Source organism: Mustela nivalis (assembly GCF_964662115.1).
Source record: "Mustela nivalis genome assembly, chromosome: 6".
NCBI classification, from domain to species: domain Eukaryota; kingdom Metazoa; phylum Chordata; class Mammalia; order Carnivora; family Mustelidae; genus Mustela; species Mustela nivalis.
Window position 1 is genome coordinate 155,371,795 of NC_139025.1, and position 274,467 is coordinate 155,646,261.

General features: G+C 60.1%; 9 protein-coding genes and 1 long non-coding RNA gene across 32 annotated transcripts in view; 6 read left to right on the forward strand and 4 right to left on the reverse strand.

Annotated features, from left to right (window-relative positions):
- Positions 1-1,490, forward strand: part of LOC309866561 — a 5,834-nt gene extending 4,344 nt beyond the window's left edge. Inside the window, exon 4 of the long non-coding RNA XR_014312746.1 lies at positions 22-1,490. This is a non-coding gene — a long non-coding RNA (uncharacterized lncRNA). The remainder of the gene's footprint in view (positions 1-21) is intronic.
- A 568-nt stretch (positions 1,491-2,058) lies between these two features.
- Positions 2,059-15,109, forward strand: CTSH (cathepsin H). Its single transcript, XM_082734393.1, has 12 exons — positions 2,059-2,251; positions 5,858-5,889; positions 6,541-6,646; positions 7,089-7,159; positions 7,704-7,808; positions 9,846-9,932; positions 10,607-10,662; positions 11,075-11,156; positions 12,184-12,252; positions 13,092-13,198; positions 13,984-14,109; positions 14,730-15,109. The coding sequence occupies exons 1-12, from the start codon at positions 2,161-2,163 to the stop codon at positions 14,803-14,805; spliced, it is 1,008 nt and encodes a 335-aa protein (XP_082590519.1). The 5' UTR covers positions 2,059-2,160; the 3' UTR covers positions 14,806-15,109.
- A 17,077-nt stretch (positions 15,110-32,186) lies between these two features.
- On the reverse strand, positions 32,187-51,640 carry MORF4L1 (mortality factor 4 like 1). Of its 3 annotated transcripts, none has more exons than XM_082734394.1 (13): positions 51,401-51,635; positions 47,277-47,323; positions 45,625-45,692; positions 42,216-42,332; positions 40,690-40,776; positions 40,186-40,266; positions 38,190-38,215; positions 37,637-37,725; positions 36,858-36,959; positions 35,936-36,024; positions 35,073-35,245; positions 34,490-34,574; positions 32,187-32,929 (listed from the first exon to the last, which is right to left on the reverse strand). In XM_082734394.1, exons 1-13 carry the CDS (start codon positions 51,438-51,440, stop codon positions 32,845-32,847), a joined length of 1,089 nt encoding a protein of 362 aa, XP_082590520.1. In that variant the 5' UTR covers positions 51,441-51,635; the 3' UTR covers positions 32,187-32,844. The 3 variants fall into 3 exon arrangements, with proteins under 3 accessions (XP_082590520.1, XP_082590521.1, XP_082590522.1); XM_082734395.1 differs by having other exon boundaries at positions 42,216-42,329; positions 51,401-51,628; XM_082734396.1 differs by lacking the exon at positions 42,216-42,332 and having other exon boundaries at positions 51,401-51,640.
- Positions 51,641-72,617: 20,977 nt separating this feature from the next.
- On the forward strand, positions 72,618-80,127 carry LOC309866679 (uncharacterized protein; the record flags this gene model as incomplete). The annotated part of the gene is made up of 5 exons (XM_082734459.1): positions 72,618-72,668; positions 72,736-73,110; positions 73,640-73,760; positions 79,492-79,684; positions 79,783-80,127. 5 exons carry the CDS (start codon positions 72,618-72,620, stop codon positions 79,949-79,951), a joined length of 909 nt encoding a protein of 302 aa, XP_082590585.1. The 3' UTR covers positions 79,952-80,127.
- Positions 80,128-82,727: 2,600 nt separating this feature from the next.
- On the forward strand, positions 82,728-122,656 carry ADAMTS7 (ADAM metallopeptidase with thrombospondin type 1 motif 7). Of its 2 annotated transcripts, none has more exons than XM_082736250.1 (24): positions 82,728-83,162; positions 89,910-90,265; positions 91,717-91,882; positions 92,805-93,034; positions 96,768-96,851; positions 97,152-97,276; positions 97,957-98,106; positions 99,289-99,432; positions 108,470-108,614; positions 109,345-109,437; positions 109,634-109,779; positions 111,094-111,263; positions 111,446-111,579; positions 112,446-112,566; positions 113,571-113,815; positions 114,001-114,142; positions 115,690-115,816; positions 116,079-116,292; positions 116,616-117,851; positions 118,686-118,838; positions 119,135-119,308; positions 119,400-119,546; positions 120,170-120,332; positions 122,298-122,656. In XM_082736250.1, the coding sequence occupies exons 1-24, from the start codon at positions 83,027-83,029 to the stop codon at positions 122,453-122,455; spliced, it is 4,959 nt and encodes a 1,652-aa protein (XP_082592376.1). In that variant the 5' UTR covers positions 82,728-83,026; the 3' UTR covers positions 122,456-122,656. The 2 variants fall into 2 exon arrangements, with proteins under 2 accessions (XP_082592376.1, XP_082592377.1); XM_082736251.1 differs by having other exon boundaries at positions 92,835-93,034.
- A 1,846-nt stretch (positions 122,657-124,502) lies between these two features.
- On the reverse strand, positions 124,503-183,688 carry TBC1D2B (TBC1 domain family member 2B). 14 transcript variants are annotated; one of them, XM_082736261.1, is made up of 14 exons: positions 183,335-183,688; positions 168,942-169,095; positions 162,319-162,484; positions 147,821-147,984; positions 145,108-145,337; positions 144,253-144,642; positions 140,606-140,716; positions 139,545-139,738; positions 136,924-137,418; positions 136,236-136,353; positions 130,775-130,960; positions 130,470-130,591; positions 127,667-127,767; positions 124,503-126,916 (listed from the first exon to the last, which is right to left on the reverse strand). In XM_082736261.1, exons 1-14 carry the CDS (start codon positions 183,656-183,658, stop codon positions 126,909-126,911), a joined length of 2,763 nt encoding a protein of 920 aa, XP_082592387.1. In that variant the 5' UTR covers positions 183,659-183,688; the 3' UTR covers positions 124,503-126,908. The 14 variants fall into 14 exon arrangements, with proteins under 14 accessions (XP_082592387.1, XP_082592388.1, XP_082592378.1 ...); XM_082736262.1 differs by having other exon boundaries at positions 145,108-145,286; positions 183,335-183,680; XM_082736252.1 differs by lacking the exon at positions 127,667-127,767.
- An 8,473-nt stretch (positions 183,689-192,161) lies between these two features.
- On the forward strand, positions 192,162-200,872 carry SH2D7 (SH2 domain containing 7). 3 transcript variants are annotated; one of them, XM_082734401.1, is made up of 6 exons: positions 192,162-192,923; positions 194,111-194,200; positions 196,586-196,751; positions 196,964-197,176; positions 198,321-199,007; positions 200,020-200,872. In XM_082734401.1, the coding sequence occupies exons 1-6, from the start codon at positions 192,748-192,750 to the stop codon at positions 200,161-200,163; spliced, it is 1,476 nt and encodes a 491-aa protein (XP_082590527.1). In that variant the 5' UTR covers positions 192,162-192,747; the 3' UTR covers positions 200,164-200,872. The 3 variants fall into 3 exon arrangements, with proteins under 3 accessions (XP_082590527.1, XP_082590525.1, XP_082590526.1); XM_082734399.1 differs by having other exon boundaries at positions 198,321-200,112; XM_082734400.1 differs by having other exon boundaries at positions 196,586-196,703; positions 198,321-200,112.
- A 551-nt stretch (positions 200,873-201,423) lies between these two features.
- CIB2 (calcium and integrin binding family member 2) lies at positions 201,424-214,764 on the reverse strand. Of its 2 annotated transcripts, XM_082734402.1 has the most exons (6): positions 214,609-214,764; positions 210,276-210,310; positions 205,897-206,008; positions 204,319-204,466; positions 202,177-202,372; positions 201,424-202,014 (listed from the first exon to the last, which is right to left on the reverse strand). In XM_082734402.1, exons 1-6 carry the CDS (start codon positions 214,657-214,659, stop codon positions 201,993-201,995), a joined length of 564 nt encoding a protein of 187 aa, XP_082590528.1. In that variant the 5' UTR covers positions 214,660-214,764; the 3' UTR covers positions 201,424-201,992. The 2 variants fall into 2 exon arrangements, with proteins under 2 accessions (XP_082590528.1, XP_082590529.1); XM_082734403.1 differs by lacking the exon at positions 210,276-210,310 and having other exon boundaries at positions 214,609-214,760.
- A 10,472-nt stretch (positions 214,765-225,236) lies between these two features.
- IDH3A (isocitrate dehydrogenase (NAD(+)) 3 catalytic subunit alpha) lies at positions 225,237-239,195 on the forward strand. Of its 3 annotated transcripts, none has more exons than XM_082734408.1 (11): positions 225,237-225,357; positions 229,162-229,224; positions 231,205-231,288; positions 232,487-232,601; positions 233,773-233,960; positions 234,312-234,445; positions 235,149-235,251; positions 235,346-235,410; positions 236,399-236,483; positions 236,893-237,045; positions 238,541-239,195. In XM_082734408.1, exons 1-11 carry the CDS (start codon positions 225,331-225,333, stop codon positions 238,622-238,624), a joined length of 1,101 nt encoding a protein of 366 aa, XP_082590534.1. In that variant the 5' UTR covers positions 225,237-225,330; the 3' UTR covers positions 238,625-239,195. The 3 variants fall into 3 exon arrangements, with proteins under 3 accessions (XP_082590534.1, XP_082590532.1, XP_082590533.1); XM_082734406.1 differs by having other exon boundaries at positions 225,238-225,357; positions 229,162-229,200; XM_082734407.1 differs by lacking the exon at positions 229,162-229,224 and having other exon boundaries at positions 225,276-225,378; positions 231,164-231,288.
- Positions 239,196-239,997: 802 nt separating this feature from the next.
- Positions 239,998-274,467, reverse strand: part of ACSBG1 (acyl-CoA synthetase bubblegum family member 1) — a 40,216-nt gene continuing 5,746 nt past the window's right edge. Inside the window, exons 2-15 of one of the 2 annotated variants that reach the window (XM_082734398.1) lie at positions 263,767-263,865; positions 262,739-262,836; positions 254,208-254,428; positions 253,742-253,830; positions 253,353-253,473; positions 249,293-249,373; positions 249,061-249,210; positions 248,582-248,758; positions 247,771-247,952; positions 246,774-247,004; positions 245,797-246,014; positions 242,474-242,613; positions 241,825-242,071; positions 239,998-240,612 (exon numbers count right to left, since the gene is read on the reverse strand). In XM_082734398.1, the coding sequence (XP_082590524.1) occupies positions 240,527-240,612; positions 241,825-242,071; positions 242,474-242,613; positions 245,797-246,014; positions 246,774-247,004; positions 247,771-247,952; positions 248,582-248,758; positions 249,061-249,210; positions 249,293-249,373; positions 253,353-253,473; positions 253,742-253,830; positions 254,208-254,428; positions 262,739-262,836; positions 263,767-263,865 (2,140 nt within the window). In that variant the 3' untranslated portion in view covers positions 239,998-240,526. The remainder of the gene's footprint in view (positions 240,613-241,824; positions 242,072-242,473; positions 242,614-245,796; positions 246,015-246,773; positions 247,005-247,770; positions 247,953-248,581; positions 248,759-249,060; positions 249,211-249,292; positions 249,374-253,352; positions 253,474-253,741; positions 253,831-254,207; positions 254,429-262,738; positions 262,837-263,766; positions 263,866-274,467) is intronic. The other variant, XM_082734397.1, reaches the window with a different exon arrangement.

Here is a 274,467-nt window from a genome sequence, read left to right on the forward strand (position 1 = left end):
CCTTCCTCTTTGGCTTTGAAGGACCCACGTGACCGAACTGGAGGCCTCTGACCACCCAAGACCACCAGTTAAAGCCAGCTGACTCAAAACCCAATTTCCCTTGCAAAGTCCCTTCCCGGCAGTGCCCAGACTGTGCCGAATTGATAGCCCAGGACAGAACCTTCCGGCTTCCGCCCACCACCCCGGCCCAGCAGGGCTGTATCTCCAGCGCCAGGCTTCAGCCTCACCTCTGTGGGAGCACAGAGCCCCAGAACTACGGAGAAGCCCTCACCCACGTGGGCACAAGACTGAGCCCAGGTTTCGAGTACGTCACTGCTGTGGTGCGAACCACAGCTTAGGTCCCACAGCAAATCTGCAGTAGGGCGAGAGCCGAATGCGAGTCTCCAGCTGACCAAGCCAGTGCCCACCACACCGCAGCTTAGACCCTCTGGAGTGACCCACACAAGAGGGTCATGGGGGACCCAGCACAGGGGCAAGCCTGGGGTCAGAGACTATGCTCTCTCTGCAAAGACAGTCTCTGAGCCCGGACTGCTGGTTCTCCAGCGGGGTCAGTGCCCAAGGGCTGCACGGAGAGATCACCCGGAGGCCCTTTAAGTGAGCATTCCTGGGCCCTATCCTCCAGTCAGATCCCAGGAGAAAGCCTGGAGAACCTGCTCCCCAGGGGCCTCAGAGGCAGGGCGGGAAAGAAAACCTCTGTTGGAGGGTGGGGGGAGGGGCGGAGAATGGAAACAGGACAAGTGGCCCCAAGGGCTCCAACCACCTCACCAAAATGCCTCTGACTGCAGAAAAGCAGAAAGATCACACCTGGCTCAGCCCGTCTGCACACTTACTAGGGAAGTTAAGCTTATTGGAAAATATTGGGGTTCAGAGCCCATGGCCAAGAAAGAATTCTTGAGACGTCTTTGGTGCGAAAAGCAGGTTTTGTGAAAGTGCAGGGGCAGGACCTGTGGGCAGAAAGAGCTGCGTGGGGTCTTGAGGAGTGGCCTATTATACACTTTCAATTTGGGAGGGGTTAGGGACCATGTATGTCACTAAGGATTTTGGAAGCAAGGTTTCCAGGACCTTCAGGAGGCCAGCTATTGTCAGAAAAGGTCATTTATTACTGTCTAGTGAAAGCCCAGTCATGGGACCCTGCAGATGTGTATCAGGGCCATATGCTTAGGGGATGATTGGTAACATATATCTTGGAGGGTTGAGATAAAGGAAGTTTCGAATAGAATCTTGCTGTTTAAAGTAGACTCACAGGCCCCTGTGGGGTCGTGATAATGTTAAGCTAAGATTGCCTTTTGCCCTTAGCAGAGTGTCTATGTGAGGCCGCGGGCTCCCAGAGGGAGCTCCCTGCTTGTTTCCAGCATCAGTTACCATGGCCTCTGGAGCCTCAGTTTCCTCATCTGCAAAATGGAGTGGGGGTGAGGGGTCAGCCACCTGCGCTCTGCTGGGTGAGGATGTCGGTGAACATCCCGGCCCTGGGTGTTGATCTGAACAGCCCACCCCCTTAGCCAGAAGGGTTGGTTCCTCCTTCGCTACTTCTGTCACACGCAAACTCATACATGGTCTTCCTCCTTTCTGCAGATTTGCCCAACAGCCCCGAAGCCGATCATAGGACTTTCTCATCAGAAAGACGAAGATGCCTGTTGCGGCTCAGGGGGCTCGGGGGGCGCTTCACCAAAAAACCGGCCGTCTCCTTCCTCTACCTCTAAGTTCATTCCAAGGCACAAGGGACAAGGGACAACAGGAACGTGCTTAAGGAGGACCAGAGATGGGGGCTCGGGGGTGTGGGCGGAAGCAGGCAGGGAGAGGGGGGCTCCGGGGGTTGGAGCGGGAAGGGAGAAGGCGACACCGGGGACGGGGGCCAGGGTGGGCAGGGAGAGCGAGGTCAGGCCGTGACCGCCCCCGCAGCACCCGGGCCCGCCCGCGGCGCGCTTTTCTGGCACCGCAGCAGGAGCAGGCGGCGGAGCGCAGGTGGGGCCCCGCGCGCAGGTGTGTCCGGGAGCCCCGCCCCGCCCCGGAGCCCCGCCCCGCCGCGGAGCCCCGCCCCCGGAGTTCCGTCCCCGCCCCCGCAGCCGCGGAGCCCCGCCCCCCGGCGCCCCGGCCCGCCCCCGCCGCCGCCTTGGCCTGGCTCCCCGCGCTCGCAGCCAGTCCGCGGGCCGAGCCGCCAGGATGTGGTTCTTGTTGCTGCTGCTATGGTTGGCCGAGGGGCTCCAGGGACCCCCGGTCAGCTACGCCACCGACGTCTACGCGAGCTCCTTAGGTACGGGGAGGGCGCGCCGCGGGAAAAGAGCCTCGCCGGGCGGCTCGGTCCTTGGAGGACTGCGGGGTGGGGGTCACCCGGCTGCGCGCAGCGGGGCAGGGCCTTTCCGCGGCCCCACGACAGGGGCCTCCGCGCGTGGGGACCCGGGAGGGTGAGCCGCCTCACAGGAGGGGTCGGGAGGAGGGGGAGGTGTCCGTCGGCGTCTTGCACGACCCGAGGAAGGGGGGGTTGGGAGCGGGGGAGGTGAAGGGGTCCGGGGTCCCACCGGCCTGCGGCTGCAGGGCCTGGAATGCCAGAGAAGCCCGCAGCCCCCGCTGCGTCCTCGCGCAGCCTGGGGACATAGAGGGCTTTGATGACCCCTGCCAGGGTGAGCAGGGGCTTTCCGGGCTTTCGGGCAGGGCCCGGGGGATCCCCATGGGCGCGGCCAGAGTTTTTCTGTGAAATGGGTCGTCTGGACTGTTGCGGGAGCCACATCTGTTCTGAGGGCGTTTTCCCAAGTGCCCCTGGGTGAGTTCAGACACCAGGAGTCCCCTCGGGCCTCGTGCGCCCTGGTCCAGCTGTCCCTGCACCCCTTCCCCTGCTGGGCTTTAGGCACCCCCCCCCCAGCCTGGAGGCTCTTCCTGTGGGCCTTCCTCCTTCCCAGCTGCTACCCACCTTTGACCCCACCCGCAGGCTCTGAGCTCACAAGACCACCGCCCTACTCACCCTGGGCACCGACAAGGCTTGTCAGAGAACAGCCTGTGGACAGGACGGAGGTCACTGAGGTTCAGAATCCTCTCCCCCCTACTCACTGGTACAAGAAAGCTGCCCAGTCTTGCAGACCTGAGGGGCAGGAGGCGGGCAGCTCCAGGCCGGCCCCAACCTAAGGGAAGCCCAGTGCCCCGGCTTCACCCCGGGTGTGTCGGCGCCAAAGGCATCCTGACTCCAGAGCAGAGCTCCCGAACCTTCTCTGGCTGGGCCATGGTCAGCATTGTCCACCTTCTGGGCCCCACGGAGTACATAGCAGCTCCCCACCTGCACCACTGAGAACAGCCACAAAGAGTGCAAACCAGGGAGCGAGGCCGTTTCCGCAAAGCCTGTGTTTGTGGACCCTGATATTTCAATGCAGGTTGTTCTCCGGTTTTATCAACTGTTCCATGTTTTCCTCCATCTTTGGAAAGTATAAAGAAAACCATTTTTCAGCTTCCTGTCGTTTGCCGACCCCGTTCTCCGCGCTGCCGACCCAGCCCCCAGACCAGGCATCCACAAATATCCTCCTTCCAGAAGTTCCTGTGGATTTAGTGGGTCTGTCTGAGGCCGGGGCCCTGGGCCACCAGCAGATCCTTCTGGTCCCCAGGAGCACCTCCGGCTCTTCCTTCCACTGACCTCCTGGGAATGGGAAATAGTCCAGGCTTGTCATCTGCTTGTGGCTTTTGAAATATCCCAGAGGTGAAGGCTGGTCGGTTGCCTGAAATCCCGCTGGGTTGAGGTCTGTCCTCCTCTGCAGCCGCCGGCCGCGGCAGGGCCCGGTAACCGGGGTCGGGGACCCGAGGATCTCCGGAGGATCGTACTCTGGGTAGGGCCTTTCTTTGCCGGGGTGAACGGATGCAGCTTGGTTCCCGAGATGGATGTGTGACCCGCAAAGGGAAATCAGGGTGCTGAGTGCATGAACTCCAGCCTGGGGAGCAGGGGAAGCCCCTGGGGAAACACAGAGAGACTCCAAGTGACTGTGGACACAGAGAGGGGATTCGTGTCCGGCCCCTTCACAAGCATCCTCTGCTAAACCCTCTCTGTGCCTCTCTTTCCTCCTAAATCTGAGCGTGGTTCTGAGCACATCAGAGGCGGCAAGAAAGACAGACGGTGATAGTCTTCGAAACTGTGATCAGTTCTTCAAGGAAACTGAGAATGAGGGAGAGGACCTCCCCGAGGGATCAGCTGATGGGGTTTCAGGGCGTCATGTGCTCGAGGCGTAGGAATTGAGAAACCTTGCTCTAAAAATCACCTCCTGTTCCCGGAAGCAATAAGTAATTAGGGATCTGCTTATTTAGCAGGATTTCTGAGTCCTTTGATCTGCCAAAAAACAAAGACTGAGGCGCCTGGTGGCTCCGTGAAGCATCTGTCTTCGGCTCAGGTCATGATGCCGGGGTCCTGGGACGGGGCTCCCTGCTCAGCGGGGAGCCTGCTTCTCCCGCTGACCCTCCCCTCCCCCTCACTTATGCACGCACGCTCGTGTGTGCTGTCTCTCTCTCAAATCTTAAGAAAAAAAAAAAAAAAAGCAAAGACCAGAATTAATGCTGACCCATTAAAAAAAATAGGAAATATTCACCCATGAATCTGTATGTCTGTGAAGGTTTAGTCATAAAGCATGTTGACCTTATTAAAAGATACATTGTTTTCTTCTTTTAAATATTTATTTCTTTATTTTAGAAAGAGAGTATGGGGGGGATGGGGAAGAGCCAGAGGCAAAGGGAGAGAGAAACTCCCAAGCAGACTCCACCCTGAGCACGAGGCTGACCTCAACTCCGTGACCTTGACATCGGGACCTGAGCCGGAAAGGTGTCAGACACTCGGCAGACAGAGCCCCCAGGCCCCAGGGATGTGTTCCCAGTACAAGTTTCCTTTTTATGTTAGACCATTACTTTTCATAACATAGAATATATTGAAATACTTTAATCAGCCGGGTTGGTTCACGGTGGGTATTCAGTTCAGGACGAATTCATACAATGTTCAGAGATGCGTGACTCGCAGGAAGTAAGAATAATTTCTGTGTCTACTTTTTGCCTCTGTGTTTGTGTGAAAGGGCAGTAGGGCGGCAGGTGTGAGCGCACGCTCCCTGACGTCCCTGTTCCTGATGGTGGGTGTCGGACCAGGGGCCCGGGCTCCCCCAGGCTGGCTTCAAGAGGAGGATGTGGCCGTCTTATTTTAAAGTGACAGTGTTTAGGGGGCATGTGCCAGGCTCAGTCAACATGCGACACTTAATCTTAGGATCGTGAGATCAAGCCCCACAGTGGGCGTGGAGCCTACTTTAAAAATTTTTTTTGAATTTTTAATTAAAATGACAGTATTCCCGTAAACTGGAGTACATTCTTTGTGGCCGTGGAAATTGAGCGTGAAGTTTTAGATAAGTCAGAACTACACAGGGCAGGTAACCAGGGGCCCATCCACAAGCGGCCGGCCAGCCCGCTGCTCTCTGCCGGGACAGAGGGCCCCGACACCGGACACGGGGAAGTCTAAGAACTTCTTATCTGTCCCTCGGGGTTTAGGTTTTTAAACTGCCTTTGCACTGAAATAGATCGTACAGAAAGCTACCCGGTGGTTGAATACACACGCCAGTGAATTTGAGCTGTCCTGGCGCCGTCGTGGTAGACAGGGCAGCGGTAGACGAAGATGCGGGGCGCTGGGGGCCCCTGGCCTGCTGTCCATAGTCATCTTCGCTCCCGCCGCCCCCGCGGGACGGCCGGGCCCCCCTGCATTCTACACCAGACGACACCGTTTTCAGTGCCTTCCGCGTCGCCCCGTTTCCTGAGATGCAAATCGGCTCCAAGGTGCCTGCTTGGCGGAAGGTCCCATTTCGTGGCCAGGCGCCCTGGCCTCATTTCGTTCTTCTTTTCTCTTTCTTTTCCACAGAGAAAGTCCACTTTAAGTCGTGGATGGTGCAGGTCAGTGCTCCGCTTCCTCCTGACGCTTTTCATGCCCCGTTGCGCACGTCAGACCCAACTGGGCCGGATTGGAGATGGGGTGGGGGGCGGGGAGGCTTTTCCCACCACACGGCTCTGGGGCTTTGGGGACCGGGAATTGGCCTGAGCGGGCAGGGTCCGGCTGGGTCGGCGCCCTCCGCACGGTTGTCCCTGGTGGTGGAGCCAGCTGGCAGCCTTCCCGGCCTGGGATCCGCGTCCATACTTTGTATTCAGGGACACCGCATGCTGGCGCAGAATTAGCTGGAGGACACGGGTGCTTTCGCGAAAGGGGGTTTCGCCCAAGAGGGGAGCCGCGCCCCGACGCGGCCTGCCCTTGGCATATGTCTCTCCACCAGGGGCTGTGGGACCGCCGGGCGACCGCGGGCACCTGCGTGCGTGGTGTCGTGCTGTCGTGGTGTCGGCTGCCCGCAGGTCCCCGGAGGCGGGCGTGGGCTTTGTAACCGCCTGACTTCCGCAGCCGAGACCCGCCACCGTGTCCTACGTCCTGACGCGGCTTGGGCTCCAGAACCGGGCCCAGAAGGAGCGCCTCCGTCCCTGCTCTTAGAGAACGCCCTGTCTCCCGGTGAGCTGGACCTTGCTTCCGCGACTTACCGCCGCTGTGTTCTGTTTTAGCACCAAAAGAAATACAGCTCAGAGGAGTACCAGCACAGGCTGCAGACCTTTGTCGGCAACTGGAGGAGGATAAGGGCCCACAACGCTGGGAACCACACGTTCAAAAGTACCGTGGGCTTGCCCTTCCTCCGGGCTCCTCGAGGCCGCGTCTCAGAGCTGGAAGGACACCAGCCGTGACTGCGGGCGCGCCAGGGACTTAGGGTGGAGGGGCGGTCGGAGCCCCGGCCCGAGGCCGGCCCGAGCTGACCTCGCCTCTGGCCCCGCTGCTCTCCTCTGAGGCTCAGTGTAGCTGGTAGGGCTCTGGGCGGTGGCGGAGTTCACAGGACACCCCGGACCAGCCCCGCCGTGTGTCCTTCTGAAGCCCAGAGAGCACTGGCCTTGGCGCACTCGTTAAATTCCGCGTAAGACTGTGAGGGGGCCGGGGCCGCAGCCAGGAGCAGGACACAGGTCGGCCTGGGGGTTCTGGGTTTTCCCTGTTTCTTCAGGGCGGACTCACTGAGCGCCTCTTTTCCTCTTTTGGTTTTTTTGTTTTTCCTTCTCTTTTTCAGTGGGGTTGAACCAGTTTTCGGACCTGAGCTTTGCGGAAATAAAAAGCAAGTACCTTTGGTCGGAGCCTCAGGTAGGTGTCATTTCCTGTGAGCAAATCTTTCCACCCGGACCTTTGGGACAAGTGCAGAGTCCGCCCGGCTTCCAGCCAGACGGCGTCCCGCCCGGCTTCAGGGGGGCCCGGGTTCTTGGGGGGCCAGAGTCCTCAGTCCATGCCCCTGGCCTCAGCCACGGGTGCCCCGAACTTAGGGTGGCCAAGAAAATACAGATGCACAATTAAAACAATTTCCGAAACAGAAGTGGATTTCAGGTGAACGACAGGTAGCCTTTTCGGGTAGATCCACCCGTAAATACCGTGCGGGGAGTAGTCCTGCTGCAGTCACCCGCTGTTTGTGTGACGTTAAAATCGAGCGGGTGAATGTGTTCTGACTTGTCAAGTCTGGCCCCCGGCCCTCAGCCCCGAGCGGGGCTCCCAGAGCTTCTGACCCGGCAGGTGGGGGCTCAGTGGTTCTTAGAGCCACGGGCTCTCCGAAGCTCTCATGATGGCTCTGTTTTAGTTGCACACTTTTCTGTCAAAACAGTTTTCGTTCCCCTGAAATTGTATTCGGTCCTTCCAGAACTGCTCTGCCACCAAAGGTAACTACCTTCGGGGGAGGGGTCCCTACCCGACCTCCGTGGACTGGAGGAAGAAAGGAAAGTTCGTGTCGCCAGTGAAAAACCAGGTAAAGGCAGCCACCCTAGTCCTTCCCCGTAAAATAGCCGCGTTCGCAGACCACGCGGCGGGAGACGAAGCCCAGAAGACCCCCGACTGCCTTCCCTCCGGCTGCCGCTGCCTCGGCAAGGTGGGAGGTTCCCCCCCATGCTCTGGGGGAAGAGAGCCCCATATTGGACTACAGCTCACCCGCACCCCCGTGCTCGCCGTTCCCACTGGCCCCCGGTCTCAGGGTCACCCGAAACGTCCTCCTCCCTGTGCCCGTCAGAGATGGGGGGCCCCAGGCCCCTCCCGGTGGCTTCCCCCCGGAGGGTGGCCGGTGTTCAGTAAGCAGAGACGCCCGCCGTTGAGATGCGCTATGGCCGCCGGGACAGCGTGTGTCCCGTGTTCGGCACCCACAAACTGCAGACCAGGCGGCTGGCTCTGCTCTCGGTCTGAGCGCCCCCAGCTGCCCCCTGCCCACTGAGTCCCTCCCCTAGAAGGCAGAGGGCAGCGGCCTTCTCCAGAACACCCCCATGCTCTCACCCCCAGAAAATGCGAGGTGAGGGTTAACCCTCCTTCCCACTGAGAGTCTCCCCGAGAAGCGTGTTCTCCTTGACCTTGACCTTCAAGCCGGGGCACAGTGTCCTATCCTCCCAGGCTCGGGGTTTCCCGGAGCCCGCGAGAGAGCTGGACGCTTACACCAGCGCCGGAGTCACCGTGAATGTCCCCTGCCAGCGTCGGGGCGGGACAGAGCCACCCTCTCCCCCGTTCCCCAGCCATAGTTTTTAGACCATTTAAGAATCTCAGGACAGTTTTTGGGGGGGGAGGGTTTGTTTAAGATATTATTTATTTGGGAAAGAGGGAGAATCCCAAGCAGACTCCTGAGTGGGGAGCCTGACCAGGGCTCGATCTCACGACCCTGAGATCATGACGTGAGCTGAAGTCAGGAGTCAGCCATTTAACCGACCAAGCCCCCCGGCGCCCCAGGGATCCTGCGACACTTTAAAGCAGTGGGTTTTCAGTGAGGACGCCTGAACCTGCTCACTGCTGGGCAGGGAGGCGGGGATGTCTGTCAGGAATGTTCCCAGGGGCCACCCAGGGGCAGGGGCTGGACAGAGGCCCGTGGGGCATCTCGCCGTGGCCACCGTCAGGGGCACACAGAGCAGCAGGACCCTCTGTCAGCCTGGCGGGCCCTCGGGGACTTCTCATGTCACGGGAGCAAAGGAGGGTGAGGCGTGGCCCAGCGTCCAGCAGACAGGACACCGGGGACTCCAGCGGGGGGCTCTGCTCCCGGTCCAGTGCCAGGCACTCGGCCTGCTCTGCCTCCTTCGGCCGGGCCAGGCCCACGGCTTGACCGCTCGGAGACCGTGGCACAGGGCTGTCCCCGTACTGACGAAGAGACCAGGAGGAGGCCAGCAGGCTGAGAACACGGACCTCCTGAGGGCAGGGAAGGGTGGTGGTGACGGGGATTCGCGAGGCAGAACGAGCGGGAGAAGGGACAGGTGAGTGGGCGGGACCGCATCTGGGCCTCGAATGGCCCTGGGAGGCAGGCACGCGGCCCCGCTCTCCAGATGCTGTTGCAGAGGGTGGAGGCCGGAGGGGACCCCCTGGCTTGCACAGCTGGCACGTGGCAGAGCAGTGACCGGAACCGGGCAGGTGGGCTCCAGAGCCTGGCCCTGGACGGCGGCGGGAGGAGGGCGGGCCCGGCCGAGGCAGGTGTCAGGCTCGAGGAGGTGCGGGTGGAGTGAGGTTGGTGCAGGGGCGGTGGCAGAGACGGCTCTGGAAACGGGACTCGATGAGTGAGTCCTTCTGAGAAACCTCGGGGAGCAGAGGAGCCAACGTCACGTTCAGACACAGAGGGAAAGCCGGCAGCCCCCAGGATGGGCGCTGGGCTTGGTCCGCGAGGGGCCGGGACGGGGTGGGCGCTGGTGAAGCAGGTCACCTCCGCCACAACACGGAGGGCCCTGGCCGCACAGGCCCACGTGTGGACGGGAGCCTGGGGCTCTCCCGGGCCTGCGTCCAGGTGTCCCCGCGACCAACCCAACCCTGACCCCGGCCTCTCTAGGGTGGCTGCGGCAGCTGCTGGACCTTCTCCACCACAGGGGCCCTGGAGTCCGCCATCGCCATCCAGACTGGGAAGCTGCTGTCTCTGGTAAGCAGTCTGGCACCGGGGTCACCTGCTGCGGTCGCTGCTCTGCCCCCGCCTGACAGGGCCGGGTGGGCCCTCGGGCTCCTTCAGGGCTTCGGGCAGGGAGGCCGTTTCGGCAGAATCAGGCGCCCCTGCCTCGTGGCTGTGAAACCGAACGCACGCTTTCCTGCAAAGAGATGAGGCCGTGGAGGGGGCAGCCCAGGGCTCACTCCCGGGGGGTCCAGCCGGTCCGCGTTGGGCCCCTGGGGCCTTGACAGAGCAGAGCCCGGCAGTCAGGCCTCTAGGAGCTGTGCCCTGCCCCCGCTGCCCTGAGAGAGGGGCCGGGGCCTGTGTGTCCAGCTGCTGACCCCAGAGCAAGGGAAGGTGGTGGGCGAGGGCTGTTGGGGCGGGGAGCAGGGTCTCCCGCTGGGCCTGTCTGCTGCCGCCCCTGCCGGCCTCCCCGGGCACGAGAGCCCCCACCCATGCCCCGTGACTGGCAGCACTTGACACGGAGGCCGGCCGCGCCCTCACCCACCACCAAGCCCCTCCCGCCACACGACGGCCACGACGGTGTCCTCGGGGCCCTGACCTCTGGGCGTCTTGACACGGTGCTGTCAGGGCTGGGTACGTGCCGGCAGGGACGGCTCAGCGCCCGGTGCCCGAGCCCCCCCGTTCACGGCCTCCGTGCGCCCCTGCAGGCGGAGCAGCAGCTGGTGGACTGTGCCCAGGACTTCAACAATCATGGCTGCCAAGGGTACGTCCCTGAGAGGGGGGTGGCCGGAGCCCCTCTCCTGCCCACAGATCGCCCCCGTCCTGTCTAGCCACAGACCTGCCCCACCGCTGCCCCGTCCTGCTGCCCTAGAGCGGTCCCCTCACATGCCTGGGGTCCGCTGAGTGGCCCTGGGCAAGTCGTTCAGCCTTTTTGAGCCCCAAGAAATGACGGCATCGGCCCCGCAGGGTGGACGTGAGGGTCGGCAGGCAGGTCTGTCGAGGGCCTGCTGGGCGGGGCCCAGTGGTGGAGAATCCCCGTTGCTGGGCGGGTCCGTGCGGCCATCCAGAAACTCCAGTGTCTCTCCCGGGTCTGTGGGGTGCGGCCCCGGTCAAGACCTCCAGCCCCTGCAGCCGCCACGACCCGGGCCACACAGGGGGGCGTGTCTGTGTTGCAGGGGCCTCCCCAGCCAGGCCTTCGAGTACATCCGCTACAACAAGGGCATCATGGGGGAAGACAGCTACCCCTACGAGGGCCAGGTAATCCTGGACAGCTGCGGCTTCACGGCCTCGGCTTGCGGGGCTGCCCGGCACCTTCCTCCTCGTCCCCGGGAGCGGCAGCACGGCCCCTCCCACCAGGACCGTCCCCCAGTTCGCTCTCCGTCTCCTGGGCTCGCCGGAGCCCACCCCCACACCAGCCCTGCGGCCTCCCGTTCCCCTGTGGTTCCCGTTCTCCTGGGTGCACTCCTGCCGGTGCACCGAGCGGCCAGCGGCCACCGCCCTCCCCATCCGCCAGCACTGCCCGTGCGGTCACTCTCATGCTGACCGCGCCTTCCAGCACCTGCACCCTCTCTGTCCCAGGCCTGTCCACGGCCCTGTCTCTCCCCCGCAAATCCACGGTTCCACCAGCATTTCCCCTTGGTAATGAGCCCCACCGGCCCCCACAGAACCTGCTGGCCACAGTCTGGGGTGGTCCAGACCCTCCCTTGAGTTCTGCCCGTCAGCCCTCAGAGACCCACACCTGCTCCTTCGGTCCGTCCGTGACCCTGCCTCCTTCATCCCGCTCTCCCGGGGCCGCCACTTGGCCTCGCGGACCTCGCTCTGACCACTCACCTGCCTTGTGCGGCCCCCATAAATCCTGGGCTCCTGCGCAGCTGCTGGCTCACTCCCAGACACCAGGCCATGCCTCTCACCATCCCCACCGCCTCTCCTGTCTCGGGGGTACATCCTCTTGCCCCCGTGTACCTGCTCTGCACCTGCCTGGTGTCTGCGCACGTCCGCGCCCCGAGACTAGTGCTCCCTTGGCCCACCGGGCAGGCTCCCGCCCACCTGCAGTTCTCACCGGTCCCCCAGGCTCTGCGAGCCCCCCTCCACGGGAGCCAGAGCCAGGCCATGTCGCCCCTGTGAGCGCCTTGAGAACAAGGATGACTCGGACCCCCTTCTGAGTGACCCCATCACCTGGCCCCACACTCAGCGCTTCGGCTCCGCCGACATCACCCGAAGGCACGGGGTAGGCCCGAGGTCTCAGCCTGGGGCCAAGCCTCCCTGACTTGTGCCCCCTGGACAGGACAGTAACTGCAAGTTCCAGCCCAGCAAGGCCATCGCTTTCGTGAAGGACGTGGCCAACATCACCATCGTGAGTAACGCGCCTTCCATGACGGGTCCTGTGCTCCTGCGAGGAGCCCGGCGTCCACTGCTGTCGGATGGCCAGTGGGCGCGGCAGGGCAGCCTGTCCCGGCGGCAGCTCGCCGGGACTGGAAGGTTTTGGACGATCGTGGGGTCCCGAGGCAGCAGGCGGGAGGGACAGAGTGCAGGGCGAGCACCGGGCAATCGGGCTCAGACCTGGGTCTGGGCAGGCTCCGGTCGGGTCCGTGTTCTCCCTTGTGAAACGCAAGCAGCAGAGCCGCCCCGCAGGGGAGGGTGTGAACACGTGTGTGATGTCGGCGTGTGTGGAAGGGACTGAATGCAAACTCATCGCGTGTGAATGCGGGGTTACGCTGCAGTAACAAACAGCCCCGAGTGTGGCGTTCAGGCTCCCGTGTGCCGGGGCCATCAGCAAGTGTGGCTGCGCTCCACGAGACTGGCTTCCGTCTAGGATGCCACCAGGGGGACAGATTGGTTGACTTTGCTGGCTCTGTGGGGGCAGGGGTGTTGGGGGCAGGGCAGGGCAGGGGGGACCACAGGGGGCTCTGTGGGGGCAGGGGTGTCCCTGGGAAGAGAGGGTCTGCAGACCCACACGGCAGGGGAGGTCACAGGGGGGCCAGGTTTCGGAGGAGGGACCCGTAGCCACATAAGGAACCCGGAGGAGCCTGTCCACTCCACACTGCCCCGCACCCGCTCTGAGGAGGGGGCGGCTGCCCGGTGGACACAGCCCTCTCTCCCTTCCTTCTGGGCGCCCATCCCTGCCTCAGGGCAAAGGGCCGTCCTTGGGGACGGGGGCAGCAGGGGCAGCGGTGACGGGGCTGTGTGTCGCAGAATGACGAGGAGGCCATGGTGGAAGCCGTGGCCCTGTACAACCCCGTGAGCTTCGCCTTCGAGGTCACCAGCGACTTCATGATGTACAAGAAAGGCGTCTACTCCAGGTGAGCTGGGGTCCCTATAGCGACCTTGGGCTGGGCAGGGCTGGCCCCCCACGCCCCTCGTGTTGACCCCACGGCCGCCTGGCCAGGCGAGGAGGGCGGGAGGACCCGGCCTGCAGGGCCGCGGCCACCTCGGTTGTGAGTAGCAGGTGGGTGGGCAGGAGGACGGAGGAGCCGCTCCCGCGGTCCGGGCTGGGGGCTTCCCCACCGCGGCTCTGGAACGGGCATGCCTCCCCCTCGCCCCCTGGGCACTCGCCTGTCCCGCATCATGAGTGCGGCCCCCAAGTCCCAGGCCTGTCCTCCCCGTCCCGTGCTGCCCGAGACCCGCCACCCGGAGGTGTGCGCTCACCCGCATGTACTTGTGCCGCCCCCGCCAGTGCGTGCTCCGTGCCAAGCTCTCCGGCTGTGCCGGCCTCTGCCGCCCCTGCGTCCCCCGCGCCCCCGGGGCCAGGGTCAGCTGGGTGGGGGGCCCTGGCAATCGGGGCCTTCTTTCTCTGAGCCCATTTCCCAGGGAAACAGCCCCCACCCCCAATGGGTCACCACCGCCACACTGAGGAGCCCTCCCAGAGACCCCCATTCCTGCTGGGCAGACCCCCTCCTGGGGGCACCTCAGCCCTCGGTCGTGGCCCCACATGGGTGACCTCCGCAGGCCACTCCCCACCAGACGCAGCTTCCCGTCCTCAGAGCCTGGGGGGGGGTGACCGGGGAGCACCTCTGGGGGAGGGGCCGAGCCCTCCGGGTGCAGCCTCCGTCCCGTGTCTCCCACCCCCTCTACTCCCCGTTCCCAGCACTTCCTGTCATAAAACTCCGGATAAAGTAAACCACGCGGTCCTGGCTGTCGGGTACGGAGAGCAAAATGGGATACCCTACTGGATCGTGAAGAACTCTTGGGGTCCCCAGTGGGGGATGAACGGGTAAGCAGCTTCTGGGCCCCGCGCTCGGTGGGGGGGGTTATCATCGCTCAGGTCTGGGGGCCTGGGGGTCCTCTCCCGCTCACACACATGGCGTCTGAGCCGGGGTTCAGCCGGGCCCCCCATGGAGCCCTGGGGGAGGAGCCCGAGGCTGAACCCCCACACCCCTGAGACACCCCCGTGCCAGCCTCTCTCCTGTCCTGGGCCCCACATCCCAACAATACTGTGTCGGGAACGGGGTCTGTTGTCCCAGAAGGGTCAGTGGGCGGCTCAGCCCGAAGCCAGCCCTGCGGGACGGGACGGGCAGCTGGGAGGGCAGGGCAGCCGAGATCAAGCCACGTGCTTCCCGTGGACCCCGGGGCCAGGGGCTGGAACGGGGAACCCTGGTGCACACCCTCGAGGGGCTCCACCGCATGGGGCTGAGAGGGAGCCCCGGTAAATTGTGGGGACCGTGGGAGTGCACACAGTGTGGCAGCCAGAGCGGGGGAGGGAAAGCTGTTCCGAGTCAGGCCATCGGTTTCCTGGCCCTCAGCCCTGGAGTCAGGTCGGGGGGCAGCAGAGCCCCGCAGGGAGGACAGTGGGGATGGAGCCCGGCCAGGCCCCAGCTCGCTCTGCCCGCCCAGGTACTTCCTCATCGAGCGCGGAAGGAACATGTGCGGCCTGGCGGCCTGCGCCTCCTACCCCGTCCCCCTGGTGTGAGCGGCCGCCGGCTGGCGCGGGCGGAGCGGGGCCCGCGGTGGAAGTCCTGCCCTGAAGGAAGGGGGGCCCTCGCCCCCCTCGGGCCGGGGGCCGTGAGGAAATGAGGAAGAGGAGTCGCCCCCTCCCCCCAGCAACAAGCCTCCCCGTGGCGGCCGCCAGCTGTGCCTTAAACGTGCCTTTAACTCATCGAACCCACATGGCCGAGAATATTCCTGATTTCCCGCCGGGGCCGCTTCTCCTGAGCGGAGAGCGCCCACGGCCATCGTTTCTGTGATCTTTATCCAATAAACCCGTGGTAAACTCCTCCCCGGGCCAGGCCTGTGTGCGTGCTGGGCCCCTCAGGACTCGGGCCGGCCGGCCTGCAGGCCCCCGTCCCCTGGGAGGGCGGCGTCCAGGGGCTGCCTGGCGGGAAGGAGGGTGTGGGGGCAGGGGTCACTGTCGGCCAGAGACGCCCGGGAGGAGGAGCCGGCGGGCGCCGACAGCTTGGCGGGTTGCGCCCCGGGGGCTGGGGGGGAGACGTGCCAGGCTCGACACTCAGGATCCAGACCCAGACGTCAGCCTGGAAGCTTGGACGTGCCCGTGTGGCCTCCATCCCCACACACGGGCCCTCCGCCCAGGACTGCCCGCCCCGTCCTCACCAACCCGCCCCTGAACGTGCCCGATGCCCCCCCCCCCCGCTCCCGCCACCCCTTCCCTCCTGGGAGCTCTGGGCGTCCATGCTGAAGGCAGCCCCACGGCATCTGGGCTCCGGGAGCCGGGTCCACGGGCCAAACTGGGGCTCTGCTTTGTCCTAAACTTCACAGTTCCCTTCAGGGGAAGGCTCTCGTGTCACTCCGGCCTCCTGGACAACTAAAGGCTTAGCAACATTTGGAAAAGAAAAAAAAAAAGTTTTTTGGGGGACGCCTGGGTGGCTCAGTTGGTTAAGCGGCTGCCTTCAGCTCGGGTCATGACCCCAGCGTCCTGGGATCGAGTCCCACAGAGGGCCCCTTGCTTGGCGCGGAGCCTGCTTCTCCCTCTCCCTCTGCCTCTGCCTGCCACTCTGTCTGCTTGTGCTCACTCTTGCTTCTCTCTCTATGACAAATAAATAAATAAAATCTTTAAAAAAAAAAGTTTTTGTGATAAGGTTCACTTAGAAAATAACTGCATGGTTTTAATCTGTTGGAAAATTCCAGTCACATTTGACACGGCAACACAGACAAAGAGTTGTGAAACACAGGCATGTTCCTTGACACGTAGACGCCTAGACCCTCGGTCAGCGGCACTGAAGGCTGACGCGTGACCCACAGGCCCGGGACCCGCCCAGTTGCTTGACACCAACCTGCAAGGTCCAGCTGCGGCAGCATGGGGGTAAACCCGCCCGGCGTCTGCGGACAGTGTGACTCCGTGGCTTAGAGACCCCCAGGAGTGTCTGATGAAGTCCAGAAGGCGCTGGTGACCAGACACAGAAAACACAGAAAGTCAATAAAACCCAGAAAAAAAACACGTCCCATGATGGCAACAAAGCCAGTGGCCAGGAGTCCCCACCAGAAAACCGATACAAGTGTGTGTACGAGGGAACGACGGGACTGTTCGGAGCGAAGGCAGAGCTTGAATCCCGCGAGCGGACGCCGCCTTCGCGCGGGGGAGGCCCACACAGAGCCGCCGGGTCTCGTCGGGGCTTTTCCAAACAAATGTCAGTGCAATAGTTTGATACTTTTCTATTTGTCTGAGAGAGCAAGGCCAAGATGGTTAAGAAAACTCGATGAACGAGCGACGGGACGGGTGTCTGCGCTGCACGGTGCCCCCAGCTAGGAACCGGCAGCTCCGTGTCCCCGAGCCACAGAATGAGAACTTGGGGTGCGCAGGTGGCGAACTGGGCTTCAGTACTCAGTGAAGGGGGCTGGGAAGCTGGGCGGCTATCGGAGCAGTGACCGGACCTAAATCATCATCCACTCTTTTCTAATATTAACTTTTAGGGGCGCCTGGGGGGCTCCGTGGGTTAAAGCCTCTGCCTTTGGCTCAGGTCATGATCTCAGGGTCCTGGGATAGAGCCCGGCATCGGGCTCTCTGCTCAGCGGGAAGCCTGCTTCCTCCTCTCTCTCTCTGCCTGCCTCTCTGCCTACTTGTGATCTCTGTCGGTCAAATGAATAGATAAAATCTTTTTAAAAATTTAAAAAAAAAAAAAAAAAAAGGTAAGAACAGTCTCACCGTGTGACCCAGCAATCCCACTCAGACAACGGAGAGCACGTCCACCTGGAGTGCGTAGACGCGTCCTCAGAGCGGCTCTGCTTGTAGCTGCCGAGACGTGGAAACAAGCATGTGTCCGTCTCCTGAAGCAGATGCACCGCTGAGGTCTGTGTGTGCGATGGCTGTGATTCAGAGCAATGACCGCTGACACCGGCTGCCGCAGGGTGAATTCTGGAAACACTGCCCTCGGCCAAAGGACCCATGCATGAAAGACCACGTACTGTCTACTTCCATCTGTGTGAAATGTTCTAAACAGGCAAAGCCGCAGAAACGGAAGGAGACGGATAGCTGCCGGGGGCGGGGGTAGGCAGGGTCGGGGAGGGACTGCTTCTGGGTCTGGGCTCTCTTTGGGGGGTCTGAGAATGTTCTGGAATCAGACCGTGGTGACGGTCTGTGCCTCTGCTGAAGTTCATGTGTACTGTGTGCGGGAGAAGGGGGTTCACGGTAGGTGAACGGTATCGAAAACCACAGTCCGGGAGGAGTGTTGGAGGGTTTACCCAGGACACCCCCGAGACAGACGGGCGCCGTCTCTGCCGCCAGGACCCCGGGGGCTCTGCGGATGGGAAGACATTCAAGCCGAGGGAGGAGGGATGAGGGGGCCTCCACGGAGGACAGAGAGGACACTCCCCTCCACGGGAGGAGTGTGTGGAAAGCCCAGGGCGGGGGCTCCCATGACATGACCCCCGCTGACTTCCGGTGGGCAAGGTGGCCCAGTCTGCAGAGGGGAACCCAAGGCTGTGGCCCGGGGCACCAGCTATGGTCCCGAGAGAGGAAGCGGCGTGAGTGCGTCCGCCCAGTGTCCGTGGGAAGCGCCGCGCTCGTCACCAGAGGAACTTCCCCTTAAGAACAAGTGGGTGCCACCTGCAAAGCAACCTCGAGCACGTGGACACCGGCTCCCGGGGCTGGGGGCAGGGGTGGTGCAGGGAGAGTGGAGGAGCACAGGGGGCGGGGGCGGGCATCCGCCTCCTCCAAGTCCCCTGCCTCCGGACAGCATTGTCCACGCACAGAAGCCGCCCTTCTGGGGGCCGAGATGAAGCCCCTGGGCGGCCCCAGTCCTGAAAGTGTGGAGCCCCTCCCCCTTCCCCTCCCCAGATGTGTGTGTGTGTGTGTGTGTGTGTGTGTGTGTGTGAGAGAGAGAGAGAGAGAGAGACACGGACGGACATGCGTACACAAATCAAAGCAGCTTCCTTCTGGGTTGTTGGTTCTCACTTGGGGGCACTGAGGGGCCCTACCTCGAGGGGGCCCTGCCTGCTTTCCGTGTCAGCTGACCGATTGTCCCAGTTGGCCCACACTGTGACGTTCCCGAGACTGGCAATTTTCAGCCAAAGTGACGACATTCCCAGAAAGACAGGCAGGTCTGGCTTGCTGGGTGGGTGGCCGGCGGCCGCCGGGGTGAGTCCCCACGCTTGCTAAGTGTCCTGACGCACTCACCACGTTCACGCGCCCGTGGGGCCACCAGCCTGGCTCCTGGTGGCCCCTGCATGCGTGGTCTGGGCCTGGGGAAGGTGCAGGGGGAGGCCCAGAGACGGAGCTCACACCCCCACCTGCAGCCGGGAGCGGCCGGCGTTGGGGCCAGTGCACAGGGCCTGCTCGGGTCAGCCGTCCCCCGAACACAGAACGGTGGGCCGCAGTGTGGGTCTTGGGGTAGGCGGGCTCCGACCCCAGCTCAGCTGTGTCCTTGACCACCTTGGGCAGACAGAAGCAGAGGTGGACCCACACACGCTCTGCCACACGTGTGACCCACAAACCACCGCCCGGGGGGTCGCCGTCGCCCGCACCTCGCAGGTAGAGCACGACCCGACACTGACAATGTGACGGCGCCGGGATTCAAACCGGGTCCCGCTCTGAGCCCCAGAAATGGGAACGACACCCCTTCCCCGTGGGGACCCAGCGGCTCCGGGACACGGTCTGCGAGCCACCAGCACCGCGCCGTTCGCAGTAAGATGGGAGAGAACAGCTCACCCTCCTCCCCTCGTTGACGTACAAACTGTCCGTTCAAGGTCGGGGTGATTTTCTTAAAGATGCCGCGGCATCGCTCAGGAGTTTCCAGGCAAACCGGCGGCTCGTCCTCTGGGGCGGTTACAAACACCACAGACCTGCACTGCTCAGCATCCCGGGGCGGCTCGGTGGGGCAAGGGCCCACGTCCTGCTGCCCTGTGGGCCCCAGTGCACCCTGGGCACCCCACAGGCCCTCTCCTGATGCCCTCACATCGGGGATCAGGTTCCCAGATGAACTTGGGGGATCGTGAGCACTGAGAGCCCAGCACAGCCCACAGTGCTTCTGGCTGCGGGATTAGAGCCACAACAGCAGTGGGGCAGGGGTCCGACCTCCCTAAAACCCCGGCGCCAGCCAACACGCTCACCCCAGTCATCCTTAGAACGGGGCTCCATGTGCCCTATGAACTAAGACTTGAACAAGGCTGTGAGCTCCTCCGGTTGGGACAACCCCAGGGTCCTCTGGCGCTGGCAGGAAACACTACGCAAGGGTTCCACACCGTCAAGCTGAGCACAAGGTTCCCCTGATGCCCCAAAGCCACCACTTCACCCACCGACAGTTTTCAACTCCCAACGCAGTTTTAACCCTTTCGTAGTTGCCTTTAGCTCTGAAGAGCAACACACGAGTGTGGGCTGGAAGCTGCGTCTGCCCGTCCGCAGGGACTGATGGAGGCGGTCGGGGCCAGAGGACCCCTGGGGGACGGCCACCATGGGGGACAGGGAGGGAGAGGGTCCGCCGCTGTCGGGAAGTCCCGGGGCCCCTAACCCGGGGCCAGGCACAGCGGGAAAGGTGGCGGGAGGACCTTGTCTGAGGGCCCCGGACCAGCCAGCGCGTGGCCTGGGACGAGGCCGATGCGGGCCCTCCCTTCCAGAACGCAGCGGCTTCCCTCAGCCCTGCGCCCTGACGCACTCAGCTGCCAGGGTCACTGCCGGACCCCGTGAGCAGGCCTCTGTCAGGACCCGTCTTTAGATGGGGAAACTGAGGAACAGGCTGGTTCAGCAACGTCCCCCGTCACAAATCAGTAGGTGAGGAGCCCAGCTCCCATGCTGCTCCCGGCCCTGGGGTTCTACTGCCTTTCCAGGGTCTACGGTCCTTCGCAAGAATTCCTCAAACCTTCCACAGTCCTGCTGCGTCCCTGGGATGTGCCCGGCCTCCTCCTGTGACTCCCAAACCCTGGCTGCTCCAGGGCTGTTTCTGGAGGGTGATATTGAAGAAATCATTGTTTTCTCCCCATGGTCCTTGGTAGGTGACTCAAGGATTTCCAAGGAAGTAGTCTAATGTTGGGCAAGAGTGGCTCCGTCGAGTGTGCAAACACACAAGATTCTGGGAACCCTGCGCGGCCTCCCACATGTCTGCGCAGTGAAGCCGGCAGCTGTGCTGGGAGCGGGGGACACAGTCTGCCTGGCGGTGCCCTCCTGGGGGACCAGAGGACGGGGTCAGGGACAGCCAGCAGGCTGGTCTGGGTGGTTTTGAAGCAGGCTCGTGGCAGAAAGAAGGGCACACTCAGAGGGGAAGGGAGGAGGCCCTGGCAGCTGTCCCCGCTCAGAACAGAAGGGCTCCTGGGGCAGGTCCCCCACCAGAAGGGGCTGAGCGAAGCCCCAAGGACTTGGGAGCGAGGGGGGCATCGTTTCAGGGCGTTTGGGGTGCCAGCCTCCACGAGAGCAGGTGCCCCCCAAATGGGCCCAGCCCTGGACTCTGGAGAGATCCGAGGTCACAGCAGATCAGTGTCGCGTCTGACTTTGAGAACCTGTAGAACTCCTGGACGGCGGGGCAGGGTGGTCACGAGGGGTCACCGGGGGGCAGTGCTCCTCGCTCGTGCTGAAGGCTGGAGCAGTCACCCACGAGAGGGAGTGCAGGCCGGTCCCGCACAGACACAGGCCCCACGGCCCGTCCACACCCCTCCCCCAGGCCCCGCGGCTGCCACTCTTCCCCCCTCCCTACGCGCCCCCACAGAGGTGAGGCCACCCGCCCGCCCTGCTGGGGGCTGCCCTGCCGAGCTCAGCGCCTCTACGTCCGAAACCAGGATCCGCTCCGTCTCTCGTTTCTCATTTCCCATTTTCAATTCCTTTTTTATTATTTTTTAATTAACACAAGATGTATTTATTATTTGTTTCAGGGGCACAGGTCTGTGAATTGTCAGTCTTACACAACACCCAGCACTCACCATAACACACACCCTCCCCCAATTTCCACCATCCAGACACCCCGTCCCTCCCTACCAGCCCCCTCCGCGCTGGCAACCCTGTTTCCTGAGATTAACGGTCTCTTAAGCTTTGTCTCTCTCTGGTTTCATCTTGTTTCATTTCCCCGCCTTCCCCTATGACCCGGTCTTGTTTCTCAAATTCCTCATGTTGGGGAGATCACATGATAGTTGTGATAGAGTGATTGACTTACATCACTCAGCATGACATCCTCTCGTTCCACCCACGTCGTCACAAGTGGCAAGATTTCATTTCTTCTGATGGCTGCATAGTGTTCCATTGTGTATGCAGACCACATCTTGATCCATTCATCTGTGGATGGACATCTAGGTTCTTTCCACAGTCTGGCTGTTGTGGACGTTGCTGCTGTAAACATTCGGGTGCACATGCCCCTTCGGATCACTATGTTTGTATCTTTAGGGTAAATACCCAGTACTGCGATTGTTGGGTCATAGGGTAGCTCTATTGTTAGCTTTTTGAGGAACCTCCATGCTGTCTTCCAGAGTGGCTGCACCAGCTTGCATTCCCACCAACAGTGTAGGAGGGTTCCCCTTTCTCCGCATCCTCGCCAGCATCTGTCATTTCCTGACTTGTTAATTTTAGCCATTCTGACTGGTGTGCGGTGATATCTCATTGTGGTTTTGATTTGTATTTCCCTGATGCCAAGTGATATGGAGCACTTTCTCATGAGTCTGTTGGCCATCTGGATGTCTTCTTGGCAGAAATGTCTGTTCATGTCCTCTGCCCATTTCTTGATTGGATTATTTGTTCTTTGGGTGTTGAGTTTGCTAAGTTCTTTATAGATTTTGGACACTAGCCCTTTATCTGATATGTCCTTTGCCAATATCTTCTCCCATTCTGTCCGTTGTCTTTTGGTTTTGTTAACTGTTTCCTTTGATGTGCAAAAACTTTTGATCTTGATGAAATCCCAACAGTTCATTTTTGTCCTTGCTTCCCTTGCCTTTGGCGATGTTCCTAGGAAGAAGTTGCTGCAGCTGAGGTCGAAGAGGTTGCTGCCTGTGTTCTCCTCAAGGATTTTGATGGATTCCTTTCTCATGTTGAGATCTAACATCCATTTTGAGTCTATTTTCGTGTGTGGTGTAGGGAAATGGTCCAGTGTCGTTTTTCTGCATGTGACCATCCAACTTTCCCAATGCCATTTGTTGAAGAGACTGTCTTTTTCCATTGGACATTCTTTCCTGCTTTGTCAAAGACTGGTTGACCATAGAATTAAGGGTCCATTTCTGGGCTCTCTATTCTCTTCCACTGATCTGTGTGTCTGTTTTTGTGCCAATACCGTACTGTGTTGATGAGGACAGCTTTGTAATAGAGCTGGAAGTCTGGTTGACTCCTTTCTTTAAGATTTCTTATTTTTTATGTAATCTCTACACCCAACATGGGGCTCAAACTCAGAGCCCTAAGACCAACTGTCACACACACAACCGTGTCACCCACATACAACCAACTGTGTCACCCAGATGCCCCTCAAATCCTATTTTCCTAATTATTCTCAACATCCGAAGTGTCATGATAGAGACAGGCTTTACTTACCAAGATGGTTGGACTCTGGTTTTGTTTTCAAGGATTCCCCAGACCAGACTCTCCTCGGGAGGCTGCTGGGACCCCCAAGTGGCTTCTCAACGCTAGCAGCACCAGTCAATTTGCTTGCCTGATACACATGAGGGCTGTGGCCCCACACCATCCCCAAGGAGAGTTCTGGAAGGACCTGCACCCCACTGTCCGTGGGAGTGAGGAAGAACTCGCAGCCGTCTGGGTCACGTGACTGATGCACCTCCAGAGTCGCTGGTGGCCCAGGAGAGGCCCACAAGCCTCTGGGTGGACACACAGCCTCCCTGCCGCGGCCTTCCTGCAGGCTGCACGAGCAGACAACTCAGAAGGTGGTGGCCTGGGTCTCGCGGGGTGAGTCGGGAGGCTCGAGCGCAGAGCAGGTGGCCAGTTGCTTCGCTGCCTCTTGAGAGGAAGAACCTGGGGCACAGAGGAGGCTGGCCCCGCCAACACCTGGGAAGGATTTGTTGTAAACCACGCCAGCACAATCACCCACGTGCGCCCGGCCGCTCCTGCGGGATGGGAGCCATTCGGGTCCTGGCCTCCCATACGTCACCAGCCCCCTTGGGTAACGGTGACCCCCAGCTCTCATGACCCCTGAGAGTGAGCGGGGGAGCCCGCGGGGGCTGGACACTAGACCTGGGACCCTGCAGGTGTCTTTGGGATGGTGGCGACTCCTGCCCCCCCCAGTGGGGCACCTGTGGAGCCTGCCCCCGCCTTCCCCGAGCCAACTCCCGCAGGACAGAACCTTCCAGGGCTCAGTCTCTCCCCCACCGTGGGATGGGGATGCTGCTGTCCTTGATCACATTCATGACTCACCCGTCCACAGCGGGACACGCGGTAAGTGGAGGCACCATCAGCAGCTCCCCCTTCCCCAGACGAAGAGACTAAGGTTCAGAGTGGGCAAAGCGACTGCCCAGGAAGGGCCGCACAGCTTCACCGCCCAGGAGGTCCCTCCACCTGCAGCCCCTCCCGAGCACGCCCCGCACCGCACCACCCGTTGTGCAGCCCGCCAGGGCAGGGGCTGGGGAGTCAAACGCAGCCCCCGGTGTCCCCACTTCCTCTCCAGGCTCCACCACAACTGGTGTGAGGCTCCAGTCAGGGACGTACCTGAGACCCTTTCCAGGAGAGGGCGCCATGGGGTCAGCCAAGACCAGGCAGCCGCCCTCCCAGCCCCAGCTCTGCACCGGGGCACCTTGCCTCTCCCCTCCCCCCCTCCCCTCCCCTGGCCCCACACCCTACCTCCAAACTGAGTCTGTGACAACCTGAGCCACAACCACCAAACGCCCCCAACCCGCTCCCGGAGGCACAGCTGCCGCCTCACCTGCCTCCGACAGCGGCTCAGTCCCACCAGCCCTGCCGCCTCAGCTCACCTGAGCCCCTGAGTTGTCCCAGATGCTCCCGGACTGAAGAGAACACCAGGTCCTGCACCCCCAGCGCTGTCCCTTTGGCGCCACCGCACCCACGGCATTTCGGTCCTCCTGGCACCCCACCCCCTCCCACTCCGGAGCCTGTGCGCAGGCTGTTCACTGGCTGGCTAGCCCTTCTTCACGCGCCAGATCTCAGCCCCAGCACCACCTCCACCGGGAAGCCCACCCTGACCTCCTGAGGAACACGAGTCTCCTCGGGCTCTTGCGGAGCTTCATTCCCTCACTGGGGAATGGAGACTGGGGTGGGCGTGTCTTTCAGGGAGGTCCCTCTCCCCACCCCCCCACCCCCCCAACTCCCGCCTCGGTCCTCTCTGGTTTCGTGAGGCAGGGCCACAGCCTGGCACACAGCGGGCATGTGACACGCTCCGAAATAAATGATCATCCGGATAAGCAAGGTCGTTTCTCAGATGGGGCCCAGGGGCTCAGGGTCCGACTCTTGGTTTCAGCTCAGGTCCTGATCTCAGGGCTGCGGGAGGGAGCCCCGCACTGGGCTCTGCGCTCAGGAGAGCGTCTGCCTGAGATGTTGTCCTCTCTGCTCCTGCTGCTCCCCCAACCCCCAACATCAACCGATCTAAGAAAACCCAAAGGTTGCTGCAGTAGATGAGCTTCAGAGCATGAGGAAGCTTTTGGGGCGCCTGGGTGGCTCAGTGGGTTAAGCCTCTGCCTTCAGCTCAGGTCATGATCTCAGGGTCCTGGGATCGAGCCCCGCATCGGGCTCTCTGCTCAGCGGGGAGCCTGCTTCCCCTTCTCTCTCTGCCTGCCCCACTGCCTACCTGTGATCTCTCTCTGTGTCAAATAAATACAATCTTTAAAAAAAAAAAGGAAAAAATGCATGAGGAGGCCCTCGCTGGCTCAGAGACAGTGCCTCCCTCAAGGGCTGCCCGCCAGCGTCCAGCTCTGCTGCCTCTGCTCCCCAGAGCCCCCGCTCCCATGCAGGATGTGCCTTCCGGACCAGCAGAGTCTGAAGCCGCAGAACTGGGGGCAAACGTTCTGCACAGCGTGTGGGAGCAGCCACGCCTCCGCCAAGGTCCCAGCGCGCACCCTCAAGAGGCTGCCGCCATCGCCGTGCAGTCCTCTCATGCGGAGCCCATTCTGGCAGCACATCCCACACACCCAGAACAATGGGGGTGAGGGCGGCATGGTGGTGCAGGCCGCTATGACAGCAGATCGACGTTGCTGAGTCTGTAGACGACCGTGCTGGCCAGAGGACAGCGGGGAAGGCAGACCCGTCCCCAGGGACCTACAACGCACCTCTATTCCAGCAAGGACAACAGGGGTCCCGCTGGGACGGGGGAAGGACCCGGTGCTACCAAGCCGTCACAGGGGACTGGATGGCAAGCCAGGAGGGGCCGGCAGACGGGACAGTCGGTTACCCGGCCCTGTGCTGCAGCACCCGGCAGCCAAACGAGTCACCTGAAGTATCTGGAGCCTTTTCTTTGCTCACAAATTTGCAGGTTGGGCAGGAGGTCTTGGAAGGCTCATCTCTGTCCTGTTCAGCATCTGCTGAGGAGGCTTGAAGGTGGCTAGGACACCCGGCGGCACACGGATGTCCTCTGTGAACCCTCAGGGGCCCAAACATCCCTGCCTGAGCTATTCAGAGAGGCCTGGCTTCATCGTGTCCCCAGGAGCGCTGGTGCCAACCTTCCACGTGCTACGAAGAGATGCTTAACATCTGGAAAATGTGCTGACTCGGGGAACGAACCCTTTGCAAAGGACTATTCACTGTTACACAACTACGCGTGAGTACAGATCCTTTCAGAGACTAAAGGATTTTAACGGAGTAAAAAAAAATGTAGGGTTTCATATTCCACTTTGTAATTAACCTTCAGAAAACTAGCACCTGATGTTTTATGTATTATTATTATTTTTAAAAGAACTAGAATCAACAATCCGAAAACTTGTACGGAACCACTGAAGACCTCAAAATAGCCAAAGCCCCCTCGAGAAAGAACAAAGCGGGGCAAATCGCAGGCCCAGATGTCAAGACCCGCTAGAGATCAGAAGGGCGTGGTCCCGGCACAGAGGTCGACACTCAGATCCACGGGACAGAACGGACAGCCCAGACACAAACCCACGGTTACATGGTCCGGTAATCCCCAACAAAGCAGGAGAGAACATGCAACAGAGAACAGACCGTCTCTTCGACACACGGGGCTGGGGAAACCGGACAGCCACGTGCACGGCCACGAAACTGGGCTTCTTACACAGAATAGATTCAAAACGGATTAAAGACCTACGTGTGAGGCCGGAAACCACCCAAGTCCTAGAAGAGAACACAGGCAGCAATCTCTCAGGCACTGGCCTTAGCGACGTATTCATCAACAGGTCTGCTCAGGTAAGAGAAGAAAGTGCAAAACCAACCCCTGGGACCACACCAGAGCACCAAGCTTTTGCACGGCGAAGGGAGCCCCTAACAAAATGATCAGGCGACCTACACGCAGAAGGTACTTGCCAGTGATGCACCAGGAGTTAACATCCGAACTACCCAGAGCGTGACAACTCAACACCAAAACCGTCATCTCTTTAAAAAACAGGCATAGGACCTGAAGAGACCCTTCTCTAAAGGAGACTCCGGACGGCCAGCAGAGCCATGAAGATGCTCCACGTCGCTCCGAGGGAAACGCCCACCAAACCCACGAGCCGCTGTCAGGGTGGCTTTGGACCGGCGCGTTGAGGTGCGGAGAAAGGGCAGCCCCGTGCGCTGCTGGTGGGCATGCGAGCTGGGGCAGACCTGGAGCGCAGGCTGGAGGGTCCTCCGGAGGGAGGAAATAGAGCTGCCCTGTCCAGCAATTGCACTACCAGGTATTTACCCGCAAAATGAGAACACTAATTTTTAAAAAAGACACATGCCCCTGGGGTTTGCAGCAGCGACGTCCACAACAGCCAAACTCTGCAGAGCCCAGAGGCCCACGGACAGGCGACCGGACAGAGAGGCCGCGGGGGCCCCGCCCACGTACTACTACTCCTCCGTAAAAAACAATGAATCTTGCCATTTGTGATGTGGACGGAGCTGGAGGGCGTTATGCTGAGTTAAGTAAGGCAGAGAAAGACAAGTACCACAGGACCCCACTCACGTGTGCAGCCTGAAACACAGGAGCCACGAGCACAGACCCGCATTGAGGGAAAAGGGCCCGGAGCCGGCCTGAGGTGGGCGGGGCGGTGCCCGTGGGGACAGACAAAATAGGGGGAGGGGACTAAGACCTTAACAAAATACGAGCGTCCCGGGATGAACAGTACAGCCCAGGGAACAGTCAACCCCACTGTAGGGATGTGCTCTGGTGGCAGATGCGGCATCACGTCTGGAACGTCCCTGCACTCGGCGTGGGCCTAAAGCTAACACAGGACACGTTAGCTACGCTTCAATAATAAAGTTCTTTAAAGAAGAAATTCAAGTGGCCAATTAAGAACCAAACAAAATGGGGCGCCTGGGTGGCTCAGTGGGTTAAGCCACTGCCTTTGGCTCAGGTCATGATCTCAGGGTCCTGGGATTGAGTCCCACATCGGGCTCTCTGCTCAGCAGGAGACCTGCTTCCCTTCCTCTCTCTCTGCCTACTTGTGATCTCTGTCAAATAAATAAATAAAATCTTTAAAAAAAAAGAGAGAACCAAACAAAACGACACCTGCAGCTGTGGTGCAGGCTCCAAGGGTGTCCTCCGCCGCCTCAGCCCAACTGAGGGACCGCACCCGGCGGCGTGCGGGACAGCAGGGGCAGCCGGTGTTTGCAATCTGCAGGACGAGGCCGATTTTCCTCACTGAGTTCCCTTTGGGGAATAATCATTTTAATTAGAAATATGCTACTGACAGTGACCATGTTTTTTCGTGAACACTTTTTCAAGTTCTCCATTCGATTTCGAAGTCAGTCAACACCCACACACACAGTCCATGCCCGCGAGCTTGCCGCGGTCCTTCACGGCAGCCCACGACCCCCAGCTTCTGGGCTCCCGAGTACACGCGTCCGAGCCGGTCGGGGCCTCACTCGGTGCGGGCAGCACCCCCACTCCGGTGCCGGGCTTCCTGATCCAGGCGCTCCACGTGGGCCTTCATCGGGACACCCCACCGAGGCGGCACCTCCCATCTGGCTCACGACCCCGGCAGGGCCGGCGGCACCATCCAGCTGAGCCCCGTGAGCCCCCAAGCATGAGAGAAAATCCTTCTGGCGTGCGCAGAAGCAGCGCTGACGGCTCCCACCACCCCACCCGTCGCCATCAGCCTGGACGTCCGCGGTGTCCCTCGTAGCAGCGGAGTGTCGGCTTTTGTGCATGTGCTACGACCACTAGCGCATGTGGTTCCGGGCAGACCACCGCTCTCCTGACTCCACCTTCCCTCTTGTGCTCTGATCAACCCGCTTTCCTGGCACCCTGGATCCCATGACCTGCCCTCCTGACCCCTGCCCTCTCAGAACCTCCAGGGGGCGGTCGTCCCGGGGCTGGAGACCAGGCGGCTGGACGGCAGTGGTGGTGCAGCTCCGCTCGGCGGAGTCACCCTCGCCACTTCACACCACGTCCAACTTCCGCTACCAAAGACGCTGGCATTTTCCCGACGCTATTTGGGTGCTGCGGGTTTTCCAGCACAGTCTTCTGGCTTCATTCGAAAGCTCTGCCTAAGGACGTGGCCGGGTCGAGGCCTTCTGCCGTCGCCAGGAGCGCCCCACGGTTTCCTGGCTTCCGCTGCCTGCGCCCATCAGCGGTCATCGTCGACTACAGATTTTAAGGACAGAGGTTCAAACGGGTTTTTCTTCATTGTGCTTGAGGCTCAGAGGGCTGCTTCAGCCTTCAGACGCTCCTTCAGCAGCCCTGCACCGCCATCACGCGGTGCACCCAGCAGCACCCCCCCTCCCCGCCGCCGACACCCCAGCCCTCGCTCATCGCCCGGCGCTCCCAGCGCACATTCTCTCCCGTCTCCCAACACGCTCCCGCCATCACCGGTGTCCGATCTGCTACTCCCACTCACTGAGTTCCTGCCAAGCAACTGGCAGTCCTGGTTCTAGACCTGGTTCCCGCTGGAATTCTCCACAGCTCTCCCCTCTCCGGAAGAGCGAACTGTCGTGGAAGTGCCTCAGTCCCTCCCACTTCCCCACTCTTCTTGGGCGGCTCAGGATGCTCCACCTGTGGGAGAAAGAAGTAAACCGAATCCCACGGCCTCTGCCCCGAGGCTGCTTCTCACGACCTCTTGATTTCTTCGTGGTCTCTCACGACAAGGTGTGGGACGCTTTACTTAGGACACTTCCTGCAGAAACAATGACCTGTCCTGCACCCGTGACCTCAAGTGAAGGGGGTCCTAAGTTCTTCGCAGCCCCAGACTTGAAGTCACATTGCTCTGCCCAACTGGAGATCGCCAAAAGCACGGCCCCCTGCGCCTGACTGAGCAAACACGGGGCGGGACCCAAGCAGCACCACACACGGGCTCGTGCGCCCCAGGCCCGTGGTCCCGCGGCCCCCGGCCCCCCAGGGCCTTCCGGCAGAGGCTGGTGTGCCCGCTCATGCTCTAAGCAGCCCAGTGGGAGGCTGGCTCACTCCCAGGCTCCTTTTCTCCTGCTACAAATCTTCTCTCCGGTGGTCACTGAGCGTGTCCTCCACGTCCGGGGCTAACGACACCTGGGAAGACACCCTGACGCACAGCGCGGCGAGGCAGGGGCTGTCGCTTCCGGAGCCGGGTCTGAACCACCAAGGGCAGTCAGGCTGGGTCACAAACTCGCTCAAACAGGAAACCCTTCCCTTGAAGGAGGGAAGCAGCAGGACCGTCTTAAATACTGGCAGCGGCGGGACAAGGAACCCATGAGGGGGCAGGCTCGCCAGCAAGTGAGGGCAAGGACGCGCCCCCGTGAACACCCGAGAGGCCGATAACCACCAACAGTCACAGAGCGGGGTGTGTGGCCAGGGGCGGCACAGGGCTGGTGCTATGCCATGCAGCGCTGAACCGCGCGCCCTGGGACAGACACTACAGACACCAGGCGCTACCATGAACCAGTGCACGTGGATGGGGGGCCGGCGACAGAGCTGAATGAGCAGCACGCTCCGGACCGGTGACCTGCAGCAGGGCGGGGGAGCTGAGGAGGCGCCAGCCATCCCCAAACCTGAGAAGCAGCACGACGCTTGGAGCAGGAGCACCACGGAAACGAGGTGCCGGCACACGGGTGCACCGGGTGCTGGGGAATGAGGCACGGCGCCGCGGCCCAAGCCCATCCGCCCGCCAGCCGGGTCTCCACGGGCATCACCGGCAGCTCTGGGGACCACGCTACAGCAAGACGTGCACCGTGCCACCCACCACCGGTCTGCAAACGGAGCTCTTCGCGAAGTGACGCGCTACCTTTCACCAGTCCTGCGACAACCCAACGGCTGCCTGAGCGGTGGCAGGAACCAGGGAGGGAGATGCGTGGGGTGCACCCGGCAGGGCCCCTGGAAGGAACAGAGCTCCTTCCTGCCCTTCCGGCTCTGCCTTTCAGGTGCTTCAATTGCTGGTTCAAGGAATAAACTTAAGACTAAAAATTCTAGATCCATGCCTGCGGCACGCAAGCACAACCTCCCAGCCGCCGGCTCGGGCCTGCGAGTATCTGGAAACAAAGACCCAGATTAAAACAACGCATCACTGGGCCACCTGGGGGCTCAGTCCGTTAAACGTCCAACCCTTGATCTCAGCTCAGGCCCTGATCTCGGGGTCGGGAGAGCAAGCCCTGCATCAGGCTCCCCGCTCCGCAGGGAGTTCGCTTGGGATTCTCCCTCTGCTTCCCTCTCTGCTCCTCACAGAGCTCACATTCCCTGAAACAGATCTTCAAAAAATGTTTTTTAAAAGTTGACATGGGTACACTGTTGGTGGGAATGCAAACTGGTGCAACCACTCTGGAAAACAGCACGGAGGTTCCTCACAATGTTGAAAATAGAACCACCCTATGACCCAGCAATTGCACTACTGGGTATTTACCCTAAAGACACAAATGTAGTGATCTGAAGGGGCACGTGCACCCGAATGTTTATAGCAGCAATATCCACAAGAGCCAAACTATGGAAAGAACCTAGATGTCCATCAACAGACGAATGGATAAAGAAGATGTGGTATATATACACAATGGAATACTATGCAGCCATCAAAAGAAATGAAATCTTGCCATTTGCGACAACATGGATGGAACTAGAGCGTAGCATGCTTAGCGAAATAAGTCAAGCGGAGAAAGACAACTATCATATGATCTCCCTGATATGAGGAAGTGGTGATGCAACATGGGGGCTTAAGTGGGTAGAAGAAGAATCAATGAAACAAGATGGGATTGGGAGGGAGACAAACCATAAGTGACTCTTAATCTCACAGAACAAACTGAGGGTTGCTGGGGGGAGGGGGGTTGGGAGAAGGGGGGTGGGATTATGGATATTGGGGAGGGTATGTGCTATGGTGAGTGCTGTGAAGTGTGTAAACCTGGCGAACCTGTACCCCTGGGAAAATACATTATATGTTTATTTAAAAAAAAAAAAAGTTGACATGGGGCACCTGGGTGGCTCAGTGGGTTAAAGCCTCTGCCTTCGGCTCAGGTCATGATCCCAGGGTCCTGGGATCGAGCCCCACATTGGGCTCTCTGCTCAGCGGGGAGCTGCCTTCTTCCTCCTCCCTCTCTGCATACTTGTGATCTCTCTCTCTGTCAAATAAATACAATCTTCAAAAAAAAGGAAAAAGAAAAGGAAAACCCTGGATTTCAGGCACTGTGTTGATGTAAACATGTTAAAATAATTAGACAACCAGGGGTCACAGCAGTATAGGAACCGTCTAGAAAAAGTAGAGAAACAGCCCTGTGGGTCGTTAAGTACTCGGCCACGACTTGGGAGCCAGCTGCCAAGGATGAGAGGATTAGGGGTTGATGCTGAAGACACCCACCTCCTTCCATAAAGGCCAAACAAGAAAATCACACACCTGCCTGAAAGATCATGGTCTAGACACGAAAAGGTTTCAAAATGCATCCACACAAGCACATTGCTCTTTGAAATTTAAAGAAAAAATTTATTGAAGATCTGAAAAACAATTCCTAAAAGATTGACTTTTCCAGAAAACTGTAGCTACACAATGCATTGCGTCTATTATGTTAAAACGTGCATTAGACACAAATACAAAAACCATGAAACAAGCCACCATTCTTCAACAATCCGAGCGCAGGTAAAATGCCTAAGAACAACATGGATGGCCTGCAGGACGGGCTCCTTACCTGAAGCACCATTAAAAAAAAAAAGCACAAACGGATGAGTGTGTTCCGTTATATACACTGAAGTGAACCTTTGGCACTAGGAATCAGAGCATTTGTCATAGAGCATTAACACATATTATAAAAGTGCGTAGTGTCAAAGGAATAGAACCACCAGCATTCAAAGCAGCTTTGTCGACTAGGCAATAGAACAGGCTACAGTATGTCTCTCTGTTGTCCGTCACTGAATACACTGGTAGCAACTTTGAAATGAAAAAAAAAAGAAAAGAAAAGAAAAAAGGAGCTGTAACCCCTTTTATTTTTCTCTGTTTAAGGTCAAACAGAAAACAAACATCAACTCTGTTGTACACTAACATTTTCAAAGTACATCATTTGTACAAGAGAAGGACTAAACAAACTGTGTTTACAGAGATCCAGACGAAGTGCGGGCCGCCGGCCTCACACGGCCTTCCGGTGGTACTCGGGGGGCGCCACTTCATAATCGCTGGCACTAAACAAGGCGGCCGAATTCTTTGCCAGGTATCTAAAAACAGAACGGGAGTCATTACAAAAGTGAAGGAGAAGCCCACCTCGATCTAAATCACGGCACAGACGCCGCACCGAACCGTTTCTCTGAAAAGAGACTAAAATAAATGCAGCCTCACGGTAAAACACCTGCCACCCCAACTCAGATACACGGGGCCACACACACCAGACAGTGGGGCGTGAGGACGAGAAAGCCCAGTCACCGCATTTCGGAACAGTCAAGAACAGCTGTCTTCACAAGACCACCCTGAGAGTTGGGGCTGTGTTTAGGAAACAGATGTTGCACCCTAAAGGAACCTGCAGTGTCTTCTTTAGCTCTCTGACACTCATTGTATGAAATACAGATTCAGAAACTGCAACCGCCATGAAAACCAAAACGGGCCCTGCACTGAAGGGTCGGTGGCGTGACACTGTAGGAATTCACAGCAAGTCCAGGCAAAGGGGACCCTCCTCATTTGAAGGGGGAGGACTCCCAACGCCACGTCCCTCTCCAGGCACATGCAGCAGTCTTGAGATTAGAAAACACGGGGTTATCACTCTAAGGAAATTCAAATACAGAAACAAAGTAGAAACCGACCACTGCAACCTTTCCTCCCAGAACGGTGCCCAGGAACGAATCCACCATTTGGTAGGATCCACACTTTTCTAGATCTTTCCCAGAGTACAAATGCTTCTCCACGAAGAGGGGACTCACACCCCCACTGCTCCTGCAGCGTGGCTGTTATCAGCTGCCACAAGGTGGACAGCTTCCCCATTGGGATACTTGGAGCTGCAGCCTTCAGCAGCACCTGGCTGTGAAGAACGCGCTGCAGTATACATGTGTCTCACACCTGCGTGCTTTGGCAAATGTCGGTGCACTTTCACATACCTACGGGGTCAGCTTTGGCCCGAGGGAAGCACGTGTGAAGTTTCCACAGGCACTGTGAAATGCCCTCCGGAAAGCTGCCGGGAGCAGAACCACCCTCTTGCCCAGTTCTGCAGTCCGGTTCATCTCAGCCAGCACGACACAGACCCCCTGACCGTGGAGCCCTGCACACAGTTTCGGTAGGCCACAGAGCTGCCACTGCTGTGGGAGCCCACTGTGCCGCCTGTCCCTGCTTTACTCACCGTGATCACAACTCTTCCGTGTTACTATTTCTTTCTGGGTTACTACTTTTAATCACGGGATTTTAACTTTTTACACAGTCAAGATGTTTATTTCCTCTATTGTTTGAGTATTTAGAAAGAACTTTCTCACTCTAAAAATAATGAAAATATTATCATATTTTCCATCATTATCTTAACAGTTTCCATTAAAGATTTATGCTTTCGATTCATGTAGAATTCTGGTCTGTGACTTCAGCGTGCATCCCATTTGTCTCCTTCCAGAAGCCTCCAAGCCAGCTGTCCCCGACAGACGCCGCTCCGGCACCGCGGCAGCCGCGTGGCACTCTCCTCCCCACGCCCGCGCTGCGCACGCCGGCTCTCGCTCGTGCCGCCTATGGGGCCGGCGGACCAGGGATCGCCGGTGCACTGCGCTAACTCATGTTCTTAATTCCAAGCTGACCCTTCCACTTACTTCAGGAAATCATGAAGATAATTTAGCAACAATGCAAGGCTCTTTTCATCCAGAGGAGTATAGGCCAGCATCGCTCCAATCCGCACTGAGTAAACAAGATAATGGAGTCAAGGTTACACAAGAGACAGTACTAGAAGCACCGTTTTATTATGTGGGCAACAAATGCAATCACGGATTCCTTTAAAATACATGATTTTAGAAACTCTTCACTTTTAAAACAAATTTGGTAACATTTTAGATAAAAAGTTCGACTGAAATGGAATGTTCGGGTCATTTTCTGGTACCCTTTGATGTCAATTACAAAAGACAAAAAATATTAAAAACCCCAAGGACAGGGGCGCCTGGGTGGCTCACTGGGTTAAGCCTCTGCCTTCAGCTCAGGTCTTGATCCCAGGGTCCTGGGATCAAGCCCCGCACCGGGCTCTCTGCTCAGCGGGGGGTCTGCTTCTCCCTCGCGTTCTCTTCCTTCCTTCTGCCCCTCCCCACCACTTGTTACTCTCAGATAAAATCTTTAGAAAAAAAAGATAAAAAAATAAAAAACCAATGTATAAAAAGTAAATTTTTTTCCTCAACAGGACCTTACCAAATAATCTCAGTAGATGCGGTGCCCCGTACACCTGGGACATGGGCGCGTCCGGGTGGTCGGCAAGGATCTCGGCATACTGTGGTCTCTCAAATTTGTACAGGAGCTGAGTGCCCAACATCACGTTAAAGTACTCCTTTATCCCGGCCACAACCTCATTAACAGCATACTCCCTGACACAAAGACAAAAATATTTACTTTCAAAACGGATCACTTAGGGGCGCCTGTGTGGCTCAGTGGGTTAAAGCCTCTCCCTTCGCCTCAGGTCATGATCTCAGGGTCCTGGGATCAAGGCCCGCGTCGGGCTCTCTGCTCAGCAGGGAGCCTGCTTCCCACCCACCCCCCCCCACCCTACTTGTGACCTCTTGTCAAATAAATAGATAAAATCTTCCAAAAAAAAAATTTTAAAAGTCACTGAAAAGAACTGAAAAATGGGGATTAATTCAACCAGCATTAAGAGCAAGGGACTAGAACGGCAATGAACTTTTAACTAACAAAATTTTTTAAAGGGATTTAAACAAAAGAACAAGAAAAATCAATTCCAAAAATAAAACCAGTGGTAAGCAAACTACAGCCCTCGAGCTAAGAACAGTTTTTAAAAAACATTCACAAGCAACTGTATTTTACATGGTTATGTATGTGCTCGTACATAATGGGCACATATTTTTACCTGAAACATTTACTGTCTGGCCCAGAAAGAAAGCATTTGCCCAGCAAACTCCATGTCGAAGCAATGAAATGCTACTTTGCTGGTTTCTGATGGCATTGTTTTTAAGAATAAGTGGCCATTTCAAAGGATTTATTTGGAAATAAATAAAAGAAAAATATCTCTGTGTATACTTAAAAAATTTATGTATTCTTACTTATTATCTGTGTTTCCTCGAGATTTCTTGTAATTCGCATAATCCTCTAGAATAGAATCCACATTCTTCTTGGCAGGAAGATAAAAGAGCTACAAAAACAAAACCACACTTAAATAACACAGTATTTTTTTTTTTTTTTTAAGAAAAATTACACTGAAAAGCTTTGATGCAACAGAAGACCACCTAACAGTTATGAAATAGGAAATAGCACTGTTCAGCACTTACAGCATGGGCTAATGTGGCTGTGGAACTAATAAAAATCTTGTTTTAGTCATTTCAAGTACGTAGCCAAGCGGGACTAGCGGCTGCTGTACTAGCTGTCATGGCTCTAAAGGCTAGTCACGTGCCAGACACCCCTTCCTGCCATTCAGTCCATTAAATGTGCCACAGAGAAACGCAGAACCGCGGCTCCCTGGCACTGACATGGTTTACTCTATGTGGGTCACGTACCAGACCCTGCTCGAAGCACACGCGAAATCGCTTTTCATCCTCATCCCGTCAGTAGTGGGAGGTGGGACAGAGCACAAAAGGGCTGAGGAACCCGTCTGAGCTAAGTAACTGGTGAGGCCAAGGTTTGAATCCAGCAGTTCAGCTCAAGAACCAAATCAGGTCCATCTGCTGTTGTCTAGGCCTGAGCCCCAAGCAGTCACACTTCTCGCCCACCCCCCATCCCTGCCTACGCCATCTAAGAACATGGCTCCTCGTTCTGGATCTGATGGCTGAGAGCAGTTGTCGAGGTCACACCTGTACGCCCTCGTCCTCAGACCTGGAGCTGGAGAAGAGTCAGCTTCCTTAAACTGAAGGGAGCCACGAACACCTTGCAGGAGGCCTTCAACAGTCAAGTCTGTACAATTTTTTTCTCAAAACTGTTTTCCACACTGTGAAGAACATCTGAGGATAATCTGAGTCGCTTTCAAGGTACCTGTTTTTGTCGGGTAATTAGGTCCCAGTCATCGACAAGCCACGGTTTTAGCTCCTCGGGAATCTTCACTTTCACTTCAACTCTGTTCATGAAGGTTTCCTCCTGGACAGAAAAGGGAACGGCATTAAAAACCTACTTTTTCCCATGGACACAAACTACAATTCAGGGCTTTTCTCCACCTTTAAAGCCACCACTAAAGTACCCAGACGGACTGCGGAGCCGCCGTTCAGAAATTCTTAAATGAAAACCCCGACCGCTAAGCCGCTGGGAGGAAAGCATCTCGCCCTCACAGGTAACTGGGTCTACTCGGTGCCTTTCCTTTCCGTACCGAGGCAGCACCTCGTCCGCGCACTCTCTTCTGCAAGCACTCGGCGCGCTCTCGCGTGGTACTTCCATATTTCTATTACACGCCATTTACCTTCACAAATATTTCCCATCTATTGTCGATATCCAAGGACTGTTCCAAGTATGACCACCTTGAACTTAATACATAAAATTAAACAAACTGACTCCTAATGAAGTCTTTAATAACCACCATGAAGGTGTCTATTCTGAGAACGCGCCACTCTAAGTCCACCCGTTTCCTAACCTCGACGTCAGAAATGTAAAACTGTTACATCAAAATTAAATTCAAGCCCTACTTCCAAAGTCGTAACTTTGGAAATCAGGAATGATTTTATCACTCAGAAATTCTAAACTCATGAAAACTCAAGTTCTGCTTGTTTACTGCACAAAGTACTACACTAACACGCGACTTACGAAGCTAAGGCACTACTCACGCTCTCCACGGTGGGGTCCACGCGGGCCCTCTTCTTGCGAGGTGGCGGCGGGGTCTCACTGGTGCTGCCGCCATCCCCATTTCCAGGTGCTGCACAGGTTTGGGGGGGGGGGGTTTCAGCTTAATAGAGGAGAAACTCACAAGGAAAACAGTCTGAACCCCCAGGGCTCCCACTTGCCCATCACACAGGAGTTGCTCAGATCCGCCACAGAGAACCACAGTCCCACCACAAACAGCTCACAAACAGTTCTACCGAACATCTAGCGTAAGGCAACATTTCACAGTATCTTACATTTATTAAAAAAAATACTGTCTTCTCCATCAAAACTAAACATGCCACAGGTTCCTCCATGTAAAAACAGTATCAGAGCTGGGTCTCTAGGACCACACTAGGATGTAGGGACTCGAGAATGCTGCTGTGACTCCGCTCTGACATGATCAACAAACACACGCTTACTCTGAAAACTCTGTAAACTTTAACATTTAACACTAATTTCAAACTGCAAATGCTATAAAGATAAAATAATAAATTTTACCAAATTTAATATTCTTACCTTTCTGTTTGTTCTTTTTGGTTTTCCTAAAAGGAGAATGGGAGAAAAGAGAAAGAAAAAAAGTGATTACTGCTAGCAGAAGTTCCCTTTGACCAGGTTTAAGTTCACAGAGAAATACCGCCTTGGAGGGTGAGACCAGGCTGTGAACCGCTCCCTGCTCAGACGACAACTTTCCCTGATGGCTGGCTACATGCACACCTCCCCCCAGAGTACAAAAGTAAACCAAGCCACGCGGGCAGACTCCAAGGATATTACTAATTTACAAGTCCACTGCATATGTTATGTAGTTTCTAAGAACAAGTTCTACCCTCAGTCCCGCAAGTTCAAGTACCCCCGTGAGCTAGGCACCGGACACCTCCGGGACGCACAAACCGCCCTCACCGGCCCCCGTCGCCCTGTGCTCCTCTCAACCGGCTACTCCCTCCTCCGCTCTTCCCTGCACAGAACGAAGCTTTTCTCCTTCTTCTTGGTCATCTCAAATTGCAACTTAACTCCTGTCCATTTACAAACTAGCAAACAGCAAATTACTCATTTTAATTCCATACGTGACTATTTATAATAGAGTACAAGGAAACCAGGAACCAAACCAGAACACTACAGGAGGCTGACTCTTCCGCTTTAAAAAACATTCATAAATATTACTAACTCGGGGCGCCTGGGTGGCTCAGTGGGTTAAGCCGCTGCCTTCGGCTCAGGTCATGATCTCAGGGTCCTGGGATCGAATCCCGCATCGGGCTCTCTGCTCGGCAGGGAGCCTGCTTCCTCCTCTCTCTCTCTCTGCCTGCCTCTCTGCCTACTTGTGATCTCTCTCTGTCAAATAAATAAATTTAAAAAAAAAAATCTTTAGAATATTACTAACTCTACTGATCTAATTTAGAGCACAGGGTTCATTTAACAACTCAAATTCACTTTATGTTCACGTGTTAGCACAACAAGTCTGGCCATCCAAAAGTACAGGGTTTTTTTTCCTGTCTCCCCAAGTTTAATTTCTGGAACACAAGTACTTGTTGGGACAGCACTTCTGGGTCAGATTAAACCATGAACTTTTACTGCTACGTCTCAAGAACAGGGAGGGACCAGAAGAAACCGAGAGCCCTGACACGCTTACTCCTTACCCACGCGTTCTATGCCACAGAATTAAAGAAAAAACACTGACAACTGACCCTAACTCTGAAATTTATAAACTACACTTCACTGAATCACAGCAGTAAAGACTCACAGACATTCTTGCTTCAACCTTCTTGCTTACGTTAATTAAACAAGCCAGTTTCTCCCACTATGCAGCCCATTTCCTACAGCAAGCTGCTGGTGTTGTCTGTGGTCCTTTCTCTAACCCATGACTATGTAGTATATAGTCAGAATAACAGCTGTTAAATTCAATTTAAAGAGTAACTGGGGGTGCCTTGGTGGCTGAGTGGGTTGGGCCTTCAGCTCGGGTCATGATCCCGGCGTCCTGGGATTGAGGCCGCATCGGGCTCTCGGCTCGGCAGGGAGCCTGCTTCCCTCTCTCTCTGCCTGCCTCTCTGCCTACTTGTGATCTCTGTCTGTCAAATAAATAAATAAAATCTTTAAAAAAAAATAAAAAGGTAACTTCATATCTTCTATGTCTAAAATGAGATTCAGGGCGCCTGGGTGGCTCAGTGGGTTGGGCCGCTGCCTTCGGCTCGGGTCATGATCTCAGGGTCCTGGGATCGAGTCCCGCATCAGGCTCTCTGCTCAGCAGGGAGCCTGCTTCCCTCTCTCTCTCTCTCTCTGCCTGCCTGCCTCTCCATCTACTTGTGATTTCTCTCTGTCAAATAAATAAATAAAATCTTTAAAAAAATAATAATAAAATAAAATAAAATGAGATTCATCCAGCATATTCCTGGCGTTTTCGTTTTCAAGTTAAAATGTTCTAGTTTCCATTTTCGATAAATCCTAACACATGGTAAGTACTGAGTTTGAATTTTACTTGTAGAATTATATGCAAAATTGAAACAAAGACAGAGCTTCTTACACTTCAACATTCTTCTGTTGCAGACCAGACGTCTTCTTTCCCGGGGCAGCCCCTCTCATCTTCCCCTCTGCATACTGCTCCCTTCAAAAATAATTTCAACAGTTGTCATTAAATGAGTACTTATGTGGAAAAATAAATTGTCCCAGCTCGATTCCATTTGAAATTTATATGCCAACTGAGGTCCCACGTCCCCTTCCCAAGTGTAACTCCCACAGAGCCCAAGAGCCCAAGATCACATGAGTTTGCAACCACAGGAATTCCCAACAACACCCTGCTGTTTTCTATCGACCACTATAGACAGACTCAAGAAATGACGGGTATCTACTTCCTTTTTCTAGGAAAGGCTTCTGACAGCCTGAAGTTTAAAGCCCCAACACAGCAGCTGACAGGTACCAAGAATCATTTTGTAGGCAAGAGGCCAACATAATTTCTACTGTTCATTCCATTTTCCAAAATTAACTTACAGACATTTCTCCTCATTCTCACGCTACAAAACAAACTTACTGGTTGGCTTTTTGGAGTTCCCGCTGTTTCTGCAGATTGGTATCCACGTATTTGAGCACTCTGCTTTCTGGAACCCATTCATCCCAACTGAAATAGACAAAAGTGAAATTATCATTCAAAGTTATTTTTATCACTATTCAGACTTTGTCCACCAATTACTCTTTAGAGATCCAAGAGGTAAGACTTTGGATTTCTCTGACGACATTTAATTTACTAAGACTACAAATCCATTCTCAAATGAGTATCTGTTCTGTAAAGGAAGGAAACATTTCATACCCTCATAAGCTGCATTCCAAATCGTAGCTGCCACATTAATTACAAAAACACATTATTCAAATCCTTCTTCAAATGACTTAGGAGCATGGCACTTAACAGGAAAGTCCCTAAGCAACTACCCTTACCGAGTAAAGAGATCCTGAAGAATTTTAACTCCCAGAAAAGGAAAAAAGAGTCCGTCAAAAGCTAATAATATGGAACATAACAGCAATGTTACAAAACTAGCTATGCATTCCTTTCATCACCTGCAAAATAATGGGTGTAACTGTACCTACCTTTATGGAACAGTTATAAAAATTAAAACAGTACGTGTAAAACAGGAGTCTGACACGTGAGACACACTCAAGGCTGGTCAGGAACACGATCAGGTCTAGCACACTCAAACACCATCCGGACCAGCTGCGCTAAGTCCGCAGATCAAACCATCACACGACGGTTTCTCAGACTACACTGTCCTCAACCTTCACTCACAAATGCAGGCACTAACTTCCAAGACCTAACCAGAAAGATCGCTTTAAACATCAAAAGGGAGAACCAACCACTCTTTAAAAGTATCTAGTTGTGGGCATCTGGGTGATTCAGTCAGTGAAGCATCTACCTGAGGCTCAGGTCATGACCCCGGGGACCTGGGATTGAGTCCCGCATCGGTGGGGGACTCTTCTCCCTCTCCCTCTGCCTGCTCCCCCTGCTTGTGATCCCTCTCAAATAAATAAAATCTTAAAAAAGAAAAAAAAAAAAATCTAGGGGCACCAGGGTGGCTCAATGGGTTCCCGGGGTCCTGGGATCAAGCCCAGCATCTGGCTCTCTGCTCAGCAGGGAGCCTGCCTCCCTCCCTCATCCCCTACCCTATCCCACCCCACCCCACCTCCCTGCCTGCCTCTCTGCCTACTTGTGATCTTTCTGTCAAATAAATAAATAAAATCTTTGAAAGAAAAAAAAAAAAATCTAGTTGCTTCAGCATTCTGGCACTTAATAAAGCTCCTTCAAGATTTCTGATGCAGTTTTTCTCCAAAGGGGAAATCAGAAACAAGATATTTCGTAGGGAACGCTGAACTATTCATGCAAAGTGATTCTTTCCTCCTGCCGAGGGAGCTCCTTTAGTGACACAATTCAATATATTTCAAAGCAAAATCTTTTATTGAATGATTCCCCACTCTGACCTCTTACATAAGATAGCCAAAGGAGAATAAGTAATTAAAGCGCAATCCTCAACATGATTTCCTAGAGAAAACTTTAAAACATGCATTTACCTAGAGGTCAGGAGGGGGTGGTGTACTGAGGGAGCTCCTTCAGGAACAGGAAAAAGGGCTACAATATCCTCACGTGTCTTCAAAGCTTTCTCAGAGCGCCTGGGCCTCCCAGCACTTCTGATACAGACAGCACAGTACAAAGTAATCTCAGTAACTAGGTGCAGAATTTAGCTTAAGCTTTATTAAGATTTATTTACAAATGGAATATTTAAATGTCTGTGTCAACAAGTTCCAATAAGGTCTTTGAAAATTTAGAAATATGTTATTTCTGTAATATATTGTGCTTCTGAAAATATGTATATAGTTACTAAAGTTTAAAAACTCCAATCTGGAGACTGGGTTTCTGCTGCATGACTTTCTGAAGATAAGGTATTTGACAAACCATTTTCAAAATGAGAATCTTACTTTTACTTACACATCTACTTTTATCTAGTTCCACGCTCTCTAAATCCAGGGGAGCTGTCAATCTTTCTTCACCACAAAGTCCCATTTTGGACCACGAAAAATCCCTCCCCACTCCTATCCAACCAGATCTAAATAAACACTTCGATCTAAAAACCAAATCAAGGGGAGCCTGGCTGGCTCCGTCAGCAGAGCATGCAACTCCTGCTCTCCAGGTCCTGAGTTCAAGCCCCAAACTGGGCATAGTATTTACTTTTAAAAAAGTTTAAAAATTTAAAAATAACAAAAAACAAATCAATTCCAGAGTTTCCTTTATGTGTCAGAAGCTGAAAACCCTTGCTGAACCACAGGAAGTAAAATACCTTTTGCTCTGAGGAACACCACTACTAGGGCAATAACTGAAGGCCAGACGTTCAAAATTTTCCTAAGGCACAAGTCTAAGTTGAGAATTTTCTAAAGGTAGCTTGTCACTAATTCCCACAATTCCAGTGACCTGTGGCATTACTCACACAGTACTAAGTAGAAACATAACACACTTGTTGGGCATTTGCGTAACTCTTCCCCATTTCAAAATGGGTTTATTTAAAGGCTTCTCTAAATACTAAGATCAGATTTTCCACAATTATGCATTCTGACTTATATTCCAAATCACCTACAAAAAATACACCTTTGTTCATTAATATCCTCAATACACCTAAGAGATATTAGAGATCTCTAATGTTTAGTGCCATTTTTAAGTTCTTCTTCCAAGGAATCAGTATATAAAATTAGCTGAAAATAAATCTACGCAGGGGGTGCCTGGGTGGCTCAGTGGGTTAAGCCTCTGCCTTCAGCTCAGGTCATGATCTCAGAGTCCTGGGATCGAGCCCCACATCGGGCTCTCTGCTCAGAGGGGAGCCTGCTTCCTCCTCTCTCTCTCTCTCTGCCTGCCTCTCTGCCTACTTGTGATCTCTGTCAAATAAATAAATAAAATCTTTAAAATAAATTATATATATATATATATATATACACGTTCTATCATTTACTTGTGTTACTGAATTCTATCAAAGGAAAAAACATTATCTTAAAACCGCAGAATCAGGAAATACAAGCACTTGGCACTTTCAAAATTTCTTATAAACTACAAATCCCACTCAAAACCCAAGTCTTTAAACTATACAAATCTTCCTGTAATTTTACACAAAATATTGTACATAAAAAAGAGTTAAAGCACAAAACCTGTGTGTTCACAGCCATTCAGGAGAAATCTTAAAACAATTATTTACAAGTGTAAATAGGTAAGGGAGCAAATCTGTGCCATGAATTTGCGGTTTTTCTTTGATTTTCTGGATAGAGTTTAACTTTCCCACACGACAGGCAGGAATGAGATCTTCTACTGTGTGGAGAGGACAGAGAATCTTCCTGGACTGTAACGCTCTCAGCTGTACCCGACACTGACAGAGCGCCCCCCGTATCATCAATCTACTGCACGACTGAAGCACAGTTTCAGTATTTTCTCAATAGGGAAAGCTACAATACACACCAGGAGCCATATGATGAACTTTCCTGCATATTAGAAATAATTCAGATATTAGGAATCACACTTAAAATCATAGTTTACGGGGCGCCTGGGTGGCTCAGTCATTAAGCGTCTGCCTTCGGCTCAGGTCATGATTCCAGAGTCCTGGGATCGAGTCCCGCATCAGGCTCCCTGCTCAGTGGGGAGCCTGCTTCTCCCTCTCCCACTCCCCCGCCCCCGCACCGTTTATGTTCCCTCTCAGTTAAAATCTCTTAAAAAACTAAAAAATAAAAAAATTTTTTTTTTATAAAACCAGTTTACTTCTACAAAACAGAAGGGTAATTTTCTCCATGGTTTTCCCAATTATTATTTATAATCCTATCTGTCATTATTATTAGCTTGATTTCTAAGTGGGGGGAAAAATCACAAGGAACAGGCTTTCACACATTTTAGATTTCCACCTTTCTACAACTATACTAATGGAAGAAAAGTGAAGAGCCTGGTATTTCTTCTTGGCTAAAAACATTCTGTGAAAAATTTTTCTAAGAAATAAAACTGGGCTGGGTCACCTAAACAAGACCAAAGTCACAGGCCAGTGAGAGTCAGAGAGAAGCTCCTTCCACAGCACCCGAGTGCTCACGGCATCCGACGGCTTGCTCACATGAGGACCAGGCACCAGGACACAGTTACATGATACAAAACCTTCAAAGTTGCTAGAAAACAACCCCAGAAGAACTACCTTCTGGCAATCTTTGAAGGACAAAACACCACCAATAAAAGTAATTTAAAATCTCTGATAGTAAAAATTACAGACTTCAATGTTGAAAACCAAAAATGAGTAAATTATTAGATGTGATTATTTGTGGGTCCCCAGGAGAAAGAGTCATCGCTGGAAAAGAGAGCGCCGCTGGCTAGATATTCTAGAACACGTTCAGTCTACTGTCCGCTCCTGGTAGCGAATCCGTACACCACTCCTTAAAAAAGAGAAAGTCTAACTCTTCACGGTGAAAACTTAGGCTCTGCAATTAAATTTTTGTATCTTTATTAAACCATATTCTAAAAAGTGAACACATGAAATCCCTCTCTGCCAACATTTACGTTGTCCAAGTTCAGAACATAGATTGGTCATTACTTCCTCATCAATCAACCTTATCCTTTTTCCTTTTTAGGCAAAAAATCCAACCAGCTCGGAGTGTAACTGTTTGTAATTAGTAACTGAGTTTATGCGAAGGCAAAAAACACGAACTGTCCTAAAATGTACCAAAACCAGGAAAAAAAAGTAGTTGGTTGACTATTACTAGACATTATACTACAGCACGAGAAATAATCCAAAGAACTTAAAATAAAATGGCTCTGCAGCCTAAAATCTATTACTGTCTTCATCCTACTCAAACACAGGTTACGCTAAAACCATACGAGAATTAAGAGGCTTGGGTTCGTGAACACATGACACAGGCTACCTTGTTAGAAATAAAACATTGCTTTTAAAGGTCTAATGCTAATACTCACTTTTTATTCCAACCACTGTAATGTATAAAGTATTTCACTTGTTTGTCCTTTATGGCAACCTTTACACACTGAAATAAAAAAGAAAGAATTCACTCAGAAATAGTTTTTGAGAAAGAAGATGACCATCTGGTACGCTTTTCGGGTTATGCAATCTTTCAGACACTCCACTCGAACTCCGTGGCCAAAAATGAGGACACGATGTGTCGGTCACGACCAGTGTTGGAGCTTCTCATTCACAGACGAGTCATACAACTACCTCACAACCACCAGCTGCCGGAGCAGGTCTAGCAACGCAGAAGAGGCCACCCTGACCCTCACATCAGTGGCTCGATTCGCTCTCCAAGAACAGCTCATAAAAGCCGTGTCTGCACTTTATCCACGTACGCCAGTCAGAAGCGTCCCATGAGTCCAAAACATCCAGCTCAAGGACGTCAGGTATACCATATTGTTCCAGGCGTCATTAACTTATGGGAGACAACGAACTGTTTCACTGCAGAGTATTAGCAACCAGCAAAGTGACATGATCTTCTTAAAAGCGCCGGGCCACCAGCATGCATGACAGAGAAGTTACTAACCCTGACGAGCGATCACTACCCGCTGGGGATGGAAGTCTCTATCTTGGGCAAACCAGGAGAACCGGGACAGTTAAGCTAGTCCAACAGCCATTTAAACACTGTTTACTGGAGCTTCTGCTGCCAGAGGGACCGGCTGGGTCAGGGGAGTTGACACAACAAACGGGATATTCAGGGACAGAAATGACCAGCAGAGCTCACAAACTGTCAGTATGACATCACGGAGATGTTCACGCACTTAAAGTTACCAGATTCTCCATAAACCCAAATTCAGCCATTTCAGAACTTTAAGAACACACCTCGAATCTATGTATTCGAAACAGAGGAAAAACAGTGCACGTGGCTATTACCCGGTCACAAGGGCCCTTTGCGACTGTTGGGACCACTTTCACACACACAGATGCTCACTACAAATGCCGCAGAAACCGCACTGAACTAAACGCGGCACATTCTGTACACCGAGCTTGAAAACTACAAGCGTTGACTACCCTCACACCCGACGTACGTGCGCTAGAAGTTACCGGAATGGAACACTAGCAACACTTTTCACTGGGGAAGGTCTCCTCTCGTTTGCCTCCGGGGGAGTGTAAAACCGGGTTCGACAAGAGGAGCGCAGCACCAGCACAGAGGAAAGGAAACCCCTGGGATTCACACTCTGACAGACACCCCCACCAGGAAGGCAGGCGTCCTCACACGTGGAACGTCTACACTGAGCTTGGCACAGGCAACCAGCTCAGGCTCACTCCGCGTTCCACACTTCCACCCAAAGCCGACCGCGGCAGCCCTTTCTCACCAGTCACTAAGTACACAATGCAACTCGCTCCCACAAAGAACCAGTCTTCTACCTTTTCCCTCAAACGCTCCTTCAGCAGCTGGGCCTTCAGCGGGTCGCAAGGCAAGGGGCAAGGCGGCTGTGCCGCGTCTGACCCACTCAGCGAGCGAGAGAAGATGCCAGACTCTAGGGACTACTCATCCGTGAAAACGGCCACTGCCTGTCTTCCCACCAAGCCCTGCAACCTGAGGCTCGAGTCATGTCATCGGTCAGCTCAGCCGACTTCTCAAAGGAAAACGACGTCATACCTTCGCTTCATAAAGAAGAGGCCCGTGAAAGCACAGCACTCGCTCACCTGGAAAAGTGAAGAAAAACATGCTGAGTTAATTGTAATTTCTCTTCGTAGCTAAGGGTCACACGTGAGAGCCGTCACACCCGCACTCGCACGTACTGCTCACAAAACCGGGAGCATGGCCGTGTACAGATTAACGCTTCAGCTCCGACCTCAGCCGTGCCCCACGAAACAAGACCTTAGCACACACTGTAAAGAGCAAAAAACGACGGGAATGTCAATCGTCTTAGATCATCAAATCATCTATCTCCTGGCTAAGCCCATAAAATTCTGTAATGTATCTACCTTTCGGCAGAGTTTGAGTTTGGTTTTTGGGTTTTTTTTTAAGGTTTTATTTATTTATTTGGCAGACAGAGATCACAAGTAGGCAGAGAGGCATGCAGAGAGAGAGGAGGAAGCAGGCTCCCTGCCGAGCAGACAACCGGAGGAAAGCAGAGGCTTCATCCACTGAGCCACCCAGGTGCCCCCCCCTTTTTAAAGAATTTATTTATTTATTTAAGAGAACACGAGGGAGGGAGAGAGAAGGGCAGAGGGAGAGGGAGAAGCAGACTCCCCGCTGAATAATGAGCGAGGAGCCTGACAGGGGCTGATTCCAGAAACCTTAGATCATGACCTGAGCCAAAAACAGATGCTTAGCCCACTGAGCCACCCAGATGCCCCTAGCTCAACCCTTAAGAAACCACAGGGCAATAAAGTTTTCACCATTTTAAAATATTACTGTTACTTTTTTAAAAAACTGAGAGCTGGGGCACCTGGGTGGCTCAGGTCAGGATCCCGGGGTCCTGGGATCCAGCCCCACATGGGGCTCCCTGCTCAGCAGGAAGCCTGCTTCTCCCTCTCCCACTCCCTCTGCTTGTAGTTCTCTCTCTCACTCTGTCAAATTTTTAAAATCTTAAAAAAAAATAAAAATCTTTAGGGGCGCCTTGGGTGGCTCAGTGGGTTAAGCCTCTGCCTTCGGCTCAGGTCATGATCCCGGGGGCATCGGGCTCTCTGCTCAGCAGGGAGCCTGCTTCTCTCTCTCTCTGCCTCTGTTGCACCTCTGCCTGCTTGTGCGCAAAGGCGCTCTCTCTCAACAAATAATAAATAAAATCTTTAAAAAAAAAAGAATAAAAAAAACCTTTTTACATAAATAAACTGGCAACTTACAAACCTTCAACATAAGTTATTCTAAAGCAGATCAGTATATTCACTTTCGACATACGATACTCAGGCTCTCACATACCTACCGGGGCACCGTCAGAACAGGGCTTCTGTACGTGGAGAGCAACATTCTGCACTCCCCACCGGATTTCCTTTGATCTTCCCGCGCAACAGGAGTGAGTGAGGAGCTGCCACAGAAACAGCTGGTGCAAAAGCACAGAGACCTGACAAGCCAACACTACCACTGGGGCAGAGACCACATGCAGCAAGTAGAAATCAGAGTTACACCGATCACCCAGTGCCTACGTGTCGCATCATGAAGTCGGGACCTGACCCTGTCAGAAGGATTCCCAAATCTGCCCAACAGTCTCTTGGGAGTTTTTACAACTGCAGCTGCTCCAGCTTTCCCAGAGGCCTATCAACGAGCACCCAGGAACGCTCATCAACCCTCTCCATGTCACTCTTGTGCAGTGGTCCCCTCTGAAGACCCCGCCGGAGGCTGCTGGGCCTGTGCAGAGCCTCCCGTGGAGACCCCAGGCAGGAAGACCCATCAAGGACCTCTCCGCAGACTCCGTGCTGAGGAGAGAATTGGGTCTGAGGAGGAGGGACAAAAAAGCAAAAGCAGTGAGGAGGAGGGACAGGCAAGCAAAAACAGCAGGTTTAAACTGATGTCCAGGCTGGTGCGGGCACTAACCAGAACAGGAAATGGAGGGAGGCGGCTCAGACCCGTTTCAGACTGCATGACAAGGCTGCAGCCCGTCCAAAACGGAGCTCTAGTAAGCAGCTGGGGACCAAGTCCAGAGCTCAGGACAGCGTCTGGCTGGAGCCACCCCTGGACACTACGGGCAAGGACGAGACCCTGGGATACAGACAAGGTGCAGCGCCAACAGCAGCACCAGAGAGCAGGACTCCGTCCCCTAACCTCCCTGCCCAGCTGCAGTTCAGACACTCGTGAAGGGCACCCCGGTGGCCGGCTGGTCAAGCACCCAGCTCTTGATCTCAGCTCAGCTCATGACTTCAGGGTCGCGAGATAGAGACCCCCCCGTGGGCTCCACGGTGAACATGGAGCCTGCTTAAAAACGAATACTAAAGACCCCCTGAAAATGGCCTTCTGCCAAAGACAACGGCAAAGAGGCCAAGGCCCTTCTGACCCCTGTCCTAGCTACCAGACCCGCTCCTCCTGACAGACGCACAGCGAGCAGGAGGCCAATCAGCCAGAAGAACCCACTCCCACAGCCCGTGCTGGGTAAAAGGGGACAGACCGGTAAGGGGGCAGGAGAGCGGAGCATGGGGTCAGATGCGCCCTGGAAAGCCCTGCTCCGCTCCCAAGACCAAGGTCTAGGTACTCTGCCCAGGCTCTCCCAGGCAGGGCCACGGAGGTTCCAACGCCCCCTGCTCCCACTGGTCGGGGCTAGCACCAGCTGGCCAGCCCCTGACCGCGGACAGCCGGCCCGGTCACTCCCCGCCGGCACAGAACTTCCAGGAGAGGATGCGGCCGCATGCACACCGGCGGCCCTCGCACACCTCACATCGGAGCCGTCACCGCAGTTCCCCGGAACCGGGAAAGAGAGCGTCCGACCACGCTGCCACCATCCCAGAAGCAAAGACGTTGCGCGGCGTCCAAGGCCCCCTGCCCGCGTCCTGGCAGGCACCGCGCTCCAAGCCCGGCCGCGGACACACCGCTGGAGCGGCCGAGCGCCAACGCCAGCGCCTCCCGCCCGCGCAGTACCGTCTCCCGCGGCACGCGGGCCCTCCGCCGTCGCCCCCTACTCCGTCCCCATCACCCCTTTGGTTGACGACTAAAGCGCTTCCTCCAGGAAGCCCTCTGGGACTGCTTCGGACCCGGCTATCCGCGCCGCGGCCCCCGACAGGCTGGCGAGCCCGGAGCACACGGGTCAGCGACGGGGCCGACACCGAGACCGCGGTGCGGACACGCGGGCGATGACGTCATGCCCCTGGGGTGGAGGCTCCGCACCTGTCGGTCCACCCGAGCCAATCCCACCGCGGCCGCGACTCCGGGGTCACCGGGAGCGGGACCCACACCGCGGCGCGGGGCCACGAGAGCGCGCGCGGGGCTTGGAGGGGGGGGCGTACCCGAAATACTCCGTTTCGTCTGTCCTTCCGAGCCCCCCGACCCGAACCGTGCGCACCGCCCGCGCCGTCGGGCGGACACGGCAGGCGGACCACGGGGGCGTCGGCGGGCCGTCCAGGTGGGAGCGAGGGCGCCGCGCGCCCCGGCCCCCGGGCCCCCGGCGCCGCCGCTCGCCCCACGGGAAGGCCGACACACGGCGACGGGCGGCCCGCTCCGCTGCACACTCTCCGCCCGCGACCCCCCCGCCCCCGCAGGCCGCGCCGCCCGGGCGCGCGCCCGCGCCGAGGCCGCCCGCCGCCGCCGCCGCACAAAGCCCCCGCGCGGCCGCCGGGAGGGGGCGCTGCGCGCGCGAACGCCGGCGGCCATGATGGCGCGGCAGCCTCGCAGCGGCCATTTCGCAGCGGCGCGCTCCTCCCGCGCGGGGACCCCGCCAGGCGCCCCCGCGCCCGCCAGGCCGCCGCCCCCCACCCCGGGCGCCCCCCGTTCCCTCAGGCCGAGGCGGGCGGGGCGCCGGCCGCGGGGCCGTCCCGGGCCTGGCGGGCCCCCCCCCCTCCGCCGCGCGCGGCCGCCCCTCCCCCACGCCACATCAGCTCCCCGCCGCCGCCATGGCGCGCCCGCCGCCTCCCCACAATGGGCGTCCCCCGCGCCCGCTTTCCCCGAGGCGCCCGGCGCTCCCCGGCCTCCCCGCCCGCGCCGCGCCCGCGCCGCGCCCGCCACCGCCGCAATGCGCCTTCCGCACAAAGCCTCGGCCCGCGCCCCCCGGCCGCGGCCCGCGTCGCCCCCCGGCCCCGCCGCCCCCCGGCCGCTCCCGCGCCGCCCGCCGCCTCTCCCCGACCGCCCGGACTCACCCTCCTGGAATTTGGGCTTCGGGTCCTGCTTCGGCGCCATTTATAAGTGATTCGCCGCCGCCTCCTCCTTCTCCCACCACCCCCGACTACCGCCCCCTACTCTCTACCCCACCCAGCGCCGCGTCAGACGCGCCGTCAGGCTCCGCCGGCTCTACATCCTGGGCCCGATTTGCCAGCGCCCGCAGACCTCACCGCGCCGCGACCGCGCAGCCGCCGCCCCAGCCAACGGCCGCCCGCCGCGCACGCGCCGCTGCGCCGCGCCGCCCCGGGGCACGCCGGGACCCGTAGTTCGGCCGAGCGCGGGACGGGGCGGGGGCGCTGGGGGGCAGGGGAGGGGCGGGGGGGCCCGAGAGCGCGGGGGCCCGGCCCCGCCCGCCCGCACCCCTGCAGCACCCGGCTCCTCGGGGCCGCCCGCGTCCGGGTGACCCGGGGTTGCGCGTGTGGCCGGCGGCGGTGGGCGCCCCGCTCCCGCCGCAGCCCCTCAGCCGCCCCCACGACCCCGAGGGCCGCGGACCCAGCCGTGCCCGCCCCCGGCACCCCGCCCCTGCCTTCCGTGCTCGCGGGGAACTCGGGGTGGGGATTCTGCAGCGCCCCCCAGCTCGTTCCTGAGGCCGCCGCCCAGCAGCGTCAAACGCGGGGCGCAAGTGTGGGGACCCCGTCGTGTCCCTCGTGTCCCTCGTGCCCCTCCCCGGCCTGCTCCTGCCGTGACACAGCGGACCCGATACCGTGTGTCTTCTGCCCACACCTGCAGTCACGTCTGTGTCCGCCTCCCGCGTCCGGGGGCTCACCGCCTCCCCGAGGATTCGCCCATTAACCGAGGGGACCTGGGGACTCCTGCAGGGCCCTGGGGCTGCTTCCAGGGCCCCACTGTCCGGAGCCCGCCGCTTCAACCTACACCACTGTGCACGTGCTGGTGTTATTTTGGGGCCCCGGATGGGGCATTACTGAGTCAGAGGCTGTGGGCCTGTTCGACGGCCTTCACCCGACATTCTCCGAGAGCCTGTGTTTCCCGTCGGTGCCCACGGTGCTGTCCGGTCCCTACACCCCGGTGTCAGAGGAAGGCGAGCTGCGGCCGGGAAACCGGACCTGGAGCAGAACCTCCTCCAGAAATGGGGGGAGGGAGAACCTGAGGTGGGAGGGGGGCCCGGCCGAAGGGGGGCCCTGCCGGAGGGGGGCCCGGGCGGAGGGGGGCCGACGTGTGCTGGGTCCTTCTCTGCTGTGCTTCCGTGGTGCCTGCTTATGTAGAAATTCATCAAGCTGGATGGTGTGAGTAATGCACTCACAGTATACAGTTATGAGTAGTGCACATTAACAAAAATATCTCTTAAAACTCACTTTATTTGGGGATACCTGGGTGGGGCAGTCAGTTAAGCATCTGGCTCTTGATTTTGGCTCAAGTCACAATCTCAGGGTCCAATCCCGTTGTGGGGGCTGGTGTGGAGCCTTAGGATTCTTGACATTCTCTCCCTCTCTCTCCGAGCTGCCCACCCCCGCCTCTCTCTCTTTCTCTCTCTCTCTCTCTCCTCTCTCTAAAAAACAAACAAACCAAACCAAAACCATACAGAAAACTAGAAAGAAAAATACATTCCAGATCATGTCTGATTTCCTCAGTATGGCCCTCCAACACAGAAAGGCATTCTCTTTTTTTTTTTTTTTAAGATTTTATTTATTTATTTGACAGAGAGAGATCACAAGTAGATGGAGAGGCAGGTAGAGAGAGGGGGTGGGGAGCAGGCTCCCTGCTGAGCAGAGAGCCCCATTCGGGACTCAATCCCAGGACCCTGAGATCATGACCTGAGCTGAAGGCAGCGGCTTAACCCACTGAGCCACCCAGGCGCCCCCAGAAAGGCATTCTCTTACAGACCACAATACCATTATCACGCCCAATTACCTGTGAGTCCCTAAAATCATATCATTCCCTTTCCAGATTTCCTCACTGGCCCCCAGATATTTGTATTTTTGTTGCTTTTTTGCAAAATTGAATCCATTAAATGACACTTCCTTTAAGATTTTATTCATTTATTTGACAGAAAGAGATCACAAGTAGGCAGAGAGGCAGGCAGAGAGAGAGGAGGAAGCAGGCTCCCCGCTGAGCAGAGAGCCCGATATGGGGCTTGATCCCAGGACCCCGAGACCCTGAGACCCTGAGACCACCACCCGAGCTGAAGCCAGAGGCCTAACCCACTGAGCCACCCAGGCGCCCCCATTAAATGACATTTTGCATTCAGTCCTTAAATCTCTTAAACCTATTTTAAATCTAGGTCAGAAGCGCTTATGGTAGGAATCCATGGATGCAATTCCAAGGGTCCATGAACCCTTTGGTTCGTAGATAGCTAGAAAATTACATCTTTATTATCACCATATTCAAAGTGAAATCTAGTATTTCCCTTCATCAGAAATGAAGGAAACGAGCTACAGCAACGCTTGGCTTTGCCACACTGCCAATGAGGTGCTTTCATGTCGCGTTTCAGTTCTCATGTGTATCTCAAGGCTGTCATTTACATTTCATCTTGACCTTGAAATAGACTGTGTTTCTTAGACCTGCGGCTAGATCTTGTTATTTAATGCATTAGAAATGGAGCATGTACATTACCATATTTTAAGACATTTTGATAACTCTATTCCAATAAAATTGTTTTCCTTTATCAACCTGTGTGTTTGTTTCATACATTTGAAATCATTCTGAGCTGAGCCGAAGGCAGAGGCTTAAACCACTGAGCCACCCAGGTGCCCACCGAGCCTCAATTCTAAATTTGTCTGATGGTTTACTCATGGTGTTAACTCTCTTCTCCTCTCCTTGTACTTTCCAGAAGCTTAAAGTTAGGTCTAAAGCCTTGATGAGATCTAAGTTGAGTGTTTTGGACAAGAATATCGTAAGCGAATCAGACACGTGAAAAATAGCTCATCATCACGAGCCATCAGGGAGATTCAAATGAAAACCACATTAAGATGTCACCTTACACCAGTTAGAATGGCCAAAATTAGCAAGACAGGAAACAAGGTGTATTGGAGAGGATGTGGAGAAAGGGGAACCCTCTTACACTGTGGGTGGGAATGCAAGCTGGTGCAGCCTCTTTGGAGAACAGTGTGGAGATTCCTCAAGAAATTAAAAATAGAACTTCCCTATGACCCTGCAATTGCACTCCTGGGTATTTACCCCAAAGATACAGATGTAGTGAAAAGAAGGGCTAACTGTACCCCAGTGTTTATAGCAGCAATGGCCACGGTCGCCAAACTGTGGAAAGAACCAAGATGCCCTTCAACGGATGAATGGATAAGGAAGATGTGGTCCATATACACTATGGAGTATGATGCCTCCATCAGGAAGGATGAATACCCAACTTCTGTATCAACATGGACGGGACTGGAGGAGATTATGCTGAGTGAAATAAGTCAAGCAGAAAGAGTCAATTATCATATGGTTTCACTTATTTGTGGAGCATAACAAATAGCATGATGGACATGGGGAGATGATGAGGAGAAGGGAGTTGGGGGAAATTGGAAGGGGAGGTGAACCATGAGAGACTATGGACTCTGAAAAACAATCTGAGGGTTTTGAAGTGGTTGGGGGGGTGGGAGGTTGGGGGAGCCAGGTGGTGGGTATTAGAGAGGGCATGGATTGCATGGAGCACTGGGTGTGGTGCAAAAACAATGAATACTGTTATGCTGAAAATAAATAAAAAATAAAATAAAAAAAGAATATCTTAAGCGATGCTATGCACTTCTCAACAGGAACCCATGAAGACCCTGAAGTCTGGCTGTCTCGTCGGTGACGCTAGTTCTGATCACTGGGCTGAGGAGGTTAAGGCCATTTTGTTTTTTCATAATCAAATAGTATTTAAATTTATGGAGATTTACGCACATATATAAAAGTAGAGGGGATGGTATGATGACCTATGCATCAGTCGGACTCAATGATCATTAACATGTTAATGTGTTAATACCCCCCACCCACCCCCGCCCTGCTACCGACCATTCCTCTCAGCCAAAATCCCTAACACAAATCCCACACGTCATATCTATTTCCGTCATAAACAAGTCAGTACACATCTCTTTTTCATTTTTTTCTCTTTCTCCAAATTTTTAACGCCACTTAGTTGACACACAGTGTAATATTAGTTTCCGGAATAGAATTCAGTGATTCATCACTTACAACACCCTGGTGCTCATCCCAGGTGAAGGGCTCTTTTTTAAAGATTTTTTTATTTATTTGACAGAGAGATATCACAAGCAGATGGAGAGGCAGGCAAAGAGAGAGAGAGAGAGAGAGAGAGAGAAGCAGGCTCCCTGCTGAGCAGAGAGCCCCGACACGGGACTGGATCCCAGGACCCTGAGATCATGACCTGAGCTGAAGGCAGAGGCTTAACCCACTGAGCCACCCAGGCACCCCTCTTTTTTAAATACAGTACTGTTAATACCCTTAAGAATAAATAACTTCTAAAAAATAATAATAAATAAATTAATAAATAAATAACTTCTTAGTATCTTCAAGTATCCAGTCAGCAAGTAGATTCCCCAGATTGTGTCATACATGTGTTTTCATGAGTGGTTGGTTCAAATCAGGATCCAAACATCCAAATCAGGATCAGGATTCATACATTTCTTTGCATTTCATTTGTAAGATATCTCCCTTTTTCTTGCCCTCTGCTTGTCAGAGACACTGAATTATAGAGAACTAGCGCGCTTTCATAAAATAAATCCTTTACAGGACAACTGAATGTCAAGTGTGCTAATATGAGTTCAGGGGACAGTCAGGTGTGTTGATTTGGCATATCTTTGAATACATTCTTTTAGCAAAAATAGTAATCAGTCATCAGTCGGTATATTAAATCACCAGCCAGCAATAAGAAAAACATATTTTTTTTTCTTTGAGACCAAGCTCCTTTTTAAGTGTTACTTCTGACGGAACCGTGACCCTGACTCTCTCCCTGGAGCTCAACGTTTGCCTCCAATCAAACCTTCGCTTTTCCTAACGCTTTTAAAATGAAATCAAATGAGATGAATGGTAATTACTGAATATAGAGCATTAAGAAATCAATTTAAATCAAAATCCCCTCCTAACAGAACACCGATTAAATTAGTGTCCTGGGGCTACCATCACCAGGTGCCACGAGTGGGTGCCTTAACGTCAGACGTTTGCTGTCCGCCGGTTCTGGAAGCCAGGAGTTTGCGATCAGGGCGTGGGCCGGACGGCGCCCCCAGGCTGGGAGGAAAGCCTGCCCTGCGACTGTCGCTGGAGCTCCAGGGGTGAAGCTTGGCCGTCCGGCTTGGGGGCCGCTCCGCCCTGTGCCTGCGCCCTCACGGGGCTGTCTCCCTAGTGTTCAGATCTGCATTTCTGGGTGTGTGCCTGTGTCCAAATTCCCTCTTTTTATAAAGACACCAGTCGTGCTGGGTTCAGAGCCCTTTGGACTCCAGTGTGAACTCATTTTGACTAATGACATCAACAAAAACTCGATTTCCCAGAAGGCGGCCTCCTGGGAGACGGGGTTAGGGCCTGGACAGACGCATCTCGGGGAGCTCCATTCGACCCCTCCGCAGCCCGTGTTCGGTTTCCAGTGGATGCAGGAAACGCTTCTGGGCGAGGGCGCGAGCTTAGGGCGGGGAGCAGGGGGCGGTGCCCGGCAGAGCGGACTGGACGCCCCGACGGACGTGACCCTGCACGTTCGCTGGAATTAAAACCCGGTGAATCCGTACATGGGTGAACCCTTCATGGCCTTCCTGGCCATCCACCGCTTCGCCTCTTCTCTGGTGGGGTTTTTGCCTTTGAAAAATCCTGCACCCCCCGCACCCCTCGGTCAAGACGGTTCAACTCGTGCCCTGACCGAGGCATTGGGGGGTCTTCCTTTCCGAAGCGGAGGTTTTCCGCGCGTCTTCCGGAGCCCGACAGCGCGTCCCGCCCCGGAGCCAGCGGCCTCGCGGGGGTGCCGGGGGCCGCGGGAAGGGCAGGGGCGTCCGGGACGAGGGACCCCGGCGCGGCTGTGGGCAGAAACGCCCGGCTGTGGCGCTGAGACAGCGGGTTTGGGGACACCTCGGCAGCAGCAGGTCTCCGGAGACTCCCGCGCGGCCGCGGGAAACGCTCCGTCTGGGCCGCTGACTTCGGGGAGCCGTCGGAGGAGCCCCGCCGGCCCGTTGCCTGAAGCGGGGCTCGTCGGCGCCGCCCAGCGCCCGGACAGCAGCCTAACGACCACGGTCACGTGCGGGTCAGAAACACGCAGTGCGGCCTCCGGGCGAACCCCACGGCCTCGTTCCTCCAGAGCCCTCGATCCCTGAGGTCTGAGCCCGGCCCCGGCCCCGGGCGCGCGGCCGCCGCCGTCCCCCTGCCCCCGGCGGCCCGGGCCGCGCGCTCGCACGTCGGGACCGCACCCCTGCCCCGTGGTCGGTTCTCAGACGGGGTCGGTGTGGGCAGGTCTCCGCGCGTGGCCCCGTCCGAAAACGAGGAGCCGCCGCTCGCCCCGCGAAGGGGGGCACGCCGGCGCCCCGGAAAGGAAAAAGACGCGCCGCCCAACGTGGGGCTCGAACCCACGACCCTGGGATTAAGAGTCCCATGCTCTACCGACTGAGCTAGCCGGGCAGGCGGAAGCCGGCCGCTTCCCGGAGCCCTTCAGCGGAATCCGACGCCTCCGACCTGCGGCGGGACTTGGGCTTCTCGCTGGTTTCATTTCTCCTATTTCGGGGGACCGAGTTGTTCTCTCCGCGCCGCAGCCGGTTCCTGAGTCTGCGCGCGCCTGCGGCCCCACAGCGGCCGGGGAGGGGCGGGGGCGCGCGCGGGCGAGGGGGGGGGGCGCGGGCGGCCACGGCGGCGCGGGCGGGGGGGCGGGCGCGCGGGCGGGGGGGCGCGGGCGGGGAGGGGGGCGCGCGCAGCCGCTGCTGCGGGAGACGCGAGCGGGCGAGGGGGCGGGGGCGCGGGGCTCCTGCTCTCGTCCACCGGAGACCCCGGGGCGTGCGCTCGCCGCCCATGAACGGGGGCCTAGGAAGGGTCCGACACCTGCTCCAGTCGGTCCTAGAGCTCCCCCACCCCGGGCGCGTGTTCGGCCCCGATGCAAGGGGCAGGGGAGGTGCGGGATACCTGCGTGGACGCGGACCCTGCAGAAAAGCTCAGAACTCAAGGCACCATAGTAGAGCTCGCTGGCCTCCGCGGGCCCGTGTGTCCTTGATTTTCTGGAACTTTTCTGAGGTTTTAGGGGATTTTGCAACCAAAGCAGGGCATATTCTTCACAGAGTAGGCGGTAATGGAAAAACGAAGCAGTCTCAGAAATTAACTGAAAATACCCTATAGTGTTGCCTCTCCCACAGATCTAAAGGGGTGAGGACCTTTATCTCCTAGACTCAGTGTGGGAAGGGACACGACTTCAAGGCTCTCCCCCTGAAACTGAAAAAGTAAAGACTTGTTTTGCTTTTCTAGCAGGAACTGTAATTATCACCACCTAGTTCCCCTCGATGAAGGAAGGAGTCCTCTGCTTCATGGGAAGGAAAAATCCCACAAACGTGTAGGATCAGAAAAAGCATAATTTCGCAAACCCTTAGAAACAAGGGTTATCAAACTGTAATTAAACCATTCGGCTAATAGTTGGTGGGGAACTGGACATCCACACGGATCAGAGTGACGGACCCACATGCCTCACACGCGCAGGATGGGCGGTGGGACGGAAGAACGCACAGAGGGGTGGTCACCACCCTGGGAAAGTCATCTGAGTTTTGCTAGTGGCTTTACTAATTAATCCTCAACAGGGGAGTGTGTCTTTAGCAGTGATGCGGTGTGAAGGTCGCGGGACCAGTAGCCTTTGTTTATTCTACCCAGAAGTGTCCTGTGTGTATCTGCCGGCCCCGAGTGACTCCCGCTCTCAGGAAGCAACCAGCCGGGTGACGCCACTCGGACCCAGGAACACAAAATCAGAAGGTGGAAATGCTTTTGTGTTTTTTTAAGGTTTTACTTATTTTTAAAGATTTCTTTAAATTTTGTCAGAATGAGAGAGAGAGAGAGAGAGAGAGAGAGCACAAGCAGAGCAAGCGGCAGGCGGAGGGGGGAAGCGGGTTCTCCCAATAGGGGAATCGTTCCCAGGACAGAGGGACCATGACCTGAGCAGAAGCTGGGTCCTTAACCAACTGAGCCACCCAACGTCCCTCGGGGGTGGGGACTCTGCAGGACAACGGGCCCAGGGTCTTCAATGAGAACTGTGTTTCCAGAAAGGACTTCTGCTCCATGAAGAGGCCTAGGGGCCATACCAGGCAGATGGGATGGGCGACCCTGGATTGGACGCTGTTCTGGGTAAGGAGCTGTCCAGCCGATTTGGGGATCAACAGGGGGGGAAATGAACATAGTTGGACTATCCGGTGAGCTGAAAATTCACTCTAGGAGAAAGTGGAGGGGACTGATTGGAAGAAGGGGACTGCAAGCAAAATGTCATCTCTCCTCTCAGGAAAAAGAAGGCCACGTAGTAAGTTATTAATGGTGACACTTGGGACTAGGAATCCCAAGTTTTACTTTTCGAATTTTTGTTTGCCTTTATTCTCTAGCTTCCTAAAATGCATTTAATCCTTCCAAAACCGTTTCTTTAAAAAGGTTATTTAAAAAAAATAGATGAGGGATGCCTGGGTCGTTCAGTGGACTGGGCGTCTGCCCTCTGCTCGTGTCTTGATCCTAGCGTCCTGGTTTCGGGTCCCGCGTGGGGCTCCTTGTTCAGCAGGGAGCCTACATCTCCCTCTGCCTGCTGTTCCTCTGCTTGTGCTCTCTCTGACAAGTAAATAAAATCTTTTAAAAAATAAAAAATAAATTTAAAAAAATAGATAAGAAAAAAGAAAGTAAAACAGAGGTAGGACTGGTGAATGAGACCATGACCCGTTTTCCACGTTCATAGGTTGCCTTACAATTAGGCTGACAGAGATGAGAACCCAGAAGTCCTGAGTTCCTCTCCTGTGTAGGAGGATTGCCAGTGTGGTCCACACCTTTCTAGCTGTCCAGGCGAAGGAGGAAAGCTGATCGTGGGGCTCATGGTACCTCCGATTTTAAGCCATTTAAACCAAACCAATTCCTGGGGTACCAGGACCAAAATGATACAACTCCACAGAGCCTGTTACTCAGAAGGAACCACTGCAGACCAAAGATATATGGATGCTTGCTCCTTTAGAAGTGTGTGTGCATGTGTGTGTGTGCGTGTGCACGTGTGTGTGTGCGTGTGCGTGTGTGTTTCTCTTTTTCAGAATGGTGGTGGAATAACTCATGACGTAAAATTCCCTTTTTCAACCTTTGTGAACCCCGGGGCTCTGGGGTAGTAAGTGCCTTCATGTTGTCGGGTCACCATCATCCATCTCCAGAACTCTTTCATTGTCCCAAACTGACACTCTGGCCCCATTAGACTCTAGGTCCCCGTGCACCTCCCGCGGCCCCTGGGACCCACGATTTGACCCCTCCCGGAGCCTCACCCTAGTAGAATTATCCAGTCCTTGTCTTTTTGTGATGGCGTATTTCACCAAGCCTATTATCTTCACGGAACCACGTTCTAGCAGGTGTCGGAAAGGCCTTCCCGTTCAAGGCTGAGCCGTATTCTGGTGCGCGTCTGTGCCTCCTCAGGTTTATCTCTTCGTCTGTCAAAGGGCATCTGCCTTACTTCACCTTCTCCCTGAATGTTGGTGTGCAAATATCCGTTTGAACCCCTGCCTTCCTCCTTTGGACATACTTCCCAAAATGGAATTTCTGTGTCCTTGGGTAATTCTAAGTTTAATTTTTTGAGGCCATTCTGCAATTTTTAGCCTTTGTGCAGACCACGTCCCTAATGCGGGCCTCTATTTCTTCAGCTGCAAAATAGGAGGGTAGGGGGAGTGAGGGCGGGCTTCGGGAGGCCCTAAGGAGCTCATGACCCAGTGCCCGCCCAGGCCCCTGGATGAAAGCCCTGGTCTCCATAGACTCTCCCCGAGTACGACGAGGATTCTTCCCAAGAAACATGACCTGACTGCCAGTAGGTGCTGGTCCTGGGAGGCCTGCAGGGGAGGGTGGACGGATGGAGGATGCGGGGCTAAGGCTGCACAGGCCCCTCTGCCTCACACCACCTGACCCCCACGTCTCCTGCCCCTCCCGCTCTCCATTCACTTTCTTTGTTCTGAAGCTTGGGGACAAAGGCAGGGGCCTGAGACACAAAGACACTTGAAATCTCTCGCAGGGATTTTTCATTCCAAGGGACCTGTAGCATCTTCCAGAGTCACCACGGAGATGGCTGAGCTGAGAACCAGCCCGGTGCCCTTCCCTCTGCCCTCTGGGTACCAGACTCCTCAATGATCTGGGGAGACCTCTGAAGCCAGCGCCATCTCTCCAGGCTTGTCCACTGCCGGGATGAAGTCCGAGGTCGGACCGTCAGCAGACCTGCCTGGCGTTGAGGAGTCTTGCTTCACCTCTGGGCCTTGATGCCCGACTCCCCCCACCCAGTCCCAATCCTGCTGCTCCAGCCACACTGAGCTGGGAAGAGAAGACCCTTGCATCCGCAGGCCTCCAGGAGGCCAGTGTCCTTCTCCCGGGCCCAGGGTCTCACTCCCCACTCTCCTTTGCCAGCTCCATCCCGGAAGAGCCCGGTCAGGAGGCCCCTTCCCCAGGAAGGCGCTGCTGCTTCCCAGATGGTGAGCGAGCTCTTCTTTGCACACACACGGTCAAGTACACTCCCTTCTGCCTCAGCGCTGTTTCTCGGCCAAGTGTGCAGGAAGTCAGCGCACGGGTGTTGGTCTGAGACCAGCTGGGTCCGGATGCCCACTGGGAACCCATATAGCCTTGCTGTTCGCAAACCGCCTCCCGGACCCCGGAGAAGCCTGTATGCATGGCTTCTGTCTGGCCCGCGGAGCGCTGGACTTCACTAGCCTGTGGGTCTGGCAGAAGAGGCCTGGTTTAAGTGAGGAGAATCCTGCCGCGTGCTCCCACCAGAGATCTCTTTCATCTCCAGGACACGGGCTTGATGTAGGGAAGGAGTAGCCCCGGCCAGCGCTGGGCATCATGGGGATGGGGTGAGGTGGCCGGGCGGTTCAGCAGAGGCCACACCCCGCTGCCAAGTTCACCCAAGGCTGTCAGGAAGCCGACAGGTGACAAGAGCACAGGTGTGGAGGAAGAGGAACCACAACCCTCCTAGGCTCTCAGCCGGCATGGAACACGGCGCAGCCTCGAAAAGGGCAGGCAGGTCCTCCGAAGCTCGCACCCAGAGCTACCCTCCAGCCCGGCAGGGCCACCACCTAGCACGGACCCACGAGAAATGAGAAGTGGAAACACGGCCCCACAAGACCCGTACCCCGCGCTCGCAGCAGCGCTGTCCCCGACAGCTACGACGTGGAAACCGCCACACGTCTGCCATCCAGTGAGCAATAATCTCACCGTCTACCCGGATCCCCACACAGCCTTCGGCCAGAAGTGCAAGACGGCTCAGGCGGCCGCGGAGATGTTCCTGAGGACATTATGCTCAGGGATAGAAGTGAACCAAAAAGACCAGGTATTGTAGGATTCCATTCATGAGAATTGTCCAGAAGAGGCAGATCCGTGGAGATGAGACACAGTGGAGGCAGGTTAATGGCTGTGGCGGGGGTGGGGGGGGTGGACGACAAAATGTTGTAAATTGCATGGTCTTAATTCTACATCCATACATGAAAAAACTCACTGAACTGTGCAGTTTAAAAAATGAATCTTATAGGGCCTCCAGGGTGGCTCAGCCCGTGGGGCATCTGACTCTTGATTTCAACTCAGATCAGGGTCTCAGGATGGCGAGATGGAGCCCAGGGTCTGCTCTGCGCTGGGTCTGGGGCCCATGGGGTTCTCTCTCTCTCTTTCCCTTTGACCCTCCCCTCTCTGTCCCTCTAAGGGAAAAAAAAAAAAAAAACCGTGAATTTTATAGTATGTAAATTATATCTCAATAAGCTATTTTTTAAATATTTTTTTAAAAATTTATTTCACAGAGAGAGAGAGGGAGAGGGAGAGAGGTCACAAGCAGGCAGAGAGGCAGGAGGAAGCAGGCTCCCGAATGAGCAAAGAGCCCTATGCGGGGCTCGGTCCCAGCACCCTGGGATCATGACCAGAGCCAACTGCGGAGGCTTTAACCCACTGAGTCACCCTGGCGCCCCTAAGCTATTGTTTTAAAAAGAAGGGGGGGATGCCAAAACAGAATAGGAGTTTAGATATATTCTAAATATTTAAGATAAACGTTTACTTTTTTATATCTCGTCAGTATGGTTAGTGACAACATACAACCTCATTCTGACAAAAGGTCAAATGTCTAAAGTCTGAGTCTCTAAATCCCGGGGGAGGTAGGGCCTGGAGCCAGGGGCCGCCGGCTTCCCGAACCACCCCCCCCCCCCCAGTTTGGTCTGTGACGTCAGGAAGCGTCTCTCCCGCCCCGGGCGCCGGATTCTTCATCTGCATCCCTGGGAGAACTCCCCCCCCACCCCATCAGGGTCCTGATGGCGGTGCCTCCCCTCTGACCTTCTGGGCAGCGCTGGCAGAGCTCCGGGAGGGCTCCCACGTCCTCCCACCGGGCCCTCCGGGCGCCGGCGCAGGTTGGGGACAGAAGGGGAACTGGGAGCCCCGAGCGCTCACAATGGTGCCATTGTGAGCCCGGCACAGCCTCTTTGTTCTCTTCCGCGCCATCCCCCGCCGTCGCCCTGCCCCGGAGCCGGCTCTGCGACGGGCGGGCCGCAGGGCTGGGGAGCGGTCTGCGGGACGGTGTCCCCGGGTGTCCCCGGGGCCGGAAGCTCGGTCATCCTGCCGGGATACGGGCCTGGCCGCGGCCGCCGGCTCACCTCGGCGGGGCTGGGCCTCCGCGCACCGGTGCCGGCTCCGCGCCGTCGCCACCCGGGGACGCCGCCCTCGGCCCTTGCTCTCGCGCCCCGCCTCGGTGCCCACGACCCGGCGCCGGCCTGCGCGCTGTGTGGCCGCGCGGGCGTCGGGAAGGACGACGTTGTGCCCAGAGGGGCCTGGGGCGCAGAGTGGCCGAGGCGCCGCTCACCGGCCCTGATGGACGACGCCGCCGGCCGGCACCTCCCCTCCGCAGGGCGCGCGGCTCGCGAGTCCCTCGCCGGGACCGAGCCCCTCCCCGAGCCCGGGCTGCGTTTTAGAGAGAGTCGAACCGGGTCTGCGCGGCGGGCGCACGAGGTTCCGGGGCGCGGACGCGGGGAGGCAGGATCCAGGGACCCGCCGGCCAGCCCCAGCGGCTCTTCCGACGGTGTTTAGAAAGGAATCAGAAACCTGGTTTTAACTAAAAACTCCTGATTTTTAAATGTTGGCAAGTAAGTTGTTGTTCTTTTTAAAACAAGATTTATGTTAGCCAGGGAGCGTCCGTGCGCATATGCGAGGAGGAGGGGCAGTGGGAGGCGGAGGCCCGCGGACTCCCCTCTGCGCCCCCAGCCGGACCCCAGGACCGGGATGTGGACCTGAACGGAAATCAAGAGTCCAGCCCTCAACCCACCGAGCCCTCCAGGCTTCCGGGAGCGCCGAGTGTTTTTAATGCCAACACCAAGCCCGCTGAACAAAACCCGCCCCTGGGCCTGGGGATTTGCCCGATTGTAGGGTAGCTCTAGTTTTCGCTTTTCCAGCAACCTTCCCCCAGTGGCTGCCCCCCTTTGCATTCCCAGTACCAATGTACTGGGGTTCCCTCTTCTCCCCAAGGAGCCAAAGCAATCTTGGAAAAGAAATACAAATATTTAACAGCAGAGCTGAGCTGTGGGCTGCTGGGGCCCAGGAGGCAGAAATCTCAAGTTTCTTCCCTGGGGAGTCCCTGTGCACTGAACCCTGGCCGACTTCCCCAAACCCTAGCTGAGGGCCTTCTGTGTGCAGGGCGGGTGTCTCTCCCTTACTCCACAGAGCAGCTCAGTGTGGTAGAGATGAGCATCTCTGTCCCCCCGTCGAGCTCCGAGAGCTCAAGGCTCAGCGCGAGGCGCGGGCCTGGTGAGCGCTGAGTCACACTTGGACGTGTCGTGTCACTGTATTGCCCTCGTGAAGTGAACACGACACTGTACAGGAACTCACGGCACTTAACATTTTTAAAATAATAACTTTTTTTTAAAAGGTGTGCAGATTTGCTCGAGGTGACACAGAGAGTCAGGGACAGAGCTGTGTGGGTCTCCCTAAACTGCAAAGTAACAGAAAGACAAGCCACCCTGTAGCTAAACTGTCCCCAAACACCCACTTTGTGGATCCCGGCATTTATCAGAAGAAATGTTGATGGAGACTGAGGTTCAGCTGTTCCGAGAGAGCTTTTAAATTGTCTTTCGTACAAGAGAGTGAGTCTGTGGGAGACCTGCCACACCAGAGATCTGGGGCTCGGGCACCTGGCAGGGCAGGGCCTGGGCAATGTCAGAGCCTCGAGCAGTTCCAGGTCCCCCCACCCCCCACCCGCCAGGGCCCAGAGGGTCCAGGGGACAGGCTGGTCCTCAGCTATGTCTGCCTATTTCATTGACCCCCTAGAACTTGCCTGGGAAACCTTAGAGACAGGGGAGAGAGAGAAACAGTAACCCGGGGGGGCAGGGTGACCCCCACCTGGGTTTGCACACGTGTAGCATGGCGGGTCCCAGGTGCTAGAAAACCAGCCCCAGGCAAACCGAATGGGCAGGCTTGCCTTCCTCCTGGGACCTCGTCAGACTGAGGGAGAGAGGCCATGCCATGGGTTTCTGTCCTGGGAAACGTCTTGGGACCAGTCTCCCCATTTCTAAGGCTGTGGCTTGGCTAGAACCTGGGAGGCTGCCTCTCCCCGTTCCTCGAGTTATGAACTGGGTCTTGCTGACCGAACTGCTACCCTGTCTTCGTTTCTAGCCGGCCGTCTCCCTGGGGTGTCTCGGAGCAACCGCTGGGATTACTCATGGAGGCAGCTGGACCCCCGCAGGGGCAGCGCCCCCTGCCCCACATCCGCCCAGTGTGGTAGCTAGGGCGTTATTCATTCTTGGCACAATTCGGAAAGGAGCCCATCCACCCCCAGGCAGCTGAAAGTGGCTTCACAGATCTCTGTTTACTTGGCATTTTAACCAGTGACTTGAGAGCCGAGAAGCATCTGGTGGAAAGGTCAGGGCCGGGGCCGTGCTCATGTGCTGTTCAGCCAGAGTCTCCACACCCCTCCAGGCGCGCCAAGCAGATCAAGGCGGCCTGTCCCCGGCTGCTGCGGGAGGAGGCTCCTGCTCGGCCCAAGGAGGGGGTCAGGCCACAAGGGACTAAACTATGGGCACCCTGTGGCAGGTGCCCTGCAGGCCCCCAGGAAGCAGGGGAAAGCCAAACCAAGGCGTGGCTGGAGTGCGTGACTTATCAGTGCACAGAGCGGGGACGTGCGTGCCGTTTGTCAGTCAGGCCCAGCCCGCTGCCCCGTGACCCTGACGATGCGCTGACAGGGGGGAGGCAGGCAAGGGAAAGGGGGTTCAGACCAGGAGGCGGAGAGCCCAGGGGCCGGAGAGCCAGGACGGCGAGCGCCACAGCCCCTGTGGGCGCACAGGCAGACCCCATCTCGCGGGGCCGGCCCCCCTGGCAGAGGGAACAGCAGGAGCGGGTCAGCGCGAGGTCCGGGTCCAGAGGAGGCCGGCCGGGGAGCCTACGCGAGTGCCCGCTTCGCCGCCGCGCTGCCTGGAGGCTGCTCGGAGCATTTTCTAAGTCTGTTCTGTCATGTGAGGATTTCTATAAAATCAACATGGAGCCGACTGCAAACTGGATGAATTTTGAGGATAAAACTCAAGGCTGTAGGGAAGTTTCACTCCCAGCTGAACGCAGAGCCCTTCCGGGCCGGGCACAGGGACCCAGAGGGACAGCAAGGTCAGTTTTGCAGTTCATGGCCCCGGGGCACCCCACGTGGGTGGGAGGGCTCCAGAATGGGCCCTTTGAGTTGGGTCTTGATGTGGGCTGGGGTTTCAGCAGGGAAGGCTGGGGCTGGGAAGGGGGTCAGGAGCCCCTAGGGAGCCAGGGAGGAGAGGCGGAAAAGGCTAGGCAGGGCCTAGTGTGGGGCAGGACGTGCAGACCGAGCTCCGACTCAGAAGCGGCAGGGGAGGGTGGGGTGAGGCTCCTGAGTCGGAATGAGGTGCCTGACGGGGTGCCTGCCTCATGCTCACCCGTCCCATGTGAAGGACCGGCCACGAGCCAGTTCCGAGAGCTGGAGCTGAGAGCGCGTCAGCTGCTCCGGTGGGTTTGGACACGAAGCTCTGAACTGGACCTCCAGGCTGGCTCTGGCTCCCGCTCCGCCGCCCTGGAACCCTGCGGTTTTGTCACCACCGTGCCTCATTTTCCTCCCCTGGGAAACGGGGTGGGGAGGTAGGAAGCGTCTGGAGCAGGTCTGACACCCCCCGCACACACGGAGGACCTGTTCTCGCCGTCAGCGTTCTCACTGTTCGGTTTTGAATGTGTCCTAATTTCCATTGTGCTTTATTTTTTGGCATCACTTATAAGCTTTTCCTGCAGCGTGCAGGATTTTGTTACGTTGTTAGCGGATTGTGATCGGAGGCTGGAGGTCTGCCTGGCCGGAGGGCCCTCCTCCTGCCGTAGATGGTTCCGCAGCCGCTCACGGTCCATCCTTACGAAGTCACTTCCCCGAACACGTGAATATCCTTTCTCTGTCGGCTGCGGGGCTTTGAGCTTACCCCATTGATGGAGCTTGTTAATGGCATCATTGGCATTGTTGAGGTTTTCTGTCCATGACCTTTCATCCACTGAGCTCCCACTTCCCGAGAGCTGTGTCAAACCCCTGCCACCGCGGCACCGGTTGGCCCCCATAACTCTGTCGGCTTTTGCATTATGTAATTTGAGGCTCTTCCATTTTGTGAATAGAAGCTGAACATTTCCAAGCATTTTGTTGGAGAATTGTTACTTCCTATTGTTCCGCCCTGAGCTGCTGTCCCCCTCACAATGCCTTCCTGCCCCTGGGCGCCTTCCTCTGCCCCTAGCAGCGCCCACATCCCCGTCCCTGGCTCGGGTGAGGAGGGAGGCGTGGGTCCACGGCTCCCACGCACCCTGAGAAGTGAACCGTCGGCAGCTGTGGACAAGTGGGCCACGAGCAGATCCACGCATGGAAGTGCAGCGTAGCCTCCATCTCCCTCACCTGTAAGCCGAACCAGCTGTCCACCTGCTACTGCTTTCACTGTCCGCGCGGGCCAGCTCACACCCAGCACACGTTTGCTGCAGGCTGGCTGTGCATCCGGCCCTGTGCGTTGGCCGAGGGGTGGGGGCAAGGACAGGCACACACACACGCGCACATATACACATGCGTACATGCGTACACACGTGGACGCACATACAGACACACGTGCACGTATGCACACACACGTACGCACATATGTACGCTTACACACGTGTTTATGCCCAGCGGCTGTGACCGGCTTTGAAAACCACCTAGCAGTCTCCCTCTATTCTGTTTGCACAGACTCCCCTGAACACAAGGGCGCAGACAGCCCGCAGGCTGAGAGGGTGGGGACTAGGAGGAGACCCGAGCCAGGGACGGGGATGTGGGCGCTGCTAGGGGCAGAGGAAGGCGCCCAGGGGCAGGAAGGCATTGTGAGGGGGACAGCAGCTCAGGGCGGAACAATATGAAGTAACAACTCCTCCGCTCCAGGGGCAGGACCAGGCTGTCCCTCGAGGCCACACCTGGGTCTTGTTCCCACACTCAGGGCAGTCCCCAGTGAAGCCTCATGAGGGCCGGCTCCGAGCTGGGCTCGGGCTGTGACTGCCAACACCTCCTTGAGAGCCACAGTCCTCCTCTGGGTGAGCACGCTTCGATGGTGAGAGCCAGTGAGAAGCGCCCTGACCTCCATCAAGGAAACAATTCAGAAGAACGAAGAGTCAAAGGAACTATGATGCTTATAGGATCTCCACTTTGTGGCAAGAAGTGACCCTGAAAACAGTTTGCATGGGAAGAGCACTGAGAAAAGAACACAGAGGTGTAGAAATGAATCCCTGAACCACGGACCCCCTCATTTTATGGGGGAAGAAACCGGAGCTCAGATCGGCAACGTGACTCACTCAGGGTCACACAGCAAGGCAGACCAGGGTCTTCTGACCAAGCGGACTCCAGGCTGAATGTCTCTGCCTCCCACACCTTGGCTGGTGTCCATGATGCGGTACATACGGACTGATTAGTGTAACTTTCTACAATAGTCTGTAAACAGGATGATATTAGGGGCACCTGGGTGGCTCAGTCGGTTGAGTGTCTGCCTTCTGCTCAGGTCATGATCCTGGGGTCCTGGAATGGAGCCCCATGTTGGGCTCCCTGCTCAGGGAGTCTGCCCCTCCCTCTCCCTCTGCCCCGCCCCCCTGCTCATGCTTGCTCTCTGACTCTTTCTCAAATGAATAAATAGAATCTTCAAGGAAAAAGAAATAGGATGATTTTTAATATTTGATTTGACAGAGAGATCACAAGTAGACGGGGGTGGGAAGCAGGCCCCCTGCTGAGCAGAGAGCCCGATGTGGGGCTCGGTCTCAAAACCCTCAGATCATGATCTGAGCTGAAGGCAGAGGTTTAACCCATTGAGCCACCCAGGCACCCTGAAAGGATAATTTGAGAACAGGCCGCCTGGGTGGCTCAGTCATTTTAGCATGGGCCTTTGTCTCAGGTCATCTCAGGGTCCTGGGATCGAGCCCCACGTCGAGTTCCCTGCTCATGGGGGAGTCTGCTTCTCAGTCCCTCTCTCATTCCCCCCATTTATGCTCTCTGGCTCTGTTTCTCTGAAATAAATAAAAGTCTTTCAAGAAATGACCATGTAAGAAGCTATTACGTCTGATTCAGAGTGCTCACGGCTCCCGGACCGTCTCATGGCCTCTTAGGAGAGCACCCTGTGTCGCACTGCTGGTTCCTAGGGCCAGCGCTTCGGACGGCTGGGGCCTGGGTGGCCGGAAGACAGGTAGGAACAACAGCAGGGGTCCTTCTCCCTGCTGTTGCTCCCACAAAACACAATCCCCTGCGCATGAGTGAGAAAGGAGCTGCACGCGGCTTTTAAAATGAACACCAAGAAAAATAATCACAATTTGGTGCTACCAACGAAGGCACTGTGGTTCTCTACTTTCCAAACACGTATCTTCTTTGTAAGCGCACACGCCCTCCAAGACACTAAGATTCTTCCCGATGGCCGATGGCCGAGCTTCAAAGAAGAGGCATTGTGCTGGGGCGCCTGGGTGGCTCAGTGGGTTAAAGCCTCTGCCTTCGGCTCAGGACATGATCCCAGGGTCCTGGGATCGAGCCCCACATTGGGCTCTCTGCTCCGCGGGGAGCCTGCTTCCTCCTCTCTCTCACTCTCTGCCTGCCTCTCTGCCTACTTGTGATCTCTGTCTGTCAAATAAATAAATAAAATCTTTAAAGAGAAAAAAAAAAAAAAAAGAGTCGTTGTGCTGTTCATACCAGGAGCTGCTGGGGCCTGCCTTCCCTTGGGCGCAGCGCTGGCTCTGGGATAACACACCTAGTGACATTCAGGTCGACCCAAGGTCCCACCTGGACTCCTGGCCTGGACACCACGTGTGGCAAATGGGTTCTTCCTTTACATTCAAGCTCAAGTCTTCCTCCCGAGAACCGTCAGCCATGAAATTCAGGTGCAGATGGTTGCATGGATACGAGTCTGACTCTGACCCCTCCTCTGCAGCCCTGTTGCTGGTAATGTTTTACCGTGGCTCGGCGTCAGCACGAGCATCAATGGCCGTCGACCAGAGAAGGCATTTCAATCACGTGCCTTTTGATTTAGCTTCTGGGGCGCACGTGGGAGCTAGGGGAGAAGGTCCTTCCAGCCACATGACATGCATACTGAAGATATGCCCCCCCCAGTCCAGGCTCACGGGAGTGCAGAAATCACCTAGCACCTCCACACCCCTGTGGGATGCATCCGTCTGTCTCCCTCATTCTTTGTGACCAACTGGCATCTACTGGGATACCTCCAAGGACAGGGAGCTTACTACCTCATGATGCTAAGGTGCTCAAAAATGGGAAAGGTCTGTCATAATCAGGGATCAAAATCTGCTCCCCCTAACTTCTCTCCCCTGGGTGGCAGGTGCACCCTCTGTAGCCACCCAGGCTAGTGATGCACCCCTCCAGCACCCCCACTCCATGATGCACACCTCAGGCCTTCAGGTTGCTCCCTGCAGCCCCTGATTAGTCAGAGAAGCCCCAGAATCTAGAGAAGACCGGAGGCAGGCAGGCCTCCTGGATGAGAGCTCAGAAGTCCCCAGCAGCGGAGGGCTACCTCCCTGCCTTCTGCTTCTCCCCCGAGGACTTCACAGATGCTTACAGCTTCCTTACAAGCACAAAGGTGACACCTAAGTGGGAGTCGGAGTAAGTCCTTGGAGGGTGAGGAGTGGACCTCATAGGGTTGGCGGGCTGCCGCAGGACATCCAAGCCCTGGACCTGGTAGGATCCCCAACATTCAGGTAGGACAGGACACTGAGGCTGGGCTGGAAGGAATTCATCACCCTGGGTGGCCCAGAAGGCTGGTGGGGCGCTCTCAGCTTAAGGAACCTCCATGGTCCCCCTGGGAGCCCTGAACACCGGCCAGACGCCAGACACTGCTTCTTGACGTCATCAACCCCCACCTGGACCCCTGCAAGCGACCCACTCTGCCCCATCGCTCCCAGTACTGACATGGAGGGAGCTGTCCTCACTGAGAATCCCACTTCCCGGGGTTCAGGCCTGGCTGGCCATGCAGCTGCTGGGGCCGCTCGGCTCTTCGCCCTCGCCGAATTCCGGGCACTGCACGAGGCAACGAGCGAGCTGGGGCGGCTGTTGGAGTGGGCGAGGCAGACGGAGCTGGCTCCGCGGTTGGCTCGGTCAGCACCCCCAGAGCGCGGGGGCCCCGCCAGGCTCTCAGCAGGGCTGAGCGCAGCGGCACACAGGCCGGGCAGGGGCAGCAGCGGCAGGTGTCCAGCGTGGCCCGTGGCGGACACCCTCGGACGGCAAAGGGCGGAGTGAAGCGCAGCGGGCACAGGCGTCCGCCACCGCGCCCCCCTCCCCACGCTGTCGGGGCGGCCGGCAACCCTCAAAGACTGGGCCGTCGGGCGTGGAGACTGTGTGAGCGTCCGCGACCCCCTGCGCCGCACCCTTTAGGCTCAGCTGCGGTCGCGCACCACGCTCCCGGTGTGGACGGGCCGCGTCCGCTCCTCCCGCCCGGCGACGGCCGCGAGGCTTCCGGGCTCGGGTAGCGCGGCTGGAGCGGCGCGGGGACCCGCCCCGCGGTGCGCTTGGCCCGGACGGTGGAGGGGGAGCCCGGGCACAGCACGTGGCGCCCGCGTCCTGCCCGCCTCGCCACCCGCGGGCCGTTCATGCGAGAGCTCTGCAGCCCTCGGTCCCCGAGCCCGCCGCCCGCGGCCGTGGTGCGGGAGCCAGCCTCGACGGCGCGGACCCCAGCCGCGGCACCCGCCCCGCCTGCTCCGGGGCTAGCTCCTCCCGCTCCGTCCACTCCGCCCCCTCCGCGCTCCTCCCGCTCCGTCCACTCCGCCCCCTCCGGCCGCCCCGCCCCCTCCGCGCTTCGCTCCGCCCCCATTCTGGGGTCCGCGCCCCCTCGGGCGGCTCCGGGGCGGGGAGAGGCGGGCTTGCGGCGCCGCGCGGCGGCACGTGGGAGAGGGGACTGGTCGGCCGCAGGCGAGCCCCGCCCCAGGGCCTCCGGGCCTTGTCTCTAGGGCCGCCCTTCTGCGATTCCTCGTGACGGAGGCCCCGAGGCAGGGGAACCGTCACGAGGGTGCTCCGCGTCCAGCCGCGCAAGCCGGACCCTCCGCCCCCCGCCCCGCGCCCTCGGACCCCCCTCGCCTGAAGAAGGTGCTTCCCCCGCGCGGCAGCCGTGGGCCCCGCTCGCCCCAACCCCGTTTTGGTCTGTTAACGTATCCGGGCCCTCATTCGTTCCCAAGGCCGGCAGGGCTGCCGCACGGGGCCTGGACACCGAGAAGTGACTAGGGCAGCCCGGGGAGCAGAAGCCGACGGGGGGGGGGGGGGGACGCGCCCTGCTGAGCGTACTCAGAGTAGGGGGCCCCAGACCAGGGAAAGCCGGGAAGTCTTCCCGGAGGAGGCCGCTTTGCGCTGCTCACAAGACTCTCTCGGCTTGACGCACTCCCGTGACTTCCTCTCCAAGCTGGAACGAAGTTACATTTCCTGCTTTGGCCCCGTGGCAGAGACAGACCCACAGCGGGGGCTTCAAAGCAAATCCAGAAACGAACCCCAGACCGTGGAGGTCGGGGCTGGAATCTTAAGGCATGGTATTTGTGAAGGCGCCCGGGCAGCGTCCGTGTGCGCCCGCCCTGGCCTCTGACCTAGGGGAGCCTAAGTGGCCTGAGTGGCTCTCCTGTCGCAGATCTTCCTGTGGCCTGGCCGACTCCTCAGCGCTGGCGTGGACCCCAATGCCACCCCTCAGAAACGCCTTCCCTCCGCGACCCGCTTCCTCACGTCCCCAGACAGTGCACACCGTGTGTGTGGTAGGCACTCTGCTGAACACTAGGGCTGCCACCACCCTGGGGAGCCCACCTTGTGCTGGGACGTAGGATTGGGGTCTTGCTGGGGGTGCAGACAGACAGGAGATGAGCTGGTACAGGGAACGAGCAGCAGATAGAACAGAACAGGGAAAGAAGACAGAAGGTTAGTAACTGAGCAGGAAGTTCCAGGACCGTGGGGTGTCTGGGCTGAAGGACAGGAGGGCCCCCGGGGAGAGGAGAAAACCACAGTCCCCTTTATGTCACTAGCCAGCCATGTGTCCTGGGGCTGACCCATGACCCTTGCCTGTCTGTAAGGGAGGAGAAAGATAACCCCTGGCCAGGGTCATGGGAGAAGTAGCCCAGCGAATGGGGGAAAGGTCTTAGCCCCGGCCGCTGTGGACCCTTGCTCCTTCTTCCCTTCCTCTCCCCCCTCCTCCCCCTCCTCCTCCTCTTCCCCTCCTCATTCTCTGCCCCTCGCCCCCCTCCTCCTTATTCCCTTCGTTCCCAGGTTCCTCTCAGGAAGACAGTCCCCCACGGGCCTTAGCTCTGGCCTTCTTTCCTGCCCTCATCAGGAACAATGGCACGGTGTGCCACCAGGAGCTGGGAGGCGGTCCCCAGAGGCCAGATCTTCCCTGTGTCTTCTGTCCACCATCAGTCCCCACAACCAGACCTGCTCCCAGGCCTCTGCCTCCCTTGCCCAGGAGGAGAATCAGCAAGACGTGGGATTCCCAGCCCAGTTATCAGAAAGGGGGGAAATGAACCTGATTACCCAGCTTCAGTCTGGGCCAGACGCTGATTGAACTAGGAATCTGATAGAAAGTTTGCAAAATTAGGAGGATTTCTTCTTCTGGTGGGAGATGTCACGGTGTATCAGGTGGCTGGGGTTTTAGTCTCTGTGCTCTAGCCATTAACGTGCTGTGCGATTTGGGGCAAGTGACTTGCCTTCTCTGGTGTCTGCTTCCTCCTCTGTAAAATGGTGTGTAAGTCCCCTTGTGTTCTCATACCCTAAGAGCTCTCTGGGTACCTGTTATCTTCATTCATTCATGTAGGACTTGTGGGGTGTATAAGCCCAGGTCCTTTTTTCTCCTCTGCAGTAAGAGGGGAAGTCACACCACGGCATGCCCCCAACCAAAACCCTCCACGACCTCCTGTCTCATTTAGAGTAAGGTCCTTACTCCTCACCTGGGTATAGGCCCTGTCTGATCTGGTGCCTGCACTCTGACCTGTTAGAGTCCTCCAACCTCACACTCTGTGCTGGGATCCACCTACATCTGCCGGGGCCTCCCTCCAGAGCCCAAACCTTTGCTCACCTCCTGGGCCTTTGCACTTGCTAGAACCTCTGCTTGGCACTTTTCTCAGTTTCCTCCAAGACTGGCTTCTTCTTACCCAACAGGTCTCAGATCAAATGTTGCCTCCTCCAAGAAGTCCTCCCTGACTACCTATAATCCCCAACCCCATTCCACTTCAAGTCTCCCTCTCATCACCCTAGGATAAAAAAAAAAAAAAAAAGGCTTTTAAGTAACTTTTTTTAAAGTAAACTTTTAAGTAAAATGTAAAATCCACAGACCACACGCATGCCTATGTGTCATAAGAGTACGGATGATGGGTTTTCACAAACCAAACACACCCATATAACCAGCACCCACATCAAGAAGCAGAGCATGACGCATGGGGGGGGGCGGTCGGTGAAGGACCGTCATGTGGACCAGCATCCACTCTTACCCCAGGAGCTCTGGGGGCATCGGGGAGCACAGAGAGGGAGGAGCTGAGTGGGGGCACACGGTGCTGGGGTCCTCACAGAGGATGTAGGCCAGAGAGGGAGGGCTGAGACCTGACTGGGGTCTGCAGGACTCATTCCTGAGCACGTGTGAGCACACCTTGTGTGGTGGGCCCTGTGAGGAGACCCCCTCCGGGCCCTGGACAGGCAGAGCTGGAGGGGCCGTGGAGGACATGGGCTGGAAAGTGCCTCCACCAGGATGGTGGGGGGAGTGTCCCAGAGAGGGCCGGAGGGTGGATGGAGCCGGGGGAGGGGGCAATGCTGAGGCTGCGGTGTGGGGAGGGGACACCTCCTGTGTCCAGGCCCAGGGCCAAGATTGTCACAAAAATCAGCTCCTCTCCCTTACAGCCCCCTGTGAGATGGGGGACGGGACCCCATTCCCACGGGAGGGAACTGGGGTGCCTCGGCTCTGCTCTGTGATGCTCTGATGGCATCTCCAAGGACCGGCACTCGGGATCTCCCCAAGACGAAGCAGTCACAGCAGGGAGAGGGTTGCAGGTTGGGGACATTTCGTTTTCTTTTGTAAAAGGAGTCTCTTGGTTATTGTTAGGACAGTGGAAACAGAGCACTTCCACAGATCATGTTTCACCAGGGATGTGGTCTGTGTTTTTCCCTTTGGATGAATTCCCCCGCAGAGAGATTACAGGTGGCTGAGTCACTGGGCGCGCTGCTCCTGGGCTTCGGCCGCTCTGTCCCTGCCAAGGCCCCCCCTCGGCCTCCCGGAGCGCCGGGGTGTGTGCGGGGAATCCTCCGAGACCATGTGCCCAGCGGTCCTGGACGGCCTCCAGGACACGCAGGGCTGGGAAGCAGGGGACCGCGGGTGGCAGTGGGGGTAGGCCTGGCTCGGGAGCCCCCTTAGAGCGGCACCCCCACCCTGCCACAGATCGTGTGTGTGTGTGTGTGTGTGTGTGTCTCAGAGAGGTCGGAGCAGGGTTGGCGGCCATCCAGCTTCCTTGAGCACCGTTTGCCTCTTTAAATCTTGAACGCATGTTACTGGGATATATATGCAAACTAAACACCAAAAGACAGATACTTTTACAAATTTGACAGGTGCCAAGGGCTTCACGGGTGCGCGGTCCGACACTGCCTTCCTCGCCCCTCAGGGCGAGTGTCACCAGGGCTGTGTTCTGGGAACTCAGCCCGAGCGGCCGGGGGGGTGGGACGGCATGAGCCTGGGGCCGGGCGCATGCAGACCTGCTCTGGGTCCTGCGCTGTCAGTTCCTGTGTGACGTCATGGCAGTGACATAAGCTCTGTTTCTCTCGCCTGCGAATGGGATGGTGATGCTCATCTTGCAGGGCTGCTGGAGGGTCAACTAGAAGATTCTGGTAAAGCGTCCGTCATGTACAGGAGCCAGTGTTAGCTCAAGCGGCCGTAAGTGGGTGGTGGGTCGGGGGGTGGTGCAGGGTCCACACCGGGTGCACGGGACCTGCTATCCGTAGGCCCAGTGGCTAGGGCACCCTGCCTCCCTTGTAACCCACTCCAGTCCCAGACAGCTCCCCACGGTCTCCCCAGAACATCTGCCCACTGTTCAGAGAAGCGACACCACCCCCCCCCACCTTGCACTTGGACTTGGGCTTATCTCTTTCATGGTGTTTCACGCCCGAGTCACAGGAGTGAGAGTGCGAGACCTGAGCTCTCGGTCAGAAACCGTGTTCCTGGGGACCGGAAGGCCGCCGCTGGCCTCTTGCTCGTGGAGTTATGGGAGAGAATTCTGCGCATTTCCGACCATGGTCTTCGAGACCGTTTTCCCCGCTCTGGAAAACTCCGGATGGGACTTTTCTGGAGTCCCCGAGAGCTGGCTGGTGAGGAGGCAGAGAGGCTGTGTTGCGGGGTGGACCGGTCGGCTTTTTCTCCATCGTGCTGGATGCCGGCACACCCTTCCAGCCTGGATGTCTTGGTCCCTCCGCTGGAGAGGCGCCCCCTTTGCTTGAAGGTCTCCCTCTGAGCTCTCCGGGTCTCCTGGTGTTTGGATGTTGGATTTTTGGAGCTTTAGGATAGGGAGAAGTTTTCCTTTTGATGTAGGCACATCTATTAGCTTTCTTTCCCCTACAGATTTTGCTGTTGATTTCATCTTTAAAGTATTCTTCCCAACCCCCAAATTATATAACCAGCTCCATTTTTAATGTTGGCGAGAGCAACTTCGTCATAAGGCTCGTGCTGTTTTCCTTCAGCTGACTCTGCTCCACTGCGGGCAGCACACGTGAGTTTTCGTCGGGTGAATCAAGGAGAGAAACAATGTATTGGTTACAAAAAGAAGAAAAAAAATCCACATAATCTATTTTATCCAGAATTTTATTACCAGCAAGATTCTGTTTTTCTTTCTTCCCTCCTTCCTTTTTTTCTTTTTTAAAGATTTTATTGTTACATAATCTTTACACCCAGCATGGGACTCGAACTCATGACCCCAAGATCCAGCGTCCCCTGCTCCCCTGACCGAGCTGGCCAGGAGCTCCGAGATTCTCGTAAATGTCAAAGCAAGTATTTTCTTTACAAAAGTTAATAACACGCATAGAAAAAAATGTTAAAGGACAAGCAAGCAGAAAGGGCTCCCAGGCCCTCAGTAAATGCAACAGAAAAGCCAAAGAAGTTTTCAGATTATTTCTAGATGCAGGGATGTGGGACCCCGTTGCTGAAGGGGTGGCAGGTCGGAGAAGGAGCGCAGCGGAGGTGATGAGCCCTGGAACCTGCGGGTCGGAGGTGGGGGAGCGGGACCCGACTGTGCTGGGCTCCGGCTGGGGGCGCGGCTCAGGAGAAGAGCTGCTTGGATTCACAGGCAACAGTTTCCTCCCGGGGTCCTGGTGGGCACTGACCCGGGAGACCAGGCCCGGCCCCTGAGGGCTGCTGGGCTCTGGGTGGAAGCCAGAGCTGACGGCAGGGAACAGCAACACCATCAGCAGGGTCCCCCTGGACTGAGCCTGGCTCCTGGCTCCTGGCACTGGAGAGGCGTTCGGAACGGAAGCCTCTGTGAATCCTCATGAAGGGGAAGGGGCCTGTTTCCTGAGCACCTGTCTGCCCAAGGAAACAGCTCTGGGGGGAGGCGCTGCAACACAGAGGCTCCCTTGATGACCGCAGCCCACACTGGCCATCTGGGGAGTCAGAGCGTGCAGCGGCCAGAGACCCGAGTGCCGCAGGCAGGCCTGGCCAGGCCCCGACACCCGCACGTGTGGGGCCCTCGGCAGAGGACGTGGACTGTGTGCTCTGCACGTCTCCACCTGCACGCCCAGGAGAGTCGTGACCTCTACTCCACCTTGGGAGCAGGATGTTGCAAGACATCGCATGTAGGGCGTGGGGCTTGCACAGGGGACTCGGTCTGCGTTCGGTGTTCCACTTGGGCCTCCGTCTGTTTACTCTTCTAACTGCCCAATGGCAGTGAGACAGCGATGGCTCAGGACTCCCCAGAGGGACAGCTGCTGGGACCCCCATGCTGCTGTCCCTTTCCGTGAGGCAGACCACCCTCCAAGCTTGGGTAGCTGGTGCTGTGCATCAGAGATGGGGACAAATTGGCTCGAGTCTCCGGGCATCCGCAACAATGCCAGTCAGGCCTGGGCTGGTGGCTCAACGACCCTTCCAAGGCAAGCATCCCTTGCGTGTCCCAGCCCACACTTAGTCCTGTCCCACGGCGGGGGCGGGTGTTGGGGCAACCTTGCTCAGCAGTCTGGCCCCTACGCCAGAATTTAGAATGACTTTTGCAACTTTTGGGATGTACTGGAGTGGAAGGGACCCACCAAAAAAGTTTCTTTAATCTGGGGCGACCTACCTCCCTGTCAAGGTCACAAACATGCAGGCCCAGGACTTATAAGCCCAGAGCTGGGCCGGACCCACAGATGAGCTCCCCCTCGTGCACAGGGGAGGGTCCCCGCCAGACAGTGCTGCTTAGACTGCATCAGTGGGTAGAACACAGACTTCTTCCCCGTGCGGTTCACAGTCCGGTGTATTCTCGGCCCCATGTTAACCAGGGCTGAGAAGCAGCTCCAGGCTAGGCCGCTCACTGAGAGAAAGCCAGGGGCCGTTTGAGCGGAGCGTGCTGCCCCAAGCGTCCACACTCATTTCCTGGGAGGATTCGTGGGAAACTGAGGCAGCAATGGCCCCCGGGAAGGGGCACCGAGGGGCTGGGGATGACCGACTTTGGGAGGAGGAGTACTTTTCACTGTATGTAAAGGTTGAACGTTTACCCTGTGCTAGCCTGGCCCCCAGAACACAAAGCACAACGAAGACACTAGAACTAAGCTCTTCGGTTTGCCACACAGGCCTTTGAACGACTTCGTCCTCTTGCCAGAGATTTGCAACCTGGACACTAGTGACGTTCGCACTGGACAACCCCTTGCGGTGGGGGCTGCCCCAGGCACCGTGGGAGGCTCGGCGGGATCCCCGGCCTCTACCCACCGGCTGCCCATGGCACCTCCCCCTTGGCTGTGATGACCAAAAATCTCTCCAGACATTGCAAAATTCCACGGAAGTGAAATCACTGCTGGCTGAGAACGACCGCCCGAGAAAACCTGCAAAATGGGGAGTGGGGACCCGCGTCTCCGTCAGCCGGATACGACAGTCCAGGCCCACAGTTTTCATTAAATTAAAAAAAATTGTGTGCCTCATTTTACCGTTGTTACCTATTCGTTTATAACCCTAAACAGACTGGGCTCCGCTCTGCTCGCTACCTTTTAAGCAACCTGTCAATATACACATAGAAACAGAGAAGCAGGACACTGCCAGCTTCTCCTTCAATTGGGTGAGTTTCTGGTCACCTTTTAGCGAAGTTAAATCTCCCTGGGGGTGTTGGGCCGCCTCGCACAGTGATCACGGAAACTTAAGCTACCAAGGTTGGGGTGGGGGAGTCTGTAATTGGACCTTCTGGACATCTCTCTCGTTTGGTTCAAAACGTACTCTTTGCTCCCCAAATTTGGAGTTGGCCTTGTCTTTCTGGCTGGGTTATGCCCCACGTCCCGAGGGCAGCACTGAGCTCGCCGGGCCTTTGCATCCCGGGCTGTCCAGCCTGGTTTGTGAGGAGGGGCGCGCGGGATAAAGGTCAGGACCTGGGACTGGAGCGGGAGCAGGCGGCACTGTTGTCAGCCGTCAGAGAGGCCTCCGGTCAGTCTCGATGGCTGGCCACGGGAGGGAGGGTGGCAAGTTGCGGGGCTGGCCAGGGAGGGCTGTGTGTCCCCCTCACCGGGTCGTCTTGGTCTCTTGGGTGTCCTGTGCTGGGGGCTGCGTCCCGCAGGCGAGTGCGACCCCACGTTGCATCTCACGGTGGTCGGGTTCGCAGACCCACGCACAGACCGCAGGCATTCTGGTGATGGGCGCCATGACAGGCGGGGCAGTCGGGGCTCTCGGAGCGCCGAGAAGGGGGAAGGTGAGACCGCCCGTGAGCGCTGACGTGGTCAGTGTCTGCAAGGATGAGTCTCGGGGTACCAGGTCTACGCCCACTTCTCCCGTCACTGCACGTAGCTGGCTCGCACCCCTCCGGCACCCCTCCGGTGGCTCCGCTCAAACAGCCTCAGGTGCCCTCCCTGACCGTCCTCCAGTCTCCCAGCTCTACCCCCAACCCCCGCCCCCACCGCAGCCCCTCTCAGCGGGGGGCCTTGTTTCCATGTCTGTCTGCTATGCCCCTGGTCTGGGCGCCTCTTTCGGAGCGAGGCTCTTGACAACGGATACCGTGTCTGTGTTGTTCACTGACTTCCCCACATCTGCAGGGTGAGGAGACGGGCCTGGCCGATGAGCGTGGGGTGGAGGAGCGGGGTGGGGGGCATCTCTAGCATGCTCGGGGCAGGCCAAGATGAGGACTGAGCAGGGTCTAGGGGCTCGTGCACCAAAACGGAGGCTGGAGGAGGTGTGAGCCTGGGGAACCCACGGGAGGGGAGGGGTCCACATGCCCCCTGGAGAGTGGGACTGAGGAGAGAAGCAGAGCAGGTGCTGGAGGGGTGTCCCGTCCACGGGGGAGCAGTATCCATGCCTTTCAAAGGAGAGAGGCCAGAATGCTTTCAGATGGAGGGTGAGCAGCCGTGGGGACCAAGGAAAGAGGGGGCCCCAGAGCACGGTCCCTGGGGAAGAAGGAGGGAACGGTAGAAGCATTTGTCTCCAGCCACTGGAGGGTCCAGATGAGGGGAAGCTCATGGGTGCCAGGCACAGGCTTGGTGCACAGGGTGAGATGTGCGTGTGGCTGGATGCAGCGGCCTGAATTGTCCGTGTCATGGGGTGAGGGGGATGGAAGGGGGTTGGGTGGGAGCCAGAGGTCAAGCAGTGGGTGTAGCTAGGAGGGCAAGTGGGTGAAGCCAGGAGGGGTGATGGGGGGGAGAGGAAGAAGGTGACTGGGGACCAGAGAATGTGATGAAGAGGGTGGTCTGGGGAGGGTGGGAAAGTGCCAGGGTCAGGTGAGAAGGGCCGGCCCCAGCCCTCAGGTTTCCCATGTGGGGCAGTTGGGAATGACAGCCTAGGCTGTGGGCCTGGGGGCTGCTAGCAGAGGTGGATGAAAGGTCCCTGGGAAGTGAGGGCGTCAAGGAACTGAGTGGCCACGAACTCCCTGCGTCCTGGGAGGACAGCAGGGCTAAGGGTGCGGGACCTGGGAGCGAGCTTCCAGGAAGGAGGGAACGTGCAAGGGAGGTGACAGGGAGGAGTGCGGGCCTCCGCGGCCGGGGCGGGAGGCCGACCCCCGCCCAGCCCGCGGAACTCCAGGAGGTCCCTGTGTAGGGGACAGGGTGAGTGAAGGCCGCAGTGTCCTAGGACCAGGCTCCGGCGAGCGCAGGAGGAAGGGCTGCGGCCACTGAGGACAGAAGGCGGGACCTGCGCCCACGGGACCCCGCTTTAGCCAGCGCTAACCCAACAGCCGCGCGGGAGAATGGACACTGTGGCTGCGGGACGGGCCTCACGTGGGAGCCGCCGCCCACCGGCCAGACCACTCTCCTGAGCCGGCTTTGGAGTAGGGTCCACTAGGGAGCCCCCCGGGGGACCTCCGGACCCCTTTTCCCAGGGGGTCCGGCCTGTTCGGGGAAGGGCGACATTCCGGAAATTCCGGCTTGTAGCGGGGTTTGGAGGGTCGCGGCCCGGAGGCCCGGCTCGGCTCCGCCGCCAGAGGGCGCCTGCGGTCGGGAGGGCGGTCACGGCCGTCGGGGGGCGCCGCGCGCGCCCGGCCGGGACCCGCCCCCAAACCGCAGCCGGCGGGGCCCGCGGGGCGGGGCGGGGCGGGGCCGGGCCGCGGGGCGGGGCGGAGGGAGGGGCGGGGCGGCCCGGCCGAGCGGCCCCCTCCCGCCCTCCCTCACTCCCCTCCTCTCCTCTCTCTCTCTCTCTCTTTCTTTCTCGCCGTCGGGCTCTCGGTCCCTGGAGCCTCCTGCGCCGCCGAGGGGGCGGGCCCTGCAGCCTTTGTTGCCGCAGGCCGGGTCCCGACGCGGGAGCTGCGCGCGGGCCGGGCATGTCCTGAGCCGGACCCGGACCCGGCAGCGAGCGGACGGGACGGACTAGAGCGCGCGCGCGGGGTACCCCCCGGCGCTGCCCGCCCCGGCCATGCCCGGCTGCCCAAGCGTCCGCGGCGCCCGCAGCGCCCGCAGCGCCCGCAGCCCCCGCAGCCTCGCGCCGCGGCTGCGCCCCCTGCTCCTGCTGCTCTGCGCCCTGGCGCCGGGCGATCCCGGACCCGCACCAGGTGGGTGGTCGCCTTTCCCTGCCGGCCGGCCCCGCGCGGCCCCCGCGCACCCCGGGGGATCGAGACCGGGCGGGGCCGGGGGGCAAAGCCGCGCACCCGGCTTCCCCCTGCCGGTGCCTGGAGGCAGCCCCTCTGTTCTCGGGCGTACCGCGCGGGACCCCTCCGGGGCTGGTCCGCGGGGCTGCACCGAGCGCCGTCTGCGCGCGGAGGGCTCCGTGTCCAGCCTCGTCGGCGCCCGGTCCGAGAGCAGCCCGCCGGGACGCCGCGGGCCGGGGCGCGGGGTCACAGCTCCGGGCTGCGGCGGGCGGTCGCCGGCGCGGGGGCCCTGCTCGCGCGCCCCCAGCACTTCCTGCCTCCCCTCCCCGGAGTGTGCAGACGCCCGAGCGCAGCGGAGGGGAGCGGAGGGGAGCTTCTCTCCCGGCCCTGGGCTCGGCTCTCTCTGCCCCGCCCGGCCGGCCTCCGACGAGCCTCTGGCCGGCGTCCAGGTCTTCCTCGGCCGCGGAGCTCCAGGCGCGTCCGAGGCAGCCGACCTGGGATTTTAGGAGCCACGGGTCTAGGAGACCCCCGGCCCCGCGCCCAGGGAGCCCCTGGTCTGATGCGGGTCGATCGGATAGCTTTGAGAGCCATGCTGGGCAAGCGGTCGGGAAGGCTTTGTAGGGGAGGAGAGGCCAGAGCCAGGAGGGACGGGAGATGGATGAACTCGGGGTGGGCTGGAGGGAGTGGGGACGTCCCTGACGCCGGCGTGGGCCGCCTTAGGCCTGCGTGCTGGGGATGGGGGACTCTTGCCTCTCCAGCACAGAGACTGAAGGGAAAAGCATCCGGGGCCGGAGTCTAAGGAGGCATTTAAACCAGATCTTAGAGGTTTTGGGGAGCCCTTGAGGGGAGTAGCTCATGGGTGCGGGGGTTTTAGGGAGGTTTCCTCTAGCAGCAGGGTAGAGGGGGTGGAGAGGGAGCAAATATTTAATGCGCTCTTATTTCTCACCCTCTCTCCAAACCCCTGCAAGGCAGGTGAGAGAAAGTTCTTTCAGGATCCAGGGGAGAGGCTCGGAGAGCGTGCCTACCAGGTTGGGCTCCTTAGCTACCGTGTGAATCCTGTTTTCCCCCTGCCCAGAGCCAGGCCAGTGAGGACCGACCAGGTGATGGGGATGAGGCAGCAGGAAGTGGTTGCTCCAGGGGACTGTCCCTGAGCCCTTAACTGGGGTCCAGGCCCCCTGGCAGTGGTGGGAGGAGCGGGGGGTCAGGACTCTCTTTACTTCCACTGCAGGCCAGCCCGGGTATGAGCTTGGCCGAGCTCCTGCCGCTCCAGGGCTGTAGTTAAGTGGGGAGAACGGTGTTTTCCCCAACAGGGTTCTTGGGATACCCAGATGCTGGGTATCAGTTCTCAGCCCAGGGTAGAGTGACCGCCGCTGAGACCACCGAGACCAGGGAGACCCTGAGGAGTCCTGTGGTTCCTGCCTGCCGTTTGCGCTTACCTGACAGAGCAGGTACCTTCTCTTGTCTGATCGGCCCCCCGCACTCCCGGGGGAATGTCTGTTCCTCTAACCCCTAGGTATACAGCATGGGGACCTCCGGCTGCCCCCACTCAGGATGCCTGAGCTGTGTGTCATTTTCTCTGGAGCTGACCCAGGAGTCCTAGACCAGGGCCCTACCCTCTCAGCACTATCTTCTTTGAGACCAAAAGGGCCTATCTTGGACTCACTTTTAGGAAGTGTATCCTGACTTTTTCTTCTGTGACAAATCAAGGGGCTTGTGGGGGTTGATGGGACTGGGGCCCGGTAATGTCCCCATCCTCATTGTTGAATGGCACACATGAGCCCGGTGTGCATACCGGGCACACGCAGGCCGGCTGGAGGACACACACGTACACGCGTCCTGGTTATTTTTTCCTCTTTGACATGAGCATGGGGTCAGGTCGTTTGAAGGGCTGGACTGTGACTCGGGTTTTTGACAGAGAGGGGAGGGTAAACACATTGGCATTCTCTGGTAGAAGCTGCAAAGTGACAGTTCTGTCACCCAGAGGTGATACTCCCAAGTACTTAACGCCCGCCATGGCAAGGGGCTCCGTCCGTTCAGCACAGGGCTCCTGACCCAGCAGCCTCCGTGCCTGGTGCCCGCAGCCGCACTCGCTCAGCCCTGCGCACCCATGGAGCCTGGAGCCACAGTTAGGCCCTGCCAGCCCTGGGGGGCTGAGAGTGTCAGCCCGTCTCTGCTAAGGGTCTGCTGTAGACAGTGGACGGGCTGTCTGCTTTGTAACTCCCCTGCCCCCCTTTATAAACCATTTTAATGGCAAAACAACCGAAGTTACAAAAAAGATGAGAGCAGAGCAAAACCAGAAAATAAAAGTTATTGTGGAGTGATAACTTCCTGTAAGTCTTTCTTTTTCTTTTTTTGATTAAAAAGCTCTTTCTCAAGCCATTAGGCAAAGAGAGAAAACAGGCTTTTAGGAAATCGCGGAGAACCCTTTAGAAGCTCGCTTGCTAACTCTGGGTTATAGCTTCGCTCCCGATGGCTCCGTGCCGTCTCCGGTTCCCAGCACCTGGGAGGGAGCTCACAGCCCAGGGTAGCAGGTGCGGTGGTGGTCGCCCCCCTCCGACAGGTGGAGAAGCAGGTGGGGCAGTTGAGTTACTCACCCGGGGGCTCACCAATGCGGTGGCAGAGCTGAGATTCAGACCTGCTGTCTGAAGGGCACGCGAGCCTTGTGCCTTTGACCTGCCTTTCGGTCACATTTCTGAACCAAATAGGCTGCTTCTTTATAAGTCACCTCGAATTTCTGTCTTGCGCGGTTTGCCCAAGGTGGAGAGCAGGGATTCCCAGCAGGGCCACATGTCGGGGCCGGGCGGGATTCCCTCCCCAGGGACACTTGCTTGGAGTTCTTGGGGTCATTTCTTCGCCGTCGTTCAGAATCCCCCCTGTCATTCGCTCCCTGGCTCCCTGTCTGATGCCCCAACACGCTGCTCTTGCCAGGAGCGAGCCACATGGCGGCCATTCCTTGGGGACCCGAGGGCTTCGGGCCGGCCCCCACGCCCCCTTCCCTTCGGCTGGCATTAGCGGCCTGGGCAGGGGTGGCCCATGCTCGGGGCGCCGCTGGGAATGATACTGAAAATGGGGTTTTGGGAGGCAGCCGCTGTGTCTTCCCTCTACCTTTGTCCTTCCGCTCACAGCCCCGGGTTCTCCGGGCAGGCAGGGTGGCGGAGGGTCAGCCCGATGACGGAGTGACGTCCCCGGGCCACACAGCTATGGAGTGGCTGAGCCGGACGAACCTTCCTGTGTTCCAAGCCCATGTGTCCGACAGTGCCATATCTTGTCAGCGCACCGTCTCATTTTACACATGTATCCGGAGGTGGGGGGCCCAAGCTGGCCGCCTCTCTTGCCCGCACCTGTGGCATTTCCCGGGCCGGTCATGCGGCGTCCACTGCGGGACGCTCCAGGGTCAGAGGACCTCACACCACCCTGTCCGATGAGGCTTCTCCTCACTTCTGTCCGTCGGGGCTGTGTCCCCTCCCCTCACCGGGCCGCTCAGCACTGGGCCCTACACCCCTTTCTCGATGTTGAGGGGAGGGACAGTGTCTAACACGTTTTTCCCGAACTTTGGCTCACCTAACCGTCCCTCGCAGTTCGCAGCCGGGGGTGACGCAGCAGAGGCCACGCACCAGGGCGGCCTGACGTGGGAACAAACCCGGCGGGCAGCCTGTCTCTTGTGAGAAGTGCTGTGCTTTAGTCCCTGAAAGACCGCGCAGCCCAGAGGCCAAAGGGCAGCCTGCATTGGAGGGGAACACACTAGGGGGTAGTGGGGTTGGCCGGGGGTACGGATCCCCTCCAGTGGGGCTCCCTGCTCCACGCCAGCCACTTCTGCGAGGTGGGAATGGATGCTGACGTGGATGGCTAAGACTTCTCAAGGAAAGCTGAAAGTGGAGATTTTTGGACAAGATATGTCCCTTTTAAACATAGGCAACGGATTAAATATTTTTCAATATTGGTGCAAGCCAAAATGAAGAAACAAGATCAACTCAGGGACAAGACGGAGCCCGCGGGCAGCACTGGACCCTGAGTGCCCCGGCAAGGGTGTCGGAGTGTGGCGTCTCCTCCAACAAGCCAGCCCACTGGCTTCCAGAGCTCAGCCTTGGGGACTGTCACGTCACAGGCCCTGCATGGCCAAGGGACATACAGTCTCTGGGGCCCCAGAGTCCTGGGTCTATGGAATCCATCTGTCTGGAGGCCCCATAGCCCTTAGAGCTTGGCAGGTACTGCTGACGTCCGGCCAAGGTCACTCCCTGAGGAGGATTTCCGGACTTCCCTGATGATCACAGTCCCCTGAGGCGCTTAGTAAAAAAACGCAGCTTCCCAGTCCCATTTCCTGGAGACACATTGATTCAGCGGGTCTGGGATGGGGCCTGGGAACTTGGTTTAATTTGGTTTTCACAAATTCTTACCCGAGAAGTCTGGGAAACCCTTGCATTCCTGTCCTCCAGAGACTTGGAGAGGGAAGCTTTGCCCGGAGCCTCACAGAGTGACCCCACCCGTCCGCCTCGGACTGACCTTGCTCTTGGACAGCGTCCCGTGGGCTGCCCACCGGGCGGCCGTGGATGCTGGGGCGCGGCCTCGGCGGGGGCACAGCACTGGCGTGTGCAGGGCCGTCCGCACGAGGTTCGGCAGGAGACGGGCGAGGTGGTTTCTGCAGCCTGGCGCAGATGGAGCTTTGGCTGGGCTTGGCTGCCCTCGCGGCCCCAACAGGCGGCCACAGAGAGGTCCCTGGCGGGACTTTGCCGGGCGCCCAGGCATTCCTACGGCCAGAGGGGTCATTGTCCTGGGCGGCCAGGATTCCGGAGAGCTGGGCATACACCCAGTTGGGCAGGGCAGGACCTCGGGCTGAGAGAAACATCGGACGGGCCAGTTTCCTAACTGCTCCTCAGAGCCTAGGGACACGAGCTTCAGCGCCAGGACCCCTGACCCCGACAGCGGCACTGCTCTGATGTGTCTGTGTGTCCACACGAGATTCCTTTTGAAGACCAGGTCTGGTAGCTACACAAGTTTGCATAGTTGCTCTAGGGCAAGTCCTTTATGTTAGCGACTGGGAGACAGGCCCAGGCACGGACCGCTGTGAGCGCACAGCCGTGTTCCGGCAGAGACCGAAGCCATGTGGGGGGCCTGGAGTGTGGTCTCGGCTCTGTCCCTCTTGCTCTGTGGCTCTGAGCCAGTGTGGACATCCCCGAATCCCCCTGTGCTTTCTCCAGAAGCAGCCTGCAGCCTTCACCACGGGGGTCCTCGCCCGGAATCCCCAGCCCCAGGGACACCGGCAAGATGTAAAGAACCATGAACTCCGATGGGAAGATAGGACGTCTCTAAGTCTTTTACCTCTAAGTTAGCGTTTTCTTCAGTTATGTGTGGTCGCACCCAACTACGATAGCTTTAGTAGCCCTTGTGACTTGGTTTCCGACCCAGAAAACGTGTTTTTCTGTCTCAAATACGGTTGTAGCTCATCACTACTGCACGGTTACCATAGCTGTTGAATTTGCCCTCAGGTCCTGCTTTGTGCATTCATGAAGGAGCGCTGGCGTCGGTAGCCCACTCCCAAAATTATGCTGATGACTGTATGTCAGTATAATCTGCTTCCTTGGCACTCACTTGCATTGAATCCTATGCATTCGAGAACATTATTCTGACAAGGGGTCCATGGCAAAAAAGGTTAAGAGAAGGTGTGACCGGGAACTCCATGAGGACAGCAATGGCCATTCTGCCAACTGCAGGGGCCTGAGTGCAGGTCTGCAGATTTTTTCCAGTCCTGGAACCTTCTCTCCAAATGAACTCTTGTGTGTAACAGAAATACAGCAGAGCCGCTCTGCTGGGGTCCGGAGTGGGGGGGCATGCATCTGGGTGGTCCTCCTCTGTCTTCCCCATGCCAGGGGGCCTGGAGGCACATGCAGAACCCTCTGGCCCCTGAGAGTGCATTTTTAAATCCCCCAGGCTCTGCAGTCATCGTAGTAATCCTGACGGTCGGCAGGTGCAGTCAGCCGGCCAGGCCCCTGAGGGTTGGGGGGGTTGGTTCATTGATTCCCACAAGAGCCCCCAGAGTACAAGCAGTGATTACCCCCATTCCACATAGTCACCCAGCATTTACTGAGCAACTACTTCTTTTAACCACCGGGGGCAATAAGACCCTCTTCAGGCAGGTAAAGTTCCAGCAAAGACTAAGGATTCTCGCCCTCCTGGGGTTTACCGGGGGAGAAAATTGACAAACAGAAACATAGTTGAAATGTGAAGCCACATGGTGTGTCCGAGGTGCTCTGGGGAAAATACCGCTGGGAAGGGGGTCAGGGAGCAGCGGTGTGAAGATAAAGTGCTCAGGGGAGGGCTCAGTGAACCCCTGGAGCAGGATGTGACCCGGGGAAGGTTCTGGCCCGCGGAGCCCCACCGGTGGGGCAGCAGGTGTGAGGCCGCTGGGCCGAGTGGCAGGCGCTTGAGCAGGTGCAGGGAGGTGCAGGATGGAGCAATAGCCTTGCCCCGGGCCGCTTCCGCCGCTGCCAGAACTTGGCCTTTTCCTGATATGCGGCCAGGTCAGGGTGGGGGCCACGGCAGGGCAGGGCTGGGCGCTTGATCCATCGGTTTGGCTGCCTGGGGAGGGGGGGGGCTATCGGGGGGTTAGCGGGTAACCCGGGCAGAGAATTGGGCTGGGGAGGCGAGGTTCCGCCCGCGGTTGCGGTGGCACCGCGGCCCCTTCACTCCGGGTCGTCACCGGCTTTCTCCCCGCAGGGCACGGCGTGGACGGCCGCGCGGCGCTGGACATCGTACACCCGGTGCGTGTGGATGCAGGGGGCTCCTTCCTGTCCTACGAGCTGTGGCCGCGCGCGCTGCGCAAGCGGGACGTGTCCGGGCGCCGCGCCGCGCCCACCTTCTACGAGCTGCAGTACCAGGGGCGCGAGCTGCGCTTCAACCTGACCACGAACCCGCACCTGCTGGCGCCCGGCTTCGTGAGCGAGACGCGGCGGCGCGGCGGCCTGGGGCGCACGCACATCCGCACCCGCCTGCCTGCCTGCCACCTGCTCGGCGAGGTGCAGGACCCCGAGCTGGAGGGCGGCCTGGCGGCCATCAGCGCCTGCGACGGGCTGGTGAGTGCGCACCCCCCACCCTCAGGTCGGACCTGGACCTTTGCGGGTGATGGTCCTCCCTCCTCCAGCCTGACTGCGAGCCGGAAGCACCGGCTGGCCTCGTTAACACGGCCTGCGATGGATGGGTCGGGGTGGGTCTCCCAAGCCGGCATTTCCCGACCTTCCCCAGTGTGGAAGCTGCAGGGGCAGAGAGCCCCCTTTGAGAATCACTCACTGTGTAGACCGGGGAACTCTTCAAATTTCAAACAGCGCAGCCCTCCTTCCTCGGGAGCCTCCGTTATGACTCTGTTACCCCTCGGATCCCTTTAGGGTGTTCTCCGGGTCAGACAGCCGCGGGCTCCCTCTCCTCTGGGGAGACGGGGCCCCAGCCGGCCGCTCCCCGTGGAGGTGCTGCTGGCTAGGGCTGGGGGCCGCCGTTGCCTCCCACTGCCTCTTTGGGCCGCACAGGGACCCCTTCTGCTTCTGGGTGACCGGGCCTGCCCTCTGTGGGATGTGGGGGGTGTGTAGGGGGGGAACGTGTGTGCACTGTCAGCCGTCCACCTTCCCTCAGCTCCGAGGGCTCAGGGAAGCCGTGGGCTGGAGGACAGGGCCTAATGACGGACAGCCCGCAGCACAGCTGCAGGTCACGGGAGCCTGGGCCGGGCCTCCTTCAGCTCGTTAATCTCGTAGAAGCCGCCTCAGCTGAGCCTGCGGGCGAGGAGACTGCCCACAGCCGCCCGGTTACACACTCAAACCCAGTCTCCGGGGTATGCTTTCTGGCCCTCGGGGCTCTCGGCCCTGCCCAGCCTGGGGGGGGGGGTTAGATATGGGGCCAAGGAGGGAGCTGCAGAGGTGAGAAAACCCTTCTCCCTGCTGGAGGCCTAGGCTTCCTCTGGAGGTGGTGGGCTGCCCGGACACTTCCCAACACCCCCTCCCCGGCCTCTCTGAATGCTGGCAGACGGGCACCCGGAGACACCCCCGCCTGCCCCCCTGCTCTGGCAGGCCCTGGGACCGCGGGCCAGGATGTCCTGGTGACAGCGCGCATCCCCGCGGCTGGGGCGTGGGCAGAGCTGCCGTGTGAGTGATTCCCTGCCTCGGGGAGACTGGGGTGCGGGCAGCCGCGAGAGGACACAATGGCTGGCAGCCGACAAGAGGAGAGTGGTCTGGGGGCCTGGCCGCTGACTCAAGAGGGCCCTCCGGGCCTGTGTGGAAGATGCCGTCTTAGATGTACCACGGCCCCCCATTTCCTGCCCCTGACGGGTGAGGGGGGAGCATCCTCCTGACACCTGCGGCTTCTAAGCTCCACCTTGGGCTGAGTGTTGAAGGCCCAGAGGGAGGAAAGTGTGTGCATTTGGGGTCAGTCAGGAGTGCTGGGAGCGGTGTGGCCTCAGCCGGCAGGACGGGCCTCGGGGACGGGTGGGCAGAGCGCCCAGTGCCAGCCCTGTCCTGTGACTCTGGCCCTTCTTTCCCAGAAAGGTGTGTTCCAGCTCTCCAACGAGGACTACTTCATCGAGCCCCTCGAGGGCGTCCCAGCCCGGCCCGGCCATGCCCAGCCCCACGTGGTCTACAAGCGCCAGGCGCCAGAGAGGGAAAGCGCGCCCGGCGACCCCATGGCTGCAGGCACCTGTGGGGTACAAGGTATGTGCCTCCGCTGCCAGCTCTGGGGAGGGCCACGGGCCTGGAGGCCTGGAGGGCTTTTCTGGAAACCTCCCTTGCCCACACGTCCATGCTCAGCTCCCCTGAATCAAAAGGATGCAGACAGGCCAGCGGACATCACCGTAGCCTCTGCCTTCCGAAAGTCCCATGGGCCTGGGGCCTCTGCTGCCAGGCCTGCGCTTGCCCTGGGCTCCTCCCTCTCTGGTGCCTCCCCTCCTTGCTCACTGAAGCTCTGTTGGTTCCTCCCTGAGCAGCCAGCCCAGGAGTGCAGCTGGCCACCAGCCTCCTTCCCGTCCCTACTCCGCCCAGCCCACCATAGCCAACCTCGGTTCCTGGGCAGCTCCTTCTCTGCCCGGCGGCCGCATCGCTGGCCAGTCGAGCCGCCCAGCAAGCGCTGCTGGGCTGTAGGGACTGCTTGGCTGGCCTGCCGGCCCTGGAGGCTGCCTCAGCTCAGGGCCTCCGCTCAGCGGAACGGGTACCCAGACTCACAGTCTTCCCGGCTTCACAGATGTGTGTCCTCTTCTCTGGGGCAGCCTGGGACAGGCGACCAGGTCTCTAGTGGGGATGGCCTCCCGGGTGGGCGTTGGGCCCGGGGGTCCCCTGTGCTGGGATCCACCCAGCCCCACGGACAGGGAGCGCCTGGGGGCCAGGAGGGAGTTGGGGATCCATATCTACCCTACCATCATGCCCCGAGGGCACCTTCTGAGGGCCTGCGGCTGATTCCTCTTTACTCCTCTGGGGAGCAGGGGTCAGGGGTGGAAAGTGACCGGCGCAGGGTCACACAGCACAGGCCCATGCAGAGCCACAGTGGGAGTCCAGGCCGCTAGCTCTGGGCCCGGCGTCATTCCTGCGGCCCTGGGGCGAGCTGCAGAGTAGAGGCCCTTGTGATGCACACCCTGGCCAGCCCCTGACCCCCAGCTCCTGGGGCCCACAGCATCGGCGGAGCCGGAGGCACGGCGGGAGCGCTGGGAGCAGTGGCAGGAGGGGCGGCGGCAGCCACGGCCGAGGCGGCTCCATCAGCGCTCGGTCAGCAGAGAGAAGTGGGTGGAGACCTTGGTGGTGGCCGACCCCAAAATGGTGGAGTACCACGGGCAGCCGCAAGTCGAGAGCTACGTGCTGACTATCATGAACATGGTGAGCCTGCGCGGTGTGCGGTGCGCGGTGCGCGGTGCGCGGTGTTGGAGGCGCAGGACGGCCGGCCGGCTGGACCCCGGGTCTGGGCAGGAGGAGCGGCTTATCTGTGACCTGGGCGTGATGATGGGACCCAGGGCTGTCCCTGGGGCTCTGGGCTCCGCAGGCCAGTTGGGAAAAGGAGGCCGTGAGAGGGTGAGTGACCTGCTCAAGTCATGCTGCACACGAGGCAGGGCAGATCTGGATGGGAGCTGAGGCGTCCTGTCCCCCCCCCCCCCCGCCCAGTGCCTGGTGGCTGGAGCGGGTGATTCCTGAACTGCGGGGTGCCAACCACCCCCTCCCTCCGGCCTCCCTGTGACAGGAAAGGTCAGTGCCCCAGCCCTCGCAGGCCACCCAGGGGACAGATGCCACGTGGTCTCCTCTCCTGGGTGAGCACGGTGTGCGCTCCGCGTGCCGGGGCCACAGTCGGCTGTGTCCTCTGCACTAGCCCCTTACCTCCCGCAGCCCCGAGACATCCAGCGTCTGGCCACCGCCTTCTAGAGGTGAGGCGGGGGTTCCAGGACAGGAGGGGCCTCTGGCCGTGGTCTTTGTGCCCCCACGGCTCCAGCCTCACCCGCAAGCTCAGCTCTGGGCCAGTTCCGGCCTGACGTGGCCGTCCTCAGGCTCCCTGCTCCTCATGCAGTGAGAGCCGCTGCCTTCCGGGAGACCTCAGAGCCCAGCCAAGCCTCCGTGTGGCCTTGTCTGCCCAGCACGGGGACGCCCTACAGGCCAGGGTTTGGGGGGACTGAACCCCAGGGGTAGGACGAGCAAGGCCAGGTTCTAAGGCCACAGGGTCATTGTCCCGTCTCAGGGCTTAGCCCGACCGAGGCCCAGGAGCTGGGCTGGAGCCCCCGGCGGTTCATTTCCCCTCATCCTTCCTGGGTGTTCCCCAAAGGCCAGGTGCTGGGCCCTCCAGGCTCCCTCATGGTGTCCCCTGGGGGATGGGTCAGCCATTTGGCCTGGGGCCTGGCCCCTTCCTGCCTCCCTGTCCAGGGGCACAGGACCCGTGCCTTCACTTTAGGAGCCCCGTCCTGGAGGAGGGGTTGGGGCTCTCATTCATCTGCTTTGGACCATATCAGGCTTTCCTGAGCCGGCAAGTCCGGCATGGGTCAGGATGGAGTGAGACTGCCCAGGAGCCTCACAGTGCTGCGTACCTGAGACATGGGGGCAGGGTGAGGACAGCCTCTGAGAAAGGCTGCGGCCTCGTGAGCACCTGCTCTTCCAGTGTCCCATGCCTTGCCTCAGGCTCACTCCCACTTTACGGGAGAGGGAACAAAGGTTCAGAGAGGTCACTGTTCACTGTCACATAGCTGATTACTGACCGAGCCAGGTCTGGAGCTCAGATCTGCCTGCCTCCAAAGCCCCACTCTGTCCTCTGCCCAGGGACAGGCAGCTGTGAGGCTGTGGTGGCCAGAGCTTGCTAGAAGGATGGGGGAACAGAGTGGTTGAGATGGGGAGAGCTCACCCCTTTTGTCCCTCTGGAGGACGTGCTCACTCACTGAATGCAGAAGCCCACGCATGGGAAACTCTGCTTCATTGTAACGTTTCTCAAAGAATGTTCTAGGGAGGTCTTACTCCAAGAGACCATAATAAGTATTTTGTGAAAAAAGGTGGCACAGTTGGAGAAGTTTGGCAATAGAGGTTAACAAAAAGGAACACAACTCGTTTGCTGCAGAACTTCTCAGAGCCTTCAGAGCTAAAGTGCACTGAGAATCTCTAAAACCAGACAGATGGCATTTCCCAAAGCTGAGAAGTAAGAGCAGGGGCTCTGGGTCAAACCTGGTTGTGATCCCAGATTTTCTTTTAAGATTTTATTTATTTATTTGACGAAAAGAGATCACAAGCAGGCGGAGAGGCAGGGGTGGGGGGGTGGGGGGAAGCAGGCTTCCTGCTGAGCAGAGAGCCTGATGCGGGGCTCGATCCCAGGACTCTGGGATCATGACCTGAGCCGAAGGCAGAGGCTCTAACCCACTGAGCCACCCAGGCGCCCCAACATTCAGCGGATATTTCTTTTCTTTTCTTTTTAAAGATTTTATTTATTTATTTGGCAGAGAGAGATCACAAGTAGGCAGAGAGGCAGGCAGAGAGAGAGGAGGAAGCAGGCTCCCTGCTGAGCAGAGAGCCTGATGTGGGACTCGATCCCAGAACCCTGAGATCATGACCTGAGCCGAAGGCAGCGGCTTAACCCACTGAGCCACCCAGGCGCCCCTCAGCAGATACTTCTTGAGTGCTCATTGTGGGTCAGGCTCTGGATGGGTCGCTGGGATGTCAGGGGGCCCCTGCAGACATGGCCCGCGTGGAGCTCGGGTCTGGCCGGGGAGTGTGATGTTCGTGAAACCGTCATCCTGAGGAGCATGCGGGTCAGCAGAGGGGCTGCTAGGAAAGATGAGTTCACGGGGCTTTGGGAGCGTCGGCTGGAAAGAAGGCTCCGGCAGATGTGCTGGAGGGGGAGGGCTGGAGAGATGAGACGGGTGTTCCAGGTGAGGGCACAGCGTCTGTCAACACCCTGTGGTAGGGACGCTCACGGGATTCTTGGAGTGAGCCAGGTGGATCGGAACCAGGCAGTGGGGACAAGAGAGGTGGTGAGCGAGTGGGTCAGGGCTGGGACTTGGTCCTCGCACAGTGGACGGGAAGCCCCGCTTACGGCTTTAAGCAAGGGCACAATGTGGTTGGACTTGAGTTTTGGCGGCAGGGGGCTGCGAGGCTGTAGGTGGGCAGGGTGCGTGGGGACACTGCTGAGAGGCCTCCACAGCCAGCCAGGCAGGAGGTGCTGGCCCCTTGGCCTGGGCAGTGGCCTTGGGGGTGGATGCAGGGCAGCTGGAGGGGGCAGAAGGGGTTGCCCCGGCGGGGTGGCACACAGCGCTCCCAGGCTTCCAGCCCGCGTGCCGAGGTGCACATGTGGTGCTACTTGTCTAACCCGTCCCTAACCTTGGGTTCTCAAAGTGCAATTCGTCCCCGTTATCAGGGCCTACGGCATCCTTCTGAAGCGTGTGTTTTGTCCATTCCTGTCTGAATGTTGTATCTCTGGATGGACTTACTAGAAGCCCCCCATAACCCCCTGTCCTGCCATCTCCACCACCAGCAACCTGACGCCCGCCTGGTCCTGGGCCAGCCCCTTCCTCGTGCTGAGGGAGCCTCACAGAGAAGCTAGCTTTCCCTGCCCCTCGATGCACCTGCCGTCTTTGGGGTGGCTTTCTCTCCCGGGACCAAGTGGGGAGCTCCGTGTAGCCACGGGGTCTTGGACACAGGCACGTCTGCCCCGCGGGACGGCAGGCCAGTGGGGAGACCCCGGGGGCTGTGCCCGCCCCACCCCTTCTCTCAGCTCTGCCCAGGTCTCCTGTCTCATGGGAGGGCTCAGTCCTGGGATGCTGGTCTGGTGTCCCCCAGGGCAGGAGGAAGCGGCCGAGCTGCCCCAGTGAAGAGAGCAGGCAAGCCAGGACCCTGGGATGGGCCGAGAAGCCCGTATTTGAGCTGTGAGGCAGGGAAGCCGATCCCATGCCGGTGCTCAGGGCCGGCTGGGGCCTGGGAGGGGGTTACACGTGGACTCTGCTGGTGCTGGGTTGGGGACATGCGGGGACACGGTGTGCTGCGTGTGCAGCCTGTGTGTGGGTGGGGCTGTGCACACCTCTGCGTGGGTTGCTGGTGGCTGTCTACACCTTCCATCCAGGGTGACAGCCCAACCCCATCTCTCGGGCAGGTGGCCGGCCTGTTTCACGACCCCAGCATCGGGAACCCCATCCACATCACCATCGTGCGCCTGATCCTGCTGGAGGATGAGGAGGTGAGAAGTCACGAGCCCCGGGCTGCCCCGTCCCCTGAGCTGCCCCGTGCAGAAGGGCACCGGGAACCAGCTCAGCCCAGGCGGGGCCTCTTTCAACCCCCAGTCCCTGGCCGGCCCTCTTTCCAGTCCCCTGGGATGTGCCTGCGGGAGGGGTGGTCAGACGGGAGCTGGGACAGAGCCCACAGGCTCGGCTGTTATGCACCCCCCACCCCGTCCTCTGTCCTGCGTCCCCACGGGGGAGCATGGGACCTGGCCCTCTGGGCTTGGGGAGGCACCAGTGGCTGCTCTCTGTGCCCCCAGGAAGACCTGAAGATCACACACCACGCAGACAACACCCTGAGGAGCTTCTGCCGGTGGCAGAAGAGCATCAACATGAAAGGGGACGCGCACCCGCAGCACCATGACACGGCCGTCCTGCTGACCAGGTGCCGGGGGCGGGGGCTGCCTCGCAGCCGCGGAGGGCGGCTGGAGACCGGTTCCGTCACTGTTCCGCGAGACCTTTCTATACTGAGGCGATGCGGGACGCCCTACACCGGCGCCCCTTCCCTGGGGCTCGTGTCTACGCCCCTGTCCCTTCCCCGGTGCTCCCAGCGCAAGCCCACGACCAGGGTACCGACCCTGGTTCTGTCCACAAACCCGTTCACACGTCCCCAGCCGGTCATCACGGGCACGTGTGCTTTACGCACTTTGATCCCACGTGGGAGTCCCCGTGTCCACCCCTGCGGTCTGCAGACAGGGCAGTTCTGTTGGAAGGAGCCCCCTGCCCCTGTTGGACAGCCAAGGCTGCCCTGGCCGCCAGCCCCCCCGCCCCACCTTGGACAAATGCAAAGGGGTCGGAGGTGGGTCGGTCGGGGTCTCCCTCTGCTGGGTCCCAGCAGTGCCTTGGCACCCTCCCGGGGACAGGAACCAAAATCCTGCTGGGCTGCTCCCCAGGCGCCAACCGGTGTCCGTGTGCCTGAGGGCCCTGCCCCGGGCGTGGCTGCGGTGCTCGTGGGCTGTCCGGGCGGGAGGGGACAGCCGCCCTCCTCGCTCGCTCGCTCTAGGCTCAGCTGGGCCTGGTGCAGGGCCAGGTCAGCCTGAGGGCGGCTTCCCTCTGCACCCGCAGGAAGGACCTGTGTGTAGCCATGAACCAGCCCTGTGGGACGCTGGGCCTGGCCCATGTGGCGGGCATGTGCCAGCCGCTCTACAGCTGCAGCATCAGCGAGGACACCGGGCTGCCGCTGGCCTTCACCGTGGCCCACGAGCTCGGACACAGGTACGCCGCCTGCTCGGCCCCCCGGCTCCCCTCACTGCCCCTGGGGCACCGGGTCCCAGCTAGGGGGTCTGTCCTGGCCTGGCCATGCACTGCCCCTGCCCCGTCCCCACAGCCAGGCCTGCTCTCCTGTCCGGTGGGGAGAGGTCCACCCAGGTCCCCCGGGGCCAGCTCAGGGAGAGTCCCGTGTGAGGTGGGGTTGACGTGGCTGGGACGTCGGCACGGGTCTGCAGTGGTCCCTCCACGGTGCTCTCCGTGCTCGCATTCGGACTCTTGGTCCCGCCACATGTGTATTCCTGGTTGCCCTGTGATCCCGGGCAAGTGCTCTGCCCTCTCCGGGCCTTTGTGTGTGCCCTGCTGGTCGAGCAGGTCGGATCTGGGGCGATGCTCACGGTTCCGGCCAGCTGGCCTGTCCACATGAGGCTCTAGGGTTAAGGGTGGTCCATGAGCTCAGCCGGCCGAGCGAGGGGGTCCGGCTGTTCGATGGGGCCGCGCCTCAGGCCGCTGCTCCGATGAGGGTGGCCCACAGCCAGGTCTGCTGCCCAGAGGTTTGGAGGTTCATGGTTTACTTGCTCGGGCTCCTTGAGGGACAGCGTGCAGGGTCTCGAAGATGCCCGTGGCGCTATAAAGAGCACGGTGCCCTGGACCTGCCGTTCCCTCGCTGCGTTCCCTCGGCCGGGCCCCAAGCCTCTTTGAGCACCCCCCGGCCGCTCTGAGGGCTGAGCGAGATGGGGTCTCTGCCAGGGCATAGCACGGCACCCGGCACGTCCTAAGTGCCAAGCCAACATAGTCTTCTTGGCTCCATCCCAAGGATGGGGTCCTGAGAACCTTTCTGTCGTAGGGCAGCTCAGACGCCCCTATTCCGGCGCACAGCCGCAGGCCGAGGATGAAGTCCAGGGGTGCTGGGCGCCAGGGAGGGAGCGGGGGCTGCCCTCCCGGCCGTGCCTCCCACCGGCCAGTCCCCGCAGGTGCTGTCATGCTCAGGCAGGTGTCCCTGGAGGAGGGCTCGGGGAGCACAGCTGTCCCACCCCCACCGTAGGTCAGGGAGGCAGAGGCTCCCAGAGGGGTTGACCTTCCAGAGGCTGCACAACCGTCTGATGGGTTCACCCCGTGCAGGCGGGAGGGAAGGGTCGGGCAGGCGCTCTCCCACGGCTCACCTGCCCCGCGGCCTCCGCTCTCACGCAGCTTCGGCATTCAGCACGATGGAAGCGGCAATGACTGCGAGCCTGTTGGGAAACAGCCTTTCATCATGTCTCCACAGCTCCTGTACGACACCATCCCCCTCACCTGGTCCCAATGCAGCCGCGAGTACATCACCCGATTCCTGGAGTAAGCCCCACGGGGGGTCGGAGGGGGGCGGCCTGAGCTGCGTTCCGGTGCCGGATGGAGGGTGGCCCAGAAAGGCAGCCAGTAGAGCTGGGGGCCGGCAGGTGGAGCTGGGCACGGGTCTCAGCCTCCCCCGGGGCTGGAAGGAGAGGCCGTCTGAGCTGGGTCTGACAGAAACAGCTGACACACATGGAGAAGGGAGAGCAGAGGTGTCTGTGTGGGGTGCGGGTGCTGGCATACAAGGGACTTGAGGGCTGTCGGGAAGGCCTGGGGAGAGTAGGGACTCGGGGACCATGGGTCCAGGATGGGGATGCGGTCCTTGGGTTTGGGATGGGAAGGAAGCCAGACAGGGCACAGGCCTAGCCACGTGGCCAGTGGAGTCCAGGGAAAAGTGCCGTTTAAAGTTTTTAAAGTTCAAAGTGCCGAAACTTAAAAGTTTTTCCTTTCTTTCACGTCCCCTAAATTTTGTTTATTTGCTATTTAATGTTCTAAACAAAGAAAAACTTAAAAATTTAAATTATTAGCATACATCTTACTGTTGACCTTTATTTTGTGCAGTGCTAGCTCTAAGTGCTAGCGTAAGAGCATCGACCTGCCCCCATCCCCTTCTGCCTCCTCGCTTCTACTGTGTGCTTGGCTGAGACGGGGAAGTAGGACCAGTAACAAGGGACAGCACAGCTTCTGGTGGTTCGTGTTTCTTGACACGTCACTGCCTTCTTTCTGCATTTGGAGCAAGTTCTGGTTCCAGGGGACAGTGTGTGGCCTCTGCCCCCTGTTCCGGTGTAGACCGAGTGCTTTCTGGGCCTGTCCTAACATTATCCTGTGGGGTCATCCTGCTACCAACTTTAGAGGGGATGCTTCTTTGTTCTGCTGGAGCACATCGCCAAGTAGCTTTCTGAGAAAAGGTGTGTGGAGGTGAGGGGTTTGAAGGAGTTCCTTCTTTCCTGACCCCTGATTGGTAGTTGGATTTGATATCAGCTTCGAGCCAGAAGTCACCCACCCTCAGTCTTTCAAAGAATTTTTCCCATCATCCTCTGGCTCCTAACGTTGTTGCTGAGAAGGCTCTTTCCAGTCTTATTCCCAGGCCTCTGTCGTGACCTCCTAAAACATCTGGAAGCTTTTGTTTCTCTTTTTCTCTTATGATGATTGGAAGTTTTGCAGTCGTGTCTTGATCTGTTTTTGTCTTGGAAGGGTTCTTGTTAGATGCCTTTTTTTTTTGTTTTTGGTTTTAATTCCAGTGTGGTTGATGCGCAGTGTAATACTAATTTCAGGTGTACGATTTAGTAATTCGACACATGCATCCACCACCGGGCGCTCACCACGACAAGTGCCCTCCTTAATCCCCATCACCTGTCTCCCCCGTGACCCCCCATCTCCCCTCTGGTGACCAGCAGCTTTTCCTCTAGAGTTCAGTCTGTTTCTTGGTCTGCCTCCTTCTCTTTCTTTATCCTTTTTGTTCATCTGTTTTGTTTCTTAAATTCCGCATGTGAGTGAAATCACATGTTGTGTTGTCTTTCTTTTATTCCGCTTAGCATAATATCCTCCAGTCCCATTCACATCATTGCAAATGGCAAGATTTTGTTCTTTTTGATGGCTGCGTAATATTCCTCTCTCTCTCTGTGTGTGTGTGTGTGTGTGTGTGTGTGTACACGCACCACATCTTCTTTACCCATTCATCTGTCAAGCAGCTCTGGGGCTGCTCCCATATTTTGGCCATTGTAAGATAACGCTACAATAAACAGGGGTGCACGTATCCCTTCAAATTAGTATTTTTGTATCTTTGGTTAAATACTTTAGTGCAATTGCTGGGTCATAGGGTAGCTCTATATTTAACTTTTTGAGGTACCTCCATCTGTTTTCCAGAATGGCCGCGCCAGCTTGCTTTCCCACCAACAGTGTAGGAGGGTTCCCCTTTCTCTGCGTCCTTGACAACACCTGTTGTTTCTTGGCGTGTTGATTTTAGCCATTCTGACTGGTGTGAGGTAGGACCTCACTGTGGCTGTAAATTGCATTTCCCTGATGGTGAGTGATGCCGAGTGTCTTTTCTTGTGTCTGTTGGCCATCTAGGTGTCTCCTTTGGGGAAATGTCTGTTCGTCTCCTGCCCATTTTTAGTTGGATTATTTGTTTTGCGTGTTGGGTTGTATCAGTTCTTTCTATATCTTGGATACTAATCCTTTATTAGATATGTTGTGGGTGAATACCTTCTCCTGTTCCATAGGTTGCCTTTTAGTTTTGTTGATTGTTTCCTTCACTGTGCAGAAACTTTTTATCTTGATGTAGTCCCAATAGTTTACTTTTGCTTTTGTTTCCCTTGCTGGAGACAGAGCTAGGAAAAAGTTGCTATGGCTAACATCAGAGAAACTACTGCCTGTGCTCTCTTTTAGGATTTTTATCATTTCATGTCTCATGTTTAGGTCCTTAATCCATTTTCAGTTTATTTTCATGTATGGTGTAAGAAAGTGGTCTCGTTTCATTGTTCTGCATGTGGCTGTGCCGTGTTCCCAGCACCATTTGTTGAAGAGACTGTCTTTTTTCCATTGGATATTCTTTCCTGCTTTGTCGAAGATTAACTGACCGTGTGACTGTGGGTTTGTTTCTAGGCTTTCTGTCCTGTTCTATTGATCTATGTGTCTCTTTTTATGCCAGGATCACAGTTTTGATTTCTACAGCTTTGTAGTATATCTTGAAGTCGGAATTGGGATGCCTCCAGCTTGGCTTTTCTTTTTTAAGCTCGCTTTGGCTATTTGAGGTCTTTGTGGTTCCAACCAATTGTTTGTTCTAATACTGTGGAAAATGCTGTTGGTGTTTTGATCGGGGTTGCATTAGATCTGTAGATTGCTTTGGGAAGTGTGGACATTGCAATAATTTTTGTTCTTCTAACCCATGAGCATGGAATGTTTTTCCATTTCTTTGTGTTGTCTTCAATGTTTTGTAGTTTTCATAGTACAGATCTTTTTCCTCTTCAGTTAAGTTTATTCTTCGGTACTTTGTTATTTTTGGTGCAATTATAAATGGGATTTTTTTCTTAGTTTCTCTTTTGCTGCTTCACTGTTAATGTGGAGAGATGCAATTGATTTCTGTATGTTGAGTTTGTATCCTGGGATTTAGTTTTTTGGTTGAGTCTTGAGGGTTTTCTATATGTAGTATCATATTCTACTTCTTTACCAATTTGGATGGCATTTATTTATTTGTTTATCTATTTATTTAGTCTGACTGCTGTGGCTAGGACTTCCAGTACTATGTTTTGTGAATGTGGTGAGTGAGTGTGGACATTTTTGTCTTCTTCCTGATCTTAGAGGAAAAGCTCTCAGTGTTTTATCGTTGAGTGTGATGTTGGCTGTGGCTTTCTCATATGTGGCCTTAATCATGTTGAGGTTCACTCCCTCTCATCTGAATCTGCGTTGTTGAGGGTTTTTATCATGAATGGATGTTGAACTTTGTCAGATGGGTTTTCTGTGTCTTTTGAAATGACCACATGGTTTTTATCCTTTCTCTTACTCATGTATCACATTGATCAGTGTGTGAACCTTGCAACCCCGGAATAAATCCCACTTGATCAGGGTGAGTGATTTTTTAAGTGTATTATTGGATCCAGATTGCTGGTGTTTTATTTACTTTCTTTTATTTTATTTATTTTAAAGATTTTTATTTTATTTATTGGACAGACAGAGATCACAAGTAGGCAGAGGGGCAGGCAGAGAGAGGGAGAAGCAGACTCCCTGCTGAGCAGAGAGCACCTGATGCCCAGCTTGATCCCAGACCCTGGGATCATGACCTGAGCCGAAGGCAGAGGCTTAACCCACTGAGCCCCCCAGGTGCCCCGGGATTGCTGATATTTTATTGAGAATTTTTGCATCTATGTTTATCAGGGATCTTGGCCTGTAATTCATATTTTAGTGGGGTCTTTGTCTGGTTTTGGCCCGGTAATGCTGGCCTCAAAATGAATTTGGAAGTTTCCTTTCTTTTCTGTTTTTTAGAATCGTTTGTGAAGAACAGGTATTAACTCTAATTTAAGCGTTGGCAGAATTCATCTGGGAAGCCATCTGGTCCTAGACTGTGGTTTGTCGGGAGTTTTTTGTTTTTTAAAGATTTTATTTATTTATTAGTCAGAGAGAGAGAGCGAGCAAGCACAGGCAGAGTGGCAGGCAGAGGCAGAGGGGAAGCAGGCTCCCCGCCGAGCAGGACGAGCAGGACGCTGGGATCATGACCTGAGCCAAAGGCAGCTGCTTGACCCACTGAGCCACCCAGGCGTCCCTGTTGGGAGTTTTGATGACTGTTTCATTGCTGGGATTGGTCTGTTTAAATTTTCTGTTTCTTTCTCATTTCTTTTTGGGACGTTTTTATGTTTCCAGGAATTTATCCGTCTCTCCCATGTTGTTCAGTGTGTCGAATTGGAGTTTTTCTGAATTACAACCCTTTGCATTTCTGTGCTGCCCGTCGCTCCTTCTCATATTTCGTCTCTGGTTTCGAGTCCTCTCTCTCCTGTCTCTGTCTCTGTCTCTCTCTCCTGTCTTTGTTTTGATGAGTCCAGCTAAAGATACACCAATCTCGTGGACCTTTTCATTCAGCCAGCTCCTGGTTCCATTGATCTGTTCTGGTTGTTGGTTTCTACCTCATTTATTTCCGCCCCGATCACTGTCCTTCCTTCCTTCCGGCTGGTTTGGGGTCTTGTTTGTTCCTCTTTTCCTGGCTCCCGCACAGGGAAGGTGGTTGGGTCATCTCCGTGAGACTTTTCTTGCTTCTTTAGACCTGGTGGATGCTTTTTCCCGTAAAGGTCCTGTCTTTTCTGAAAATGTTCCTGTGTTATTTGATCATTTGTATTTTCCCCTTTTGGAACCCTCGATGTTCAGCTGTCCTCACATCCTTTACATGTTTTCTATGGTTTTTCTCCCTGTTTTCTGGAGGACATCCTGTGTTCACCCTCGGTTAAGTTTTCTCCGCGATACTTTGAACCTGTTGTGCTTCCTTATTTGCTAGATCCCCGTGTTGGCTGCTGCCCGCTGTTGGGGCTGCCTCGCTTCTCTCTGAGGTCATTCCTTCCGTGGGCTCAGCTCTTCTCTTCCACGTCCTGCGATATCTTTCTTTCCTTGGTTTAGTTTTATTGATTTATTTAATAAATTTTGCTTTATTTATTTGTTTGACTGAGAGAGGACCCAGCGAGAGGGCGGGGGAGGGAGCAGCAGGCTCCCCGCCGAGCCGAGCAGGGAGCCGGATGCGGGGCTCGATCTCAGGACGCTGGGATCATGACCTGAGCCGAAGGCAGACGCCTAATGACGGAGCCCCCCAGGCATCCCCTTTCCTTAATTTAAAAAACCATTTCATATTAAAGGGTTTAAGCCAGTTCAGCTTCCTCTCGTGCCTGGGAGGCGGCCCTGGGATACCAGCGGGCAGGCCTCCGGGCCCAGCAGGCTTCTGGACTTGGTGCGGACGGAGCGGCCGGGGTGCGGCTGTGTCTTCAGGAGCAGGACTCAGGGCCCTTTCTGGAGTGGTTCTGTTTCCCCTGAGATACTCTCCTCTTGTCCCGGGAGCTGTGAGTCCGGCCGTAGCATTCTGGCACCAGGTGGGGAAGGGCCTTGTTGGTTTCCTGTCCTTCCCTGTGTGAACTCACACATGTCCCCTTCTCTGTAGGTCCCTCTGTAGGTCCCCGAGGGCCAGATCCCCCGGGTCAGCCTCTTCAGAGAGTAACCCCGGCGCTCTGCAGGCAGGGCGGCGGCCATCACCTGGCCATAGGGGTGCGGGAGTGGAGGTGGGGTCTGATGTCTCCTGTCCCCAGCCCAGGCCTCCGTGGCTCCCTGGGCGCTAAGCCTGAGCCCGTGTCGGGTTCTGCTCCCGGCTGTTCTCTCCAGCAGGCCTCGGCCTCCGACTCTCACCACCCCCAGCTCTGCCCTCACTCACATCGGCTTTCCGGCGTCCTGAATTTTGCTGACATCTGTCCTACGTCCTTGTCACTGCCCCCTCGCCTTGTGTCCTTGTTTATTCTTTTGCTGTCATCCTGGGGAGGGGCGGCGTGTGGAGCTCCCTCTGCCATGTTTTTCTAGAAGTCCCTCACTGTGGGTTTACGTGGGGACAAGAGCGTGTCCCCTGTGGGTGTGAGCAGGGCCTCTGGCCTTTGCAGCGGAGGGATGGCTGCGGGGCGGCTGGGCTGATGGTTAGGGCCTGGACTCTGGCCTCGGCTCTTGCCCGCGTTGGCAGACACGGCCCATGGGGCTCCTGACAGGCCTGCCTCGCGGAGGCTGCTAGTGTCCGGCCTGTCGCCAACCCCGTGGTTCATGTTCGGTGCTGGTGCTTCTCACCACGACTTCTAAGCAGCCTGATAAGACAGGTCTGAACCCGCGTGGTAGCCCGGGCAAGGAGAGCAGGCCTGGAAAAAGTCCCAAGGGCGTGTCTCCTGTCCCCCCTCCCCCTGTGAGGAGAGTCTCCCCCACAACACCCCCAGGGCCTGTTCCCAGCTGTCCCCACCCAGGGAGCCGCCCAGCACCCTGCGGGCAGGACACACAGGCACACATGGGGTCTCTGTGCTCTTTGCTGGAATGTATGAGGGCCTTGGCTCGGGGCCTGGGGCGAGGGCGGGAAGATCAGGCCAGAGCCTGAGCCTGCTGGGGCCTTTGGGAGGTTGGTGGGGGGAGGGGGGAGCACGGACAGGAAGGGCACCAAGAGGGGCCGTGTGGAGGCAAAGGCCAGAGAGAGGCAAGCCTGTGTGGACGGTGCTTTCCCGCCCCTCCACCCTGGAGGGCCAGGAAAGGGCCAAGGAAAGGGTGTCCCAGAGGGAGGGGTGCTGCCAGCCTGTCCTCCGTCTCCCTGCTGGAGTTGGACGGGCTTCACCCAGTAGGGTCTGGACGAGTGAGAGCCGCATGGACTCTGGGGCCGGGCAGTGTTCCCTGGGCCTGGGGAGGCTCAGCCCTCGCAGGCTGCCTGGCTTTCCCTAGCAGACCGGAGCTCCCCGGCCCCCCTGCAGACAGCTGTGGGCATGTGTCCGCGTGAGGGGCCTGGCGGGGAGCCGGCCGGAGGAAGGAAGGGCTGGCGGCCGCTGCCCGTGTGACTTTCCCGGGTAGATGCTGCTATTTATACCTCTGTAGCTCTCCCTCGGGCAGCCTCGGCCTCTGGAGATGAGGTCCCCCAGGGAGCGGGACGGGTGGCCCAAGGCTGCACGGCGGAGCATGGGACGGGGGGGGGGGGGTGCCGACTCCCCATCAGCACTTGGGCCTGAATATGGCCCTGATTTTGGTGACGGGTCCCGCGTGGGTCCCCAGGGCTCCCGGCCCCTCACACACATGTAGGATAGCTACTCCGGCCGCCCGGCCCACAGGACAAGACACATGGCAAGTTCCAGCCAGGAGACAAAGGCCAGACTGGGGCTGCTGCGGGGACGTATGGGACCCCGAGCTGGAGGAGCCCCCAGCCTGGGTCTGAGTCAGAGGGGTGGGCCAGCCCTCCTAGCCGAGTGTCTTGAATTGCAGGAAAGAAGGAACCCCAGGGCCAGGCTGACCCTGCCCCCCACGCCCCTAGCTGACACTTTGCCCCAAAGGCCAGGCCAGTGGTCAGAACGGGCCTTTCTCAACCAGGGCTCTGCTGCCATGGTTTCGAACTTGCACTGGGGTGAAGCATTTGAGGTCAGGCGTGTGGGTGGAGGGGAGGGGGCCTGCCCTGGCGCCGCCCGGCGAGTGGGTGTGTGAGGCCACTGGCAGCTTGAGCCAGCATCGGAGCCTGACCTCCAGGGCCTGGGGGTGACCCAGGGGCAGGGGACGCTGTGCTTCAGGCCCTGCGTGTGTGTGGAGAGGGAACAGGTGTTTGAGGAGCGACCAAGAAGCTGGCCGGTGATCACTGGGGGGCAGAGGCCTGGGTTCCCTTGCTACTCAATTTGCCAACACTCAGTCTGGTTTCCACCAGCACGGGTGGTCCAGGTGGTCTGGGGAGGGGTCGCCAGGGTCCTCCGCAGGGTCTAATCTCAGAGGCTGTGTTCTTGGCCGCTCCAGGTGGAGCTTGGGCCTCAGGAAACCCCACAGACACCCACACTACCCTAGCCCCCACAGCTCCCCTCTGAAACTTGGAACTCCGGGATCCCAGAGGCTCCCTGCCCCGGCTTCCTCATATCTTTCAACGGCCCCGCCGTCCCGTGGTGTCTCCTCTGTGCCTGTCAGACCCCAGTACCTGTCACCTCTGCCCTTCTGACCCTAACCAGGATCCTCTGCTTAGCTGGTCCTCCGCCTGCTACCAGCCACCCTAAGCACCCCAGACTGGAAAACTGGAGGGTTTCTGCCGACCCTCCCCGGCCTGGCTGGGGTGTCCTTGCTGCCTGGGCCGGCTAGCTACCCAACCTCAGCTCTCACCAGCCGCTGTTGCCCTGAGGGAGGTCCGGGGACACTTCTCTGACTCCTGCAGGACAGCAGTGGGTGCTCAGCCTTAGGGGCGTGGCCAGGGCAGTGGGATGGACACTGGGCCCCAGAGCCAACAGCTTTGCCCAAGGGGCCCCGAGATGGGTCTGAGCCTGCCTGGGATACCCTCTGCGGGGCCCTTCTGCCTCCGTGCGCCCTGCCTGCTGATGTGCGGGGGCTGGAAGAGGGCAGACAGGGCTTTCCCTGGCCCAGTGGGCTGTCACCCCCCACAGACACCCGAGACCTCAGCCCGGGGTGGGGCGGACAGGGGCGGACAGCTGATACAGCAGCCAGCTGGTGCTCTCCAGATCCCAGAGTGAGGGGGCCCCGGCCCCAGGCTGCGGGGTGGCGGCTACAGGAGCTCCGGGCAGGGCCAGGGGCTGCCTGGGCAGGAGAGTTTCTGCAGGAGGGCGCGCAAAGCAGGCAAGGGAGCAGCTCGTGCAAATGTGTGACCCTGGGGAGTGGGGCTCGTTGCTCAGAGGCCAGAGGGCCTGGAGGTCAAGGGGAGGGAACGGGAGCACCCTGAATGCTAGTTTGGGGATCGGAGGGTGGGCTGCAGTGAGCAAGGAGGGTTGGTGCTCTGTGCCCTCCCCTCCCCTCAGAGGCCTCCCCTGTGGGTCTCTCAGGCTGCCCCCCCTTGCCCTGTCCTTCTGTGCCCTCTCTGCAGTCGAGGGTGGGGCCTGTGCTTGGACGACTCCCCCAGCAAGGATATCATCGACTTCCCTTCCGTGCCACCCGGGGTCCTCTACGATGTGGGCCACCAGTGCCGCCTCCAGTACGGGGCCTACTCCACTTTCTGTGACGACATGGATGTGAGTGTGGGGTGCGCACAGGGCGGGGGGCTGCCTCCCCAGCCTGCAGTGTGCGCTGGTTTGGGCTCGTCCCCTTATGGGGTGCATGGGAGACAACACGGGCTGTGGGATCCACTGCAGCTTGCATGGCACAGACCCAGGTCCAATTTCTGGGTGGACCCTTTGCAGACTGTGGCTTTGGGCAAGCCCCTCACCTCCCAGGGCTGCGTTATAAAGAGCAAAACAAAAGCTCTGCTGCGTGGCCCCGGGGAAGATCGCCTGAAGTGAAGGCCATCACCCTGTAAAAGAGTACCCAGGCTTGTTGGGGGGTGTCTTTCTGGCGAGTGGGCGGGGCTGGAAGAGGTGTAGGTGGAGTTGGTATGAGTGGGTGGGGCTAGTTATGAGTGGGCGGGGCCGGGAGAGGAATGGGTGGAGTTGGTGTGAGTGGGCAGGACTGGGAGGTGAAGGTCTGGGGTGAGTGAGGGGTTAATTGTGAGTGGGCGGGGCTGGAAGGGCTGTGGGTGGAGTTATAAGTGGGTGGGGCTAGGAGGTGTATGGGTGGAGCTGGTATGAGTGGGCGGGGCTGGAGATGCTCTGAGCTGCAAACCCCAGGGCTGGGCATGCCAGCACCGCAGGGTTGGGGGAAGATGGGAGGGGCCCACTGGGAGTCCCATCCTCAGCCCCACCCCCTTGCCACCCCCAGAGGCCCCAGGCAGGGGTGAGAGTATGGCCTGTGTTGTCTTCCTTGCAGAATGTGTGCCACACTCTGTGGTGCTCTGTGGGGACCACCTGTCACTCCAAGCTGGATGCGGCCGTGGATGGTACCAGGTGTGGGGAGAACAAGGTGGGGGTGCTGCAGCCCCCGCCGGCGTGGTGGGTGCGTGGGGAGAGGCCCGGCTCCCGTCAGGGGCTCCATCCCGTTTAACTCCCAGGGAGTTCCTGGGTGCTGGGAGACTGGGAGGGGGCCCCTGACTCCTCCATCCCGCCGGGGCGGGGATGACTGGTGGCCCCGGTGCTGTTTCCACCCCCGTCTGTCTCAGTGGTGTCTGAACGGGGAGTGCGTGCCCGTCAGCTTCCGGCCGGAGGCTGTGGACGGCGGCTGGTCCGGCTGGAGCGCCTGGTCGGTCTGCTCGCGGAGCTGCGGCATGGGTGTGCAGAGTGCTGAGCGGCAGTGCACGCAACCCGTGTGAGTGCGGGGCTGGGGACACCAGGGGCGCCCTGAGCAGAGTCAGCCCCAGCCTCCTGCGCTCCGGAGTGTCCCCACAGAGACCACGTCTAGAGTATCCAGGGCCACCTTGGGTCACTCAGAGGGCATCGCGGAGGCAGCAGAGTCCCGGTGCTGGCCACAGTGCAGAGAGGGAAGCGGCAAGGCCCAGCAGCTCAGGAACTGGCTGGAGGGAGGTTAGACCCTGGACCTTAGAGGGATCAGGGTTCAAATCCCCTGTCTACCCCTCCTCTGGGTCTCAGTTTCCAGGGAAACCGTACTCTGGGGTGACTGCAGCAGGCAGCCCCAGCAGAGCTAAAGCATGAAAACCCCAACTGGTCAGTGGGAAGGGCATAGTAAGGACTCACATCACAAGTGCCTGTGGGTCTGAGACCAGAGGGGACAGCAATGTGCCCTGGGACAAGTGACTTCATCTCTCTGGGCCTCAGTTTCCCCACCTATAAAGGGTGATCTGAAGAATCAGGAGAGGCTGAGCCAGTGGTAGTGCGAACCGAGGAGCTCCCTGGCTCCTTCGGACGAGCCCTCTTGGCGAGGCTGCCCTTCCCGGTGCGGGACTCAGAGCCGGCCCGGTCTCGGCATCCTGGCCTGGGCTGGGTTGGGGGCAGCCACCCTGGGAACCCCCGCCGGGAAGCTGGTCCCCAGCCATGACCCTGTGCCCTTCTGCATCCATGACCCCAGGCAGCGGGTCTCTCTGTCCTAGAAAGGCAGCCCATTCCTGCCTCCATATCACGGGCCACTGCAGGGACCTGCGGGGCTCGGGCTGGCTGAGTGCGTCAGTGTTTGCTGGCGACACGGCCTCTTCTTTCCAGCACCAGCAGTGGCCTGGCCCAGATGCGGGTGGGGTTCAGGTGCTGTGCTTGCGGGGGCTACCAGGAAGGAGTCTGCAGCCACGGGGCATCCTTGGGACCCTGGGTCTCCTGGGCCAGAGATGGGGTGCTGGCCCCTCCCCAGCTCGTCCCAGGCTCCCGCCAGTGCTCCGCATGGGCAGCACTGTCCCCGTTTGACAGGCGAGCAGACTGCAGCCCAGACAGGGCCGAAGACATGCCCAGGGGCGCACTACAGGGTGGGGGCGGAGGCAGCTTCTGGCAGCCCCGGTTCCCCCCGCAATCTTGTAGGTCCTCACATGCAGGGAGAGGGTCTGGGCCAGAGCCGGGGGCGGCGGGCGTTGGGAGTCCCGGGAATCCCCAGAGTCAGCCTGAGGGCTTGCTCCTGGATGCAGGTACACCGTCGGTGCTCACTGTATGCACCCTCGGCCCCACCTGGCTCTCCCCACAGGCCCAAATACAAAGGCAAGTACTGCGTGGGCGAGCGGAAGCGCTTCCGCCTGTGCAGCCTGCAGGCCTGCCCGCCCGGCCACCCCTCCTTCCGCCAGGTGCAGTGCAGCCGCTTCGACGCCATGCCTTACAAGGGCCGGCTGTACACGTGGGTGCCCGTGGTCAATGACGGTGAGTCCTGCTGCCCACGGGCCACAGCATCCCCGGGGGCCGGGTCCTGGGGGCCCGAGGTCACCCACCCCAGCGCGGGGCCCCACTCCCCCGCGATCAGCCTGGCTGAGAGCCAGCCACCCCAGGGCCTCCCTGACTCCCGCCTTGGTTGTCCCTCATGTGTCCTCTGCTTGGGGCCCCAGTGAACCCCTGTGAGCTGCACTGCCGCCCGTCCAATGAGTACTTTGCTGTGAAGCTGCGGGACGCTGTGGTCGACGGCACCCCCTGCTACCCGGGCCAGCCTGGCCACGACCTCTGCATCAACGGCATCTGCAAGGTGTGCCTGAGCTGGAGGAGCGTTTACCCCACCAGCCCCCAGTGGGTTCCCCCCAACCTCCCCTGCGCCGGGTTCCCTGCTGGCCCCGCCCCTCCCCAGACTGTGCTACGGGCTTCCCAGCTCTGCCATCCCATCAGTAGAGACCCCACTCCTGCTGGCGCCGAGGCCCCAGCCTCTGCACCACGGACCTTCTCACCACCCCCCGCCCCCGTCCACCGTCCATGGCCTGTACTGCGCAACCCCCGCCGGGAAGCTGGTCCCCAGCCATGACCCTGTGCCCTTCTGCATCCATGACCCCAGGCAGCGGGTCTCTCTGTCCTAGAAAGGCAGCCCATTCCTGCCTCCATATCACGGGCCACTGCAGGGACCTGCGGGGCTCGGGCTGGCTGAGTGCGTCAGTGTTTGCTGGCGACACGGCCTCTTCTTTCCAGCACCAGCAGTGGCCTGTCCTCCTCACCTGTGTCCCTCTCTCCCTGCTGTCCCTGCCTTGCAGCCCCTGGGGTTGGGGAGCAGCAGGGAGGTGCTCGCCCAGGGCCTTTGACATTGATCCCTGCTTCTGGGAGACTCGCGTCCACCCTGGGTGGACGTCGCTGGGGTGCCCGTGCCCTGCCTGCTCTCTATTCACAAAACGTGCCCTCCTGTGCTACATGCCCCTCAGCGTGGCTTTACAGCCGGGACGGACCTCCCCGATTCTCACTGGGGAAGCACCCTCAGGGAGGCAAAGGGTCCCGCCTGAGGCCAGAGGGCGCGACCGGTGGGCAGGTCTTGTGAGGAGGCCCCTCCTCCCCGCTCTGGCAGACCCGGCGGCTGGAGCCGGGGCCCGCGGCTGGCGGCCGGCACGAGGGCCTCCCTCCCGTGTATTCCAGAATGTGGGCTGTGACTTCAAGATCGACTCCAGGGCCGTCGAGGACCGCTGTGGCGTGTGTCACGGCAATGGCTCCACCTGTCACACTGTGAGCAGGACCTTCGAGGAGTCTGAGGGCCTGGGTACGGGCTGACGCCCCTGGTGGGGGGAGCTCCTAGGTTGGTGTCCCCTCCTTGGCCCCTGGGGTTCCCACCCAGCCTAGAGATGAGAAGCAGGGAAGCCGCCCAGGCTGGTGCGGGCAGTTGTTGGGGCTCCTTGGCCCTGATGCAGAACTGTCTTCAGAGGGCGTCCTCCTGCCTGGGGACCCCGGGTTGGCTGATTGGGGTGATTACGGATGGCCCCAGGCCTTTCAGAGGGCTCCTCCCTTCTGGGGAGGCTTCAGAGACCCCCAGCACCACTCCCACACCCCCAGGTCTGTTTCACAGACACTGCTTGAGTGCCTACTGTGTGCTAGGTGAGGAGGGCACAGAAGCGAGGAGCTCGCAGTCTGAGGAGTGGCCGAAGCGTTTAGTGCACAGCATTTAGTTTAGGCTGAGAGCGCTGTGGAAGGAGGTCCTGACCGGGGGCATCCTCAGGGACTTCCTGGTGGAGGTGGCAGGTTAGCTGAATCACAAAAGGCTCAGGGGAGGTGGGAGAGGTGTTGCACTGGGAAGAAAGAGCCGGAGGCGCATCTCTCTCCAGGACCGTGAAGGGGTGCTGTGGGCTCTGAGTGCCGGGCCAGGACACCCAGCCACAGCCCACAGAGTCCAAGGCACGTTACCTCGTTCCTTGGGCCTCAGTCTCCCCATCTGTCAGACGGGGGTGACGGTGGTACCCGTGCCCTAGGGGGAAGCATGTGCAGTCTGCGAAAGGACAGTGAGGCTGGCAGCGAGGACAGTGTCCAGGGGAAGGGCCGGGCTGGTGGCACAGACCGCAGCCCGGTGTCCAGGAGGGGATGAATGCGTGGGTCCCGGTGGCAGGACTTCAGGGGCCTTCGGAGGTTTGCTAGGTGACCTAGGACAGAGGGATGCCTCTGCCTTTTGTGGATCTCAGAATCTTGAGCTCTTGGTGGAATCAGCAGCCTGGGGGGCCAGGAAGAGAGGGGACGACCACGCCCCTTACCCTCGGCACCGCGCCTGGCCCACAGGCTACGTGGATGTGGGGCTGATCCCGGCCGGTGCCCGTGAGATCCGCATTGAGGAGGTGGCGGAGGCCGCCAACTTCCTGGCCCTACGCGGCGAGGACCCCGAGAAGTACTTCCTGAACGGCGGCTGGACCATCCAGTGGGCCGGCATCTACCGGGTGGCCGGCACCACCTTCACGTACGAGCGCATCGGCAACTGGGAGAACCTCACATCCGCCGGCCCCACCCTCGAGCCCGTCTGGATCCAGGTGCCTGCCGCCTGGGACTCGATGGGGGAACAGGGGTGGGGCCTGAGGGGTCCAGCCCATCCCCCTCCCCGCCCGGCCTGCGGCTGTCTGGCGGCTCAGAGTGGTTGGGCTCGGCTCCTTGGGGATGGCTGTGCGGGTGGGTGGGGGGACGCCTGGTGCTCATGGCCCTCGCCCGCCGCCCCCAGCTGCTGTTCCAGGAGCGCAACCCCGGGGTGCGCTACGAGTACACCATCCAACGGGAGGCGGACGGCCCTGGCCAGGTCGAGCCGCCCGAGTTCTCCTGGAGCTACGGGCCCTGGACCCAGTGCACGGTCACCTGCGGCACAGGTGAGGACGGGTCGGCCCGAGGTCTCTGGGCAGCGGGACCGGCTTCCGCCTCCAGCTCAGTGCTGGTTGGCGAGCGTCCACGGACTGGAACGCCGGCCCCCGGACCCCCGCAGCCCCGCGTCTGGAGTGGGGCTGCTGAGAGCTGCTTCTCACGGGCCTGCCGGGATGGGGCAAGGCCGGCCCCGTGCTGATGCAGCCCCCAGAGCGGCCGCGGCCGGCCCACCCTTTGCTCTCCCCCGACGGGCCTCCCGCCTGTGTCTCTGCCCCGTGGCAGAGACCCGACCCAAGGCCCCCGTGAGTGTGGGCCCCGGGCCTCCCCCAGCTCTTGCGGCAGACAGGCTGCCGCCCCAGGCACCCCCACTGCCCCTCAGTGTCCGGGGAGCTTGGAGTTGGGAATCCAAGACAGACAACTGAGCGTTCCCAAAAGCGCTCGTTTGATGATAAGATGAACACTGCCCCCCCCCCAACCCTGGCGCAAATCTTCAAAAGCCGTTGGAAGGCTCTTGTGCCACATAAGCATCCCTAAACTTACAACCATGAAAACAAATCCACTGGACAAACTAGACGCCGGGGCCTTGCTCGTGGAGTGGTGGCGGCGGTCGGGGGTGCGTGCTGAGCTGTGAGTGCGGTCCCTGGCCCTGGCTGGCTGGAGCAGCTCAGGCCCCGGGGCGTGGTCCAAGCAGGCAGGATGGTCTGGGGTGCCCTTAAGGACCCAGGAGCTTCCTCCTGTCAGGGAGTCCCCCTCACACCTGCAGAGATGGCTCTCTCCTGGCCTCTTGTGCTCCAGGCAGGAAGGAGGGGCCTGGGGTTAACCCCCATGGGGGGACTTGTGCCCTCTTCTCCCTGGAAGAACTGTGCCCCAGACCTCCCTCGGTGCACGGGCACTACAGCAGGGGCCCACGGTTACCTTGCACAGCAGAATTATGTTAGGGAGGAGTGGGTAGGAGGTGGGAGGCTCAGGCTGAGGAGATCCACTCTCCTGGGCTGTGAGGGAAGCAGGAATGAAGGCAGAGCCTGCTAGAGGGGGTCCTGCTGCCGGAGATGGTGTGGGGGTGCGTGGGAAGGTGAGCGGCACAGCCGTGCAAAGACCCAGAGGCAGGTGGTGGCAGGGACTGTGGGGCTGGAGAGGAATGTCTGTCTGCTGGAGGGGAGGAGAGGTCTGATGAGCTTCCTTGCCGCTCCCCCTTTTCTGAGCACGGACCCTGCTGGGAGGGAGGCGCTCAGGCGGGGGTTGGGTTTGCAGGACCCCATGATGTCCTCCCTCGCTGGCGGCTTCGAGGCAGGTATTACTGTTACAGACAAAGACGCTGAGCTTCAGAGAGGCCCAGGGAGCTGCCCAAGGCCTCCCAGCTCGGAAGCCAGGGGGCTGGCCACCGTCCCCCGAGCCTGCACACTCTGTTCCCCCTCCAGGGCCAGCGGTGAAGGCCAGGAGGACTTGCTCTGGGAGTGACTAGCCGAGTGGGTGTGGGCTTGTGTTGGGGTGCAGGGCAGTTCAGGTGGGGGGCACCCTCGGTGCCAGGCTGAGGCTGAGCCCCCACGGCCCCCAGGTGTGCAGAGGCAAAGCGTGCACTGCACCGAGCGACAGGCGGGGCCCGTGGACGAGAGACACTGTGACCCCCTGAGCCGGCCCAACGACAGGCAGCAGAAGTGCAATGAGGAGCCCTGCCCAGCCCGGTGAGCCGGGCCCCCACTGCCCCCTCTCCTGGGGACCCCAGCAGAGCACAGAGAACAGGGCAAGGCCTCTCTTCCCAAGCCCTGGGGGTGATTGCCCCCTCCCCGCCCGGCCTTCCCAGGACATCCCAGGTGTTGTGTGTGCGGGGGGCTCAGGTGGGCTCGGGACTTGCCCGGCTCCCCCAGGGGTGAGAGGGGGAGGAACACGGGGGGCTGCGCCCTGAGCCGTGGGGACCCCGACGCTGACAGCCCGGGTGCCCGGCAGGTGGTGGGCAGGGGAGTGGCAGCAGTGCTCCAGCTCCTGCGGCCCCGGGGGCCTCTCCCGCCGCGCTGTGCTCTGCATCCAGAGTGTGGGGCTGGACGAGCAGAGCGCCCTGGAGCCGCCCGCCTGCGCCCACCTCCCCCAGCCACCTGCCGAGACCCCTTGCAACCGCCACGTGCCCTGTCCGGCCACCTGGGCCGTGGGGGACTGGTCTCAGGTGAGCATCAGCACGGGAGGGCCCGGCCCCAGCTCCGCCATCGGGCTTGGGCTATGGGCAGGTGGAGGCCGTCTTCAGGGGGCCCAGACCTCGAGGCCCCCACGGCGGGAGGGAGGGAGGCATTCCCCGGCTGGCCTGTGTCCCCATAGCCCCGGGGACAAGGGTGCCCCGGCAACCCGCTGCCACCACCGGGCATGGTCTTGAGTTGGACGGGGCCAGAGAGAGCGGGCCGAGACCTCTCGTCTGATGTCGAGCAGGGGCAGGTACCCCACTGGGCCCCAGCTTCCCCTGGTCTGTGCCCCTCAGCCTGGTTTCCTCTGCAGTGCTCGGCGACGTGTGGGGAGGCCACTCAGCACCGAAGTGTCTTCTGTACCAACAACACCGGCGTCCCCTGTGATGAGGCCCAGCGGCCAGCTGCTGGGGCCCCCTGTTCCCTGCCGCCCTGTCCTCGGGGCCCGGACCCCGAAGGCTCAGGCAGCGGCTCCCCCAGCCACGAGCTCTTCAATGAGATCGACTTCTTCCCCGACCGCCTGGCCTCACACCCCCGGCTCCCCTCACCCTTTGAGCCGGCTAGCATGGACAACGCCATCAAGGAGGACCCGGAGCCGGGCCCGCCGGGGCCCGTGTTTGTGGACGATTTCTACTATGACTACAACTTCATTAACTTCCACGAGGACCTGTCCTATGGGCCCTTCAACGAGCCAGACCCAGACCGGGCAGGGGCAGGGGACGGGACACCCCCACCCCTGAACAGTCCTGCCGAGTCCCCCACAGGCACCCCCCTGCCGGCCTCCGAGCCTCCTGGGACCGCAGAGGAGGCCGCACGGGGAGACGGGACCCCTGCCCCTTGGCCCAGCCAGGCTGGCCGCTCTCTGGCCCCACCCTCGGAGCAGGCCCCTGGGAACCCCCTGGTCAATTTCTTACCAGAGGAGGACACCCCCACCGAGGCCCCAGACTTGGGGTTCCCTAGCTGGCCCTGGATCCCTCCTTTAATCGGTGGCATGGAGACACCTGCTGCCCCTGGGGGCCAAAGCAGGCTCCCGGGAGGGGAAGACGGGCGGAGCCAGCCGAACCCCCCACGCTGGCAGGGGGCCAACGAGCTCTCTGAGGACGAGGAGGAAGACTTAGACCCCCGAACAACCAGCCTGCCCCAAGGCCCCGCGGACACCAAGCTGTGGCCCCCCATCGGGGGAGCTCCTTCCCCTCCTGCCCCAGCCGCTCTGCCAGCCACCTGGGGCAGGGCCGGCCCCCTGGAACCGGGCACTCCCACCCCTTCAGCCCCGTGGGACCTGCAGACCGCAGCTGTGCCAGGAACCTTCCTTCCGATGCCCACCCCTGGCCTCGAGCACCCATTTTGGGGGCTGGCCCCAGGACCTGTGGGCCAGCCTGAAGGCCCTGGCTCTGAGGCGCCCCCGAGCCCCGTGCTGCTGCCTGCACCCGCTCAGGACAGTTCGGCCAACAGCAGCAGAGTCCCCGAGGCCGAGCCCCTGGACCCCAGCCTGGCCGAGGACGGGCCACCAGCCGGGAATGCCAGCTGGGAGGTGGGAAACTGGAGCGAGGTAAGGCGCTGGGATCGAGTAGGCCCTGAGACCGCGCACTCGTCGGGAAACGGCTCTGCCTCCCAGACTTGTGGTGATGCCGGGATCCGGGGACCGGACGCCCGTGGCCCCACATCATCCTGTTGCCCTCCGTGCGCTCCCGGGGGCAGTCGGTCCTGTCAGCCTCAGATTCCCATGTGAGCAGTAAGGGGGGCGAGGGGCCCATCTGCCAGTCTCAGGGTCTCCCGAGGTCTGTGCCGGAGAAGACGGGGCCGCAGTGCAGGGCAGGCGGAGTCGCACGCGGAGCGCGGCAGCCGGGACCCTGACCCTCAGACTCTAGCTTGCTTGCGCCCGGTGCTGGTATGGAAGCCCTTCTGGGGCCCCCAGGCCCAGTGGGCTCCCCCGGGGGCAGTGGGGCTCAGCCCAGCTTCTCCAGGGGCCGCTCAGGCTCTCGCCACCGGGAGCCCCCTTGGGGCCCCACCCTGCTCGGTCAGGGGCCGCGAGGTCTGAACTTGACGGACAGAGGCTGAAGGGCGCCCGCACATCATCCTTGTGGAAGTTGTGTCCAGACACCTCATTTTGGGGTGGGGAGGGACAGGCAGGGACTCCACGAGGGATCCAGACTCCCTTCCTAGGGGATTTTGGGGAGCAGTGAGCCTGGTCGTGACCGCGAGGCCCCCTCCTGTGTCCCCGTGAGTGTGGACAGTTGCGTCTCCTTGGAGGCAGGTGGAAGAGCTCATTCTGCAGATGGGGAAGGCGAGGCGCTGGCTCCCCCGCCCCCCGATGGGTGGCCCCGGCTGGGGGGGCACGGGGAGGTGCCCGCCCTCACGCCTGTGCCCCGGCCCCGGTCCCTAGTGCTCCACCACCTGTGGCCTGGGTGCCGTCTGGAGGTCCGTGCGCTGTAGCTCCGGCCGCGAGGACGACTGCCCTCCCGCTAGCCGGCCCCAGCCCGCCCGCCACTGCCACCTGAGGCCCTGTGCTGCCTGGCGCACGGGGAACTGGAGTAAGGTGTGTGGGCCTCGGGGTACGTGCCAGGTCCACCCGGCCCCCTGTGCAGGCTGGGGCAGGGGGGCTCTGTGCCTCCGTCCTTGGGCTCGTCCGGCTGCCTCCTCCCCTTTCCCCGGGTTGCTTGGACCTGCTGTGAGCCCGTTGGCTGCTGGCTGCCCTCTCCCTCGGCGTTTCCTTGTCCCCGCCGCTCCCTTGTTCGTCCCGTCCACCTGTGCCCTGGGCGGCTGCCCTGGCTCCTGGCCAGCTCTCTCGGGGTTGGGGCATGGGGTCCACTCACCCCACACCCCGGCCTGCAGTGCTCCCGCAGCTGTGGCGGAGGGTCCTCCGTGCGGGACGTGCAGTGTGTGGACATGCGGGACCTGCGGCCGCTGCGGCCCTTCCACTGCCAGCTGGGGCGGGCCAAGCCGCCGGCGCACCGTGCCTGCGGGCTGCAGCCCTGCCTCAGCTGGTACACCTCTTCCTGGAGGGAGGTGAGGCTGGGAGAGCCCGGGGCGGGGCGGGGTGGGGGGTGTCCTCAGACTCTGGCCGCACCCCAGCCCTCTCCCTGCCTGTCCCTTCCAGTGCTCGGAGGCCTGTGGTGGCGGCGAGCAGCAGCGTCTGGTGACCTGCCCAGAGCCGGGCCTCTGTGAGGAGACACTGAGACCCAACAGCACGCGGGCCTGCAACACGCACCCCTGCACGCAGTGGGTGGTGGGGCCCTGGGGCCAGGTGAGGCAGCCCGCGGGCGAGGTTAGGGTCCCGCAACCCAGGCCTCCCTCTCTCAGGAAGGAATCACCCTGTGCTGTGCACCAGGCTCTCTGGTCACCACACACGGTGGTGGCAGCCAGGCCAGGGCCCCACCGTGCCGACGAAAGGAAACGGGCAGGTGCTAGGATGGGGTGCAGGGGTGAGGCCTGCAGGGCTCAGTGCTTGGAAGCAGAGGCCCGGGGCAGGCCTGACGGGGTGCAGGGGTGAGGCCCGCAGGGCTCAGTGCTTGGAAGCAGAGGCCCGGGGCAGGCCTGACGGGGTGCAGGGGTGAGGCCTGCAGGGCTCAGTGGTTGGAAGCCTGACGGGATGGAGGGCCCTGGTGGAGGCACTTGCCACCCCCTCCTCTTGGCTGCCCATGGTTGTGGCCGGCCCTGCCACTGTGTCAGGGTTTGCCCCCCACCGTCCGGGGGCTCCTGGGCCCCTCCCTGGCCCTGCAGGGCTCTCCGGGGGCGGGGCGACGGGGTGGGAGGCTGCGGGTGCAGGGACTTGCCCGGGGAAGGTACTGGCAGTGCCCCAGGGGTGCCCTGCCCCCCCCAGGTCCCAGCCTGGCCCAGGGGGACCCTCACCGCCCCCGCTCTGCGCAGTGCTCGGCGGCCTGTGGCGGCGGTGTGCAGCGGCGTCTGGTCCGGTGTGTCAATACCCAGACGGGGCTGCCCGAGGAAGACAGTGAGCAGTGCGGCCGCGAGGCCTGGCCCGAGAGCTCCCAGCCGTGCGGCGCCCAGGACTGCGAGCTCACCGAGACACCCCGTGAGTCAGCGGTGCTGTGCGCGGGGCCAGGGTGGGGAGGACCAGGAGACGGATCCTCGGTGGCCCACAGAGGACTGTGAGGCTGCGGGCCAGAGCCAAGGGGCCCCAGCCTCATGGGCGCCCCACGGGCACCCCTCTCTAGGGAAGGAAGGGGGGAGGCAGCAGACACGGCCCCCAAGTCGCTGTGTGCCCTCCAGCAAGCTCCCTTTCCCCCTGGTGTCCATGGCCCACTGAGTGAGGCCGGGCGTGGGTGAGCCGCCGGCCCCCATTCTGGCCGGGGGAGGGGTGCCCAGAGCAGGCACTGCGGCCGCACAAGGTGGTCTCCCTGCCAGGGTCTGGCTGGCCGCCGGCGGCTGGCTCCTTCCTGGCCAGCTACGTCCTCCTGGAAGAAGGGCCCGAGCCAGAGGTGGCCTGGGACCCGGCAGCCCAGCCTCCCCGGCGCTGCTGAGCGCAGGAAGCTGGCCCTGGACTCACACCCGGGCCCCCTCCCAGCTCTGTGGCCTTGGGCTCCACTTCCTGGGCAGCCCCCGGCCTGGGCAGGGTGGGGAGAGCAGAAATCAGGTGCTGGGGGGGGGCCCAGGAGCTGCTCGGGGAAGGCGGTGCCGCGTAAGACTGTCCGTGTGGGCCGCCGCCATGAGGTCAGGGAGAGGGCTCAGGGCCTCTGTCAGTGGGGGACCCTGGCAGCTTCTGTGCCTCTCAGCCGCTGCCCCCCACCCTGAGGATAGTCTGTGGCCGTCAGGGTGGCCGTCAGTGCCTCAGGGACTTGCCCTCACCTGCCGTCTTGATGCCACGGGCTCCTGGTGGCCCTGGTCCAGGCCCAGAGGAGAGGCGGCCTTGCCACACTGCCCAGGCCTCCTCCCATCCCAGGGCCCTAGACCCCTGCAGGGGTGCCGCTTGCCCTGCCCCGACGCCGGCCCCCTGCGGGACTTCCCAGCAGCGGCTACAGCACCTGCCTCCACATGGGGGCCGCCCTTCACACCGGGCTCCGGGCCACGGGAGCTTGGGGGGCTGGGCTGTCTGCTGGGAACTGAGGCCAGGGGGTCCGGTGGACTGCAGGCAGGGGGCAGGGGGGGCTGGTGACGTGGCTGAACCGCCAGGTGTCCCCCATGAGGCATTCAGGGCGGAGGCTGGTGCGGGGAGGGACGCCAGGATCCTGGAGCCCCAGGATGTTTGGGTGGTTTGGGAGATGTGTGGCAAGACATTAAGAAAGCCTGGAAACCCCAGAGTGTGAGGTCACCACGGTGAGCGCTGACCCAGCGTGACCCACATCCGTTTGTGGGGAGGAGGGTGTTTGTGGGGAGGAGGGTCGCCGGCAGAGGAGGGAACTCTCACCCCACCCCCCGAGGTTAAGCAGCTTGCATGAGGTCACAGCGTGAGATCAGGGCGCAGGTCTGCAGCCAACAGCCGCTACCTCCTGCCCTCTGCCAGGCCCGCGGCTGTGCACGGCCTTTCCTTCCCTCCTCCCCCGGGACGTCTGCCGGCGTGAGCTGGGCAGCTGGGGGCCGTCTGCGGCAGCGGGAGCAAGGCCAGGAGGCTGGAAGCAAAGTGCTTCCCCAAATAGCTCCGATCCGCGCAGGGCGGGAGGGCAGCCTTCCTCCGTCCCTGCTCCGGAGGCCCGGGTTGTGCGGGGAGAGCCCAGGCCCGCCCTGGCTCTCCCTGGGCCTCGCCCGGAAGCTGAGGCTGAGGCCGACCTGGGGGGCTGTGGGGGTCAGGAGGGGTGGAGGGGGCGGCAGGCTGGCTGGCTTCTCAGGAGCACTGGAGTTGGTCGATGTGGGGGTCCCAGGGCCTTTCCTCTGGAAAGCGGGGTGTAGCCGGGCCAGTTCCCCAGAGACCTGGGGGGACAGGTGGGACAAAGCCAGCGACAGTTGGAGCCCAGAGACCCTGGGAGTGGCGGGCGGCCCACCGCGGCGTCCAGGCTCCATCTTGAGGAGCCTCCCTGCCCTGCCTCCTGCCCCGTCCCCGCAGGCTGCGAGCGGGACCGTCTGTCCTTCGGCTTCTGCGAGACCCTGCGCCTGCTGGGCCGATGCCAGCTGCCTGCCATCCGCAACCAGTGCTGCCGCTCCTGCCCCACTCCGGGCGACGGAGCCCCCTCCCGCGGCCATCAGCGCGTCGCCCGCCGCTGACCAGCCCCGTCCGGGCCGCACGGATCCACCAACCCCTCACCGAGACGCACTGACCTCACGCCCCACCGGGGGCTGCACCCCGAAGGTGCTAACCCGGCCTGCTGGTGGCGGGCTGGGGACCCCTCCCTCAAGAAAAAGTATTTTTTTAACAGTTTGCATAACCTTTATTGTTATTATACATAAACGAGCACCCAGTTCTAACCTGCCGCGTGGTTTCCTCTCGTGTCGGGAGATTTCAGGGCCCGTCTCCTGCTCTCCGTCCTCACGTGACCCCGAGGTGTATGGTGGTGGCCTCCATGGGTTGTGGGGAGCAGTGGTCCTGGCCACGCTCGTTCTGTGCCCCCAGCTCAGGCCCCAGCCCTTCCTCTGCGTCCCCACCCCAGGGCGTCAGAGACCACTGTCTCACGGCAACCGCCTCACGGCCCACCTCAGGGAATAGGGACTGCCCCCTGGGGATGGCCTTGAGCCCTCTGGGACCCCCACGTTAACTCACCTGCACCAAAGGGAGGAGGCGGCAGCTCTGTGGAGCCTAGTGACCTCCCAGGGGTGACAGGGCTGCTGGCAGGAGCAGATGGGCAGCCTTTTGTCCCTTTCTGCTGTGGGCCCCGTGTTCAGAGATGGCTGGGCGGGTTGTAGCTGGTTCTGTCCCCCCTCCAGACCTCCACCCACGGAGCTGGGCCCCTGAATGCGGCAGCAGGGGGCGGAGGTGCTGCAAGGGGCTTTTGGGCTTCAGCCCTGTCCTGCCAGACCCAGCCCCTCCTCTGGAAGTGGCCGTGTCGTTTGGAGCCTGCTCCCCAGTCCTGCTCCTGGGGCCTGGAATGCCCCTTCTCCAAATGGGAGACAGCAAAGTTCAGGGAGGTCCAGGCCCCCAGATGCCTGCAGGGGACACATCCTGTGACGTGCATGGTGGTTTCTGAGCTGTGTGTGGTGGGGTGAGGGCCACGTGGCCCCTTATGGCTGGCTGGGGTAGGAGGGCGCCGTGGAAAATCACTCCCCAGGGACCGAGAGCAAGAGACCCAGCAGCCGCTAAAGCCAGCTGCAAGTGCCAGCCGGTCCCTCCGAGGAAGGACGGAGGGCAGAGCTACTCCCCGGCTTCCCACTCCCCGCTCACACACAAGAGCCCTACCAGGAACACGCCCCACGGGGCCCAAGAAGCTCCCAGCTCAGTGTGGGTCTGGCCAGGCCCTCCTGGAACCTCCCTCCCGCTAGCCGCTGTCCCTGCAGGCCCCAGGGTGGCTGCATGCAGGGACAGGTGGGCTGAAGTCACTCTGGAAAGCAAGTCTCCCGGGCCCGTGAGAGTCCCAGCATCGCCGTGCAGTTGGGGAGGAAGGGGGACCAGACTTCCTTCCTGTGTTTGCGACAGCCCCGCAGCCCCAGGAGGCCCTGGGGACCCATACTCTGTAACGGCCTCCCGGGGCCGGTGCGGTGCATGGCGGCAACCCTTCCGAGGTCGGGCCCCTCCCTCTGGGCTCCTGCCCCACGCCGAGCATGGGGGTCCCTGTCCCAGTGCTGTGACCTCAGGTGCCCCTGGCCTAGCTGAGTCTGTCCCAGGAGGAGAGAGCTCAGCCCATCCTTATCCGCTCGCCCTGGAAATCCCCCCGGCGCCCCTCCCCCACACTGTGGAAACACATTTGGTCTTAATCATGCTTGCATGTGTTCCCAACGGTGGGGGCAGCGGGGGGGGGGGGGGGATGGCGTTCCCCGAAGCAGCTGGGCCGGAGCCGTCAGCCCAGACAGGAGGCAAACAGCCTGTGACTCAGGCGGGCAAGACGCAGCTGTGGCGGGGGCCTGGGGGCCTGCGCCGGCTCCTGACAGAAGCCCGGGACCCCGAAGCGCTCCCCTCCGTGCCCCCAGTTCCCCTGCGGCTTGACCGCGGCACCCAGGGCAGCACGGCCGACCAAGACCCCCGACCCACGCACCCCGGGGCAGACCAAGAGCGTGGACCTAGAAACCCCAGCTGCAGGTCGGAGTCGCCCCCCTCCCAGCCAAGTCCTATCCCCTCTGAGCCCCATCACGAGGGACTGCAACTGCATCTCAAGCCAGAACGTTATACAAATTAGTAGTTTATTTGGCTTTTTAGTACGACTGTTCCAAAGTTTAACTCAGAGAAGCCACAGTGACACGGAGGGAGGTCACCTGCCCCTGCCTCCCACGCAGCCCCTGAAGCAGCCGCCAGCCTCCCCTGTTCCCCGGTCGGGGCTGCCCCAGGCGGGCCCAGCTGCCCCGGGCACGTGCCGGAAGACGGCCCTGCACAAAGCCAGGGAGGGGGGGGTCTGTGCACGAGTACGAACACTGCACTGGCGATTTGCCTAGAATACTTCCTAGATGGACACAATCGGCAGGAAAGCGACTCGGTCCAGCCCTGGGGGCTGTGGGAGGGCAGGGCGCGCAGGGATGCGCTACCTGGAGAAACTGCCACACAGCAGCGAGGGGTCGTGCGGGCCACGGGGGGCGCAACCCTGGCTGCTCTGTTCCTCTCTCTCTCTCACACACACACACGCGCGCACACGTGCACACGGAGCTATTCACAAAGGAGAACACGTTACATAAAATAGGTGTACGTAATCTAGAAAAACCTTGATAAAAATAGTTATAAAAATATAAACTGTAGTGAAAAATATACAAAAGTATAAACAGATGTTCAGCCTGTGAAACACCCAAGCAGTCCCCGTGCAGGCCAGCAGCTGCCTTGCGCTGTGGGCAGTGGAGACGCGGGCACACGGCCTGCCGCTCTCCACCCTGCCCCCCGTCCGGGCCAGGCCGAGCGCCCCCCACCCCGCCGGACACCCAGGGATGGGGTGGCCCCGGCAAAGTGTCCCCCATCTGCTCCCCACACGACAGCACCGCTCTCACGGCCACCGCCCGGCCATGGACAGCTCCCCGGCGACACTAGCACTGCCCTGCTGGCTGCGCCCGAAACCACAGCTCCAGCTGCACACAGGCACCTGTGCCCACCTCCGGTGCTTCGAAGAGGGGCCCTTCTGGGGCAGAAGAAACACAAGCAGCCCCGTCCGAAAGGCAGCATCTTCCCCCAGGATACGGCCTTTCAGGGAAGTCCGCTTGGAAACCAGAGCCCAACCCTGTGGGGCCTCCTCGCTGCTGTGGCCCTGCCGGTCAGCTGCCCCGGGGCTGCAGTGGGCACAGTCTGCAGATGGCAGTGAGGCCACGGCCCGAGTCAACCTCCAGCAGCCACCCCGTCCCCTGCCCTGGAGCGCCGGGGCAGCAGGATCAGGAATGGTCCGCCGACCGATAAAGCAAGAACTGCCTTCCTGGGTAAGGCCTCTTTGCGGAGCCTCAGAAAGATGGTGCCCCCAGTCTGCAGAATGGTGTGGGCAGCCTGACCTGCTGGAGGCAGTGGGGACCCTGAAGCCAGGACCACACAGGCCCTGGGGAGGGGCGAGGCTGCCTGCAAGGACGCGCGTGCCTCTGGGCAGCACGGCAGGGGGACCGCTCCCCCAAGCTGTGCCCCAAGCGATGGCCCTGGCCCAGCGGGTGGAGATCCCCAGCACCGGCGGGCAGTGTCACCCCCCGCCACACGCTGCCCTGTAGGGCATCCCCAGAAGCTTCCTGTGTCCCCTCCGGCAGGGCACGCCCCAGCAGTGGGCCTGCTGTGCAGAGCGGGCGGTCGTCCCAATGACCCCGCGAGTCACTCTGCAGACAGGAGGTCTCCCCTAGAACCTCCCGGAGCCGAGCTGCACAGAACGCGGGCTGGGACAGTCCAGCCACCCGCCGGAGGCTGACGGGGCCAGGGGAGCGTGGGGCATTCAGAGGGCCACGGGGCACCGCGGGCCGCTCGCCCTGCACGGAAGGTGGCCGGTTTCCACAGGCCGCTTCTGAACGTGGATGCGCTTGTGCCGCTCACCTCACGGTCCCCGAAGCAGCTGCGCTCCGGCCTGGGGTGGGGTGGGGGGGCAACGTGCAGCGCAGCGGGTCCGCGCACGGGGGCAATCCGGGAGACGGCCCACAGCAGGTTCCCGGGGTGCGAGCCATGCACAAAGCCCAGAAGGTGCTGTCAACAGGCTCTGGAAAGCGGCCAGCGGCTCCCCCGGGGCACACCGGGCAGTGCCCGCCCCGCACGGGAAGGCTGGACGCAGAACAGACCCGCCCGCAAGTAAGAAAGAGCAGCGTGGCCGCGGACGTCCGCCCAGCAGACTTCCGGAGGCCACGGGCACCGCCTTCCGGCTTCCCGACGAGCCGAGATCCCTGCCGGGGATCTTTGGCACACTTTGGTTGTGAAGGCAAGAGCAGCGTCCTGGGGTGGGGAGCGCTCAGGTGTCCTCCTCGTCACTGACCAGCTCGCCCTTGTCCGGGCTGGCGTCCCGCTCTCGCAGGAAGTCCTCGCGGATGGCCTCCAGCTCTGTGAGCTCGAGCCGCACCTTCTCCAAGTGGTAGGAGCGCCGGTTCCGGATCTGGCGCAGGGGGAACGGGTTCAGGTCCCCGAAGGAGATACTGATCAGCTTCCTGGCAGAACACAGGATGGGGACAGAGGTCAGCAGGGTGGGACACGGGTCGGGAACAGAGGTCGTCAGGGCAGGACACGGGATGGCGAGAGAGGTCAGCAGGGTGGGACACGGGATGGGGACAGAGGTCAGCAGGGTGGGTCACGGGTCGGGAACAGAGGTTAGCAGGGCAGGGCACGGGATGGGGACAGAGGTCATCAGGGTGGGACACAGGTCGGGAACAGAGGTCGTCAGGGCAGGACACGGGATGGGGAGACAGATCATAAGGGCAGGACACGAGATGGGGAGAGAGGTCAGCAGGGTGGGTCACGGGTCGGGAACAGAGGTCGTCAGGGCAGGACACGGGATGGCGAGAGAGGTCAGCAGGGCAGGGCACGGGACTGAAACAGAGGCCAGCAGGACAGGACACGGGACAGGCCCTGGGGCAGTTGTGCCACCTAGAGGCCAGCCCTTCATGCACAGAGGTTACGGGGCTGGCCCTGAGCCCCCGCCTGGGTGGAGGCCCACACTGGCTGTATCACAGGGCGGGTAAGGGTCCTTCCCTTTCTGGCTTCTGACTCCCTGTCTGCTGGGGGCACTGTAATGCCACCTCCTGGGATGCGGGGTTATCAGTGTGGCCACCGGCGGCATGGAACCGTGTCCGGCACGGGCTGGGTGGCTGAGGGCCGGCGTGCCTGAGCGGGGCCAGCAGGAGGCTGGTTTGGGCTTTCCTGGGACTGCCCGGGAATACTCAGACTGCGCCGGCGCTCACCAGGGCTCGGACACGGTCCGCACACAGGCGGGCTGTCGACGGGCTTCACATCACCCGCAGGTCCAGGCAGCAATCCTGCTAATGTGCCCCTGGCTGCCGGCCTGAGGTTTAACAAAAACAGAACAGAGCCCCCGGCTAGGGCTCCAGCAGGAACTGGGTCGGCCACGGCCGCCCGCAGGCGAAGACAAAAGCCAGCCCCCCCCCCCCCCGGGCACCAAGCAGCCCACGCTCCAGCCCCAGCCTCGGTGCTGAGGCGTTACGGCAGCCAGCGAGCTCTCCGACGCCCACACCTCAGAGAGCCTGGCGCCAAACAGCTCCCGTAGGAGGTCCCAGGTTAGAGAGCCCAGCTTCGAAGACCAAGTTCCCGCAGTGTTCGAGAACACAGGCGTGCGGGACAACGGAGCCGTCCTGAGGGGAGCGGGGCTGTAAGAGGCGTCTCTGGCAACAGACGTGCCAGCCAAGACCGGGGACCCAGGGGACCCAGGGCCCAAGCGATCAGACACTCCTCCCAGTTAGCCTGACGCTCCATGCCTCTGAGACCGGGCATCCAGCTGACCCCAACCGGGCGTCCAGCCTCTCCCCTGAGCCAGGGCATCCAGCTCCCGCTTTGCCACAGAAGGCAAACCCAGAAAGCACTGAAGTCTGTGGTCGGCCTGTGCTGCTGTGGCTGTCAGCCCCGCGGACACAGCAGGACGCTGCCCTGCAGGCCCGGCCAGGAGACCGCAGGTGTCCCGTGGTCAGTCGAGGCTGAATCCCCCAGAAGCCCCGATGTGAGACTGGTCTAACCCCATTAGCCCGACAGCCCCAAACACGCGCAGTCCGGAAGCCTGTCCCTTGTTCCTCAGGGAACCGCTCAGGTTTGCGGAACTGCGGGTTTGGGGTCTGGCTGCCACTGCGTCTGCGAATCTGAGGCCTGTGGACCCTGACTTCCCGAAGCCAGCGGCTTCCACGGACAAGGAGGCACTGCCACCGAGGCCGGGGGGAGCTGGCGGCCCCACCACCTGCACTCAGGCCATTCTCAACCCTGACCTCCCTGAACCTCCCGGAGGTTCACCCTGGACTTGGTGTCACTGGCCGTCACCCTCCGGCCGCACACAGCAAAGCTGAGGTCACTGCTGCACGCAAGTCGGCACGCCCGAAGATACCCTCAGAACCTGCTTCCAGAGCGGGAGGCCCTACAAACAGCAATGGCTTCTGGAGGCAGGTGCGGCCTCCACCAGCCCCTTTCTGCTCCCAGTGTCCCTTCCCCACACTGGTGCCCAGTGGCTCTGGGGCCTGGAGGCTGTCCCGCTGTGTCTCATGGGCTGGCCAAGGAGGGGGTGCCTGCCAGCTTCCCGGGGGGCTCTGGAGGTTCTGAAGCCTGTTGTGACACATCAGTGGACAGAGGAGGCCATGTGGGGAATCGTGACCAGCATTTTGTAACAGGGAATAAAAACCCTCAGAATCTGACACAGACCTTTAGCAAGAACCAGAAACATTTCAACAAACTGTTTCGTTTTTACACACTCTGGAATGGGCATCCCAGGTCCTCAGACAAAGCACCCGTCTTGGGAGCAACAGTCCCAAGAGACTGAAAGGAGGGCCCCCGGGGGGCTCTGTCGGCGGGGCGCCTGCCTTCGGCTCGGGTCATGACCCCAGAGTCCTGGGATCGAGTCTCGCATTGGGCTTCCTGCTCGGTGGGAAGCCTGCTTCTCCCTCTGCCTGCCGCACCCCCTGCTTGTGCTCTCTCTCGTGCTCTTTTCCCAAATAAATAAAATCTTAAAGAAAGAGTCTGAAATCACAAACCGCAGATGCTTCTCAGCGCTAGGACCTGTGGCTCTCACAGGGCGGCATGAGCCTGACGCGGGAGTGCACACGTGGGTGGGGACGGTGGCTCACGCCGGGCACTGTCCAGCAGAGGGCTGTGACCCATCCCCGGTGGCCCAGAGCCACGCTGTGCTCCCTGGCCTGACCAGCGGCAGGTTTGTGGGAGCCCCTGTGGGAGCCCTGGAGAGGTGGCCAGAGCAGCCACCAGCTGTGGTCGAGGCACACACAGGACAATCGCCCCAAACGGGTGATACCGTGTGGCAAGGGGGACGGGGGAGGGATGGGGAGACGCCCCCCTGACACAGTTGCCAGAAGTCGCAGGGTCCTTCCGGGTCCCTGTCCTCTGCCACCCTCCGGGTCACGCCTCATCCATCTCTGGGGGCACCTCCAGCCTCACCCCAGGCCACCCGGACGCCCCGGCCTCCCCTCCCCCCGCTGCCAGTTCTCTTCTTGTCTTTCCAACACCCCAGGGACAAAGCCTGGTCCCGCTCTGCTGCCTCCTGGCCACGCTGGCCTGCCTGGACCAAGCCACTCGCACGGCCCCAGACACGCTGCCTCTCACGTCCCTGCCGCTGCTCCTGCTCCCCAGACCCAGGACACCCTGTCCTAGGTGTCCCTGCCCAGCCCTGCTCACCCCGCCTTGCCCCCCGCCCGGCTCTGTCCTGGGCCTGGGCTTCCCTCCAGCAGCCCCAGCCCCTCAGACAGCACGTCTCCCCTCAGGTTCTTTATCGGGGGCTGTCCCCCGCCCCCGTCCCCCTCAGCGCCCGGTGGCCTGTCCTGCTGTGAAGGCTCAGCTAGAGCTTGCCGCCCCACGGGCCACGGGTCGGCGGCATCCGGGACAAGCCGTCCTCCCACCTCGATCCCCCGGTCGGTGGAGGCACCGGCGTCCGCAGCTGCTCCCGCTCCCCGCTTGTGCACCGCAGGCCGGCGAGGCTGCTTTCTGCGGAAAAGGGCTGCCGCCGCCTCCTGCCGTTCCCGGGGCCCCCCCAGCGCTCACCGGGCGTCCAGGATGGTGCGCGTGAAGTAGCGCAGGTATTTGAACATGGACATTGGGTCCTGCAGCTTCAGGATCTCCTCCTCCTTGTACTTGAAAAGCGCCAGCGCAAACCGGAAAATGACCTGCGGGGAGCACGGGGGGTCCGTCGGGGGAACGGACGTCCTTTCCCTGCCCCGCGGCCGCCTCCCGCGCCCCAGCCCGCCTGCGGCCCAGCGAAGGGTCCCTCCGGCTCGGGGACCTTCCTGCATCCCTGGCGAGCCGGCCACTCTGCCAGCACTGCCCGGTCGCCCGGCGAGCACACCCACCTTCGGGCCCTCGTAAAGGAAGGAGTCCCAGATCTTGAAGAGGACGTCGCTGACGACGCTGTCCACGAACACCACCAGGAACCAGTTGAACGTGATGAGGGTGTAGTCGACGCCGTGCTGCTCTAGGTGCGCATGCACCCGCGGCAGCTTCTCGCTCATGAGGTCCCGGAACACGCGCTGGTCCACCTGCGGGGAGGGGCTGGCGCTCAGTGCACTCCGCCTGGGCTGCCGCTGTCCCGCACGCCCAGCCTCACGCCCGCCCGCCGTCCACCAACAGTCACCAGGGTGCTGTGGCCTGGAAGCCGCCCGTGAGCCCAAGCCACCCGGACAGGCTGCTACAGGGCACTGGGGGTCAGCCTCGCCGTCTGCCCGCAACCCAGGGCTCCTGGGCTGGAGGTCGAGTCCCGGGCCCGAGAGGAGCAGTGACCGCAGCCCGTCTGCCCCACAGATGCCCCCGGATGTGGGGACAGCATGAGGGTGTGGCGGGGTGGCCTGGGGAGCATCTCACCCGCTCTCACAGGGCTGCGAGGGGTACCACAGGCCACGTGCAAACCACCATGGGACTCAGAGGTCTCGTCCTCCCCCCGTGTCGGGCACAGCGCTCCTCTGGGCATAGGCGTCCACCCCCCCCCCCGGCCTCCGAGGAGCGAGACGCAGCGCGGGGCGCCAAAGGCCGGGCCTGCTGGGTCAGTGTTGGCAGGCCCCGGTGAGGGGTGCTGGTGGTGCTCCCAGAGCCGCGCAGGCGCCGTCCCGGGTTGCTGGAGAAGCACAGGTGGCCCAGGCTGGAAGCCAGGGATCCACGCAGGGGGCAGGTGTCCCCCACGGGCTCTCCTGGCCTCTGGCGGGGACCCACACAGACACACTGAAGTCACGGCCACCCCAGCAGAGGCCCAATGGGGGCTCGAACTCACGACCCTGATATCATGAACAGCTGAGATCAAGAGTCATACACTTGGGGCAACTGGGTGGTCAGTGGGTTAAGTAGTTGACTTTGGCTCAGGTCATGATCCCAGAGTTCTGGGATCAAGGCCCTGCATCCGGGCTCTCTGCTCAGCGGGGAGCCTGCTTCTCCCTCTCCCACTCCCCCTGCTTGTGCTCTCTCTCTCACTGTGTCTGTCAAATAATAAATAAAATCTTTCCAAAAAAAAAAAGTCACAGTCATAAGCAATAGAGCCACCCAGATGCCCCTAAAATGACATTTTAAAAGGTTCTTCTTGGGGGCCTGGGGGGCTCAGTGGTTAAGCGTCTGACTTCCACTGTGCTCATGATCCCAGGGCCCTGGGATCGAGCCCCACATCAGGCTCCCTGCTCCGCGGGAAGCCTGCTTCTCCCTCTCCCACTCCCTCTGCTTGTGTTCCCTCTCTTGCTGTGTCTCTGTCAAATAAATCTTTTTTAAAAAATAGCATATAGAAGATTTTTTTTTTCAAAAAAGGTTGTTTTTTAGGAGAATCTGAAACTTTAAACAAGCCCATGGTTCCTCCCTTTTAGAAGTTTTGATTTTTCCTTTAACATAGAAGCTTTAACAATCAAGAAGACTCTTTTTTTTTTTAAAGGGCGTGGTTAGAGTCGAGTAAGCATTACTGGTTCATATTGTAAAATTTAAAAGGCAACAAAACTTAAAGTGCTAAAAACACTGTTACAAAATGATTATGTTACTGTTACAAAAATGATTCCAAAGTGCCGTAAATCCCCCTCAGCACATGAAAGACAACACAATACAAGAACCCTGCTGGACACTAGGGCAGGAGACTAAGTCTCAGAGATGAGAAGGCGGGGGGGGGGGGGGTGAGCTATAACAGATACTCCTTAAAGCCCGCACAGATGAGAGCGTGGACGTTGGAACGTCCCGCGGCGAGCGAACCGGCTGCCGGCCCCCCACACTGTGCCCCCTGGGAAAGCAGCCCAGAGTCTCACAGGGCAAGCTGGACGGCTGTCCCGCTGGGTGACACACCCCTGGAGACTGTCCCTGGGGAGCCCGCTCCTGTTGCCCCGCAGGGTCAGCGTCACCCACAAGACGCGGTGCCTGGACATTCCAACAATGGCCCTGGAACCCCACAGAGGCAAGAGAGACAGACAGGTGGCCACGGGGTGAGGGACAGCCGTGAGACTCCTTCTGCAGAGGAAGGGCAAGCAGGCAGTCCCCAGAGTGGGAGCGAGGCCACACCCAGCCCTCCCTGGCAGGTGGCAGGTGGTGCCTGGCTCGGGAGGCCGCGTGCGGAGCGGCCCGCAGGGTCGACTCCAGCACCCTGCGCTCAGGAGGACGTGGAGGACAGTGTCCTCTGTGCCCACCAAGGTCCTGGCGCCCAGCGTGCACTCAGCTGACAGGATGGACAGAGGCTGCAGACTGGCCCGTGGCGGCGGTCTGATGGGGACCTGTGAATCTTGGCGCCGAGGGCTGGCCACATTCGCCGCCCTGTGGCTCGGCCTGACCCGGAGCCTGCCATCGCAGAGTACACGGGTTACATGGATTTGCCTGGTGGAGGGCGACTGCCACCAAATAGGGCTGTGACAAAGCACAGAACGACACGGGAGAGCCCTCATGCTATCGTGTGAGCCAGCTGGGACATGTCCTGCCCCAGCAGGAGTACCTAAAGTACACGAGAAGGCCAACTGTGGCTCTAGCCGGTCGGATAACACGGGGTTTTCGTTTCCTTCTGAACATCTCGATCCCCAGCCACCGCTTCTTGGAGCGGACCCACGACTCACTGTCGGGGAGGAAACAGTCTCTTTGGACTTGACAATTGCGTTTATGTGACAACATGATACATGTTTTAACTTACATCCACATAATTAAAACAGGTTCACATTTCCTGCCTATAAGGATAATCTATGAGTTTTATGCTCCAAGTGTGAGCACAAGCTCCTAACGCACCACCACCTGAGTTCAGCCTGGAGTGGTCTGGGCGGGCCGGGGTGCTGCTCACATCCCGGGAGCTGAGGCGCCCGGACGTGGATGGAGGTAGCCAGGCTCCACGGCTCACAGGCGGGAGGGCCTGGCTCAGAGGATTTAAGACAGACGGAAGCCTCACCCTTCTTACTTTCAAACAGTCACGTGACATCCCCAGTCTGCAGCTATTAGCACCCAGGCGTCCGTGACACACGGAATTTTATTTACTGACCTCTTCACTCCCATCAGACAGTGACGACTGCCTCTTCCCACGGCTCATTTCCCAGTTTACAAAATATTCTGGCAGAAAGAGCCTCCGGGTGACTTAGCAAAGTGACATGCTCACGGGGAGACCAGCCGAGCTTCTCCCGGGATCAGTCGGCCCCTGTGGCACCAGGGCCACTCAGGAGAGCTGCTTTGTGTCTCTGACCTCCAGTTTTCTCCTGAGTACAGTGGGGACAAGATGCCTCCACCAGGATGGTTTTGGTGCGAGTGCCAGCTCCCTGTCCCCAGTCGGGGCGTGCACGCACACCCGGCCACTGGCCACGTGGGGGAGCTGGCGATTCTGGAACGAGCATCAGGGCCGCGGCCGGCCGCAGGACAAGCAGGCCCACAGGGAGGCCGTGGTCCCCCAGGCGCGCACCAGAGCTGTGGGAAGAGCAGTGGCCTCGGGTCAGCGGGCAACGCAGAGGGGCCCACAGCCCAGGCTGAACGGGAGCTCTGTGGGGAGGCAAGCAGGGGACAGTGACGGGGGGTGGGTGGGTGTCAGCTGCACACGTGCTTCCGGGAGCAAGGGTTCCATTGTAGGGCACACGGAAAACAGGGTGCTTCCGGGAGCAAGGGTTCCATCGTAGGGCACCGTGTGGTTCCAGCAGGGGACCCTGTGACACGGGGTGGTGAGTGGGGAGGCGACAGAGACGCAGGAACGGGGGTCCCTGGCTGGGGTCAGGGGTCAGAGGGAGCAGGCACGTGAGCCGCCGGGCAAGAGGCAGTGACAAGAAGCCTAACTACAGGGCTGCAAAGGGACAGGAATGAGGCTGCATCCTGGCTGGTGGGCAGGGCCGGGGGCAGGTGGTCACAGAGGCGCGCACACAGAACTCAGGGCCCAGCCAGGCAGACGGATGCCACCCTCACCGTCTACGACAGAGGGATCTTACGCGGGGACATGGCCACGGGTGAGAGAAAAGCCGAGAAGCCACGCGGCTGCTGGAGAAGTGACCCAGAAGCAAGGGCAGGAAGCCCCTGCAGGCTGGAGCACAGAGAGGCTCCCGGCCTAGGGGCCTGCCAGACAGGGGCGGGCACCACGGAGTCGTGCAGGCCACGGGAAGCCAGCGTCCACGATGGCGGGGCGAGAACTGCCTGCCCTCCCCTCCAGCTCCCGCTGGTCCCCTGCCTGGGCCTCCTCTGGCCGCAGCAGTGCCGGGAAGTGAGGCCCATGAGCAGGGCTGCAGGCTGCACAGCGGCCCCAGACTGGCCCAGGGGAGCTCTGGCCTGGGCCCCAGGGGCTGCTCCCGAGCCAGGACTGCCCAAGTGGGGATGGCCCTGGGCTCTCGCCGCCCACATCGCCCTGCCTGCCCTGGCTTCAGGCTCCAGGCGTGGTGGGCATGAGCTGTGCCCTCGTATCTCCTGCCAGGAAGGGGACAGCAGCCCACAGGCTGCCCCTCTGGGTCCAGCACTGCCTCCGGCTGCTCGCAGCCAGGGAGCGACCCCGGCAGGCCCCAGTGTAGCCTGTTCCCACGAGACACACGCCCAGAAGCGGTGGCCCCAGCGTGTGGACTCCCCACCGGCCTGGCCAAACTTCCTCTCTCTGAGGTCCGTCCCCCCCGTGCCTCATTCCTTTCCCTGCTCTGGGGGTTCCCCGGTTCTTCGCAGGTGCCTCCCCTCAGAAACCTCGGGCTCGTCCACTCCTGCCTTGGCCTCAGCTTCTTGGGAGAACCTGAAGTGACACATCAGGTTTCCAAGTACTCCTGGACGGCAGCTCAGCTGCCCAGATGGACAGTAGTGTCCGGGGACGGTGGAGCCCAGGAGGCAGCTGAACTGGGAGACAGCGAAGCCCGGGGGATAGCAGAGCCATGGGGACAATGGAGCCCAGGAGGCAGCTGAACTCAAGAGGACAGCGGACGGGCACCTGGGGGGCTCAGTGGGTCAAGCCTCTGCCTTCAGCTCAGGTCATGATCCCGGGATCCTAGGATCAAGCCCCGCATCAGGCTCTCAGCTCAGCAGGGAGCCTGCCCCCCGCACCGTCTGCTGCTCTGCCTACTTGTGATCTCTGCCTGTTAAATAAATAAATATATATATATTTTTTAAATTAAAAAAAAAATAAATGAGGACAGCACAGCCGTGGGGGCAGTGGAGCCCAGGTGGATAGTGGAGCCCGAGGGACAGCGGGGCTGGTCCACTTATGGTGTGTAACGGCCAGCCCGGCCCACGGACTGCGGCGTGCCCTGCCTTGTGCGCCTGGCGCGGCGGTTGGGGTTGAAGGCGCGAGCAGGAACCCCCCACCGGGGCTCAGATCGGCCCCATCTTGGCTCCGGCTCCACGCTGCTGACCGAGGCGCAGGACAAGTGCACGTACCTGGGACCCCAGCAGCGTCTTCGTGTAATAGTCTCGCGGCATGAACACCTCCACTATGGTGACGAGACACCAGAAAGCGTCTTCCTGCTCCAGATACAGAAGGGCCACTGCCACCAACCTGCAAGCAAGCGACGGTACGGTGAGCGCCGGCCCCTGCAGCCCAGGCCGCGCGGCCCGTCGGACCCCGGTGCCCCTGGGTTCTCGTGGCCACAGCTCCTCCAGCCCCAGGAAACAACACCAAGTCAGCGTTCCTAGGCTGGTGAGCCGTTTTCCTTCTCTCTCTCTCTCCTCCGTCTCGTAGTAGTCTCCGCACCCAACATGCGGCTCGAACTCATGACCCCAAGGTCGAGAGTCACAGGCTCCACCGACAGCCAGCCAGGCGCCCCACATCTGATGTTCCTGATACTTTGCGAAAGTATGTTTGTTTCTCTCCATTACTGCAGAACTGGGGATGCCGCATCACTAAGCCTAGCTGACGGCAAACCTGCTTTATGAGGTGGACCTACCGCGGCTAGCCAGGAGGGGAGCGGATGGGCCGAGCGCCCGCCTGCTCAGACCCAGGAGAGGAGGGGAAGGCCGGGCCGAGCGCCCGCCTGCTCAGACCCAGGAGAGGAGGGGAAGGCCGGGCCGAGCGCCCGCCTGCTCAGACCCTGCAGGGGACGGGAGGAGATGGCCAGGTCGAGCGCACCTGTTCAGACCCTGGCAGTAGCCGATATCGGGGTTCCTCCAGGAGAAGGCGAGCAGCACGTTGCGCAGCTTCTGGATGCCCTCCGACGTGGGGCCGGAGTAGTGCTTGTTGTTGGGCAGGGTCCGCAGCAAGTCCAGCTCGATCTGCTTGGAGGCCGGGTTCTGTTTCTCCAGCGCCTTCTGCAGCAGCGTCTGGAAGTACCCGGGCTCGGTGCTGTCCTTGAACTTCCTGGCGTGCAGGTCCACACACCACTTCCACACCTTGGAACGGTGCTCGTGTGGGATGCCGGCCCGGATCAGGTTCTTCAGCTCCGGGGAGCACGCCATCTCCCTGTTCATCGTGCTTGCAAAGTAGTTCTCCCACTTGACCCCGGTGGACACCTCCTGGTTCTCCGTGAGGTGCAAGGTCTTCAGGTCCAGCGCTCGGACCTTGGCCACCAGCTTCTCCTCCTCGTCGTCCTCTGGGACGGTCCTAAACCCGTAGATGTCGTACTCGCTGTCGAGAGATACAGAAGGGAAACTGAGCGATGGGATTCTGATGAAAACACCAACCAAAGAGAAAGGGCATCGGCCCCCGTGCACATGGCCCTTGGGCCTGGGACCAGCCACCGGAACTCGGCAAACAAAGCAGCAGCTTCCTGACAGCAAGGGCAGGATGTGCGGCTGGCTCTGTGGGAAGACGTGAAATTAGATCTCTTCGTACTAGAATAAAAATCCACTCCAGGTGGTTTAAAGCCCTTTGCGTGAAAAGCACAGGAGGGAAAAACGTGCCCAGTAGCCTGGCCACGTGGACGTGGGTTTCCATGGCACACACGTCCACATATAACTCATGTGCTTGGAAAACACCATTCCAGAAGGGGAAAGACGAGGCAGAAAGCACCTGCGTAGATATCAGGGATGAAGACAGCGTAGGCGTGAGAAGCAGAACCACGGCCCCTCACCTGCAGCCGGCCATGCCATATGGCTGAGGTGCATGGCGTCCCTGGACAGGGCCAAGGGCAGGGCGGTCCCCTTGGGCTACCCTGGGCCAGCGTACGTGCAGGAACCCTTCACGACGGGCAAGCAGGGCAGGAGCAGGGTGAGCAGGCCACTGCTGCCGCCAGAGCAGGGGAGAAGGGGGCCGGAGCCCACCGATGCCTGTGGCCTCCAGAAGCCGGAGAGGCTGCGCCCAGTAGTCACTGTGGGAACAGAGCCCTCGGTCTGCGAGCCCAGGAAGGGCGCGAGCGCGTGAGGACACCCACTGAGCCCCGCAACGCCTAGGAAGGAACAGCGGCTGTGATGCGCAAACACCCAGGGAGGCCCAGACGGACGGCCTGCACTGGCTGAGCCGGCACACAGGCGGTGTGCGAGCCGCCACGTCGGCGACGATCCGCGAGGAGCCGCAGAAGACGGACACAGGGCCTCTTGCGCCTGCCGCCGCCGGCATGGCCCGTGCGAACCTGGCAGAGCTGAAGAGGCATGTTCCCTGCGTGTCGGGATCCCGCACTAGAGGAGCCGCACACGGGCGCCGGAAACACAAACCCCGACGCCGGCCGCCTCTCATCTGTCACGAGGGAACGTGTTGGGACCCCACTTGTCCGCCACGAGGGAGCAGGCATGACAGCGGGGTTTGGGCTCCACCTGCATCTCCCACAGCGAAGGGGCACGAGGCCCCTGAAACATGGCTCGGAGGCCGCGTGCGCCCCCCTGGAGCACCGGGTACGGTGGGGTTCGTGTATCAGGACGTGGTCAGCGAGGAGCTAGAGATACGCGCGGAAGCTCATCAGGGGAGAACGCCTAGGAAATACCCTGGGGCGGGGGGGCCCAACCAGACGGACGGGAATTCCAGAGGGGGTGCGTGGGGCGGGGGGGCTGGGGTCCCAGGACTTGACTCTGAAGGTCTGGAAGCTTCTGTAATGATGAGGCAGACAGACATCAACGCGACCAACAGGAGGAGCCCACAAGTACACGAGGGGGACACAGGCGACCCGAGCCCCACGGACCCAGGGAGGAGGAACGCGGAGGCCGGCTGCCCAGGCTGGCGTCCTGTTCCCGCCACGGCCACTCAGGGGCAGCGGCGGCGAAGACGCGAGGATGAAAACACCACCTCACCCTGTGAGAACGCGCATGGTGGGGGGACCTTCCCCCTCCCTCCGCCCCCCCGCCCTGGGGCAGCTCAGGGCATGTGGGCACAGGCAGTGCTGTGCAGCAGGGGTGAGGTCCCAGGGCTGCGAGCCAGATCTGTTGCAGCAGGCCCTGCTGGAGCGAGGCTTCCCCTGGGGTGGGACCCTCAGTGGGCACCGAGCCACCTTGCAGGGCTGGCCGAGCCCTCTCCCCACGTGGGGGCCCCTCGGCTCTCCAGCCGTGGACGGGAGCAGCTGCGTCTCAGGACGGGGACCCCACTCCTGCGGGGATGGCTGCACAGCGGGACCGGAGCCACAAAGGAGCCCGCGGGAGCCGCAGACACAGATGTGCTCAGGAGAGGGGGCCTGAGCCCGGCCCCACCGCGCACCGGCTGCGGCAAGAATGCCGAGACCACCCGCTCTGGGGGCTGACAGTGCCGGTGGCAAAGGAGCAGAAGGACACACGCACGCATCCATCCCCAGGACAGGGCTCCCTCCCCACAGCCGCTGGCGCCCCCACCTGACGAGACGAGGCTTCACGAGCGCCTGCCCGGGCTGCTCCGGGCCGTCGGCCTGCAGGGCGTCCTCCAGCAGCTGCGCGATGACGCCGCGCGCCGGGCCCGGCTCCTCGGAGCACACGGGCGTCTTGACCTCCTGCAGCAGGATCAGGTACTTGCTCTCCATCTGACACAGCTTGGCTTCCAGGCTGGAATACTGCAGAGAACGGGGGTCACCGCCGCCCTGACCACGACCAGGACACAGGAGGGGCCACCCGGGGCCGCGAGCCAACGGCGGGCGGCGAGCCCCAGCCACGGGACGGTGAGCCGGGACCGCGTGGAGGACAGGAGAGTCCTGTCGCCTCGGGCCACCTGTCACGTCTGCACGGGCCACCCCGGGCCCCCTCCTCCCAGGGCGCTGGCCCAGAGGACGCACTGCCAGTGAGACCCCAGATGCCGACACTGGCGTCTGTCCCGCACAGCAAAGGGAGTGGCAGGAGCCAACCACATGGCGGTCCCTACGGTGACGCTGAGTGTCACGCGGCACGTCGGCCGTGAGATGGGGCCTATGTGGCACTGACGTGTCCCGGGACACTGTGTCCCCAACCAGCTTGTCTGCTGCATCGTCAGACACACCCCAGGACCACGTGGACATAGGTCTGGGGAGACGTGACCCACGGAGTGCAAAGCAAGGATTGTGAGGGCCACCGAAAGCCACCGTGTGCCGGCTGCTGTGCAGGGGCTACCCTTCCAGCCACCGCGCCGACAGACGCGCATACCGACGGTTTCCCACCGTTTCCCCGTTTACAGATGGGAAACCAGGCCACACGACTCAATGCACAAAGTCACAATCCAAACCCCTCCGTTCGGGAAACCTGGGAGTCGAAGTCAACGGTTTTCTGTCAACCCCGTGACGCAGGCAGACGGGGACACGTCAGGGTGCCTCTCGGAATGCAGCGCTCTACGGCCTGTATTTTGGGTTCTTGTGACCCAGCACAGGAGCAGGACTGGTTCAGGGTGTGCCGCTTCTAGAGGTTCCGCACCCCCAGCCACCAGGAAACAGCCGAGCCGCGCCCCGACCCACCTTGGCCATCAGATCCCGCTCCCTCCTCTCCGCATTTCTCCGCAGCGCCGAGAGCTCCAGGATTTCCTTGTTGAGGAACTTGTTCTGGGTTTTGTACCCCTGTAGGTTATCCTGTGGGCAGAAAACCGCCGTCAGTCCAGCCCGCTCTCTCCGATACGGTTAACGTACCGCCGTGTCCCCCGAGGGCCCCACCAAGTCCGCGCGAGACGACCACCGGGCACACCCTGATGACCTCTGCGGCCACCCTCGGGGCAACGAAGGAAGGAGTAGGACCACGTCCGCAGGCCGCGAACGCCACGTCCTCCACGCACCGACGCGGCACAAGGCTGATCCTCGTGACCATGTCCTCTGTAACTCGAGGAACGACACATTTTCTGTGGCTCTCGCGGTCACTCAGGGGACAGAGAAAAGGCCACGCGGACACCCGGCACGCTCGACTACGGAATCACGCCCGCCCCCCGCAGCGGATGAGGCGCTCGGGAAGCACGTTCCTCCCACATGTACGTGCAAACATTTCCCGCTCTGGAGACGCGGGCGGCAAAGCGCGAGGAAGCGGACACACCTGCACCGAGAAGTCGCCGGCTGTTACTGTCGGCCGCGCCAGCTGCCGGCCGAGCCTCGCCACGGTGACGGGTTCTGCCAAGTGCGGCAACGCGCTCGGCGGCCGCCCAGGATCACCCGCGAGGAGGGGAAGCGTCTGGGAGGAACGATCTCCGCCAAGCTCAGTCCTCTGCCCGCGTGCCCACCTCCCCCCCGCTCTGCGGGGCTCCCGGGGCTGTGCTGGCCCCCGGGGGGCCGGGCTATTCCTGGACCGGCCGGGAGTGTCCGCCCCTCACGGGATGGAGGCCACGCCTGCTCCTTGAGTCATGTCCCGTCTCCGGGCTGGACGCCACCGTGGGAGAGGGGCCATAATCAGAGGAACGGTATCGTCTCGACGGCCCCCTGACGCCTAACGCTTGCGGGTCCGCGTGAGACCCCTGGCGGCTCCGTGAGTGAAAGCCCTTGGGCCGCTGTCTCCGCATCTCCGCTGAGAGCCAGGCCACAGGGCTCCGGGCCGCACCCGACAGGCTCACAGCTCCTGCGTCAGCAGGACCGCACGTCCGGACAGACCCCGAGATGCTGAGGGCCAGCCCCACACGAGGCCTGGGTGCCCCAAGGCCCGTCCTCCCCTCTCCTGCGACAGCTCTCGGGCCCCAGCCGGCACACACAGACAGCAGAGCGGGCCGACGGAGGAGCACGAGGGACACGGGCAGGTGAGGGCGGTGGGAAGGCCGAGTACGCGGGCCTTCCGGTCACATCCTGTGTGACGTCATGAAGACTCTTCCTACACCAACGCCGATGACCATACAAGTGAAGGCCCTGCCTGTGCCTGCCAGGCCCCTAGTCCCCACCGGACCACGCAGGACCCCTGCCGGACCCCACCGGACCTGGAAGGACCCCCACCAGACTCCACAGGACCCCACCAGACCCCGCAGGACCCCCACCAGACCCCACAGGACTCCGTAGGACCCCAAGAGACCCCGTCAGGGGAAGCCTGGTTCACAGGTGAACATGGTCGGGCAGGAGTGGACCCGGCACCCAGGCGGGGTCATACGCAGCAAAGCTGAGCGGCTCTGAGCTCCTCCCGTGCTTGCTATGACCGTGGCGTACTTTCTGACTATTGTGGGTGCCCCGGGACGGGCCGCGCACTCCCAGCACAGCCCCTGGTGAGCAGCTGAACCAACGCCTGTCAGAGTCCAGACGAGGAAAAGTGGCCTAACAGTAGGTCACAGAAAGACTGGCCGCACAGGCAGGGGGTGGTGACGCAGACGGCAGCCCCGCCTGTGCCCGACGAAGCCATGGGGCCCCCACGCCAAGTGAGAAGAAACACAGAAAAGCCTGGAAGGAAGTACAGAAAGAATCAAGTACTTAGGCTGTTAAAATCCTACGACCCATGTACGTTCCTTCCTCAAAATACCCCAGAAACAGAAAGTGACCGCGTCCCAGAGCCAACGAGAAGCGTCAGCAGATTCCGATCAGGCAGAGTCAGAGAAAGTGGGCTGTGACCGTGACGGACAAGTGCTCCCCAAGAAACACAGGCCGTGCCTCCCCGCGGAGGTGTTCTGAGTTCAGGGTCGAGGCAGGAAGTCAGTCTGGAAACTGTGCCGCCGTGAGAAGTAGGGACAGCAAAAACACACGTGGCAGAACCCCACTTGTGTCCGCAGCCCCCGCCCCAGACCTGTTTCAATACCCGCAGAGCCGCTGTGGGGGCCGGTGGAGGGAGCAGGCGGCGGCAGAAAGCTCGGGGCAGCCGCCGGCCCACTCGGGAGCCCAGGGCCTCGCACCCGCCCCTGAACAGCCAGCCGCACCCCCCCGCCGTGGCCTCTCTCCCAAGTCACCTCATCACGGTGGGGTCTTAAAAACCGTGGAGAAACATTGGCGGAAAAAAGTCATAAAATCACCAAACGCATCAAAACCACCCCGCCCGGCACGCCACAGAACCTACAGCGGGAACGGGGCGACTCCTGCTCCCGATCAAGTCTGTCTGCTGCGTCCACAGGGCGCCGTGTGGACCAGAGACCAGCTGCTTGCTCCCGCGCGTCCCCGCCCAGCGTGCCCAGGCGGCCTGATGCGGTGCCGTCCGGGGTGGGCGTGTTCGCTCTCGGAACTCGCGCAGAGCCGCGCGGTTCAGCCACACCGACCACGGCGGTGTGTGGTCCAGTCACAGAGGAAGGGGCTGGAGCTCTGTGGCTGACCTCCCAGCCTCACACGTGTCACGGGGCAGTGGTCACTCTGGAAGGCCACGTGCTCGTCCCCACGACACTCCCATCAGCCCAGGGTTCACTTCTCTTCTAGAATTCTCGGAGAGACCCCTGCGCGTCTACCACTCAGCTCCGTGCTGACAAGCCAGCGAGCCACTGCTGGGCACGTGGTAGGTGCCCACGGATAACCTCGACGTGCACATCTTCGCCTTCAAGGAGAACTTGCCCTCGGGGGGCCAAACACCCCTGGTGCACGGTATTTATAGAAAGAGGGTACCCAGGCGAGCAGCACATTATGACTGGGTGGGGACTGGGGCTACAGACCTACTTGGGCTGAGCCGGGCCACATTCAGTGCCTCTCCGCGATCTGACAGCCGGGGGCACAGCCCTTCCCCACCTCAGCTCCGACCTGGACAGTCACAGTTCAGGAAGCAGCCTCCCCGCCCAGGCCAGCCCCCGGACCTCAGCGCCAGGACCCGCCCAGCCTAGGTGCAGCAGGGACCCCGACTTGAGCAGGCCTGCCTGAGAGCCAACCCCGCACCAGCTGTTGGGAACAATGGCCCCTCGGCTCCCGCACCCCCGGGGCTGAGGCAGGCCGTGTGCGGTGCTGGCCTGGGCGCTCGTGTGCAGTGGCTGACAGGCCCTGGGGCTACGTGGGGTAATGAAACTCTAGGGGTACAGAGCAGAAAGGGAGAGTGTCGGCTGTGACAGCAAAGGACAAGGTCCAGGAGGCCCCCGGGCACGGCATGGTCAGACTGCGGACTGGCCACGGACGCGTCTCAGAGAACGCCCGTCATCTGCCGGCAGGTGCTCCATCTGCCCCCAAGAGGCCCCGCGGCTCCGCAGAGGCCCGCAGCCCTGGGTGCCGTCTGACCCGCCCCGCAGCCGAGCCCGCGCCCCACTCACTTTCAGCCTGTCCAGCTCTAGCTGCTCCCTGCTGGCGGGGGCCGGGGAGCCGGGCGCCCCCGCGGCGGGGGCCGGGCCGTCCGCGCCCTCGCTGAGCCGCCGCGAGAGCTTCATGATGACCTCGTCCTTGGCCTGGATGGTCTCCAGCAGCATGCCCAGCTGCTCGCTGAGCTCGCCCACCTTGCCCTTGAGCGTGCGGGCCTCCTGCTGCAGACTCTCCCTCTCCAGGGACAGCCGCTCCAGCTGGCTGCTGAGGCCCAGGATCTGGTCGTCCTTGCGGTGCAGAAGGTCAAGCGCGTCCTTTGGGACCCCCTCAGAGAGCCGGCTGCTGGCGAAGTACTTGTCGTACTGGGAGGACCGGACCGTCTGCTGCAGCAGCCGCACGAGCTCCTGGAGTCAGAGGGGGGGAGCAGACGCAGTAACCACGTGACCCGGCACCGAGGAGCCCTTCCTCTCGGGGGGCTCGGAAACGCTGGCCCCTGGGCAGAGAACAATACTAGGAAACGGGAGACGCGGACGCGCGCACCGTCCCGCACAGCCCCCAGCACACACGCATCCGGGAGCTTGACGAGCAGCTCCGAGCTGCCCACAACGGGGCATCCTCGGTCTCAGAGGGACACGGACACGGTCTCCCTCCTGTTACTGGAGCAGCCGGCGCTGCGCTGGGGTGGGAGAGGGCCCGGCAGCAGGAGACACGCCCCTGCCCACACCCCCGGAAACCCACGTGTCTCTGATGCTGACATCAAACTTCCGGGGAGAAGGCCCATCTGGGGACGGAGACCCTCAGGGGCCCGGGCTGCAGCCCCACGGCACGGCCGGCGGCGGGGGGCACACGTGGGGAGGGAGGACAGCTACCTTCTGGCTGGACAGGTCCTTCCGCAGCCGCTCCAGCTCCTCCTGCTGGCTCTGGACCTGCAGCTGCGCCCCAGCTGGTGGCCTGACCCCGGCTGCGCCCTGCGACCCGTCTGCCGACGGCTCGCCGCTGATGTGCCGGTTCCTGGCTGATCCGATCATGTCTTTCAAAGGGCGCTTTCCTTTGTAGGGAATACGTCCAAAATCAAAGGGAAATCCTGAGCCAGCGACTCCTACAGAAAAACAGAACTTGTTTTGTACGTGCAGGACAAGCCGTCCTTCTGCAAACCCGGAAAACGCATCGACCTCCCCTGCCATCCTCCGGGAACTTCCACGTCCGCATGCAGCGAGCACAGGTGGGGCCGCCCCTCGGCCCCGACTCGCTCTGGACAACCGAGCCCAGACCCTGAGACGGTCGCCCACTCCGGATCCTTCCTCGGGAGACTCGCCTTGGGGTCCTCTCCCCAGAGCCTGTCCTGGCTGTGACTGCACACCTGACTGAGCACGCGTGCAAAAGGGCTCAGGGCCCCAGCCCCGAAGAGGGATTTAGGACGAGGCCGCGGGACACCTCGCTCAAGACTCGTCTGTGACACCCGCTCTCCCCAGATGCTCGGGTCTTATCACCAGTCTCCCGAAGGGGACAGAGACACAGGCTGGGGAGGAGCACGGTGGCTCCGAGTTCCCGCAGCGTCCCGGAAACACGGAGTCCAGCCCCTGCCGCCCCCACCGTCAGACAGCAGGCTCCCCAGCGGGACTCACGGACACGGGGCCTCTGGGCTCCCTTTGCTCACCTGTTCTCAGGAAGAAGCAAAACAAAACCCCCCAACACATGTTCTTCATCGTGAACGTGTGTTTTAAAGGGTGACTACGTTCTCTTCCTTAGAAAGAGGCCTTTAAAATACTGACGGATCCAAATAAATATCAGCATGAACGAAATCACATTCACGTTCCAACCACGGAAGGAAATGCGCACTGGGGATGCATGTTGGGATTCTGTGAAGCTGGAAATCAGACGACTCCCGGCTCCTAAGTCCAGACAGTGGCTGCCCTGGGAGGAGCAGGTGACTGGCAGGGCCAGTGGAGGGGACAGAGGCTGGGTGATGAGGACTGTAGACGGGGGACCGGCGAGGGGCAGGGGCATGGGGGACAGCGTGAGGGGCCAGGGCTGGTGGACAGGGCTGGCCCGATCCTGTTTCAGAACGTGCTGCCCGCATGGTGCACTCACTGTGAAACCCACTGACATTCCCTTCCTGACAAGAAGGACTTTGCGCACTTGAACACAGAGGAACAGATAGAGGGAGAGCAGTTCGTGCCCACACCGTGCAACACAGACACGTTGTGGGGCTGACGTTCGTGGCTGACACAGGAAGGGTCCACGAGCCCGTGCGATCAGAGTCACAGCCCGTGTGGCTGCATGTCTGGCCCGGGGAGTTCCCAGCCCACGCGAGCCACTCAGCCTCGCAGACCCTTCCTTCCTGACCGTGCTCGCAGGTCATTCCCAGGACCCCAGCCCCCCGGCTCAGGAGGTGCTGATGTGGGCCCTTGGCAGGAAGTGCAGCGTGCCCAGCCTGCCACCTTCACACCGCATCCCACGGGCCTGGGCCCCACGCTACGACCCTGCGAACACAGGCAAGCTCCCCGGCACAGCGGGCCAGGACCACCCTCCGGGGGACAGGAGACGTACTTCCTGGAAATACTTGTGCTCCCGGGAAAGATTTTGTAAGATCCTGCCTCCTCCTCCAGCCCCGACAATCGAGCACGAGGCAGAATTTCCAAATCACTGTTGTTCTACATGAAAACATCAACACTCCCTCATGGATCCCTGGACGGGCACAGAAGTGGCCGCAAGACAGGGCGGGCTGATGACACCCGAGCCCTGATCCTCCCCCAAACCAGCGGGGGCCACACACAACATGGCTCCCACCGCGGTGCCGGGGGACACGTGGCCCCAGAGACCCACCACATCGTGTCCTCGTCCGAGGAGGTCAGCCCCGTGACCTCATGCAGGGCACGCGAGGAGCAAGGAGGGACCTGCCCTCCGGAGTGTGGGATGTCCTCGGCACAGAGACTGTCTCGGCCACGTGATGCCGAGACAAACGGAGGATGGGGACAGGGAGCTGCACAGACGCAATGAGGCCATCGCACATCAGCGAGGCAACCCGCCTGCAGGCCTTGTCAGCGCCTCACGTGACTGGGGACGTGAGCGTGCAGCCACGGAGCCAGGGCAGGCGTGAAGACTGGATTTACAGCTGCTGTTTCTCGGTACGATGATGAGGCATCATAAGGTTCTAAGTTTAGACGCAGCGGATTCATGTCTAGAATTTACGTTAAACCGGCCCCGCCCAGGGTGAACGTGGGACGGGTGGGGGCTTGGAGAGAGTGACCCCAAGTTCAAAACCGTGGGGGCCACACGGGGCTACATGGAATCCATGACCCTGTATGTTCTACCTTCGTGTAGACACGGGTAGACACGTGTTCTGTAAAAAAGGGGTTAAAAAAAACTGAAACGGTATATCCGTGAAGAGCGCTGTGACTTCTGGACGCCCCACCTCCCGAGAAACCTTTGGAGCCACGGGCTGGGGGTTCTTCCCTGTGACACCTCACCCCGCAGGCCCGCAGGGCACATCCCCCACAGATGCGGCTCCTGCTTCCAGAAAGGCTGGGACCGCGGAGGCTCCCCCGTGGAGAGGATGGGCGACCAGAACCAGGTCCGTACCTCTGTTTCCTTCTGGGGCCGGCTTCTTCCTCTCTTCCTGTGCCATGGACTCCTCTAGATCCTTGGGGTTCGGGTCTAAGAGCTCCCACTCTTCGTTGGTATAAAACACACTCTTGCGACTGTCGCCATGGGCTCTGCCAGGACGGAGAGACGACATGGAGTTTCTGGTGGGAGAAACGAGGGGCGGTCCGTGAGACGCTGTGGAGAAAACCTAACCTCACGCCTACAGGAACGGCGACACCAGCAGCCACGACGTCACGTGTCGGGAGGGAGTGCAGAGAGGGACGCTGGCGGGCGCTGCGGGCGGGGTCTGAGTCCCGGGAGTCCCACGGAGGTGCCGCTGGCAAGACCCAGTTAAGGGGAAGGGATCCACCCCAAGACCCCACGTGTCCCAGATTCCCGGGCATGGGCATGAGACACGGAGGACTGCTGTGCCGTCCGCGTGGACCCAGGTGAACGTGGCAGCCAAACACACATCCACGGGAGAACAGGTGTGGTGGGCCGAGCACCACGGCACCACGGAAGGGAATCTGTCCATTCCTACATCACTAGCGTCCGCCGTGTGCCAGCCACGACTCCAGCTCGGGAGCCACTGAGCCTGGGACACGGTCCTGCCCTGGTAAACACGTCAGCCACAGTCCCTCGTTGGGAGAGAAGGGTCTTTAGATGCTGAACAAAAGGCAATGGAAGAGTGACAGGTAGTGACGGTGTTTCAGATCCTCGCGGGAACAGTGGTCAGACGCTGTGCCTATATGTGTGGCAAGACCACAAACGCCAGGACGTAGGGCCCCGCTGCCTCCGTGAAGGGCAGGTTGCGGGCTGTGGCTGGAGCGCGGGACACGCAGATAGCAGGGCGGCCCACACAGTGGGACCCGGCCGGCCGGGGGCACCGCCGTGGGTCCCTGGCGAGGGGTTTACCCACAGAATGAGAACATGTGTGCGCACACAGGGTCTGCACGTGGACAGCCACAGCTGCCTGATTCCTCACACAAATGTGTCCCTGCAGGCGGGTGGCCCCGGTGGGGCACGTCCACACACACCACACACTATGCAGCAGAGAAGGGGAACCACGAAACACTCATCAGCGCAGAGCAGTCCACAGAGGACAACCGTGAAGGACCACGCACAGCCCGGCCACGTTCACGAGGCGACAGCGACAGAGGGCAGAGCGGCGGCTGCGGAGACGGAAGTGCCCGGCGCCGGTTATGGCGGCTTCTACACGACCACGCACGTTTCGGACATTCACCAGCCTGGACACGGAACAGGCGGAGTTTCCCGCAGGTCAGTCACACCTCGGAGCTGCGGCTGAAACGCAGAGCAGGGAGGAACGTGTGCCGTGGGGCTCCCCGAGGGGGATGCAGCGCAGGGGCCGAAGCGGGGCCGTGGGCCCGCGGGAAGCAGACCGACCGCAACCACATGGGCCACGGCCGTTTGTCAACGCGCTGTTTGTGATCAAGACTGCTTTTGGCTGATTCCACCACACTGAGCTGCTCTAGATGTAAGACCCCAGGGGACCCGTAACGGCGACGTTCCCGCTGCTGCCTCCCCACAGGCACGCACGGCCTTCCACTCCAGCGCGAGAGCCCGGCCGACCCCTGCCACGTGTGGTCTCAGCGTTTCCTCCCGGCCTCGAAGGAGCTGCCGCCCACGTGCTGCTTGTTCCCTAGGCTCTCCCTCTGGAGGCCGAAGCGCGTCCACGCCGATGCCCACGACCACCAACAAGGATGCCCACAAGATCCCACGGTGCTCAGGATGCTGCGGAGAAGAGCAGCTCAGGACGGAAAGCCCACACGCACGCACGCCCACGCACACCCGACACACTCTACTCCTTTCCGCGACAAGCCAGAGGCCGCTGTGCACCGACCCCCAGCTCCCATGGCGGCTTCGGCGGCCGTCAGTCGCCCGTGTCACCATGGACCAGAGCGGTTACCAGCTCTCGGCACAGGTCCTTCCTGGGGTAAGCGCAGGAAGGAGCCCCAGGGCAGGAGGGACGAACGTAGACGCTGCCGGGAAAGAACAGCTCTTTACCCAACTTAGGCTGTCCCCGTCCCTGCCCTGCAGGGAGGCCCAGCACCAAGCCCCGGGGGAGGAGGAAACAGGATCAGACTCAAAGCTCCAAGTCCTTGACCCGAAGTACGGAAGAGCCCGTCCCCGGCTTGGACCTTCCGTGCCTGCGCCTGGGGGGGCCACAGACACTGTCCTCACACCACATCCCCCCGCCCCGGCGGCATACCACCTCCTGCCTGCACCACTGCACGGGGCTCACGGCCACGGCCATGGGGCCCTCCTGTCGGAGACTTGGGGCCCTTGTCGGAGAGAGCCCGCTCTTCATGAGACCTCAGAACCGGCCCCCTGGGTCCCCCGGCACCACGCCGGGTGCAGCTCTGGTGCGATAATCGGCGGAAACGCACAGTGAGGCCCACGGGCGGCGGCAGCACTGGGATCCCCAGCAGCGGCTGTTCCCAAACAGACGCATTTCAGGTCAATTTCTCCCCCATCCGGCAAACACAGGCCAGGTCAGGGACGCCGACACAGGGACACCACCCCGCCCAGGAACAGGTCCCTTCTTCGGACAGATTCTCACAGAGACAGACACGCACGAACCCGTCAGAAAACACTGTCTCAAGTGATGAAAGTCAGAAACAGCCAGAAGGGGCCCACGGAGGAGACGGAGGCCCAGAGACACGGCCCCCGGCATCCTCCTGAGAGGGCGGTGCGGGCGCCATGCCACAGCCACACCTGGAAGGCTGCCCCGGGGACTGATTCTGGACTTGGGGCTCCCGGTGTGGGAGAAAGGGCCGCTGCTGCTTCCAGGCTCTCGTGTGGGGCGATCTGCTCCAGCAGCCACACACCTTCCCCATCCCCGCATGAACCCCTGCCGGCTCGCAAGTCTGGAACCACACGTGTACGATTCGAGCAGCTGCACTGCCACCAGAGTGACGTGGGAACGTGGTCAGGGGGCCCCTGCCAGTGCCCGTCCACTACACGTGCACAGTCGAGCACGCCATCCTTCACTTTGGAGCATGTCACGTCTACAATAGTGTGTCCTGTCCCAAAACCCCGCCCGAGCAGGAGTCATGGCACTGGCGAGCCCCCAGGCAGGGGCAGCAGGTTGGGTCCCCCCGCCCGACGCACAGACCTGGCATCCAGCCCCTGCCTGGACCCCTCCCGTGCACCACCTCCGCTCAGCACCTGAGCTCCTGACACGCGGACCTGGGGACTCAGGAAACCTGCTCTCATGGCCGCTGCCTCGCACACAAACCCCCTCGTGCAGGTCCCCTGTGTGGCTGAGGGCCACTCCCCGGGGCATGGCAGGGGCCAGGCCCTCCCCTCGTCAGACCTTCCCAGCACGCGCCCGGTGCTGTGTGACCTGCTGGGGACAGACGGGCTCGCGCGGGCGGTGGGCGACGGGCCAGAATGCAGAGAGATGTGGCGGGACTCGCCCGGCAGAGGGAGGGTAAGGCAGGCCCAGGGGGACAATGTTTGAACAACTAAGGGAGCCAAGCAGGCCGGCGACACGGCTGAGCCCATGGGACCTCGATGGCCAGGCCCAGAGCACGGCCATCAGCCACCGGCAAGGAGGAGCCTCTGAAAGGCCTGTGGCAGGAAGGACGGATTTGGGTCACTGGGGGTAGGGTCCGTGCAACAGGAGGGTCCCCGACAGGCACACAGTGCTCATGGGGCCCCCTGCCGGCCCCCAACTCCAGACACACAGGAGGCACGGCCTGTCATGCCCCTGGTGGCCCGGACAAGACCATGTTGTCCTCAGGTCACGTCCCACATGTGCTGGGTGCCTCAGCACACTCTCCACTCAGGCCTAACGGTCTGCGGCTCCTTTCGGGGCCACGGTGGTCACCGCAGCGCAGCCTCACAGGGTGGTGGGACCTCCGGGGGCGGCACGACCTCCAGGGGCGGCCCGGCCTCACGGGGTTCCCGCCCTTGCAGTGCGGGGCCAGCTGAGGTCGGGAGACAGGTGTGCCGGGCAGGCCCTCACATGCCCCGGGGCTGCCGGCCCCCACCCTGCCAACACCGCACCCCACACCACGCTCATGCACACGCGGGGTTTGTAGGCTATTTTTCCAAGTCCTGTGCTGAGGCTGTGGCACGTCTTTCCTGCACAGACCGAGCTGTGCCCGCAAGAAGACCCCAGATACATACGTCCCAGCTCTGGCGCAGCCGCCCCACCTTCCCCAAACGTCTGGGGGCGCGGTCCCAGCCAGGGAGACGGCGACGGCGCCCAGGATGGCCAGCCGCGCACACAACTCACTATGCCCACGGCCTGCGGGCCAGAGATGGAAGGGCTCGCAGGAGGGCCGGGGGGACACCTGTCGGAGGCCGGCTGGCAGGACGGGCAGGCGCTCCCGGCCAGCTTGGTCTCCGCTGCCGCCAGCTCCCTGGCGGGAAGCTCCGCTGCACCCCCGGTCTCTGCAGACACGGTCACGTCCGCGGCAGCTACATCTGCGGACAGGCCCACGGGGAGCCAGCACCGAGCTGGGCAGCTCCTGGTCACGGCCTCAGCCCTCACACCCAGTGTGTGGGAGTCATTTACACGTCGTGTGCCCGCAGCCTGGTTTTCTACCGGAGAACACAGAGCTCAGAGAGGTTCGGTCGCCAGCTCAGCACCACACAGCTCCTGACCACAGGGCCTCCTGCACAGAGCAGTGGCCGGGGCGGGACCAGCCCTGCACGGAGGGACGGCCGGGCCCTGTGGTCACGCAGCAGGCCAAGCTTGGCGCCCACCAGCGGGCCCAGACTCCAGGCCCGCAGAGACACAGGGCAAAGCTCATGGGGGCTGCCAGACTCCTCCCATGCACACCTGTCCCGCCCAGGCCCCTCACGAGCTCTGGGGCACTTGCCTCCCCCCCTGCCCACACACACGCCTCCAGCCCCGAGCCCGCCCCCGCACGCGGACCAGGCTGAGCTTCCTGGGAGCATGGGCCTCTCTCACCTGAGGGGCCCGGACGCCGGTGGGTTAGCAGAAATGCTGGTAAAAGCAGGAAACCACACCCTGCTCACCAGCGTGGGCGCCTCTGCAGTTACCCGTGTGGGCCACGGCCCCGGCCCCGAGTCCGGCTGCTGACCCTGCTCCCTGGCGCCCCTCCCGGGCCAGCCGTACCCGCAGGACATCACCTCATTTGTCCAAACCTGTTTGGCTTCTTTTAAAAGTGGACCCTGGACTTAGGGTTGGGAAATAATCCCTGTACAGAGTCTGTAGGTCGCTCACAACTTCTCCCTGCGTGTGTCGCCCACGTCCTAGGGGCAATTTTTTGGAGTCACCCCATTTTATCCAATTTCCCCCAAGCGTTCAACTAATTTTTCACAGGAAAGGTAACTCCACGTCATCCACACGGGCTTACTGTTTTGCCGACAGAATGACATAAAAATCTGGCAAATCAATAGTTTCCCAATTATGTTCTTATGATGGATGGCACGGGGGGTGCGGGGCTCCAGCCAAGGGACCCCAAGTGTCTTGTCACTCTGCCGCACACCTGCCAGGGCCCTGGGCACGTCACCTTCCCGCTCTAAGCCTCCGCTGCGTTGCCCATCACAGGGAGAGACGGCGTCCCAGCGGCTCCCACCATCTCCAGAGTCCGCGCTCCGCACCTGCCCGTAAGCGGGATGAGCAGGACGTGCCAGTGGCCAGGGGGCCTGGGGATCAAGGGTCCCGTGGCCACACACAGGGCCTCTGGGGTCAGAATATGGGGACGCAGAGGCCTATGAGACAGACTGTCATCAGACCAAGGAGACGCCCGCAGGCGGAGGAGGACCAGTGCTGCTTCCGACGTGGGAGGCACCAGCAGAGAACAGGACGTGGAGAGTGGACGGCCCGATGAGCAGGAGTGAGTCTGCAGTGGGCGGGGTGCCCCCCATACCCCACTCGGCTTCCCTGCACACAGCGGCCGTGTTTTTACCACCGACAAGTATGAGCTTCTTCGTTTACTGAACCCGACCATAAGGTAAAGGGAGAACGGGGCTGCCTTGGGAAAGAGTGTCGCCCCACATGCGTGCGGTTCCCGTGGCCGCCCCCACCCCGAGACCCCGTGGGAGCGGCTGGCCCACTGTACCCAGCCGGCGGCCCGCGGTGAAGCAAGGAGACCCGGCTGCGCCCCCACAGCACCCACCACGCCGAGCCAAGTGCCTGGGGCTCCGCAGCCGCCACCATGGTTGTCTCGAACACGGCGACGCAGAGAACTCCGCAGCTCAGCCGGGAGAAGCCAGCAGGGCGCTCCGGTTCCTGTCCTGTGTGAGGGGCGTGGGAGTGGCCGCGGCAGCCCAGCGGCAAGCAGCGAGCTGAACTGCAAAGCCAACACCTCCCCTCGGACCCACAGCGGACAGGGACATGGGGCAAACTGCCGTCCCCAGGACGGGAGAGCCAGGCAGGACAATGCGGAAGCTCAGCTTCCTGCAGGGGACTCGGAAGCACGCCAGCGCGGGCTGGGATCCCAAGCTGTAATGGGCGGTCACCAGAGGCTCGGGCAGAGCCTCCCCGAGGGCAGGAGCCCCGGGGCACCGGATCCCAGAGGCCCCCAAGGTGCTGTGAGGTTAACCTTCAGGAGCTCAACCAGGTTCCCCCCGAGAACGTGAGGAAAAGTCCCTCGGAATTCCGGCAAGGAGACGGGAAAGAAGTAGCTGTAAATTCTCCAGCACACCCTGCTCTTAACAAGGCCTGCCCTCGGGGGACCCTGGTAGCCAGAGCCTCACTGACCTGGGCACAGGGGCCCCCAGCTCTGGCCCCTCTTCCATCCTGGCTGCCTACGAGGGAGGGAAAAGACAGAAACCCTTGTGGGGGCACAGACAGCAGCGGGGCTCACCCGTCACAGAACAAAGCACCCCTACCTCCCCACCTCCCCACCCCTGCTCCGGAGGCCGGTCTGCGGCCTTTCCTTCTCCCGGCACGCCCTGTCCCGTCCCTTGAGGAAAGAGACGAGGCAAGCCAGCATGACGTGGAGAGAGCACAAGCGGCGGCGGAACCGGACTAGGTGGGATGCAGAACATCGGGCCAGGAACGCCAAACAATCCCGACTCACGTGCTCCGGGCCCTAAGGGATCAAGCGTCAGCTCGCAAGGTCAGATGCGTGACATAGAGAGAGACGGAGACCCCAAGAAAGAACTGAAAAAAAAAAATGACAGATTAAAAAACAAAAACAAACCATTGCAAGACAAATGAGAAGCGCCTGCTGGGCCCACTGGCGATCGGACAGGCTGAGGGACTCCTCGGGAGAGCACAGACCTGACACCAGACCGAGGCAGCACAATAAATACTTGAATCTGGGGGTTATTTCCCCAAATGACTGTCAGGCATCAACCACGGCTCCACGAAGCTCAGGGAGCACCAAGCAAAACGGTTTGTCAAAACCTCCTCACCCTGGCACGCCCGGCCCACAGGAGAGAGGATCACAGATTTAGAGGAAATCCGGAGAGAAGTCCCAGAAAACCCGTGACTGGCAGAGCTAAGACCGTCATCCTCATCTCGGCCGGCCGGCGAGTGAGATGTGAGCGGAGGAAGAGATCGATCGCCGCGCTCCGCCGTGCTAGGATCCTCACTCCGCGAAACCGGCCTCCGGGAGCCCAGGAGAAACGGGCTTCCTCGGAGAAACCGGGAGGGAGCTTGTGGCCAGCGGACCTGCGGACACCCGCTGCCCTCCGCAGACAGAAAGACGCCATACAGACGAGAGACTCGGACCGAGCACGAAAGAGGAAAGGAGGAGCCAGGAAGACGGGACGGGGAGAGTTAAACACGGACCTTCTCTCTTCCGTTCCAACTGCTCTAACCGGCAACAGCTTCTTCCAGATAGTGACGCCATCGGTGTGCTGGCTTCGGTGTGTGCGTGCGCCCCCGCGCCCCCGGCGCCCCCGCCATGTACCACGGCAGCGACCCCGGGACGGGGGCAGCGGCTGGGACCGCCGTGCTATTAGGAGGCACCCACCTGTGGCGCAGCACGGGGTGATTTTAAAGGGAATTGGATTAGCAGGAAATGCGTGTTGCAAACTCCAGAGCAACCGCTTAAAAAAAAAAAAAAAGAAAAAGAAACAGCTAAAAAGGAAGTATAAGGGACAGGCTAAGGAAGGAGAGAAAACGAAACCATATAAAACGCCCGATGAAAACCTCAAGAGGCAAGGACGCCCCGTGGCTCTGCCGCTCAGCACGTGACTCTCAATCACAGGGTCGTAACTTCCAGCCCCGTGCTGGGCGTGGAGGTTACTTAAAAATAAAATAAAACCACAGGAGGCAGGACGCGTGGGAGACATAAACCAGGAACAAAGAAAAGGGCAACAAACAGAAAACAGGGACACGTTAATCTAACCGCTCCAAGAGTCACCGCACGCCAGAGGCCCACATGCACCAGTTAAGACAGAGGCGGTCGGGACGAGAGGGTGTGCCGTCTCCAGGAACCACTTCACAAACGCGCCCGGACAGATGAGACGCAAAGGGAGAGAAACGCGGCGTCCTAGTGATGCGGATCACACGAAAGCAGGAGCAGCTAGATGCGTCCTAAGGTGGACTTCAAAGTGAGGAAGTCGGGAGGGATGAAGAACGCGTTTCACAATGAGCAAAGGTCAACCCTCCAAGGACACGCGCCTCTCCGTGCACACACCCTACCGGCAGAGTGCTGGTAAAACCACAGACCCAGAGAACCCACTACGGTAGTCTGAGCCTTCAACACCCTCAGCCAGAAAGGAGAGGACCCAGCAGGCAGAAAACCAGTACGGCCCTCGCGGACGCCGATGGCCATCCACCAGCTGGATGTCACCGACATGCAGCCGACTGTGCGACGACGGAATGCACACTCCTCTTTTTTTTTTTTTTTTAAGATTTTATTTATTTATTTGACAGAAATCACAAGCAGGCAGAGAGGCAGGCAGAGAGAGAGAGAGGGAAGCAGGCTCCCCGCTGAGCAGAGAGCCCGATGCAGGGCTTGATCCCAGGACCCTGAGATCATGACCTGAGCCGAAGGCAGCGGCTTAACCCACTGAGCCACCCAGGCGCCCTGCACACTCCTCTTGAGCTCGTGGGGAAGAGACCACATTCTGAGCCACAAAACACAGCCCAACAAATTTCACAGAACAGAAACCCTATGCCTGTCTTCAGACCACAGTGGGACTGAACTAGAAATCAGTAACAGAAACATTAATAAAAATCCCGAAATACATGAATAAACAACACACTTCTAAAAACAAAAACAAAAACAAAAAAACCCCACACAGGTCAAAGAAGAAATTTCAAGATACATTTTAAAATGTTTTAAACTAAATGAAAGCGAGAATGCAATTTATCAAAGGTGGTGGGACACAGCCAAAGCAGTGCTCCGAGGGACGTGTGTAGCCCTGAGTGTGCATGGTGGAAAGGAAGAAAGATCGGAAAGCAATATATTTTTTTAAAGATTTTGTTTATTTTTGACAGAGAAAGACAGCAAAAGAGGGAACACAAGCAGGGGGAGCTGGAGAGGAGGAAGCAGGCTCCCCCCCTGAGCAGAGAGCCCGATGCAGGGCTTGATCCCGGGACCCTGCGATCAAGACCTGAGCTGAAGGCAGACATTTAATGACTGAGCCACCTGGGTGCCCCTAAAATCAATAATCTATGTTTCCACCTCAAGAAACTTTTTTTAAGAGGACAAACCAAATCCAAAAATAAGAAGGAAAAGAAATAATAATTAGAGCAGAAACCAATGAAATTGTCAACACGAAAGAGAAAAAAAAATCAATGAACTGAAAACTGGTCCTTTGAAAATATGCATCAGTTCAATAAGCCTCTCGTCAGGCTGGGAAAAGAGAGAGAAAACAGAAAGTACCAAGATCAGATATAACACGGGGGGACGTGGTTACAGATCCCACAGAAACATAAAAACAGAAATTCTAGAACACAAATGTGATAACTGAGATGAAATGGACCAGCTTCTTGAAAGACACAATCTGCCAAAATTCACACAAGGAAAAAACGACCTGAGTGGTCCTGTATCTGTTACAAATACGGACTCAATAACAACCTTCCAACGGGAGACACCAGGCCCAGATGGGTCCGCGGGTGAGCTGTACCCACCATTTAAGGAAGAGATTACCCCCGTGCTGTCCACTCCCTGCCAGAGGACGGAAGCAGAGAGGTTACCTCCTAACTCACCCTGCGAGGCCAGGACTCCGCGGATACCAAAACCACAAAAAGACATTCAAAGAAAACCACAGGTAATGCCTGTCAGGAACACGAAAAACACGAAAAAACACGAAACAGGAGCAAGTCAAATCCAACAACATATAAAAAGAAGGACGCCCACACCCGGGCAGACTCATCCCAGCCACGCAACATTTGAAAACTCATTAATGTAACTAAGGACTAAAAATAAATCACGTAATAGGTTCATACCAATAGATGCAGGAAAAGCGTGACAAAACGCAGCTCCCGCGCATGATAAAAACTCCCGTTAAACCAGGAAGAGAGGGAACTTTGTCCATGTGATAAGGGCTATCTACAGAAACCCGACAGCCAACATCCTACTGAATGGTGAGAAACTCAAAGCCGTCCCACGAAGACGAGGTCCAGTGCAGGGACGTCTCCTCTTACCGCTCCTGCCCAACACTGAGCCGGAAACCCATGCTCACGTAACAAGGCAAGAAAAAGAAATGAAAGGTATACAGATAAGGAAGAAAGACACAGCTGTCTTTGTCTAAGATGACATGGTCATCTATATAAAAACTCTGAGAGAATAAACAAAAACTCCCGAATTAATAAGCAATTACAGCAACGTGGTAGGATACGACGTTCATAGCCTACGTTCTCCTACAGACCAACAGCAAACAGGTGGAACCTGAAATTAAAAACAGTATGACCGGGGCGCCTGCATGGCTCCGTGGGTGGGGCCACTGCCTTCGGCTCAGGTCATGACCCCGGACTTCCAGGACTGAGTCTCGCATCGAGCTCCCAGCTCCTTGGGGAGTTGGCTTCTCCCTCTGACCTTCTCCCCTCTCATGCTCTCTCTCACTCATTCTCTCTCAAATAAATAAATAAAATCTTTAAAAAAAATTTTTTTCTAAAAAAATAAAAACAGTATGACTTACCTGAGCACGCCTGAGCAGGGAGTATCGGGGTGGGTGTGTGTGTGTGTGCGTGTGTGCACGGAATGCCACGAAACTCACGACTGGAGTCAAAGAACAACAAAGTAATGGACAGACACTCCACGTTCATGGGTAGGAAGACTTAACATCGTCCAGATAGCAGTTCTTCCAAAACGGATCCCAGATTCCACGCCATCCCAGTCGGAATCGCAGCTGAGTGTCCTCCGGATGTCGATAGACCGATTCTAGAGTGTACACGGGTAGGCAGGAGACCCCGACAGCCAACACAATGTCGACGGAGAAGAGCAAAGCCAGAGGGCGACGGTGCAGACCTCAAGACAGTGTAAACCTACCGTCCTCGAGCCCGGATGACGGCGGAGAAAGAGCTAATACATGCACGGGACGGAAGAGAGAGCTCAGAGACACAGCCCGGTCAGCACGGTCCACTAAGCCCGGACAAAGGGGCAGAGGAGCTCCTCTGCACATGTCGCTAGAACAGCCAGATGTGCACACGCCAAGTCAGAGTCGAGACCCAGGCCTTCCACTCTTCACAACGACCCCCTCAAATGCGTCACAGACTGAAATGTAAAACGCGAAACTGTGAAACTCCAGAAGGTCACACGGGAGAAGGCCTAGACGGTCTTGAGCGCCAGGATGCCTTTTTAGATCCGACACCAAATACAAAGTTAATGGAAGAAATAACGATCAACAGGACTGCACGGCAACTAAGACGTTCTGCTCTGGAAAGACAGTATCGAGAGAATTGGATGACAAGCCACAGACTGGGAGCAAACATTTGCAAAAGGCACACCTGACAAAGGACCATCATCCAAAATATACAAAGAGCCCTTACAACTCAATGAGAACCCAACCCAGTCACCATGCCGGCCGAAGACTGGTGTCCACGGGATGGAGGAGTCACGGACCTCCCCCTCTGAAACTCTAACTGTAAATTATTTGAATATATAGGCAAATTAACTTAATTTATAAGTAAATTCATTGAATTTAAAGAAAGAAATTAAAAAGAACAAAAAAGTGGTCCAAAGACCTTAACAGGCACGCCCCAGAGAAGAAAGATGCTCTGTGTCACAGGCCCTCAGGGAAACGCGGATGAAGACATCAGTGACCCCCGCCACACGCCTTGCAGAACAGCCAGAACCCGAACCCCAGGAGCCACGTGCGGGCAAGGAAACAGGCGCCGAGACCCTCCCCCATGGGCGGTGGGAATGCAACCCCGCTGGGCGCTTTGCCAGGCAGCTGGGCGGTCTCCGACAGCAGCACACGCTCACGTGCCGCCCGGCAGCCGTGCTCCTTGGCATCTACCCGAGGAGTCGAGGACTTCGGCCACACGGAAACCCGCGCGCGGACGTCCCTGGCGGCCCTGTAACCGCCAAACTTGGGAGCTCCGAGGACGCCCTTCAGAGGGCGACCGGACTAACGGCCCCACATCTCCACGATGGACCATTCAGCACGAAAGACAGACGAGGTCTCATGGCAGGAAGACAGGGAGGAACCTCGAGTGCGTGTCACCAAGTGGGGGAAACCGATGGGAAAGGCAGCGTTCTAGGATTCCAGCAAAATGGACCTTCTGGAAAAAGCAAACCCATGGAGACAACGAACTGCTGAGATCGGGCCGCGGTGGGGCCGGGGTGGGAGGGAGACGAGTGAGCAGAGCGCGGAGGGGCTCTGGGGCCGAGAAAATCCTCCGTGTGATGCTGTGATAGACACACGTCGGCACACCCGCGTCCAGATCCACGGGACAGCAAGCGTGACCCCAACGTGTGCAACAGACTCTGGGTCAGTACGACGTGTCAGCGCAGGCTCGTCCTCGGTAAAACATATGCGCTCTGGTGACCATGGCGTGGGGACACACGTGGGGAGAGGGATGCGTGAAAACTCTACATCACGGCCTCAACTCAGCGTAACCCTGAAACTGCTCTAAAAAAGGGAGTATTGGGGAAAAAATTGGGGGCGTCTGGGTGGCTCAGCCAGTTAAGCATCCAACTCGACTTTGGCTCAAGTCGTGATCTCGGGGTCGTGGGACCAAGCCCCGTGTGAGACTCTGCACTGAGCGTGGAGTCTGCTTGAAGGTCTCCCTCTCCCTCCGCCGCTCCCCGCCGGCGCCCCGCTCTCCCCCCACCCAGGAATAAAAATAGAAAATTAAAGAACAAGGTAGTTCCGCGCATGTCAGCAGGTGAATACCTCCACGATACTAAGAAGACAACAGATCTGAGGGAGGGCTCCCCAAGGATCTACAAACGGCTGTCCGCACACGAGAAATCGCTCAGGATCGGGAGTCACTGGGGATCGCAAATCCCGACCGCAGGAGGCCTGCCCCCCAGTGCGGATGGCGAGGGCCGGAAGACGGGGGACCGCCAGCCCCAGGGAGGGCGTGGGGGGGTCCCTGAACCTCCAGCGGCGCTGCTGGGGACGCCTCATGTGCTGCGTCCAGAATGGCAGGCAGGTCCCCGAAGGTCGTGCAGACTCACCGCCCAGCCCGGTAGGGCCACCCTGAGCATGGACCCAGGGGAAACGGAAACACGTCCCCACAGACCCCGTCCCAGCGCTGGCAGACGCACCACTCCCGACAGCCACGACGTGGAAGCCACAGCATGCCCGTCCACGGCGGGACGGACACACAGTGTGCTCTGCGCACAGAACAGAGTCTCACTCCACCAGACCGGCCCCGGGGCGCATGCAGCCGCCAGCGCAGGGTCAGGGCCCATGAGCACAGGGCTGGGGGACGGAGCTGGGCACCTGTTCACAAGGGGACGCACAGGACGGGCAGACCCGCGGAGACAGAGGCCACCGGTGGTCACCGAGGGCGGCTGGGAAGCGGGAAGGGGTTGCTAGCGGATATGAGGGTTTCTGTTGGGGTCAGGTCGGGATGAAAGTGTCCTAGAATTGGTGGCAGTGATGGCCATTCTGCCGCAAGTACTAAAAAGCACTGAACCGCACATTTTAAATGGGCCAACAGCATGTACATGAATTCTATCTCAACAAAGTCTTACACACTCACACACACACACACACACACACACCAGCCCTTGCACCCCCGCCCCCCGCTCGCACACCCGCCGAGGGCAGATGTCTGCAGCATGGGCCAGAACAGCCCCGGGGCGGGGGAAGGGGGCTAACCCCCGGGGAAGACGCGCCGACTCAGCGGCCCGGGGGCCTCCTGACCTTGGACAAGCTCTTCCGAACCGGTTTCTGTTTCTGCAGCCTGTCGACCGCGCGACCCGGTTCACAGAGCCCAGCGAGCGACAACCAAGCCCGTGTGAGCACGTCTGGCGCAGGGCGAGCTGTGCAGCACACCCTCTGCACACGCTGAGGGAATGCCCCCATGCCCGAGGGCACCGGGCCAGCGGCAGGCACACGGCACTTTCACAATCATGACATGTGATCACACACAACCCACGTTCAGTTTCAGACGCCGCTTTCCAAAGACTCACTTGAGCTCAGTGCCCCACTGTTTGAAAGAGAAATTAATGGAATTTGGGTGCCCGGGGGCCGGCTGGTGAGCTGCTGCTTCTCCTACCAGCTCTCCGGGGGTGGCTTCCACAGCGAGGACGTTTCTGGCTTTCTCTGCAGAAGCATCCGGAGGTGTGCAGACGACATCTGAAAGACAGGCAAACAGAGGTCAGCCTCCACCCTCCCACGCGGAACTCCCTGTCCCACGTGAGACACGGACCCGTGCGCCATCGGCCACAGGACAGAAACCATGGTGGCTTCAGTCACCTAAGGCCCTTCCATGTCTGTGACGGGACTGGGAGGGACCAGGTCCCCTGTGCGGTCTCAGAGATGAGCACAGCGGCAGGAAACTGTGACCAAGGTCCACTGGCCTGAGCCGATGAGGGCCGACTCCTGGGATCCACCATTTTGCAGTAACGCAAAGTGCCCATGGACACCGCCTCTAAGAAAACGGGCGGAGGGGAGTGTCCTGCACACACTTGCTAATACTGGTGGTGGCGACCCGAGGAAGCAAGCTGGCACATCCCAGAGCAGTGGCTCAGAAAGGTCACAGGAACATGGGCTCTAAGGGGTGATCAAATCTCAGTAGAGCTTTTGAAATACTGAAGGTTGAAACAGTTGGTGTGCAGGATTTGCTTCAAGATACCAGAAAATGGGGGCGCCTGGGTGGCTCAGTGGGTTAAGCCTCTGCCTTCAGCTCAGGTCATGATCTCAGAGTCCTGGGATCAAGCCCCACATCAGGTCCTCTGCTCAGCGGGGAGCCTGCTTCCCTCTCTCTCTCTGCCTGCCTCTCTGCCTGCTTGTGATCTCTCTCTGTCAAATAAATAAATAAAATATTAAAAAAAAAAATACCAGAAAGTGGGTCGGGGTGTCCAGGGAACCCAGAAGGGCCCATGGAGCAGGAATTCTGGGAGTCACCCAGGAAATGTGGGGCAATGTTATAGATTCTCTCTTTGCATAAAACGCCCTGTAGTAGAAATTCTTCTAACGTTTTAAAAACCGTCCCCAACTGCAAATACTCTGCGTTCTCTGTGGTGGTGTCCTCTCCTCTCCGAGGGCAGGGATGTTTGTAGACAGAGGACAGCCTGCACTCCCCGTCCCCCTCCCCGTCACAAAGAGCCTCTGCTCCGGCAGCAGCGACCCTCGCTTGCTCGGAGGCAAAACCAGGAGCAGCCTGAGCACGGACACCCAGGAAGACGCAGCTTCTCATGGGAGGAACCGGATCTGAGCGGCTCAGGAGGGTGTCCACAGAGGGCCCTGGGCGCTGGCAGGGAGACCGACCCCAACCACGGGAGCCTGCCGCACAGGCGCGACACTAAGCAACCGGGTAGCGTGGGAAGGGCTCGGAGAACCCGTGGGAAAGCACGGGGCAGGAGGCCGTGGGGGCCGTGTATCCGTCGGGAGGACTCGGATGCAGCCCCCGAGCGGGCTCCTGAGAGGGACAAGCAGGAGGGGCGCTGGGGACACAAGAACAGGGGGCGGGCAGCGGGCTGTAAGACTCAGCGATGGAGGCCAGAGTCACGCCTCAGCACAGTTTCCCGATTCTCAGTTCGAGTCACCACCGCTGGTGAGCACGGCGTGCGCGGTGCACGGCCAACAAGAACACGTCTGGGAAGGACACACGAGAGAACAGAAGGTCACGCAGGAGCAGGGAGCCCCGGCACCCAGAGCCTGGGGTTCTGGAAGGCGCCGCAGGGACCTCGAGGGAGCGGAGGGGGACCCTGCCCATGCCTCCAACCACAGCAGCTTCTCTTTCCTCCTTCAGACGGGAGGCCCCGAGGTCTCACCTGCGAAGGGTTCCAGTACACACAAAACGAGGTCAAACACTGTGAACCAGGTCCAGCCCCCGGCCCTCAGGAGACAAACCCCGCACGGCAGGTGCCCTGACTGCACTGCCCAGGGTAGGGGACTGCACCAGGCAGTGGCCCACGAGGGGCACCCCCGTTCCTTCAGGAAACGGCAGCAGCCAAGCTCAGGAGGCCGAGGGCTGGTCTTCCCAGAGCTCGCAGCGAAGACCCACAGGCTGGGCCAGGACGTAGACGCGGCGCCCAGGCTCCTGTCTGCAGCCGGGCCAGCCTCTCCTGCGTGGCCGGGGGCGAGTGAGCAGTGGCCCTGCTGTGGGCACAGGCTCCCAACCTTCCTGGAAAGCACCTCCTGCCCAGAGAACCCCAGGCCCTGGGACCCTCTCCCCCCACACACACCGGAAACGCTTCCGAAGGAGCACGAGCCGAAGGGGTACAGGGGCCGGCTGCAGACAAGGGCCGGGAGGCCCGGGACGATGCCGGCGGAACACACCGTCTCTGAAAGTAATCATTCCACGTGAAAAAGAAGCAATTTCCCAGGTTTGGTACCACTGTCATTTTGCCTCGTCTTCGGTTTTTGCAGGAGCATGTGAGGTTTCCTTAATTAAGGACAGCGTCAGGCTTGCCCTCCCCCCGCAGCATCCGCGCACCAGCATTTGGGAGCCGCCGGGAGTGGGATATAAACTAGGTCACGGCAGGGTTTCCCTGGAGTCCGGCCGGCGGCCACCGGACCCCCCAGCTCTGGTCGCGGGAGCCGCGCTGAAGGCTTCCGGCCTCTGTTCTCTGCTCTTTCCAGCATCTGCAAACCTGGCAACTCGGACGCATCCTGACCGCAGGGCTCCCCCTCCTTACTGCTGCTGCTTCGCAGTCAGGACGCCACGTCGTCCACACAAGGGGGAAGCCCACTCCCACAGGTGGCACAGAACACGGCAGAAGAGGGGTCCCTCTGGGAGCTGGAGGACAGCGCGGGCTGGACAGGAAAATGCTTCTCTCCCCTTTACCAGAGTGAGTTTTAGCCCAGATCGCGAAGCAGCGGTCAGAGCTGTGGTCAGAGGCAGAAGAGAGATCTAAGTGAGGGCAGTGTGCGTCCTCAAGAGCCAAAAAGGAGGGGCTCCTGGGCCCCCAGGGGGCCGGTCCACGCATCCGGCCTGGCTGGTTCCACCCCGGGTATAAGCCTCGTGACCAGCAGAAAACAGGGGCTCCCACGCACTGGGGACTTGGCCCACAGATGAATAAAAGACAGAGTGACGAGGGACCAGGGTGGGAGGCCCTGTACTTCCCCAGAAAGCCCACGTGTCTCCCTTCTGACCTGCCTCTCCCGTCGCCTCCCTTGGAGAGACCCCGGAGTGGAGGTGGCACCACACCTGGCAGACGACTTCCCTCCCCTGCCTGCGCCACTCCCCACCTTCTGCAATCGGCTCCGACCCCAGCCTCGGCGCCAGCGCCCACCCAGCTGGTCCGCACCACCCCCCCCCCGCCCACGGCACCCCCGACCAGCTCGCTCGCACCCCCGGCCCCTCTGTCCATCACCAGGCTCCAAGGAGGCCCCTTCCAGGCACAACTGGAAGCCATTCCCCTACACACGCACTCTCTTTCCCGGCCCGATGTGAGGCCAGACGGCATCTGTTCACAGATGGGCTACGTGCTCACGTCCTGTGAGCTCTCCCCACTGGGATCGGCTGCCTCTCGGGCACCACGCGAGTCACCGCGACGGACACTTCCAAACAGGTCACAGAGAGGAAAAGCCTCTCTGATCAGCTCACAGGGTGACAGGTCTGCATCCCGCCCCACGGGGTCTTCCCTCTGACCCGCAGTCCCGGCACAGACCGCTCCTGGCCCCGCCGGCCCCGAGAAGGAAGTGCATGGTCTCCCCTCAAACCGGTCGTTTTCTTCGGGAAGCACGCCACGCTCAGCCAGGCATCTGGGCGCTGCTGTGCCCGTGGGCCCGGACTTGCCAGAGCCTCAAGAGACAAGGTGTAGTCACCCTGCAGCAGTTCGCCATCAGTCTACATGGGAAGTGAGCGCGACAGAAGGAGCTCTGTGCGGCTCCTGGAACCGGGCCCTCAGCCTCCTGCGCCGGCTTCCTACGGGTCTGGCTGCCTTGTGCCCAGCAGCTGGGAAGGGCTTTGATCGCTGCCTTTCGTCCTTGCCAAGTACTCCTTTGTGTGGAAACTAGGTCTTCACCACCCCAGTGCCCAGACGCACGGAGTCCGTCTGTGCGGCGCAGCGATCCCGCGGGGGCCGGGCTGCGGGCTAGTGGAGGAGACGGACACAGCCAAGCCACCCCTCCTGTGCGGCCTTGCGAACGTCAGCTGCAGGCACGAGACACAGAGCACTGAACTCTGGAGAAGGAACGTTCTGGAGGCCAGTGGGTGACGTGCTGCTCAGGGCTCCCCACAGCCCTTCCTTCCTCACAGACGCGGGTGGGGACGTGGCCATGGGCTCAGCTCAGAGCCCGGCCTCTCCCGCTCCCTCCGGGCTGGGGACAGCCATGCTGCACTGGCCAGCGAGGAGGGGGAGGCCAGGGACCCCCGCAGAGCCGCCTCCTGTCCGCCCCCCGCGGCGCTGCAGCAGGCACGGAGAGCTGCGCCCTGAGGCCCATGAACAGAAACGGCTCGGCCAGCCACGGACAGCGCTTCCTGAGACAGACACAGCCCCGTGAGCCAGGCCTCCCACCGACGACCCCAAGGCGACCCTCGCCGACTCCGAGTGACGCTTCCACAGGTAACGGTCTGCTCTCTGCCCGTCGCGGCACAGCGTGAGGCGTGGACGGCCCGTTCCCGCTCCAGCCCCTGCCCTGGGCCTCGCTCCCTCCCTTCTGACCCACCTCCAAACCCTCCAACCCTTCCGGCACCCCCGGCCCCGCCCCCTGCCAGGGCTGCGGCCACCATGGCTTCGAGCGGGACCCCAGCCCCGTTCCGCCCACCGGTCCCGTCCCCCGCACTCGGCACGTCTGACCCGTCACTCACCCTGCTCTCGCTCACCCGCGATGCCCCTCCGGGTCCTGGCCCGGACCACCCACGCAGCTTTGCTGGCCTCTCACGGAGCCGGACACCCGAATCGGCTGCTCCTTCTGCATCCCGAGGCCGCCCCGGGCTCACCGCCTCTCACGGTGGTCCGATCAGCCCAGGCCCCTCACCCGGCCACACGGTCCTCGAGGACACGGGCTGTGACTTCTCAGCCCTTAGAGCCCAGATGCGCACCACACCGGCCAGACCGTCCCTGCCAATGAGCAAACAGGCTCAGACAGACGCGCCGGGCGCAGTGCAGTGGGGCTCAGCACCCCCCTCGACAACCTGGCGGCATGAAGCACGTTCAGCTCGGGGGCCGTGGCCTCCCGAGACGCTCAGCCACCAGCCCCGGAGCTGTCGTTCCCGCGAGCCTCCCCCACAGCGACGTCAGGGGCTGCGGGCACTGGTGGGACCGCACGGGGTGAAAATGAGAATGTCCCAAACCAGGGGGCAGTGAAGACAGAGGGCGGGAAGATCATTTTTAACACAAATCAGAGTTCTAAACACATTCGGTCTAGCTCTGCGTCTCCCAGACGCACCCCGTGCTCCCAGTAAAGGAGCCGGGGCGGCGCGCTGGCTCGGGCGCTACAGCCTGGACCTCTGGCCCTCGAGGTCGTGAGTCCAGGCCCCACGCTGGGCGTGGACATTATAAATACCTACAGCTGAAGAACAAAAGAAGGGGACCGACTGGTGCCCCCAACCCCGAGGGACCGGGGGCGTCACGAATGCGCTCCGTCAGTCTCAAGGTCGAGACCAAGTCACAGGCTGCTTCTGGTGCGAACCCCTAGGACAGGGGCTTTCACACCCGCAGCGGAACCGTGACGGAGCCCTGAGGGCCCCTCGGCTCCATGTCGTCAGTGTGGACGTCCCCGAGAATGAGCTGAAGGCCTCACGGGACCACGTGGGGACAGACGTGACGGGCGTCCGGCACCGCGTCACTGTGCGTGGGGACAGGCGTGACGCGCCTTCAGTACCATGTCACTGACCACAAGGTCAGGCCACAGGGCCTGGCAAGTACTCGGGGGGGAGCAGGGCAGCAGGGGCCCGCGGGCAAGGGGCCTGCAGGGGAGGGGCTCTGCGGGCAGCTGTCCCCAGGCTTGCGGGGAACTCGATGGAGACCATGCTCCGTGGAGCAGAGGGCCGTGTGGGCATCAGGAAGGGCAGACCTTACCCTTTCCTTGGACTCTGGCATTGTGCCCCCCACGCCTGGCTTCTTCAGGCCTCCACTGCCTGCCCTCTCCCTGGAGGAAGCCAGGAGCCCTGTGCCCGGCCCGCCCCGGCCCCCGCCCGACGGTCAGTAGGCACGTGCTGCTCCACAGTCACGAGGACGTCAGGGCGTATCACTGTCGATCCTGAAGTAAGAAGCCCCTCATCTCTACACGGAGACCGTCTGTGAGTTACCAAACATCGTGGACAAGCCACAAATCCAGACTGAAATGGAACCGATACAGTCTCACTCAGGCAGACGACGGAGCACAGGCTTTGAGGATGAAGCGCGTACAAGTGACTGTGAACACGTGGTGGGGCGTCACCTCAGTGGGCACACGCAGGCAGGACAGGGGTCACCCTCGCCTCTCGACTGCATGGGGAGCCAGGCATGGCCTCAGCCGACCCCCACGGTCGTCCTCAGGCTGGAGCAGGACTCCGTTCGGGGAAGCACCCGGAAGAAACGGAACGCCACGGTGGGAAAGGGATGGCCGCTACTTTGGGTGGGAACATACATCAGGCCGCCCCACCACGGCCAACGGCTGTGCGCGGGGAACGGACGCGAATCCCCCTCCCGCGACTTACCTGGGTTATCTCTGGCTACGAGACCTTTAGAGAAATCCCCGGGGGTCGGGGAGGCCCTGCTGTCCCCCTTCACCATGTCCAGACCGCTGCAGTACTCCCACCGCTTCTGCTGGAGCTCCTGCAGCCAGTAGGTCATGAGCTGACGGTTAGGGGCCTGCAAAGACAGAAGGGGAGAGCGTTACGGCGGGACAGGGGGACGCGCTCTGCCCGTGGACCGCGGTGGTGGGAAGCACAGGTCAGAGAACCCGCCGTCGGGACGAGCCGGCAGAGCACCCAGCACGGACAGTGGGAGCTCAGCCCCAGGGAGAGATCCTCCCACGTGCGGGACCTGGACGTCTAGGACCATGAAACACCGTCCACAGGCACTTTCGGGACGGCTGGACAGCCTTGCAGCCCCTGCACGTGGCGCAGGCATAAAGCCTGTCGAGAGCTCACACCTCGTGTACTCCGGGGAGCCGTCCTGGGCGCACCACGTCGAATAACCCTATTTCCACCCGTGAGCCTCTGGGAGGGTGTCCACGGACACTGCAGGCTGGACTCGGGTGCGTTCAATGGCCACGACATTTCCCGTGGATGAGACCAAGTGGTGGGAGGGGTACCTGGCCGCGGGCCCTGTCGCGACCACCCCCACGGTCCCTGCACGGCGGGCACCAGGGCAGATGTGCTTGTAGGAGGATCCCTGGTTGAAAGGGGAAAGCCAGGCTGGGGAACAGTTAGAGACCTCGTGATGCTCTCTCACAAAATTCCCCAAGGCAGAAACAAACATGAACGTCACATGCTTTCAAGGTCTGACCCATTGTTCGTGTTACAGAAGTCTGGTCAGTATGGCAGGGAAAACCACCTTGAGGCGATGATTAACTGAGGTTCCTTCCCTTTTTAAAATCTGGAAAGCTCTGAGTGCATCTCGACCTTGATCCCGAGCAGCGGGCGGAAGGCTCCGGGGATGGCACCGGGGCTGGCACGGTCTGCGGGGAGGCGGGAGGGCCGGGGAGACCCTGCCGTCAGGCGCCCAGAGCCCTGGACAGACGGCAGAGGCTGTGAGGCTGGGCGGCACCCACCACACCAGGCGGCCTGTCCGCAGAAGTCCGTCCGCTGGCACCGTGTGTCCGCTCGGCGTCTCTGCACAGAGGGAGGGCGGAGCGGAGGGCCGACCTCGCCTGACCTGATTAGATCACGATCACTAGCAAGCTCTCGGTCACCCCAGGTTTAGCCTGGGTTCACCACGGGAAGTACATCTCCAGACCCGCCCGGCGCGGTGGCCCCCAGACGCACACGGCCACAGAGCAGGGGAAATGCGGCAGGTACCACAGGACGGAACCCTCTGGAGGCCTCGGACGGTCTCACCCGTCCTTGAAAACCAAAAGCCTGTCACGCTCCCACTGTGTGCCGCTCACCCGAGCTGCGCCGGACCGTGATGGGAAGCGCAGTCCACTCTGGGAGCCGAGGCTGGTGAGAAGGCCAGGGGTGGGATGCAGCCTTGGGCACTGAAACGGAGGCCAAGGGCATCGGGTTCCTGGGGCGACCCCATTGTGCCCCTCCACAGGGCTGTAGATCTCAAGATGTCATCTCCAATCTTTAACCACGGAGATGCCAACACTGTCCAGGGACCAGCAATGGGTCTGGCTCGTCCGGCTGATGGCTCACGTATCTGTACCTCCTCTGCCCGGCTCCAGTGGGATAAGTAGGACCCTCAAGCAATCTGACGTCACAAACACCTCCACGAGCCCATCACCAGGAGTGGCCCGCAGTGAGCCCCAGCTCGGCTGGGAACACAAGCCAGTCCGTCGCCCAGCACCCATCTGCCGCAAGGATGGGGAGCAGCAGGACTGGGAGAGGGGATCTGCCCCCAGCCCCCCATTTACAGGGCTCTAATCCCAAATTCTGGACAGCCAGATGGGCACCCCAGTCATGCTGGAAGGGGCAGAGCCAAAGCTCAGCTGAGACACAGTAGGTGCCCGTGGGACACAAGCGTCCAGCAGGAGGCCAGGTGCCAGTGTCTGTCATCTGAAGACTCACCAGGGCCACATCCTAAGTCTCAGAATACCAGTCTGCCCAACTCCTATGCATCCTGCAAAGCCCAATGCAAATGTTACCTCCAGAGGACGTTTTCCTGAGCTGAGCCTGCATGTTCCCTCCATCCTCTCAACGGAATCTCACCACACCATGTAACCCAGGTCAGCTTCCCACAGACATCGGCGCACTCCTCGCGTGTCCCTCATCGGCCTGAGTTCCCTGAAGCCGGAGGTCAGACCTGCTGCTCTCAACATGGTCCACGACGCCTGACATACTCAATATCCGACTTTCTCATGTCTAGCTGCTCCTAACGCGCCAAGGCTGCTAATCCCAGCCAGACAGGGCACCAGTCCCGGCACGAACCACACAGGACACCTCGGACAGCCGTACGTGTGAGCGTCTCAGGGGCCAGGGGCCAGACTTGGACTGGGCAGGCACGGCCCTGATCTGAGGCACCTGCCGCATGGAGGGGCGGCGTCACATCAGGTAGAGGATGAAAACCAGGCCACCCACATCCAGCCTGACGTGGACTTCAGCCCTCAGTGGCCGAGAACCACACGACGCTCCAGCTGCTCCACAGACTTGGTCCCCAGGCCTCCAACCCAGAAGCCCGCATGTGCGGAGCGGGCCCCAGCCCCCTGTCCCTTCCCCTGGACACTCCCCCCAAGCCTGGCTCTCTCCCCAGGGCGCAGAGAAGTCCTATCATAAGGTCATCTGGTCACCACTCCCGGCAGGCATGTTCCCACAGGAGGGGCTGGTGCAGCGACCCGGCCATCACAGGAGCGGCGTGCCCCGCACCCACACCACCAGCGCCGAGCTCTGCACCCTGGGGTCTCCAGCCCTGTGGGAAAGAACTCAGCCACACAGAGCTCGTCTCCTTTGACCCGCATCATTCCTGGGCCTCTATCGAAAGGCATCCAAATGAGGGAAAGGGGAAAGATGCCGTGTACACAAAAACGTTGGTTCATCTGCTCGGCAAATATTTACCAAGTGCCTGACTTGGGCCAAGCGCCGGTCCAGGCCGGGGACGCAGAACTGGGTGGGATCCGCGGATTCCTGCCTCAGCCACACCCAGGGAGCAACGGTTTCCTTCACAACAGCAATCAACAGCTAGACGCGCACTCCCCAGAGACAGGACACGAAAGCCTGGCCTCGGAGACAGAAACCCTCGTACGGGACAGAAACTTCCCAAAATCCCAGTCCGCGTTCTAGAGGAGCTCATCGAGACGCAGCAAGGAGACCACAAACTCATCTGAAGTTCACCCCTCAGTGATCCTGGACAAAACCAGGGGGGCGTGGGACTCTGCCCTTCCAGGCACAGAAGCCTGTGAGGAAGGCACCGCCGGGCCCAGCGGGCGAGCCCCGCAGTCCGACGCAGAGCTGAGCTGGTACGGAACGCAGGGTTCCAAACAAAATCAGGAGAAAGCCTCACGATTCGACGATGGCAATTAGGACAGCTGGTTAGAAATTTGCAAAGAAAGAAAACGAAGTCAAATTTGGTTCCAGATTTGAATGTACAGTAAAAGTCATTAAATCACGCAAAGAAAATGCCTACATGATCAAGTTTCTGTCTCTTTTTGCATCCCGCGACAGTAGCCCAGCAGATTTCCGCGGAATTTTGAAGGTGGGCTCGGGGGTCTGACTCTGGCCCACCGTGATCCACGCGAAAGCTCCCAGCAGAGCGGAGGGCGGCTTTGGTCAAGCACCGTGGACGGCCACCACAGGGGCCGTGCGCACCTGGGAGGGACCCCCGCTCCCTGAGGCTGAGCCCCAGACAGAAGGCCCAGGGACAGGCCTTTGAGGGCTGCTTCCTACACGTGGCCTGGCCCAGGAGTCAGCTCCAGGCGGGAGGCGCGGGTCCCGCCGGGCTGATTATTTTCCCCAGAAACAAAGGGGAGTTACTAGTGCAACAGTCCCAGTCTCTTGGAATGTAAAGACCTTTCTACTCCCACCAAGGAAGGCACAGAGAAAACCCTCTGTCCCGAACGACACATGCAGAAGTGGAAGAGAAACGACGAACGGACACAGAGAGCCAACAGCCTGCAGGAGCCAGAGGTGGGCGCCGCTGCCCTTGAGGGGGCCGACCACCAGGACTCCTGCCTGCCTGGGGGCTCCCGCTCTCTCGTTAACAAACACCACAGCAGAGGGCCGGGGGCGGGGGGTGCTCCGCGGGTTGGGCATCTGCCTTCCGCTCAGGTCATCATCCTGGAGTCCTGGGACCGAGTCCCGCATCGGGCTCCCTGCTCAGCACGGAGTCTGCCTCTCCCTCTGCCACTTCCCCTGCTTGTGCTCTCTGTCTCTCAAATAAATAAATAAAAACCTTAAAAAAAAACCAACCCACAGCACATCGCAGACTTTTATTTCCAACAACAGGTTTGCCGTGCAACTCTGGGGACGCAGGAGAAAGGGCACCGGACCGCCAGCCCTCCACCAGACGGGACGGCATCCGCCCTTCGCTGTGACTCCTTCCCGATGCTCTCCTGTCCCCCAGCCCGGTTTCCTTCACACGACTGAGCACGACAGACTGTGACGTGCGCCCCACACTGGCGACAGCATCAGACACCATCAGTGGTTGGGGCGCCTGGGTGGCTCAGTGGGTTAAAGCCTCTGCCTTCGGCTCGGGTCATGATCCCAGCGTCCTGGGATCGAGCCCCACATCGGGCTCTCTGCTCAGCAGGGAGCCTGCTTCCTCCTCTCTCTCTGCCTGCCTCTCTGCCTACTTGTGATCTCTGTCTGTCAAATAAATAAATAAAATCTTTAAAAAAAAAAAAAGACACCATCAGCGGCGCCATTGCCATGGGCCGGACGTCGGACTGAGCGCAGGGACACGTGGTCATGGGATGCGCACAGCCGTCAGGCAGCCGTACACGTACCCCAGTGTCAGGACCAGGCCAGGCACCTGATGTCTGGGCTCACAGCATGCCGAGAGCGGCGGGGCCCAGATGCCCCCTGGGCGGACGCGAGTGAAGGCAGGAACGTACTCGGCCCCCCGGCGGCTCTGAGGGCCAAGCAGCCCAGTGCGGCCAGCCAGGACCGGCGGCAGCACACCAGCCGCACCTGCTCTCCCGTCTCCACAGTCCCCCACAACCTCCCGGTGGGTGGGTGGCTCTGTGAACATCCAGCCAGAGCCTGGGGTCCTTGTGGTCTCATGAGGAAGAGGAGGGAGCGCACGCCCAAGACCGCACCATCTTCCCGGCACCCCAGCAGGACCCACAGCCGCAGAGCTGTCCTCGAGGGCCAAGCATGCTGGGCTCTGGGCAAGGACGCCGGCTCTGCCCGGACACGGACTGGGGTCGGCACGGCTGCACGGGGTCAAAGCGAGCGTGGCCACGGGTCCCCACGGTGCCACGATCCCGCACCGAGGACATGTGTCGCACACACACCGCAGGGGGCAACAGGAGCACCTTGGAGGGCGTGCAGGAGAAGCCGCGCTCCAGCCCAGAGGCCCTGCAGGGTGACGACCAACCGTCTGTCCCGCCACGCCCGCTCCCTGCGCTCTCCTGACGTGTCCACCTTGCCCCGCAGCAGCGAGCTGTCCTCAGCGTCCTCCCCAGACCTGGCGAAGTCACATGGGCCCCGTGCTTCCAGACTCCCTGACGGTGTCCGTGTGCCGCGCCCCACCCCGCACCCCGCTCCACCGACAGTGGCCCGCCCCCGTCCCCCCCAGAAGCTGGCTCAGCTCCCACAGCCCAGACTCCTGCTGCACCAGCAACCGCCTGCGAGCTCCTATTTGCTCCTCAACACTCGGCCCAAACGCCCCCCCAGAACCAATCCTGTGGAATGTGAGGACACAGCACCCTGTCCTCCATGTGGGGTGCGGACTCTGGGCTCCCGGCAGAGCCACGGAGAGGAGGGTACGCACGGGGTGGGCTCCCATGCACACCTCACTCGCCGTGTCGCGTAAGAGGACGCGGCGGCTGCTCGTAGGGAGGGAATGCTGTCTCCTAACCCTGAAGACGGATGCCTGTGCCCCAGGACGCTTGTAAGCAACAAGGAACCGGCAGCAGCCCGATGACACAAAACTCAGACGAAACACAGACTATAGCCACGTCTGGTTAATAACTTTAGGTTCTAAACTGCCCTTTGAACGTTTCAAAGTCACGGGCCTGGAAAGATCTCAAACGAAGCGGACGTGAAGCCCTGCATGTGAGCCGGTGGCAGACACCAGGACGGGGACCCAGGTGTGACCTCTGCGCCCTGGACAGCGGAGAGCGGAGGCTGCTGCGCACGCGTCCACACGGCCCTCCGTTCCTCCGGCAGCGGCCGCGCGCATGTACCTCTTAGGTCGTCACACGACCTCCACATCAGCATTTCACATTCTCTACCAAAGCAGTTACACGCCTGGGACCTCGACCCGTCTCAAAGGCGGAGCAAGAAGACAGACCCCTGGAGCGGTGTCCCCTGCCACCCGCTTGGGAGGTGGAAGTCGGCAGGCTCCCCGTGACCACTCAGGCCCCTTCTTTGGACAAACAAATCCGCCCACACAGCTCTCCATCCTGGTGCCTTGCTGGCGTCCGGGGGCCTCACAAAGATGAGCGAGCAGAGGCAAGGACAGGGGCAGGGAGCAGGGGACCCGGACACGGAACAAGGTGACGCACGTGTGCAGGAAAGGGGCTCCAAAGACAAGGGCCGGGGACGCGGGCTGGGCCAGGTGACAGACTCGAGCCGCTCCGCTCTCCCAGCAGCAGGACAGGGGCACGTGGCCCCCCACAGACCACGGGGCTGCATCCCCGTGGCCCTGTCAGCTCTGCTGTCACAGTCGGGAACAGCCAGGGCTCTGCGAGCTCAGAGAATGAAAAAAGCCAGCAGCCTGGGGGGCCGCCCGCAGCACCCCTGCCAGGAGGTTTCCACGCACCGGGAAGATTTAGGAACGGGGGTGCCAAGCTCCACCCGCCAGAGACCTCGGGGGCAGGAGAGCGTGGCAGCCGAGGTCCGCAGCCCTTCCGGCTAGTCTGCGGGGCATCTGGGAGGCACGTTAGTCTCTAACGGTCTTTCAAGCTGAGCCGTGTCTCAGGAAAGGGTTGGGTCATCCTGCCTCTCTCCCTTCGCCGGGTGAAGCCTGGGGGCTCTGGCAGTCCTCAGCAGCTACGCGGGGTAACACTCTCCGAACGCCCCCAGAGGAGCGCCCACACTTGGGGCAGCCCAGGCCCCTAGCAGCCGGCATGGGGGACCCAGACCTCAGGGCCTCGGGGGATTGGGGGCCCCAAACCGCTGCTGGTAGAAAGTCAGAATGCAAAGTAGACGGGCAGACAGAAACCACAGAGCGTTCCCCTGAGTACGGGCTCACACCTCACTGGCCTCGCCCACGCGGCCTCGCCAGCTCCAGTCTGCACGGGGAACCGTGACCACACGGGGCCGCTGGGTTCTTGGCGGGGGAGGGCGCAGCCACCCGCGGTCCAGGACGGAGGCGGTCCCCAGAGACAGGCACGCAGGCTGTGGCGGGAGGGTCGGGGCATCCTACGCTGTGGGTTCCCGGGGTGCACCCTGGCTCTACAGCCGCACCGGGGTCTCTGGGGCGAGCCCGCCGTGTGTGTGCTCCGCAGGCCTCTCTCCTGTTTCACGGTTCTGAGCAACATGCTTCCTGCGGACGCCAGCCACGAGGGCACTCTGCCAGCACGCCGCCGCAGGCCAGGATGTGGGGGGCGCAGTGCGAACCCTGTGGCCAGGCAGGTGGGCACGGCTCACTGGCAGCCACAGGACAGCCCAGCCGCTGGGACCTGTCCCCGCCAACACGAGCCGCCCTAGGGAGGACTCCCAACGTGACCCGCACTTCCCGCTAAGCCGATGCGTCCCGGAAGCGCGCCACCTGCACCGCTGGTGTCCGGCCCCCACGGGACTCCGCGTCTTGAAGCCACACGCCACAGGAAGAGACGGGTGGACGGTCAGTCTGGGGCCGGTCCACCCCTGCCCTGCACGAGCCCACTGATCACGGCCAAGGGCAGAAACACGACACGGACTGCGTTCGCAGAGCTGCTGGGTTCGCGCGTCCAGGGACGGCCCCGGTGTCAGAGCCACCACCACCCCGCTGAGGGCCTGCTCCCTCATGCTGACGCCTCGGGTCACGGCCCCTTCAGCTCCAACTCGGGGACAGTGACCCCAGAGCTAGAGTGCGCACGGACTTCCTCCAAGTCACCGAGCCACTTAACGACACCACCCCGGTCACAGCCCCGAGCAGGCCGGGCACACCCCCCGGGGCCAGAGTCAGCACACGGCTGACTCCTGCCAGGGCCTCGTGCCGCAGACCCCACCAGGTGCTGCGCCTACTGGCCACAGTGCCCCGGGACAGTCAGGCCAGCTTGTCGGCCACACACAGAGCTGGACATCACAGAGCTGGAAGGGAAACAAAATCATGCCTCTAATCCAGGATCGACAGCTCCGAGGGCAGCGCCCGCCCACCCCATGCACCCCGTCCACCGCGAGGCCTGCTATCCGACAGACAAGTTCTCCACGGAGGGGCACAAGGACTCGGGGAATGGTCCCAAGGACGCAGCTCTGGACCCCTCCCCACCAGGCTCCAGTTCCCCACGCGGTCAACCTGAGAAAGGCCAGCGAATGACGACACAGACTCCCACCGGACCGGGGACACGTCTGTGGGCGCGAGAGGCTCTAAGTGTTCGAGTTCTACCCAAACCTCCCGGCTCCCAGCCCCCCTTCTCCAGGGAGCATTCCTGACAGCCACAGCCCAGGCCTTCCCAGCTCTGGGGTGTCCACAGAAACGGTCACAGAGACCACAGCCGTCTGGCCTGGGCCATATCCAAGCAGTCCTGACATACGGGACTCTCTCCTCCTCTTCATTCCTCTGGGAAGATGCCACACGGCCCCCCGGGTCGGGACGCGGGGAGCCTCGGACCGTCACACCCCACGTGGACGAGGCCGACAAACACACTCTCCCCACGAGGCCGTCAGGTGCCGGCGTGTTTGTAAAGTCCCCGCGCTGTCATCTCCGAGCACGGGAAGACGGCTGCCCTCTCTGTAGGAAGGAGCGGCAGGAGCGAACGGACAGACCCCGCGAACCTCCCGGGTTCGTAGGAACCCACTCAGCCGGCCAGAGTGGCCTGAGTGCCGACGGCCTGCCTGACCTCCCCCCCTACACGCCCTGGACACAGTGTGGAGCCGCAGACAATCGCTGTCCTGGGCAGCATGCGGTGCCCAGATACCTGGACAGCATTGGACCCACCTCAGGGCAACGTGTGCCCCTGGGGTTTCCTGCGCAGCCTGATAAGCTGCGTCTTATGGGGCAACTGTGGGGTCCACAGGTTCCCCGGGGGTGTCTCCTCCTGCGCTGCCAGAGTGCCCCAGTCACGGGGTTCTGCAGGGAGGTAGGTGTGCGGCGGGTGGGCCATCAGGAGTCCCGCGGCCCCCAAACTCATGACCTCCCACGGCTCCCTCTGGGCGGGCGGCCAAGCCCCACGGAAGCCTGGGCCGACAGCAGGCAGGCAAATGGCCTCTCTGCCATTGTTCACACCCGACTACACAGCTCTCCGAGACGCGACTACCCCCAACGAAAGAGTCATCTCTACACGAAGGGGGTCTTTCCTGTCCTTGGGGGGAGGCTAGCGTCTGAATGCCATTCTGACCACACAGGAAGTCTGTGGGCAGAGCGCCCGGGTGAGGACACCTGTCCAGTCCTCGGGGACCTCAGGGCGGTGGCAGCTGGTGTCTGGGCCTCAAGCCTGAACGTGCGGGGCCCCTCCCTGTTTCTCAAGAAACAGCTGCCCCCGCACGGGAAGGAAGCTGGCACCGTGCACGAGAGTGACGCGGGTGGGGCGGCAGGCATGTGAGGAGGGTGGTCACGAGGGGCGCTCTGGGGCAGGCAGTCCACCCTGCAGGGCAGGCCCAGGGTACGTGGGCACCCCAGAGCGGCCCCCCAGACCCCACTCCCCCTGCAGTGCCTAAGGAGCGAGGGGCCACGGCAGTTCCACCTTCACAGCCACGTCCTTTGGGGCCTTTCTGCCAGTCTGTCGTCCGCAGCGCAGCCCTGCCCACCGGACCCGACGGTCCTCCACGGTGACATGAGAGCCGGGCAGGACCTGCCTCTGTTCGGAAACAACCTCTCAACCCCCGCTTAGAACTCTTTGCCGATTCCTGCGGCTCTGGCCCCGAACGTCTCTCCCTCTAAAGGCTGTGCCCCTTGTCCCCGGCTGCCCCCCAAATCCCTGAGCCCCGCCATCAGCACTCCCGCCTACACACGTCTGCGCCTGCCATGCCCCCCACCGCCCCTCATGCCCCCCCTCCCCCGCTGGTGCGGTCAACACCAGCCCAGCCTTCACACCTCAGCAAGTCCATCCCACCCTCCCCTGTGAAGGATCCGGTGCCGTCACACGCGTCACACGCGCTCGCACCTCGTTCCTCCCACGCGGCAAGGCGCCCATCGCTGTGACCCGTCTGTCTCCCCATGTGACCGAGAGCCCCGCCAGGCAGGAACTGGCTCATGTTGGCCTGCCTGTAGGCCCAGGGCCTCAGCTCAGGCTGAGAGAGAGAGAAGGGCCGCAGGTCCCCCAAAACATGCGGGTCCGTGACCCACCGCCCGGGCTCACACCCGGCCCACTGCCTGTAAACGTGCCCACACGCCAGGAACGGTGTTTACGCTGTTAAGTGGTTAGAAAAGGACGGAAACAACAGTGTTTTGCACCCTGTGAAAATCACGTGAAATTCCAGTTTCGGAAACACGGCTACGCTCACCCCGCGGCGGCTTCTGGGCTGTGACAGCAGAGCAGTCGCAGACTGTGCGATGGCGAACCCGAAATATCTCCCGCGTGGCCCTGATGTCCAACACTCACCGCAGCTACACCGTGGTCCTCGCCGTCCGGCCAGGGGCATGACCCAGCACAGCCGGAAGATCAGGACCCTCTGCGCTCCGGGAAGGCCGCGCTCTCCCTGCAGAGCTGATGCCTGCTCGGTTCAGCAGGCGCTCGTGCGTGCCCCGAGGGGAAAGGGTCTCCGGATACACTGGAGGGTCTGGCTCACCGTCCCAGAGTGCCAAAGCCCATGCTTACTAGGCAGCCCCCATCTGCGCCCTCCAGATTGTGCAGAAGCTGCTTGGAAGCTGGGGATCGAACTCCAGGAAGTGGGGTGCAGGCCCTGGCGTAAGGCGCGCGGGGCCAGGCAGCAGGACCAGGCAAGCCGCGGGGAGTGCGCATGAAGGACGCTGCGCTGGCCTCTCGTGTCGGCCCCGGCTGGGACACCCAACAGACCCGTGAGGAGTGGAGTCAGGACAAAGGGGTGGGGAGGACTTTTCAGAGGACCCTAGGGGGAGCCTTCAGTCGGGAGTGCTGGGCAGGACCCCGGCGCTGGCAGGCAGAGCTCCCCGCCCTCTTCTGTGGGGGACACGCGACGATTACCCAAGCTAAGAAATGTTTGTCATTAAGCTGGGAGCCGTTTCAACAGCAGAGAATGCGCACCCTTCCCAGAAAACTGGGCCAAGACTGAGCGTGCGTGACTGGGTAGTTCCGCGGCTCAGAAGCCACCCCAAGTCCTTCTGAGCACCAAACGGCCTCAGGGAAGGGGTGGAGGGCGGGGAGTTCTTCGGCTGTCCCTGGGCTGCAGAGACCCAGCAGGGGAGGCGGGTTCCCGCTCGCCCTCCCCTACCACCCCGGCAGTCACGCGCCTGCTCCTCACACCCCTGGATGGCCCAGTGGGCCGCCTCCCCAGCCCCGTTCCGGCGCCCGGCGCCCGGCGCCCGGCGCCGCTGGCCTCGGCCTGACCACCTGGCAACTTCCGAGTGTTCTGATGCTTGTTTGCTGCGTGGAAAGGACGGAAATCAAATGCAGTGAAGGGAAAAGCACCAAACCTTCTCTCATCCCGAACCACGGATGTTCCCACGCCAGTACCTACCCCACACCTCGGGCACTCGATATTCCTGGAGTCCCAACCTTCAGAGGAGTCTTGTTCTGGCTTCCCGACCTCAGGCACATCCCAGCCCCTCTCTGGCCTCCGTGCCCTCATCTGCAAAACACGGCGCTGGACCAGATCCCCCAGCTCAGCAACAGAGAAGCTTAGCAAGAAATTCCAAGATCAGCTTTCATTAAGACTCAAGTAGTAAAACGTTTCGAAAAAGCCCAGCGAAACCACAGCTGTGCCAGAGGCATCTGAGAGACGCTTCAAAACAAGAAACACATGATAATGCAAGAAGGAAATTGCTGATTTTTCTTTTCTTTATAAGTCATCTGCCCGGGATGTGGTATCTGTAAAACGATATGCGACCAGCTGAAGCCTGAGCTGGGCTCAGTCCCGGGCGACGCTAAGACCCCGCTGCAAATCAGGGGCTCCCCTGGCCGAGGAGCCCTCGAGCCAAGCATTAACGCTTACAGGACCTGACAGGTGACAAGGAAGCTAAATGGCGGACCCCCACTTCTACCGCCACGCAAGTTTTACTCCTGCGGCTCAAAAGGGACGCCCTACACCAAAACACATCCTCTCAGAGTGGACCCCGCCATCTCCTCAGCTCCCTTCTTCCGGAAAGCTCTGCCGGCGCTCCCATTCCCAGCGTTTCTGTAAAGCAGACCCTCAGCCTCGGGCATCCCGTGACACTCAACTTCCCATGTTCGTCACCCAGGACTCCACATGAACGCGGATTCCTTTTTTAAAAATATTCTGAACCTACAAGTAGATCGACGGAATGCTAGAAAGTGCCCTGGGGCACCCACCACCCAGTCCTAGAAACAAACACTTGCAAACACACCGGACACCAGCAGGACCCACTCCTGCTGCCCGTCTTCCTATGCGGCAAGTCCATCCTAAATCCAGGGCTCATCACCCCACGTGACTCCCCACTCACCACACGGCACAGACCACAGTGGGAGCTTCTCAACGCTTCCATCCTTGGTGCCGTCCACAGGCAAACCCCTGTCCCGTCTCCTTGCCCCGTTTTACGCGTCTGCCGTGTGGACAGTACTAGTTGTCAGCCCTTCCGGCTCTCTGCTGTATAAACACTCTGTTACTCGGCTGTGCCACGTACTGGGCCACAGATGCTCCTCGTCATTTCGCACAAGGGCCTACGCTGGGCCAGACAGTCCCGCACTTCCAGACTGCTCACAACCCCCTAACAAGAAGGCGCGCATCCCCCTAGACCAGAGGGGGCTGGGACACACAGGGGTGGGAGCTGGCAGACCCAGGCGAGCTCCGGCCCACTGGGCTCTCCCGCCACCCTCCCCGCCCGATCCTCCAGCCCCATGTGGGGTCGTGCCTCCATGACTCACATTTCTGCCCGTGAGACGACGGACAGACGGCTCCAAAGTCGGCTGAGAGAACCTAAAACAGGACGCTCCATTTTTCTCTTTTAACTAACAATTCCACAGGAAATCCATTTGACACACAGGGCCTGCGCGCACAGTGAGGACAAGCCTTTCTCTGGCAGGAGGCCCTGTGCGCTCCCTGGAGTCATTCCCAAGTTTACACCAACTGTTTCCAAGTCAGCCGGAGTCCTAGTGCATCCTGCAGAAGCAGGCTGTCTGCCCCCACCCACAGAGGGCACGGGGGGCCGGAAAGGACCCGGGAATCACAGTGGGCCTGAGTGGCAGCGGCTGAGCGGACCAGGCTGTAAGAATGACCCTGCTCGGGGAGGTCTCGGGGACGTCGGGGGCTCAGAGGGCTGAGGGAAGCAGGCACACCCACCGTGCTAGTGCTTGGCCTGGAGAGCCAGCCCCGCAGCCCAGCCCAGCCCTGCCACTGGGGAGAAAGCCCAGCCTGAGGACGCGGGTGGGGGCGCCCAGCAGCCAGGCAGGGAGCCAGGCCAGAAGAGAGGTGTGAGCTCCAGCGCCAGGGCCCCTGGGGACGGGGGACGGGGGCGCAAGGCCAGGGGAGGCGCGGGGCACCAGGAGCACGACTGGTGACTCTAGCCCCGGCCCCTCGGCCGGACGTCCCACGCGGGGTTTCTGTGCGACAGGACGAAGGACGCCTCGCACGGGCCACGTGCGCAGCCCTGGCGGGCGCAGCCCCCTCCCACGTCCCCCAGCAAAGCAAGGAGCAGGAGAACAGGCTCGGCCGCTTCCAGGCTGCGCGACCGTCGCCGACGCCCCTGCCCCACGGGGCGCGCACTGCGGGTGACCACCGGTGGGGGCCCTGAAGCGCACCCCGCCAGGGGTCCAGGGTCAGCCCGCCCTCCCCCGACCCGAAGCGGCAGCGGAAGCACCAAGGGGCCGGGCGCTCGTTAGGGCCAGAAGCCCCCGGGCGCGAGGGGCCGCGCCGGGCGTCCGCGTCGCGCGTGGGGGAGCCCAGGTGAGGGGCGGGCACCGGGGCCGGAGCGCGCCGGGCCGAGGCGGGGACGGGGGCGCCGGGGCGAGGCGGGGAGGGGGCGCCGGGGCGAGGCGGGGAGGGGGCGCCGGGGCGAGGCGGGAAGGGGCGCCGGGGCGAGGGGCGCCGGGCGCGGGCTCCGCTCCCACCTTGAGCACCGTGACGGCGCCCGCGCTGTGCACCTGGAAGTGCGCGGGCGGCTCGGCGCCGGGCTCGGCCGCCTCGTCGGGGCCCTGGTAGCTGAAGCAGGCGTCCGCGATGTCCAGGTGGCCGAGCGGCAGCGCGTCCTGCGGGCTCTTGAAGTAGTAGAGGTAGCAGCGGCGCGCGTCGAACACGAACCAGCGGCTGCGGTAGCCGCGCAGCGGGCCCTTGCCCGACAGCTTCTGCAGGTACCCGCACAGCCGCGCCGGCTCCCGCGCCCCCGCCGCGCCCTCCCGCTCCTCCTCGTCGGCCCGCGCCCCGGGCCCCGGCATCGCCGCCGCCGCCGCCGCCGCCGCCGCCCCGGCCCTGCGCGCCCCCGCGCCGCCCGCGCCCCCGCGCCGCCCCCGCGCGCCAGGCCCCGCCCCGCCCCGCCCCGCCGCTGCGCACGGCCCGCGGCCGCGCAAGGCAGCCTGGGACTTGTAGTCCCGCCGTCACGGCGCGAGCCCGTGAGGCGCTCGGGCTCCGCGCACCTGCAGCCCGAGCCCCGCAGCACCTGTGCCGCGCGCCCTTCCGGGAGGGACGCGGGGGACGCGCCACGACCGCGCGACACTGGCCGTCGTCCGAAAGAGGAAGCGCGAGGAAGGACGGGCCGAGCCCGCCGCGACCACGTGGGCCCAGGGCCGCGGTGCAGAGAGGAACGCGCGGGGGGAGCCGGACCGCGCACGGTCTCACCGGTCGGGGGGATCGGGAAGGCAGACGCAGCAACACCGCGGAAACCGGCGCCTCGGGGCGTGGAAGAGGCGTGTCCTGGCCGACGGCGGGAGGTCCGGGCCTGCAGGGGCGCGGCGCGGGGGTCCGCGGAGCAGGTGTAGCTCCGAGCGGGACCTGCCGGGCAGCGGCCCCGTGGACCGCTGCGTCCGGCGCCTGGACCTGATGTGACGCCGAGTGCGGACTGCGGCTCCGCGGAAGGACGGAGAGAAGGTTCTGGCTTCGCTTCAGGGGCCAGATCCAAGCAAATACCCCTCTTCCTTCTGCGTGTCCTCACCAGACGCGTGACAGGACACCAGGGAAGCTGGAGGGCCTCGCTTTCTGAGATGGACAGGGGACCGAACCAGTCGCCCACTCAGACACGCCGGCCGAGTGAGCCTCCCGGCCCAGGCAGCCACACTTGAGCGCGGGATCCGCTGACCCTCGGACACCCATTGCCTGGGGCCATCGGCAGTCCCGCAGGTGGCGACAGGTGGCGACAGCGCGGCTACCCCACCTTCATGTCCCAGGTGCTCTTTGAGCACCAGACACACGGTGTGCAGGGTGGGCTCTGGAGTCAGGCAGATGGGATTCATCTGGGAGCTCTGCCGCTGTCCAGAGCTGTGACCTTGGCTAGGTCCCTTGACCTTTCTGAGCCTAGCATCTTCATCTGTAGAATGTGATCATACAGCGCGTACTGTTGTTCCTGTGAGGTTTACAGGTGCAGTGCTCCGCACTCCCTCCAGACCTGTACAGTTAACATAGATGTCCTGAGCAGGTAGCTTTGAATCCAGCAGTGGCCCAGCCCCCACACAGGGAGGACCAAGCGTGCCCTGCAGGAGCCCTGCAGCAGTGGGGCCGGCCGCCCTCCAGAGAGAGGAAACCGAGCTGGATCTGGGCCTCGCCCTGTGGGTGAGAGGAGCAGTGACTAACCAGCTTGCAGGGTGAGGCAGCTGGGGAGGATGTGACTGGGAAATCCCATGGAAAGGGGACCGGCTGGGAGCACGGGCTCTGTGTAGCCGCAGCTCTGTGCACAGGAGGCCAGGGAGGAGGGGGGACAGCCACTGTCCTCAGCTCTGTGAGCCAGGTGTGCAAAAGTGGGGGTGGCCGTGGCCTGTGGTCCCAGAGGACAGAACTGAGCCCAGATACACCTTGCAGAGACTGAGATCGGCTAAGGGTCAGGAAGACACAGGGCTGAGTCCCCAGCCTGGGCAGATGGGACTGGACAAGGGACCGCTACCGTTCCTCGGCAGTTGCTGTCTGTGCTTCTCAGTGGACAAGCTGGGCCCCCAGCCTGACCATCCTGCACCAGAGCCCACTGTCCCTCCCGGCCACCCCTGGCAAGGGAGGAGGCTGCCTCTAGCCCCGGCTTCCTTGGGTCAGGCCACATCCCACATCATATCCAACACATTAAAATGCCCCACATTCTATGGTAAACATTGCTCTAAAAATGTTTGAAGGCATTTGTATAATCATGATGCTGGTATTTTCTGACTGTGAGAAATTCATTTTACTTTATGTCTGGTTGACAGTTTCTTGGCAATCACCATGTCTGTGTGGGCGCCCTGGCCGAGAGAGAAATCCAGCCCACGCATTGTTTTCAAAGGGAGTGATGTTTCTTTTTGAAGTTTATTTATTTCTGAGTGACCTGTACGCCCCACATGGGGCTCCAATTCATGACCCCAAGGTCAGGAGTTGCCCACTCTGCTGACCCCAGCCGCATCCCCTAACAGGACTGACGTGTTGAGGATTACTGTGACATTGCCATAATGGTACTTCTTGTGGACATCTGATTCAATGGGTATTAATGTGGATTTTGCTCTTCCTCGTGGAGCCCCAGTTTATCTGTTTTAGGCTACAGACATTTCGTCAGCCCCTTGAGAGCTGGCCGAGGGCTCTGGGCCTTCAGAGTCTACAGAACAGACCACCCTGGCCAGGCCCTGAACGTGGCCCCCACTGTCCTGGGACCCCAGCAAGCCGGACAAAGTGGCCACAACCTCTCAGCAAAGTCCCTGTCCCTGCAGCCCCGCTGAGTAGACGTGGCCGAGAATTCAGGACCCACTCGACCCCCTCCCGACCCCCTATACCTCTCCCAGGCCACCAGCCCTGTCCACTCCCTCAACCAAGACGCTTTTTTCCTGAAACACACCCTGCATTGTGTCACACCGGGGTCGAAGGGGCTACAGGACAGCCCTTATCTCGGCTCCTGCTGCACTTCCCCCCCCACCCTCTGTTTGGGCAAGTTCAGTCAGTTTATGTAAAATGCTGAACAAACGCAGCTTCAGTTCCCATCCTTTCCAGGCAGGTCCCCTGCTCAAGGCCGTCGTGCACGGGGACTCTGCCGGCTCCTGGGCCCTCCCTCGTGGCCCCTCCTCCGTGGCTCAGGTCCCCAAGTCTCCTAGCTGGACGTCCGCATCCTGTGGCCAGGGTCCAGCCTGTGTAGTCCCCCCTCCCCATGTCTAGGACAGGCCTGCTTGGGGCCTCAGGGTCTGCCCCCTCTAGCCTCTTGGAGCCTAGTGACCAGAAGGAAGTGGCCAACCCAGGAGGAAGTGGCTGCTGTTTACCCAAAAGGGGAAATCTGGGCAGTGAGCGTGCTCCCACATGGCCAGCCTCTGGGCAAGCCCCAGGGACACAGAGCCAGTGACTCATCCTGGGCCAGTTTCCCTCGAGAGGAATGGGGTGAGAAGCCGGGCCACGCGCAGCCCCTGTGCCTCTCAGACCCCGGGAAACAAGCCTGCCAGGTCACTGTCCTGACACAGCAGCAGGAGCCCTGCAGTTCTGCGGGGAGTCCAGAGAGGAGAGACCTCACTGCCTGCTGCGCTGTGTGTCCTCAGACTTGTCTGTGCCCTCTCTGGGCTGCCGTTTCCCACCTGTACTGCCAGGGGCTGGGTGGCCAGCTGAGGCCCAGTGGGCCCGTGGGCCTTCGTCCTGCAGCTCCTGGGACCAGTGGACACTCCTCTTTCCAGCTTCTTGAGTGTTTGAGGCATCACAGCCAACCGATCCCTCCCTTCCGGGCTCTCTTCCATCCTGCCCTGTGGCCAGTGTAAGCATTACCCCTGCGGGGTCACAGGTCTGCGTGTTCCCTGGGCCCTAACCGCAGCTCCCCCTCCCCACCCCACCTCGCTGCCTGCTGCCCGCTGCCCGGAGAAATGGTGGGGACGGAGCCCTCCTGTGCCTGAGGCAGAGAGCACGGGATCCCGAGGTCAGGCCCGGGGGGATCTCAGGGATCTCAGGAGGACCTTGCTGACCCCAGAGCACGTGCGGAGGAAGCTGGCCTGGGAGGGAGGGGATGGAGTTCAGGGCCCGGTGCTGGAGAAGGAACCGAGGGAGCCGGCCGGCGGCAGGGCCCGGGGAGCAGCCCCACGGGGAGGCCTCACCACGGGCTCCGGGGAGACGGCGGTCCACGTGCACGTCCACACAGCCCCGCACCGTGCCTCCTGCCCTGGCAGGGTGGTGGGAGGGAAGGAAGAGGGGCTCTGTGACTCCGGCTGTGCTGCCCGCTGCAGGAAGCGTGCTGGGCAGGCCAGGCGGCTGCGGAGAGGAACCCCAAACCCCTCCCCCACCCCGGCCCCAGGGACCGTCTCTTGGCCTGGATGTGCAGACCCTGGTTTCCAGAAAGCCTAGTTTCCCTACCAAATGGGCAGGCAAATCTCCACACCTTGTGATTGCCTTTCCTAGAGGGAGGTCCCCGAGGTGCTGGCCACCTTCCCAGCCCCAGGGGCCAGGGCTCCAGGGCTCTAACCGGCAGAGGCCTGGCTGCCCCAGGGAGCTGATGGAGGGCAGAGGGTGGGCAGAGGAGGCCTGCACCGGACTGAGGGGGAGTCCCGCAGCCCAGGCAGCAGTTGAAGCCTGGACCCAGGGGCGGGCAATGGGGCTGCAGGGCCAGAGAACCCGGGTCCTCCTGTTCCCTGTCCTGTTTCTCAGCCTGGCTCTGTGCCCAGGACAGCAGCCCACCTGCCTTCAGGGCTCCCCCCCCGCCCCCCTGCCTGCAGGCTTCCCCCTTCGCAGCCCCCCTGCGAGGCCCATGTGGGAGGTGGGGGGAGAGGGCCTCCTGGCTGGGCGAAGGGGTCTCCCAAAGGGGTAAGAGGTGTTGACTTAGGCTGAGCAATGAGGGGAGCAGGGCTGGGGGGGTCCCCAAGGGAGGGGCAGGGACATGAGGACACCCAGCAAGAGCCCACTTGGGGTCTGTTTTGGAGTGCGTTTGGAAGATAAGGTACGGAACTGGCCTGGCAGGGAAAGGCACCCCCCACGGGGGTAGGGCAGAGGCGAAGCTGTGGTTCCGCTGGCGGGGGCGGGAAGAGGGGGGTGTGGGGGTGGCCTGGCACCACCTCCTGCTCTGTCCGGACCAGGCCAGGCCTTCCCGGTCCTGGGTCTGTTTCACACCTCTGCGGTCACCGAGCCTGTGACAGGGAGGGGAGGAAACGGGGTGTATTTGAAGTGCCTGGCACATCATCCTGGACCTGCCATGGTCGGGCTCCATGCTCCCAGCAGTCGGGGGGGATGTCATCCCAGGGCAGCAGGGCAGGCTGTTGGGTGGGGGGGAACCCCAGGGCCATGGGGCAGGCTGCAGGGGGGTGCCAGGGCCACGGCTGCCACCTGGCCTCTGAGAAGTTGTAGAACAGGGTTTTTTTGTTGTTGTTTTTTTTTTTTTTTTAAGATTTCATCTACTTATTTGACCATGAGAGATCCTAAGTAGGCAGAGAGGCAGGCAGATGGAGAGGAGGAAGCAGGCTCACTGCCGAGCAGAGAGCCCAATGCGGTGCTCGATCCCAGGACCCTGAGATCATGACCTGAGCCGAAGGCAGAAGCTCTAACCCACTGAGCCACCCTGGTGCCCCTAGAACAGGGTTCTTCACATTCGGTCTTTGACCCCGATCTTCCCAGTGCACCGAGACAGACCTCCACGTGGCTGCCTCTCCTCCAGCCTCACAGTCGGCAGGGTTTCAGCTTTGCCTGGACTCAGACCTCACTGCTGAGACAGATCATCTGCGGAGAAAGAAGTTCACTTGTTCTTGACACTAAGACCGAGAGGTGGCGCACGGGGAGGGTCTCCCTTTCCTCCACAGCACGCCCGAAGGCCAGAGCAGGGGTGCTCGGTCCAAGACAGTCTGTGGAGACTCCGTTTCACTTCCTAGCAGATATGTACATATGATTCTGAAATAACAGTCTCATTTTACACTATTTTAAAAATGTGTGAGTGTGTGTGTGTGTGTGTGTGTGTGTTTGCTTTTAACTTTTGGGAAAATGCTATTTTCATGATTTTGTTTTGGAATGATTTGGCTTTGAGAATTCATTAAATTGGCGGCTGGTGATCACTTCTTGGCAGTTTTCCTGCGCACTTGGGGGTTCTGCGGGGGACCATCTGACCTCCAAACCGTTTCGGGTGGGAGGACTCCTTTATGAACCCTTAATAAAGCTGATGCAATTCTGCACTGTACAGACATTTGCGTACACACTTATTTATTGCGATTTTAAGGTTTTCTCTTTCTGGATTTTGGAGCCAACACTGGTGCGGGCTGGGGGGCTGTTTCCTCGCTTGGGTCCCAGACATTTTTACTGGCCCTTGTTGCGTTTCTAGGACCTGGCCATCCTCCTGTGGCTGCAAAGTGCATTGGTTGGGAGCGGGGAGCGGGGGGCCCCGAGGGCATTGCTCGGGCCCCCTCCACACCTGTGGCCATGCAGAAACAAAGCTGCTCAGCAGCATCAAGGCGCCAAACAGTCCTAGTGATACTGGGGACCTCTCTCAACCAGCATCAGCCCCCCCCCCCCGGTGTTCCTTGCCAGTGGGAGACCCAAAATGACTGAGCTTGAAAATATTATGCCCGCATCTGCCCACTCCTCCAACTTCCACTGAGCACAGATGGATACGACCCCGAAAGAAGGCAATTTGGCAACATCTGTCAAAACTACAGAGCAAAAGCCCCCTTTGAGTGGAGGGGCCCCATGGGAGACTGTGTTCTGTGGGTGTTCTCATGCTTGTGCAAGGTTGAGTGTGCAAGAGGCCTTCCACTGCCACGACGTTGAAATAGAGGAACATTAGAAGAGATCAAGTGAGAAGCATACGGTGCAGCCACAGCGGGAATGTCCCACGGCTGCAGCCCACGTGGCACCCAGGCATCCCCCTACGGGCAGGGCTCCAGGACGGGGTCCGGATTGTTTCATAAAGCGAAACACTGTGCACGCACAGAACGCCGCCTGGCACTCTGCCCTTCGAATAAGAATGTGCGGATCAAGGCGGCTGTGCACAGGGAAACCCAGGAAGGACATTGGCAGGGGGCGGCCCTGGGTCCCCGTGGGAGGGAGAAGGACCTGGGGCATGGGTTTTAATGCTTGGGCGGAAAGTGCCGGTACAGATACCTTCTTATATTTTTTATTTTTGAATGCCATGTGGGTGTATCCTGTACCTGGATGATAATTTAAAACATGCCTATTGAATGAGCGTTGGGTGTTACACACGAGTGATGGGTCGCTAAATTCTACCCTCACAGCTAATGACCCGCTGTATCTTGACTAACTCGAATTTAAGTGAAACCTAAGTAAAGAATTTAAGTTAAATGAAATGTGCCTGTTGGGCAAGCAACTGTGCCAAGTCCTGTCCCAGGCACAGAACAGACTAGAGAACGGAGCAGATGATGGAGAGAAGAGAATTGAGCTCTGTGCTCCACGCGCAGTGCTCCACGCTGTGCTCCATGCTGTTCTCTGCGCCCTGTGCTCCACGCTGTGCTCCGCGCCCTGTGCTCCGCGCCCTCGTGTCGGGGGGCATATCCACGCCACTAACGGAATAACTAAGGGCATGAAGACGTTATGTCCACGAACAACAGCGCTAGGACTCACTCAGGAGGCCATGCTGGGCTCCTGCCACCACTGCACGGGCTCAGGAAAGGAGATGTGCGGGGCTGGAGCTGGGGGTCCAGTCAGGACAGCCGGACAGACCTTGGGTGGCCTCTAGGAGGGCAGGCCAGACTGGGCACCCTCTGGCAGGATCCCCTTTGGGATGGCCTGCTGCCCGGTACGGGTCCTCCAGGAGGAGTGTGACCTTGGGAGGAGAACCCGGCACCAGGAGGTGTAGATCCGACAGACACCTGGAGCAGGGGCTGACGTTTCTGGTCCACATGCGTCCCTTCCAGCCACCGGCCTGCATGCACCGGCTTCTGACGCCCCAAACCCTACCTGGGTGGTTTCTACCCTCCATTTATATAGACGAGGGCACCAAGAGGTGGTGAGGTTTAGGACTGACCTCAGAGCTGCAGAGCCAGCCAGCGGGGACCAGGGTCCCAGGCCAAGCCCCTCCTGGCGCCCCAGGCAGCAGAATTGAAGGGGCACGGGCACATCAGTGTCCCCGCAGGTGACCATGGCGGGGACCGAGCAGCAGGGTCTGCGACGCTGTCAGAGAGCACCGTCCCACAGCCCCTCACAGAACCCCCGATGGCCCCAGACCTGGGCCTCACCTGTCATCTGAGCAGATACAGACTCTGGCCTGTTGGCCCCACTGGGGATCCTCACCCTGGTCCGTAGAGCACAAAACACCTTTGTCTTCCTATGCAAATGACCTGGTTCTGCCCAGGAGAGCAGTGCCTGAAAGGGAGGTGGGGAGAGAGTGCTTCATGGAAAATCATAAAAACACATTTCTTTGCATTTGAATACGTGCCGGGCCTCAGTTGGGCAGCAGACCGCCTCTGCGTCAGACCCCAGCTCGGGCCTCAGTTGGCGTCAGACCCCAGCTCGGGCCTCAGTTGGGCAGCAGACCGCCTCTGCGTCAGACCCCAGCTCCCCCAGCTTCCCCTTTGGGATTTGGCGATGCCCCTGAACTTTTCAGAATTGCGCTTTTAAATGCACATGACAGAACACATGGTGCCCCGGTGAAAATCAGCCACACTGGGACAGGGCTCTCAAAATGCTTGTGACACGAGGTCTTTCTCCATCAGCTCCACCAAGGTCTGCACTGTTCTCCCAGACCTCCAGCAAAGACCCCCCCATCCCCCCGCAGGTGAGCAGCCTCTCTTCTCCCCTCCCCGGGCACCTGCCTGCTCCTGGCCAGACCCCCCACTTGACCCCTGACCCCTGACCCCACCCCTTAGGGACAGGAGCCACGCCCTCTTCCCCCCCGCTGCTGTTGGGGTGCCCATCACACTGGACACCGTGTTCTGTACGTGGACTTATCAACGGTCCGTGTCCACGCCATGAGGGAGAGATGCTCTCCGCTGTACAACCCGATTCCCAGGGCCTGGGGCACGCGGCGCACGGCAGGCACTCGATGCATCTTGAGAGGAGAGAGAGTCATCAGCGCACAACTTCACCCAAGTACGAGCGGCATCCACGAGGACTGAGGGAATTTAAGCCCCTGCTTTACTAAGAGCTGCTGGGCTGAGGACCTTAGCCAGGGCCTGGCTTCGGCAGAGGCAGAGGCTGGGGGTTGGGGGAGGGGTCTAGAAGTCCGAGGTCTCTCCTGGGATCCAGACCCCCCAACCTCGCTGCTCATAGGACGCTCCCCCCAGTGTCTCCAGCCACACAAGGTGTTCGCCCCGGAGTCAGGAAGGAGCGGTGACAATAGGGCTCCTGTGTGTGGGGGTGGCTGGGCGTTGGGGCGGGCAAGGACTCAGGCAAATGAGCGGGGCGCTCACAGATATAGAGGCCTGTGGGTGGTCTGCCCGCTGCTTCCACTTAGCTGGCCAGAATGGAGGGCAGCCCGAAGCAGCCGTGCCTGCAGAGGGGGCCCCAGGAGGTGGGGGACAGCCAGGCCCTCGCCAAGCTGCAGGAACTGGCCCTGACATGGTTCACGGAGACACAGGCACCCTTCATCCTGCAGGATGGAGCCCTGCCCCCCTGGTTTCACGGATTCATCACCCGCAAGTAAGGCTGCCCCGTCCCCCGCCGTGAGAGAGCTGCCTGGGGCCCCCCTGGGACAAGACGGATCTCTGCGGCCCCCCTGGGCCAGGCAGGGAGCAGACTGAGGGGCGCCACGTGGGCAGGGCAGGCGAGTGCTGGGCCACTCTGAGGGTGGTCTAGCAGAGGGACGGGGCAGGGGCAGGGTGCGTTGGGACCCGTCCTGGAGAACCAAGGACTGGAGGGCTGTCATCTCTTCTGTCATGCAAGCCGGACACTCGTCAGGGAGGGTGAGCACTGTCTTGAGTGGGCACCGACCTGGGCCAGCCTGGACGTGCGCTGCCCCACTGTGGAGGCGACATGGGGCCAGCGTTCGGGTTGCGCGGCCCCTGCCAGCAGCCTGAGCACGAGACAGAGGAGCGGCAGGTTCCCCCTGGCGCTCTTGGCTCAGCGCTGGCCGTCAACCAGGGCTGGCCACGCTTGGTGTGCGGCTCTAACCCTAACCCTAACCGTCTTGAGAGGCTCGATGTTCGAGTGAGGGGCTTGGCACTTTCATTTAGTGCTGGGCTTGCAAACTCTGGCGTGGGCCCTGCGTGGAGCCGGCACTTGGTAAGCGCTGAGCGAGCAGGTGGTCCAGGTACTGCCAAACCAGAAGAGAGCTGGAACTTTCCATCACCTCTCCAGAATACTTGGTGCCATCCAGAAATGGCCGTGGCTGCTTCGGGCTGGAAGGGACATGGAGGGAGATGAGAGTCTAGGAATCGCCCTTGCAATCAAGCTCTGGGCAAAACAGCACCTTCTCCTGGTAGAAACATGTGTTGTGCACAGCCTGCACAACCGTACAGTGGTCCTGAGGCAGGGAGCCCCCAGACCTAAAAATCTCTGGTGATAGAGATTCATTCTTACTACAGAGACATTCAGGTGGAGAGTGGGCAGCCAGGGTCAGTGGCTGTTGTACCTGCCCGTGAGGCTGCAGGGGAGGGTGGCGCGGGGGGGCCTCAGCACTCAGGCCCAGCCCAACCCCGAGTCTGGAGTTTGCTGGATGCTCAAGCGCACACAGACCACGGTAGCAGCTGCAGGTCTGAGAGTCCCCTGTGGGAGCTGGAGATCTGTACCCAAGGGAGCGGCCAGCAGGGACTCTGGGGCAGGCTGAGTCTGCTCACTGCTGCTGCCACACGGGCACAGGCCCCTCTTAATTACACATCTCTGCCCAGGCAGACAGAGCAGCTGCTTGGGGACAAAGCTCTCGGCTCCTTCCTCATCCGCCTCAGCGACCGGGCTACTGGCTACATCTTGTCCTACAGGTAGGAGAGGGAGCTGTCAGCGAGGCCCCTGAGCCCGCCTTGCCCCCACAGCCTGCACTGCCTGGCTTTCCCTGGGCATTGGCTCCCCCAGCCCCTTTGCCTCCCTCTGTACTGTGCAGCACTGGCCGCGGGATGGGAGGCAGCAGCCTTCGGAGGAAGTGGGCAGGGGGCATTGGGGGAGCCACAAGGGGCTGGGGGCAGCGGGTTCCTGGGGAGGAGGGCTTGTGCAGGAGGGCAGGGCCGTTTGGTCAGGGTCCTGCTGTGGATGGAGGACCTAAAGACAGAGCCTGAACAGGTGAGGCCCGTGGGAACCCTTGAAAGGATGAGGCTACGATACAAAACAGAGGGCAGGACGACCAGCACAAAACCGAGGGAGGTGGTGACATCAGGCCCGGGTTGGAGAGGAGTTTGGGTCTGGGAAAGCAGAGCTGGAGGAAGGAAGAAGCCTCCTCCCCATCAGGAAGCGAGGCCAGGGCTCCCATGCACCTCAAAGGCCTCAGATCAGATTCAAAGTTAGCTCCTGCTTAGACTGCCCCAATCCTGACCTTGCGCGAGGGTATCCCTGCACCTCTGTCTCTCCATCTGTAGGCTGGAAACACTGTAGTACAGACGTAGCAGGATCGCTGAATGGGTAGGACAGGTTTACACATTGAAACATGCTTGGCACAGGGGCTGAATGTCCTATTGACCAAACAAACATCAGTTCTACCTAAACGGGAATTGTTATTCTGTGTGCCAGGTACTTACCTAAGCACTTTGAAATACGTGAGCTCGGCAGCTTCCAAATGTCTTTTCAGGATCAGGGCTCCTTTTCCTGAACACGGCTTGGGTGGGATGCCAACTTATACAATTGCTCAGAGGTCCATGATGGGTAGATGGACCCGTGGGCACCCTGGGGTCCAGAGACAGTCCCGCGCTTGTGGTCACCTGCTTCCCAGCAGTTCTGTGGGGAATGGCAGGTCCTTCCAGCAAGAAGCTCGGGAGCAGTCAGATATCCAGATGGAAAACAATGACCCCCCACCTCACGCCATACACAGAAGTCAACAAATTCTAGCAGGATCACAGCCCTGAGTGAGAAAAACAAAGCAGGACCTTTCTAAAAGAAAACAGGAAAAATTTTCAAGACTTCGAGAAAGACAGATTCCTTAAGACCAGACCTACTAACCATGAACGAGAAGGTGGACACGGGGGTTTCTTTAAAATGAAAACTTCACAAGATGGCTCTTCAGAAGATGCCAAAGTCTCGGGAGAAGTCACGAATCGTAGTGCGCGTGTCTAGCGAGGGCAGAACACGCGAGGAGCTGCGGAGAACCAGGGACAGAGACGACGCGGTACACAGCGGGGAAAGGCTGGAACGGCGCTTCGCAGACGGGGCTGTCCGGAGGGCACCGGGCCTGGCGACCCGCGGCGTCCCTCTCCCGGGAAGTACAAACGCAGCCCGCAGCCCAAGTGAGCGCACGGCGGGAGGAGGAGCCGCGAGGGTCTGGCGAGGGTGCGCTCCGCCGCTCGGCTCCCGCGCGGCTCGCAGGGGCTTCGGAGAACACCGGCCGCGAGCCGCGGAGCCGCACAGCGGCGCCCCCGCAGCCCCCGCTACCCGCGCTGCAGTCGGCTCGGGAGCCGCCCCTGCGCGCCCAGAGCCGGCACGAGGATGCCCGCGGCGGCTGCGCTCCTAGCAGAGCCGAGTCTGCCAACGAGCGGACGCGCGGAGACGGGGGCGGACGCGCGTGTTTGCCCGCAGGGGACCTCGCGGCATCCGGGCGGGGCGCTCGCTGGGCGCGGACCCGGTCGCTCTAAGACGGAGGGTTGGGGCAAGGAGCCGGGCGGGAGATCGAGGCCCCGGGACTTCAGGAGGGGACGCACCACAGCCGCGCGGGGCCGGACAGGGGCCTGCAGGCGGGAGCGCTCCGGTGCGGGAACCGTCGCTGTGCGCACTGCGGACGCGGGCGCCTCACTGCAGCAGCGGTCGGTCCCGCCGGGAGGACGTGTCCCCGGGAGGGCGGCCAAGGACCCGCGCCTGGGGGCGGGGCCGGGAGTCCAGGGGTTTGGGGCGCGCCGAGGAAGTGCAGGGCCGGACCACGCTTTGGTCGAAGATTTTGGTGTTCTGTTCATCATGGACTTTGATTCTCTAAAACATCGCCTTGCCGGGCACTGTGGCGCCACGCTGGGTGCCGCCCTCGCCCCACCAGGCGGACCTGGGGGCTTCCCTGCCACCTGAGGCCCGTGTTTGGAAGCCACTCCCTGGCTCCCGACCCCTCATGGCCACCCGCGAGGCTGGGCACCGGGACTCCAGGTCCCGCTATAGAGGGACACACGGAGGGCTGTGCGGCCGGCGGGTGCTGGCGCCGAGGCTGGACCGCCCTTGGCCACACCTGTTTGCCTTAACAGGGGCAGCGACCGCTGTCGGCACTTCGTCATCAACCAGCTGCGGGACCGGCGCTACCTGGTCTCGGGGGACACGCACAGCCACGGCACCCTGGCCGACCTCGTTCGCCATTACCAGGAGGTGCAGCTGGAGCCCTTTGGGGAGACCCTGTCTGCTGCCTGCCCGCGGGTAGGCACCCCTACCCGGGGTGTGCAGGGGTGGGGTGGGGTGCCCCCAGGCACTCAGTGCAGAGTCCTGGTCCCATTTGAGGAGGGTGGGCTGAGGAAGCACCTTCCCTGAAGTCAGGGCCCTGCGGAGCCTGTGTGGGTCCCTCTGTGTCAGGCCGTGGGAGGTCAGCAGGGAGTGAGTGACCACGCTCCTGCTGTGCCCCCACTGCCCAGCCGGAGGACAATGATCTATATGATGCTATCACCCTGGGCCTCCACCACACCCATCTGGGCCCGGATAACCCAGCCGTCACAGTTTCGCCAGCAGAGGTCCTGGACGAGGCTGCCAGCCCCTGCCCCTGCCCCAAGCCACAGGTCTCCTTCCTCCAAACCAAGAAGAGCCGGGATGCAAGTTCCTGCAGCTTCTCGGAGGAGGGGGGCGTGGCGGTAAGCAGCATCGGGAGCCCAGTGGGTCCATCACGCACCAGGCCCACAGGTCTGGCCTAGGCCTTTGGGGCTTGAGCTCCAGGCTCAGAGGTGTGGGCTCACCCACCCCTGGGCCACCTCTGGCCTGCTGGGGCTGCCTCAGTTTACCATTTCTACAGTTCTTCTGAGGCTTGAATGAGAAAATGGGCAGGAAATGGCCTGAAATTCCTCTAAACTATCGGGGAACGAGGTGGGAGGTGGTGTCTATGAGAGGACATTCTCCCCCACAGCACCCCTGGGAGGGGCTCAGAGAGGTTTTCCTCCTATGCAGCAGACCACAGCATGCAGGGACCCCAGGCCTCTCCTAACGTTTGGAAACAAGATGAAGCCTTTCCCAGAGTCCACGGGAGGCCTCACTAGGGGTCCTGCTACCTCCCCTCTGCACCCTCTTCTCCGACCTCTCTGGCACCTTCCCAGAACACGCCAATCTTACTCCCACCCCAGGGCCTTTGCACTTGCTTTAACTTTGCTGCAATACTCTCCCTCCCAGATAGCTGCTTGCCCTCCTTTCTCTGCTTGCATGTCATCTCTCCAGAAGGGCCAAGACCACAGGAAAGACCCCTTCCCACCTGTCATTCTGTCTATCCCATTCATGGGACAAATCACGACCTGACAGCTTACCATCTTGTGACATGCTATCCTATGTGTCAGGCACATGAAACCATGTAACAGACTGGTCTGCTGTCCATCTCCCAGGGTAGAAAGCAGACTTCAGAGTAGGCCTTGCTGCCCATCAAGTCCTTGGCACCTGGAACCATGTCTGGCCCAGAGTTGGTGCCCAGCCGGCATTTAGGGAATAAACACACAAATGACAGCCTTGGGGGTGACAGTCTATTCTGAAGGGGGGGAAGCAGTGAGTGGAGGGGCTCAGGGGCTCTGAGAGGCCAATGGAGCACTTGGGAGGGAGGACAGGGCAGGATGAACTTGGGTAGTGCCTGCTGGCTTCCAATGCCAAAGACTCGACTCGGAGTGTGGGGGCTGACAGGGACAGGACAGTGAGGTAAACTGAGCCAGGACAGGGGCTGCGGCTGGCCGAGAGCTCCCGTTCACCTGAGGGCATCTTAGCGATGGGAGAGTGCTCCAGGGGTTCTGTTTCTGTCCCCAGGTCCCCGGGAAGGTGCCTCCCCTCCCTGAGAGGAGTGCCTCCCTTCTGGATGAGTCCTTTGGAAGCCCCAACAACAGTATCTACTCAGACCCGAGGAAGCTGAACCAGGCACAGCTAGGCCTGGGCCCAGAGGTGTCCGGCAGACCCAGGCCAGCTCCAGGGGGCAGCCAGCCCAGCTCCCCAGGCAAGGAGTCCCTCAAGAGACTCTCGGCTGGAGGTCAGAACAGGCCTGATGGCCTGGGGCCTGCCTTCTCTGGGGTGAGTCCTGAGCAGGGTCCCACAGGGCCTCCCACAGCCCGGGGCCACCTTCTGCCCCCCGCTTCTCAGGCCCTGGGATCCTCCGCCACCCCCTGGAGCCAGGCATCTCCAAAACTGAGCCACAGGGCTCCGCCCGGCTCCCAGGGCACTTCTGCAGACACTTATCAGCTCCTGCAGACAGAAGGTCCCCTGTCAGAGCCCGGGGAAGAGCCCGACCAAGAAGGCAGTGCCTATGCGGAGGTCCCAGTGCACTGGGGTGGCTCACCCAGGCCCCCATGTCCCGGGACCAGTCCTCCAACTAGCAGGCCACCAGGATCCACAGACCATGGCTACAAGAGACTCTCAGGGGCCCCAGAGCTCCCTGAGCCCGGGAACACCTATGAACAAATCCCAGCAGCCAGGAGCAAGGAGACTGGACGGACACACAAGGTGGGCTCCACAGGGGGGTGGGGCGGCTGCCAGCCCCTGCTGGTGAGAGGGATCAGTGGCCTTCATGTACGAGCAGGTCGGGTCACTGCTACTGCTCCGAGGGGCCCAGGATTTCCTAGAAGTAACATATGCTTGGAGGTGGTGGGAGGGGCTGTGGCTCAGCTTGAATGTAAGGTGTGGTCTTCTAGGCCCTTCTGAGGGCTTTCTCTGCAGACCAAGAGTCCTGGCGCCCTCCAAGCCACTTGTGCCAGACCCTCATTGTGGCCCAGCTGCCCCCAGCCACGTGGCTCCGGGGAGGCAGCTTCCCTGGCAGGCCTTCCTGAGACTATGTCCCAAACACTACAATCACTGCTTGTTTTCCTTCAGCAACCCGACCCAGGACCTCCCTCTCTTCCTCTATACAACTGTCTGCCACAGGGCAAGGCTAGACGTACTCCCCTGCTCAGGACGCAGCCCAGAGACAGCCAGACAGAGCTGTCAAATGGAGGGTTTCTGCTCTGAGGACCGGTGGGGGAAGTGGAGGGCAGGGGCTCCCACGGGGCGCAGGCACCCTCGGCCTCAGCACGCTCTACCTGCACCCCGAGCCAGTGGGCAGGAAGGGTCCACTCCTCATGGGGACAGCTTCGGACCTCAGCTCACACAGACCCTCGAGGTCTGGGCAGCGAAACCTGAGGTCCTTGCTGAAAGGCCTTCCCACACATCCCGGGGCGGGGTGTGCACCCAGTGCAGTGCGGGGCACCACAGAGGTCCTGACTCTGCTGGGACCACAGGCCCTGCTGGCAGGCAGGCCCTCGAGGAACCCTGAAGCCACATCCCATGGCAGTTCCCGCCCCCCCACCCCCCATCACTGCAAAGCCCACATCCTCTCCGGTCCCTCCTTGTGGAGACCCCCTCCTCCCCTAGCCTTCTCAGAAGATACAGGTCCTTCACCCAGAACGGGGCGGGGTTTGGGGCTGGCTGTGCCATTTCTGGCACCATGAGGCTCATGAACAACCAGCAATCCTCCCAGCAGGCCTTTCTTGGGCTTGGGCCCCAGCGACCGACCGGTGCCGCGCCTCTCTCCGCCCAGGGCCTCCAGGCCCCAGTGTCTCCTCCCTCTCTGCAGCCCGACAAGCTCTGGAGGCTCCTCTTCACCGACAAGAAGCACAAGTCCTGAGCGCTGAGCTTCCTTCTAGCAGCTCACCGGCGGGCTTCCCCGGCCCCTCACTCTCCCCCGAGAGGAGTGGGGGGTGTCAGGGCCGGAGAGGCGGGGGGCTGACCACAGGCAGGGCAGCACCCCATCTCCAAGATGAACTGAGGCCCGGGCTCCCTGACCACTTACTGAGCCCAGGTGGGCCCTGGGCTGGGGTGGCCGTTCTGAGCTGAGACCCAAGCCAGCTCCCGTGCTGGGGGCCCTCCCAGCAGCGGGGTTCAGAAGCCTTTGAAGCAAGAATTCTGGCCCGAAGGCGCTGGGCTCCCAGCAGCAGCTCCCTTGGCCCTTCTCTGCCCCCTGCCTTATTGTAGCCCTGCCACACGGTCCCGCCAGGCCCTCACCAACCCCTCTGTGCTGCAGACGGAGGAACCAAGGTCTGCAGAGGGGGAGTAAGCTGCCTGAGGTTCTGGTTAGCCCCTCAGCACACACCCCAAGCCTGCCTGCCAGGGTCCGCCTGAGACATGGTCCTGAGCGTTTCTGGAGCCAGTCGGGTGTGGACTGCCCATCCGTTCGACAAGGTCACCCTTCCCTGCCCTCTGGCTCCCACCTGTCCTGGCCGCGAGGGGCGGCTCTCACGCCAGGAGGCCCACACAGCAGCTCTGGATACAGGCACTCCTGGATCCCCGTCCCCCAGGGTCCTTCCTGCTGCGTCCCACTTCCCCTGTCCCCCACGTCCCCACCTGTGTCCCACTTCCCCTGTCCCCCACGTCCCCACCTGTGTAAGGGTGAGTAGCTGGTCTTCTGCTCCCCGCCCACAGTCCCCAGAGGCAGAAAACAAACTGACCGTCCCCAGAAGGAGCACTGTGGCCCCCACCCTGCCTACCCATGTCCCTCAGTGGCCTTGGCCCGCCTCACACCTGTGCGGGAATGTCCCCTTAGCCGCCTCTCCCCATGAAGAGTGAGCCCGAGGGAGCCCCTGCCTCCCGGGAGCCTGCGGCAAGCAGCCCCGTGTCGGACTCATGGTTAGCGTTCTGTAAAGTCTCACCACGAGCTCTACTGTCACAGGGGAAATGGACACGGTTCTCACCTAATGTCTCCTGTGGGGCTCACCTGGGGGTTTGAGGCAATGTGTTTCCCTCTCAAAAATACAAGCACTGAAATAAACGTGAGTGTCCAAAGCAGGAAGGCAACGCTGGGCCGAGGTGACCCACTCAATGTGGGATTTTAAGGAGCAGGAGAAAGGGACCACTGAGCCCGTCTTACCGTCGGCAGAGAGAGCACAGGGACGTCAAAGTGCTTTACTACCGTGAATTCACAAATGTGTGGACAGCACGCACCAGTGAGAATTCCACATCTTGGGGGGGTGGTGCAGAACATGGGATGCCCAGGCCTCACAGCCAGGGACAGGGACAGAGCCCTTGACCCACTGTCCACACAGTTTCACATTGGGGGGGCCAGGGGGGCAGCCCAGTTGTGAGTTTTGCATAGCTCATGAAACCTTTCCCGTTTCACTTTGCCCTGGGTGACCGGGACACCCGCCCAGGACTTGGGACACATCTGGAGCCCTTGCCCTGTGAGGTCTTGCTGTCCCCTCCTAGTGGGGCCACTTATGACGGGGAGAGGACGGGGGTCTGGAGGGCTTGGGGGCCCAGACAGATGGCCTATGGCAGGGCCCTGCTTCCCACACCCCCCTTCCCTGGTTAAGGAATTTTTTGCCGAAAGGGCCGAGGAAATGTTGGTGGGTCTAACCCCAGAGGCCACAGCCTCTATTCCGGGCAGCTCGGAGGTCACGCTCGTGTAGACAGGACAGCCAGAGGGTCAGCTTCAGGGCCCCTGCGCCCTCACCAGTGTTCTCAGATCCGGATGTGAAAGGTGCTAGAAAGAGAGTTAGGGCCCCTCAGCAGAAATCCCACTGGCCCCCGGCCCAGGGCACGGTCCCATAGGAGGATGCGAAGGACACAGCTGACCTCCGGGGAGGGCGGGTGAGCGGGAGCCCAGCAGTCGGCAGAAACCCCAGCCCCAGCTGCTGGGCCTCACCTGAGGAAGTCGGGAGCCTTGGCAATCATGTCCTCAAAGTCCGCGAAGCCCAGCTTGCCGTCGCCGTCCAGGTCGGCCTCCTCGATGACCTTGTCACACACGAGCACTACCTCGTCCTCGTCCAGCTCTGACTTGGTGAGCCGCGCCAGCGTGCGCTCCAGGTCCTCCTTACAGATGAAGTTGTCCGTGTTGAAGTCTGCGGGCGGGGGCAGGGGTGCTCAGTCCCAGGCCAAATAGCACATCTGAGGGGCGCCTGGGTGGCTCAGTGGGTTAAGCCGCTGCCTTCGGCTCAGGTCATGATCCCAGGGTCCTGGGATCGAGCCCCACATCGGGCTCTCTGCTCAGCGGGGAGCCTGCCTCCTCCTCTCTCTCTGCCTGCCTCTCTGCCTACTTATAATCTCTATCTGTCAAATAAATAAATAAAATCTTAAAAAAAAAAAAAATAGCACATCTGAGGAGTCGACACTCATGACCCCGTAAGACCCTGTGATGGTCCTCGGTCCAAACCTGGCCCGAGACCCTTCCAAGTCTGAGTCTGAGGCTTGGGACAGTGGGCCCTGTGCTCCCGCTGGAGCAGAGGAAATTGAGACCCAGGAGGCCAAGCCACCGAGCCAAGGGCAGAGTGCTGCGTGGAGGGGGAATCAGGACAGGTGTGTTTGCCGCTAACTGCTCATCCACCATGGCCACGTTGTCCCAAAAGCACCATGTGGCCTCCTGCGGCCCCCTGCCAGGCGTGGCGGTGGTCAGGAGACTCGGGAGCCCTCAGAGGGAGGCCCAGGTCGCCGTGCAGAGCGGGATGCATGGCTCCAGTCTACTTGGCAGACGGCACTACTGCTGCCCCAAGTACAGCCACCCGGCTCGCAGCAGCGACCCCGACACCCTGCACGCCGCGTCTAGCTCAGCTCCCACATCTCCGCCCCTCCCACTGGTCTGTCCAGCAAATTCCCATTTGTCCTCAGGTTTCAGATCAAACACCACCTCTGGGGGGCTTTCTAGGTTACAGGGACCCCGCCGCTGGCCGCACCCTGACACAAACGGCAGGGATGAGGAGTGTGGCGGCCCGTGGGACTGGCAGGGGCTCTGCCTCCTGGCACCACCCATGCAGCAGATTGGTGGGTCCAGGTCATGCACATATGAAGAAACAGGGTCTTGCAGAGGGCATGTGACCCAAAGGGACACCCCTGGTCAGGGCTAGACCCTGAGCCCAGCCCCTAAACAGGTACCCGCAGGCATGGGTAGGATTTCCCTCGGCTCCCGAAGGGGTGCCCAGAAAGCTCTGCAGAGACGTGCTGGCTGCCCGGCCGGCTGGATTCCTGTGCCCCTTTGATGGGAAGGAGCCGAGGCCCAGGAAGGGGGTGACCGTTGACGCGACTCTCCCCAACACCAAAGCCCGTGTTCCAGTTGGCCTTCCCACTCTGTCCCACAGCTGGGGCAGCAGAGTCTGGATACCCCTGAATCTGTCCCCACCTGCCCCCCACGACCCTCACAGGCAGACAACAGCATGCCCCACGCGTGCTGCCAGGGGTCCGAGGTTAGAGGGTGGCCGGTGCAGTGGGGCGTGGTGCGAGGAGGGTGGGCCCCCGCGGCTGCCGTGCTTTGACACACACACACAGGGGTGCTGCGAGCACCGAGACCAGGCCTCGGAGAGCAGCACGGTGGCTACAAAAGGAAAAAGTCCGAGAGGCCCGGAGCCACAGGCTGGTCAAAGGTGCTGGGACACACAAGGTCTCTTGTAGCTCAGGCCCAGCCCTGCCCTGGAACTGGGTGTCCCCATGGGGGTACAGGCCAGCTGTGCCAAGTTCTCTCCTCTGGGGCCTGGTGTGACCACAGCCCCGGGAGCCCCGCTGCCTGGCCCAGGTGCCCTCTCCAGCCCCTGGCCTCTGGCGTACACGTCCACCACCCAAAGCCCGCAGTGGCCCCAGAGCCCCAGGTGCCTGGTCCAAGCTCCTTGGCTGGCTCCTTGCAGCCTGACCTGCAACCTCCCTCGGCTCACACCGCTTGGGTCTCTGCTCCTGGAGGCCTGGCACCTCCTTGCGGCTCTGTCCGTTGGGCACGCCTGTCCATAGACAGCCCCCAGGACCCCGCATCCCCAAACACAACCCCCGCCCCCAGGACCCCCCCAGACACCCCCCAGGCCCCCACCGTAGATCTTAAAGGCATAGTTAGCCTTGAGCTCCCGTGGAGCCGACTCGCACAGCACAGAGAACATGTCCACAAAGTCGTTGAAGGTGAGGTTCCCCTCGCCGTCCTCAGAAAAAGCCTCCACGATCCTTTCCTTGAAGGGGTTCTCCTGCAGGAAACAGCCACAGCGGTCGCGTGGGCACAGGGTACTGGGCGGACTCCAGAGAGACCCCTAGGCCTGTGAGCCCCCACGGCCGCCGGCACAGCTCGGCTGGTGTGTGAGGGGATGAATAAAGCCTCATGGGGCTTGGGGGGCGGTGCGCGGCCAGGCGCCCGGGCTCCTCCGGTCACGTTTCTCAGACGAGCATGGAGCTGGTGAGGCCAAGCTATGCTCACCAGACACCCTCTTGTCTCAGACAGCCCTGGGCTAGGCCAGGTCAGGCCAAGGTCATGGGAGGCAGAAGTGGGGCCCCCAAGGCTCGGAGAAAGAAGCGGACAAATGGCAAGAATCGGGGGGCTAGTTAGAGCCCAGGCCACTGTCAGCCTGCTCGGGGGCCTGCCACTCCAGGAGCCACACCCCAACTCCGTCCTCTGGTCCCAGGTCTCCGGGGCTCCCTCTTCCTGGAGTCCCCACCCCAAGTGGGCTTGGCCGCCCCCACTCTGTGCTGGGCCAAGGAGACTCAGAAACCACCTGCGTAGCGGCCAGAGTGCCCCACGCCCCTGCAGTGACCTCCAGGCCGGCGCTCAGGCCCTTCTCTAGGCTGGCAGGCACATGCCAGGGCCAAGCCTGGGCTTCACTGTCCCTCAGGATAGAGGTCACAACTGGAACAGAGACCAGAAAGGACACTACATGGTGCCCTGACCCTGAGTCACACATTCAAGGCTTGGCCAGGGGCTCCTGGCAACATCTCACAGCGGGATGCATATGTGCCCCGAACACCAGTCTCCCTTACCCCTGGCGGGCACTGGAACTCATGAAATGAAACTTTCCCATCGAACATACATGTGGTCTGAGGTCCAGCAGCGTCCGCGGGTCAACGGAATCTCGCCCCCTCCACCCAGACATGCTGACCCCAAGCGGCCTTCTGACAAGATCGGCAGGTCTGAGAAGGGTGATGGGGGGTGGCCAGAGGCGAGAGGCCAAAGCCAGACAAGGCGGAGACAGAAGAGCCGTCGGCAAAGGCAGACACAAGCGGGTGCCTGGGGGGCTCTGTCAGTTAAGCGTGGGACACTCGGACTGGGCTTGGTCACGATCTCAGGGCCACGAGATGGAGCCCCGTGCCAGGCTCTGCGCTCAGTGTCCACTTGTCCCTCTCCTCCTGCTCGCTCACTCCCTCTCAAAAAAATAAATAAAATCCTACAAAAGAAGAGAGCAGACACACTCTGCCTTGAAGAGCTGCCTGGCTGTTGCACAAGGGGCAGGGGAGTGAGCACAGCCCCCGCGCCGCCCCCGCACGCCAGCCCGTGCATTCAGGGTATAGGGGAGCAGGCAGGCATGGAGCAGGCAAGCCCTGGAGGGCAGGGCAGCCTCAGCTGGGGTCTGGGGGCGTGAGCGGCCTGCATCCCAGCCCCTCCCGGCGGCAGCAGCCTCGCGCGTACCCGGAGCTCCGGCATCTGGATGATGAGGCTCATGGGCACGTGGACCACGGGGCTCTTCCTGTAGTCCATGGGGACGAGGTTGGGGGCCAGCTCGTAGAACCGCGCGTGGAGCCTGCAAGGGAGGCAGAGGGGAGGAGCTGGAGGGGTGCACCCCGGAGCCCCCAGCAGCCGGTGCGGCCCACCCCGTACCCCAGTCTTGTGCATGGCACACTTCCCCACCCCGGCCCTTGCTCTGCCCACAGGGCTAGGACCTGTGAGGGAGGCCAATAACCAGGTCATGTCCTGGACCCTTGCACCATCCCCCGCAGGCCAGGCCCCACTTGCAGGGTCCACAACCAGACCTTTGTGTTCCCCTTTGGGCTCCCATAAGGGTCTTCTATGTGCTAGGCACGTCCCCTTGGCCATGCAGATACACTGCAAGCCCAGCTCACAGCTCAGCAAACCGAGGCCTGAGGAGGCTAGAAGCCATCTGTCTAGGACCCCCCAACTACAACTCTAAGGGTCCATGGCGGGAACAAAGACCAGGAGTTCCTTACCGTTCTGTGGCCCCAAAGCTGCTAAGACCTGGGATGTTGGCTGCCCCTGCCTCAAGTCGGACTGCGAGGCCTGGTCTCTGGAACAGCTGCCAGCCTCCCCCACCCTCACCTACTCCCACATCCACAGGAAGCCCCTATGGACCCTGGGCCGTGTGGGACCTCCTCACACCTCCCTGGACGGTCTAGCACTCAAGTGGAGGCCCTTTCTTGGCTCTTCGGGCCTCTTCTGCCCTGTGTTTCTGTGTCTACGTCCCTAACACTGCAGACAATAACCCCCAACTCCCAAGCCCAGACAAGCACAACTTATGGGGGACAAGTGTGGGGCACTGAGCAGGGACTGAGGCAGGTCCCTTGCCCAAGGTGAGGCTCAGGACTGTTGGGAGTGGCATCAAAGTGGCCCCAGAGCTCCTGGCCACACCTGCCCTGCGCCCCCAAAGCCAGGTCTGCTTGCAAGCGGTAGACCCTGCGGCAGGCCCGTCGGCAACCACCCAGTCCTCTCCAGCAGAGCGTGGAAGTGTGCGTCTGCTCCCCCGGGTGATGGCAGCTCTGTCTAGCAAGTGCTCACTCTGTGCCCTGCTCCGGGTCAGTGTCCCGTGTGGACAACTCAAGGTCACTCCCACACCACCCCAAGACGCAGGTGTCACCCTCTCCATAGTTTCCGGGGAGGAAACTGAGGCTTCGAGGGTTAAGTGCCCACCCAGCACACCAGCCAGTGAGTGGTGGGGCCCAGACTCGAACCCAAGGCGCTCCAGGTTCCAACCACTGGGCTCCTCCCAGCCCAGAGGCACCTGGCTCAGAGTCCGAGCAGGGCACAGGCAGAGCAAAGTGCCACAAGCCTGCCCTGCCGGCCACAGGTTCCCGTAAACATCCTGAGATCACAATGAAGCTCTGGGGCTTAGAGACACAGCGCTGGAGGGAAGCAAGCTGAGGCCCGTCCCCTGGCTGGGGGCGTGGGAGCAGACAGCGGGGTGACCGGACCAAGCCGGACTCCCCCCCTGGCTGGGGGCGTGGGAGCAGACAGCAGGGTGACCGGACCAAGCCGGACTCCCCACCTGGCGCACTCAAGGGCTTTCTTTGCTCGTGCTTTCGGAATTACTGTCCCCAAACACAGAGCCAGGACTTCCATACCCCAATTCAGGCAGCTGGGGTGGAGTACTCAACCCTGTGCTCAACTTCCAACTGTCACATTATGACCCGTACCCCTGCCCTTGACCCTGGACATGCTGGGGCGTAATGCTGCATGCTCCTGGGTATCACCTGACCCTTCCAAGGTCACATGGGGTCAAGTGAGGTGGTGGCTACAGCCCGCACCTCGCTGGCTGGTGGTCTGACCCTGGGGTGAGTCAACTTCCCTATCAGAAAATGGGGACTGTCCTACTGTCCTCACACGTGGGGCTCAAGGAGGATAGCACTACAGAAGCCAGCAGGACCTCAGCTGCACCCCACCAGGAGGAACTGGGGAGAGGGGCGCAGGGCTGGCAGGGTGGCGTGTCCCCTTGTGGGGGGGAGGCCAACCTCCACCCTGACTCTAGGACAAAGTGACATGGCCATTTTTTTCTTTTTAGGAAAACTTGAAGAGAATTGGGAAGGCTGAATCACTGTGGGAGAAACTCGGAACAAGGAAGTGCATCCCTGCTACCCCGTCCCAAGGCAGGGCCCGCTGAGCTCCCGGAGGCTTCGGCACGACGGACCCCTGCCCTGTGGGGCGTGCTTCAGCGTGCAGGGCAAACAGGTAAGAGCCTCCCTGCTCATCTCAGAAAGTTAGCAAGAACCCTGTCCTCTGACCCCAATGGGCGGCATCAAGGACGGGCCGACGGCGCACACACAGGTGCTAAACTCTTACAAGATGCGCCTACGTCAAGTCCAACGGAGTTGGAAGCTTCATGCACTCGGACCATGGAGGAGGCCTGCCAGGAATACACGGGTGTCCGAAAATCTGGGACCCCACGTCACAGCAATAGGTTAAAAACCATTTTTATTAACTTGGCAGCTGCATTTACGACTGAATGGTTGTAAGGACACGGGGAAGACCCCCAGACGTCCGCAGGCCGTGTTCACACTGACGGTGCCCGCACGACGGGGGCGTATGGGAACAGGAGGACGGGGCTGCTGCTTGCGACCAAACCCACTGCCCAACGGCTTCCGGTTGTAGAGTGTTTGTTAACACAAGTATTTATGAAGTATCAATTTTTATCAATAATAAAGCTCCCTATGCTTAGTAACACGGAAATAAAGGGTTGCTTCACACCAGCACCCAGCCCCATACTTAAACAGTGACTTAGCGGAGACCCCGGGAGTGTGGAACGCCCACTGTCACGGTCGTCACACAGCATCCGCCTGAGAGCACTGGGCTCTGCGACCAGTCAGGGACATAGGCGGAGTATGGAAGTACTGGAAAGGAGGAGGCAAGTTATTTGCCAGACCAAAAATTGTCAGTTTAAAAACTACCAAGGAGAAATGGCTCAGCAACTATCCAGCGCCAAATAGTTTTCTATGTTCCGTCATCAGCCTATTCAAAAATTAGATATAAAAAACCTAATTCACAATTAGGGGAAAAAAAACCCACCAAGACTCCCCAAAACAACAAAGTATGAAATAAACTCAAAGTGTGTAAAAAGAGAGGAAACGTTCAAGGGCACCTGGGTGGCTCAGTGGGTTGAAGCCTCTGCCTTCGGCTCAGGTCACAATCCCAGGGTTCTGGGATCAAGCCCCGCATCAGGCTCTCTGCTCAGCGGGGAGCCTGCTTCCCCCTACCCCTCTGCCTGCCTCTCTGCCTACTTGTGATCTCTGTCTGTCAAATGAGTAAGTAAAATCTTAAGAAGAAAAAAAAAATTGAAAACATTCAGGTGGTGGGGTAAGTGCTGCTCTTTTCCTCCTTGGAGCCCCGTAACGGTGACAATGATGTCACCATTTTCCCACACAGTGACCACACCCTTAACCGTAGTCTGCAACAGGGTCATGCAAGAGCGCGCCGACCGGACTCAGAAGTCCGCCGGGCAGGATGAAAGCAGGAGAGTGGGCGCAGGCCTGGAGCAGAGGCCTCTGTGGCTGTCTGCCCCTTGGGTGTGGAGACAGCTGGCAGGAACAGCAGGTCCCCCGGGGGACGCAGACAGTGCCCATCTACAGAAGGGCGGTCCCTGACAGACGGCACTGGAAAGCACCGGGAGGGATGGATTCTTCTGGAAGTTGTCGACTGGCCGGTGGCCCACATTTGGGGCTAGCACACCGGGAACAGTAAGTAAACTAAGACAATAACCCAAACCGTAGCTGCCAAACAGACGAATTAGAACATGGTTTGAAGAGCCTGGATCTGTGGCAAGGCCACGAGTGACAGGCCCAAAGAAAGGGAAGAGCCGCGGGTGGGCAGCTCAGGGGTGGTGTGGGGATGCAGGCCATGGCCTTGACTTCTGGACCTCCCAGGAGCAGGAGGCCATCAGAACCAGAGCCAGAGGGCCTGACAGATGCCAGGCCACGGGGACAGAGCAAGGGGCCTGCGGGAGAAGGCCGGGTCTTGAGTGCCTGGCTCTGTGACTCTGGCCGACTGCTGAGCCCCACCTGCAAAGTGGCGAGAAAAGCGTTCTCCTCTTACACGGTCACAGCGAGGATTAAGTGAAAGAGCCTGGAACCACCCACCATAGCGCCTGGTGTGCAGGACCAGAGCGGCAGAGAGCTCGGTTCCTGGCACAGGGGTGTGGGTGCAGGCAGGGCAAGCTCTCCAGTTCACCGCCGCCTGAGCTCACGACGCTCCTCCTCAGGTCCAGCTAGCACAGCCAGCCCACGTGAGGGCCCCAGCCCCTGCCCCGTCCCCGCGCCGGGGTTGGGGGGGACGGAAGCCGCACTTACTTGAGGATGTCCTTCTTATTGAAGAAGGTGCAGTCCTGCAAAGGGAAAACACACACACAGTCCCTTGCAAGTCCCAGGATCTTTTCTCCCTTGGGATCTCGCAGACTCAAACCGCTCCCCCCACCCCCCACCCTGCCCCTGGCCAAGAGCTGCTGCTTCCCGAAGCTTCTGTCCTGGCCAGGCGGACTGTGTACATGGTGTTGAGCAGCATTCATGGGCAGATGGAGAGGTCACCGAGGTGCAGACTGCCTGGCGGGACAGCACGGAGAGGGGCTGGGAGACAAGCTGGAGCAAGGGCCCAAGGGCCTCAGCCGCAGTGGCTCGCCTTCCTTAGCCTTCGCGCAGAGAGGGGGAGTCCGAGGTCCACAGGCTGGGGAAACCCCAGCATCTCCCTGACTTCTGAAGCCACCAGAAGAGCTGGGGTCACACAGGGAAGCCGGGGTGTGGGGCACGACCGGCGAGGAGGCAGGCAGGCAGGGAGGGCCTGGTGGTACCCGGACAGAATCAAGGGTGGAGGCTGCCAGGGACCCTCCGACAGGTGCCTCTCAGGATGGGGGTAGCACACGGGTCCTAAGGTCTCCTGGTCATAAACTCCTCTCAGCTGTCCCCGCCTTGCTCTGGATGTCCTGCCCCGTGATGCAGTCGGATACCAGGCCAGGCCACGGTGGGAAGTACAGCGGCATGAAGATCCCAGCAGCAGAGGCTCCTGTGCTCACCCCTGCGGTCTGCCCTTGCTCGCTGTTGCCCATGGGCGCAGGCGGCCCCTGAGGCTCTGTAGAGCCCGGAGACCCCGAGGCAGTATGTTGTGCAGAGCGGGCCGACGAGGGGCTCGCGGCTGCTGCCCTGGACGGGACCTGAGACCGCCGGGGCAGCTGGACTGCACACTGAGGACAGGCCCACTGGGCGCCTCTGGGAGAGCTGAGGAGGGGGGTGGGTGGGCATTTCCAGGCCACACGTAGTCAGTTGGTCCTTCTGAGCCACATGCTGCTACCCAAGAGTTGGACTAAGAGCCCTCATGCTGCCCTGGCCTTCTAGGAACCTAGGAGCTTCTCCTGGAGGGCTAGGCTTTGCTGTGGCCCCCAGCTCCTCTGTCTACCCCCCACCCCAACAAGCATGGAGAGAGAACGCCCTGTCCCGCAGGCCCCAGACACAGGCGGTGACTGTGTGGACTGATTTCCTCACGCCCCCAGATCTCAGGAGCAGGTCCCAAAGGCTGCCCAGCTGAGTCGTCCAGGTACAGAGCCCCCTCAGCCCCAGGGCTGGCTTTGCGGCCTGAAGGTGCCCAGTGAGAAGGGCCAAGGCTCTCCCAACCAGCCTGGTGGGCGTGTCAGCATCACCACCGACGGGGAGAGGCCCTGGCTTCTGGTCTCTGCATCCTGGCCTATCCTGTCTTCCTCTCCTTGCTCTCTGCCCTGGGTTGAAGAGTACATGGGTCCTGACCCAGGGCCCTACAGGTAAAGATGCAAAAGTTTCTCATATGATCCTGGTCCCTTATCAAACCACTTACATCTGTCCCCCTCAAAGGTCCTCAAGGTGTGGTGCCTGGATGGGCAGCACCCGCCTCTCAGGCTCCACTCCAGACCTACTGAGTCACAAACCCAAGGCGGGGGGATCTGCATTTTTAGATCCTCCGGCTTCAGTGGTGCTGATGCCTGCGAACTCGAGGGCCTCAGCTCTAGAGCAGAATCAGCTGGGGAGCTGTTTAACCTCCTGTGCCCTCTCCCAGCAGCCCCGGCCCCGGCCCCACCACTAGCTCTAGCCCCAGCAGCCCCAGCAGCCCCAAGGAACAGATCCATTAAAGCAGAATCCCCAGGGCTAGAGCCAGGCATCAGTTTCAAAGCTACTCTGATGCCTGCATACACATCCCAGGCTGAGAGCCACACCTCGACTGGGCCTGGTCCGTGGGGCTCCGATTATCCAATTCTGTTCAGTCCTCACCACTAGCCGATGGGGGGCCGGGGCGAGAGGCATTACCTCCCCATTCTATAGATGTGAAGACTGAGGTTCCGTGAAGTTGATGGTTTGCTCTTAGCTGTACATGCAGCCCAGAAGGGCTGACTGCAGCTCGGTCCTCTGTGCTTCCTGATCATGGCCTACTGCTGTAGGGTCCACCCACGACCACTGCACGTGACCGCATCCTGCTCCCACTGTGTGTGCTGACGCCCTGCGCACCACAGGTGCTCAATACGTGCAGATGGGATGAGGAACCAGGCCTCTGCACGTAAACCTCTCACTGGCTGCAGAAGGTGTCCGTGAAGGCACTGACCCTGCCTCCCCTAACCTCGCCCGCTTCTGAGCACCAGCAAAGCTGCCGTAAAGCCACACATCAGCGGACAGTCTGCTTCTGCTGCTGCTGACTTATCTGCCTGAAACCCGTGGCAGGAAGCAGTCCCCAGGGGGTGAATATGGCAGGAACCTTAAAAGCTTCTCAGGGTTCTGAGTAGGCTGGTGGTGTCGGCAAAGGAAAGGTTTTGTAGCCACATTCCAATTCTTGTCTTGCTTTGGATCCTTAGGCGGAGACAGAGGCGGGTTCCCAGGAGAGTTACAGGACTTGCTCAGGGCTGAAGTCATGGGCTGCCCGAGTGCAGAGAGCCAGGACGGAGCGGCAGCGGTGGGTTCTGGGGAAGGCAGGGAGCCCTGCTTTGGGGAGGGAGAGGCCTGGGGGATGGATTGATTGATCAGGAAGGCAGAGAAGTTTTGAGAGAAACCTGAACTTGGGCATCACTGGCACCTGCAGAGGGGGAGGGCTGGGGCTCTCAGGTTTCTGCAGCTGAAGAGGGGCGGGTAGGTGGCTGTAACTGGGGCCCTGACTGGCTGGACAGCCGAGGGAGGGGGCTGGGGGCTCTCAGGTCTCTTCTGCTCTCATTTCTCCCAGCCTGCCTGGCTGTGGCGGGAGGATCACAACCCAGCCCTGGGCCTGGCTCAGAAGCGTAACCCAATACCTGCTGGTCTGCGTGGAAACCCAGGCTCCCAGCCACACCGGGCCACTCTTCACTACTGAGCACAGTGTCCCTACTAATCGCCAGTGACCATGTGGCCCCCTGCCCCGCGAATGCCTCCTGCACAAGTGAGCCACTCTCGCTGAATCCTGCAAAGCAAAAGCTCCTCTTCCCCGCGGTGTTCTGCCGCCCACCAGGGCCCTCCCCAGGAGCTGCCCGCATTAAGGGCCTCTCTCGGGAGGCTGGCCAGCCTCCAAGACCAAGAGCACCCACAGTCCCTGCCCCCAAACAAATGCAGAGAGACTTGGGCTAGAGCCCTGAATGGTGCCTCAGCCTCTGCTTACTTTTCTGTGAAACGGGGCTGAAAAGCACCCGGCTGTGAGGGACCCGTTCCAGTGCCTGGTACCCGGCAGCCAGGCCGTGACTGCGGCTCCCTGCGCCTTCCCAGGGCCTCACGTGGAGCTGACAACCACTACTGACAGTCGGGGCTTTTGTTTTACCTCTGCCCACATCGGAGGGCTCCCACGTCCAGCCCACCACCAAACTAATTGTTGGGAAAGGCAGCAGGCGGCCTCATGGCTCCCACAGCACAACCAGGGCCCCTGCCCGGGGGGAGTGGGGTAAGAGGCATCGCCTTGGGCCTTGGAGGAGGAAAAACGCAGGCAAAGGGAGGGAGAAAGAGCTGGCGTGTCACGGTCGCTGTGGATAGTCGGGGGTTGCTGAAGTGGGCAGAGCAGGGAAGGGGCCTGGGAGGCTGGCCAGGGCCCCGGGGTCAGGGCTGGGCCTTCCTCCTGAACCCCATTCTGCGCCCGCGTCCTGCACCCACCGGTGCGAGGGCTCTGGACACCTGGTCTGGACAGTTCCGTGACTCTGGGCAGGAGGTCCTGGAAGGGTCTTAGGGGGTGGCTGCTGAGGGACTGGGGACCACGAGATGTGGACCGGTACTGGCCCGCCTTCCTGCAGCAACTACCTCCACGCTGGACCAGCGGGAAGGGCCCCTACGGGTAAACAAGGCGGCCCCAACTCAGAACTGCATTTGCGGGCAGCTGCGCCTCGCTCCCGACAGGACAGGACCCCACTCTCCTGGGCTGCTTCCTGGGATAGGGGACCCTCCCTCCAGCCCGCGTTCGATGACCCGCCAGCTCCGTGCCAAGGTGGGCGCTGGGCAGGTGGCTGGGGCAGGGGTCGCGTCCAGGCCGGGGGCCCAGAGCAAGGCGGCTGAAGGCGGGCGAGCGCGCCGGCGAGCATCCCCCACGGGAAAGCGCTCGCAACGCGAGGGTGGGGAAACTGAGGCTCGAGGTCACGGCCCAAGGTCACGCCTGGAGCTGAAGCAGGGGCAGGGTCCGCAGCCCGCGCGCGGCGCGGAGAGCAGAGGAGGGCGGGCGCCGGCTCACCTGGTAGTTGTCCAGCTGCTCCTCCGTGAAGATGGTCTGCTTGTTCCCCATGGCGGCCGCCGCGCCGTCGCCCGGGCGCCGCAGCCCGAGCTCGCGGCCACCGCGACCCGCCCCGCAGCCCCGCAGCCCCGCAGCCCCGCAGCCCCGCAGCCCCGCAGCCCCGCAGCCCCGCAGCCCCGCAGCCCCGCAGCCCCGCAGCCCCGCGGCCAGCCGGAGCCGGGAGCGCGACCGCGAGCGGCGCGGAGGGGGCCGGGCGACTCCGCCCCGCCTTGCGGCCGCCGCGCCCACCCCGTCAGGGGCCGCCTCTTCCCGCCTCCGGCCGGGCGTGGCCAACACTTCCGGCCGGGCGTGGCCGGGACTTCCGGCCAGGTGGGGCCGAGGCTTCCGGCAAGGCGAGGGGGACTTCCGGCCGAGAGGGGGCAGGACCCCCGGCTGGGCGGGGTCAAGGTTAATGGTGGGCGGGGCCGAGACTTCCGGCCCGGCGGGGGCCTGGACCACTCGCGGGGCGGGGCCAGGACATCCGGCTGGGCGGGGCCGGGCCCTCCCTCGGGTCAGATGTGGACTGGAGGTCGCGGGCCAAGGCTGGTGACGCGCGGGGCCGGGGCGCCGGGCCGCGGAAGACTCCGTGGCGCGGGGATGCGGTGCGGGAGCCTGGCGCCCCTTCACCGGGGCTGGGCGCGCCCGCGAGGCGAGTCCTGCACTGGGTACTCCCATCCCGGCCTCGCGCGCGGGGCGGGCGCTCGGGCGCTTGGGAGGGGTCGGGGAGCCGGAGGCCCGCGCGGCCCTGGGCCACTGCCCGGGCATGGCCTGTCCGGCCCTCCGGTCTCTTAGGCAGGCGGGCAGGGTCCGCTGGTCTGTCTTTGCAGCCGCGGGTGCCCACGCGGGACCGCGGAGGACTTAGCGTGTCCGGAGAAGTGGGGCAAAGGCCGGGACGCTTTGGCAAATGCCAAAGACCTTCGCCACCAGACTCCCCGCTGAGTCCGGCCAGGGCTCCGGCCATACCTGTTCCTGCTGACCCCAGCGCAGCTGGTGCCGCCGGCGTCCTCTGCGGCGCGCGGGCGGGGACACGCGCTGAGAGCCCTTCAGTCACTCGCCCGGGTCCCCCTCGCCCGGGCCGCACGGCTGGGCGGTAGCAGGGCCGGGGCTGGACGCGGGTGCTGACTCGGGCGCGGCTCCGCACCTGGACTTCAGGAGCTCAGGACGTTTTGCTTTAAAATAGGTGGTTTGTTTCTTTAACCGCTTGGGAGGCTCCACTCCCAGGGTTGTTCTTTTTTCTTTTTTTAAATTTTATTTATGTATTTGACAGACAGAAATCACAAGCAGGCAGAGAGGCAGGCGCTGAGAGGGGGAAAAGCAGGCTCCCCACGGAGCAGAGAGCCCGATGTGGGGCTCGATCCCAGGACCCTGAGATCATGACCTGAGCTGAAGGCAGAGGCTTAACCCACTGAGCCACCCAGGCGCCCCTAGGGTTTCCGATTTGGGCGGCCCATAATGTGGGGGTCTAACAAGGTCCCAAGTGATGCTAGTGCTGCTGGCTCCGGACCCCACTTTGAGAATCACTGCTGGAGGTTAGGGGTTCCGATGGGAACAGGGGTCCCTCCCTCTTGGACAGATTATCCCTGGTATTTTTTTGGTTTCCTTTTCTGCCGGAGGTTCCTGTTGCAGTTTCTCAACATTTCGCCACTTTCAGATGAGAACAGCGGCCATCCGCGAAGCGGATGAGCCGCCCTGCTCCAACCCCAAGAGTCACCAGAGGCGTAATCTGTGACTTTCAGCCAGGTGGGGGGGGACTTCAGAAGCCCAGGGGATTGCTGGCCAGTCTTCACGGGAAGTGGACCAATGTGAGGGGGGCCTCAGCTGCAAGACAGGCAGTGGAGTATGTGAGCAACGATTCAGAGAATGTGGCACTTTAGAGCCGAGAGCCCGTGTGAGATTCTCCCCCGTGTCAGAGCCGGGGAGACGGCAGCCCTCAGAGCAATTGCCGGTGTGGTTTTTCTCCTTGCTCTCACGTTGCACACTGCCCAGCCGTGGGCCAGAGTCCTGTCTTCACATTCTGCTCCTACCCTGTGCCTACCCTGCATTCCAGGTAGAGGAGCGAGCACCTCGGCACGGAGGCCTGTGTGTTTAGTTCTGGGATTCTGACCTTGGGAGATCAACAGAAGCAACCCCCTCCCCGCCCCGGGAAAAATTCCCTTCAAACCCTTGTGATCTCTATCACCGCTGCCCTAGAGGAGGCCCTCCCGCCTGAATTCTTCCCATAGTGCTGTGAGGAGGGACCAGTGACGTCCCGGGTTATAGTCACCGGACCCTGGGCTGGGAGAGGCACAGTGACCTGCCCAATGCCACCCAGCTAGGAAGGGGTAACAGGAAGCTCTTGCCCCATGCTGGGATTCCAAGCCAAGTGCTTCCACCGCTCCCGTGTGTGTGGTGTGTGTGTGTGTGTTCGAAGGGAGGGTGGAGAGGGGGACGTAATAAGCATTGGTCACCTACTCTGTGCTGGACGCTGTGCATTTGCTGACCATGACTGCACGGACGCCTCCCGAGTCTGCAGAGTTGCATTATTACCGGTTCCATGTCTCTGAGAAGAGTGGCCAACAGTCACTCCACTGGGAGTGGCTAGATTTAAATCTTGGTCCCACTAAGATGGGAACATGAGGTTTCCACTCCTTAAAGTGGGCCAGCTCCTCGTCTCCCGCAGTCTCGTAAACGGTTCAGCACGGAGGGTGGTGCCGAGAGGTCGTCGAGGAGCCCACCGGAGTGCCGGGCACTCTGCAAGCACGCATCTAACTCGAGCTTTCTCGTCTCTGACTCACTCCATGAAGTTTGTTTTAAAATTTGGAAGGAAAACAGGAGGCAGCAATGGTACGAAGCTGAAGCAGTGTTTGATAGGAGGTAAAGGGTCTGAGTGGCCACCACGAAACGTTCATCTCATCCCTTCTTTCCCGTGCTTCCTCCTCGAGCAGCTGTGACTCTTCGCAATGAAGGGTCCTTCCTCTGCAAGCAGCTGCTCTAAGACTTAGGGTCAGAGGGGATCTTAATGGTGGAGATGGAGTGTCCTGGGCCCGAGGCTGGTCGGGGCATCTTCTTAAAGTGAAGATGTTCCCTGCAGACCAGTCCTTCGCCCTTTGCTGTCCCATCTCTAGTCACTGTTAGCAGCTTCATCCATGAGCAGTTACTGGGTCCACCTCAGTCCCTCACACGTGCCCTGCCACTGCCCGTTACCTCTCCGTCCCAAGCACTGGACCGTCTGTCTGCTCACTTCCCGTCTCCAGCATTTGACACACACATCTTCGTACTTGTGGGGGAAGGAATACTTGTACTTGTGGGGGAAGTCTGGGGCTGTATTTCCCTCCCGACGCTAGGGCTCAGGAGGGCAACACCACATCCTATGGGGCTCCATCCCCAGGGTCTGGGGCAACGTCTTAGTGACCGCTGAATCCACATTCTTTAAAAGAATCCATCTTCTGGAGTCATTCATACATTCAGTCAAGTCACTGCTCCTGGAGGGTCCAGTGACCAAGGCCGTCAGCACAGAGCAAGCAAGATGAGCTCGCTTTCTCCATGCTCCGGACCCTCTGCCAGAAGCCATTCTGGATGTGGGCTATTCCTGGCTGGCCTAGCATGGGCCCAAGCCAATGGTGACCGTCCTGTTGCTGAGGGAGGAGGGTCGGCCTCCTCTGCAAACTGTGTCGTCCCTCCTTTCCGGTGCCTTTAAAATCCTCAGAGGCGTGACCCCCTCCTTCCCTCACCCCGTATTCTCCTGTCAGCAGAGTCCCACTGCCGCGAGCTCTGGGTCCCCATTGCTTTGGTCCCAGCCCCCTTACCTCTCCTGGAGCACAGTAGGACGCCTGTCATAAAATGACCCAGGCATAAAATGACTGGGCTCAGTTTTGCCGTAGATCTGTGACATCTCCAGCGGGGAGCACCCAAATCTTGCTATGGGGAGGGGGGTACACTACTGTGCAAGCAGGCTGGATGGTGGGCCACAGACCATCCCTCATTAGCAAGGAGACCCCCTCTCAGTCACAGACATGCTCTGTGAGCACACGGAGGACTAAAGAGCGTCCTTTCAGGTGTTGCCACAGGCTTCCTTGTTCAAGGATTTAGTCCAAAGCAGCAGCAACAATATTTGAGGAACGAGATGCAAACGGCTTCCAGTTCAGGACCAGATGACGGTGTCCTCGCTCAGGACAGCGTGAACCTGAGGCCAGACAGACATCTAAGACCCGGATCCCATTGAGCCTTGTGATCTGAGGGAGAGCAGAAGCCCTTGGCCAGCACCTTGCGGACGGGAACCCCGCCGTCTGAGCATCCGTGTGCTCACAGCGGATCCTCTGCCGCCCGGATGCTCTCGGAGTGTGGGCTTCTGGGGCCAGTCCCCGCTGCCCCAGCAGCCCTTCTCCAAGCACGGTCCCCGAGACCTTCTTGGAGGGTCTGCGAGGTCCGCGGTGTTATCATCTCTGCTACAGAAAACACAAGTCACTGTTCCCACCCTCATCTTCTCATGGGTGCCAGGGGTGCTCTCCAGGACTCAGCTCTATGACAGCAGGTGCACTGACGCGGCTGGCAGGGCAGTCCCGTGGTCTGCCAGCAGGTTAAGCCACCATCTGAAGACGTCTGCAAACATGTGGAACGACGCCACTCTCCTCACTAAATGTTTATTGTCTTCGAAAATACTCTTTTTCATAAAAATACTTGAGCTAAGCTAACATATAGCGGGGTTCTTGTTATAGTTATTTAAAACACACCTGAAGGGGGCACCTGGGGGGCTCAGTGGGTTAAAGCCTCTGCCTTCAGTTCAGGCCATGATCTCAAGGTCCTGGGATCGAGCCCCGCATCGGGCTCTCTGATCGTCGGGGAGCCTGCTTCCCCCTTGCTCTGCCTGCCTTTCTGCCTATTTGTGATCTCTCTCTCTGTGAAATAAATAAAAATTTAATAAAATTTATTAAAAAAAAAAAAAGACACACTTGAGGGATGCCTGGGTGGTTCAGTGGCTGTCTGTCAAATAAATAAAAATAAAATCTTAAAACACACACACACACACTCAAATACAGCCATGGGGTCATTTGCTATTTTTACTTAGGTTAAATATTAATAATCTATATTAACAGAGTTCAGGGCCTCAAATTTTAGGAGTGAGAAGTAGTGTTGAGGCCAAAATGTCTGGACACCATGGCTCCGGGGTTCAGCATGCTTTCTCCATTTGGACCAGACAGGAGAGTTTTGGCTCTGCAGGATCCGCAGTCCAGGGCTGTGCCCCATCTCCTCGCTGTGGCTCCGACTGCTGTCATACCAGGCAGCGTGGGTGGGCTGTGTTCCAGCTACACGTTACTTATCAGCACTGCAATCTGAATTTTACATAATTGAAGTCCCTCAAAGCATTATCTTTTAATTTTTATGAGCCGCTTATAAAAGTGTAAGTGTCAAAACAATTCTTAGCTGTCCAAAAGGAGGCACCAGGCCAAAGCTTGCTTGTAGGAGGTGGTTTTCTATAGTTATGGGTTCAAACCCATAACACACATACATCACATTATTTAAACTGAAATATTTATTTATTTATTATTTTTAAAGATTTTATTTATTTGACAGAGATCACAAGTAGGCAGAGAGAGAGAGAGAGAGAGGAGGAAGCAGGCTCCCTGCTGAGCTTAGAGCCTGATGAGGGGCTCAATCCCCAGGACCCTGAGATCATGACCTGAGCCGAAGGCAGAGGCTTAACCCACTGAGCCACCCAGGTGCCCCTAAACTGAAATATTTAAAGATAATATAGCAGCTTTGCCTCTGGTTCCTGACACAGGACCCCTGAAACCTTTGTCACTTTCTGGGTGACAGGAGTGTCCCTTGTTCTAATGAGGTGACCCCGGGTGGGCTCCTGGAAGGGGGCTGATGATGAGAAAGACCCGGCAGCCACGACCCCCTCCCCATCCTCCTGAGAAGGGAGAGAGCCTGGAATGAGTTACTCATTCATCATGCCGACGTGGGGAAGCCGCCATCAAAGTCCCTCATGTATGAGGTTTGGGGAGCTTTCGGGTCGGTGAACACATCCGCGTGCCGGGAGGGGGACGCGCCCCACGTCCACGGGGACAGAAGCTCCTGCCTGCGCTCAGGACCCTCCCAGAGCTGGCTCTGTCCCCCTTCATGGGGCTGTTCACCCGCATCCTGTGTCCTGTCCTTTAATGAACAGGTTCAAGCATGTCCCTGAGCTCTGTGAGCCGCCTGGCAAATTAATTGAACCCAAGGAGGGGATCATGGGTATATCAGGTTTACGGCTGATTATCAGAAACACAGCTGAGTATCTGGGCCAGCAACTAGTGCTGTGCGGGGGACAATCTGGCAGGACTGAGCCCTTGGCCAGGAGCAGGGACGGTGTCGCCCGAAGCTGGTGTCGGAACGGAGTTGGGGACACCCAGGGGTGCTGCAGACAGTTGCTTGTTGTGGGGAAAAGCCCCACATCTGAGTCACAGGGGGCCGGGAGCAAGACCAGATTTAGGGCCTACATACCATGGTTAGAGCACTGGCTTTTACTCCGAGAGACAGTTGTTGCCCGCTACTCTGAACAGAGGAGGCTGTATTTGCCTTAGGCTTTAACAGCATCCCTAAGGCGGGAGATGGACTGTAAGGGGTAGAGGTGGAGGCAGGAGACAAGTCTGCAGGGTCCTGCCCTGGTTTTGCCCAGAGAGGACTCTAGACCTGGGAGGGAGCCGTGCGGGGGGAGGAGTATCTAATGCTAGATCTACTTGGAAAAACAGAGCCGACCCTCAAGGCTTCTGGCCCCAGAAGGGGAAACTAGAGTTGGATTTTACCATGTGGGAAGCCTGAGTCAGGGAGCAGGTCCCCTGCTAGTCTTTGCTCACATGCACAAAGTGATGGCAGAGCACAGAAGATTCGATGAGGGAGCCGGAGGCTCGCAGAAGACGAAGCAGAAGCTGAACCCCTGGACCCTCTGCCCCCACCCCACCGCCCACTCCTGGGTGGCACCTGTGTGACATTCTTCAGGAATTTCCCAACTGTCTTTTTTTAACTTAAAAAAAAATTATTTATTTATTTGACAGAGATTACAAGTAGGCAGAGAGGCAGGCAGAAAGAGAGAGAGACAGGGAAGCAGGCTCCCCGCTGAGTGGAGAGCCCCATGCAGGGCTCGATCCCAGGACCCTGAGATCGTGACCTGAGCTGAAGGCAGAGGCTTAGCCACTGAGCTGCCCAGGCGCCCCTTTCTCAACTGTCTTAATGCTTTGCTAGAGGGGAAAACGACCTTAACTTGACAATGGCAAGACATCCGGTATCTTGTAGGTCCTCTTTTGAAACCTCCCTTTTCCTTACCTCCCCCAACCCCTTCAGCCACCCTTCACCACCCCTCACAACCCCCGGACTGCAGCTCTTCATGCCCACGGGTCCTGCCCTGTGCTTTAATAAACAACCATTATGCACCAAGGATGTCTCAAGAATTCTTTCTTGCCCATTGGCTTTGAATCCTAATGTCCTCTCTCCTATTTCCTAGATAAATGTCAAATTCTGATACATTTTTTTTCTGACCATAAATAATTACCAAGATACCGAAAAAGTTTCCGTAACGATCACTTTTGAGGGCTGTGTGGTGTCCCATTCAATTCCTTTGCTGTAATTACATGACCACTTCCTGTTAATCATCTAGACTGCTTTTCTTTCAATTAATAAAATTATAGACAATCCTCTAATGAGTGTCTTTGTACTGATGGATTTGTCTTTGTGGGTTTTCTCAAGGGATTCTCAGGAATGGATCTATGCAGGAGATGGGGGTAAGAACACAGAAGCCAGAGACACAGTGTCTACAATGTTTTCCAGAAAGGGCGTGGTGGTATCAGTGGGAGGCAGCCAGCCGGAATCACCATCCATTACATAGTAGAGGGTATTAGCATGTTCGTACTTCCTAAAAAAGGGGGTAAAAAGGTTTCTAACTTTTAAATTTTTGCATGTACTTGATTATGGCTAAGGGTGGAGGTTTTATTTTGTTTTCTTAAGCAGGCCCCTGCCCAGAGTGGAGCCCAGTGCAGGCCTGAGCTTACCACCCTGAGATCAAGACCTGAACTGAGATCAAGAGTTGGATGTTTGGGGCGCCTGGGTGGCTCAGTGGGTTGAGCTGCTGCTTCGGCTCAGGTCATGATCTCAGGGTCCTGGAATCGAGCCCCGCATCGGGCTCTCTGCTCAGCAGGGAGACTGCTTCTCTCTCTCTCTCTGCCTGCCTCTCTGCCCACTTGTGATCTATCAAGTAAATAAATAAAATAAAAAGAGTTGAATGTTTAACTAACTGGAGCCCCCAGGAGCCCCTACATTAAATATTTTAAGGATTTTTTTGTTTGGTTGTTTCTTTGGCTGTGAACTGATCATTCACATGGGTCCCTTGCCCATTTATTTACTAAAGTTCTAATGTTTAGGAAACTAAATGAGGGAAACCCTATTGAAATAAATTTGTGCTCCCTTTATAAAAAGTAACAAGAAGCCCTTGGTATGTGAATAAATAGCACATATTTTGCTGATTTATTAAAGGTTGCTGTCTTGATTAAAAACAAGGGATTGGGTGGTGCTGTAGTCTCAAGGGCACACCTTCAGATCCTTCTCCTGAGAGGCAAATAGACGCTGCTGATGGCACGTCCGGATGCTACAAAGTGTAAGGACAGGACACAGGGGCTTGTCCAGAGGAGAGTGACGTGCATGTCGGAGGCGCTCCAGAATGTCTGAGGGGTTCTGGATCCTGTGGCCTGGTCCAGAGAGCAGCTCCCAGCTGGGGCTGAGGCAGCATTTGTCTCCTCGATGGCCCTTCAGCTGCTCAGCAGGCAGGGAGCACCTTGTTGTGGGAATTGGCTGGGAAACCTCCCAGGTCCATTTCAGCCCGAGCACCTGAGCTTCTGAGAATTTGATGCTTTCCTGCCTCCAAGTCTTTGCTGGCACCAGTCCCTTCTCCTGGCCCCATCTCAGGCTGCTGACATCTCGGCTCTGCAAGGACCACTTTAACTTCCATCTTCACAGTGGGATCTTCCCCAACCAACCCCACCCTGTTCAAAACCCTTCAAGCACCTGTCCCTATCTCAGTGTCTGGGTGTCTCCCTCAAGAGACTGGGGGGCGGGGGGGCTCATTTCTTGTTCTGACAGAGCACCTGACCAGACTCCTCTTGGGAAGCTGATGACCCCTCAGGAATTGTGTTTCCCAGTGTAACGCGGCATCACTGCAGCCCACTCTACCTCAGTTTCCTCCTGGGGCTGTTGTGGGGATTCAACAGAGACTGGAGCAAGTCACTTGGTCTTTGTTTTATAGTCACTGGTGCTGGTTTCTGTTCCCAAAGCAAAGACTGCTAGAGGGAGATCTTCTCAAAGATACACAGCAGGAAAGAATTCGATAAGGCTCCCCAGGGGCGGTGGGAATCCAGGGCTGGGGAGCTCTGAGCAGGGAGAGGGACAGGTGGGCAGGTCGTGGGGGTTTCCCCGAGGAACCCACCTCCCAGCCGTCTCAGCAGGTGGGAAGGGACGAAAGGGCCGCCAGGCAGCGGAAACCGCAGGAGCCTGGGGCCAGTCAAGCACGGGAAGCATCTGGGGGCTGGCCAGCAGGCCTGCTTGGCGGGCACTCCGGGACTGCGCGGCGGCAAGGAGGGGCGGGAATTCGGCTGAAAATAGACACTGGTGAGAAGCGAGAGAGGGAGAGCTGGGAGCTGGCAAGCCAGGGTGGTCCAGTGAGAGGGGAGGAGGGCTGGCCAGGGCAGGGCAGGGCAGGGCAGGCCTGGAGGCGACGGAGGCAGAGAGTCCGCGGACCCTTCAGGGCCGGATCGCCAGGCCCCAAGACGGCCAGAGCCAGGGGGAGGCTGGCGAGGTCCCCCGGCCCTGCCCAGGCCGCAGGCGTAGCTGTGGTTGATTGTTTTATCTCCCGGAGGCCCTGGGCGTCATCTCTCACCTGAGCACCACCTTGCACGGCGGGCAGGGGCGGCCCTAGTGGGAGTCGCCGCGGCGCCCCGGGTCCCCGGGACGAGGCTCCCCGGCCAGCCCCCCGCCCCGGGACGAGGCTCCCCGGCCAGCCCCCCGCCCCGGGACGAGGTCCCCCAGCGCGTCCCCGCCCCGGAACGAGGCTCCCCGGCCAGCCCCCCGCCCCGGAACGAGGCTCCCCGGCCAGCCCCCCGCTCCGGAACGAGGCTCCCCGGCCAGCCCCCCGCTCCGGGACGAGGCTCCCCGGCCAGCCCCCCGCCCCGGGACGAGGCTCCCCGGCCAGCCCCCCGCCCCGGGACGAGGTCCCCCAGCGCGTCCCCGCCCCGCCTGCCCCGCGCGGCCGTGACGCCGGACGCCGGGGTTCGCGGGCCCGCGCCGGACGGGCCCCAGCGCTCACGGCAGACCGCCGGACTCCGGGACCACTCGTCGGTGACGCCGTCACACAACCAGAAGCGTCTGTGACGGAGCGAGCCGTCCCCAGTAGCCGCACGAAGTTGCAAACTGCGGCGAGCAGCACCGTCTCGCCCGTCCCAGCAGGGGGCGTGCCTTCCCGATGCTTCCGGGTCGCGTCTCTCTACGTCACTGCGAGGAGAGGCAGGCGATTGGTCAACAGAGACGACGCCCGTCCGGGGCAGGACCAGACACGGGCGGGACCCGGGCTCCGGGGAGGGGCCTGAGTGGGGGCGTGGCCCCCGCGGGGGGCGGGGCTCCAGCCCCGACTGCGCGACTGCGCAGTGCTGCCGCTGCTGTGGTCGCGGCGCCGGGAGGGACGCGATGGCGGGCCCCGCGTGGATCTCCAAGGTGAGAGCCCGGCCGGCGGGTGTGCGGCGCGCGGGATGCGCGGGCCGAGCGGCGGCGGCGCTGCGCGCGGGCCTCGACGGGCGCGGGCGGTGCGGGCGGCCGTGCTCCCGGACGGGCGCGCCGGAGGCGGGCCAAGGTCACGGCCGGGCCAGCGTGTGCCCGCAAGCGCCGCGCGGCGGCCGGGGTGGGGGTGGGGGGGTCCCGGGTGGCGCGGGGGTCCGAGCGCGGCCGGCGGGGCTGGGGCGGGGATGGTGTCCCGGGCGCGGGCCGCGCCGCTCGCGGGGACACCCGGGCCCGCCGCACACGGCGCGGGCCACCCCTCCGCCCCCGGGACATCCCACCCCGGGCCCCCGCCCTGTCCCTGCGGAGAGCCCCGCGACCTCGAGGAGACCTGTCGCTGCCCTTGACAGCTCCGGGCGGGGGCCGAACCCGGAAGGGGCGTCAGGGCCCCCGCGGTTCCTGGGCTCGTTTCTGCAGACGCCGCCGCTCAAGGTCACGCGGGGAGTCGGGGTCGGAACTGGGGGCGGCCCTGGGCGTCCCGCTTCCTCGTTGTCGGTCCCATTCTCCCTACTGGTGGCCAAGGTCACCCACATGGCAGGCACAGGGAAGAGTAGGCCCTGGGTCTCCTGTTGCGCTTCAAGCATGGCCCCTGGAAATCTGCCGCAGGAAATTCCCTTTTTTTTTTTTTGGTAAAACTTGTTGCTATTTTTCTCCCTAGCTTTGAGCTTAAAGAGCATCCCAGGTCACTGTGATTTAGGGACCAGAGCTCTCCTCTGAAAGTCTGCACCCCGTCAGGCCTAGGTTTGCATCTGGGGCAGCCCTGCGGGTTGGCTGTGTGACCTTGAGCGGCTGCTTCACATCTCTGGGCTGGCCCGGCGGTCTGTAGGGGGTTGTTTGAGCGTTGGACGCGGTCCTGGGAGGGCGTGAGTTCACCCGCAGGCGCAGCCCAGAAGCTTCCCCAGCATTCCCTGTCCATCTTGCACTCCGCGGCGGGCGGCGTTCCTGGGCCTCAGGGAGTGAGGTCTGCTTTGTCAGCCTCTCCGGACCGGCTTTGTGCCCGACGGTCACTGTTCTGCCCCATTTGCTCCTGAAGGTGAAGTGATTTCTGGTCATGGTCTCAGCAGAAATCAAACCTTTCGTCATGGAGGTCGCCCCCACTTACTGCCTTGTCTTCGGTGGGTTCCTTGCGCTTCAGAGGGGGGCTCAGGCGGCTGCCGGTGATGATGTGCCGGTCAGCCTGCGTTGCCTGCGCGGACTGCAAGGAGAAACCACACGGCGGGTGCTCAGAAGCTGCTGGGCTGTGGGATCCGATGAGGGTCTCCCCTGACGTGGTCGCCCGTGTGGCCCTTGGCCAGCATTGGACCTCTGTGGGGCCCGTTTCTCCCTTTAGGGGTTGAGCAAGAAGGTGCTGCAGAGCCCCATGTCCCCCGGGATGCTGGGGAGGCTGGGCTCATGCTTCGGGCAGAGCGGTTCCTCTCTTGGGGGTATGTGCAGGGTTTAATCTGAAAAAGTGGTCTGCAGCTTAATCTTTTTTTCTAAAAAAAGGCTTTATTTAGAGAAAATACTAGGTTTCTAAAGACCTTTCTGGTTCTGAAATGCCCTAGTAAACAACGAGCAGGTTCCCCAGCAGCAAACATGTAGGGAGTGAGACCAGCCGTACACCCAACACTGTATTTGTGTATATTTAAGTTGGGTTGTGAAGCTGTGAAGGGAACAAGGAGCCGTGGATCGAGCCGGCCCAGCACCTGAAGTCAGCCCAGGTCACGCTCCGTGAGCCTGGCCCTAGTCTCCTAATCTGAAACGGGCCACTGACAGCTGCCTCTCCAGGTTTTGTAGCGGTAACGTAATGTAATGTGTGTACAGATGCAGTGTGAAGTACAACACCGTCTCTGTCTTAAAAAAATCTCATTTCATTTACAGTTCTGGGTCATTTTAGTGACTTAGGTGTCTACTGCCTTAGTCCAAGATCACATGGGAGAGATGACAAAGTGGACCATCTGAGAGAAAATCGTCCCAAGTGTTAAGATGTTTGCTGGGGTGGGGACTTGTCAGATAAAAGAGATGGTCAAGGCTGGCCTGTGTCTCTCCAGAATGCATTCATTGAGCACCTCCTGTGAGCCCCGTGCTGTTGTCGGCACTTGGAGGTCCAACAATAAAGACATAAAAATCTTTGTGCTTGTAGATTGACATTTTATTATTATTTTTTTAATTTATTTTTTTTAAAGATTATTTATTCATTTATTTGACAGAGAGAAATCACAAGTAGATGGAGAGACAGGCAGAGAGAGAGAGAGGGAAGCAGGCTCCCTGCTGAGCAGAGAGCCCGATGTGGGACTTGATCCCAGGACCCTGAGATCATGACCCGAGCCGAAGGCAGCGGCTTAACCACTGAGCCACCCAGGCGCCCTAGATTGACATTTTAAATCATGGGTTGGTTGGGTTTTTTGTCATAGAACATGGGCCCGTTTTGTATGACTGTCTTCCCCCTCTCGCTCACTGGGATGGACTGGGCTGGGCAGGGCTGGGCAGACGCGCTCGTCACATTTTATCGTGTTCCTGTCTCCAAGTGCTGTTACACAGCCTCTCTTCCAGGGGCCCGTCTGTCGTGGATGAATCATGTTCTGGGATTAAGATTTTTGCCACCGGTTTTGGCACAGAGTGTTCGGAGGGATGACTGTACATGCCAGGTTAGAGAACACCAGCCCTTCGCACCTGCTGGGCTCTTGCTTGGTGTCTCGTTAGTGGACGCCAGGGTGACTGCAAAGGGTCGGGCCTTACGAGCACCGTCCCCAGGAGGGTAGACCAAGCCAGGGTGTAATAGATGGCTTACGTATCTAGCGTGAAAAAAAGTTACCTTTATAACATGTAATGAATTTTTAGTACCTATGGTCTGTGGACCCAGTTTCTTAATAGGACTTTGTACCAGTTTTCAATGACTCAGTTTTTAAAGTTCAAAGTAACCTTTTAAAATTTGTTTCTAGTGTCTGGTAGTGTTGAGTAGAAACCAATATACCAGTGGTAACATCTTGGGCTAGTGGGGTTAGGGGGTCACTTTGCTTTTTTCTGTATCCTCTTTCCTGACAATTAATAATAATGACCACATTACTTGTATTACTAGAAAAATAAGTAAAATCTTCATTCTGTGTGACATAGCTGTCAAATGGTATTAAATAAACTTTATTATATTTTGTTTTTATAAAGTGTAATTACTAAATACTCATGGGAGAAGAACAGGCACTTCTACTGGTTCCGTCAGTAGTTCCTTCCACCAAAGGAGCACTGGACTGGGAGTCAGGAGACTTGTAGTCTGGTCTCTGCAGCTGTAGGCAGATCCCGACCCTTGAGACGCCATGCCTCCACCTGTGTAATGAATGAGTTGGGCTCTGGAATTTTTAAGGACGCTTCCAGCTTAAAATTTGTGATAGTTTTCTTTGAATATGTGTTCCCCCGCAAAATGACCCGGTAGTCAAGAATGTTGACCTAAAACCTTCCAGATCGTCTGAGAAAATTTCTGTGTTTGAGTTCAAAAGGATAGTTTCATTTGACCCTCAGCATTTTTGGGCAACTTAAATTCATCAAGTGAAATGTAAAAGTACATAGTACTAAAATTTTCAAGGCAAAGGTAAGCCAAAAACTGAGGTTTTCAAATCTGAGATAGCTCGTCACATCGAGCTAATATAGAAGTTCCTGAATTACGTGTGCAGACTTGCCGCATCCTCCGTCATCAGAAACGGCCTCATCTCTACTCCTCACTGTGCGTGGTTTAATTCTGTGCATGACATTTCTTTGTTGATATTGATGTAGGTCTCTCGGCTGCTGGGGGTGTTCCACAACCAAAAACAGGTGACCAGAGGTTTTGCCGGTGGTGTGAGTATAATTCCATCTTTTATTTTTTCGTTTTAGAAGTTTCTCAAGAAAGATGCTCTAACACATTTATGATACAGTTTTTTGTTGCCATTTACTTAAAATTTGGGAAAACCGTGTCCCACTTACACTGGATATTTAGATTCTTGGCTGACACGCGTAAATTCATCGGATCACTTGCACATTTAAGAATTACCTTACAGCTGGCTCTGTTAAGCCTGTCACATTGATGTTGTCTTAAAGGAGCCTGGTTAAAAATAGAAATCACCCTTGAGCCTGTCGCTTCCCTTCGCAGTCTCACTTTGGTAAGACGGTTTCTTTCGAAACTAGTACAAGTTGAGAGAAAATTGTTGAGAAGCTTCAAAGCCTGCTTTGCATTTTTATTTTGTGAGCTTCCCTAAAAACCACAGGGGGACCCCTGTTAGGAGGGCCCCCGACTTGTCTGAGCCCCACGGGCTCGCATGGCCTCTCACAGTTTTTACAGACATGTTAGTGGATCTCCCATTTCTCATTAAATCTGCTGCTTTTAGAACCCCCAGCCTGGAATTCTGTGCTTCAAGAGCTGACACCACACTGTTAGAGCATTCTAAGACTGTGGGTCAGCGACTTCCTCTGGGTTTTGGTTATCCCCTTCTTACAGAATCCGATTGGATTCCATGATTCCTCTGCTCCCCTACAGCGTCTTACTCTGGGACGGGTTTGTAAGACCTTCGAACCTCTTTTCTTCCATTGACTTTCTGTGCTGTGGAAGAAAAGTGGATTCTTCTGGTGGCCTGATGGCGTTTGTTTTACGTGGTGGGAGAACAGGAAGAAGCAGCTGAAGGGTTCTTCGGGCTCCTGCTTGTGCAAAAGACGCGGAACGAGGCTTGCAGTTCAAGCGTCAGGCTGGCCGCGCTAGCGTTTCGGACGCGCTCAGAGCTGACGGGGCGACCCGCGCTCTCTGTTGTGATTTAAGCTGTCTGTTTTGTAAAGATATTTGTCCGGTGGGACGGGGTTATATTTGAAAGAAATAAGAGGAACTAAATTTTTAAAAGATGTCTTCGGTAATAACAGAGAAATTCAGAAATAGTCCACCTGCTCAGGGAGTATCAGCGGAAGGCAGACGACCAGTGACCCTTGAGTCCGTGATCTACAACAGTGTAGCGCAGGCAGCTACTCGGGAAAAGACCAGACTTCCCGCTGAGAGCAAGTCCCCCTGAGACCTGTTGTCTCCGAAGGGGAAAGGCTGTGTGAATATGGTCTTACCTCACTGAGGTCCCATTGTCACGTCCCTTTACACATTTTTATTTCTACGTTTGAGTCTTTGTCCTAAAGCTCTGCTGTTGCGTTATAAACACCTTGTCATTCTGTGGCTAACGCAGACTCTCAGGTGTGACCATACGTGCTGCTCTTGTGGGCCCCACAGAAACTCCGCCAGGCTCCCTAGGTGACACCTGTCACTGAGGCGCCGGTGTCACAGAGGGACTCAGGAATGCGGGGACCCCCTTGTGATTGGAAGTCCGATGTTCTCTGAGTTCTAGAACAGACCGCAGCAGTCCTCTGGGAACGTGTTTGAAAGTGTTTTTAAGCCTGAGCAGCTGGGGTAGGACAGACCTCCCTAGAGTCCCCGTGGCGAGGGAGCAGCGGCCTTCACGGGAAGCCCTCTGGATTCCCGTGACGAGCGTGGTGGGAACTCTGTTCTCTTCGGTTGCCCAGACGTGAATTAATTGGCCTCTTTGTAGCTTGTCTGAAAAAAATATCAATTGGGAAGTCTGCTTAGTAGTTGATTTTTGTGTTATCTGAAGAGCATCACGTAAGCCTTACGAAGGCCTCGGAACTCAGGTGGAGCGTAGAGTCTCTTCCCTTGAGGGGCGGCTCTCTTCCTGAAGGCCTCCCGGTCTTCCCGAGCAGCCCCCCGGGAGCTGGATTTCTCTGCGAGTGATGTTCTTTCCGGACCTTCCAGAGTTAACCCTGACTGTCCTTTTTGGTGATTCTCACGCTCAGGTTCAGACAGTCACTCTAATTCCAGGCGACGGCATCGGCCCCGAGATCTCAGCTGCCGTGATGAAGATTTTTGATGCTGCCAAAGTAAGTGCCGGGAAAACGTCTGGAATGATCATTTGTAGAGAACTTTCCTTGGGCATTTGGAGTGTGTGAGCTCTTGGGATAACTTGTGGGAGGTGGGGTGGTGTCGCCGTCGCCACGACCCTGGCTCAGAGCGGCTCGCTGCGGCCGTGGGGACAGGAGCGTAGGCTGGCTTCATCGTGTGCAGTCCTGCGAGTTGTGCCACTGGGCCGTGGGCTCAGCCCTGCCAGTCCCCCGTCCGCCTCGTCCCTGCCTTCCTGCCAACCCGACCAGAGCTGCTATTTCCAAACAACCGCGTAGGAGATTTTGAAAGATGAAACCACATTCCCGCTGTGGGGTCACCCTGAAGCGTGGGAACGATTATCGTGGCGGCCCAGCCTTCCGCGCAGGGGGCCGCTTCGGAGCGCGTCTCCGTAAGCAGCAGCCCTGCGGAAGGGCAGGTGGCGCGGAGAGCCGGGGCTGCTCCCCCGCTGTGAGTGCCCTGTGGAGAAGGACCCCCCATACCAGTGGAGCCTCTTGTGCTGGCTGCCGGGGCACATCTGGGGAAGAAGGGGACCCTGGCGGGCCCTTGTGTGGATTATGGACCGTATCTGGGATTTCCCCACAGCTGTACTGCGGTCCAGCCGACCTGCCACACACTCGCTGCTTTGCAACGCGGTCTGAGTCCATGGTATTCAGTGCGTGCTCTGAGCTGTGCGGACAGCACCACGGTCTAATTTTAGACTGTTGTCACCGCCCACACAGAAATCTTACTGTCCTTCGCACTCGCCGCCGGTCCCCCAGCCCTCCCAGCCCGCCCCTCCCTCCGCCGGCCCCGGGTCACCACTTGGCTACTTTCTGTCCACACACTGGCCTCTTCCGGACACTTCCTGTGCATAGTTTTCTACTGTGTAGTCTTCGATGATCAGATGATTTCCAGTTCACGCCCGTGCCCTGGTCGGCCATGTTTCTCCTCTCGCCGTGGTGTTCTGACCGGCCGCGGTAGGAGTTGGGGGCAGCCTGGTGCGAACTGGACGGGCTGGCGCGGAGAGGCCCTCCGGTCACACTAGGGAATGACATCTCTTCTCGCATGCCAGGAGCTTTCTGGACCTTTATTGTGCGTTTTCACCAGTCCCTCCGACGGGGAAGACGGGTCCTTGGAGGTGGGTGCCAGTCACCCCCGCGGCCTGCAACTCACTGTGCTCTGTGTCGCCGCATCTAGGCGCCCATTCAGTGGGAGGAGCGGAATGTGACGGCCATCCAAGGACCCGGAGGAAAGTGGATGATCCCTCCCGAAGCCAAAGAGTCCATGGATAAGAACAAGATGGGCTTGAAAGGTAGTGGCCGTGCGGGCTCGGGTGCGTCTCTGCGCCACGTCCTGTGCTCGCGCAGGGCTGCGCCGTCGGAGCTAGGGCTGACCACGCTGCGGTGCAACCGTCCCCGTGGGGCGGCCTCTGCTTTCTCCCGCGTGTCTGTACCGGTGTGCGGCTGACACACGCACGTGGTTGTGGGTGCGCAGCGTGGAGGGTCGCCTTCCCTGCCCTCCTGCTGGCGCCGCACGGAGCAGCCTGGTCACGGCGAGGTGGTTTCTCACTTGGGCATGTTTTCCCCCAGTAAGAACAGTACAGGCTTGCTGGCCAGTGTCAGACAGAAGTGTGTGTGTGGGTTCACCCAGATTTACCTTTGCACACTTTCCACGTTTTTATTATTATTTTAATTAATACGTGCTTCAGGTCATGATCGAAAACACAAGCGCGTGCCTGGGTCCCGTGGAGCTCAGGCTGTGGGTACAGACACGCGTGAGTTCAAGTGCCCTCTCCGCCCCTCAGTGCTGGGGGCTCTGCTGGTTTCTTACTCTTGCTTTTGTTGTTTCCCTTCACTTTTAGTTTATTTATTTATTTTTAGTTTTCAAGATAATTTTTTTTTTTTGACAGAGCACAAGCCGGGGGAGGGGCAGAGGGAAGCCGGCTCCCTGCTGAGCAGAGAGCCCAAAGCGCGGGACTCGATCCAGGACCCTGAGATCATGACCTGAGCCGAAGGCAGAGGCTTAACCCACTGAGCTCCCAGGCGCCCCTTCCCCTAAATGACAGCGGGAATGTTGTCACCTTGTAGGTGGTGGGGAAGGTCAGATACTGCCACGCCCAGTCCTCCCCCGGGAGGTGTGTGCTGTTTTTGAGTGTAGTCATGTTCCGGAAGGCTTCCAGGCAACTCTTCCTCCTTTGTTTGAGTCCGGGAGGGGCACAGTCAGGGACAGGCCTTCTGCGTGGCAGCCCAGGTGGGTTAGCATGTGGCCTGGGTGTGCCCACCGGAAGCACGCCCGGTGCCCATGTCACAAGGCACTTCTCATCCTGACTACGCCCCAGTGGGAAAGTGAAGCAGGAAACCTGGAACTTTAAGTCAACATTCTGTACTTGTGTCCATAAAGAAGAAGAAAAGGCGGCCCCAGAACGTACCCCGTTGTCATCTGCGTGTCCTGAACGTGTCCTCCGGTGTCCTTCTTTGTCACAGGCCCTTTAAAGACCCCAATAGCAGCTGGTCACCCATCTATGAATTTATTGCTGCGGAAAACGTTCGACCTCTATGCGAACGTCCGTCCGTGTGTCTCCATCGAGGGCTATAAGACCCCTTACACCGACGTGAACATCGTCACCATCCGGGAGAACACGGAAGGCGAGTACAGCGGCATCGAGCACGTGGTACGTTCGTCTCATGCACGTTCTCACTCGCATCGCCTTCTGTGCACTTGGGACTGTCACTCAGGTCCCCCGGTGTCGGGAGCCCCTTGCGGGGACGGCTCACCGTGACCTTTGTGAGCTGGGGGCTTGGACACTGGCCTGGGGCAGGCGTCTGCTGGGAGTTTCGATCCCCCTCACAGGTGTGTTCTGGGGCAGGTGGCCTCTGCACCTCAGTTGTCCCCATCCGTTTCGTGGGCCCCATGACGCCTGCCTCCCAGGGCTGGGGGCCGGGGCTGCTGTGAGCCCCACGCGTCCCCCGTGGCCGGGCGCCCAGCATTAGCCGCGCAGTGAAGCTGACTTGCTCCCCCTCAGATCGTGGACGGGGTTGTGCAGAGCATCAAGCTCATTACCGAGGAGGCCAGCAGGCGCATCGCAGAGTTCGCCTTCGAGTACGCCCGCAACAACCACCGGAGCAACGTCACGGCCGTGCACAAAGCCAACATCATGTGAGTCCCTGCTGGGCCGCGGCCCCGCTTGCCATCGGGGGGCTCAGCGACTGGCGTCCCTTCCTTCTCCCCGGCCAGCGGGCTGGGCAGCTCTGTCTGTGAGCAGACTGGCGGGGAGGAGGGACTGGGCATCATCAGAGCAAGACACTGGAGACTAGATCCCCAGCTGGTGTGGTCACCTAGCCGAGGCCACACAGGTTGAAGGGCAGGCGTGTCCCAAGTGGGCTGGGGCAGCGTCTCTGACACGGCCGTGTGCCAGGGGCTGCCCGGCCAGTGCCGTCTGACGGGTCCTCGGCGGTCACCCTCTGCTCACCCCAGGCTGCTGAAGGCAGCTCTGGATGGGTGCAGACACGGTTTCCTGACCCGTGAGAGGGCTGGGGTGTGTTCGGTGGTACGACCATTTAAAGGAGTCAGTCTTAACATTTTCTTACATTTCTTCATTTTTGCTGGACAGAACTATTAAAAATAATAGTTTTTATTATGATCAGACTATTTTACATTTTTATGCCGTCTTGTACTTCCAGAAAAATCCCCATTTTCAGTTTGCTTTTTATTAACTGCCTAAAAAATAATTTTACTATGATTGAAATCAGATGTCTGGGCTTCTGGAACTAACACTTCTTGAACTTAACTTTGCTCTCTGACCTGACCCTTTTCTTTCTGCAAACCTTTCTTTCAACCATTTTTATTTGATTAAATACAGGCGAATGTCAGATGGGCTTTTTCTGCAAAAATGCAGGGAAGTTGCTGAAAACTGTAAAGATATTAAGTTTAATGAGATGTACCTTGATACAGTATGTCTGAATGTAAGTATAAGTGCTTGCTCGCCTGCTTTCCGCGACTGTCGTGGGCACGGCAGCCCAGCTGCTGGTCGCTGAACACACTGTGCGTCCCTCGCAGATGGTCCAGGACCCGTCGCAGTTCGACGTCCTCGTTATGCCGAATCTGTACGGAGACATCCTCAGGTGAGCCCTGCTCGGCGGCGTCGTGCTTGTCGCTTATTTGCACGTGCCCTGAAATGCATGTGGCTTAAGGAGTTTCATTCAAATACAAAAAGAACAGCGTGTGTCGGATGAGTTGGGTCCTGGCGCGGTGGTGGGGATGTCAGTGATCACGTGTTGGATGGCTGATGCGTTTAATTTGCCACATTGGCTCTGGGCCGAGCTCTGATGACCCGCCCCCTTCCCTGTCGGAGCGGTTTTGTTGGTTGGTTGGTTGCAGTGTGTGTGGCCAGGAGGCCGTCCTTTTTACAAAATTGTTGTGACTTTTGACGTCATTTCAGACTCACAGAGAAGTTACAAGATGGACAAGGAGCTCGTGTGTCCCCTGCCCCCGCAGCGCACCCCTGCTAACGTCCCTTCTCCCTCTCTCGCGCTCAGCCTGCCTTCCCCCTCCTGGTGGGCCCTTCCCCAGCACGCGCAGAGGTGGCCGTTACTGCTCCGTCTGTTAGTCGGCGCTCTGCCGCGACGGTCGCTTCCCTTCTCTCATAGTTACTTGTGTCCTTCTGTCCGTTTGACTCACGGGTGTAACCGTCACAACCATTACCTGTGTTAGTCAGTGTGTCCCTTTGAGCTGTCATGTCTTCTGGACGCAGCCCACCATCTGCTTTCTGCAGCAGTAAGCTGCCTCCGGCCCATCCTGGTTTTCTGACTGTGGTCCCAGATCAGCTGTTTCTCAAGGAGCTCTGGTTCCTTTTGGCAGAGAATGGAGTCCGGGGCGCTGCCTTCAGCTCAGGTCATGATCTCAGGGTCATGGGGTCGAGTCCTGCGTCAGGCTCCCTGCTCAGTGGGAAGCCTGCTTCTCCCTCTGCCTCTTCTGCTCCCCCTGCTTGTGCTCTCTCTCTCTCTGTCAAATAAATAAATAAAATCCTTTAAAAATATTAGATAAAATCCAAAGTCTGGGCGAGGTGTTTAATTTTTCAGAACACCCTTTGAAATGTTTTTCTGCCCCCAGTGACCTGTGTGCGGGACTGATTGGAGGTCTTGGTGTGACACCAAGTGGCAACATTGGAGCCAACGGGGTCGCGATCTTCGAGTCGGTAAGGACCTGGGTGACATGGGAAAAGCAGCATTCACTTAGGAACGGCCCGAGGGTCCGGGACGGGTTATCTGCACAAATACGGTTTAAGTGTTGAGTTTTCCCAGGAGTCATAAGAAAACGGTGCTTTCGTTGGGCTGTCCGTACAAGCGTGGTTCATTCCTTCACCTCCCCCTTCTTTGTTTTGTGTCCTTGTTATGATGTGTCCTTCCTCGGTTGCAGCACTCCGCAGAAGTTGGAAAGTGTCCTCAGTCTGCATTGTTGCACTTTCCCCGTTATTCTGGCTCTTGGTTTTTCTGAGGCTTTCTGTCCTGGCCCCATGGCTGACGATAAGGGACGTGATGGGGCACAGCGTCTCTGGGAGGGGACTGTGGCTGTCCCCCGACCGTGTTTGCGTTTCTCGCCGATAGGTTCACGGCACCGCCCCGGACATCGCGGGCAAGGACATGGCCAACCCCACGGCCCTTCTGCTCAGCGCCGTCATGATGCTGCGGCACATGGGCCTTTTCGACCATGCGGCGAGGGTGGAGACCGCGTGCTTTGCCACGATTAAGGACGGGAAGGTACGGGTCGTCGTCTTGTGCATGCTGCAACCGGGCGGAGGAAGCAGGCTTCGGCTCCCGAGCACATGCGGTGTGTGCTCTGGGGAGAGGAGCTGCGGGTTTCTCCAGGGAGGCCTGGGAAGCACCGGCCAGAGACACCCGTGTGCTGCTGGAGGAGCCATGGTTTGGGGCCCGGAGCCTGTGAGGCCTCGATGTCCTGTCTTGGGCGCACAATCTGGGCCAGGTCCCTGCCCCTTCCCCCGCAATCCCGGGTGGTGCCCCTGATAAGGTCTGCGTGGTCTTCCACGGCCAGGGGAGTGGAGGTCCCGGCCACGGGGGCGGGGGACCAAGCGGTTTGTGCAAATCGGGTGTGTGGAGATGGAGCACTCTATGTGAGTTGTGAGGGTAAGGAAGCTTTCATGAAAGCAGCCCTCGTAGCTGTCAGTACTGCGTGACTGTGTGTTCCCCACACAAGGCGTCTCTGTCCGTCTCCACCCCTTTGGGGGGTCCGGGCTGGGAGCAGCCCCCTCCTCCGGTGAGGGAACCTGCCTTGTCCAAGTTCCCACCGCTGCTCCAGGGCAGCTGGGGCTGGCGCACAGTCGGGCTGGAGCCCGGTCTGGTGTTTCTGCGCATGGGCAGGGAGGAGGCTGGGCCTCGAAGGCACAGGCTCTGTTCCAGGCGGCTGTACCAGCCCCGCAGGGGTCCACGGTGGCCCTTGGAGCTGTGCGGGAGGTGGTGGGACGCGGTGGGACGGGAGAACTAAGTGTCTCAGGGTCCCTTTGTGAGCGAAGGGAGGACAGGCTGCGGGAGGGTTTCCCTCGTCAGAGGAGAGACGGAGCCGGTGGGCCGGAGCGCCTGGCGGGCCGTCTCCGCGGACTGGGAGCCGCGCTGTGTCCGGCTTATGAGTCGGGCCCCGCGGGACTCACTCTGGCCCTTCAGTTCGTTTCTCAGCTTCCCCAAATAGGTCAACTCTGGTTTTTATGTTTTTATTATTATTTTTTTAAAGATTTTATTTATTTATTTGACAGACAGAGATCACAAGTAGGCAGAGAGGCAGGCAGAGAGAGAGAGAGAGAGGGAAGCAGGCTCCCTGCTGAGCAGAGAGCCCGATGCAGGACTCGATCCCAGGACCCTGAGATCATGACCTGAGCCGAAGGCAGAGGCATAACCCACTGAGCCACCCAGGCGCCCTCAACTCTGGTTTTTAAACTTTGAAACTTCCCCAAGGGATTTGTGCTTCATTTAAAGGTCCACAATCGACTGTTTTCTTAGGGTGTGCTGTACTGACAGAGGCACAGTTCTGGAGAGCCTCCCTACTTCCCTGTCGCGAGCGTGTCCTGGCTTCGCCAGGTGTTCGTGTGCGCTAACTGGGCCCGTCACCCCGGGTGGCGGTCTTGATGTCCGGGGGGGCGGCCGGACCAGCTCGGCCCGCGTCTCCCCGGAGCGCTCTGGAAAGCTGGCCTGGCTGTGCTCTAGCGCGCGGCTGCCTTTGATCTTCGCTCTTTTCTTCTCGCAGAGCTTAACAAAAGATTTAGGAGGCAACGCAAAGTGCTCCGACTTCACGGAGGAGATCTGTCGTCGGGTACGAGATCTGGACTGAGGCCCCACGCGTGCGGCATCTGTGCCCGTCCGTCCCACTGGCCACGCAGGTCCCGCCTGTCGTGCCCACGTTTGCTTCGCTTCTTTCCTGATGGGCCACTTAGATGTTGCCTGTTCTGAGCAAAGTCTGTGCAGAGGCTGCCGGTGACGTCCCCAGGCATGCTCTCCGAGGACTGTCCCCAAGTGCTGGTTTTATTTATTCGGTGTCCATCTGGTGTATGTTTTTTGTAAATTCTGAGTGGACTGTATCGTTTGCCATGTTAATCATTTTACATTTCGGTTAAAATGGTTTTTCCTCAGCTGTAAATACGATACAGAATTAATAAGAGAAAACATAACTTTTTAAAGAAAACCTATTTTCCTTGGTTTATGAAGAACGTAATAGAAACAAAATAGATTATCAACATGTTAGTAAAGGTGATATTCTTATAAAACTACACGGGCACGGGAGAGGACTCCTGGAAAGTTCAGGTCAAAACCAGTGGATACGGCATATTTCTTAGCGATGTGGGGAGTAGACAGGCGCGTCCTTCAACGTGAACTACTGACGTGAATAAAGACTTTAAGAACTACGTAATGGGTGATGTAATTTTTGTTAATAAGGCTTGTGGGTTCAGTTACTTTGTTACCTGGAGACGCACCCTTCTCGGGGAGAGCTTTAGCAGAGCGGAGGGGCGGCTGCAGGACCCTGCAGCACGTGTCCCTCTGCCCGTAGCAGCTCAAGGCCCCTACCGCCTCAATTGTGGCTGCGGTTAAACTGGGGGTGCTGGCCGGCCTGCCCTGTCCCCAGGGCACCGAGTCACTGCCCGCTGTCCTGCCTCAGCAGCGCCAGTGAGAGATGAGCCCGCAGTCCAGCCTGGGCTACGCCACTGACTCCCTCCCCCGCCTCTTTCCCCATCCAGCACCTTTGTCCTTTATGTCACTATTGTTAGTGACTCCAGTCCTGTCTTGGACCCCGCACGGCATTGTGGACTCATGGGCTTTGCGTACTGCGCCCTGAGCATGCGGGATTCCTTAGCGAGGGTCCCCGTCTGGGTGCTGCCTCAGGCTGGTCCCCAGTGTCAACGTGTGTGTCGGTCTGTTCAGGCCGTGGCTTCCTCTGCTCGGTGGATGGCGCAGTGACCGTGGCTCCTGGGTCTGCTGTAATAGACAGTTCCAGAATGGACTGAGGGGCCTCCTCTCACCGCCCGCCTCCTGGTGGGGCTCCGCGTGTTTGGGGTGTGGGGCTGGTGCAGGCCGCCAGCCTTTATAGCGTGCGCCCCTCCACGCCGTCTTGTGCCCCGCGGGCTCCGGGGCGCGGTGGTCCCATGGGTGAAACACCCACGACTCCGACCCGGCCCGCCTGCTCCTCGGACAAGAAAAACCAGGGCCTTGTTGGCAATTCTGTTAAATGGTTTAATACTCAAATCACACCCGTACAATCAGATAGGCGGCAGCGGTTTTATTAAGCATCAGATCAGCCGGCAAGTGTGAGGTGTCCTGGTGCTGACAGGCACAGAAGCGGCCGCGGTTCCAGAGCAGGTCAGCCCGGAGGTGAGTTCTAAGTACTGGCTCTCCGGCAGCGTGCGAAGGAGCTCCAGCCGTCCTCCCCACTGTCCTCGCCCTCCTCCCCAGCGCGAGCTCGCCACCTGCCTGCTACTTCCGGGGCGAGCGCTGAGCTCATGCGTCCCCTGGACAAAAAGCAATGCTTAAAATTAAAACTACCCACATGGGAAGCTTCTGGAGTCGTCAGCTGCTGCTGGCCCCGGACCTGGCAAACGTAGAGGCCCGTGTCGTGGCCAGACACGGCGACCTCACAGCCCTGCCAGGTGTCCGAGCGCCCAGACCGAAGGCGACCCGGAGCTCAGGCCGGCCCTCCGAAAGACCTGCCGTCTTCAGCGGAAGCTGGGAAGATGGCCCCTGATTACTTCTTTTGCTCTTGGTAAAAGGAGTCGATGATGTCTTTGTACTTGTCCAGAACCGTGAGCCGCTTCAGCTTCATCGTCGGACCTAAAGGAGCAAACGGAAAGAGGGAGTGAGGCCTGGACGCCGCGAAGCCTGGGAAGGTGTGTGTAAGGATCTGGGTGAGGCCAGCCCGCTGGGTGGTGCCCAGTGACCCAGCCCCTGCGGCTACACCCTCGTGCCCCCCTCCACTGCCCCAGCATCGTGCCCGCAGCTGAAGGGCCACCAGGCATCACGAAAGACCGTGAGGTGCCGCCTTCCTTATCCTGCACCCACTTCTGCTCCTCCCCAAGCATTTTCTGTTCTCTCGGTGAATCAATGATGGAGACAAACAGACCCGCACAACTACGGTTTCTGTCCGGGGCTCTTGGCTAGCCACTGTGCCGGGAGCACACGGGCAGCCTCAGGACAAGGCTGCGGCCAACAGCCGCACGGGCGAGCAGGCAAGCGGCTGACGTCCTGACGAGCTGCCGGGGACCATGCACACAACCGCGCCGGACGCTGCATTCTGTTTGCCCGACGGGCGGGGGAGACTGGGAGCGCTACCTCCGCCGACCGCGGTCTTCTCACATCCCTGTCCTTGCTCCTCTAAAGCACAGTCGCAAGTGCGACGTAGCTTGGGGGCAGCTTAGAGGCTGAACACGCTCTGGGCTGTGACACCAGACACTTCAGAACCAAAGGCCTTTCCGGAGCTGGTCAGAGAGGACACCTATGTCCCTCTGTTCGTGCCGGCCAGCCAGATGCGCTCCACGCTCTGAGGGCCTCTCAGCGTGCTGCTGCAGCCTCGTGGGCCAGAGGCTGTCCTAGAAACCATCCCGCCTCCCCCGGCCGCGAACCACGTGCCACAGCCGAGAGTCACTTCTCTGTCCAGCCGGGGCTGTACTGCAGCTTCCCTGGTTTCTCAGACCAGGGTCCAGAAGGTCTTCCTTTACCTGTACATGAGCTGAGCCCCCAGAGCCAGGGCCTTGGGGTCTGCCTGCTGCTCCCACTGTGATTTCAGGGGAGAACGGCCCCCTAGTCAGAGCAAAGTTAAATGTTGTACATTTGAATTCAGAGGCTCCAGCACACACTTAGTGCATGTGGCAGACTCTCCCCGGGCGCGAGCCGGCACCGCGCGACCGTGTCCTCCCTCCAGGAGGAGGGACCGTCCGTGGCTCTCTGCTTGCCCTGGCTGCTTCCCGCCAGCCTGCTGTGGCCCCTGCCTGCCCACACAGCCCCCGCGATAGTGAGAACAGACAAGCAGGAAAAACAAAGCCCTACCCAGCTCTCCACCCGAAATGGAGAAGTCCCGCTGGAGAATGGCCCACTTCTGGATGCAGTAGGGTCGGGCGGCGGCCTTGCTATTGACCCTCTGGATCCCCTGCTCGATGGCCTGGTACACAGCCTCGTCCTTGGTGCCCACGATCTCAGACACGGTGGTGGCTTTGCTGCCCACCCGCTGGCAGAAGGCCACAGCTGGTTCGGTCAGGCTGTCCGTTGGCTCAGATGTGTCTGCGTCCAGCACGCACTGAAAAGCCAGAGGTCAGATCGGGCCCAAGCCTCGGCCCACAAGACCCAAGCCCCAGTCTCGGAGGGTGTGGGTCACCACGAGCTGTTCCAAAGAGCCCGTGGTGGCAGGACAGCCAGAAGGACCTCAGCCAGGAAAACCAGGGGCTTTTTCCCCTGCTCAGCAGCCTGGGATTGGAGCATCTGGTCGGGGAGAGCCAGGGCAGGAGCCTTGAGGAGCCAGGCTGAGCTGGTCTATAACGGGTCATCACAGCAGCTTGTGACCTCTTGTGTTTCCCGCCCCCACCGCAGGCAGCCAGCAGGTTAGCCCAGAACAGTCTGAGACATAGATGTGTCCCGGCCGAGCATGGCTTCTGCCTGGACCAGACCCACACCCCCCCAGAGCCAGCCCCCCCCGACTTACCTTCAAGGTGAGCAGCATGGACAGGAACTTCCTCTGGTCCCCGATCAGCATGGCATTGCTGATGATGGGCAACTCCGTCTTCACGGCCTCCTCGATGGGCACAGGGGGCACATTCTCTCCGCCCGCTGTGATGATTAATTCTGGGGAGGCAGGGCCCGGCCCCCGGCATAGGCTTCAGTCCAGGTGCCCCGACTGCACCAGGACCCCAGCCTTGGCCCCAGCCTCTGGAGGCAGGAGCGCCTGGCAGCACTGGGGATACTCAGGGTCGGGGGGCAGTGCCACGCCCTCAGAGGCTCCTCACACCTGCTGAGGACACCCACTGGGAGATACACCTGCCGGGGGGATACCTACTGAGGGACGGGGCAGTTCCTGGAGCAATGCCTGGTTGGGGCTCCCACTCCTTTGCTCATCGTCCAAGACTGCCTGCTCAGGCCTCACCCAGCGCCCCGGACGTGCCGCTGTCACCCCACAATTGAGCTGCCGCTCCCGGGCAGGCACCCGGCACGCACCGTGAGCCAGGCGCTGTGCTAAGTCCTACATGTGCAGTGGTTCACTGAACCCTCACAACCGGCCTAGAAAGCAGCTCATTTTATAGATGGGGAAACTGAGGCCTGGGGCGGTTAGGTGTCTTGTCCAAGGTCGAGTAGCGTCAGGAACACGGTACAGCCCGTTCCCAAGCTCCTGCCGTGAGCCTCTCCCCGTCGCCTGCACCTTCCCAACAAGCCCTCCCGACTCCGTCTAACACCCCACGTGCTCTTCTCAGGGAGCCCTTGTCCCTCTGGGGGGGCCGGGCTCTCCCTCGGAGCTGCAGTCCCAGCGTCCAGGCCTCGTCCACCGCCTCGCTCGCTCAGGCATCCGCCGCGGACACATGTGCGAGACCAGCATTTGCACGTAGCGCTCCGGGCTCCTCCCTGGAGGGCGGTTTACGGCCAGGCCAGATGGTGGTAAGCGGACATTTGCTCAACACACCTGGCCAGTTTCTGCTGGATTAGCCCCCCAGGTCTAGTCCAACAAGGAGGAGTTAGTCCCCTTGTGTGCAGGTCCCGTGCGGACACCTGGCGGCAGGGAGCTCCCAGGGTGGTGGGACAGCGAGGCTCGTGGCCCGGCTGCATGTTGAGTGTGAACTGGGTCTCGTGGGCAGAGGGCACACCTGTGCGGCTGGGGCGGCAGGGAGGCAACGGCGGGGCAGCGGGGCCCCTCCAGAGCCTGGCGAGGGGCTGCCCGGGTGGGTGCCGGCCGCTGAGCTGGGGCTCGGAGTTTCAGGACGCTGGCGAGCGGGGCGATAGAGGAGTGGTTCCCGAGGCTGGCCGGACAGGAGGCGTGCAGACCGCGGTCTGTCGGCGGCGCAGGGGTGGGGCGGCGAGGGCACCGCAGCCAGGCAGAGCCCAGCGGCCATCAGCACCCCGGCCTTTCTCTTTCTGGGACTTTCTCTGGCCCCTCCCCCCACCTCCTACCACTGTCTTTCACCCGTTAGTGTGCATAGAAGCCCTCAGCAGGCTGGGCACGGCAAGGAGCACCTTTCCAAAAATCCCCGCTCAGGGATCTAATGCTGGGAGCGTTCCCCCACGATCAGGAACGGTCCACGGACGGCCACTGTCCCCACATCTACCCCCTGCTGCTCTGCCCGTCCTATCAGCGCAGGAGGCAAGAGAAACACCCAGAAGCAACGGAGAGGAAGGAACGAAACTGTCAGCAATTGAGACGATCGGGTGTTGTGCACAGAGAGCTGGAAGCCGCCAGCTTCCAACCGGCGCCCCCGGGGTCACATGACCCCAGCCCATGGGACAAGGCCCCTCCGCCGGCAGCAAAGAAGTAGAAGCACATTTTAAATGATGCTCTGTACTGTAGCACCTCAAAAATAAGATACGCGGGAGCAGATCTAAGGAGAAATGTGCAGAAACCTCCACGCCACACAGTAGGAAACGCGGCTGGGCGACACAAAGCTGAAGGTTTGAAACCCAGGGACAGGCCGTGTCGCTTCCGCCCATCGGTGCCCACCTCAGGAGCTACAGGTACCTCTCCCTGGCTGTGACGCCTGTCTTTGCTCCTGGTGGTTTGACCACGTGGAGGTTTTTTGTTTGTTCATACCAAAGTCAAAATCTTGTAGGGAACTGGCATGATTCCAGCCAAGGTCGTCTGAAACATGAAGACCGAGGCTGTGGGCCTCACTCAGCCAGATAACAGGCCGTACCACAAGATCCTCCGGTGCCAGGACAGGCGGGCGAGCGGCTCCTACATGGCCCCCTGAGGTGAGCCCGCGAGCACGGTCTCCTCCGCTCGGAGGCTGGGCCGTAGATGCTTATCTGCAGAAAAGCCGGCTGGACTCCAGCCTCTAACCATACTATTTTAAATATTTTATTTATTTACTTGACACAGAGAGAGAGCCAGAACAAGCAGGGGGAGCAGCAGAGGGAGAAGGAGAAGCTGAGCAGGGAGCCCGATGCGGGACTCGATCCCCGGACCCCGGAATCTTGACCTGAGCCCAAGGCCTACACCTCACCGACAGGGCTCCCCACCGCCTGACCCCAGCACCCCTAACCATACTATTTTGAAAGGAGGGCCAACTCAGGTTGGATGTTTCTGGTTACTCTCCCCGTCAGCATGCTGGCCCTCAGCTGCTGTCACCGAGCAGGGCCCTAGGCGGCGCTCTCAGCTGGCCGGGCAGGGCAGAACTGTGCCTCCAGGGATCTCACAGCCCTGAGCAGTGGGCTGGCAGCCAGGACGGTTTCAGCTCCTCCCAAGGCTCAAGCCAGGCCTGCCCAGACTCTGCCCAGAGGGCCGGCCCCCTGTGACACTCAGAGCCCGGCTGAATGGCACTCCTGCCTGTGAGATTTGCAGAGTTGTTCCCCCACTCACTGAGCTGGCTTCCCCTGGGAAGCAGGCAGAGATCTCCCCTCAGGGATGTGCTTGGGTTTACATCCCCTTGGGCAGTGAGCAAAACACTATTTCCGTGCAAGTCCCCAGCTGTCCCCCTTGCCAGGGCCACATCCCTCATGGGAAATTTCTCTGAAGTCTCCTGCTTTATTCTAAATTTTATATCCAATCTGTGTTCTCAATATCATACCCATTTTGCATGTAAAAATGCATGATATTTATGCCCCAGAATCTTCTAGAAAGACTTGCCTTGTTTCTCTAGGGAGTTGGAGCCCAACCCCACCATTTACTAGCTGGGTGACCTTGGGCAAGTCCTTTACCCTCTCTGGGTGTCCTCTTACGATGCTGTCAGCCCAAGTGCACGAGCTCCATATGGGCTCAGGACTCGGGGCACCCAGGCCGCGGCATGTCCCCCCCAAGCCTGCAGCCACGGCGTCGGCTGCGCTCACCTTTGAGCCGCCCGGTGATGTAGAGGAAGCCGTCCGCGTCTAGGCGGCCCATGTCGCCCGTGTGCAGCCAGCCGTCCTCATCAATGGCCTCCCGCGTCTTGTCCTCCATGTTGAGGTAGCCCATGAAGATGGTGCGGCCCCACAGACAGATCTCCCCGATGCCCTCGGCGTCCTCGTTCACCACCTTTGCCAGGCAGCCTGGCACCACCTTGCCGGAGCTGGGGGCGGCCGAGGGGGCTGGTCGGGCCTCAGTGTAGGGTCAGACTCTGCCAGGAGCATCTCTCCAACCTCTCCCTCTTAGCCTCCAGAGCTTTTGTATTTTTTCTTTTTTAATATTTTACTTATTTATTTGACAGAGAGAGATCACAAGTAGGCAGAGAGGCAGGCAGAGAGAGAGGAGGAAGCAGGCTCCCCGCTGAGCAGAGAGCCCGTTGCGGGGCTCGTGGGGGGCTCGATCCCAGGACCCTGAGATCAGGACCTGAGCCCAAGGCAGAGGCTTTAACCCACTGAGCCAGCCAGGCGCCCCCAGAGCTTTTGTATTTTAATAGGGACTTAGAGTGAGAAGCTTTAAGGAGGAAGGGGGAAGGGGGCGGGGAGAGAGCGGGAGGAAGGAAGGAAGAAAGGGCCGGTGACCTCAAGTCGGTGATGGGCTGACCGGAAGGGGTCTTTTAAGCATGACAGAGGGTCCCTGCACTCACCCCAGAGCTGACTGCCCTGCCCTCCCCACTACTCCCCCCCCCAGTGGAGCAGGGACAGCCTGTGACAACACCCCACTCTACAGGAGGGAGGGGACGGAGTCAGAACCCGTGGCGGGGGACGGAGGGGGGAGCTTGCGACCTAGGGCCCCCGGGGACAGCATGGCCGAGACCATGCACACGCCTGGTCCCAGGGGCCTGGCCCAGGATGGAAGTGATGGCTCAGGACAGCCACTCTGTGGTGGCCCCGGGGTCCAGCAAGGGCAGGAGGCTTATGGGTACCTGTAGAGCCGGTAGTTGTTGGGGCTGGACATGAAGTGGGGGCCTGAGGTCTCGCTGAGGCCGTAGCCTGCATACAAGCGGATGTTGAGGCCCAGGAAGAAGTGCTGCGTTTCGGCTGTCATGGGAGCCGCGCCGTAGAAGCTCTTCTGACACTTAGCAAAGCCCAGCGCCTGCCGGACCCTGCCGAGCACGAGGTAATCCGCCAGTCGGGCCGAGAAGGGCTTCAGGTCGCTGTGGGGAGTGGGGAGTGGTCGGTGGAGGAACACATGTGCTCACAGGGGCGAGGGGGGCATGGGGCGGCTGCTCGCTGGCCGTGAGCGGGCCCGCACGCCCGGGTGCGTGTGCCCCGTGTGCACCGCGCCCCGAGCCTGGAGGTCAGCCCAGCTGGGCCGTCTGTGTGCAGAACCTTGTGGTCTGTTTGCACGGACACGCAGGGCCCATGGGTGTGATCCCCGCTGAAGCCCACAGACAAGTCGCCCATGTGTGTCCACTGTCCCTGTCTGTGCGCACGAGGCCATGTTTGTGGACATGCGTGTGCTGCTCACGAGACCTGATGCCGGTTCACAGACTCACTAGTGATGGAAAACAATTCTGCTGGGGGTGGCCAGGGGGACGCCACGGACCGTCCCCAGGGCTCGTTGGGCGTGGGACAAGCAGTCAGATGGCCGTGGGGTCCCTTGGGAGCCGGAAAGGCTGGAAGAGGGCGCGTCACCGTGCCCTGTTCCCTGGCCCCCTATGGAGTCTGGAAACCCCCAGGAGACCGCAGGGAACCACTCCCAGGAGGTGAAGGCCACCCAGAGGACGGGAGGCCGTCCTGCCAGCCCGAACCTAGAGGTGGGCACCGTCTCCTGGACCGTCTGGGAAGAGGTCTCCGGCCCGGTGTGTGCTGGGGCCTCCGCACAGGGGTCCCCAGAACAAGCCCAGCCCAGCAGATCCCCGGGTGCCTGCTGGCCCTGTGCCCCCACCCTGCCGCCCCCCTCCCCCCGGCCTCCCGTACCTGCCCGGGCAGGTGAGGTTCTGCTCCAAGGCCACCGACATGGCCCAGAGCAGCATCTTGCGCCGGATGAAGCCAGACTGGGCCGCCGTCTCCTGGATCCGCTCCATGAACTTCTCCCACACCCGGGGCACCCCCATGTGCGACGTGGGCTCCACCTCCCGCAGCGTGTTCACCAGGCTCCCCTGTCCGGCACCAGGGAGGGAGGCCCGCCGGCTCAGTGCCAGGAGGCCCCCACACCGGCGTCAGGGGCGCACCCCCACAGCGTCCCCCGGGTGCCCACTCCGGTGCCCACGCACCCTTGCACATGCCATGTTCCGCACGGTCTGCGGCTGCTGGGCGGCCGTCCCCACTGTTTGTGTGGCCCGACGCTTTAGCGCTGCTTGGTCCCCTGCAGCCCTCTTTCCTCTCTAACCTGACCCCTCCCCCCAGCAGTGACCGGTGCAGGATGGCCGAGGGGACCTTTGGGGCTGGAGGTTGGGGGGGTGTTGGGCCGAGTGCCGGTCGGGGGCGGGGGGCCCGGGAGAGCTCTCCGCCTACTTAAAATCAGTTTCCAAAGCACGGGGTAGCTGATGAGCCTGGGCCGTGCACCACAGCCTTCCTCTGAGGACGCCCTGTCCTTGATGGCACGTGGCCCCTTTTCCTCCACGTACCGGCATCAGCCCCTTGTTGCTGGGCCACATGGGCCATGCTGGCTGTGGCAGAGAGAGTTCTGGCTGATAAGTGTGCGGGGGACCCACTCGCTCCCACGCTCCCAGGTGCATACACGAGAGCGCATGTCCACAGACCCCTGCTCGGACTGAGGCAGACTGACCTTGAGGGCGTCAGGCTCGGCAAAGCAGACCTGGGCCCCCCACTGGATGCCCGTCCACAGGTCATAGATCTGGGCAGCGATGTGGCTGAGGGGCAGGTAGCTGACCACCACCTCCTGCTGGACTTCTGCTGGCCGGATGTCGCCAGCCTGGCTGCTGTACCGTGCTGTCCACGTGATCTAGAGGACAGGTACATGGGCCCGGCAGGTCCCACAGCCCGTCCTGGAAGTGCTCACCCTGGGGGTGACCTCTTCAGGCACCCCCCAACTCTGGGCGTCTCTGCAGGGAGCTCCCAGGATAGGCCTCCCTTCCCCTCCCCATCGCCTTCCGTGGACTTGGTCTGGACCACAGACCAGGGGCCGTCCCATGTGTCCTACCTCCCTCAGCTGAGGGACCAAAGGAGCATCCCCAGGGGCTGTAAGGGCAGGTCCCGCGCCCAGGTCCACCTGCGGCCAAACCCACCCCGCTGGGACCCGCGTACATTGTCCTGACTCAGCATCACGCCCTTGGGGCTGCCAGTGGTGCCGGAGGTGTAGACCAGGACGCAGCACTGGTTGGGCCGCTGGGTGGCGATGACCGCGTCCAGGGTCTCCTCGGGCAGCCCGTCCCCCAGCTGCAAGAGTTCGTCCATCTGCAGCAGGAGGGAGCGCGCGGGCGCCCAGTCAGTGGGGCGGCCAGACGGGCCCCACCCGCCCCCCGCGGCCCCCACGCACCGTGTACACGTTGGCCATCTTCTTCGGTGGCGCGTCTCTGTATATGACCGCGGCCTTCAGGTGTGGCAGGTGTTTCCAGGTCTGGGTTGGCAGGAAAAATAATGGGGTTTCATTGAAAAAGAGAAGTTACCTGCTGAGAAAAGCCCCATGTCTGGGTGTTCTGCCTGATGGGCACTTGGGTCACTGGGTTCCTAGAGTCTGACCTGCAGCTCAGTGGGACACTCGCCCCTCTTGATGCAGAGCTGTCCCCTCATGAGAAAACCGAGCATCCCAGGGCCTGGTTGAGTGAAGTATGGCTTATCCCATGACAGAGAACTTTGTGAAAGACCGGGGGTGGGGGGGGGGAGCGGAGGGGGAGGGGGACCGAGAGAGGGATGGGGCGGAGGGAGGGGGAGAGGTGCAGGGTGGCAGAAGGGACAGAAGAGGGAGGAGGACAGAGAAAGGGGGAGGGGACGGGGGGGGGGACAGAGACAGGGAGCGGGGAGGGAGAACAGAATTCGGTTGTCTTGCTGAGCGGAGGTGACAGAGCGCAGCGTTCAGGAAAGCCAAAGCCATGGTGGCTAGAGTCTGTGGGACTGGACGCTAGTGAGGAGAAACGAGGAAGAGAAAGTTCTAGAACTCTCTCATCAGATGTCCAGGGCTCCAGGGTCTTTGGCTGAGTCCCAGCATGCATGGCAGCCTCCGGGGCTGGAGGACAGAGCTCACAGGGGGTCAGAATTGTCTGTGTGTCTATCGGGCGGCACGCAGGGGCTCCCGGAGACGTTCAGGGTAGACCCGGAAAGGTCAGATCTGAGCGCTGGCACGAAACCTGGTAAACTTGCCCCGAATGGCCAAACCCAAGTCTCAAAGTTCAGAGACAGGGAAACAGGAAGGGCAGGGCCTGTGGGAGGACACCAAGACACCCAGCGCACATGGAATCGGAGTCTCAGGAAATATTTTTTAAAAATTGAAAAGCAGTCTGAGAAATTTCCACATTTGATTATAAATCTGCCAATATCAGACTCACAATGAACCCCAGGCAGGATGAGCACAAAAAAAAAACCACAGCAAGTCACAACAGAACGGGTTGCTAAACCTCAGTGATGAAGAGAAAAGCCTTAAAAGCAACCAGAGAGGAAAAAGGAGCGTCCGTGTGCTGTTGGCCAGGTTGCTGGCTGGCGCAGCCACTCTGGCAAACGGTATAGAGGGTCCGCGAGACGTCAGCTACAGAGCCACCCTCACAGAGAGCCCAGACGTCCACCGGCAGATGAACGGGCAAGAAGATGCGGTATATTGCAACGTGGTATTACTCAGCCGTCAAAAAAAAAAAAAAAAAAAAAAAAGGAAATCCTGCCATTTGCAACGACAAGAAAGGGACAAACCCACAATAATACTGGGCGACTCGCTGCTCCGTTTCTCAGTCCTGGACGGACCGAGGAGGCAGGGGGTCAAGGAGACGGCCGCCTGCACATCACGACGCCGCCCGCCGCAGAGACGTGGCACTCGGCCACCTCCCACCCAGCGGCTGCACGACGCCCCTCCCTTGGGACGTGCCGGGACATTCACCAGCACAGGCCGCCTCCCGCCCAGCGCGAGTACCAGCAGGTGCCCCAGGTGGCAGAGAGCGCCAGCAGGGCAGGGAGAGAAAGTTCCGGAAACAGTCCGGCGGATGAATCAGAAAACCAGCTCTCACTTGCCGCCACTCACGAGGTACATATTCAGGCCACGACCGTCCTCGGAGAAAGGCTGATGCGGAACGTCCCTGTGCGTGGCGCCCCCCACCACATGCTGACGAAGCCCAGCTCCCCGCGAGGGTCCCCCCACCCCGCCATGCCCCCCACCCAGGCTGTGGGCATGGAATCCGCCTGTGGGGGACCAGGTTAGAGAACCAGGAGAGCAGCAGGGGTGGAAGCGGGCGGGTAAACCCCCACCGCCACTGCTTAACAGGTGACCTGCAGGTGTGCTCCCCTCCCCACAGGGTGCATCGGAGGACAGGAGGCCTGGGTGGGGCCTGAGGATTTGCGTTTCTGACGAGTTCCAGGTCAGCGCAGGGTCAGGCTGCCACAGTCCCTGAAAGGTGGGGCTTTGCTCTGGGTCAAAGACACTCGGGGACCATCCCCGGCAGCTGTGGGGCCATTAGGTCCTGATTCAAAGGAACCCACTGTTGAACGGCACTATTCTGCATGGTGACCTGCAGGGAGCATTTCCTCACTCTGGGCCTCAGCCTCTTCAGACACAAAACGGGGCCAGGAGGACAGCGCTGGACTTAAATCAAGGGTCTGTGCCAGGGCTGCAGACTCTAGGGGAGGGAGGCCTTCCTGCCCTCTGACTCTGGGGTGCCCGCATGGAAGCTGGGGAGAAGGGCCCCACCTCGCTGGCTCTCGGGGAAACCTTAGAGGCTGAGGCCCCGGCAAAGCTGGCCTGGGGGCCCTGGGTCCGCTCCTGGCTGGGCTTGGGGCAGGGGGTCTTTCGCCTCAGAGAACTCTCGGGGCTCTGGAGCCCCCAAGGCCGAGGAAATCACTGAGTCCCGGGGTAGCCAGGTCGGCCCGTGAAGGGACATCCCTGCTGGTCACCACTCTCCAAGTACTTGCCTCCCTTCTGTTATGTGAAGGGCCTGAGTGCTTGAGGTGGGGGCGGGGGCGTGAGGAGGGGCGCCCAGGACGGCTTGGGCTATATGCTGTGGCCCCAGCAGTCCGCACCCCTACCTCCTCCCCAGTCCCAGCAGGATGGAGACATTCCCGACAAGGTCCTGCAAACACATCCCAGAGGACCCCAGGGAGGTGAGCCCAACGGGAGGCAAATCTTTAATCCTCAAAGGAAGCAGGTCCAAAGTGCCGGGAGAAAGCAGGTTTTCAGAAGAATCCCAAACTGCAGGGACGGGGGAGCCTGGTTCCCCCACCCCCTTGCCGCCTGCCTCTCTGCCCACTTGTGATCTCTGTCAAATAAATAAACAAAATCTTTAAAAAAAAAAAGCACTGTTGAACTCTTAAACTCCAGTCCCCTAGAATGTGCTCTTACGGGGCAATCCGGTCTCTACCAAGGGAACCAGGCTTCAGCGATTGACCCTGACGTGGCTGCTGTCCTCACCGAGAGGGATTTGGATGCAGAGAAGCAGACAGGGAGCTGGGGTCCCCTGACGCCGGAGGGGAGGCAGAGACGACAGGCTGCCACAGCCCGAACACCGGCCTTTCGCAAACTGAAGTGGGGGGCCCACGGCCTCACCGCGAGAGTGATTTCAAAACTCACTCTGATTTGGGGTCGCCTGCCAGCGAGTCCGGCTCAGGGGACTGGCGGCCACCGGGGCAGGCCCAGGATTCTGATGGGAGCCAATGGCCAAGCTGGCTTCTTTCTTTGGGCTTGAGGGGGGGACCTCCTCACTGGGGACGGAGGGAGACGGCTGCTCCAGTCTCCTCTCTGCACCTCCAGACCCACCGGCCCCGGGGCAGGGGCAGGTCAGGAGCCGGGGCTGGGCATCTCTAGAACCGAGTCCACCCCAGAGGTCTCTGGGATGCAAGGAGCCCCCGAGGGCCTCGCAGGTGGCGGGGCCGCGGGGGCTCAGGGCTGTCCCTGGGCTGCCGCGCCCCGGCCATGGTCCACGTGGGCTGCAGCTGATCAGGGGGGGCTCTTAAGTGAGTCCCTGGCCGCGGGGGAGGCTCGGCTGGCTCAGGGGCTGATGTCAAGCCCTTGCTCTGCCCCCACTGTCTTTAGAAGACCTGACAAGACCTGCGGCCGGCCCCATGCCCCGCACCGAGGGTCGGGGTTGAGTGTTCAAGGTGCCCGGGCCCAGGGTCACTGTCACACAAGCTGAGGATCCTGGTGCCCCCGGGGGGCAGCGGGCCAGCTGGCGGCCCTCGCCTGAGGCTGTCACCCCATCCCGGGCTTCCTGATCCTCAGTGTTCCGAGTTGGGCAGTGGGTAAGTTCCCCTCCCCTAGCTTTGTTCTGTGTGCATCCGTGTGGCATGGGGTCGCCGCACAGAATGAGGGCGACCCCAGAAGGGAGATGGAAAAGTCCTTTTGTAGCCGGAGCTCCCCCAGGACGCCGGCCTCCGGTCCCCGTGCCCACCTCCCCTCCGCTCCAAACCTTCAGGATCTTTTCCAGCTGCTTCTGTGTGTCGACCACGATGATGTTGGCGCGGCTGTCGTGGGCGATGTACTGGCAGGCCTCCGGGGAGCTGGTGGTGTAGATGCCGGTGACAATGCCGCTGCGGGGGACCCGGGGTTCACACGTGAGCCAGCGCCGACGGCCACGCCCTCCGCCCGCAGCCCTGCCCCAGGGAGGGGCCGCCCCCAGACAGACGGTGGGGGGGCAGGGGAGTGGGGGGTCGAGGGGGATGCAGAGGCGTCCTCAGAGGGCCCCTGGGGGCGATGGGGCTGGGAGGGTATGGGGAGCTCTGAGAAGAGAGATCCACCCTCTTTCCCCTCTGCCCTCCTCCGACCCACCGGACACCGCGCCCCACCCCAGCCACTCACCCCGCAAACACCGCACCCACCGCGGAGAAGAACCACTCTGGGGAGTTGAAGCCCAGGATGGCCACGCTGTGCGCCTGCTGCAGGCCGAGCTGCGGGACCGAGGCAGACAGGCCGGGTCAGCGGGCACGGGAGAGGTCTCCCCTTCCCCACCAGGCCGCCTTCCAGACCGCAGGGACCACCCTCCCGGCGCACGGAGTGGGTGAATGCCATGGGGCCCTTGCTGCCTCCCACCCGGCACAGCAGGCAGCCCGGCCCGTCTTGAACGTGACCACGAAGGAAAACCAGTGGCTGAGCGGCTGGCCCGTGGGGAGGGCCCAGCACGTACCAGCGGGCCAGTACACGGGAGCGGTTTTATGGTTATTCTCCCTAAAGTCTCGCCAGGTTGGGGGTCAGGGAGGAGGCCTACGGGGGTCCAGAGCCGAAAGCCGGGGCTGGGGAGGGAAGGCTGCGTCTCAAGGGCCCTCACCTTCAGGAAGCCCTTGGCGGCTTTTCGGGCCAGCTGGTAGTACTGGGAGTAGGAGATGTGCTCCCACGTGCCCTGGCGCTTGAAGCCCATAGCATGGAGGTCCCCATACTTGTCCAGGGCCTCGTAGAACATCCGATGCACGGTGTAGGGGGGCTGTGGGCAGGCAGGGTGGAGGCGTGGGCGCACGCGCCCATCGGCCCGCGTTGTCCACAGCTTCTCCTCTGCAGGGGAGGGAAGACCACGGCTGGGATCATGCTGGCCTAGAGTCACCTCCCTACCCCGCCGGGGCCCCGGTCCTCCCAGGGGCAGAGCCCCCAGGCTGCCGGTCCCAATGGTGCCTCCGGGGCTGAGTGGTGGCAGACAAGCAAGGGACTGGGGTAGTTGGGAGGCTGCCTGGAGGAGGAGGTCTGATGGTTCTGAGGATGGGCCAGGCTTAGGGAGGCAGCAAGGACGCGGAGGCCATGCAAACGCGGAGAGCATAGGCCTTTTCCTGTCTTCTTGCCAGCGAACCTGTCCCCTGAGGCTGGGTGGTCAGCGGCGTTCGGGCCACCTCAGGAGAGGGGCCCATCAGACCTCCCGGTGCCCCAGACTTCCCACTCTTCCTCTGCCTCCTGAACACTGCGGACAGACCCAGCTGGACAGAAGGTCAAAGCAGCAGAAAGTGCAGCCCTCCTGAGGGGGGGGCCGGAGACCGGAGGCTCCGATGGCCCGAGAAGTGGCCCCGCCGTGGGGACCGACTTCAGGCCTTCTCGCCGGACACCAGGCGCCGTGCCGACTCCCTCCAGTGGGCGGCCAGTCTGCTCCACGGGGCTTGAGCCCTCGGTTTGCAGACGGAGCCGCGCAGTTCCGGGAGGCCCAGGCATTTCCCCGAGGTCGCAGCGCTGGCCCCGTAGGCCCGATGCCACAGCTCACTCTCGGGCACCACCCCGCCCAGAAGCGTCGGGTGGCTGTTCCCCGCGTGGCAGGTGGGACAGCCTGACCGCCGCGTACCAGAGCCTTCGGCGCACCGTGCAGTCTCTGAGTCGGTTTTGTCGAAGGAGAGGCAAGGATGCAGACTAGGGACCATCGGGGGTCAACAGAAACCGTGTCCACGAAGAACCCTGACACACAGGTGGTCTGCAGCAAATGCACGTTTCCGATTTCCCCAAATTCCTAGGAGGCTTGGCCAGAGGTCTAGACCCTTCCGTCCTCTGGGCTTGCTTTCCCCCCAGGGCCCGAGACAGTCCTTTGGAGCAGACCACCCCAGGAGGCGGGGCGGCTCTGCCACCTGCTGGCCGGACCGCAGGGGTGGCCCCAGCCGCTGGATGTCCTCTTGAGGCAGCACCGACCTCAATTCCGTCCTGTGGGACAACCTCGTCCCTGCCCTCCAGATACTCTTGGGCGGCACACAGACCCTCGAGGTTGACAGGAGACCCAAGGCTGGGACAGGACAGCCGGTTCCTCTTTCCAACGAGCCCACGGCATTTGCCACGCAAAGACGTGGATGTGGTCGCCATCAGGACAGTCAAACACGCAGACTGGCAAGCGCCCGTCCGCTGGTGGACAGAGTCCAGAGTGGCCCCCGCCGCCCACCATCCCCAAACGCAGGTCGGCTCAGAAGCGGCCGCCGCGACCGCTGCGGGCACGGCGCGGTGGAAGGCGGGTTCGTGGCTGCCTGGCGGAGGGGAGTCCCCGCCAACGGGCACCAGGGCGGAAAGGTTCTAAAGTCAGCAGGCAGATATTGGCACAACTATAAACACTCGCTACAAATAACGGACAAAATGATTTTTTTCCGTGAAAAATAATCACACTTCCACCGGGTCAGTCAGTTCGAGGCCGTACAGTTACCTCAGTGAACCTGCTCTAATGCCTGGGCAGCCGGAGGCCCTCTTCCCTTCCCTGGTCCCTAAACCAGAACAGGTGGTTTCTCCCGCGGGCGCTTCCCCCGGGGGCACGAGAGAGGAGGCGGCAGACCGAGTGGGAGACGCAGGCCCCTGCTGCGCGCGGAGCCCGCCGTGGGGCTCGATCCCCGACCCTGAGATCAGGACCCCATGAAGGCAGACGCTTCCCCGAGCCGGCTTCCCCCTCGGCCCCTCCCTGCTGGTATTCTCTCCGTCTCAAATGAAAACTTAAAATCTTCTAAAACCTGACGTGCGAAGACAATAGCACGGGAGTGGAGCGCTCCAGGGCCAGCCGGCGTCCAGGCTCCTCCTCACCTCCCAGAGGCGCCGGCTCCGGGGTCCTCCTCCCGCTTCTCCGTTCTCCAGCAGGAACGGCCCTCGCGAAGGGGGCCGCAGTCCAGGGGGACGGTAACCGCCCCGAGCCTCGTCCCCACGCCGGGGAGGCCACAGGGCAGGGCGGGGCGGGAGCGGCGGGCACAGCTCCTCTGCGGGGCGGCCGCCCTGGGCACCGCGAGCTGGTGCCCAGCAGGAATGAAAACCAAGGGTCCCGTGATGTCTGGGTGTCTGTGTGCAATCACCCTGTTTTCAAATGTTGGCTCACACTTTGAAAGAAACATCCCACAGAGCTGTGGAAAATCCCCCTCCTCAATTCTCTGAGCCCAGCGAGTCTCCCTGGTGGGGTCCGCAGCGGGGGGCAAGCACCCCTCCCAGACACCGCCCTGGCCACGCGTGCCCCCACAACCCCCAGCTTTGGCCCTTATTCCAGGCTTTCCAAAGGACACGTCTCTAGACATGGGTCCATTGGCATATAGGTTTCCACGGAGTTCCTTCATCGGACCTCTGCTCTCCCATGGACGGCAGGGCCCTGCCTGGTGGTGCCCCTGCCTGGTGGTGCCCACGCTCGGCACGCAGGGGGACAGAGGGGACGGCGAGGAGAGGGAATGTGGTGGGCCCTTGAGCCCGGCTGCTCTGCCCCGACAGGAGAGCCACCCCGGAGGGTCACCAGCTCCCCGTGCCGAGCCAAGCCAGCTGGGTCCCTGAGCCCCCAGACCCGCCAGAGGAAGGGGTCTCGTGGGCAAGGGGCCTGCCGTAGTCCCAGAAGCCCAGCCGCCCCCCTGCACACGGACGGCTGCCGTGGTCCTGGCTCACAGTGAGTGCCCACCTTGCAGCAGGTGGGCTGTGTAAACCTTCTCCACGGCCCGGACGGCACAGCCGGCCCTCGGAGAAACAGGGGGGCAGGTCACCTGTGCGGCGCAGCGGCGATTCCCACCTGCAGGCCGGCTCCCAGCCCCACACTGACCCCAGCACCCACGTCTCCTTTGGGAAAGGACTGTTCTACCTCCTGCCCAAGGCCTGGGGGGGGGGGTAGCCCAGGAGCGGTGGGCAGTGGCTTCCAATGCCCCTTCCCACATTCTGCAGCTCCTGGAGTGACCTTCTGGAGCCCAGGTCTGACCTTGTCCACAGGGCGGTTTCCACGCTGTGGCCTCTGCTGAAGGCCCTCTGTGACCTCAGCGCACACTCCCCTTCTGGTCAGTCAGAGCAACTCCTAGTCCCCAATCCCCCCATCCATGCCTGGGTCTATGCCTGGGACTCGCACTGGGGTGCATGGCTCTTGCATTTCCTGTCCCAAGAACCACTGCTGCCTGAACGCTGGGGCCGGGGCCCGCTGGGCCTTGCTGAGGGTCCCGCCTCTCCACAGCTGGAGGCCTTGAAAGCAGGTTTGACTCCTCCCTGGGGCCTGTGTGCGGAAGCTGGACCCAGAGCGGAGGTCAGGGGGCCTTCAGGGAGGACGGAGCTCGCTTCTGTCCCCTCCCCGTCCCAGGGAGGTGGGACCGAACCACCATGTGTCTAGGGCACCCAGGCCTCCGTCCTCCGGTCACCGGCGTGGCCTGACGGTGGTGCAAGTCAGCTTCCTGCCCAAGTACCCAGAGAGGCCGGCCCACCGAGTCGGGGCTGGCCTAGGCGGCCCCGTGAACCTCCGTCCCGCGTGCCCGGGAGCCTGCCACAGCTCAGGGGCCATGGCCTCTGGTGCCCGCCGCTGAGCGCCCGTGGGCTTGGGGACGGAATGAAGGAAGACACGGGACTCTCCAAGCCTGGGAGGGCCTCACGCTCCCCGTTGTCTTCGCACGTGCACGCGGGCCCCCCTTTGGGCCTCTGCTCACGCCGCTCCCTCTCCTGACCCCTCCTCTGTCCGAAGAGGACACCCCTCTGGATGAAGCAAGGTGGGCAGAGCCGTCGGGGGCGGGGCTGGCGGGCCCACAAAGCAACGAGCCTTGGACCCCGGCCCTGCACCTTGGCCGCAGGAACTCCGGAGCCTCCTGCCCTGGACCAGGCCCATGGGGTCCCCGTGCCGTGGGAGCCTCTCTCACGCAGCGCACGTGTGGCAGGCCTGGGCCGCGGCGGGTGGGGAGCCTAGAGAGGCAAGTGGCAGGCGGAGTGTGCGCAGCGGCGGCCGGGGGCGTGAGCCACGGCGTCTATTACTTCCCATCCCTCCGCCTTCACTTCCTCCCGCCTGGCCTGTGGTCGCGACGACCCCCCAGGTGGAGCCGTGTCCACTCATCGGCCCACCAGCCTCCTGCCCGGGGCCTCTCCCCGTGTGAGGCAGCAGCAAAGACAGCGCCAGCCCCGCCGACCCCGCTCAGGACGGCTCGGGCCCTGGGCCGTGTGGGAGTGGGAGTCGGTGCGACCTCCCTGGGGACAGTCAGCCAGATACACCAAAGGGCTTTGGAAAGGAGTCCCCTCGGAGCAGCAGCCACACTTGCCGGACGGGCCCGTGCAACCGGAGCAGGGTCCGGAGCCTGCGAGCCCAGAGACCCATCTGTCCGTGGCTCTGCTCTGAGCACGGTCCCTGGGACTGACCCCGTGTCCCAGCAGGGACGGGCGCGTGCATCGCGGGAGCCACACCGCAGACGCCGAGCAGTCACAGGAACAAGGCATCTGAAGAGTTTAATGACACGGAAATGCCCGCGGACGACATCCAGGGGGACGTGGGGTCAGCTCGCAGGTGGAGGGGAAACGGGCTGCCTCTCAGATCCACACCCAGAACCGACACAGCGGGCACCTCCGGAACCTTCCCTCCTTCTCTCCAGACAGACCTGAGCCCGTGCAACCACCATGCTCGCCGCAATCATTCGCCAACGAGGTAAAGCTAATCCTGTGGCGTCCATCGTGGATGGGGACAGAGCCTCCGTGGAGAAGCGGCTGGGGTTCCCACACACAGCACACTGGCGGCCTGAGAGGGCTTCCTTACAGGGGGCCGGGGTGGCCAGGGTCACAGCAGCTCAGGGCAACAGTAGGGCCAGACCGCAGTCAGTCCTGGCAGCTGAAGGGGGTGTAGGCGTGGGGGTCCATGGTCCATTCCCTTGGGGATGGTGTTGGGGGAGGAGCCGGCCCCCTATCAGACCGCAGCAGGGAGGAGGGCCCGTGAGCTGGCGGGGCTGCTCAGCCCGCCGCTCCAGGGGCAGTGTCCGCGGTGACTGCGGAGACCGAAATCAGGTCGGGTTGCCAGGCCCCTTTAGCCCTTTCTTTTCTGTTTATTATTTTTTATTTTAAGTAGGCTCCATGCCCAACGTGGGGCTTGAACTCACGCCCCTGAGATCAAGAGTGCCATGCCCCACCAACGGAGCCAGCCCGAATCCCCGAGTTGCCTGCCCTTTAAAGCGTCCTCGCCCCCCAACCCGGATGTTGGGCAGGGACGCAGATCCGCATGCCCCACCAAGCTCACGGCTCCAGGAGCAGCCAAGAATACAGCCGCAACCCAGCCAAGCTCCCCGGTCGCCTCGATCAGCCCAGCTAGCAGACAGGCTGCGGCCGGCAGCCAACCCCCCGGTGCACAGGAGAGAATGCCAGCCGAGTGCCCGGGATGGGCTTTCCCAAGGCCCGGTCCCCCTCTGCTCGCCTCCTCTTGCTCACGGGGTCACCGGTCTTGGCCTGACCCAGCCTGTGTCTTATCAATCACCCATTATGCTGGGGGTGGCCGGGGGCGGGGGCTGGGAGCTGCTGTCCTTGAGGCTCTGGGATAAAGGCTTCTGAGCAGCAGAGGAAATCACTCCGAACTGGCTGGGAAGGAGAGAACCCGGGGCGAGCGCGAGGGCGGTGGGGGAGAAGCCCGGGGCTGTTTACCACCGTCTGTGGGGATGACTGAGAAGGAGCCTATTGTACAGTTGGAGGGATGCGTGGGCCTGGGGTGGGCAGGTGGGGAGGCGGGGCTTCGGGCCTGGGACAGATCTGCCTCCGAGCTGCTCCTTCCAGCTCTGGGCCCCAAAACCTCTGCTGTCGAGGTCAGCCTAGCCGGGGGCGGGTGTTGGAGGGGCCTGGACTCGGGCCTGGACGGGGGCGGGACAGGGCCACAGACGCTCCCTCTGTGCACAGGGACCCTTTGCTTCAGCCCTTGGACCCTGCTCAGACTCAGGCCAGGCCCTCGTGGGGATGTTTAAGGGAAAGAGGTCATGGTGGCCTCAGAACACAACTCAAGATAAGGACAAGGCCTGCCTGGGACAGAACAGCTTCTCCAGACCTTGTACAGAATGTCCTAGAATGTGGTTTTGGCTCCTCTGTGTCTGAGATGGGAGTGACCCCCTCCACCTGCTGGCCACTCCGCAACCTTCTTACCCAAAGGTTATGAGCTCGGGCTTGTGGCCACTCAGCAGGGAGAGCCTGGGCAGACCCCATCCTCCCCGGGCCTCAGTTGCCCCACCTGAATGACAATCGGGACGGACTAGATTGACGGCCTCTGGGGTCACTGTTCCCGCCTTCCTGTTCCACCCCCAGGATGCCACTCGTCCAGGCCTGGACCACTCAGTGGGGTCGCTGAGATGGGCTTTGCCTGCCTGGTGGTGGGCGTGTGCTGGAGACACTCGGAGCCCGGAGCCAGTCTCTACTTGCCCCGCGGAGCCCGGCTTCCCTCTGCCGGCACCCTCTTCAGGGGCAACCCTGTGGCTGGCCCCCAGGGGCCCAAGGCAGTTTTCTTGTCAATTCGGGCAGGAGCCCAGACTCCCAGCCCCTCCTTTGAACACGCGCCCCCTCAGTCGTGGTGGGGTGGGGGTGGCGGGACAGGCAGGGGCAGCTCTGGGCCACGGGCACAAACGGACCATCAGCCTCTCAGCCCTGGGGCGGCTCTTTCTGCCCACGGGGCCTGTCGCCGAGCTTTAATACGACCACATTTTGCACCAAGGAAATTTCAAGGGTTCTTTCTTGACCCCATCAACCTCCCCTATACTCCGAAACAACATCAGACACGACAGCTCTGGGCCCAGACAAAACGTCTACTACACGCTCCACAGAGCTGGGACTTGCTGGGCAGTCCCGAGAGCAAGAGGGCCCGGCCCCGGCACCAGGCGGGCGCGTGGCGGGCACTCGGTCCCTGCGGGACTCGGATCCCACTGTGGCCACACCCCAGAGGCCCTGGGGCTGTACAGGACAGGCTGGCAGAGCACGACCCACGTGCCGGGCCTGTGGGGCTCCCGACGGGCCGGACAGCACCCCTGGCCCTGCCAACATCGCCTCTGCCCCGAGGCGTATGCTCTCCTTACGCCTCTTGGCATCTCTTCTAGCACACATGGTGACTTTGCCTTGACACTCCTCAGTCCTCTGACCCGGAAAGCCCGGATGGAAGAAATCTGGGGGAGGGGGCCCGGGCTTCCCCTCCACCTGTTGCTGGCTCTGCCCTCCCCTCGGTCCTGTGCGGAGACCAGAAGAAATGGCCTCCCAGGGGCGCCTGGGGGGCTCAGTGGGTTAAGCCGCTGCCTTCGGCTCGGGTCATGATCTCAGGGTCCTGGGATCAAGTCCCGCATCGGGCTCTCTGCTCAGCAGGAGGCCTGCCCCACCCCCATCTCCCGCCTGCCGCTCTGCCTACTTGGGATCTCTCTCCAACTCTCAAATAAATAAGTAAAATCTTAAAAAAAAAGAAAGAAAGAAAGAAATGGCCTCCCCAGCTAGTTCCACTTGCTCCCCAAATCCCAAACCTAGTCTGAGCACGAGGAAGACACCAGGCAGACCCAAATTTAAGAACATTCTGCAAAAGATGCCCCGAATTCAAAAGCCTGCACCCCAACACCCACGCAAGGGGGCAGCCTCGGGGTCACGCCTGGCTGCTCCCAGGAGCTCAGGGGCAGGTGACACAGGACGGCACTGCCCCAGGGACCGCGCAGGACCTGGAGACGGCCATCTGCGCACCAGGCGCGTCCTGGTTCTGTTTACCTCTGACCTGCGCTTCTGCTACAATGTTGTCACACAGCCAATAAAAATGAGCGAAGCTACGTGGCTACTGTCATTGGGATGACTCTTCGGGGTAAATGATAGCTCTGAGCCCTCCCTGGGCAGCTGTGGGAGAAGGTCTTTGCGAGCCTCCCACAGACTCCGCCCCCTTCCAGGCCCCGGCGGCCCCACACCCCAGGCATCCAGGCTGCTCCTCGGGACCTCGAACCGTCTAGAGTCCCCAGCCGCCCCCTGTCTCTGTCCTCCCCACCAGTCACTGCCTTCTCTCGTGCTGCGCCCTGACGTGGCCATAAGGAAAGGGGTGTGATGGGGCTCCTGGGGACGTGGCGACCAGCATGGTTTCCATCAGATCCGGCCCCCAAAGTCTCGTCCTGTGGCTCCCCGAGCTCGCCTCTGCCCGGGCTCTGCCGCGGTCCCCCCGCACCCCCGGCTCACCTGAGCCATGCAGCTGGGCGTCCTTCTCCTCCGGGGACGAGAGCGCGAGAGCACGGCTTAGGGACTCCTTGGAGAGCTTCCGCGCATCAGGCAGGGAGCTGGCGGGGAGGGAGGGGAGAAACAACGTGAGACCCTCGGGCCCAGCCTGGCTTCCTGGTGCTCGCCCAGCACACATCTGGGCACCGGAAGTGACACGGGCATCCCTGCCTCCCGGTGGGGGTTGGGGACAAGAGCGCAGCCGCTGCAGGGCTGACCTCGCCCCCCCCAGCCCCCCACCGTGGTTTCTCAGCGCTCAGCCCTGCTCTGCTCTGGATTGTGTGACTCTGGGCAAGGGCACAGCTCTGTCTGGACTCAATGTCCCCATCTGGACAAGGAAAGGCTGGGTGGGGGTCCAGCACTGGCCGATTCTGGGCACGACTTCATGAGAGCCCCTCCTGCTCACGCCCAGACCCCTGGGCCTCAGGCGTTGGACACACTCATGCTTACAAGCTCAGACTGGAGCTGAGGACATTCCTAGGGCTTCCATGCGTCCCGTGCGGGCCCCAGCAAGGACCTCCCCGCCCCCAGGGCACCTGTGGGGAGGCCCTCGCCTACTCCTCCAGGGAGAGGACAGGTGTGGGGCGAGAGAGATCCCTTGCTTCCCAGGCATGGTGGCTGTGGACAATGGATCTCCATTTCCAGCTGGACGGCCTAAGGGGTTATGGGGTCTCTGTTGTCAATCGACAGAACCTCAGCACCATTCCTCCTCGGGGTTCAACTGGCCAGACCTCAGTGTCCTGGGTGATGAGTGGATGGAGTTCAGTACACGCACCAGGGTCAACCAGGGCTATAACCTCACTCAGCTCCAGGGGCATATTTCACACGCATCAATATGTAAACAGAGCCTACTGGATTTGTGCAGTGTGCAACCTGTGTAGCTGGTCATGGCAGCCCTGAGGGCAGGACCCTGGCTCCAGGGAGTCTCGTCTGTCTGTCAGGGTGGGGCTGGTCCCATCCTTGCCCATTTCCCAGGCTGTTGCGCCAGTTACCTGCTTGTCACATTCGGCCTTACTCCTTGCTGGTTCTGCAGGTTCAAACTAAGTTTCTGAACGCACCCAGGCCCACCTGGCAGCAGTCTGCTTAAGAACCTGGGATAGGTTTTAAAGCGAAAGACATCAGGAGGTTATGAAGGGAGGGACCTGGAAAGAGGGGGCTGGGTGGGGGCCAAGGTGGTCCCCTTCCTGGGAACTTTGTGAGCAAGTCCCCTCTGTCTGGGGCCAGGGGCCCCTGTGCTAGGAGGGTCTGAGCACGTGGGACTTGTCCTGCTGACTTTGGGTCATTGGCCACCACCATTACCCTCTCGGGTCACAGAGTGGATGCTGCGTCTGCTTTGGGACAGAGACAGCCAGGCTGGTACCAAAAGGCCCCCGAACTCTGGGCACAGACACCGCAAATAGTGGGTGGATGTGGGACATGCACAGGCATGGGCCGAGGGTCCCCCGTTGGGAGCTCCTGAGCAGGCACGGCGAACTTGGTACGGGGCCCACACTCTCCTGGCCGTGTCCTCAAAGGGCGGGTGAGGCCACCCTAGGGGCAAACCCGGGGCCTACAGCGACAGGCCTCTGGACTCCCCACGACCAGATTCGTGTAGGCTGCCCACCACCAGCACAGTCTGCTTTAAATGCCCACCACTGAAGTGCCTGGGTGGCTCAGTGGGTTAAGCCTCTGCCTTCCGCTCAGGTCGTGATCCCAGGGTCCTGGGATCGAGCCCCGTATCGGGCTCTCTGCTCAGCGGGGAGCCTGCTTCCCTTCCTCTCTCTCTCGGCCTGCCTATGATCTCTGTCAAATAAATAAATAAAATCCTAAAAAAAAAAAATGCCCACCACCAAGGGTACAGACAGCCTGTCCTGCACCTGATAGAGCTTCCGGTTTCTGCTTCTGTGTGGGGCCCTTTCCCGAGCACCTGGCAGCCCCACGCATGCGCCGGGCTCTGGCGGCTCAGACACGCTGCCGTCCACCCCCGTCCTGGGGGATTGTGACGGGGACACCTCGCTCCCCCTGCGCATGGCCCAGAGCCTGCAGAATGCTGGATGCCTTGTTGGGAGAGGGCAGCGTCCTGTCTCCTGGGCGAGGAAGGCATGGCCTTGCCCTTGCTGGACCTTGGCCCCTGGAAGGGGTTGTCACCCTCGCCCAACCCCTTCAGAAACAGAGTTTGCAGGACCTCCCTGACGTCCTGGCCCGCTCGAAGCACGGAAGGGAAGGGAGCCATGCTGTGTGATACAGGGGCCAAGCCCTCCCTGTGTGGCCACTGCCCCGTGTCCGGGCGGGGGTGCCGCAGTGGAGGCTCCAGTGGTCCTCCTCGCCCCTGCTCCTGCCGCTACCGGGACGGGCTCCAGCCCCGCCCCGCCCCCATTTTGCTGGCCTGTCTGCAGCCGTCCTGGGGGCCGGGAGAGCCAAGCGCACAGAACCAGCCTCTTCTGCCTGGGGAGTGAGCCCGTGGACCCGGCTTCCACAGCGTCCTCTGAGGGCAGCCACCGGGACGGCTCTGACCCTCCCACGCACGGGGGCGCTTGGACTCCTGCTGCTGCTCTGGGCAGCCCCGGGGTCCGGCGAGGGACCAGCAGGCGAGGTGGGTCCACCGTGATCATGACCAGAGCCTGTCCAAGGGGACGGACGAACACAGTATTCCTGTCCCTCTGGCAAGCTAGACCCCCTCCTGCGCGCACGCACCCCATCAGCACCTGGCCTCACGCCGCTGGCACAGAAACCAAATGTCCTTAGCAGTGGCCCGGTCGCCCTGGGGCGAGGAAGCTCTTGAAGGGCTGATGTGTGGTAATATACTGAAGGTATATTCGAGGTTTGTGGGACAGGTGGAGGGGGCTGTGAGAGCCCACACTTCCTCTCTCAACCGTCTCTGGTCAACTCTCCTCTGTCCTCTTGTCCTGCCCCAGGAGCTGAAGCGAACCCTATGAAGACAGAGCTTACTGGGCCTCATTCAGCTCCTCCTTCAGGAAGCCCTCAGGGATTGCCCCCAACACCTTCTCACTCTCACGGCCTTTGGACACTCTGGTTTGGGCCTTGAAGGCCACTCGCAACTTGGTAAGCTCCATGAGTCTGTCTGTCCTCCGGCCTTGAGAGGCCCTGAGGTACACAGCTGGAGCTCAGTAAGCATCTCGAGTTATCACCACGTGTGAGACCCACAAGCCAAGAGGAACCCTGGTTTTCCATGGGGGCCCCTCCTGGATGGGGGTCCACCTCCTCGCTACTCGTTCGCTCTTCCCTTTCCACTTTCAACAGCCAAGCCACTGTTCCATATACAACATGTGTTCGAGAAATGCTTTCTAAGGTTCATCAGAACCGGCCTGTCTGGGCTCAGCTCCGCTGGCTGTGTGACCCTGGGCAAGTCACCGTCCCTCTCTGAGCCTCGGGGTCCTGGGCCAGCCCTGCATCTGTGGTGAGGCTATGGGACCCTGCAAAGTGCCTCGTGCGCTCAGCCGCTCTCCCGTATTGCTGGGGGGCTGCCAGGGGTCTTCCCAGGAGAAAGGAGGAGAAAGTTCTTTGATGGGATTGGGAGGGTGACTCAGCGGAAAGAAAGGCGCCAAGCCCAGGCCTGGGGGTCCAGGCGCCGTGCCGTGCGGGGACTGTCTCTGGCAGGAGGGTGGGGTCCTGGTTCCTTACACGGTCCTCAGGACGGAGCTGGCAGACCTGAGCAGGAGCATCTCTGGCGTGGTCCCCGTGGGGCGGCTGTGCCCCTCGAGCTCCCCCAGGAGAGAGTGGGGACCTCAGGGGACGCATCAGCCCCAGAGAGGCCTCGCTCCACCAAACCGCCCTGCAACAGAGACACAGCGTGCGTCACGGCCCGCGGCCGGGCTGGGTGAGGACGCGGGTGCCCTCCCTGCTAGGCAGGACTCACCGGCTCCTGGGGCCGGGCACCTGACTGTAGTCTGCCGCCTGCTGAGCCCACACACCTGATTGTATCGAGAACAGCACTGATTCGCCTTCGGGCTCCAGTTTCTCTTCCCAGGGCCAGGCGGCGCTGACCAGGATGAGCAAACCCACTGGGTCCCCGGGACTCCTGCGCCTCCCGCCGCCCGCCCTGGCTGCCTTCCCTATTCCTCTTCCCGTTCCCACCTCTCTCCGCCCGGAGTGCAAACGGGAGACCTTATCTCCGGAAACTCAGCAGAGGATTTCCAGTTCAGGGCCTTGCCCAGACATTCCCCAAATCCTAAAAGGCCTGGGCTGGGAGAGGAGCAGCTCCTCCTCCAGATCCCACTGTCCCTGCCGCGGCGGCGGAAGCCAGGCTCACCAGCCCGGCAGAGAGCCGCTTCCTCGGGGCCTCTCTGACCCCCCCGCACGGTGGTCCATGCCCCTGCTTCTCCTTAGTCCATATGGCCTGTCTCACCTCAAAGGTCGGTTGGACCCCCGCGGCTCTCTCAGAATCCCAGGTTCCGGGCCGAAAACCCCGTGGACGCAGCCCCAGGTCCAGCCCCACAGGGGGCTTACCTGCCTCCCCGAGGCAGAGGCAGGGACAGGGCTCGGCGTTCCCTGCGCGCCGCCGGCTAAGGCTCCCAGTGTGGGAGCTGGTGCTGCCTGAGCTCCAGGTAATGAGGCAGGGGGGCCGGGCATGCGTGGGGACCCGCCCCAGCCTGCCCCAGGGCTGTGGGTGAGGTGTGTCCCCAGACACCTCTGACCCACCTGGCACAGGCCCAGCTGCCCACCTGCGAGCCTTACACAAGAGGACGGGGAACAGGCGAGGAAGAGGGCCCCGCCGGTGTGGGTTGGGGAGCCAGTCTGCTGGTGCCGCCCTCGCCTGGGCACTGCTCCTGAAGCCGACCCGGGCCCCAGCGGCAGGGTACAAGCTTGACTTTTGGTTTGGTTTTGACTTTTTAACTTTTCTGTACTAAATGCACGCCCGGTGTCCAGCAGCCCCAGTGTGCCTTCCCCTTGCAGTCTCCCAGCCCTGCAGCCGAGGCTTCGTGGAGAGCTCCGAGCTCTGGGCGAGGCAGCACAGAGGTCTGGAGAGCCTGGGACGGGGTCGACGTCGTGTGCCCAGCCAGAGGCAGAACAGGGATGGGACCCCGGGTCTCCGTGAACCAAGACACAATGGGTGCTACATTTACCCATCCTCTGTGTCATGAAACAGTCCCCTGCTCCTTCACCTCTGCCTTGGGAGGGTCCCTGTGCCGCGGCAGCCAGCGTCCTGCCCTGTGCCCTTTTGCCCTCTTGTGCCCCCTCTGCTTCTCCCCCCCCGAGACTTGGCAGGATTGTCACATCAAGCCCAAAACTTCGAACACCAGGACCCCGCTCCTTGGAAACTCCTCCCAGCCGCCCTTCCAGCCCGGGAGGTCCCCACCTTTACTCATCACTTGCAAGCTACAGCTTCAGGATCTGGACTGCCTCTGGGGGAGGTGAAGACATGCAGAGCCCCACTGGGTGTTGAGGGCATTGTAAGTCCCTTCGGAGGGTCCAGGGGCAGGACACCGGTTGTTCCAAGGGCCTGGACCCAGTCAGATGGCAGATACCCCCCAGACGGCCCCAGGAAGCTGGTATGCCAATGCCAGTGGACCAACTTCAAGAAAATTCTGCCTTTCACCAAATTCCAGTTCCTTCAAGTTCCCTTTTCCTGGCCATGCACGCCCACAGCGGCCTCAGGACACCCTGACAGTTTGGGTCTGGGGCACTAGCCCTGAGCCTCCCATGGGTTAGGTGCTCCTTTGAGAACCTGCCAGAAGCCCCCTCCTCACCCGCCCCCATCCGTGCTTTGAAAGGGTTGCCAGCCCCCGCGAACCCCAGGAAGGAATGCAGGCCTCCTCTGTCCCCAGGACATGGATGATGCCCGCTGAGGGCCGAGGGCTCCGCGCTGGTGGTGTTAATGATTAGAGCTGGCGCTGGGCATGGCTGTGGGTGGGGTGGGGGATGGCATCAGAGATGGCCTCCGTTCAAGGGCTGGCAGCTACCCCATGCCCAGGCCTCGGCACCCCCCGGACAGCTGGATCTACAGCAGTTCCTAAACAGACGAGGAGGCCGAGAGGCTCCTTCTGGGATCAGGGTGGCTTGGGAGATATATCGTCTTCACTTTCCATCCCCTTGCAAAATCCACAAACTGGCCTGCCTCCTGTTCTCCAGACCCCTCCTCCTCCAGGAAGCCCTCTGGGAGGGACCCTCTGGAGCCGCTCTAGCTAACCCCCTCCCAGAGCATGCAGTCTAGAGGCTGGGTGTTGTTTTGTTAAGCATAACCGTCTACCATGAAGTAAAAATTCTAATGAAGTCCATATTCCTTGGAAATGATCTGACCCTTCCCCAGGACTGACAGCACCAAGAGGATTCCCCCTTCTACCACGGGAAGTGGTTCAGTACCTCCCCTGTGTGGGGGGTCTGGGGGCCGAGGGAGCCAGCTAGCCTGGCTCGTGCCTCGAAGGCTGAGAGGTGACGGCAGTCCGGGGACCGTCCGTGAATGGAGGAGCATTCAGGGTCACTGGGGCACCAAACCCAGGCTGGGTGGGGGGGGGGGCGGCGCAGCTAAATTAAAGGAGACAGTTGGCAAGGAGAGAGGATGCGTCTATTTGGCCAGAGACGAAGGATGTGTTCCGAGGGGAGGCAGCTGAGACCCCGTGACAGACCAGCTCCTGGGGGACCCAGGGCACGAGTGGTCTAAGCCAAGTTTGCCACACCCACTAGAAGGAACATATTTGTGGCAGGCACCTGGGGACTGAGTCCCCAGGGCAAGGCCCCCACAGAGGTGTGTTTGGGGAGTGGCGTGCTTGGCTTCTGCCATGTTGGGTGAGGCCGGCCAGCTCGGTTCTAACCCAGCTCTGGCCACACCCAGAGTCTCCAGCCCTGTCGGGACAAAGCTCACAGGCTTGCATGGGGATGAACTTGTCCATCGTCAGGCTCTCTTGCAAAACCCAGACTGAGCCGGGAGGCATTCCCGTCCTGCCCAAGACAAAGTGTTCTGGACACTGAGCCCTGTGGCTTCTAGCTTGGGGCCTGCCCCGGATGGGTGATCGTGGGTGAGTCCTTGGTCCTCTCTGGGCCCGCCTTGCACCGGTGAAGGGTGATCTGGCATCTGGGCCGGAATTCAGCGGCCTCGGGCAGGGACAAGGCTGCCAGATGGGGTGTTACCAGGCCCCTAGCCCAGAGGGGGCAGAGGGAAAGCCGGCAGAAATAATAATTTTATGTAAACAGCCGGTAGCTAGCATTTATGTGGCTCCACATGTCAGGCTGTTCTCTCTACACCTTGTACAGACGTGAACAGAGGCAGCCCTCAGATGGCCGACGAGGGCACTTCCTGTCCCTGTCACTAGTGTCCACTGCTCTTCTTCTTCTTCTTCTTTTTTTTAAAGATTTTTATTTATTTATTTGACAAAGAGCGAGGGAGGGAACACAAGCAGGAGGAGTGGGAGAGGGGGAAGCAGGCTTCCCACCAAGCAGAGAGCCCGATACATGACTCGATCCCAGGACCCTGAGATCATGACCTGAGCCGAAGGCAGAGGCTTAACCTACTGAGCCACCCAGGTGCCCCTCATTTCACTTTTTAAAAAGTTCAAACTAACATGTCCTGAGCCCTTAGCATACGGCAGGTGCTGCTCCAGTCGTTTTACATGTGCAAAGTCACTCAATTATACCCACAGTCTTGTGAAGTAGGTACCGAATTCTAATCTGCATCATACGGGTTATGGAAGCACAGAGAGCTGAAGTGCTGAAGCTGATGCAGCTGGTGATCAGAATATTTGGGATTCAAAGCCAGGTAGTCTGACTCCAGACTTCAAACTCTCAAGCACCGTACACACTGCCCAAACGTGGCTGGGTGTCTGCCAGGCTCTGGGGCCGCTGCACACAGCCAGCAACATGGGAACTCTTAGGAGTGACTGACTCAGAAAGGCAGAGCCCTGCAGATTTAAACCCACCAGCGGACGCTCCTGCAGATTTAAACCCTTTGAATCAACATACTCCCAACCTATCATAACAATATCTAGCATATAACAAAAAATGACCAGACATCCGAAAAAGCAAGAAATTTGAGCCAAAATTGAGGGAAAAAGGCAGTCAACAGAAACAAACTTGGATCTGACGCAGATGTTGAGATGAGCGTGCCAGGACTTTAACGCAGTTCCTAACACACGTTTGATGATTGAAAGAAAAAATAGCGACATCATTGATGAATAACGGAGGGTTGCCCATGAAAATGGAAAGTATAAGGGAAGTACAATCTCTGAATGAAAAGCCCAGCAGATGAGATTTAACAGCAGATTTGAGACCATCAGAAAAACGTTGTGAACTTGAAGACAGAACAGTAGAAATTATTCAATCAAAAGAATAGGGAGAAAAAAAGGTTTTTAAAAATTAAACATAACAAAACATTGTTGAAAGAAATTAAGATCTAAACAAATGGAAAGTCATCTTAAGATCAAGAGATTTAATATTAAGATGACAATTACACCCCCGCCCCCCACCAAACTGATCTACAGGTCCACATAATCCCTATCAAAATCCCAGATGACTTAGTTTTCAGAAATCAACAAGCTGGTCTAAAGTTTATATGAAAATTCAAAAGCCCCAGAATAGTCAAAACAATATTGAAAAAGAGCAAAGCTGAAGGATTCACACCTCTTGATTTCAAACCACACTCCACGTCTATAGTCATTTAGACAACGCAGTGCAGTGCAAGGATACGGGTGTGGATAAAGGGAGCAGAACATGGAGTCCAGAACTCAAGTTTGCATATACTGTTTACTGGTTTCCAACAAGGTCACCAAGACCATTCGGTGGGGGAAAAAATAGTCTTTTCAACAAATAGCTCTGGGACAGCTGTATATCCATATGCAGAAGAATGAAGTTGGACCCCACCATACTCAAAAAAATTAAAGTCAAAGTCTTAACAGTAAGAGCTAAAACTTTAACCATTAGAAGAAAATCGAAGTCTATGAGGCCTGGGGTTAGGCACAGCCTTCTGAGACACGATGTCAAGAGCAGAAGCAGCAAGAGAAAAACACATAAATTGGACTACATCAAAATTAAGCCTTCTTGTGCTTCAAGGACAGCATCAATAAAGCAAAGAGATAACCTGCAAAATGGGAGAAAACATTTGCAAATTATATTTCTGCTAAGAGAATTACATGCGGAATATACAAAGAACCCTTACAACTCAACAAGATGACAAGTAACCTGATTAAAACCAGGCAAAGTGTTTCAGTGGACATTTCTGCAAGATGCACGGGTGGACAACAGCTACATGAAGGGGCGCTCAGCACAGCCAGCCGTCAGGAAATCAAAACCAGGAGACAATCCATCCCGCTCCTGCACGGCTGTAGTCGGAGAGATGAGGAGGAGTGCTGAGTGGGTGGGAGGCATCAGAGCCCCTGCACACGGCTGCTGGGTACTCGGGGGGCGGGGTGTAGCCACCATAGGGAACAGTCTGGCGGGTCCTCAGAGTCATCCTGTGACCCAGCGGCTCTACCCCCACATAGACACCTGAGGGAAATACAAACATGTCCAGATAAATCCCTGAGCATGTGTTCCTGGCAGCGTCATGAACTGCGGCCATTGAGTGAAAACAACCCAAATGTCCTCCAGCTGGTGAGAGGGCGAGCAGAATGGGGCGCTTCCCTGCACTGGAATGTGAGCTGGCCATCCACGGAACGAGCACGGCCACACAGCACGACGTGGCTGAATCACGAAAGCAGGATTAGTGAAGGAAGCCATTCACGGTAGATGATACACGAGCTCGCTGACATAAAATGTCCAGAAGAAGCAACCATTTGAACTGTAAAATTCAATAATTTTTAATATTTTCACAGTTGTGCCGTCATCATCGTGGTCATTTTGAGAACATTTTTGTCATCTCCAGAAGAAACCCTGAGCCTCTTAGCAGTTACCTTCCATTTCGACTCAAACCCCCCAACCCTAAGCAACTGTTAACCTCCTCTTCCTCTATAGATTTGCTTCTTCTGGGCGTTATCTCTCAAGAAGATGACAGAGAGGTCCACTGGCATAATTAAAGTCTTTGGCCAACAACCAATGTGGTAAATTAAAAACTGTTCCCCCAAAATATCCATCTCTTAGTCTCTGGAACCTGTGACTATTACCTTATATGACAAAAGGGAATTTTGCGGACGTGATTAAATTAAGGATCTTAAGACAGGGAGATTGACCTGGACCCTCCAGGTGGGCCCTCACCGCAGTCCCCTGTATACTTACAAGAGCCAGAGATTGGAGTGGTGAAGCCCCAGGACAAGGACAAATGCTGGACGATGGGTAGCTGAGGGACAGAATCTCTCTGAGAGCCTCTGGAGGGGGTCACAACCCTGCGGACACCTGGACTTGAGCCCCATGAAAGTGTGACTTCCAGAACTTCAGAATAAATGTCTGCTGTCTGAAGCCACCAGGTTTGTGGTGACCTGTCACAGTGTCCACAGGAAACAAATACAGTTTTCAGCAGGTCCTCCAAGTCCAGATGTCTGGCACCTGGCTGACTGATGCCTTGACTATGACCTCCAGAGACCCTGAGTCAGAGCCCCTCTGCTAAGCTACTTGTGACTCATGGAAACCATGAAAAATAATAAATAATCGTTATTGGTTTGAGGCTGACGGGGATTGCACCAGAAGGACCATAAATCTCCAGAAAGGAATGAAGGTCACTGGAAATGCCAATGATGTCAGGAACAGGGAAGGATGTCCCCTCTACATAAGTTCCATTGGAGGTTCTAGCCCGTGCGATAAGATAAGAAAACTTAAAGACATAATGACTGGAAAGGAAGAAATACAGCATACAGCTATCTTTATTAACAGATAACAAAACTTTGCAAATAAAAAATCCTAGGGAGGGCCTCCCCAAAAAGTTACTAAATTAATAAAAGAATTTAGTAAGATCACAAAGGTCAATAATTTAAAAAATCAATTGTTTTACTATCTACCAACAATAAATGTTGGACAATTAAGTGTGAAATACATTTACATAGCATCAAAAGCCATACAATTCTTAGGAACAAATGGAAGAAAAAGTGTGCAAGAAATCTACACTGAAAATTACAAATCACAGATAAGAGGAATCAGAGACCTAAATAAATGAAAATACTGACTATGTTCATGGATCAGAAGAGTCTCCCTCATTCCCTATCAAAGTTCCAACGGCCTTTTTCTGCAGAGACTGACAAGATGATTCTAAATTTTGTGTGTGGACACAAAGGAGTGAGTGTGTTAGTCATTTATCGTTACATAACAAGCATCCTAAAATGCAGTCACTTAAGCACTGATAACCTCAGAGCTGCCATGGGTCAGGAGTCTGGTGTGGCTTTGCAGTTGCCTCTGGCTCGAAGCTTCGCACAGACCACAGTCAAACTGTCCTCCAGGCTGTGTCTCATCTGGAGGTTTGACTGGGAGAGGACCGGCTTCCAAGCTTACTCCTGTCTTTGCTCGTGTTTGGTCCCTGGCAGATCATTGGGCTGAGGACCTCAGCTCTCTCGTTCTTGGCCAGAGGTCTCCCTCGGCCCCTGCCGCAGGGGCCTCTCCCTCAGAACGAGCAAGAAAATAAAGGTGAAAGCATGAGCCTTTTGTGACCCAACTTCTGAAGCGAAATCCCACGGTTTCTGCGATTCTCCACTTGTTAGAGATGAGTCACTAGCTCAGCGCACACTCAGAGGTGGCCATTGCACAGAATCCGGAGGCAAGAGTCCTAGAACAACTTAGAGGCCGCCAACGGCACTGGCCGTTGCCCAAGCAGGAGGAAAGAACCACATGGGGGACCAAGACTG

Excerpts from the sequence above, each read along its gene's own strand:
- CTSH (XM_082734393.1), top strand. The coding sequence starts at position 2,161 with ATGTGGTTCTTGTTGCTGCTGCTATGGTTGGCCGAGGGGCTCCAGGGA. Across the intron at positions 7,809-9,845 it reads TGTCGCCAGTGAAAAACCAG|GGTGGCTGCGGCAGCTGCTG; the intron begins GTAAAGGCAGCC and ends CGGCCTCTCTAG. Across the intron at positions 13,199-13,983 it reads AAGAAAGGCGTCTACTCCAG|CACTTCCTGTCATAAAACTC; the intron begins GTGAGCTGGGGT and ends CCCCGTTCCCAG.
- MORF4L1 (XM_082734394.1), bottom strand. The coding sequence starts at position 51,440 with ATGGCGCCGAAGCAGGACCCGAAGCCCAAATTCCAGGAGG. Across the intron at positions 40,267-40,689 it reads GAACTCCAAAAAGCCAACCA|GGAGCAGTATGCAGAGGGGA; the intron begins GTAAGTTTGTTT and ends TTATTTTTGAAG. Across the intron at positions 34,575-35,072 it reads GCATCTACTGAGATTATTTG|TGCGGATTGGAGCGATGCTG; the intron begins GTAAGGTCCTGT and ends TTGTTTACTCAG.
- ADAMTS7 (XM_082736250.1), top strand. The coding sequence starts at position 83,027 with ATGCCCGGCTGCCCAAGCGTCCGCGGCGCCCGCAGCGCCCGCAGCGCC. Across the intron at positions 109,438-109,633 it reads CCAGGTGTGGGGAGAACAAG|TGGTGTCTGAACGGGGAGTG; the intron begins GTGGGGGTGCTG and ends CGTCTGTCTCAG. Across the intron at positions 117,852-118,685 it reads AGGTGGGAAACTGGAGCGAG|TGCTCCACCACCTGTGGCCT; the intron begins GTAAGGCGCTGG and ends CCCGGTCCCTAG.
- TBC1D2B (XM_082736252.1), bottom strand. The coding sequence starts at position 183,658 with ATGCCGGGGCCCGGGGCGCGGGCCGACGAGGAGGAGCGGGAGGGCGCG. Across the intron at positions 139,739-140,605 it reads AGCGGGATCTGATGGCCAAG|TATTCCAGCCTGGAAGCCAA; the intron begins GTGGGTCGGGGC and ends CGTTCTCTGCAG. Across the intron at positions 136,354-136,923 it reads TACTGCCAGGGTCTGAACAG|GTTGGTGGCAGTGGCCCTTC; the intron begins GTGCGCTCGACC and ends GCTTGCTTGCAG.
- SH2D7 (XM_082734399.1), top strand. The coding sequence starts at position 192,748 with ATGGAGGGCAGCCCGAAGCAGCCGTGCCTGCAGAGGGGGCCCCAGGAG. Across the intron at positions 192,924-194,110 it reads CACGGATTCATCACCCGCAA|GCAGACAGAGCAGCTGCTTG; the intron begins GTAAGGCTGCCC and ends ATCTCTGCCCAG. Across the intron at positions 196,752-196,963 it reads TGTCTGCTGCCTGCCCGCGG|CCGGAGGACAATGATCTATA; the intron begins GTAGGCACCCCT and ends CCCACTGCCCAG.
- CIB2 (XM_082734402.1), bottom strand. The coding sequence starts at position 214,659 with ATGGGGAACAAGCAGACCATCTTCACGGAGGAGCAGCTGGACAACTAC. Across the intron at positions 210,311-214,608 it reads AGCAGCTGGACAACTACCAG|GACTGCACCTTCTTCAATAA; the intron begins GTGAGCCGGCGC and ends TTCCCTTTGCAG. Across the intron at positions 202,373-204,318 it reads CTATGCCTTTAAGATCTACG|ACTTCAACACGGACAACTTC; the intron begins GTGGGGGCCTGG and ends CCCCGCCCGCAG.
- IDH3A (XM_082734408.1), top strand. The coding sequence starts at position 225,331 with ATGGCGGGCCCCGCGTGGATCTCCAAG. Across the intron at positions 232,602-233,772 it reads GAACAAGATGGGCTTGAAAG|GCCCTTTAAAGACCCCAATA; the intron begins GTAGTGGCCGTG and ends TCTTTGTCACAG. Across the intron at positions 237,046-238,540 it reads CCACGATTAAGGACGGGAAG|AGCTTAACAAAAGATTTAGG; the intron begins GTACGGGTCGTC and ends TTCTTCTCGCAG.